The sequence below is a fragment of the Lytechinus variegatus genome, chromosome 1, assembly GCF_018143015.1.
Source record: "Lytechinus variegatus isolate NC3 chromosome 1, Lvar_3.0, whole genome shotgun sequence".
Lineage (NCBI taxonomy): Eukaryota > Metazoa > Echinodermata > Echinoidea > Temnopleuroida > Toxopneustidae > Lytechinus > Lytechinus variegatus.
Window position 1 is genome coordinate 94,784,825 of NC_054740.1, and position 288,358 is coordinate 95,073,182.

The 288,358-nt window shown below is 35.4% G+C and overlaps 5 protein-coding genes, 1 long non-coding RNA gene and 1 other non-coding gene across 13 annotated transcripts; 4 read left to right on the forward strand and 3 right to left on the reverse strand.

Moving 5' to 3' along the window:
* Positions 1-67,636: 67,636 nt before the first annotated feature.
* Positions 67,637-98,634, forward strand: LOC121429302 (potassium voltage-gated channel subfamily H member 8-like). 2 transcript variants are annotated; one of them, XM_041626317.1, is made up of 19 exons: positions 67,637-67,711; positions 76,773-76,899; positions 79,693-79,799; positions 80,171-80,296; positions 80,829-80,992; positions 83,566-83,797; positions 84,762-84,919; positions 85,498-85,702; positions 86,220-86,414; positions 87,514-87,713; positions 88,354-88,460; positions 88,897-89,039; positions 89,219-89,324; positions 89,941-90,049; positions 91,107-91,208; positions 92,319-92,536; positions 96,041-96,225; positions 96,748-96,845; positions 97,508-98,634. In XM_041626317.1, the coding sequence occupies exons 2-19, from the start codon at positions 76,877-76,879 to the stop codon at positions 98,063-98,065; spliced, it is 3,036 nt and encodes a 1,011-aa protein (XP_041482251.1). In that variant the 5' UTR covers positions 67,637-67,711; positions 76,773-76,876; the 3' UTR covers positions 98,066-98,634. The 2 variants fall into 2 exon arrangements, with proteins under 2 accessions (XP_041482251.1, XP_041482243.1); XM_041626309.1 differs by lacking the exon at positions 67,637-67,711 and having other exon boundaries at positions 76,781-76,899; positions 80,832-80,992.
* An 8,052-nt stretch (positions 98,635-106,686) lies between these two features.
* On the reverse strand, positions 106,687-115,675 carry LOC121429315 (toll-like receptor 3). Its single transcript, XM_041626328.1, has 2 exons — positions 115,546-115,675; positions 106,687-111,931 (listed from the first exon to the last, which is right to left on the reverse strand). Exon 2 carries the CDS (start codon positions 111,912-111,914, stop codon positions 109,239-109,241), a length of 2,676 nt encoding a protein of 891 aa, XP_041482262.1. The 5' UTR covers positions 111,915-111,931; positions 115,546-115,675; the 3' UTR covers positions 106,687-109,238.
* Positions 115,676-119,452: 3,777 nt separating this feature from the next.
* On the forward strand, positions 119,453-154,896 carry LOC121429327 (low-density lipoprotein receptor-related protein 2-like). Its single transcript, XM_041626337.1, has 42 exons — positions 119,453-119,653; positions 124,205-124,330; positions 124,936-125,070; positions 125,673-125,795; positions 126,556-126,678; positions 127,145-127,270; positions 127,783-127,905; positions 128,480-128,605; positions 128,967-129,101; positions 129,427-129,546; positions 130,313-130,432; positions 131,414-131,536; positions 131,984-132,106; positions 133,888-134,019; positions 135,220-135,478; positions 135,841-135,969; positions 136,330-136,500; positions 137,152-137,381; positions 137,776-138,024; positions 138,519-138,635; positions 139,388-139,510; positions 140,037-140,159; positions 140,679-140,801; positions 141,267-141,383; positions 141,878-141,994; positions 142,939-143,058; positions 143,493-143,630; positions 144,026-144,151; positions 144,544-144,666; positions 145,231-145,356; positions 145,610-145,741; positions 146,675-146,803; positions 147,295-147,436; positions 147,871-148,062; positions 149,655-149,878; positions 150,481-150,669; positions 151,733-151,879; positions 152,052-152,139; positions 152,362-152,423; positions 153,119-153,212; positions 153,583-153,661; positions 154,348-154,896. The coding sequence occupies exons 1-42, from the start codon at positions 119,530-119,532 to the stop codon at positions 154,762-154,764; spliced, it is 6,045 nt and encodes a 2,014-aa protein (XP_041482271.1). The 5' UTR covers positions 119,453-119,529; the 3' UTR covers positions 154,765-154,896.
* A 12,127-nt stretch (positions 154,897-167,023) lies between these two features.
* On the reverse strand, positions 167,024-229,448 carry LOC121429337 (trafficking kinesin-binding protein 1-like). 6 transcript variants are annotated; one of them, XM_041626350.1, is made up of 16 exons: positions 229,221-229,448; positions 210,622-210,860; positions 204,149-204,379; positions 184,484-184,560; positions 183,494-183,610; positions 182,154-182,251; positions 180,824-181,008; positions 178,967-179,097; positions 178,558-178,632; positions 177,704-177,850; positions 172,732-172,811; positions 171,606-171,788; positions 170,541-170,803; positions 169,893-170,048; positions 168,757-168,856; positions 167,024-168,362 (listed from the first exon to the last, which is right to left on the reverse strand). In XM_041626350.1, the coding sequence occupies exons 3-16, from the start codon at positions 204,210-204,212 to the stop codon at positions 167,165-167,167; spliced, it is 2,874 nt and encodes a 957-aa protein (XP_041482284.1). In that variant the 5' UTR covers positions 204,213-204,379; positions 210,622-210,860; positions 229,221-229,448; the 3' UTR covers positions 167,024-167,164. The 6 variants fall into 6 exon arrangements, with proteins under 6 accessions (XP_041482284.1, XP_041482286.1, XP_041482291.1 ...); XM_041626352.1 differs by lacking the exons at positions 210,622-210,860; positions 229,221-229,448 and adding an exon at positions 205,813-206,374; XM_041626357.1 differs by lacking the exons at positions 204,149-204,379; positions 210,622-210,860; positions 229,221-229,448 and adding an exon at positions 200,512-200,900.
* Positions 202,940-203,058, forward strand: LOC121406648. The gene has a single exon (XR_005968845.1). It is a non-coding gene; the product is annotated as a U5 spliceosomal RNA (small nuclear RNA).
* A 12,793-nt stretch (positions 229,449-242,241) lies between the features above and the next one.
* Positions 242,242-250,854, forward strand: LOC121429387 (40S ribosomal protein S26-like). The gene is given in 5 exon segments (XM_041626368.1): positions 242,242-242,275; positions 242,278-242,294; positions 247,037-247,214; positions 248,415-248,548; positions 250,575-250,854. Coding segments are annotated over 5 exon segments (474 nt in total). The 3' UTR covers positions 250,686-250,854.
* Positions 245,516-262,113, reverse strand: LOC121429397. Its single transcript, XR_005971926.1, has 3 exons — positions 261,909-262,113; positions 258,653-258,654; positions 245,516-245,526 (listed from the first exon to the last, which is right to left on the reverse strand). It is a non-coding gene; the product is annotated as an uncharacterized LOC121429397 (long non-coding RNA).
* Between the last annotated feature and the right edge of the window lie 26,245 nt (positions 262,114-288,358).

Sequence of the window (288,358 nt, forward strand, 5' to 3'; positions counted from 1 at the left end):
AGGGCACTGAATTAACATTTTTTTTCAAAATAAAAAATCTGAAGGTATTGGAAGATACCATTGATAGTCACCATCAGTTGTTACCTCGTTGAAAGGTGTAGGTCAAATTATCACTGTTTGCTAATTACACTTTGTTGTATAATTAATTGTTTTTAAGTAGGGAGTATATAAAAGAGTCATAAATTGACCAGCACCCTTCAAAAACTTCGTCAGTACAAAAAGCAAATAAACTAGTGAAATAAAGATAAGCCTGATTTCTTTTGAGTTTGTATGCGGTTATCACATGAAGTTGGTTGGAATGTAGAAGTATATAGAAAGAATGTTTGCACGATTTCAGAAATTGTATCTTTGTCTTTGGTTATTCAAATTTCATGAATTTACTTGTGAAGAAGATACCCTTTCTAGATGCGGATACAATTATACAGAAACAGTAATTAAATTAAGCCCTATCATGTGCTTGTATCATCATCTCATCTGGCATATCTGCCGCTAATCTAAAGGGCAACCATTTGCCCTCTATTTTCTTCATCCATTCACTATCGCTTTTACATCTCATTTATCTAAAATCTAACATCTTTAAAGAAATTTGATAGTAATATATATCTTTTCTCAAAAGTGAATTATGGATTTTCTTATAAGGTGATACTTTTGACATTTACATACTTGTTTAGACACCTATCAGTAATCGGACTGATACGCTTTTGGAGTTGTCTTTGTATATTAAGTAAAAATGCACTTTGATCCGTTTACAGACGAGTTAGCCACTTTATAATGAAAACATCCTTATCTTTCCCATCGCTTATATAATTGCAGTTTTTGAGCAGACATTGGCTAACAGAGCGACGTTTTATACAACAGCTCCCAAGGTGCGAAAATATATCAACCTTTTCGGAATTTCCTCTATTTCAGTTGAACTGTACTGGTTCTTGCATTCCCTCATATTTCCTCTTTTCTTACCTTCTCTCGGTCAACAAAATTTTATCAGTGCTCCAGTCTACAGTTTCGTTTACATCGTTTCTGCTTTCACAAATAGAGTCGTTAGACACCGACCGGTATTGGTTGAAACCCAGCCCTCATTTTGAAGCACGTAAGATCTTGGAAAAGATCTAGCCTGTTCAGAGTCCCATGTGCATGATTACGAATAAGAATATTCTATGGACATGGTGGACGTTATATGTAAGATCTGTTACATCCCTCTCATGGCTGCTTTTTTTTCTCCAGTTGTTTTCTTTTTCATCGCAAACACGCGAATCTTTAGATGGTTAGGGCAACTGAAAATCTCACTTTCTAGGTCGTATCCGCGCACGGTATCATCGAAGAAGTTGCAGATTGTACAGTATGTAAAAACATGTTTGATATAGTGCTTATAAGTAACATCATAGTTACTTTGGTAAATGTGTAGATTCACCCGCATGTAATCAAACTTAACAAAATACTAGTATAGATAATGTGCAATTATAAGGATATCATGGTATTATTGATAATGATACAATCTGTACAAAGATGTTTTTAATCATATCATATAGTAAAATCATTAACTACAGTAATCTATCGCTTATTTTATAAAATAGTGTCTTGAAATTGAGTAAATGTCTTAAGCATTCTAGTGCATCTAGAAAATAATATTGTAGTATAAGTCATTATTGATCAAAAAAGTAAATTTTACCATTGTTCATGCATTTTTCATCATTCCTCTGAGGCAGTTATATGGTATGGCCATAATTCGAAGTAATAATTCCCTATTTTTAGTTTGTATGCAGAAATATTTTAATGTGCAATTCTTTCACATTAATTATCGAGGGATATATAAAATCCAAAATAGAAGGATAAAAAATAGAGGATTAAAATTACTTTAGAATAAATGTAAGTCTTTTCAGCCTGCACACTGTTATTACACAATGAACCGTATATCAATCCTTTTTGATAATAATTACTTTAAGAAGTTTGGAGACTTAAAAAAAAAAAAAACAAGTGCACACCTAGTTAACAATAATGCACATAGCATTTCCATTTATTTGAAAGCAGGATAAAAGAGCATTTTAATGCTCATGGGCATAGGTGCCACGGCCTGGGATCGAACCCCGGACTTTCCATGTATGCCCAGGCGCCTTAGACCACTCGGCCACGGCACCTCCACGATTACAATTACAAAAAAAATATTTAAAAAATATCGATCTTCGGGCAGGAGTGACACCAGAGTACAATTTCAGGTAGATAAGCTGACATATCACCTCATCAGTTAAATAAGATGACTCCGTTTTTTCTAAATGAAAGAGGTATTTACATTTAAAGTAAAGGTGGTTTTAATAGATATTTCTTGTCTCCATTTTGATCACGTGGGTAGCTATCCCCACCCTCCTATTGGATGTTCCCACTGTCTCCAAGATTAAGGCTTTACTCGTACAAGAGAGATTACAGGTAAAATAATTTAGACTCTACCATTCCAAGAATGTCGTCGTCCTTGCCATTAATCAGTATTGGAGGATATAATTATTCCATGAGTTTGAATCTAATATTGCACACTCAGAAGTAAAAAAAAAAACATAAAGTAGGATATTAAACTAAGCCTTGATGTCACTGCACGTCCATTAACATGCTGGAAATTGACTTTTGAAAATGTATTAATTATACTGGTATTTTTTAATAGATTTATTGGAGTTCGACTCTTACCTAGATGTACAGAGAGACCACATTAAGACCTTATGATTTTATGAAATAATGATATTTATTCACAATTATTATCATCATTATTACCTATTTGAGATCTTTAGAGATTTGGTTACAGAGTGAGGTCTCGAAAGAAAGTAAAAATCGAAAAGAACAAAATTAAAATGAATAGTCTACCAATCACTGAAATTGTATTGAATTGAAAATGTATTGCTTGCGGAAAAATGTTTTGAAACCTTGCCCATCTCGTGGTTCGTTCAGCTTCATTTTTCATGAATTGGATTTACATGACAAAAACTCAACCAAGTGGATGAAAAATTTGAAATCCATGACACAATATATATATATATATATATATATATATATATATATATATATATATATATATATACACTTCACACACTTAACTTTACTGTCAACAATACTATACTTACGGACCCTACGATCCTGATGAAGGGCATGTGCCCGAAAGCTTGACGAACACGGGTATTGACCTTGCTACGGCCCTCTCCATACTACTGATCTCAAATATAATTATGAAGGAGACCCGTACACGTACATCGCCAAGATTGATCACATTTATATATATATATATATATATATATATATGTTTATTTCAATAAGTAGTATCCCAGTTATTAGCCATTGTTCACCTCTGTTCATTGTTATATATACTTTTAGTATTAACAAACTCTAAATGTTCATTTTTTATATCAATGTTTATTATTTCTTTACAGTAAACACTTTCTCTGAGTGAATCTGAAAATAAAACACTTCTTAATTTTACTCAGTTGTGATTCACATATAATTCAATCCTAATTCAATGTGTTCCACAAAATTTCAGGGCCTTTTAAGAGCCTGAACAGAGGTTAGACCGATTTAAATTTTGATAAAAAAAATCAAGACAAGTTAATCAATGATATTATGTTAAAATTTTGCAACCTCAGCTATTCTTTGAAACTTCGAATGTAATGAAATTGATGGAAGAACAACTAATTTCCATTCATGATATGCCTTGTGGGTACCTTTTTCGAAGCCTTGTAAAACGAGGGACCGGGCGACAGCTCAGTAGAAACCGACCTGGGATGATTATACATGCGTGCGTCATACACTCGCTCGCTTGATAAAGCCTACCTACCAAAATAGCTCTTCCCGCCAAAAATAGTGCTTCCTTTTCCCCCCTCTTCTAAAAACTGAAGTGCTTTTTCGGATCCCGTTACCGCGCTTTTATTTTAGGGCGTGTATGGTTATTTTTAGCTCTGGAGAATGTTTTTCAACAATCTTTGTTGATTTAAGTCTTCCATAAATGGGTTGCACTTATCCAAATCTAATGTTTTACAAATAATATAAATCGTTTTCCTTCCATTGATTTTCAAAAGTTCCTAAAACAGGAGACTCTCAGTAGTCGTTTATGCCCATTGAAATATATTGAGAGCTTTCTGATACCCCCGACCCAGCCCACTTGAACTTAAAAGTATTGTGTACACTCCCAAAGCCGTAAGTATAATACACCTATCATTTCCCTCCACTCCACATAATTATATATTTATCAAGATATATTTTTTTCTGGAAAGATCTATCTTGTTATTTTTTCCCCATGATTTCTTTTGTTGTTTTTATGGTTTTCTTACCACCTATGTTGGTTGTACACCTTTTTTTTTTTACATCATTCCCAAATATTTTTTATGTATTTTTGTATTATCAGCGGGTATAATAACTATGCCACATATTAAGTGAATACTCGGCTAAATTGTTTGTAATGATTTAATTTCGCAATACGACTAAAATAAGTGATGTATAGTGAAGAAAGGGGGTGGTGGAAGTTTGTTAATATCAGCAATAGAATAGATAGAAGTAATATGTATATCTGTGAGCTCAATATGCAATAATGTATATGGGATTTAATATTGCTGTATAATATATGTATATTATCTAATAGCTCTACTACATTTTTGGTATAGCGGAAGTAATTGTGAAGACGTATGCGTCTCAATCAAGCCCTTCGCCCAATCCTCAAATGCATTTCATGCTTGTCAGAATCATTGGGATATGGAAAGAGTCAAACTTTTCTTTTCACATCCCACTTCTCTCATATTTATGCATTCATCACAAATGTGTATAACAGGCGATGCATAGTTCAGGAGAGTTGGACAATTTTAACGCCTATTCAACTTGGTACAATGCGCATGCTCAATCAGTTCACATTGCAATCCGATAGTCTACCCTCTCTGTACTGTGACGTCAAGTCTGAGACCGAGTGCCTTAATTACCCGAGCACACAAAATGAATAGCATGCAGACCACATGTGGCCCAATGAAAATGAGATTATTAACAAGCCCCTGTAGCGTATAAGAGGATAGTCCAAGCCATATACTCTGATAACCAACAAGTATATGACGTCAAACACCACAGCCGTTTATCAGTTGTAGGTTTTTAATTGCAAAGTTTGAGCATGTTATGTAATGCTTTCATCATCAGTATGTCCCTTCATGGCGATGAATAGATGTAATAGTATAGACATGGTATAAGTTCGTAAACAAAATGTCTGACTTCATATTTTTCCCCCAATTTACAATAATCTGTTTTATTTTCTCTGTTCTAATTCTCCACTCTTCTCTCTCGATCGATCGATCGATCGATCGATACCCTCTGGTTGGAAATTCTTATTAGATCCATGAAATACTTGATTGTATTTCAAAATCACCAGAATATTAGGGAAATTGGTCATTTAAGAATTACTTATGGTGGTAACTGTTGATGAATAGCCTATTATTATGCCCATTTTACTCTTCAGTTTTTACTCTTACATAATACAACATTATAATCCATGTAAGTTAGGTGAAGTAATGAACAATACAAACACATCCATAATTATCTTGCCGTCAGTCACAACACCGTACAAAGTAATATTTTGTTTTAAAAAGGCAAAATATGCACATTTTGAACAAAATAAGCGAATATACAAATAGAGAGTTGATGTAGTTTCATTGATGATCTAGACATGTTTTAAATTGTGGACGTCTAAAGATAATATTCATCAAACATAAAGATAATAAATCATATATACGACCAAGGTTAAGAGGCTGCCAATCGGGACTTACAATCATTATCCTCCAATATATCACCAGCAATTTTAAAAAAAGGAATATATCTACTTCCTTTGTTAATAGGACCTTGAACCACACTGCCTTCAACTGTCCTAGAAATGTATCTGTGTGGAGAGAACTGATATTTTAACAATTTTCACTGTCGCTGTGGAAAATTAAGATGAATTTCTGACGAATTATTTTCTTTTCTGTACAACCTTGAAGTTGTTGATCTGATTTGCAATCCTTTGTAAGTAAGTCCAAATTGAGGTATATACAGGGATCTGCTTTTTACTCTAGTAAAAAGCTCCGTTATTATCAGGATGACGGAGGCAGTCCATGATATCTACAAGGCCAACATTATTTGATAGCATCAACTGAAACAAAGGGACAGCCAACAATGCAAGATGGTTTACGTGACTTTGGAGTTAGCGGGAGACATTTATCTTCAGTAAAATTTGATTTATTTTCTCGGAACAAAATACGCGTTCGTAGAAATATTGGGCGTTTCAGATTTTGTCATTTATTTCAATCTGATGTGGCAGAGTGCGTGGGTGCTCCTGCTATATATAGAAGCCATATTTAAGCGGCAAAGTGGAAACATATAACATAGAATTTAAGAATTTACCACAAGTAAAAATTGGTTCAAATCATTGATGGACAGAAAATGATTTCTTACTCGTTGAATTAATGGTGGAATTCATAATTATGTGGCATAAATTCTTGGATTGAAGTCATTTAAGTATTCATAAACTCTTAAACGAATCCAAATGTAATATCCAGAATGAGAGGGAATTATCAAGTCTAAATTTATGGCGCGAATTTTATCAATCCAATCAAGTCACATCATACTATTTTCATATCTTCTTTAGATCGTAGTAAGTCACAAACACGTAGTTATGGCCGTTTTCCTTTGAATTGTTGAGTGAACAGGCCCTTTGAGGCGGTGGTCGATACATTCAACATGTGGGTATAGATAGAATATGAATCCACGCTCTCACTCGCTCGTCTTTCTTCACTCTATGCTTGTGTCTCTTGAGACTCTAATGACTCGCTAGGCAAGATTTATTTACGTAGTGACGCCGCGCCAGCCGAACCAAAGATCCCTCTGTACACGGCTAAATCACAGAGCTGAATGATGAAAGGCCGTGTTCACACCACAACATTTAACTCCAAGTTCTCTCGATCCCTCTTTACACGGCTATATCACAGAGCTGAATGATGAAAGGCCACGTTCACACCACAACATTTAAGTTCTCTCGATTTACAAAGTAGATACCCTTCGTAAATCTGCCTTGTATTTTGTGGAGATTGGAACGCTTGTGTGTTTAATGAGAAAGTACGAATATGCTGGACTTCTTTCAAATGGTTTTCTCTACTCGCTAGTTACCAATCTGGAGCACTATGCAATGTAGGATATGAAATTGATCACTCATTGCTGGCGGCTCAAATGTTCATATTGATATGCATCAAAGAAGAACACATGCTGTTCAACATGTTGCCAAAATAACATTAAATACATTTTTCTAGATTACGGAATGATGCTTTATAAGAATTCCATATCATTAGTAGTATCACGAAGTAATCTTCTTCAATCTACCCTTATTTTTGTGCAGCTTGCCCGTGTATTCATCGTTTTTTGTTACATCATAATATCTTCTGCATTTTAGCATTTTTCTTGCAGGTCGTTTTTTTTTTAACGAAATTCAAATTGGTAATAAAATAGATAATCATGTGCTTGCATATCTTTAAAAAAATAAAATAGTTGTGCTCACTATAATGACTACTAGTCACTTGACATAGATATCAACTGCATTTAAAGTTGATTATGCTAATTTGCATGATAGGCACGTGGAAATGTAGCCTACACAAACAGACCAACCACTTTCCTAATACATTGAGAGTAGTAGTAGTAAGTATACATTACTTTTATTGACCCAAATTCAATGACAAGTGTATACACATCAAACAATTTTCGTTTCTTTTTAATCGGCTTTCAAATTTGTCTAAAATACCTTTGTATTTAGTTTTTTATTTTTTTTTACAAGTGAACTTGATTTTAGGGAAATGGAGTTGAAGCAGGGAATAACCAAACGAATAATGACAATTTCATTGAATGACATAGTTCCCTACAAGAAAACGAGATAAATAAAGAGATCCAGCGTGTGAGCTCGTCATAATGATGTTAACTGATGGAGAATGGCTAATATGTGTGGGTGTCAGTGTGTGTCTGATTATAGATGGGTATGAAAAGGCGCCTTTATATTTTATTTTCCCTATTGTATATGATTTATACATATGCAACCCAAGAATGTGCGGCGAAAATCCTTAATGGATATTATGAACCATGAATAGCTTCAACCCTTTTTAAAGTCACTCTATAAATAGATTTAATAAATGAACCTTGCAAATACCAGAACCTTCACTTTCAATATACACGATGCTATTGGAGAGAAAATGTATAAACGTTGAGTGAAAAGACACTCAAAAGAAAAGGGGAACAAGGTTAGATACCCTCATTTACAATTTTTTAAATGGTAATAATAGTAAAGTGTGCCAGTCCAAATGATTATCTAAAGCATCCAGTTAAAACTTCGGATAAGAGAAAATTATATGTAGAATAATTCCAAGAAAGAGAAAAGGAGGGATATGATACGCGAAGAAGAAAAATATTGGGAAGAAGATAAATGTTACGTCACTTTAGAATCTCATGAAACTTGAGGAGGCGCGATAGCTCAGTCGGTAGAGCGGGGGATTCGTATTCCGGTGACCCGGGTTCGATTCCCACTTGGTGCGCTAGTGCCCTTTGGTAAGGCATTAATCCTCAGTACCAGGTCCTTCGGAGGGGACCTTAAGCCGTCGGTCCTCTGGTTGCTTGCTTACAAGCATTCATGCTTTCTTAGCAATCAGGTAAAAAAATCACCAATCAGAATATTTAATATCAATCTACATTAGGACCAGATTTTCTTATTCCCTATTTCTAAAAACCAGATGCTAGGTAAGCCACGGTCGATATTTGACAATATTGGATCTTTGAAAAGTGATTTCTGAGGTTTAATAATAAGATTGACTTTGTCTTGGTGAAATTTATGCTGTTCAATAATATTAGACCAATACAAGATCTCATGAAACTTGATACTCAACTGATGCTTTTTAATGTAATAATATAGTAACAGACTGCTATACGTTTTAATCAACCACCCATGCAAACCAGAACAGCTCATCCGTCGTTCCTGTGGAAACTTCGGATAAGAGAAAATTATATGTAGAATAATTCCAAGAAAGAGAAAGGGAGGGATATGATACGCGAGGAAGAATAATATTGGGAAGAAGAATGCGATTCGGGGGATGAAAAGAAACATGAAGTAACATCTACGTCACAGGGGGAAAATATTCATGATTTACGAGAACATGATATATGAAAGGTTGATCTTTGTGGTTTCTGCGAGCAGCGATATGATGAAAAATTATAGTTGAGATAGCGTCCCATGAGAACCTAAGATTAGGACGCCATTCTACTCTGACTGGACATACACCTTATAATAGATGTTTCTTCATCTTTTAAGCCTATCCTGGGGCGATATTTTTTACAAGAAATTCAGAATTACGATGCTGAAAAAGAGAGGCATATTTGGCACCTTCAGAGAGAGGCGAGTGATAAAGGCTGTGAATTACTTATGAAGCAAATCATATAGGCCATACATCAAACGGTCTTTCATTGTAAGCATGATAGGGAAATGATATAGGACTATAGTGAATACATGGCATTTGGCAGTAAATATTTTAAAAAAATCTTTTTTAAGGATTTAAGATCAATATCGAGTTATCCAGCTATTCTTATTTTGATACCTTATTCTATACACATTACTTACAAAGTATATTATTATCCTTAACATTAGCCTTTCATTTTTGTTCGGTTTAAATATATCTCTGTAACTTATAATTTGTCCGACATAAGCGTTAGCTAACATTGAATGATCACTGATATCCCTATATCTGCATAATAAAGGTAAAAACACTTATTTCCTTGCATAAGCAACCCGTTATGAATTTAGCAGTTCTATGACTATGCTATTTTATTTTTATATGTGTGTTCTTGTCATTGTAACTACTAATTTCAATATTGTAGAAGCGAACTTGATCAAAGAACGAATTTAGATGCCTTCATAGAACACAACTTTCTATAATTCTATTTTTCATTTTCACTTATTCACTACCGTATTTACATAGTGAATATGACCACTCACCGGGCACTCCTACCAGGGGTTCTCTCCGTCGTATTACAGACCCCAGGGAATTCATCTCAAACACTTACAGTCTTACGCTTCAGAAAACGGACAAGATGTTTTAACCATTTTTCCCGCCATCACTTCTTCTATAATTCTAAGAAAAATCTTGAATTTCCAGAAGAGCTGATCTGGAGAATCTTCCAGATAGGCCCTTGGACCTATGATGTCCAACATTTTGGATTTCTCAAATAATCTTTTATACATGCAGAAAGTAAGCACATTTTTTTAAACACTTGACAAAGTTTAAGCACACGTGTTGATATACATCTATATTGTATATTTATTAAGGAAATTGACGTATAGATAGGATTTAAGTATTGAGCAAAACATGGAGATGATATGAACCTTCTTTCAATTATCTAGGTGATGTTCAATATTTGAATAGATAAAGGTATTTTATCGCATTTTTACTTCTTGCATTGGATCGCATTCTGTTGCTTAAAAAAACAATATTCTTCTGATCTTTATTCTTCTTATAATAAAATGCTTTATGAATGAAATAATAAGGTTTTGCTAACATACTGACCTCAAGCATAATCATGTTTTTCTTATTTCAATATCTTAACCCAACAGTCATGCAACCAAAATCGATGATAAAGTAAGTGCATTTTTTAAAAGACCTGAAAAAGGAAATTTCCAATAAAATAAATTTGCAAACAATATTGGCTTTAATATCATGTGCAATCGGCCACAATATGCCCGTTACTCACCTTCTCAATGAGCTTGGCTTTCATGTGCATAATAGGGCATACATTTACTCACATATTCATCCACTATTGTTAGCAGTCTATATAGATTCAACAAATTCAAGAAGAAATAATTAACATTTTGACAAAACACTATTAAAGAGAACTTTTCTTTTCAATTAATCCTTTATCAAACATATATCAAATTAATTTGCAAAATTGACCAAGGGATGTTGTGCTTGCTGTTAAAATTTTGATGAATAGATATTTTGGTTATTTAAGACTGTGTTTGATTAAGAGAGTAGGTAATAATATTTGCCTTAGAAGTAAAACAAAATTATCAATTACTAAGAGAGTGAAAACTCTGCTAAATGCAATTTCAGGTAAACAAAACAAAAGGCCCAAAGATATACGTCCGCACAGAGAGAAGAGGATAATTCTATCACCTGATTAGACATGTCTCTAAAAAACATAAATATGTAAATCGTGTTTATCAGTAGTAATCTTTGATAAGACAGTCTAACGTGCCCCGAGAGAACTTTCTTTGAGATCAAGAAAGCGCGAAAGCATCGCATTTCTGAAGAGAAAACAGGAGATAAACGCAACAAGAGACACACGAGGATTGGATTAAGGACTCGTGTTTCTGCCTGACTTGGCCTTACATTGGTCCCTCCGTCACATGGCCACTGAGCGGAAAATCCTGCTTATTTTTTACTCCATCCAACGGAGGCCCTTGAAATGATGTGCTGAAACGCTCGAAATTTAACATTTTACATCGAAAGACCATGGAAACTCGAGTCGGGTTATAATGGCGTCAATAAGCCTAACTCCGATACATAATGTTCCAAGCAAATGGATAATTTATAACGACTAACTTGTATGTTATGATTGTTTTTCATTTTCCTTGATTAAGTCCTGCTTAGTGCACCACCATTCAGGCATTAATACGAAATTTTGTCCGTAAATAATATTTGATATGTCGTTGGCTACTAAGAGAACATATCAAGTGGCATAAGATCGCCGTCAGACTCTGAATTTGTCTATACCTTTAAAGGGGAGTGAAACCTTTGGAACAAATAGGCTTGTGTATAAACAGAAAAATCAAAGAATAAGAATAAAGAAAGTTTGAGAAAAATCGGACAAATAATGAGAAAGTTATGGGCATTTAAATATTACAATCACTAATGCTATGGAGATCCTCCCATTGGCAATGCGACAAGGATGTGTGATGTCACTGATGAACAACTTTCCCTTTGGTGGACTATAAAATACCCTCAAAATGTCTCTTTTTGCTTTTTCTTATGATGATACAAACTCTTTATCCATGATGTATTCTTTAAAAATATGTATTACATGCCCTCATGTAGAAAGAACACGTGAAATGAAAAAAGATATTGGTAATTTAGAACTCGAAAGGAAATTTAAACTATTGCGAAATGTGGTACAAAGGAAAGTGAGGAAAGCTAAAGACGAATTTTTCCAAAATCAAATTGAAGACAATAAACATGATTCTAGGAAATTATGGAAAAATCTCAAAGAGTTAGGTGTAAAAACAAACAAAAGAATATTCAGAAAAGTGTTAATAATTAATATTAAAGGGGAACTATGTCATGATAATCTAAAGATAGCCAACGAATTTAACAATTATTTCACAACAGTGGCCGATAAATTAGCTTGTGAGCTCCCCATTACGGACAGAAGTGAGTTTGGGGCCGACAGTCCTAACTTAAAAAAACTTTACGACAATAAAGGTATACAAAAAGGCTGTTTTAATTTTTCTCCTGTCACAGAAAAGTTTGTATTAAATGAATTATCCAAGTTGAAAATATCAAAAAGTACCGGACTTGACTTGGTTCCTGCTAGATTTTTAAAGGATGGTGCAAAAAACGTCTTTATTCCTTAACTTACATTATTAACCTATCTATTTCAACTTGTACCTTCCCTGATGAAATGAAAATCGCTAAAGTCACACCATTACACAAAAAGAAAGACAAAACTCATGTTGGGAATTATAGACCTATTAGTGTGTTAAGCATAGTGTCGAAAATTTTGGAGAAATGCGTGTATTCTCAAATTGAGAAATACTTTAAAGAATACAAAATCATTTATGAATTTCAGTCTGGTTTTAGGAATGGTTATTCTACTGAAACATGTTTAATTCACTTGTTGGATTTTGTTAGGAATGAAATTTCCGAAGGCCGTTATGTTGGAATTGTTCTTCTTGGCTTACAAAAGACTTACTTAAAGAAATTAGAAGTGATGGGTTTGAATTTAGCATGTTTAAATTGGTTTAGGTCTTACTTGACAAATCGCTGCCAAGTGGTATCCATGCAAAATGTACTCTCATATTCTATGCCTATAAAGTGTGGAGTTCCTCAGGGGAGCATATTAGGTCCCATTCTTTTTATGTGCTATATCAATGATATGTGTATTTGTGTTAATGAAAGTAAATTACTTTTATATGCAGACGACAGTGTTTTACTCTATTCTGATACAAGTCCTAAGCTGATCGGTGAAAAACTTAGCTTAGAATTATCAAATTGTGTTAAATGGATGACAGATAATAAGCTTAGCTTACATGTTGGTAAGACCGAAAGTATTTTGTTTTGTTCGCGGGCTAGGTCTAAGCATACAGATGATTTCAATATATACTATAACAATCAATTAATTAAGAGACAGAATTCCGTGAAGTATTTAGGCCTGATATTAAATAGTGATCTCTCATGTGCATCTATGGTTGACTCTATTGTCAAAAAAGCTAATGCTCGCTTGAAATTTCTATACCGGTATCAAAATTGCATGAATACGAAATCCAGACGCATTTTAAGCTTTTCATTAATACAGTGTTTATTTGATTATGCTAATGCAGCATGGTACTGCAGTCTTGGAAAGGTTGATCAAAAAAAAGTTTAGAATTATTCAAAATAAGATTGTTAGATTTATTACTTGCTTACACCCAAGAACACATGTTGGGAAGAATGAAATCGAAAAAGCTGGCCTTCTTCGCATAGACTTGAGGTCGCAACAACTTATACTTCACCATGTTCATAAAATTTTCTATTCAAACGAATATCATTACATCTCAAAAAACTTTACACGGTCATCTAATATTCACGGGCATGAAACAAGAAATAGTCTGTTTAACTTTGTTGTACCTATGAGAAAAGGTCAAATTGGCAACACATTTTATTATAATGGTATACATTTTTGGAATTCCCTCCCTAATCATGTTAAATCGGTTAAGACTTTTACACAATTTAAAAGAGTATTGAAACAACACTTAAAAAATGTCCCCACTCTGTAATGTTAAATATTCTTTCTAATTTCATGTGTATCATGTAGTCTTATATAAGTATTTAGTTATGATTTATTTTAATAATCAACTTGTTTTACATTTTATCATCATCTTTTGCTGTTTGCGTGAAAGTTTGATGTCAAACTTATTTGTACTTTTTCATATTTTAGGTTTTACGATTCATGAATCTTGTATTAGTTACGATGCATTTAGCGCTATTTAAAAACTGATTACAGTATAATTTTCATATGTAACCTAGAAGTAATGATCGTTTACTCAACCTGTTTTACAATTATTGTAATTATATTTTGCGTAAATGGTTTTCATGGCAAACTTATTTGTTTTTGTCTTTTTATATATTAAGTTTTACAATTCTTCGCGTAATTTTAGTGGTCTAGACTTAATTGATGTAGTTTGTAGATTTCTAGGCTCGGTGTAAAAATGGCAGAGGTAAAAATGGCAGAGGTAATAATGGCAGAGGTAAAAATGGCAGAGGTATAAATGGCAAAGGTAAAAATGGCAGAGGTAAAAATGGCAGAGGTAATAATGGCAGAGGTAAAAATGGCAGAGGTAATAATGGCAGAGGTAAAAATGGCAGAGGTAAAAATGGCAGAGGTCATAATGGTATAGGTAAAAAAAATCTTAAACCCCCATGCAAAAAAAATCAAACAGCCCCGCATGTAAGCCCTACATAGATTAACTAAGAAAGGTTCTAAGAAAATAAAAATAATGGAAAGGGTGACATTCTTAAAATCATAGATAGATCGTCTGCACCAAATTGATAATCTTTTGGCTAGAATATTTTTTTTTCTGGACTCTCATGGACGGCCTTCTCATGTCAAATCGCTGTATTAGTATTCAAATTTGAAGCACACTCTTAATCGCGATTGTACTTAATTCATTACAGGGGAAGTTCAACCTCAGTTAAAAGTCATTGTAGAATAGCAGAAAAAATAAAATGATATTGGTGAGGGTTTTAGGAAATCAACGATTAAAAAAGCTATACTTTTATATTTTAATGATGACGTCATTTCCGAGCAGCTTTCCCATATTTGGTGTATAGAAAATATTAATGAAATGTAATTTTCCAGAAAAAAAAATCAATTTTTTTTTTTATCTTCAGTATATATCAAGAGACAAATCATTTCACTGACGCTCCTGAAATATTTTTTTAAAACAATTATGAACCATTATTTAGTGCATAAAATGTCATGGGACAGCTTCCCACATATGACGTCAAACCCTTTGGGAACCTGGCATCCGTTTGTACTAGCTGCATTGAGGTATTGCTGTAAGGACTGAACAATAATTGTATCATTTACATTTAATGTATCACATTAATCAGGGGCAAATCCAGGATTTTCCAGGGGGGGGCACATTTTCCTGAAAAATGACACGCAAAAAAGTTTTCCGCCTACTAACTCGTCCACAAAAATAATTAGCAAGCAGAAAAGGGTCTCGCTTTAAAAAGGGGGCACACTTGAGTTAGCATATTTGCTAAGATTTTAATTGTACCTCTCAAGGGGGGGGGGGCACGGGCCAGCTGTGCCCCATGGATCCGCCAATGACATCAATATATATTCATCATGATCCATCATGATATGGAAATTTAAAAAAATACTTTTATTACAGAATGTTCAGTTATTTTTTTATCCAGTTTAAATTATGAAAGTAGTTCGACGTAGACACGAACTTGTTCGTTTCAGAGGGTTAGTGACTGCACACATTGGTGTTTACATTTAAAAAAATCGTGGGTTTGTATGTAGGGCGTTGTTCTGCTTACGAGCTTAATATTCTTTCATCATGCAGTCACTAACTGAAATCATTTTGGCGAGAAAATGCTTGAGTTTAGTCATATATAAATGACAGAGTATAGATCTTAAATGACGAAAAACAACATAATATTTAATCAGTTTTTATAGCCCATTTCATCGACAAGAGTTCGGTCATGGATGATAATTATTATGATGTAGCCTATCTTTATCATCTTTACCTCTGCCATTTTTACCTCTGCCATTATTACCTCTGCCACTGTTACCTCTGCCATTGTTACCTCTGCCATTTTTACCTCTGCCATTTTTACCTCTGCCATTATTACCTCTGCCATTTTTACCTTTGCCATTTTTACCTCTGCCATTATTACCTCTGCTACTTTTACCTCTGCCATTATTACCTCTGCCATTTTTACCTCTGCCATTTTTACCTCTGCCATTATTACCTCTGCCATTTTTACCTCTGCCATTATTACCTCTGCCATTTTTACCTTTGCCATTTTTACCTTTGCCATTTTTACCTTTGCCATTTTTACCTCTGCCATTTTTACCTCTGCCATTTTTACCTTTGCCATTTTTACCTTTGCCATTTTTACCTTTGCCATTATTACCTCTGCCATTATTACCTCTGCCATTTTTACCTCTGCCATTTTTACCTCTGCCATTTTTACCTGGCACCGATTTCTATAGGTGTTTTTCATAGATGTACATTGTTGTCAATTACTGATGTAAGGACCCCATTGGAAATAAGCCATCTCGGCTTTCATGGGCAATCCTGTCAAGGTATACACTACTGTTCATATTTTCATGTACTTGTTCACAGTTACCTGACAAATAAAATCAATCAATCAATCAATCGATCTATGGATAGATGTGATAAAAGAGGCAATTCAAGTGAAATATATACTTGTAATGGGGAGAGTTGTTCACAAGTGACATCACACATCTTTGTTTCATTGCCAATTTGCTATCTCCATAGCATTAGTGATCGCAATATTAAAATGCTCATAACTTTCTCATTATTTGTCAAATTTTTCTTAAACTTTTGTTGATCTGTTTCTTTGATTTTTCTGTTTTCACACAAGCTATCTTTTTCCAATGATTTCATTCTCCTTTAACTCTTTTAAGTACCTGAGGAATTATCATGATTATGTACATATTTATTCATTCTTTCGAATTTCAGTTTAATGATTCTATCTCATTTGACATATGTTATGAAGAACTTTTAAGCTTGTATACAATTTGCGTCTGAAGACTCGGTTCAACCAGTCGTTCATTTCCGTACGTGTGATCTGCGGCGAATCTTGTAGAAAGTCCTTGCGCCGCAAGCACGGGTCCTCTATGGCTATGTAACCTTATGAACGCAAGAGATACGCAGGGTCAGCGTACCTTCTGTCCGTACTTCTTACGTCGAGCATGCAAGAAAATTGAGAATTTCTTGTCTTAACACGAAGCCGTGGAATTTGCCAAAACGGCATAACATCGGTTCTGTCTTGCAAATGCGGCGCTGCACGTTCACGTGATAAAATGGACCATGCTAATAAGGCGGTGGTAGACCCTAGAGAAGACGCCGACAGGTGTAGGGCTATAGATGTGACCATGATAGGTCGCAGATGTTTGCTCATATTCGATTGCAGGCTGAGATACACGTGCGTGCAAAGACACACATGACGAGATGTGACTGTAGCTTAAACGTAGTTGCAAGTTTGCGGTCCACGACTGATAATTGTTTAAAATATTTTAAATTTGATTATTATTCAAGAGACATCTTACATTCTCTGTCAAGAAAACAAGAGTATACCCTCAGGAAAGCCTCTCCATGGTCTATATTTCAGTTGCGCTCAGCTTACTAAGGGTGATAGTTTCATCAGAATTGGCTTGAGTTTTGTGTTCACATATCTTTGGCTAATATGTCATCTTACTTCGAACCCATAAATCGGACTACACAATATTCATATGCCGTTTGAGCAAATGGACTAATCAGCCGTTTGTTTCCCTGTAATGAAGGCTTTAAAATGTATATATTCGGAGTCCTCTTTTCGAGAAATAAAGACTGTGCACGAACACGTGAAAGCGTGTATCAGATTATTTTCCAAAGTAACATCTTCGAAGGAAAAAAACAAACAGGGTAGACATTTAGGTATCATTATCATACCCTCAAAAGTATGCCCCGTTCGAGCCAGAAAACAACTCCTCCATGATAGGTCAAAAAATGATGTTTTCATGGTGTTTGGGACTTTTCAAGGTTTCCCCAATTTGTGTGTTATACAAAAATGAAGTTTGCATTAGAAATAGTATTGCTACTAATAGTAGTAAAGCTGTAGTAGCAGGACCAACCAAAAATGGTAGTAGTACCACTAGTAGTAGTAGTAGAAGTAGTAGTAGTAGAAGTAGTAGTAGTAGTAGTAGTAGTTGTTGTAGTAGTAGTAGTAGTAACTAATAAGTAGTAGTATAGTAGTATAGTAGTAGTAGTAGTAGTAGTAGTAGTAGTAGTAGTAGTAGTAGTAGTAGTAGAAGTAGTAGTAGTAGTAACAGCAGCAGCAGTATAGTACTACTACTACTAGTTGTAGTAGTAGTTGTAGTAGTAGTAGTAGTAGTAGTAGTAGTAGTAGTAGTAGTAGCAGCAGCAGCAGCAGCAGCAGCAGCAGTATAGTACTACTACTACTAGTTGTAGTAGTAGTAGTAGTAGTAGTAGTAGTAGTAGTAGTAGTAGTTGTAGTAGTAGTAGTAGTAGTAGTAGTAGTAGTAGTAGTAATAGTAGTAGCACTAGTAGTTGTAGTAGCAGTAGTAGTAGTAGTACAGTAGTAGTAGTAGCAGCAGAAGTAGCAGCTGCAGTAATAGTAGTAGTAGTAGTAGTAGTATAGTAGTAGTAGTAGTAGTAGTAGTAGTAGCAGTAGCAGCAGCAGCAGTAGTAGTAGTAGTAGTAGTAGTAGTAGTAGTAGTAGTAGTATATATCAGCAGAAGTAGTAATAACACATTTTGCTTCCAAAACATTCCTTGATCACAAGAAAAGATGGGAAAATCCCTTGTGTAAATTAGGAGTTTGCATATTCATTTCCTTTTGTCCCACTTATACAAGTCGTTATATACTCATTTAGATTCCAGTCACGTTCCTACAGGGTTCACGTTAAAGATCGGAAAAAAACACGAACATCGATAATGCATAGTGATCTTGTCATGGTAGTCATAAGGACATAAAGAAAGTTACATCTTATGAGCAAGTTAGGATTTATTACCCCAAAAGACATTGGCCACAGATCGGAAAAGCTTGTCAATAATGCGTTAGACTTGGCATAAATATCTTGTGTTCTTCCCACGCTTGTATAGTGGGAAGTGATTCCTTGTTTTGTCTTATGTGATGGTATGTCTCTTGCGACTGACACCAGATTTTTCTGTCTCTCTCTCTCTCTCTCGAGTATGGGGTTGAAATAATTTGTAACGGGACCTGCGGGTAGGTGCGTGTGTGTGTGTTTTTGTGCGTGTGCGTTTATGTCAAAGCATGATCTAGGTTAATATGGCATTGTTTAACATTATTATTATTATCATTGTTCTTATTATTATTTATTTGACTAAAAACATAAAACACATGATTCAGACATAAATGACTTTTACGAGGCAAAAACAAACAATAAAGAACAAAGTATTCTCATGAGGGATGATGAAAGCATGATAAATAAATGTTGCTCGGAAACATTTTGGCCCCCACCCCAAATGTATCACTGCATACTTGATTTAACTTTTGTAATGAAGTGTCAGTAACCTTTTATCTCCTTGCCCTTTTTTAAGAGATTGTTTTCATATAATGAATGTAGATTGTTTTTTTAAATATTACATTTTTCAACAAGATTCTTTGAATAAAGAACACTGGAGCAATCTGTATTGTTCGCTTTAACTTTGTAATGTTGACTCCACTGAGCATGACTCACAAGTGGCATATGATATGATTCATTTAGCATTGTCAGGAGTATGGCATTGATACATCATAATGCTATGTGACACCACCATAGTTATGTTATCGCATCATGTAAAGATGCATTTCGTAACATGTGGGTCGTGTGGTCCAGTGTTAGAGCATTGGACTCATAATCGCAAGGTTGTGAGTTCGAATCCCAACTCTGCCATTGTCTCCATTTTGATAAAAAGGCCCAAGAGTGATATCTATGACTGATGAACCTAGATGTAAAATTTTTTCCAAGGTAATTGGTAATTGGTTACGCCAGCTTGGCGTTTACCAGCAAAAATGCTGTCCTGTCGAGCTCCTACAGGGGTTACCTCAAACAGAAACAGAAACATAAAAATTCAAGAAAAAAAGGTAATGGTGACAATAAAGATTGGTGCCTTGTGGTCATTTCATCATTTCATCTTGTGGTTGGTCAAACATGTTCAAAAAGAAAAAAAAGACGTATAGGATATAGGGGAGTTCATTGATTTTGAAATCATGCAGGTAAATAGATTAAAAGGAGACAATTTTATAATTTAGATATGATTGTATCAATATCCACTAGAGAGCATAATAAGTTAAAAGAACCATCAGTAATCCATGTATATTTCCCATTCTGGAAGGGATTTTTATCAATTTTATATGCAGTACTTCAAGATATTTATACAATTTCTTATACTGTTGTGTTGTCCCATTGGAGTGCAACAGTGAATTAAATAGCTTATGCAAGATGCACAGACCACTGTCCTTCTAAAGCAGGTGAGATGATAACAAATAAAATGAATTGATTTCGACCATTCAGAGATGATTGCCACCGCATAATCAGTGGACCACAACCCCGAAGAGTTGTTCTACTTCTTGGTTGTCTTATTGCTTATAGCGTAACACCCAATCAAATATTTGTAGAGTTCTTTGCACTTTTGTCATCTCTGAAACTCGAAACCTGAGAGCCCAAGGGGGGAGTGTATTCGGTGAAGAGGCCAGAGACGAATTATTACGCGTTATGGTCAAGAGAAAGATGGGACATTTTGCATCACTGGTCTACACTAAGATCGTCATCAACTTGCACGAACAGTCATATCATGGAGAAAGATTAGAATTTATTTTATCCAGCAAACGTAATTGTGTAGTGGATTGATAAGTTGTTTAAAAGTTCGATTCCCAAATAGCGACGAAGACTTTTTTAAGTTCTTGCAATCATTCCATCCGCGTTTGAAGGAATGGCTAAGTAAGCTTGATGTAAAATTATAAATGATTAGAATATAGGAATCCACACCGTGGTCATAATCCAGTCACCGCTATCATCTAATATAATGAACATTATTGTTAGCCCCGTGTTCGTCATTGCATTCATCACTACCTCACCCACTACCGTCATTATCACCATCATGATTGTCATCACCACCATCACCACCATTATCGTCCTCATCATCAGGATTCTGACAAACATTGTTGCTTTGGTTCTTGTTATTGCTACTAGCATTGCAGTACATTCGAATATAGTATTGATACAGTAACAAGCATCTCAATCAAACATTCATAGAGGTAAGGTGATATTGAAGCATCATTCCTTTATAGTTGCCTACATCTGTTTCACGTTTTCAGTTGTGTGGCAAACGATGTGAATTTTCCAAGTTTCATTGAACATGATATTTTCGTAAGTGATTTTCAAATGTTGAATTTTTCTGCATTTATTGGTGTATCGTTCTTCTATTTGGGTTTACAGTTCGAGATAAGCAAGTCCACTTAATTCTATAAATGTATTTCCTCTGATAAAAAGGAGAAAATCTGCATTCCTTCCTATTTACAAAGGATCATAGTCCTTTGTTGAGATAACAGCGTGTCCTCATTGCTATTGACTATTTTGGAAGTATTATTGACACGTGGATGGCTGAACTGATACTCTGTAAGTTTTGCGATCTTGCTCAAATGGATTCTCAACAAACACTGACGTTTCCACATTGCCAATCCTATCCCAATACTTAACACAAAAGCGAGGTATATTTGGCCTTAGATTATCTTGCCTGCTCACCATGTTCATTCTCGATTCGATTGAGGTAAAAATGTTGACACCCCATCTTACCCCCCCCCCTCCCCCTCCCAATTATTGTAGCCTATGTGGCTATGTGGGTGTGCGTGTGAATCTTTGAGCGTATTTGACTTGAGAACATCTTATCCATTCTCTCCGCTTGTAAATTTCCACATACGCTTCATATTTTCATACTTCGTATATCAAGAAATAAGCTCCTAGGGTAAAGTTTGTTCATATCTAATAAAGATAAGGTGCAAATATTCTTTTTTAATTTTATTTGTGCCACATCATAATTGCATTGAATCAGATTTCATTTTCACAGATTAACAATTGATTACTTCCATGTAAACAAATTATTTATCATTACATTTTTACTAATATTCATATTTTTAAGCATACTATTCGAATGCACATAGCTATATGGTAGAAATATATAACTTATCATTCGGTTTAACTGAAGAAATGCACATTGAGCAAAATGAATGTCTGGTTTCCTAATCAGGCCGATCATTCACAGGTAAACTCGTTTCTGTCTAAATGTAAAGATCATGGTCATTGCAAACCCTTTGAAAGTCGTTCCAAGATCACGTGATCAGTAAATGAATGATGAATAGATCCAAACTATCTTCAGGCAGTGAGTTAACATTCTGTGCATCAGAACAACAAAGCAGAACCAAATCATCGCCTTTTATTGCATGTATCTTTACACCATCAAGGCAATTGACAACAATTTATACCAGACTTAAACGTCCCCTTTCTCTTCTCGCTCGTCATGATTTATCAAAATGAAAGTGTGTGGAAAATGGAAAGTGGGTCTGAGTTAGCTGTTTATTCAGGAGTGTTGGGGCCATCGATTTCAGAAGGTGTATCCGTCTCTTGAGAAAAAGGCCACACGATGGACTGATTTATGAGGATGGACTATAGAGGAAGGGAGAGTAAGAAAGAAGTTCAAATAGATGAGCTGAAAGCTGTAACAGGTTCATCGAGTCGTCACGGCAGGTGATCACTTGAGATGCAACTTAAATTACCTTGTAATATATATTGGAGCATACACTATTTTACACACACAAAAATGTCCAAGTTGTTATAACAAGCAATTTTCTCAGATTCAAATGAATAAGTGTGTTTCTTTTTTGGAAAAATTTAGTACAGAGTATTTGCAAGATTCCATTCCCCGTATACCAATTTTCTGTAAATTTTACAGGTGATTTCGAAACTTAATTGACTGCAGGAGGTTTTTGTTTTTTTAGGAAAATTTTCTAACGTCTCATTTTCTATTTTGTTATTATTTCATTTAATCTATTTACAATTTTTATTTAAAACCACCACAGAAAATCATTTGTCCCCCTTCACTTTTATTCTTTTTTTTCAAAAAGAATTTCTTCCTGTATTCACAAAGGAAGAAGATATCTCCCATATGTATTACATACAAAGCATATTCTTTTGATTTATTTCATTTTATCTATGAACAATGTATATAAATATAGTATCTTGTGTTGCGATGGCGATGACTTCGCTTTCTAATGTCCATGCAATTTTTGGTGTTTTCATCGCGTGACTGCTTATCTTTCCGCATCTCACGTTTTCCTCTCCATTTTCAACTTTTTCTTCTCTTTCCCCTCATCACTTCCACCGTGCTCGAAAGGCTAGGTGCCGGCAAAACATGAACCAAACAATGATTGGCAGCGAATTACATTAACGGTCTACGGTATTCTTGAAGCGCTGAGGGGGAAATTTCACAGACACAAAGGTGACCAAATTCTGACCACAAATCAGGTATATATCTTGTTGAACATAGATGTCGTGCTTGCCCATGACAGCCAGTCGATTCTTATTCGCGCAAATCACTGATCAATACACGAATGTCTAGTCTGCGTTTTCAGACATGTTAATAAATTCAGTAACCCCATCGCCACGAAACATCATGACTTTGATTTACATTGGATAATCCCGTTCTCATTTCAATTTCTGGTTTCGAATTAAGTATCTAATATTTCCGCAATACACCAAGAATCATTCGGAGATGCATTATCACAACATACTTTTTCACTACTTTGTTAATATGAAAATTAATACTACTTGTTTTCCTTTGCATGCAGGCAGAAACCTTTAGTGTTCATTTAGTCTCCGTTTTCAAATCATAAGCTTGCATTTCTTAATCATGTTAATAGAGTGCGCACGATTAAAATGAAGTACATGGACCTATACTGCTAAAGTTGCGGGAGTTTGATGTCTGTGAATTAATGCTGTTATTTTGCCTTGAACATCACTCGCGCGAAAAATCAAACGACAAATCCATTTGAATTGAAGCGTGTGTATTTTAGTGGCCGGATGAGAGGCCTCGCTATATCACCCGAACCTCCCTGTCACACGGGCAGTGGTGAATATTTGGTCAGAATGGTCTCCTCTCAATAAGTTGAAGGTTTTTAAGATTTTCTCTCAAATCACCAGGAAAACTCACTGTAGCGCACCTCAAAAATACAAAGTATACATCTGGTGATATAACCTCCCTATTTGTTTGATACCAGGGACTGATCTGGTCCAATGTATCAACACATTGGTTAGTATGATTTTTTTTCTTCAAATTACCATCAAACAGTGGGTTGAGAACACTTAGAAGCCGCTAAATCCTGAAGTTATGAGTAAAGCCTGAATTAAATATTCTCCGTCCCCCGTTTAAGACAAGAAGACCCCTCGCTTTCTTACTTTAAAAGTGGTCACTCCACTCTCAATCCATCTCAAAATCAAAGTACTCAGGTTTCCTTCGTCGTGCATCTGTGTTACCATGGTAACATCTTCTATTTGTATCTTTAGCATCTCTTCGTACCTCGATGTTCCCTCTACACCCTGAGTTCAACGTCACGGAAACAGCGGATAAGGTTCCTTGATGGGAGCAGGTGAGGAAAGAATGGCCCACAGCCTCACCGTCTCCAATCACATCCAAGCGTGCACCAAGCTCTTATCATATTTTCTTATCATATTTTGCGAACCCCCCCCCCTTGCCGCTCTCTGGTCCAATTATATGCCTCTGACATTCGTGTACGTATTGATCACAGGGAGACATGAACATTCAAGATAAATTCCAGTTTTGTGATTTGGTGATATGTTTGTAACGATCTCAAAATGACTTTTGACAGAATCTAATATAATGACCACCCAAGTGTCTGTTTGTATGAATGAAAAATATGTGCCAAAGGATTCTGGAAGAAATTGTGTAATTCCTGAGAAATAAGCAAAATAAGCACGGATTTGGTCACTTCCGTCGGGTCTTTATTCCAGCAATATTAATACACTGTCCCACGTGTGCCTATCTGTGTTGGTGATCTCCACTGTGAACATTTTTCTGCGTAGATTTCAAGATTTCACAAAGTTCAGTTTATGTAACTGTACCAGATCTAAATCCTCGATGATATTCTGACAATTAAGCCTGGTTTTACAGACTTTCGCATGAAATCAGTGTTTACTGCAACTACTGGCATTTCTCTTTAACATGAGCAGAAGGATGTCACCTGATCCTGACATCCTCACCCATCAGTTAGCCACCCACACATCCGCACACACATACACACCAACATACATGCACAGGGACCGTTACTCATAGACCCTACTCACGTCTTCACACACTAACACACCCACACACCCACACATGCTCGTCGTCGACCTGAGTACATCCATCTAACCACACCTTTCCCCCATCTTTCGCGAATCTTACACTCATGCCCATCACCATATTCTGAGAGATCCTGATATGAAGCATGTGAAATTGAAAGTGCAATTCCGAAGAGATCTAACTCGGTGACATTCAATTTACGGATAGTATTTCAGTTACCGATTTCTATTGGTACAAATCCTACCCCACGACGTCCTCATGAATGGATATGCACAAGCGTCAGCAAATTTCATTCGGAATAGATTTTGATTACTGCTCCAATTAAAAGATCAAACTATTTTTATTTAAGCAACCTTTCATAAATAAAATATCAGCCGATTACTTGATAATAAATTGTAAGACAATAATTCTTAAGGGCTTTAAGTCGATATTCACGTTTTTAATGAATCTTTATGCATATCAGCTTCTTTTTAATATAAAGTTTGCTATGTAAAACATCTTATCCCTTTTTTGTTATTTTCAAAAGATTTGTTTTTCATTTTAGATATAAATGTAAAAAAAAAACTAGCTCATCGATATTTTACAATTTTTTAAGTTAACTACATATCAATATATACGATAACTTAAGAAGAAAAGAATTAATAATGATTAATCATTAAACAAATATACCATTAGCATCATAGTGCACAGTAATCGAATCTCCGTAATGTAATGTTCTAGATTTAGAAGATCAACTAAATTACCCTTTCATTTTGTTCCCAATCATACCACCATCTCGGGAATAGATAGGAAGAACAAGGATGAAAAAAAGGTATCATTTGGTAACCATAGAAACCGTTGAATACAGGTGTTCCGTTTTCTGGTAATTAGGAAAATGGAATAAGCAGAAAATAATGATGCAATATAGCCTTAGGCGTCATAGCGGCAGATGGGGAAATTTTGCATCTGTTGTCATATAATACTTTTCATTTGGGAGATGTCTTGGCGTAGATTAGTGGTTTACTCTCCGAATCCACGAAGTACTAGGTTCGAACCCCACGGCAGCGCTAGACAGACAATAATGAGCTAAAATATATGAGGGGCCAGACAAGCCGGTATGTGGCAATATTTTGAAAAAGCTGTGAGCTGTATTCTATACATATAGACAATAATAATCTATGCAGAGGACGAGTCTGAGAGTACAATTCAAAGTCATGATATATTATGAAGAATCTGGGATTCTTCTAGATAGTCCTACCATGTCCTTCATCCGGAACTATCCACATAAATTATCGATACCCCCCCCACCCCCATGATGTAAGTACATAATGATGGATAAACAGGCAGATAACTTTTCTTAAGCCCGTCCCACATTATGCGACGCGATTTTTTTCAGACGCATTTTGCATTAAAAATGAAAATTCCAAGAAGAAATATTATCTTATTTAAAGTTTGGCATGGAAAATAAAAATCATATTTTTACTTTGCGGCAAGCCCTAAGGTCGAAGCAAAGTCCAAATCGGCTTCAAGTCGCAGCCGATGATGACGTCATACGATTTTGAATTGAATGTGTTTTTAATTCATTCAGGGAGGGTCTAAATGTACTGAATTTTGATTTCAGTATAGTCTTACCACTATTCTTAACTCTTATCCGTAATATTACATTAGTTGAAATATCCATAACAAAATGTTATCACAATTAATTTTAAATTCGGATCGCAACAAATCGCGTAGTGTGAGCCCGGCTTTATGCACATGTTGGTTAACAAAAATATAAAGTATTCTATAATTCTAATGCAGCGAATGGTATCAAACGCTGGTAGGCATCCCTTTTCAAGAACGGCTTGATTCAAAATTAACTTGTGCAGGATAGGGAAGGAAAATGTGGAAGATAAAATGATATTCCTCTTTCATAAGTGCCGAGGGTCGAGAACAGCCTATTGCTTATGCAATAATTGTGCGAAAATGCAATCATCTTCATTCCAGTCTACTCACGATTTCAGTAAACATCGTGTCACAATCATGAAATTAAATTGAACATCGTCCTGAACGGGTTCATATTTGCCTCAGTGCGCATAGCAGAGCAGTTGCATGTTTTATTCTTAGGTTGTGGAGTGTATATAACTTCGTGACAGGACTCTTAATACAAACAGAGCTCCTTCGTATTCCCCACTCCACTATATTCTTGTATTTTATTGAGTCGAGTTGGCCTCAGTGGGTAGTATTCTGTTATTCCAAAGTGCTAGGACAGAGATGCCAAACACTTACGTTGGCAACCGACACGGTACATGCAACTATACCCCTCCCTTCCCTCTTCCTCCTCCTTCTCCTTCCTCTTATTCTTCTTTTTCTTCCTCTTCTTCTTCTTCTTTTCCTCCGTCTTATTATTATTCTACTTCTTCGTCATCGTCGTCTTCTTCTCTCTATCTCACTCTCCCCTCTCTCTTTCACTTTTTTTCTATCTTGCGCTCTCTCGCTTTTGCCCCTCTGTCTTGTATCTGTCTTCTTTTCTGTCTCCTCTTCCCCCTCTGTCCTTTCCCCTATCATTCTTTCTTTCTTTACCCTCTTCATCTTTTAAATACCGTCTCGCACACTAAGCACGTATCTTCAGCCTGGCACACTCGACTCGAAACGGAAGTAAATGCATAATACTTGAGGATCTTGAGGAAACCAACATTGTGTACCGACTGTATACTGCAGAAACATTCAACTCACTGGACAAATCCAATTCGAATGCCATTTAAGATATTCAAACCCATTTACTCGTATATTTTACCTAACTGCTGCATATTCGATATTGAGTCCATCACTATTAGCAGGTTAGCAGGAATTCTCTTTACCCATAAATTACGCTCAGGTTTTAGGTCAGGCTGTGTTTAGAAAGTGCCTTACAGATGTCTGAAAATAATCACATAATGTAACTCTCATATATATTCACATACGTACATTACTTACAGCATTTAAATGATTTCGGTTTCACATCATTACTTTTCTGGCTCAGATATTTTGTCTAATATCGAGTTACCCTTTTCGCTCACTTATTTATGGAAGTTGTCTGATTGCATTTTCATATTTATCTTGAAGCATGAAACAACGCAATTTTGCTTCAAACACACTAACTTCATCACATTGTAACTTAAAGAAATTGTCTCAACCTTTCTTTAGGCTTGTTGATGGTTATAATTTCTCCTGAAATACGAAAGTTTACTTGCTATCACAATCATTAAGGGTATCATGTAAGAAGGAGTGAAGCTTCTTGAATTTCACTTAACTAACATTTAATCAATTAGATCAGAAGCAATTAAGATATCTTGAAGCATCACTTAACCGAACATGCACCAACATTGTTTCATCATATACACCTCCTTTCTGTGTGAGTGATTTAATTATAGCCAGTAACAAACATCGCTCTTTACCTTCTTTAATTGCCCAGTAACCAGTTGTCCAAAGTGTTTTTTGTCGAGGATCATGCCAGAAGAACAGGCCTCTGATTAAGCCTTATTCACTTTCCATCTCGATTAGATTAGGTTACGTAACCGTTATCAAAGTTAATATTTAATTGCGGAAGAGAATAAGAGCTACCGTCGAGGGTTTACAGTCTGTAAATAAAGTAGCTTTTACCAGTTATGCAGTTCGCTAAAGTATTCAAATCAAATCGGTGCTTCTCTTACATTTTGTTAGTATGTATGGGTATTAGGACATTATTCTCAAAATAAAAACATTTTATAAATTGAATGAGATTACGTTAACCATTCCGTGATATGTACACCTAAAAGTATTGTTAAATAGTTTTCAGGTTAAATGGGTGTTTATCACAACGGTCTAATATTTGTCATTATAAAAATAGATGAGATGCGATTTCTTGTTAATATTAAGCGCTTATGTGTGCGAGGGATTTTAAAAATTCATCAATACATACTTGATCACCAGGCACTATCCGTGATTCTGTTCATGGCTTGGCATGGCTTGGCTTCCAGATAAAGATAAATAATAGATTCGTGGATTTACGAATGAAATTTCAATTTTCAAATTATTAAAGGAAATGTGTCAGTATCTTGTCAGTGTATAATTTTTTCAATGAAATTTGACCTCGGTAGCTCACTTTTAGCTAAGCTAATCTGATATTAAGCAACTCTTGTCTTATTGAATAACTAAGCTAAATTGACATGAGGGAAAGAACGCGCAAACAACGTTATTAAACCCATGGCCGTTACTCTAAATGTAATATATGCCCTCTGGGTGAACATAAGAGACTAACAACCACACAGGATAACCTCCTTTCAGATTCACCACCTTCCACATCTTAATAAAGAGAAGGGAGAGAAGAGAAAAGATCTCCTAACTTAATTCTTAGGACGAGGATTGCGAACGCATGTCCAAATTAAGTGTGGCACCCCCCAAGGCGGACCGCTTTAGTTTTCACTTTCTCCAGAATGGTAAACGAACCCTTCTGTGGTGACATAATACACGCGGAGCTAAAGATCGGGCAGACAGTTTCACCGAGTAAGATGTTGTTCGGACGCAGTCTCGAGGGGCTGTTATCTAGAGTAGATGTGTACGTGTTCAGCCGAGTAGAAACCCACTTAGTGTTCTCATGGCGCGCAACAGGTGACATCACGTGACCCTCACAATGATGGATAACAGTTTCCGGATAGCAAAATGCATGTAAATTAATATACTGACACACAAATACATCCACTCCCTCATATACACGTACATGCATACATACACTTATTTTTGAAATACACGCTCTCATTATCTGCCACACTCACACCAATGGACACACAAACACACCCTATACACATCTGACTATGACATACCTCCCCTCCTTCCCTACCTTCCTCTTTTTTGTCTTCTTCCTTTTCTTTTTTTATGTATAAAATTACCATATACCAGTTTATCAAATCTTCTCTCGTCTTTGCTGATTCAAGTCAATTCATTGGGCCCTAACTGGGGACTTAAAAATAGCAGATACTATATCTGCCTGTACATCAAGACAAGGAAGGAAACCCCAAACTTCTATGGCCTGTTTTCGCCATCACCACTGTCCCGTCTAGAATTGTATGTTAAATTATTTTGAATTATATGACTCTCATTTATTTAACGCTTGAAATCTCTATGCAGTACAAGAGTTTTCTTCAAGATAGAAATATCCCAGAATCATGTATGATACTAATACTTGAATATACTAATCCATTGTCCAAGGGTAGTTCGCTGATATACCATAGCATCCAATTATTATTCTTCACATTCACTACTGATTCCGCTGTACAAATATTCAACTCAGAATTGCCATATGAAAAATGGAAAAAAGGCTAGATGACATTCGATCGACTTCATTACATCAAATGCTTTATTCAATGGCTTTAATGAAAAAGAACTACAATGTTCCCATGGAAACGAAGTCGTTATCCCAGTAGAATGTAACTTAAGTAGAGTGTGCAAATACTAACCATGACTACTAAATAGTCCTCGGGAAACTCGTTTGCTTAGTATATTTAGTAGACAAACGAAGCATTGCCCATGTTTATCTGATGCTATAATGAACATTCATCATGTTCATACTAACATTTGGGTATTGTTAGTATTTTAGGAAAAAGCATTGATTGCTATTGATCATTATTTGGTCAGGGGATTCTTCAAGGTTATTCGTTAAGGTTTAGCCACGTCTTGATCAACTTCCTTTTCTCCTTTTTTTTCGGTATACAAAGTTAAGTCAAACACAATTTGGTCGTCCGATGTCGTTGAAGTGAGCCTTCCACTGTCTACTGTATCATGTTGTCCAGTATAGATGATAACCGGCAATATTTCCTGACGAAGATGAGTTCACAAAACGTCCTTTATCATCTTGTTACTACAATTGGTATTATTGATACAAATGCCAACGTGCCTGGATCGTTATTGACATCGAATCTTGCAGCAGTATTATTTTTGTTCACTCCCTTTCTCTCTTTCTCTCGTTTAATCTCTCTATCATATTAATTTTGTGATTTCGAAGTCCTGGAGACAAATTTGATTTTGTGTCTTAAAGTATAATGATTAGTGAATTCTTTTAATGTAATTAAAGTACAATAAACTGTTGTTGAATATTCTTTTGCATAACATTTCTGTAGTAGACTGTCTAATCAATGTTTAATTGCATGAATTACTTTGTCTGAAACTGCTGCTTCCACCAAATGTGTTTGAGGAAATGATACAATTCTGAAAGCTGGACTTAATGCTCAAGAATAGCTTGTACAGAACTTCTTTCTGTTTTCATCACCAATATTAGGGTCACGGCCCCTTCGCTCCGCCCTCCCACCCCCCCCCCCCTTCATCCGCCTATGCATAAAAGCACCCTGTCCAAACTACCTCATAAAACTTCCAAATCAGTTCCTAAATTTTTTATTTTGCTTGAACTCGGCTTTTGAGCGATAAAACCAAATCACTTGTTTACTACGACTGTTTCATTTAAATAAAGAAATCATCATTAAATCGCCTTTGCATCATGGTGGATCATTAATAGAGGTCATAATTCATTTATCTGGAACATGAATCCTAGGAGTAGGCAGCCATTATCAAAATTTATTTTTTTCATCGGGAATGATACGGTAGCTTGATTTTTTTCTGGATTTTACACACAAAAAAAAATGGACCATCATTGTAAGCCTTTAACTTTGAATGGCGTCTTTATGTCTGAAACAGCGATTGCTTTATCAAACTGAATTGATTCCCTCACAATAAAGAACGATTCAATAAGCTCCTTCAGAAGAAATCATCCGTCATATATCGAGCTCATTATATTCTGCAGTCTTCGAATAAATCAAGTCAAAAGATTTCCTTTCATTGCATTCCTTTCGCCCTAAATGGGAAAAGATGTTTCCTCATTACTCATTTAGAGTTTGAATGTGAAATTGTGATGCTTTGCATTTATCCCTACCCCTTACGCTTACCATGGACTGTGTGTGGGGGATTATGTGGTCGGAAGTTTGTAAGATGGTGTTTGGACATTATGATGATTGAATGGGTGGGTGTGTGTGTGTGTGTGTAAAAGGGCGTACACCTCTCTCCCACACTTTCTTCTTTATCTCTCTCCCCCTCCCTCCCTTTCTTTCTTTCTTTCTTTCTTTATTTATTTATTTATTTCTTTCTCTACCTTAAAATTTATATTTAAACTAAACCTGCTAATTTTATTATCTTATACAGCACATTGCAATATATCTATGTCAGCGTTTTAATTAGCATGAATTTATTTCAAAACGTACCGATTTATGAATAATGCTCAGTACAATTTGTATATGGCGATTGGCAAAGCAAAAGAAATTAGCCATGTAATTATTATACAATATCCATATTTACAGCATTCCCCGTCAATTCCTTCAATAAACAAACCATTTCAAATGTGTAATGGAAACAAATTATAATAAAGATTGATTTATGATAATGAATAATCAATAATCATACCTCTTTTTAGAAGATGAGGGATATAAACTATTACTACCTATGTAATGTGATTTTACACGGTTTATCCAAATTGCCTCAAAAAACATCCCATCACTTTCGCTAACAGTCATTATTTGTTTACTAATCAAAGTTCAGAAAATAAACTTATCAGATTACTTTTACGCATAAATGTGACCAATGTTTCCATTGCAAACTCTATGTTTAATCTTTATACAAGTTGGACAGTTTGACAAAAAAATAAAAGATTTAATTATTATGTAGATGACAAATATTATGTAAGGTGTATCATTCTTTCTTTGATAAAACAACCAAATGTCAATATACTGCATAATTCAAGTTTGATAAATCACATTTTCTGTTGTAACCAGTGATCATCCCAAAAAAAATTTATAGGGGGAAACAGACGAGCTGTTGTAAGCCAACTTTCAATAAGATAAAAAAAAACACGATTGTCCACAAAATATTGTTTCGGGGTCACTTTTAGCTAATGATAGATATAGTTTAATTTTATAAGAATTTCTCTTGAAATTTATGATGTGACCTTCCAATTAAAGTCATTTCACTTAATATGATTTTATGGGCCGTGCTATCTCTAAAATTCGGAATCAAATCAAGAATGTTTATCTTATAAACGCTTTGGTCTCCATGCAATTAATTTCCATATTAGCTAACTGGATTGGAGTAATAAACTAATCAGACTTATTGAGAAATACCGACCCTTCTAGGGTTAACGTATTTTTCACGTCTCCCCGATATTGATTTTAAACCTCTCCCCTATCCTAAGTGTCACTGTGAATAATAGAATTGAAATTCATCAGCACTTTGATGTACTTCTCTTTCTTGGAGGGGGTCTTAGCACACCCCCTTAGCACATCCTCATGGTCGCAATCATCGTCATCATCACTGCCTCTTCCCTTGATGAAATCTTCTTACACACATCTGTAGCTGTAAGACATTGTAAGGTGCCGTTTGTTCTAAAAGATTACGTTAGGAATTCATGATTCATCGTAAAATACATCGCCCTTGCACACTGATAATTACGGAGTAAATGATCCGAAAGGGATATTTTCAGCTTTTATCACCTTTTGTCACTATTTGTACAACGCTCTCCTCCATGTCCCGATTCGATTAAAAATTAGGTTGCTTTGTAATTCATTTTGTTCGCAAAAGCAATTTTTCAAAAATAACAGGCGTATGTAATTACAACTGAATTGTGAAATTCTTCTTCAGTGTTGACTTGCCCTACGCTCTGTCGAGTTCACTGACCGTAAGTGTTCAGGGATTCAAAAGTCAAGATGCAATTCAGGTTTGACCCCATCTTAACTTTCATTTCAAGTCTCGTCTTGGGACGGTCTAATTAGCATATCAATCATACATGTTAGCAGGCGCCTTCAAATGCAGAGGAAGTTAAAAGTGAAAATATAACAAACCAGCCATCAACTAGGGACAAAAAAATAATTTCTTCATTCGAAATCACCAAGACTGTTTCATAATGGTCGTAGAGTCACGTTTGATTTTACCACAAAATATATGATAAAAAACCACAGTAAAGAGGATCTTATAGAATAAATCTGAAGTGATTGTGTTTGCGATGGTAAAACCAATAAAACACATAATGAAAAAAATGAACACTTAAAAGGAGTTGAAATATTCAGATGTTTACAAATGAATGTGTTTTAAAAAATCTATTTTTTTTTAGTGCGAACCACACAGTTGGACACAGTATGAATTGGTGTATTTGAGGTATATTTTTAGGTTTATTCCTAATTCGTCTGATGCCAATTCGTCCAATTACCAACTCTTCTACTTTCATTTGGTCTACCATCAGTTCGTCCACTCACCACATGGTCTACTTTCATTTAGTCTATTGTCATTCCGTCTGATAACATGTTGGACCAATGGCCATTTAGTCCATATAACATTTGATCAAATTGGACTAAGTGTTAAATTGTGCAAAATTAATGAAATGGATATTAGAACAACTTGTTATGAGGCGAAATGGTCATAGACGAAATAGTGATTAGACGAAGTGGTGATTGGACAAAGTGGTTAATGGACCAAATGGTTGTTAGCTGAACTGTTGATAGACGGAATTAGACTAAATTAAAGTAGACCATGTGGTGAGAGGACGAGTTGGCAGTAGACGAATCGGCAATTTACTCATTTTTAAGGCATCATGTAATTATCAGGCGTCTTATTTGGCTCTTTATAAGAGTTTTGTTGCAAGGAGTTAGGTCCACTTTGGACCATTCGGAGAAAACTCATGTTTTTTATTCTCACTTATTGCAATATGCTTATGAGAAACTAAATTGTCAAGATGTACTACCCTATCATGTGAACATAAAATTGGTTATAAAAGAAATCTACATGTCTTCAATTTTTTGAATATATATTTAGAAAAAAAAATCATTGTGGACCTAACCCCTTTCGCAAGCAAACTGAAATGAATCCAGTCTCTTTTGAATGAAAAAGTGATTTTTCTTTGCTACGTTTATTCACGTTTTAATGTGTATTTCGAAATTTCTTCGGTATTATCAGAGCGACTAAAAATCTAAAGGTTTTGAGACAGAAAACAATAAAATTTATGAATAATGGACCTAACCCCTTAAGGAACGATAATACGCCAGTGGCGGACTGTACCAGACTGGAAGAAGAACCCCCTTTTTAAAAATGAGCTCTTCGGGCGAATTTGGTTGCAAAAGGGGTTAGGTGCACTCCAAGAAAGAATTTTTATTCTCCTATATTGCAATATTCTTGTGCAAAACTAAATTGGGTATAAAATAAATCTATCTGTTTTCATATTTTTTTAAATATTCTTTTCCAAAAAAAATATTTCTGATCTAATCCGTTTTGCAACCAAACTGAAATAGACCTAACCCCTGTTGAAAAAAAAATATTTTTCTTTGACAATTTTGTTCATTTTTAAATGGGAAATTAAATTTTCTTTCATATCATCTTATAGAGCTACTAAAAATCTATACATTGAGACAAAAACAAATCAAATTTGATGAAAAATTGACCTAACCCCTTTTGCAACTAGGCACCATTTAGTCGTTCATGAGAGCCAAGTTAACTTTGCTAGGATTATTATAAAACCCCTTCTTATTTATGATTCATATATGATGGATGCTATCATACCCGTAACATCGTTAAGATATTTGAACATTGAATGTCTATATATAAGATTTGGCCTGCATGAAGAAACTCATTCAAATCACCGTGTATGTGTCTACGAATGTATGTCGTTATGTATTCACGATGAAATAAAAGATACGAACTAGGCAAGAACGATAAAGGGGTAAATGTAAAGAAATGGACAGACGACCCTTTATAAGTCTACATAGATATATCCTTTTCAAATAGACGTACGACTTGAAAATAAAGATATCTTTTTATCAAAATACATTGCAACGTTTGCTTTCTATATCTCAAAACACATCAATCACTCCTGCGAAGAAGACCTTGTAATGTAAAATATTCAGCGCTTCGGAGATGGAGAGTGACTGTGTAGTAGTACATGTATGCCATTTGATCTTTAGGTTATTTCTAGCGACATATGAATAAGTAAATAAATGTGTATAAATATATTACGACAATTACAAATGAGACAAAGCTTAGAACTGATGGGAAACCTAAAATCCCCAAAACAAAATTAAATTGTTTGTCTTTTTTGTTTAATTTTTTCAACATATTGATATATTGATTTTAACCTGCGACATAATGCACCAACTTTACGACAATACAATTATATTTTTAATCGCTTTCACTCTCATTCTAAAGATCTGGAGATGCAATGTTCTATTATGAATAGTTATAGAAAAGAAACGTTACATTGATAAGCTAAAGTATTCCATTTTTTGGCCATTATACGGTTTGGAAAAAAAGGCTCAAAAATCTATCAAAGTAACGTCCTTGACTTATTATTACAAAAAACTAGAATAATGTAATACATCTTAATACGCGTGTCTATCAGTGACATGGGAGTCCCCAGATTCTATGTCTTTTTCACTCACAATTTAACTCCTGACGAAGTAGAAAGGCTGTTGAAAAGCTATACGTGAAAAAAGGGCTATTTGCCACAATTCTTTAGCTGTTACTTTCTGTATCCCGTGTATGAATATGTAGTTTGTACATAGATTATTTATTTATATTTCTAAAGACTTGGGGAGAAAGGGAGGTAAGAATGGGGACGGGGAGAAAGGGAGGGACAATTCAATGAAATGTACCTTGAATCAATCTGAACCTATGTAAAGGGTAATGTTTTCACTTTCCCTTCGACTGGAGTAAACTGACACTAAAATGGATGTTTAATATGGAAACGGGTTTGCAAACTCCTTTCTTACGAGCAGAAGCTAATGCTAAGGCCGCCTTATTGGTAAGAACCTGCATGGGCAAAATTAAGAAACATAATAAAAATTATGTTTCATAATTTTCCTCATGTCGAAATAGTGAAGCAATATAAATACACCTCATACTTCTGCATATACAAAGGTATGAGGTGCATGTTCATTGCTCCATTGTTTTGACATGAAACAGAAATTATTTTGATTAAGCCGTCATAAATGTCTATTTTTTCTTTCCTACTCTATCTCGCGCTCTCTCTCTCACACACACACACGCACCGTGTCTTTGCCCCCTCACCTTTAAATATATTTCTCTTTCTCTCACTCTTTCTTCAGCTCTTTCAATCCCAAGAACCTTTTAATGTTTAATAACAGTTCCATTCCCCGTATCTCTTCTTAATCGTATTAATTGCAATCAACGCGATGTTAAAAGGCAATGGAAGGCCAAGGTCTTAGTAACGGCTTTAATCTCCAATAATAATCTGAATTCAGTGACTGATTTTGTTTTATCTAAGAAATTATTTTTACTTATAAAAAAAGTGAGAGTTTTTTTTTCAAGATTTCCATTCATTTCCGACAAAGCATACAAAGTCCCAATTTCTGATTTCATCACAACCCGAATTCTCTGAATAATGTCCATTTCAGAAGAAAATCACGATTTCCCATAAAAATTGTCTGAATTAGTTTACATTAGTTCATCCGTTCGCTTCGTTACACCGTGTCTGCATCCTAAATCTTCTGCTTTCTTTCATATATTTTCTATCCTTCGATTTTCGCTTCATTTTACGCTCACCACCTTTGCCATGGTAACGCATAAGTCTCGTCTCTGACGTCATACTGTCGGTTGTTGTGCCTGGGTGGTAACCTTTAAAAGAGTGCTTCTCTTTCTCTCTGCTATGGTTGGAATATAATGTATCGATACTGACACACACCGTGCAAGAGCTACCTGTTGCATTTGTTATTTACAGAACATTATGAATAGCCAATCTCACTATTCCTTTCACTCATATTCTATGATCTTTCAAGTATTTATGAAAAAAATATATATCTCAGCTTTCGTAGTTGCGGACATTTGATTTATAATGCTGCTTTCCCCAGTTAACAAAATCGAAAATATTATTCATTTTTCAGTAACTTGGTTCTGAATGATATAGAGTTGATACTTGACATTCTAGATGGAATTAGGAGTGGGTTTTCTTCGCAATCAAACTGTTAAAAAAAATTGCACGATGATATCATTCTAATAAGAAGTATTCTTCCTCCCCCTCCTCTTCTTCTTTTTCTTCTTCTTCTTCTTCTTGAGACATAAATGGAACTATCTACTTCACCATCCTGATCACGCTTTGTGAAAAATCAGACACTATTTGATAAAGAGACATGATATTGTTATTGTGGTAAGGGAAAGAAGACGTCACAGTGCTTATTGAAATAACACAATCATGTTCCCACAATCTGGGGACAATAAATGAAGTTTAAAGATCGTTGAATGGGCCAGGGTTTATTGAGGAGACGCATTGATTTCATCACCCCGACTCACTTTACTTTAGCGAATATGGCGCCTCCATGCATTGCTCATTAAAACTATGTTTACGTGCTAAGTGGAAGGTCTCAAGGCATAAACTTCCACTTTGGAATCTTACTTGCACGTCAGCTCCTAGAATTGCCCCGAAGAAGAACATTTATCCTTTTTTTCAATGAAGGCGTTCGTGTTGTATCGATAAGGCCATCTGCGCACATGATTTACTCATGGACGGTCGACATTGTTGGAAATGGACGAATAAAGGCTTTACTAAACTTTAATGTTGGATGTATTCTATACCGGACTTCAGCGCTCGTTCTTGGCGCTTGTGTTGCCTCAAGCTCTCCTTTGGAGAGAAATAATGAGGAGTGACCTTTAATAGGACAACTTTTCTCTCGGTGATGTTCCGTTCCAGAAAGAAAGAAAATAGACCTCAATTAAGAGCACAAGTGCAGTTCATTTGCATGGGTCATTAGATTTGAATCACTGAAGCGGGAATAACGGTGAGCCGTAGGCCCTTCCGATAGACTTTTTCCCTGAGCAAGTCCTACGCATTGGTTTACTTTGATAATCATTAGATAGAAAGTTGCGTAGGATTAAAACAAATATTTATTGTTGTTTATATATTTGCTGCCATACGACATTACCTATTTGTGGAAATGTTACAAAATGAAAAATAGTAGTAAAGTTTTAAGATGGAGACCGTTCATATTAATTGAAGTGTGGGGTATTGAGAACTTAAGTTGAGGTAAGGTCGATAGGAAGAGCCGACGCCACATAGACGAGGAAAAGGGGCCGACCGTCAATGCCTATTCAAATAGTGAGAGGAAGTGAAAAGGGGCAGAAAAGATAAATTTAAAAAGAGGAAGAAAATATCGAAATATAAATTAGAATATATAATAAAAGGGAGCGGATTGGGTAAAGTAACATTTTGCTCCTTTATTCAACTGAAGAAGTAGAAGTAGTTGAATTCTATAAGCCCTCTGACTCTCAACCTCTTATTAAAGTGACAGCGCCCATGTGCTGTAAGTACGCGAAGGTTTATAATGGGAACAGACAGACTTTAACAAAGAATATATCTCGATATCCAGCCCTGTTTCCGAGTAAGGAATAATCTATGGAGACCGTACAGGTAAGTGGAACACAGTCAAGGGTATGCTCTTTCTGATAAATAATTACTGTCTTAATAATCGGAGGATAGACTCCCCCAAACATCCTAAAATGTAATCATAAATCATTATACTCTATCATTCCCAGTGCATTCAAACAGAACTCGCTGAACTTCCAGTAATTACTCCTAGAACGCGTAAGACCCCTTGCCTCCCATAAGCTCATCTTCTGCATCCGTATGAATAATTCCAGCTTAGCAGATACTCTGACGTCATCATAAACAGTTTTTTTTTCGAACTGGCATTACCCTGATTTCAATTTACCAGTGACCACTGAAATCCATTTCCCATTAATCCCCCCCCCCTCCTCTCTCTCCCTCTATCTGTCGATCTTGCGATTTAACTGCATTTCTATATCGTGCAAACTTGACTGATATTCAACACGAATTGATGCAAGTAGCTGAATGTCTGAGTAGTCAAAATATGTCACAGACCTTGTAGAGTAACGAGTAACGTGAGCCTCCCCGTGTTGCAATAATAGTCACTGTCACCTGGTTATGTGCATCTTAATGAGAACATACAGGTGTTTTGACAATAGCGACTACCAATGCGTTAAGGATCAGCTTTTTTGCTGTCTTGGTTTATGCATGGACCTATTAGAGATGGACATTCAACGCCATCATTTTCTTTGATCTAAACGCCGCCTAGTGATGAGAACATACAGGTGTTTTCACAATAAAGCAAATATCAAGGCGTATCTGTTTATTTACAAAGGGACAGCTTTCCTGGTTTTTGTTTTGTTGGCTGATACCTTGTGTTAAATGAATGTTTTTCAATCAAAGTGCTTTAATTTTGAATCAGCAAAAGAAGCAGACTATTTTTGTCACAAAATGTGTTATTATTTGATCTGCACATAATGACCTCAACAACATTAAGAGATAAATGGTCTGTATACGATTTGAGCCGTGTATCTCTGGAATATTAGGATGAAAATTGGGAGAAAAATATGGATTATTGATAAATAATAAGACAATCGAACAGAATATTGCCTCTATAAGCATACATTTTACCAAATAAAACACATGGAACTAGGATTGACAAAGGTAAGCAAGAACTGCACATCGATTTTCCAGGATTTAAGTGGTTTATCATCTTCTGCGCATACAGTTTGTGCAATAATCATGAACTGCTTCTTTCGACTCATGGCCTAATTGACGGCGGAACACGGTAGGATGAAAGTTAAAAAAAACATGAATAGAATGTTATTCAGAGCACAAAGACGGTCACATGTTGTCCATCTCTAAAAGGTCCATGGTTTATGTTGGCTGTTGTACTTTATGGTGACTCTCAAAGAATCAAAGGAGAAAAAAATATTTAAAAAAGATAATGTTAATTAAGAAGACAAAGACCGTCTAATTTTAAGTTAATTCACTGACTAACCGATAAATGTCTGTGCATTCACAGACGAAGCGACAATAAAAAAATTCCTGATTTCAAAACATAAGGAATAGTTTCCCTAATTAACTTCTGCGTTGCCTGGTAACCTTAACACGAAATCGCGCATGCAATCTCAACCTAGATATTCAGAGCTCTTTAGGTGAAGAGGGCATTTCTTTCGGTTTCATATTCAAAGCTTGAACAACATTACGAATATAAATTATCGCATTAAGAATGTGTAAACCTGCTTCGTTGGCATGCATATTCCAGTCTTGTAGTGCCTTGATGCTCGTCCTTGGCCTTACGGCGCCTCAAGGCCTACTTTGTCAAAGCCTTGGCATTGAGAGGGCCTTGGCCTTGATGATTTTTAGCCTTGAAATTTCAAGACATTTTCGTGGCATGTTCAAGGCTTTTTGAAGACATTTTGTACTTTGTACTTTCATTTGTTTTTATATAAGTAATTTTTAAGTATAAGTAATGTTTCAATTGTTTTGTATATTACTATCAGAAGTAGCAGTAGCAATAGTAAGTGTACTTGCAGTAGTAAGTGTACTAGCAGTGCCATCAATTGTAATTATCAACATTATCAATAATTACCATCACATACGAAACAAAGAAAACAACAGTGATGAAAAATAACATTATGTATTAGTTATGTGTTGTATTCATGACTAATGATGATAATGACAATATTAATGATAATGATAAAAATGATGGTAATAATGTTTAAGATAAAGATTATAGTGACTTGATGACAGGAATAATTCTGACAGATCTGACTGCATTTTGACAACAACTTTCATACTTAAAAAAACTAACTCTAAAGAATGATAAAAAGGTTGATTTTTTATTCCATTAGGATTTTCCTTGTATTATTTTCTTTGGTCAACAAGAATGTTTTAGGTATTAATGATATTCTGAAAAGATTTGGTTAACTTGAACACAATCTTCATTTTTTTCACATCCAAATGGGCTATGTCAATGGCATGATGAGCCAAAACTTTCGAGGGGCCAAGCATGGCATCTAGACAAAATTTCGGCCAGAAAAGTTGAAAGCGATTGAAGCAAGCGAGCGAGCAAAATTTCTCAAACTCTTTCTATAAGAAAATCAAATTTTGTGATAGATTGTGACAACGTGTTTTTGACATAATAAGACATTTATTCGCTTTCCTTTCCCTTTGGTGGTTGATCCTCTCTCTCTCTCTCTCTCTCTCTCTCTGGGGGGATTCTGATATTTTTTAAACAGGCGAGTAAGAGGAATGGAAAGAGAGAGAGGAGGAGGAGAAACATGTGTGGGCTTAAGAAAGATGGGGTGACACATTTGGATGGTTAGGCAGAAAATACTGCAAAATCATTTAATATGTTGATAGGCAATACATCCTCTATTAATTGTATTTACAGTATTTTGTTTTGGGTCTAGTGTCTCATATTGACAAAACAAAGTAAAAAAATGTTTACTTCTTTTTAGGCATATGTTTTGACAGTGAATTTCATTTCACTGCAGGTTCAAGGTAATAAACAAGGTATTTGTTTTTGTGTCAATATGGTTTAATAGAGAACTCTGTTTTACTGTTTCAAGGAAGTTGACTAAGTTTATGTGTTCAGCAAATGAAATAACCCAATCAAACCTAGTTATCATGTTCTTACTATTCGGCTGGTATGGATGTTTTGAACATAATTATTTCTGTCTCTTACATGAACTGCATGAACAAAATTTGAAGTTTCGCTCAAGAGTAAAAATTACATTCGTTGTAGTGTTAGCCCATGCTGAATACAGGCATGCCGGAAATTGTTATCCATTGGCCCTTGATCCAACCTCTATGCCCGCACACACACACACCCACACACACATTTTCTCATTTATTAACAACCCACATCTTACACATTTCTTCTTTTATGATCGAGGTGATTAATTGTAAAGGTGTAAATTAATTTCTGTTTACCATCTGATCTCAACAAGAACAAATCGACTTTCGGGGGATCTCTGCTTTACCCCCATCACAGTGTAGGATTAAGATTTTTAATTTGATTTTCAGGGTGACAATATTTCAGTTTTCTTAGTACGAATTTGCAAGTGTTGAAAGCAGACTGTTTTCACACCTACTGCTTTATTATTTCACACTTCCTTCCCTCTTTCTTTTCTCTTCTCTATTTTATTTCTATTTCTACCCACCCCTCCCCCCATGGCGTGAATTCTCAAAGGGTGGCTAACTTAGCCCGTGCTAACTTAGCCCACTGAACTAACTCTCCCCCGTGAGCTAAGTTAGCCACCTTTCGAGAATTCGGGCCATAATATATAGGTCCCAAACCAAAGCGTTAAGTCAGCATTTGTTATGAGAGAGGAATTACAACTTTTTAATGCAAAGTTATGGGTATTGCAAAGCAGATGGAGGATAAAATCTACAAAAAATGTGTAAATTACTGTTATAGGGAGTGGTTATTTAGTCATATAAGTTGACATTTCTGAGGTTCACTGGAAGATTTAATGGGTTTTGAAGGAGAAATAGGGGACTTCAACTCAACGATATGATTTCGTTAGGTCTAAAAGAGCCCATATCCCGTGATTAAAAAGCCCCCTACATGACTTTCAATTTTGAAATTCAAAGTGACGTAAAAAGTATTAGTAAGCACATGAACCTACAACATTTTTTTATCAAAATTGAGTTATATAAGTGCCAACGTAACTTAAACCAAACCATAAAGTTTGGTTAAAATCAACTGTGGAACGATTTTCAGATTGGAGCTTTCCATTATTCAGTAATGCACAGCCAATGTGTACCAAAGTATCATTTTATCCACCTTAGTAAAATTATATTTGGTCTTAATATTCGTGCACCCTTAAGTAATTTCAAATGAAGGTAAAATTCAATGGGTCATTTAAAGCCTTGCAAAGAGTAAATGTTTCATTGAAATATTGAATAATTTATTGTCTTTTTTCGTATCCATCTTGATGTTTGATTATCATATGAAAATAAAATGGAGAAGAGAAGTAGCAACAACCGACATTCGAATGATCTGTGGATTGCCTTGATTACCGCGATGAAAAATATACTTCGGTAAACAATTTAATCCATGTACCACGGTCCTAACCACGTGACGGAAGACAAGGACGATATCAGTTTTTTTTTTGGAAATCAGATCTATGGCTGGATGAATTAATTCATCATCTGCTAAGCATCACACTGAAGCTAGACGATATGAAGAATTATCCCTCTTGGACTTGGCATGATTATGTGTTGACAAGTTCTTCATTTCTAATTCTGCATGACATGATTCAAATAGCCCCTATGAAATGCTTGCGAAACGTGAGCTAATTCTTGGTGACTAGGCAGGCTGATCGTCGGGAGAAGCAGGTGGAACTAGGAATGCCTTCGACCTCGTTCTCAAAGGGGTTATGCTACAGGTTAAAAATAAAGAATATTATAAGATGTTTTCAAGCAGCAGTATTTGGGTAAACAAACATACCTGGAATGAAATAAGAATAAAGTGAGAGAATTACAGAGAAAACAACATTAAAGTAGACTGAGATTTATATAAAAGGAAATTAAGAATTTCAATTAATTATGGCCCTCGCTTTCTTTCTGTGCCTCTTTGTGATTTCAGTAGGGGAGTCTACTGTATTAAGTCTTCAAATCTTAGACATGCTAGAACGCAATTTGTAAGCAATATTCAAAAAGGCACCTATCAAATCACAAAGTAAATAGATTTAAATATAAAATGAATCACTGATCAAACACAATACGGTAATTCAAAATGAACCATTTAACTGGAGGGCAAACTTTACTGTTCCGACAAAAAATTTGCAGTAAGTATATTTCTGTAAAGTTCTTTGATATAACATATTAAGCGATATGCATTTACGAAAATCAGAAAAGTGCTATATCATTACAATGGGACGACAAGCACACTGTATTATGTAATGAATATGAATTCTTTTCTGTCAAAACAGTGTAGGGCAGGAAGATATATCGGCTTCAACACTCGCATGTTTTCGTACGGAGTGGCGCCGTGTACGGTTTCGTCACGTGACAAGGTAGTTTTCACCAATCATAGCTTCCTCAGGCCGTGTATGACACGGTTTACGGCTTTCACTGTTGTTCAAGCTGGTGTGTTTTTTTTTTTTTTGGATTTTTTGGATTAATTATCGATAACCACTCCTAATAATTTATAGCTCCTCTCACCTCACCTACCCCCCCCCCTTCCCTCTCTCACTGACTCTTTCACACAAAAAAATACACCCAAAGGTACATACATATATACACCTCTCTATCTATTTTTGTTTCATGTTTCGTTTTCTCTTCCGTTCATATTGACCTAGCCAATTTCCTATTACTTTTTAATCTTTCTTTCATCACTCCTTTTTCATTCTGTTTCATTTTGTTTAGTTAAGTTAGAGTTATGTTAATTATTTTCACCCCCACCAACCCTCTCGCACCAACCTCCACCCCCCCCCCTTGTCGTCCCCACCCCCCTCTCTCTCTCTCCCACGCACACACACACTCACACACAGTTCCTCTTCATCAACGCGGTATCTTTTGTATCAATGGCGTTGGATAAACTCTTTCATAATGAGCGAGATCTTCCTTTCAGATGCACCTGCATACCCTGAGGCAGCCTCTCTGAAAATAAGATCTCTCCCTCTTTAAATCTCACCAAAACATGCTTGAACTCTCCCCTGTCTCCATATCACCACAAAGAAATGCGATTATATCAAAACTCTCTCGCTCATAATCGGGTTCTTGTGTTTTAATAAGAAGACGTTCGCTTCATGAAATGAAAGGGAAAAAACCCCGAATTGTAACCTAGTTACATGTCTCGTTGATTTGCTGTAGGGAAAGCACTGATTCCTTGCATTGCTGCAAGAAGCAGAACATTTTAAGCTTTCTGAATTAAAAATATTTTTAATTGAAACACATTGACATATATCAGCTTGGAAGATCAGTTGATTTGTTCCAATTACTAACAATTGATTATTTATCCAAATGTGGTATTTGATGATCGTTTTATTAAATGAAGCTTGATAGAATTTTTGATAAAAGTGATTCATACAGCCTTTTTTGTTTCTTCATTTGTTTGGTCAAGAAAGCGTATTCATTCTAGCATAAATATGAAATATGCTTTATGATTTTAAAATGACGTAAATGAAACTTGATTCGCATGAACTGTTTCCAGGCCGTTTGGTATATACATACTGAGATAAATTCTCAAATTTTCATTATTTGCGACAATATTTCATGAACAAATAATCCATAATTTTTCAAATCGATTCGCTTGATTTCACGAAGTTTGAACAAATTCAAATTCAATTCGGTTTTATTACAATATAATCATCAAAAAGTCCGAAGACTAACGATGTGAGTTCACAATCAAAAGAATCAAATTTAATATCAGATCAGTACTAATATACTGAATGAAATCACATTATACAAGAATGCCGGGTGTTACCCCCTTTTCTCCCAATTCTGTTCCGGCTACGCCCTGACGAGACTTGCTTTCTACACGCTTTACTCCGTCCAATTACTCCAAGTAGAAAATCAAGTTTTAAATGCTAATGTGGAAACGATACACGCAGAGTTAGAGGTGAAATTTACTTTCAAGCGTGTCAATTACTCTATTTTCAGTGTTAGAAATGTGTAATATAGTTAGTGAAGGGTGAATAGCGGAGCAAAACAGATGACATGCGATCGGGGTCTATTTTATTTTTTTGTCAAAGGGATGTGAAAATGTAACCCGTACTACCAATACAGCTGAGATTCAGAAAAGTTATTGAAAAACGAAAGTAACCACTTGTTATTGAAATTGTTTGTTGCAAGTTTACTCAAAGTTCCTGTTCAATTAATAGATTTAAACATATATGATAAAAATCTTGTTTTCAATGTTATTACTTCATACCCGTTTTCTCTCTCACTGTTATCGTAAGTGCTTAATTAGTGATGACATGATTATTTTCATTTACAGCTTTTCCCCGTTCTGCAAATTTGAAAATATGTGATGCAGGTGATACTGTAATAATTTATACTTCTTTCCTCGTACTTCTTATAAGAATAAAGAAAATCGCTCTCGGCTTTAGTTCGCATTTGTAGATAATGTCATCTTCAGAAAACATATTTATTTGGATAAACTTAACTCAGGTAGTCGCAAGATACGGTGGCTTTATTATAAATATCAAGGTCAATCGTCACCATGTCATCGTAGATCTAGATCTAGTACGTTTACGTAAACCAAACTTTGTGAAATCATGAATTCTAAGCTGAAGATTGAACACATTGTACATCGTCATCAAACACGTGGCGTGTCATGTATATGGGACTGTGTATAGTTAAGATACTACACCTGACTGGAAGGCCATACTTATATTCCTAATTTCAACCGGATTAATTTGGCACATATTTCCTTTTTACGTATACATATATACAAACATTTGAGTGATCATTTGATTAGATTTACTTCAGACCTATCGTTACCATACTGTCATTAAATTTAATGTCTGATTCCAATGACAAAGTCTCATTTCGTTTCATTTCCTTTCATGTGTGACAAGATATTGTTCAATATCAAGTTTTAGATCTGAATAATTATACTATCAGTCATTATAAGAGCTCTGTTACCCGCTCTTATCACTTGATTAAGAACTGAATGTTAGTTGTTAATATTGGTATATACTTATCAATAAAGCGGGTCATGGCTTAGTCTTTCTATGATCAAAGCTTCTTGTAAATTTGATTAATCATATCAGGTTATGGATTGTAATGAGTCGATTCCTTCGAACATCTTTTCATTCTTTTTTAAATATGATCTCATAAGCCCCTCCCCCTCAAAAAAAAAAGACAGCGTTAATATGTCGTTCCGTAATGTATTACCTTTTTTGTGTTTCTTAACTCATTTCTACATTCTTATATGATTAGATAACTAATAGATGGTTTGAAAATTGATACCAATGCAGACAATATTCAGTACAATGTTTGGGTTTTGAATCATTTTGGAACAGGGGGTATATCACATACCGCGCACATAAAACAAATAATGCATATGTAGTAAATACAAAATCATGAATGAAGTTAGAACGATTTGCCTTGATATCTGATTTGACGATCTTCAAACAAAAAATCAACCTGCCGATCACTTGCTTAAGATATTCGAAGTATTTCGCATTTGCTTGATATATGAACCATCACGATATGAGCATGCTACAACTTTGCTGTTGATTTTTTCTACTTTGTATGCAAAATAAACACTTAACTAATAAACCACAATATTGTATTCCGAGTCGAAAAAATAATCATATGATTCGACCGTTGCCCGAGACGTGCAAGGAGAAATAATACAATCGGCATAATACATCTACCTAATCCGCCTCTGGCATTTCTTTTTGAGAAATTGAGACGAATTCTTTGAAAGTAGAATTGTTGTAACGTAAGTGACATGTCTTCAGTTTGTGCATGAAGGGACACTTCTGAAGCCTTGTTCGTATATGTAAATGTATTCCAAGCACTTGACATCGCTAACCTATTTCGGGTATAGCTTCGCATACCGCAATGCCAAAAAGGCCCCTAGACCCGCTCGTAGAATAGAGTGTATCCATTCATTGTGGGTGCTAAATGATATCATGTTTTTTTTAGTATGCATATGAATATAGAATTGAACCATGGTTTCTTTTGTAAGATCTTTTTAATGGCTCTTGAAAGAAAACAATTTGGGGATGATGGAAACAAAACAATAAGGACGCAAACAATCTGCCTTCTCATTCATTCATTCATTTCATTCATAATTATGACAGACAATATGTTCATTCGGTTAATTTGTTTGACTCTGCATTACAGTACGGCTCATATATGAAGGTGCCGTGGCCCAGTGGACTAAGGTGTCTGACAACACATATGAAAGTCGAGGGTTCGATCCCCGATCCGATACCTACGTGTATGCTATTAGCAATCCTTTGTAATATTTGGTACTAACGTTTTAATATTCTTTCTCTCTATAATGTTGGTGTTTATGGGAAAACGACCTATACAATGTTGAATCCAGTGGTCATACTTCTCAAAATATATCCTTTCCTGCTTTAATCTTTGGCAGTATGGCATATTTGTTTCCTTTGTACCTTGATATCATGAAAATAATCTAAATACAATACAGGCACATATATATTTTACATTGGGGAAATGTAAGTATCGCATCCACACGGGCCTTAACATAACGTGTAATAACCTCACCTTTCAGTTGGTGTATGATATCATAGTGTGTGGTATTTCTCATGAATGTTTAACACAATGTATAATGTACCTCCACCATTAATTGAGTAATGAATTATTAAATCCCCTTGAGTTAAATGGCGTGAAAATGAAAATGATATGTGAAATCATTAAATCATCCAAGACTTGCTAAGTCAACGTTGGGTGCAAACTCTTACCCATTAGGCTCACTTAAATTATGAAAGTGACGAAATGGTTGTGGCGATTACTTATTGTTTCTATTTTTTTCTCCCCTTCCTATTTCTTACATGATCTGTTTCTGACATGTGGGTTTCGATTTGAACACCAACAGGTGAGTAATGTATTGATGTTCAGTCAAATTGTCACCTTTTCGTTGTATGTTTTCTGGATCATTTTAAGAATCGTTCAATTTTTACCGCATTATAATAAACGTATCTGTCATTACGAACGCAACTGATCGTTCTCACACGAAGGTTTTTAAAAATTATAAAGGCGTTTATTTCTTTTTATATACCTCATACTAAGATCACTAACATGTTTAAAATTCATTTTGTCAGCCAAATTCCATGAAAATTTCATCGAATTTCGCTATTTAGTTACCAATTGAATCCGGAAGATGGAGGATACATTTATATTGCTATTTGTTTGCTCTTTTAAGTCTAACAGTACTGTCATTTCTGAAAATGGTGTGGAAGATAACAAAACCCCAATCTAACAAATGTGATATTTCAATAACAAACTTGTGAAGTATAATAAATGCTGCACTTTGTTAAAACCCATATCATTTGTTGTAGAGGAATGAATACCTAAAACAGTGTAGTAAAATCACGCGAAATCGTCATTACGCAAACATGTAATAAAATGAGGTCACCACAGTGAATCGATAACAGCGAGAGCGCTGCACATTGCCAGCGGTTCACGGAGATTTGCACGCAAACCTATGAGAAACAAGCGAGAGCGAACGATTCCACGAGCTCTTCCCCCTTCTTTCCCTTCCCGGCGATTTGTCCCAAAACAAAAGGATTTCTGCAAAGTACGATACTTTGTTTTTCAACTTTATTAGCATTCGATCTATCCGCGCCGATTTTTTTTTTACCGTGGCATTTTGTTATAAATTACCAAAAGAACCTGTACATCAGTTTTGCCGAGCTGAATAAAACGACTGATAGGCGTTTATGACAGCCGTCATTCACGTAAACTTTTGTATCCGATATGTAAACTTTCATTCTACACGTAGTGTACTGATCAATATGCACACAACGTCGTACTTGAAGGTTCGTTATAGTATTAATATTCATAGGTGATAGCAACGGGGAACATAAGATTGACATGTACAATAAAAAACAGTAAAAACTATTGAAAATGATGAGTCCTTGATGCAGTTCACCGACACAGTGAAGGATCAGGATCGTCAATTACAAAACAGATGAACATGATGAAATTATAAAACTTACATGACTTGTCCATATCGCAAGAATCATTAATATCCCTTATTTTTCCTTTGGCTTATGACTGTTAAGTGCAGAAAAGGGGAAACGGTGAATAATTTGGTACTGGCTGTATGGTCCCGTGGTCAGTTAGCATGCGTGTTTGTAGGCCTACATTCACAATGATCACGTCGATGGTCAGAGAACAATTTCCCTCATTCATCTCAATTCTCTCTTATCATGCTTATCATTACATGTATCATGTGTATACCAGGGAGATGGGGTTTGGTGTGTGCATGAACGTGTGCATACAAGGAAAGATAGCCGAGGTATAGGCATTAGTTTGTGTGTAAGTTCATTGGGCATGATGGGTCGTCTCTTCGGTCAAGAGCGTGGGTGCTGTGTGCATCATTGCACGGTGCAAGCTTGTGTGTCAAATACGCGCGAAACGACTAATAACAGGCTACAAAAATCACTCGACCATGCTGCCGCTATGCGAATTCGGTGTGCGAAGATTACGTAACTTTCACCGAAATTAACGCTACACCGTAATGACGATTTCTCGTTATTTTACTACACTGTAAAAGGTGTAAGCATAGAAATAAGGGTTTATGTGCTTGTTTTCAAACTATCGGCACTTTTTTAAAGAGCAAATTGCTTTTTAAAACACCAAAAACGCGCCAAAGGCATTGTATCTATGTGAGGAGAAGTTCCAAACCACTCTTCGATTTATTCGAACTCAGGGTCATATTCGTCATACTTTACAGCGCTGCAGAGCAAAGTATTTGGGAACTGTAGAGGTATTTAAAAAAAATTGGTTTATGGAATAATTCCAGTTCATTGGCTTCATAAAAAATACATCTGATCTTCGCTTAGAGTGCAGAAAATGAGAAATATCAGCTCATACGTATTGATTAATCACCTCTTTATCCAATGTGACGTCAGCACGCAGAGGGTGAAATATGCGCAGATCATGATGTGCACAAATTCAAATTGATAACACTAGTGGTCCTGAACTTTAATCGATTCGGGATAGAATTTTTTGATTATCGATGAGGTATATAAAACAAATATAGACTGCTCTGTATTCGGATGACAGTGAAAATCATCACTCCTTCAGTGCTTTTCATAACGGCCCATCGTCCCTCGGCCTAGAAGGGCGGGTAAGAAACGCACCTCGGGAATGATAATTTACATAGTATTCCTCATGCGCAGTCAATATTTGTATTCTAGAATTTATCGGGTTTCTTAGAATGTCTTCTTCTATATCTTTAAATCAACTCAATACCTTTTGGAAGTATTTGCTCACTATCCGACTCTACTTAAAATCGAAGTATCATTCACTTGGTTTCAATGTCTGTAATTGATATTATCTGATTATTGAACAGACGTACTCTTATAGCTTGCATCTAATTAGAAAGCCTATATTATACCCCTCCCATGAAATGAATAAAAACAAAAACAAACAAATAACTAAATAATATATTGCATCCAATATATTGGGTTTGTTAACTAATCATAATTCTACAACTCTTTCCATTCATTTCCGATGATAATATCAAAACGAGAGCATAGATAAATTCATCCTAATATTGAAAATCACCCCTTATGTTCTCTTAGATTACAAGTTCCATCTTATTATTCTATATCTTTTGTCTTGATGTGTATATTTGTGTCTTGAGGCTTAATACCCATGGGAAACCCAACTAGGATCGTTTGCATAAAGTGTCCTTCCTCCTGGATTTCCTCTCCCGAGATGCGTTGCCATAGAAACGGCACACATATTCGGTTCTTGACTAAATTAGAGACAGAATTTTGAACCTTAAACAGTGTGCTTATAAAACGCATTCAGGAAGTGACCTAACTTCAGTATTTTTTCATTAAACTTGCGCTCATCAATTTTTAATTAAAAGAAGAACACAGATGAATAGTATTTTGGGGGGCTTTTTTAAGTACACCTATCATTTTCAATGCTGATTTTTTTTTTAGCATGATAATGAACAAAACTAATTTAATTTAAGTCACTTTAATTCATTTGTTTTATTTTCTATTTTGTGGAAACAAAATGAATATTGTAAATTAAAATTAAGTACAGTTTAGTTGTATCCAACATGTTCTTAGAGACATCAAGACACTATACTGAAATATCAAAACAGTAGTAATATGTGACTAATAACCACGATGCTGATGATGAATTATGAATATGATAATAACGTTAATAATGGCAATAATTAATATTGGCAAGGTATGTTCAATGGTATCAACATAAATAATTATATGCCAGTAATTCTGATAATCATAAGAAGAATAGTGACGATCTCATTAGTTATAAAAAATAACATTAAAGAGGTTGCTTAACGTTATATACATGTGGATGAAAACAATGATTGTCAACTTGAAAGGTCTGGAAAAAACTAAAACGGACCATTAGCACTGAATTGGGGATGGTCAATGAACTACATTTATCACTTGATTTACTCTTAACTAATAGACAACAAGATTTCCAGGATGTGAAATCTATATTTTGTATTATTATATACTATTATCATTAACAGTAATAACAAATAGAATATACTGATATATGGCATTTGAAATGATGTTTGCATCAATGAAATATATAGGGGACTTCGAGGAAAGATATTTCATTGAAAAGTGTGATCTTTCCATTATTCCTTTCATCGTCACCGTGTCATAAAAAAGTCTGCTTCACCCAATCGCGTTGTTCACTCAATGTAAAGACGTAGAAATAAAATCTTCATTTGATTTATTGTTTGTTACAAAACCTCCTATATTTCTGTTTCAAAGAAATTTTTATTCTGTATATTCCATAAGAATGATGACAGATGGAGATCAAAGAACTGCGATGAATTATTAAATAATTTTTCTATGAAATCTAACCAGAAAAGATGAATAGAATCTTGCTCGATAATCCGTGACGAATAGTCAGACCGGAGAATCTACCCTTAAATTACGGTTAACCGTAAAGGTCAGTGACATCCTTGAATTTCGTAAATTAATTTAATATTATTTTAGGGCAATCATTTCCTTTAGTTTATCATCACTAATCTACCAGTGAAGCTTCTTGGTAACCTTTTGATAGTTACGTTTATTCATTTACTGTGCCTAATACACGAACTAGATTCCTATCACATAGCTGAATACGAGGTTTACGATTCGAATTAAAAAGCCCATTGACCTTTCTAAAAACTGTTTTTTTCTAAACGGACTACGGTAGCAATGAGAACTATACTCCCCTTCCAAAAATAACGATAATAAATAGATGAAAAGACAAATAAATGATAATAATAATGAATGAATAAATCATAATGATATATAAATAAATAAGTAAAGAATGAAAGAAGAAATCCATAATTAGAACTTAAAAATTATAATAATAAAAATAATAATACCAACATGCTTATAATTATAGCGCATATCACTGCCAAATGCGTCCCTATGCGCTTCATTGGATATTATTACCCTGGCTTTAGCCCCGCAGCCTTTTAAAGCGCGGTGGCATTTCAAGGAATAAATTCCTGCCAGGTACCCATTTACCTCACCTGGGTCGAGTGCAGCACAATGTGGACAAATTTCTTGCTGAAGGAAATTACGCCATGGCTGGGATTCGAACCCACGACCCTCTGTTTCAAAGTCTGGAGACTAATCCACTGGGCCACAACGCTCAATAAGAAACAGTATTTACGGCTTGGATATTGGCGAGGTTTTTTATGGATAGCTGCATGGTGTATATGAACATCGTTTTTTAATCAAAGAAATTTACGTAATTCATGATTTTCTATGCACAATGGAAATGAACTCATGGCAGCTACGTGGCACTGTATAGTGAAGGATATATGACCCATTTGATAGGCGTTTGCGGGTGTGCGCGTGTGTGTAGAGGGTGTGTGTGTGTGTGTGTGTGTGCACATCCCTGTCTGTATTTAAGTTTTTACAGACATGTAACAATCAGAAATATAATTCATGTGCGGGATAGACGTGAACGGGGCTCGAACCTCTACATCAATTCGATACTTCCCCTTGTCGCTTCGATTAAATGTGCACGCCACAACGTTCAGCGTCTTTGTTGTCATACCTACTTTTTAATCTGAAAGAAGAAAGCCTATCGATTTTTGTCTCAATGCTCCCTGATAAATACATTTTCAGCCATTTGACGACCTTTGCCTACTTCTGTGCGACAGTTTCCAGATTGATTCCGTTATCTCTTTTTATTAAACCGTCAATTCCTTTTGATTGCTAATGGTATTATTCCAGTTTTAATTAAGCTCAATAAATTCGAAATAATGTAATATACTCAACAGGATCTAGTCTCTAGCACATTTAGTTATTCGTGTTAATTAAAGCAGAAAATCATAACTTTCACTGATATAACACCACAGATCGGGTATACTAGGTGGTAGGCAAAATACACATTTATCTACATCAATCAGAGGTGGATGACTGCCAGCCCCATCTAACCCCCTCCCCTACCCACACACAGTCACCTGTATATTTCCATAAACAAACCATAATTATCATGATTATAGTAGAATTGGCACATAATACAGTAAAGTGAGTATACCACATATTATATGCAATCCGTAATGTATCAAGTTTAATCACCAAGATCGCACTCTTTCCTAAAAATTTACTGAATTCGTCATATAACAAAATAAATTTTGAAAATACGTGATTACAACCAATTAATTGATTATTTTCTCAGTTGTTTCGATGTATAGGCCTAAATGGTATGTGATATACCATTAAAGTTGTTTAAATCAATTTTCGTACACAATCAAACTATATTTAGTAGAGTTAATTAATGATAAAGATCGATGTGAAGGCCCGGTCTTTAAAATGAAGTAGTCAACCAATCTCCATCTACAATGAATTTACAATTAAAATAGCCACTTTCACCTGGTTACCACCTAATGATGGAGCAAGACACGAGGAACTTGCGTGGAATCAAACGATAGTGGGCGCACTATAAAACCCATATTCTGAGAATTCGATTTTTATTGAAGTTGATAAGGCTTATGAAAATATGCCCTACTTTGTTGATTATTGGTAGCATCACAATAAATATACTACACATTTTGGCGATTTTCAAAATAAAAAGATTTGCATACTTTCTATCCATCACATAGCTGTTTTACGAATTCTTTTTCAATATTTTCTTCTGAATTATTCTGCTGAATAACAAGGTTAGGGAGTAATTTTTTTGGGGAAAACAAGCGTTCACTTATCATTTTTGGCAGGTGTCCTTTCATCCCCTTGCTTAATCGTTGTATTGACTTTCTATTTTAACCATACTTGAATCATTCTTATGGAAGATCATTCGTATATTAATATAGCATGTTTCTGCTTGCTAGATTAGTTCCTAATCTATTCTAGATATTGGCGATCAAGGTTTTCCATCTTCATCTGTATTTTGTCCAGTTGTACTACATCCTTGTTCTTATATGCAGTCTATTACGAATTATTTAAATCATCCCCCTCCTATCCCCGGTCATTTGAAAGTTTGGGGTATTAAACCATTACAAAAGGTTATATCCACCCTTGTATGAAACTGAATGCAACAATTAAAGTGTTGTGTCAAACCATTTAAAGTGGTAAATGCAGCATTTAGAAAATGTTGTCATTCCTCCAAATCCTTCCAAAATAATGTTGATTTAATATTTCAGATTTTACGTTGTATTCTTTGTCTCTCATTATCCCTGTCATTGTCATATTTGTCTCTTTTCCTATCATTATTCCTAACAAAATAAGGGGTCTAAACAAATGTTAGGAAGATATATGTTAACATTTACCCTATCAAATATCAATTTATTTGGCGTTGTCTCATCCAATTGTGTCGTATGAGTTCGAACAGTAGAATCATGTTTGTACTGCTTGAATTCTGCAGCCTAATAATTTATTCACTGTTTTTGTCACACAGTCAACATCCAAGAGGTCAGACCATATCATGTATCTCAGAGATTATGTATCCATTTGCTGTATTATTTCTTCCCCAATGTAAAAAGGGCACATGGAACCAATTCTCCATTTGTCAAATGTAATCTAATTTATTTTTCTGGTTTACACAGACAAACTCGGGGTTTTTCACCTTCGATGATTGCCTTTAATTTCCTGTAGAGCTTGTCCTGTCTACATGCTACTAGGGAAGTATCTTCTACAAATCTCAGGTTGCTTACATTTTTGCCACAGACAGCGATGCATGTAATATCAGATAATTCCCCCATTATCATCTTGCTACACAAAAAAATAGGTACGGCGATACTGCATATCCTTGCCGGACTCCTCTCTTCATGCTCTTGATCTTTGATCATCCAATCTTATCCTCAATTATTCTGATTGCAGCCTTTCTAGCATAAATTCCTTATAAAGTACCTTAGCGTAGACTTTACTGGATGAAGTTTATATAGACATTTTTCTACATCTCATAATCTCTTTCAGCAAGGATTATTATGGAGAGGAAAAGTTTAAATCCTCGTGCTCATGTCGTCTGTTTATCATTCTGCACTTCTATTATTTCTGATCGGATTTCAATTCTTGCTTACCTAGTCACAACAATTGGACTGATGTGCTTATTTTGAAATTGCAAGGTAATTGCAAGGTTTTTGTTTTTATTTTGTTTGCATATATTCCAATACCCGTTGAACATCTATTTTGCCAAAGGACATAACCTCACAGTGGGTCTTCATTAGCTATCATTTCTATCTCTACATTCCATTCTTTATTTGTAATATCTCTTCATTTACCTGGGACTGATAACACGCCCTCAAATAGACTCCAGAAGAGGGATATCTTAGTGCCGTCGTCTCCGCACCCGCGTCTCATTATCTTCTACATTCTCGACAGTTGTTTTGTCCCGACTGTGAAAATTAAGTATACGTGTCAAGCAATGTCTTCATCAAACTGAGCTGTGGTGCATTCCTGTCCCATTTCCAATGTATCTATTCTTGATCATCTGTTAACATTTTACCCTAAATACCTGGGGCCTGTAACACAAAGATTAGCAATGATCGTATAGAACATTTTTTTTGCGATTGATTCCATAGACTACAATGTACAATCAGTCGTGAAAATCAAGCGTACGATCAATCGTTAACCTTTGTGTTACGGGACCCTGGTCACATGATGTTTCATCATCTTAAAAGCGATATACAATGCTAGAGATGCACACTTTTTGGAGTAACCCGACACTTTAGAATCCAGATGCATACAGTAATTACTGCACCCTCTCAATGTCATTAAGATGGCCTACAAACCATTAATTTATATGTTGTCATTTCCAGGTCTCTCGTTTCATGGTGAAACATTTATAGCGCAATAAATCAATAAAGTGTACTCATGGTGAATGATAAATCCGAACGAAAAAAAACTTTGCATCATATAACATCACCGGTAGTCGCTGACATAGCCTTAGAATAATTTTTGTGCTGGCTCTCAGATCATTCCTGACTAAGCTGTAAATATTATTAACCCTTGTGTTCTCACTGACATATCTAAAGGGTAAGATGAAAGATCACAAAGCCGGCTTTATAAAAAAAAATAGTGACTGAAAACGAGATGCTCATCGCGTGTGATATACCCAACCGAATTCACGCCATTTTCACGTCTATGCAAGTTCCATTTCAATAGTTCATGCCTTGACATTATTTGTAGTAAAACTTGTACAGTTTGTATCACCAAAAAATGGTAAATGTTCATTAGATGTACTTCCAAATTTGTTTGAATATTCGTACTAATTTCTGTGGAGTTTATAGCATTCATCAGCTTGTATATAGGAAACAATCTAATCGCGGTGAACAATGTAAATACATGTAACTCGGAATAACACCCGGGACGCCGATGTATTTGCTTCTAGTTGATCATGGCTAAGCCACGGACCAGTAGAGGTCTGATAAGATGACAGGATCAAATTCTCTGACTTTCTTTCAGATCTAAAATCTTATTTACCGGATTGAAGCCAGATTATCTTAAACTTCCCCACCATGCCCCCTCATTCTATAAACCGATGTTAATCTTTATTACAATTCCCGTATGATAAAATTATTGAAATCATGATAGGAAACTTAAGAAACGAGATGCTCTCTGGAATTTGATTGAATGTAATCGATAAAAAATAAAAAACTTTTTATTGCAATTTTTAGTAATTGTTGGGATTTTCAAAACACCAATAAGTTTCTTACTGTGGCATCTTATTTATTCATTTATTTGTTTATTTACTTATTTATTCATTTGTTTATTTATTTTTCTATTTATTTCTTCATTTGTAATTCATTTATGTGTTGTTTAAATATATTGGTAAAAAAACGAAAACGGGGTAGTTCCATAAAACTGTGAGGCCTGCTTTACAAGGGGGCTCTCTATACTATCGCATTTCAAAACATCTTGCAATATACGTAATTATGGCATAAACTGAATATATAAACGGAATTACGCTTACGATGCTTGATCATTCCGCAGTTACAGGTAATGAGTTAAGGAACTTTGTTACTGAATGCCAAGATAATTGTTTCATCTAGTTCAAACTCCCTTTTTAGTCAACACAGTATTTATGAGTGACTAGAAAGATCCCCATCCCTCCCGACCGTCCTGACGAAGTTCTAAACTCATTTGCATTCCTCCAACTTAACCGCCATAATTTATTGGCACCATAATCACATCAAGCCAATCCTCTACAGATGCCCTTTTGCAAAGTTCACCATCAAACACAGTCTTTATCTGGGAGTATGCAAGGAGCAATGTTAACTAGATACAAAGAGATCGATTTAAAGGATTTTATTAGAAGAGAGTCATCGACCCACAAGGAGAGTCACTGTCCTTTTTTCTATGAAACAATGAATTCCAGCGGTATTTGAATCTCTTTCAGCCATTCTCTCTGTTTTAATGAAAATTGCATTCCAACAAGTGGATCTTTTAATATTTCACCCAACATGCCGCTCAGGACAACCAAGCAAACCCGATACTTCAATTTTATGTTATTTTTATCAGTATTGTCTGCTTTTTTTAACTTCACGAACATGACCCTGGGAAGCGGGGGAAACACCCGCAAGATATTCCTAGTGGTGCTGCGTATGTTATTCTCCATAGGCAGCACCCCCAAGAATTCTATTAGATGTGGAAAATGGATAAATGTAGAAAAACTAGCCTACATTTAATAATTGAACTTTTTGTTGCTTATCAGATTTACATCAGCACCCCTTGTAAAAGAATCGTTTCCCGGGCTCTACTCATGAATGTCATTGCATGTATGTAAATCTAAGATAAGCTTTCTTGTAACCAAGAACATAAAGAATGGAGTTATATCATTTCTTTAAAAAGTATGAATTATTCATTTTTCATGGTTTATAGAATTGGAAAGTCTCAAGACTGGGTTGGTTATGTTTGAAGCTCTACCTTGACGGCAAATTGTAAATGATTTTACCTGGGAATAATGTAAGAAGATACATGACTTCGTAGCATGTATAAGGACTTATTGTCAACCATTCAGAAATGGCAATTTATGAATTTATGTAACATAGCATAATTACGTGGAAGCAGTTTGCATGCGACGCCACAGTCAAGATTGAAACTTTAAACATTCTGTCAACTCTTTTATTTGCTGATGATTATCCTCCAGGCCTTTAAAAGTATATTTCTTTCAAATTTCTAGATCAAAAAAGCTTGAGTTATAAGGCTGGACTTTCTCTATCGAAATCTGTGATCCGATAAGCAATTGTTAGATTAGAAGAAAAATAAATCATGATTTGAAGAATCTATTTAAGTATATAAAAGACATGCTGCATTGGCGTAATTACATGTAAAAATTACGCAGACAAATATTGATTTATATCTTACATATGTACGCTTTACCACGTTGTATCTGTTTACAACGAGATATCATGTAATTGATGAACAGATATTTACTGACAGGTCCTGTGAATTATACCTCATCGGTATCGAAAGAGATCATATAAATCACTCTATTTTCTACAATAAAAGGGCGGGAAAGGGAGGGAATCGCTTTGTCGTCTGGTATTTGCCCATTGATTGAAAATAGATTATATCGTCAGGTCAAATACCCGCTTTCTCGAGTTAAATCCTTTTTACGAAATACCCCAACGAAATGCAAATGTCTCCTAAACAAGACAATGTCCATTAAGAATGAGGAGAGATTACGCCCCCCCCCCCTGTATTAGTTCCATGCTTTTTATATTGTCGAAGATATGCAATAAGTTGTGTTTCATTGGTGTAAAATTGTTTCAGCTTCAAAATCAAAATCAAAGACCAATTACATACCAACAAAAGGTTGATTGGATTAAAAAAGAGAAAGATATAGCACTGCTTTTTCAATCAAAATCAGATTTAATTTTTTTTCAGGTGTTAATTTCACAAACCGGAAGTGGTTAATCTATAGTATGTTGTTGATTTTATACAAAAACTATATCAATTGAGTAATACAATTTTTATGATTATAATTGTTGTAGGAGGGAAATGAATTTCCATATATCTCATGTAATAAAATAGAAAAGTGAGCGTTTGACGTCAGCTTAACTTTTAAACCATTAACAATATTATGCCTGTTTGGTTTCATTCTATTTGACTTGACTTATCGTTAAAGCTCTTCAATAAAACATAGCTATGGAATATGATACAGAACTTATACAAAACAAAATCAACTCACCTTATAGGTGAATGATATCATAAAAGAATGATTTTTATAAAAAAAATCTTAGATCAAGATCAAATTAATCGCACCTATGTTGCTAAATAAAGCTAAGCCCAATGGATGTCTCAGATCAGTCATTTAGTGGGGATACTTAATCTATTTTAGCTTCATTTTTTGTATTTAGAAACAGTGATATCATTTAAGTTAAAGTAATCTTTAAGAGTTTTGTTTACACCATAGAAAAATAAGTGACTGAAAAGAAAAGAAAATGCAACAGATTTTCCTTTTTTTAATGATATTATTCGATCCAGCTACATGTAGTTTATTTCCAAGTGTAGATAAGTATATTAATAAACATGCTGACTAATAAATTTACTTCCCCATACATGCCATATTGCGTCATCTCTGTCAAATTTCAGTAATTGTTTAACCTTCATGTCTTCTCATTTCAATCAAATACAATATTTGTTATACTTTTCAAAACATTGTGGGGGCTATTATTACAACTTGCATATGTATATGCTATCGAATGAATTTCACAACTGATAAAATGAGAATGAGGTCGGTTTTATGTTCTTAGTATCCCAATAATGAAGAGAAATACACATGTACTCGTAATGAAAAGCAACAACACAGGATATGTATTTGAGTATGGAATAGCCCCGGGTGATTCTCTGACGCTTGAATCGAAAGCATAAATTATATTCTGCAATCATCGGATGCAATTCCGTAATGTGAATTCTCGCCTCCGGTATGGACGAACAAAAAAAATAGGCAAAGCTACATAAAAAAAAATAGAAGTTGCTCCGTGAATATGACATAAAGAAAAACGATTTGATTCTGCGCAAACGGTCGTCCATCATAGTGATAAATGAATTTATTATCAAGGAAAGCATGATGAATAGACCTTTTCAATGGATTCCATTGTCCTTTTTCTCACTTTCCATAATATATATATTGTTTGTGCCGTTTCCATCGCCTCATATTAAATTCAAGATGGTGTGTTACTCCAATTCATGCTTGAACAGTGTCATGATTGTTTTTTTTTATGATTATGTTTTGATATTTTGATGACAGTAGAGAATGTGATTAATATTTTACTAATAAAATCAATATTTTGACCCATTCTTGAGGCTTCTATGAAAACAGGAGACATCGGACTTCTATCACATCACTGTTTCTCTTTTCTCATATTTTTCACAGGATACTTTTCAAAAATTACAACTTGATATTATTTAATTACATCCTTTGAACTTTGATATTCCTTTGCCAACATACAAAGACAGCAAAATTAAGTTCAACATTTTAACAATATCAATCATGCAATTTCCATTTTTATGCAAAAAAACCTGGGTGGTATTCACCAATAACATGAGCATAGTTTAGACCATTATATTGACCGTTATAGACCATTATATAGACCATTATATCCTCACAACTTCATAATAAGCCTATACCCTTGTACATGTAGATCAGCAATGCATGAATTTCCTCTCATGGCGCAGTTTCTGCTTTTGTGAAATGATGTATATACATTATCTTTACTTTAAAATAAGTTTACCCTTTTACAATTTCAGGTATATGAACAATAAAGACCCTAAAATGGTTGTCATTTTTCCTCTAATTTTGCAATATCAGCGACTTTACCTGATATGAATCAGAACGTTGTTAACCTGATAACTGGATAACTCTGTATTGTTTTAATAAAAAGCTGTACAGCAGACCTACTTTGTAATTTCAGGAAAAAGAGAGTGGGTTGTACATTATGACGTTCAACGAACTCGGCTTATTAATATTTAATTGAAACATGATGCTCATTTGGCTGGAACATTTATAGTCGCGTTTATTATTTTTCTAATCATCTCTACTTAAAGTCTAATCGTCTGGCCTATCTTTTAGTGAAAGAAATGGAACACCGTAAGTAAATTATACACGCTCGATTACAATGATTAACTGAAATATGCCTTTGTGAATCCCTTTTGTAGCGTTGAAACGCAAGTTAAAAATAGTATCTTAAGTATATGATCTTGATAAAAAGTATAACCATTATGTGGGTGAGCTCAAATGTCAAATCTGTTATCTTAGGTTAGATACAACATCAGTTAAGTTGATGAATTATAATAAATAATTCTGCAGCTAGGAAAGATTAAAAGATTGTATGCCTTATCATTTGATTTGGTTGCCCATCAGATAAAGATTCAGTTTTGAAAGAAATATAAATGTCACTTGCAAGAATACCGATACGGATGCAGTGGGAATAGGATAATTCTTATCTAGGCTTAGGTTAATGAGAGTTCTTACTAAAGGTTACAGTCTTTGCCTTTTTTGGTCTTGTTAGAAATTGACTTTAACCATCAGATGCGATAATGTATCATCAAATGAATTAGAATTGAAATAAATGTGCAATCATAAATTAATAATCAAAATATTCGTTTCAGCTTTATGCAATTTCTATTATTGTTTTCATTATTAGAACAGGGCGGATTGAATAATATTTTTTCATGACTTTATGTTGATGTGTAAATCATTAATGTTTAGTAGTTTCAAATATGTTAAAGTGAACAATTTTGCGAGGGAACTTAGCATGTCACATTTTACACCATCCCCATGAGTTGTATCGCGAGTATTGTAGCAACCACGTAAGTCAGTGATTTCATTCAATATGGCGGAGCTTTCAACAGTTGGCAATCTTGTTGGTGTCTGGGCAGGAGATTGTTCGTGTCAACAACTGTAAACTCTCGCTAAATACCCCATCGTCACCTCCTGTTATTGTTGGGATACCGTTTCCATTTCTTTGTCAAACGGTTTGGGTGTGTGTGAAGAGTGTGTGTGCGTGCTAGAGTGCGTGCGTGAGGGTTTTGCGTGGTGTGTGTGGGTGTGTGTATCTATTTGCGAGGAATGGTCGGATCTCGGGGTCAGATGCATGAGTGCGTTCTTACGCTCATCAGAAGATTTTGGTGCAGGTGTGTTTATCTAAATAGTTTGTCTTTCTCACTCTTTTGTTCTCTCTTTCTTTAAGTATTTCTTCTTCTTCTTCTTCCTCTCCTCCTCCTTATTCTTCTTTTTTCTTTTTCTTTTTCTTCTTCCTCCTCTTCCTCTTATTCTTCTTTTTTCCTTTTCTTCTTTTTCCTCCACTTCCTCTTATTCTTCTCGTCCTATAATTTCGTTTATGTTCATTCTTAACCTAATTTCATCAATCTATTTCCATATCGTTTGTCTTAAATTGAATTGTATATTTTGTTACCATTTTCATAACGATTATTAACATGATTAAGGTATATGTTAGTTAAAACATCGAACACTGTCGGATCAAGTTAACTTAGACGTTGTATGTGTTTAAATGATCGTTATTTGAACTCGGGGAAAGCAGATGTGAGAAGATCAAAATCAATGATAACCTGACTACCAAAAATAAACACACTTTCGTATAACTTTTTTAAAACTTGTTTTGTAAATTCTAAACAAAAATTCTAGACTGAAATGCCCTTTCTGCCCATCTTTTTAATCAAATTTTCACATCTCAAGGGTAAAAAGTGGCGCTTTATTACAAAATGTGTACTGATACTCACACAAGAATTTGTTAGCGGATGAAAACATCGATGGATAATCCTCAAGTGAAATGTTTTGTATAGCATCGTAACCTCCGTCACTCAAATTTTTCTTAATTTTGCTCTCAGTCGCCATCAATCACTGCACAAAACACGGTAATTTTTCTTTAAATGAAATTACTTTTGGGCGGTATTTTTTTCTTTTTTTTAAACATCCTGTTAAAATTGACAATGTTTCTCAGTCGAAGCTTCTGAAAACCCTATATAAAACAAATAATCAGAGAACGGTCATTTTTCAATGTAATGAAAACTAATCAATTGATAGTCCTGTTATATATCGTCTTTGTAATTCGGCATGGCGATATATTTAGATTGCCGATTATATATATAAAAAGGGATTATCCACTTACCGGCATAGGTGTCTTACCAAAATGTATCGGAATGTTGACATGTATACGTTGTCTTGCCAAGTCATCTTGCTAGGTTGACTTCCTACAAGTACAGTGGACAAGTACCTTTACTTAAAGGACAAGTCCACCCCCCAACAAAAAGTTGAATCTAATAAAAAGAGAAAATTCCAACAAGCATAACACTGAAAATTTCATCAAAATTGGATGTAAGATAAGAAAGTTGTGACCTTTTAAAGTTTCACTTAATTTCACAAAACAATTACATGCACATTCTGGTCGGTATGCAAATGAGGAGACTGATTATGTCATCCACTCACTTTTGTATTTTATTATATGAAATATGAAATTTTCTAATTTTCTCCACTTTGTCAAGTGAAACAACGATTAATTCCTCCCCGAATAAGTTGAATTAGTATTGTTTAATGCTATATGGTTCAGTTAAGTTGTTCATTATTGTCAAATAGGTAAAAGAAAATGAAATATTGTATAATTCAAACAATAAAGAAAGAAATAGTGAGTGATGGACCTCATCGACTGACTCATTTGCAGGTCAATGAGTTGTGCATATCACTGGATTGTGAAAAATAAGCGAAACTTTAAAATGTCATAACTGTCTTATTTTACATTCGATTTTGATGAAATATTCAGTGTTATGCTAGTTTGATATTTCTCTATTTATTCATATCAACATGTTTCTGGGGTGGGACTTGACCTTTAAGCAGATTTATGTCCACAGTGCAAGCTCACGTTGAATATCAAGGACAGGTACGACTAATCCATGAACGTCTAGAAGTCCAAACCGCGTCCACGCGGGCATTAATTTCGTCATTAACTTTTGAGGATGTAGATTTCGGCAAGATGATTCATATCGCCATCATGACATATAACTAATTAGAATTCGAACTTGGCAAGATACCTCATATTGCCAAGATGACATGTAGCTTTTTAGAAGTTGTCTTTTTAAGATACCTTAATAGCTAAGATGACATGTATAAGAATGTGAAGATGAATCGATAAGGTTTATAATTTTTCAAATCTTCGAATATTGGTAAAAATCTGAAAATTTCAACAAAGAGATGGTACTTTGAAGCTTCCATAGAATACAAGGTAGTCTTCACCCGCTTGTTTATGCAAGAACATAAATTTTAGATTAAAAGCATTTAAAGTATGAGATGAAACTCAAAATATATTTATTGTATTGTAGAGAGGGATAACGGGTCGCAAGTCACAAGAACAAATCGAAGGATATCGATGCAAGTATGGAGAAGAGAAAAGAGAAATATAGGATAACGACCCAATTTCTCGAATGTTAAGCGAGCAAAATTTGTGCCAAACACTGCTCCACGGTTCGCTGTTATGCACTAATAAACCCACTTGTGCCTCATCTATTAGCAAATTAACTCATAATAGAGCTAACAAAACTAATTGGACCCCTGCTGTTTAAACTTCATGATTACACACGCATCCAAGTATATCAATCTGACCTTTCAAGCCATTGTGAGGGGTTTGGGTTCAAGAGTTACCAATGCGTATAGAGAAGAGAAAAGGCTCTGCATTATTAGGTCGCAAAACGGGCCTATTTTCTTTTCTTTCTCACGACGTGGTGGATCATTTATTCCTTGAATTGTATCATGTGAACGTGGACCTATTCACGGAGGATTAATCTATTGATACGGGGGGGGGTGCTGAGCATTGACACAGCACCCCCTGTAAAAATAGACAATCCTCCGTGGATAGGTCCAGGCATGTGAAACCTACAAACAAAAGAATTAATGAGAAGTGAGCTTTCTGAACAAAATGATGATTTCCAAAGTAACAGCTAGTACGTTCATGCCCGGTGAAATATCCCCCGTTATACCCACAATACACCAATGCAACGTACCTGAAGCTCTCGCCAACATTTTCATGACGCAACGGGGACTCCTTCAGCGTACTAAGAGCTTACCAAGAACTTACGTTGCATATAATCTTCAGCGACACATATAGGTCTACTTTGCAGCCACTCTGCGGCTACTGTGTGTCCACTACGCATTTACAACCAGCTGTCGCTACGTAGACCACACCACCGGGTCGCAATCAACTTAGCAACTTGGACGTAGCGAGGACGTATAGGAAATCGTTTCGACGCCACACGGACCGCGCCTTTCGGCACAATAAGCTCCAACCAATGTAACATGAACTTAGCCAGGATGTGGAGTGGACGGAACGATTCACTTTTTCTTTCCGAAAAGAACGAAGTTGTCGCTGCCTTCTAGGTATTTTTTCCGAATTCAAACAGCGTTAGTGGGACCTTCCTTTGTCCGATTTAAAATGGAATATAAACACATAACCTAGTATTGACATGTTTGTTGATGACACGCTCATAAACGCATAAGCAAATTTGTGTAAAACGATCGATGCAAACACTGTTGTCATAGATGTTCTTTCGTGTTAAGGTTATCCTTATTAGTAAGCTAATTCATTTGTCATAATTATATTTATTCATTTATTTATCAATATACATATTTCATCATTTATCAAACCATTTTTTTTTCATGGTTTATTTAATCATTCCACATCTAAGGAAGAAAGCGGAGAATAAGAATAGATCAACATCAAAACAATTACCATTTCATTTTAGGAGCCTTTTTAATCTTTTAGGAAAAGATGAAATAATATAAATGAAATAGGACAATTATTCCAACAATTTACATCTCGGAAAATCTACAGACCGCTTTATAAGCTTCAATTGATTGGTTCTTTAAAAAAAATCTACACTCTAACAACACTGAGTAAAGTTTACCCAATGTTGGGTAGCAAGGGAACATGCATGTTTGCTGGGTATTTTGTTTTTACCCCATATTGGGTAAACCTTTTTAGAGTTTAAATATACGAAGGGAAGGTAAAGTGTTTTTGGGGAGGATAAAAACCGTTCGGATACTTATTTAGTAGCAGATCCTATGAAGAGAATACAATATCCTATCCCATTATTCTACTCTGTCATTTTTGTGTTAATTCTCTCAGAACAAAGGTTCAATTAAGTACATTTGAAATGTACTTTTTGCGTCTCTCATGTCTTTGTAGGTACATTTTTGCACCTTCAGACCAGAAAGTTGCAGAATTACTCATACTAGAGGTGCCTTGTTTCCAATGTGGTATAGCCAAAACTGCCAAGTGCATTTTTGTTTATCTGAGAGTATATAACCTCCTTCCTGCTTCAGGAGGATTGATTCTTACTTTTCCATGTATGCTGTATTATTTTGATATCCTATTGATAGAAAAAAAAAGAAAATAGGTTTGTGGTCTAAACGACAATTTACACATCTCTACGATCTTCTATATCATTTATATCAGACATGACTGGTTGTCTATTAACCAGATCACTGATGAGAAAAACAGTCCTTCATTTTTTTTCTTTATTACCAGTCTTTAATTTTCAAAATTTGTTTGCCCCGTCGGTAGATAGTCGCGGTTTAATGACTGTCACAAGTCATTTGACGCAGGGTCTTAACTGTATATTCTGGGAATTCTAGCTCAAAGAAATTGTCTGCTATCTTCCCAATATAATTCAGTTTGAAATATTTTTTGTCCTCAGAATTCGGATCTTATCAGTTTATAATCTTAAATTTTGACACATCCAAATTATGACATGAAATTTGAAGCTTGCATTTTTGTCTGGAATAACTATTATACGGTAGATCTGTAATCTGTTTTGCTCTCCCCTCCCCGCCCCCCCCCCCTCCCCCATCTCTCCCTCTTCCTCTCTCTCTTTCACTCTTTCTCTCTTTCTCTCTCCCTTCATATCTTTAATTTCGCCCCTTCAGTATCCACATCTTCATTGAATAATGATAAATATAAAATTATAGGGGTGCATTTAAGTAAAATGATGCTAAGTGCTTATGCCTCCTTTTTGAAGGTTTGTTATTTAAACATACGTGTTATATTATTTCTAGATTGTACAATGAATAAATCGGCTATAAACCTATTTCTAAATATCCATTAAGAGTTCTTTCATTTTTTCAATCATTTCACTTGGCTGACCTTTCATTTCACTGACAGACCTGCTTTCAAACATTCATTTTATTTTTTCCTTGACTGTTCTTCTTCGCCTCGCGGGGGACAAAAGTACAAGAATCTTTTGACTTGCATAAAAACACACGTGTAATGATGTGATGAAAATTATGATATGCAGGTGGTCTGGAAGTAAATCGCTACAGGGCGAGTGACAGTGCATGCTCGACCTACTTCTCTGGAAATTACTCAAACAATCAAATAAGAAATGTTTATCCAATTGAATTCTGTGTCTGACTTTGCTTACCGTAACTCACCTGCGAAATCTCAAAGACCAAGGTCTCATAGAATTAGTTTTTAAGTAGACTGGAACTTGGCCTAAATAGCACGCTTCTTGTTATGAAATCCAGTTTTAATTAGGACTTTAAAGCATATAGGATTTTCTTTTGTAGGTTTTCCTTATTAGAGTTTATTCAGCCCAAGCATTTCAACTAAATTTGCATGTGGTGATTCTGGTCATTAAAGAAAAACTTCTAACATGCCTCTAAATCCAACAAAAATCAGCTTTTAGCAACTGATCAGAAGAAAATGTTTTTCCTGCCCGCCCTCAATGTCATATTGGTGAAAGCTGGACTTAACAATACACTGTAATTAGGAAATAATAGAGTAGCTAGGAAGCAGACGAGGTTGTGTCCCCCCCCCCCCCCATTTCAAGATCGGAGGGACGCCAATGAATGCTAGCAATACTGCTTTAGTTTCGGTGGCAAATGGAGGAATACTTCTTTGCGTGTGGTGTTATAGGTCGTAAGGATGCTTGAACGGTGTCAAATCATTGGTCACGTTGTGGTCACATCCTTCAAATCCTCACATTGTCAACGTCTTTATTATATCTTTTCATCGAACCGAGGTCAGCTCAAATTGTGTTTCTTGCCTACGTCAGTACTCATTCGTATCATGCTTATTTTCCGCCAATAAAAAGTAATGACTTCCGACGAACTTTGGATGAACGCTATATTAGTTTTTAATTCGCCCATGCTTCATCGTCACCCTTAAAGTTATTATATGGAAGACGTCGTGACATCGTTACTTTTATGACTTAACTTTTAAAAAATGTTTTTTTTTATCGCTAACATAACATGAGGTGCATTTGTCTGTTTTATATATCGGGAAGTCAATATTATTTGCAGCTTAAGCTTTGTTTGCAAACCCTTCCAAATTTCAGGTATCGCACAAATGTTAACCCCCTTCCGATGTTATCGTCACAAGATTTATATGGCGCTATCAATCATCAGTGATGATAGATAACATGTCTTATGGGGCGTTGCAAGAAACTTGCGATCAATTGCAAGTTTGTTTTCGTTCCTGAAATCAAGCATATGCCGTGCAATTAATTGCAAATTTGCGATTGATTTCTACTATGCTTCATGAAAAAAGGAGTATAATCTGCTTTGCCACAGTTAAAAGTGATCAACCAACTGTAAAACTGCAACAGAATATTTGCGATTGATTGCAGATATTTTCTTGCAACACCCCCTTAGTGTTCATTATAATTGATGAGTGATTGCTACTCACGATCTGTCAATACTCGTGATTGTGTTATGGAGAATGTTAAAGCGCCACATAAGCTCCACTTCTGATGGCTAGCGTTATTAGTAATCAGTATTGATCAATAGCTTGTTATTTACACGTTATTGCCAATTGCGATGATTGCAACAGGCAAACGTCCAAACGTTTATCACTCGGGACCTTCTGTTTACCGAATTTACTGCAACATAGGAAAGGTATGATAGTGTGTTCTGTGTCCATGCCATTGAAAACCAGTGAGCATGTTGATGTGAGACACTGAGCATGTCCATAACTCGACTTACGTTGCCTGACATACTAACAATTCCGAGCGACGTAGACCCCCCCCCCCCCGTTCTTTTGCGATGATTTTGGTTTTGTAGAAGTAAGCTAGCTTGATTTTGCAGTCTTCATTGGAAGCAGCACGGCTTGGATGTTTGGCAGTACACCACCTTATGCGATTTTCACACCACCCAAGAGTTTGTTCAGTTCCTCGTTGTTGCGTACGGCGAGCTGAAAGTGACGAGGGACAGGCTTGCGCATGCTCTGTATGTCGTACTGATCCACTCCATATACTTTGTACGCACTGAACATCTGCAGGCTACTATACGTAGCGGTCCACTACAGTGAACGTATGATTTTAAAAGTCCCTAATTATGTTTTGCATTCCTCGTCCACAGTATTTTGTAACTTATGATGCTTCACAAATGCACATTATATATTATAAGTTTTACATAAAAATATCAAACTGAAGAATGATGAACAGCGTTGGGTAATTAAAAAAGATCAAAAATAAGGAAGGAGGGAAAAGTCATCAATTTTCAATTGATAAACCATGGTAAATATCATGAAATAATGTGAAATCACTTACTGTCGGCATAAAAAGGGTTATTTAGACATAGCGTAGAAACACGGAATACATTGGTATCAATAATGCCTGTGTTTTCATTTACTTCGAAGCTATCAAACAATACATTCTTCAATAGAAGAAAGGCCGTGCCCGGAACTGAACCCCAGACTAACTTATCTCAGACGACGCGACCACGGCACCTCCATAATATTATGCATTATCTAATTTCTCATTGACGGTGTCAATAATTGATGCTGATAGCTCTTCTTAATGACAAATTTTGTGTGAATATGAGACACCGTACTAAATATTTCAATCAGTCAAACGAGATTGGAATTTACTGTTTAAATATACTTATCGACGCTTCTTCGGAAAACTATTGAGATAATTATCTTGATTATTGGTACCTCCAGAGAGAAGAAAAGGATACAAAGAAATGAAAAACAATACCAAGCAAAGAAAGATGATGGTAAACTGGATGGAGACCCATGGCTACCGCGTGGTTTGGGGCCTAATTCCACGTTCGCGCCAAATTATCTCGTAATAGCGCACATCTTCGCACAGTAATTGCCGCCAATTTTCGAATTATACCGTCGAGGTAGCAAATAGGGCATCGTTTGAAGTTTCTTCCTACGAATCGATGATAATCAGATTTCACCTAGCCCTTGCTTTCTTCTGCGTGTTCTTTATTCTGCTTGCAGTCTCTGTGACAGGCAACCCTTTTTACCCCCTACCCCCCCCCCTCTCTCTCTCTCTCCATTTCTCTTTCTTTCTTTCTTTCTTACTCTATCTCACTCTTGGCTATCTGCGTCCTAATGATACACGTTATTCACCCAACAATCCATTGTTGATATCATTCAATTTACATCGCTTGGTGCAATAATGAACATTCAATATCATTGCTCATTATGAACACTATAACATTACTAATACCTCGGTCACATTTGCTCTACGGCGAGTCGAAAACAGCCGTTTTAACATTGTTTGTACCAGCTATATATATAGGTGGTTGAAAAAAACGAATAAAACGGCTGTTTTCGACTCGCTGTGCGGCTGCCGTAGAGCAAATGTGACCGAGTTTTTACCAACGCTTAAAAGAGTAAATCCTTGCTTATAAAACATTGCATCGACAATTATCAAACTGGTGGTCTTCTATTAATGGCGCTCACTAAATTTCTCTGTCTTTATCTGTTATTCTATTTTTCTTTATTCCACTCCCATTTTTGTATATATATATATGGGGACAACTGCCCTCTTTAGGCGTAGGCCTACGGTCATAATCATTTTCTCAACACCTTTTATCATTAATTTTCGTTCACTTTGTTTTTCTTTGGTGTATCCATTTTCCTTGTTACAATTTGTGGTAAAGTCGCGATGCCCCCACTGCACTCACTTTTATCAACACCAATGACAGCGATGCTCCTATGGAGTAACGCTATGAAAGTCAGACAGTAAACCAGTAGAATGTTCAAAGTTAACATGTAATGTAGTTTCCCGTCTTGGGTTACACCCATTAAAGCCACAATATGGTAACACTATACCTGTTTCTTACACGTAGTCCACCCCTGCAAGAACTTGATACCTTATGCGTGGAGTGAAAAGTATGTTCAAGAGCAGACGATGATAGTTCGGTCAAAGGAGTGACTTTTTTTCATTCCTTACCTTATCATGATAATATTCAAAGATTTTTAAAGGGATAAAATATGGTTTTGAAATTTATTCTTTTATAATGAATCATTTCAACATACATTTTATGCTTTTCACATTACAAATCAAAGGAGAAAATAATTTCAGATCTGTCGCTCGTTAATCTATAAAAAATACTTGCAAAAAGTCGAGATTGCAGTTTTCCCTTCCTTCTGTTTAGAAGAAACATTTATTTTGTCCGTTTGAACTCTTAAAAAGGGAAAAGGTATCAACGAAAACAATTTTATCGATGATAAGTAACGAACCTGTACGTCATTCTTTCGTCGAGACATGGATAACGATCTGAATTTCATGTTACTATAGTATAGACTAAAACACACATGCTGTGAGAGAATAAACAACCGGTTATTTCACTTTGCCTTTTGGTAATCTGATTGGTTTAATCATTTTCGACCAGCTAAATATATCCGATGTTTGCCTTTGAAATTATCAGATATATATCTTACTGTTTGATGTGGATCCTTGACGTTAATTAAGTGTTCCTAAAAGGGACTCACGGTGTGACATTTATTTTACTTGATGAATTCATTATTTTATTTCTGATGCCTATTATGGTCCATTATCTGGTAATTTTATCAAGAGAGTGATAGTCTAAGCCCACCAAAACTCTGATGCGATAGTCAACTTTGCTGACCTACATTCAATTAATACACGTACCCACACGCTTTACATGCCCCATCCCTTTTCCTTCCACCCCCCCCCCCTTCCCCTAGTCTCTCTATCTCTCTAAAAGTTAGAAACAATGGGAGAAGTAGAAAATTGCCTGATGACGATAATTATGTTTCATAAGTTATTGATAGGCCCCCGAAGAGCTACATAATTATACATCAGAGGATATCCATGTTCGCATCTAACGACAATGCATTTAATTGCACACTTTACACCCATTTCAAGTGTAGGTGTGTGTAACATCTGAGTGCATGGGTAAGACTGAGAGAATAAATTTCAGCTGTGTTCTGTCCGAAAGTCTTGATAAATGACACAACATCTCCGTGCAGACAGATCTGTTATCCTGGGCTCAGTATGACAGGGCCGATTCGTATCAACAGTTTGATTGAAAATCATTCACCGCATTGGCTCGCATATCTATGATCACGTGATTACCAAGATAAGGCGCCATTCTGTTCCGTTCTCATATTTTGACTGGACACGGACATAAGGCATTTTTAGGCTGCTCTATAGCATCGAGCTTTTTTAATGTTAAAAGTTTTAATGTTAAAAAACATTCTACATAAAATTGTATGAATATCATGATAGTTAATTTTCACAAACATATGACAAACAGATAGGAATTCATGTAAACTTTAAAGGAACATTTCCGAATTCACACATCTCTGTCTCTCTTCTTCTACAATCTATCTATTTCCCCTTTACATTCTTCTCTTTACCCCTTTCTCTGTCTTTCTTTTACCAGAATCTCTCCCAATATATCATATCCTATTCCCAATTTTACCATTCATATCTTTTACTGTTGTTTAATGTAAATATCCTAAAGTTATATTGATTAAACTTTTTTTCTTCTATGGAGTTCTTTAAACATATAATGTAATTTTAGCTATAGCTATATTGGACCATTTTACGCAATATGTATCCCAGATAGATCTATCATTAACGCATTTACCAAATTACAATATTCTTCAAAGAAGCAAATATGATATCTGCCGAAGCATGTTTCCCTTTCCTAGCTGACAATGAACCAAGTGTTTCAAGCTGTCAAACTGGTAATCGATTGGAAGAAAAGCTCCGCTGGAGCAAACAATAATAATATGTCATTTTGAATTGTACGAATCAAAAATCATTTGACAGTTTCTTGATAAAAATCAGACTTAGTTTACTATGAAAAGCGGGTCACTCAATATTCTGTGGCCAAACAGACAGGTGTATTTTCTCACAGGTTTGATGGTAACCTGGCGTGGACTTTTTAATGAAAGATGTCACCTCAGTCTTTTTATTAAATAGGTCTTGAAGATGGAATCCATGAATTGGTGGGCTTCTTGAGTGTTGATTTAAAGTCTTTTTATACAAAAGATGCAACGACTGCATCATTTCCATAGAAAATATGACATATGAATCCCCAAAATATAACATGTACTTTTATATATTTAATGAAAATATCTATATAATACTAATATTTAAAAAAAAACAGTTCTTGATTAAGCGCATATCATATTATGGTGATATAACTTCTCTATGTACTTCCAAAGGACTTGGATTTTATAATAAACTTTGTTTTTTAATGATGATAGCAGTAATAATAATGATAACAACAATCATTATCATAATGGAATTAATTATGATAATAATCTCTATGAGCCTACATTATTTCTGATATTTCATTATGTGCTATTTAACTAAAGTCGTACTATTCAAAGAACTTATTCGCCAAACTCTGCGTACAGTGTTCTGAGGAGAATATCGACTCGCATTCCTTGTACATTTATACTTCTGCTTTTTTTTCTTTCGTTTTTGTATGTCAGCCAGTATAGGAGGCAATTGTATTCATGTTATCGATTGTTCTTCTCCTTGATAATGGATTAGGCTATGAATCTCTTAAATTATCAATAGTAAAGAGATATTCCTTTATAATGTGAATGAAGTATAGGGATAAATCCTCACAGGGTTTTATAATATCATCAAAGCTTGATGTGAATTACTATTCAAATTGGGAATGAAACTTGTGATAATTAGAAACGAACTATGGGTGATAAGAACACGTGTATGTAATCATGCTTATTACCGTTCGATTGGAGATTGAATAATCGCGTCCCATTATACAATTACGGAGTCATACCAACTTTGCTAATGGAAATTTTAAAAAGATCATGTTATTGTCAGTTTGCATTGTATTGCTCTGAAATGTGAGACGCCTAAGAAGATGTATATGCTACTCTAAGCAATTGGGATGACATAAAATTGTGTATACATCTACCAGTCCACTTGTATTCTCTTTAACTCTTACTCTCCAATCATGTTTCATAGAATTTTTTTGTGTCTGGATGTGGGTCTGTGTGTGTGTGGGGGGGGTGTATTCATGTTATTTCATTTTACTTGTTGGTATCTATGTCTACGTGATATTTAGCTCTGCTCGAAATCTTATTTATGCAACACATATCCTGTACTAGTATACTGAATAGGATTTTGCTATTCATCTTCTTTATTAAACACTGATTTATATTAGTTTATTCTATTTATATGTTTCTTTACAGATAGCAATTTTGTTCTCGGGAATGCACAGGTGGAGAGGGATTATCCAATTGTTTATTGTTCGGATGGCTTCTGTGAGCTAACGGGGTTTGCAAGGGCAGAAGTCATGCAAAAGAGTTGTGCTTGCAAGTAAGTCACTCATTTCATTATCGTATACAAAAAAAAACGCATATGAATTACATACATCTGCTTTATATCCAAATTATGTCTAAATAACCGATAATATTCAATGATAAAGTCTTGACATTTTATGTCCCTTTTGAGCACATGGTAGATGTACAGAAACTTTTCGCTTTCAAAATATCAAATTAATTCACAGTACATAAATAATCCGTATCAAAGACTTTTAACACATTTGTCGTTCTTCTGAAGATGCGGGGTTTTTTTTCAAGTTGTTGGTCATATTTATTTGCACCTGATTTTTACATTATTTGCATTATGGTACCCATTCCAATTACGTTTGTGAAGTTATATCCTATATTTTGTTGTTGTTTTTTCATTGTTATATATCACTTTTTTCAATATATTGTGTGCTCGAGGAAAATAGAATAGTAGAATAGGACGCTTTCTGTATCAATGTCTGTAGTATCATGAGGAGTCATTTTCAATTATACACTGAGTTCTTGATTAAGGTAATGACCAGCTATTGAATATTTGTCAGATTCAATTAGAATTGGAAATACACATATAAGGCTATATTAGGATACTAGATCCAGCTTGAATCACTCTAACAATCAGGAATACCTACTGGACTTATCCTGGATATTAAAATGCCTTGGTAAATTATATATAGAAGTATTGCTGAGCTTGTTGGCTATGAATCCAATACTTAATTTGATGTTTTATTAAAGGAGACATCGATTGGTCTTAAATAGGCCATTCTCATCAGACTTGTCCTTCACGAAGTCCGTAAAAATAGAGACAACGTGATTAATCCAAGACTTGGAAAAGCTTTCATTTTTCTCTTAGTCAGTGCTCATTAGTTGCAACTTGAAGTGAACGCTGGTTCGGTATGGTGACATTTCATTTGTTCATATATATATATATACGAATAATGTGATTTGGTTTGTGGTCAAGTTTTACATGTTTTAGTGATTTCGTAAACTCATGATGACTTTATTTTAAACATGCATATTTCGTTTATTTTTCCATTAGAAATTAGGCTTAATATCAATTACTAAACTTGATAGCTGTGATAGTTGAACAAGAAATAAAATCACTTTCCATGTGATATTATGCTTATGTTACATAGATGAATGAAAGCTAGAAGTTTGGTTACATTTAAGATGTTGTTATAAAATATGAGAGAGAGATGAAGAACTCAAAGAGCCCGAACACAATCATGATTAACCTCATAGTGATAAACAAACAAAATGGTACCAGCAAGTAAAGGTATATGAACAAAAGCAAACCGATCAGTAGAGTAATTTGACAATACACTGTAAAAATGAAGTGCTAATTTAGCACTTACAGTGCTTGTATAGTGACTGCACTACGGGTGCTGATTTTCTAGTTCAAATTTAAACTAGAAAATCAGCACTCGTAGTGCAATCACTATATACAAGCACTGTAAGTGCTAAATTAGCACTTCATTTCTTACAGTGTACAGTTACAGCTTAAGGATTAGTTGAATATATAAAAAAAAATTACGATCATATTTTAGTTTGCTTTGATGATTCATGGAATGATATGAAGTTCCATTTCAAGCATCTCAATTCAATTTCATGAAGTCAGTTTAATGACTTCTTCCTCGTTCATGGATTATTTTTCTCCTATATAGGCATCTTACAAGGTCAAATAATGATTACTGCACTTAAAATGGGTGTAATGACGGTGTGCAAAAGTTAAAGGTCAAGTCCACCTCAGAACAATTTTGATTTGAATCAATAGAGAAAAATCAGACAAACACAATGCTGAAAATTTCATCAAAATCGGATGTAAAAAAAGAAAGTTATGACATTTCAAAGTTTCGCTAATTTTCAAGAAAATAGTTATATGAACGAGCCAGTTACATCCAAATGATAGAGTCGATGATGTCACTCACTCACTATTTCTTTTGTTTTTTATTGTTTGAATTATACAATATTTCAATTTTTACGAATTTGACGATTAGGACCTCCTTGCCTGAAGCACAAAATGTTAAAATAATGGAATTCCACGCGTTCAGGGAGGAATGAAACTTCATTTCACACGACAATGGCAAGAAATAAAAATATTTCATATTTCATATAATAAAATACAAAAGGAATAGTGAGTGAGTGATGTCATCAACTCTCTCATTTGGATGTAACTGGCTCGTTCATATAACTATTTTGTTGAAAATAAGCGAAACTTTAAAATGCCATAACTTTCTTATTTTACATCCGATTTTGATGAAATTTTCAGTGTTATGCTTGTTGAATTTTTCTCTTTTTATTAAAATCAGGTTTTTGTGAGGGTGGACTTGTCCTTTAAAGAAGTAGTTTTTTATTTATTTGGAACGGGATATTTTTGTTTGCAAATCTGGATTAAAATATGGTTATATGGTGGGGGTAATTATGGAGTAGACGGTGAATGACCGATACTTTCTTACCATTTTTTAATATTCTTAAATTCATTTTTAATAGCCTCGAGTCATGGAGACAAAATGAATGCTGCTAGCTATCTCAACATTTATTTCACCAGTTTAGATTTCTATTTTTAAACGAGAGTATGGTTTATAAAGGAAATAAAGAAATTTAAGAAAATTAATTTTTAAATACCTAAGTCTCATTTCGTATGTTTCATTTTTTTAAAACGATTTCAAAGTTCAACTTGCTTGAAGTTAAGTTTGTGGAACATCTGAAAGAAACATTGAAATACTATATGATGTAACTCTAGCCTATTTAAAAAATCAAGTACATTTAGAAGATAATAATTCTATTTTTTGTTCTTTTTACTTAGATTTCTCTACGGGCCTGATACAACGATAGAGAAAATAACGTTGATAGAAAATTCTCTGGAAAACAGAGAAGAACTCAAAACCGAAGCACTCTTCAGGAAGAAAGACTGTAAGTTAATTAAAAATGACATTGCCCTATGTTGTGTTTATACATAGGTCTAAACATTAATACTTCTTGTCATTCAGGCAGATAAAGACAGTATAAAGTAAAGAATTGTAAAAACAGCGTATGTGAAATCGCGAAAGAAAAAAAGGATGAATCTTGAAAATTTGATATAAGGACATGTTCAATACTTAACATCCTCATAATGTGTTTAGAACTACTTTACGTAAGTTAAGATAAGTCAAAAACTTGTTGAAGCTGAACTTTTTTTAAAATTGTGTTTTTCAAATCCACAGGGAGTTTGGAAAGCAACGTCCAAATTCTTCCAATCTCCATTTCCTTTTTTTATCGTGTTTACACATTTTTCTTCTTGACAGTAACCCCATTCTGGTGCCTTCTAGACATAGTGCCGATCAAAAATGAGAAAGGAGAAGTGGTACTCTATCTTGCGTCCCACAAGGACATCACCAAAACAAAGATGGCCTCCATGGACGAAGATAAAGGTAGGGGCACATCAATCAGAGCATGTAGCTCCTTCTGGAATCCATTCTACTTCTTAAAGGGGTAAATAGTGTTAAAACGGAGAATTTATTTCGAGGTGTGAGTTTCAAAACGGAGGTATAACCGGCTCAGTATATTTATTGTCGGTGATAAATGTCCTTTTTAATTCATGTAATGGTGTCAGATATCTTACAGGAGACGTGAATATACTTCTTTCTTATGTTTACTTGAGTAAGATCCTATATTTAATATTATGGATGTGGATGGGATTAATATTAGTGTTTATGGCGTAATCACAAGTTCATAAATTATTAATATGACCATTCTTGTTCAAAAGTTATTATCATTTATGGAATATACATGTATTTTCTAGAGGACACATTCGCGTGGAAAGTAATTTGGGGCAATTTCTTTTGGGACCTTTTTGAAAAGATCGATTTAACCAAAATCTATATACGTCCAGAACTCAGTAAAATCTTTAGGAATTTTACTGATTGAAAAACATCGCTTTGTCATATTTTTTTCTTCCTGGAGAAGACTACGACGAAGAAGAAGATTCTGAGAATAACTACCTCAATGACCTTCCGTCAAACTATAACTACAATCGAAGGAGAAGCCGCGCGGTGCTCTATCACCTCTCAGGCCATCTTAAAGAACAAGAGAAAAAGAAAAAGAGAAGAAAGCTTAAACTCAACAGTGTAAGAGAAGTAAAGTGAAGTAGTGTCCGATGTCTTTTTTCTAGTATTACACAATAGTAGATATTCTGCACAAATATGTAGGTCTATACATGTAGATAGTATTAGCACAAGCCATTATAGACTTAATCGGCAATAGACTCTAAGGAATCCCAGGTCAGCCCTTTAGCCCCACTTCTTTCCCGGTCAAAACTCACCGAGATATGATTAATTCGATTCAATTCAAATTTATTTCCACAATTAACAATGTACATATATACAAATCATTGTAGTTAGCATTAGGCTCTAATACCCAGATATTGTCACATCGGACATCATCCGGGTAAATATTTACCAGGAAGAGAGTGTGATCTAAACGGACTGATTTTCAGGCCAAATTTGACCGGGGGTCCTTTAGAGTGTAGAAGTAGTAATAGTAGTAGTAGTGGTAGTAGTAGTAGTAGTAGTAGTAGTAGTAATAGTAGTAGCAGTAGTATGGTATACTCTCATTTCTGCGGAGTCAAAACTTGTCAAACCAATTACGTCACCCATCACATGTCACGTGTCATAGCCCTGCAAATTACAAATCGTTGAAATGTGGAAACTTTATGTGCATCTTGTAGGACCTTGGTATCGATCAATATATCTATAAGTTCATACATATCCGATTTATAATGCTCATAGGAAGAATTGTTTGAAACGTGGTATAAGCAGTCAATTTTATTTGGTGAAGATAGACTGATGGATTAAGTCTATGGATGGGACGCATATACGAACGGAATGCCCGCTTCCCTAGCAGTCGTATATGTATTACTGCGCATGCAGTTTGAACCCATCTACTGAAGATATGAACCAAGTGTGGTATAAGGGATGGGTTTTAACATGTTGAATCTATTCATTACACGTCTATTGCAATATATTAAGCACAATTTATGTATCAAATATCGGTTTTTGATGTGTTTGGCCGAACTTCTGACATCGTTGACCTCAAATTGTGTCATCCTAGTCACTTTTAACTTAAGGCAATCGGACTCATGATCCTAAGGTCGTGAGATCGAACCCCTCTGGGTCATTGCCTCTATTTTGAGTTTAGGTCGTCTATAAGGTAAGATCAGCCACAATGACTGATTAACTTACGCGTAGATTGTTTTCTATATACATGTAATTGGTTAAACCAGTTTGGTGTTATGCAGCAGAAAGTTGTCCACATGATTTCGTATGGGACTTATCATTAAAGAAACAGAAACGATTCAGTCATGCAGGCACAGGCATTTATCTACGTGTGCTATCCTCTGGGAAGTCATATTTTGCCCCCCCCCCAAAAAAAAAAATATATATATATATATATACAGTTGAGGCCAGAAGTTGTATATATATATATATATAATATCGACCGTTTAGACTTTGTCTAAAGTCTAAAAAAAGAATATTTATTTCAGTCTCATGGATGAGGAGGGTACTTGACGATGAAAGAAAACGATATATTCATCAATGCCAAGGTCGTCCAGTAATTGTCCGACTCGATAAGGAGTAGACCTTCACATCTAACCCTTAGTCATTTCCTCGCCAGAATGGGTACGTGAAGGAACTCCTAAGGATTGGGCCCTTTTTTATTCAGAATACGGTGTCAGTTTGCTAGAATAATACCATATGGACCCGATATTTTCCCAAGTTTCATTTGTTTATCATCATCAAAATGCAATTTACAAAAATGTGCAAGAAAAATCCGAGTATTCACAAATCCAAGGACAGATATAGGCAATTGTAAACACCAAATTATGTATCTCAATAAAGACATAAGGTAATGAGATGGAGGTGTGGCTGAATAGGAAATTTAGATCTTTTACTAGAGTTCATCCCTGATATGTGGTATTAATTACATTTATGAAAACTATATTTTGGGGTCATAGTGTTGACACTTTCCAAGGCGACAGAAAAAATTTGGAAAGTGACTCAGAAACCAGGGTTGCTAAGAATTTGACTCGGCCATTGATTATCAAGTTGTTTTGACTCCACAGAAGAGTGTATAAGAAGTAGTAGGTAGTAGAAATTATAGGGGTAATTGCAGTAGTAGTAGTAGTATTGGTAATAGATGTAGTAGCTGTAGTAGTAGTAGTAGTAGTAGTAGTGGTAATAGCTGTAGTAGCTGTAGTAGTAGTAGTAGTAGTAGTAGTAGTAGTAGTAGTAGTAGTAGTAGTAGTAGATAGTAGTGGCTAGTAGTAGTTACTAGTAGTAGTGGTGGTGGTGATGGTGGTGCTAGTAATTAATTCGATGTTGATTTTGTTGTCTTTGTTAATATTGCTTTTGGTGTTGTAGTAGCAAAGATATGTGTGATGTCCTGTCATTGGCATTGTTGTGTTTATATTTCGGATCTTGGTACTGGTGAGTGGTAGGAGATTCTTAATGCTTTGCTATTTCTTCTTCTTGTTGCCATGGTTGTATTAGAGTCTAGGCCGATATTATAGTAGTGCTAAAGTAGTATTGTTCTTAGTACTTAAGTAGTATCATTAATTTACGTTCTTCCTAATGAAATGTTAACAGATACTGTCAACGGGTTGTAGTAATCAATTATTTTCATATTTTGTTTCACCACACAGGGCCTGCTATCCCCTAAATCGACAGTACTACCGGAGTATAAAGTGGCCGCCATGAAGAAATCGCGAGCCATCGTACTCCATTATAGCATAATGAAATCCGTATGGGACTGGTGTGTGTTACTAGCTACGCTCTATATTGCCATTGTCGTGCCATTTAATGCAGCCGTGCATCAAGAGAATGAATTAGTTATTACCATTCTCGATATCATCATCGAGATCATTTTCATCATAGGTGTGTAACCAGTCTGAAAAATGAGTGTGAGAACTAGGCTGATTATGAAAATATTTAATCCATTTTGGATTGAATATCGGATTAGTCGTCCATTCAGGTTTATCCATTCAATTTTGTGTAATTCAAATTTTCTGAACGATATGACTAATTTCGTATGGATATTTACTCCCGCTTATCTAAAGATGAGAAAAAGGAAAAAGATGAAAAGGAAAAAAAGAAATCATGGTATTAAAAAGAGAGAGCTGGTTTGTAGTATTATGTCATGTGCTCAACTTTCCTTTTAAAATGTCCTCACCCTCTTCGCCACCACTTCCTGTGCATCCAACATGTGTACGTCAATCGTAGATTTATTGGATAAAATGATCTCTGAAGATCAATCAAAAGTCAGTAGAACTGAAAGATACATGTAAATCATTGTGATAAAACAATGTCTATCTTACGTGTCTTACGTCTGCCATGTGGGCGTGTCGTGGTCGTGTGGTTCTGACTCTCTCTCCTTTCAAACAGAGGGTCGTGGGGTCGAATCCTAGCCATGGCGTGTTTTCCTACAGCAAGAAATTTATCCACATTGTTCTGCGCTCGACCCAGGTTAGGTTAGGGTACCCGGCAGGATCAATTCCTTGAATGCACTGAGCGCTGGAAGGCAGCTCGAGATAAAGCCGGGGTAATTATTGCAAGCACTTTGTATCCTCATGCAAAAAGTGCTTTATAAATCCAGCTATTATTATTATTATTACGTTCACTTTCTAACATTTTATACTTTTTGAATTACATAAAATCATTAATACTTCCATTATTGAAATCCATCTTGAATTGAAAATTAACAATTTGATAGCTACCTCCCCGATCAACTACGCAGGTTAATTGAACTATTTTATCAAAACATTTACAACCATCTTGGATATATTATTGCTATATTTTTTGTACACTTTATACCTTTTTTATTTCCATATTTCATTTTCAGATGTTGCGATCAACTTCCGAACAACTTATGTAAGTAAATCGGGTAAAGTGGTGTACGAAGCGAGAGCTATAGGGCTCAACTATCTACGTAGTTGGTTCTTCATAGACTTATTAGCTGCCGTTCCGTTTGATATACTCACTCAGATATTCAAATTAAAGGTAAGAAATAATATATCATCATTAAAATAGAAGATTGTCCATCATAATAAGTACTGTAAAAAACACATAAAACAAGTAGAAAAGGATTACATAGAAACTGCATGTTTTGTTGTGTTCTGGTTTTGACCATCGCACAACATTTTTACTGTGAACTTAAGCAAAGATTTGCTTCAGTCCAAAGCAAAATTTACATCCCAAACAATTCATCTTGCACAAATACAGCGTTACGAGTTCTGGGGCCTGTTGCAGAAAGGGTTGCGTTTAAACGCAAGTCAAAAAATCAAACGCAAGTCCCAAATGCGCGCTGTTGATTGGTTGAAAATCAAGTTGCGCATGATTTTTAGAGTTGCGAGCGATTGCAACTCTTTCTGCATCATTGGAAAGTATGGAACCCTCCCAACACGTAAATTTCATAAGGCCTTTTCTGCATTAACTTGTCAGACAAAAAAGTTGAGAGAAGCCATTTTGCAATATGAAATGATGAACACCTTATTTTTCTTATCTCTTCCACTCAACCCTCCCACAACCTCTCCCTCCATATCTATCTTCTATTTTAATCCACCATCTTATACCTACAGTTGGATACAATTCAACTCATCAAGTTAGCTAGATTACTTCGTCTTCTTCGATTGCTCAACAAGATTGAGCGATACTCTCAGTACAGTGCTATCGTTCTAACTTTCTTCATGCTCGCGTTTGCCCTGCTTGCCCATTGGCTTGCATGTATCTGGTTTGTCATTGGTCGAATGGAGCTTAATAAAAACGACGATGGATGGGACTTAGGTAATTTAGCATTTTGTCTACTTTTATTCTTGTCGATCCCAAGATCTGATTCAAATATCAATTAAGCTATTAAAAAATGTTTTGGACAATATGGATTTCTTTTCAAATTTTGTTCACTGAACTTATTTATTTATTTATTGTTTATTGGATTTGAAATAATATAAGATCAGTTGATGCCAAGATAACGTATTGATCATGTGACGTACATCCGACCGAATGGAAAACAAAGAGACGACTCGTGAATTAGGCTTATTTATCTAAAGTAAGGCAATTAAATATTGATTGAAGGAAATGATGAAAGCGATGGAAAGTTCGAAGTTTCTGTTACTTTTGCTACAAAACTTGATATACTTTACCATTATATAGTGGTAGCTTGCTTTATAAATTTAATTATCTTCTCAAGTCTGCTGTTATCGTTCCTAATAAGTATAAATGTATAGCAACTTCCTTTTGAGATGATCTGATATCATTCGTTCAATTTATTTTCTGTTTTGCTATGATCTCTCTGTAAAAATAGGATGGATCGTAGACTTGGGAGACCAACTTAAGATGCCTGTTTTAGGGGTGAACAGTACTGGTCCGAGGAACGATAGTATATACATCACAGCATTATACTACACGTTGAGTAGTCTTACCAGTGTAGGCTTTGGCAACGTATCTGCCAACACCAACACAGAGAAGATTTTCACTATTCTCGTTATGTTTCTCGGAGGTAATTGATTGCCAAGATTGATTGATTCTTTAATTATTGACTGACTGACTGATTGATTAATTGATTGCCAAGATTGATTGATTCTTTAATCATTGACTGACTGACTGATTGATTGATTGATTGATTCTTTAATCATTGACTGACTGATTGATTAATTGATTGGTTGATGATTGATTTATTAATTGATTGTTTGATTGATTGTTTGATTGATTGTGATTGATTGATTGATTGATTGATTGATGATTGATTTAGTAATTGATTGTTTGATTGATTGTTTGATTGATTGATTGATTGATTGGTTGGTTGATTGATTGATTGATTGATTGGTTGGTTGGTTGGTTGGTTGGTTGGTTGATTGATTGATGATTGATTGATTGATTGATTGATTGATTGATGATTGATTGATTGATTGATGATTGATTGGTTGATTGATTGATTGATTGATTGATTGATTATTGATTGATTGATTGAGACATGGACGGATGGATTGATGTATGGATGGGTGGATGGATGGATGGATGGGTGGGTGGGTGGATGGATAGATAGTTTGACGGAAGCAATAATGGATGAGTACGTGGGTTGTGTAAGTTGGTAGATGCAATGGATGCCTGGTTGCAGTCCGGTTGATTATTTTGTTGGATGGTTGATTGATTGATTAATGAGCTGATTGATGACTGGGTGGTTTGATTACAGAGTAAAAGGTTGACTTACTCCTACTCGATCGAAACATTAGCTTCTATGGATTGACCTAGATGATACATTCGTAATTCGGCGCTCAACTCAGAATTAGCAGCAAACCCCGATGTATGAGAAAAATATCATTAAACTATTTAATCTATATATTATTGCTTTTTCAATAAGGAAGTCTTGAAATGAATATTGGATATTTTGTAAAGAACGGAAGAAGGATATTATATATATATTTGATTTCGTAACAATGTTACAGGTAAAAATTTGGATGAATCGTTTAGATCTTTTGTATAACACAGCTGTATGAATGGGGACTGGCGTATGTATTGATACCGATTGCCGTTCTCAATTATAGGATATCATTTTATCTCAACTCTTACGATTTATTTTATAATTTCTTTCGCTTTAGCTCTGTGCCACGCTGCGGTTTTCGGAAACGTCACAGCGATCATCCAGCGCATGTACTCTCGACGCGCTCTCTACTATACCAAACTAAGAGACCTGAAAGATTTCGTACGCTCCCACCACATTCCGCCAGCCTTAAAGACCCGGATGCAGGAATATTTTATGACCTCGTGGTCAATAAACATGGGTATCGATACAACAGAGGTAAGAATGTCATTTATTGTATCATGGTACATAGCCAACACTCGATCTTCTGTAATTGGTGACGAGACATTCATTTCGCTTGAGCAACGGTTGCTCATGTCCCAATTCCTTGGAAGACATAGCGCCAAAATTGAAAATGTGAAAGCTTTCTAGAATCAGAATAATGTACAGAAAGATGTTACTTTTTATGTTTACCTTGTCAGATTGGCATTGGGAACTGTAACATTTGTCGAAGCTTACCAAAACCATGAGAAAACACATGCATTCTTGAGATAATAAGAATATCGAAATTACGGGAAATTATTGGTAAAGTCAAGAAAGTAATTCGTAAATTTGGTATACCAAAGCTAATTGTCAAAACTTGATTAATAAATTATAATTAAAAAAAAGAGGAGTTGGGGATCTCACTACACTAAAGCAATTTGTCTCCACTGGGCTGAGGTCAGTGTTATATATATTTCACCCATTTGTCGTTTTGGTCCATGCGCTGTCCCATCCCCAGAAAGTCCTATAGGATATTCAATTTCTTCAGTACCTTCTGCTTTGCTTCCGAACATCTTCTACTACACTTCGTTTTCCGACTTTTCTCCTAAATCTAAGGATTTCCATATTTTAACTGCTCTCCTCTTCGTGATCACAGATGCTGCAGACATTCCCTGAGGAGCTACGAGCCGATATTGCTATGCACCTTCATAAAGAATTCCTAGCTCTTCCTATATTTGCTGATGCCAGCCAAGGATGCCTACGGTATGTATGAAACACACAAATCATTGACAAAATGACTTCTTGAAATCATTATCCTCAAATCTGTATAGGATCTTGATAAACGATTATTAGTCAGCGTGTAATTCTACTGGAAGACTAGTTTGATGAGCCGTTCCACACTCTTCCTTTGAATTTTCTGGTACACAATTGACATATTCCTGTACGTCGTGTACATCAACAATTCGTTTCACCACCTAATTTAAACATTTAATATGCACATTTAACTGAGACTTGAAAGTAAAACTCCACGATTCTGTTTTTTTCCTAGATCACAACTGTACCTGGCATTTAGTTAAGATTATTGCTTGGGGAACCAACTGTTATTAAAATCTCTCATTATGACGATTCATCACGAGTCATCATGACTTGAGAATGCGGCCCAGCTGAGTAGTTTGGTTTCTTTGATTCCATTTTCTAGATCACTCTCGTTGCGGATCAAGACAAGTTTCTGTGCACCTGGTGAATATATTGTCCACCAAGGAGACGCCCTCAACGTCATATACTTCTTGTTAAACGGGTCAATGGAAATTCTCCGTCACGGGATGGTCGTTGCCATTTTAGGTAGGTTACCCTCCAAAGCAAACTCAGAATTAAAACTGCATTTATTATTTAAAAAATAATAGGGGTAAATATTTAAATGACTTTCTTAATAATCGGGAAAATGTTTTACTGAGTTCTTTAATATTACATTTGGATTCATTCAAAAGTTTTTTTTAATTATTTTTTCCCCATTAACCTAGGTAAGGGTGATCTGTTCGGATGTGACCTTTACGTCACTGATACAGTCATCCAATCAAGTGGCGACATCCATGCCCTGACTTACTGTGACCTTCAGTCTGTAACCAGGTAAGTGCTGGTTTAGTGCTGATCACACACAAGCTAGATGCGTTTCCATTGTGAGAAACTTATTATTTCATTCCATATTTGCTTAACTATCATTACACTCTAAAATCATTGAGTAAAATTCTACCCAATATTGAGTAAAAACGGAACATGCATGTTTGCTGGGTATTTTTGCACCCCATATTAGGCTATTTCAACACCACATTGCGTAAAATTTACCAAATATTAGGTATCTTTTACCCAACCAGCAGGCATGTTCCCAATTAACCCAATACTGTGTAAACCTTTTTAGAGTGTATGATATGTTCAAAGATTATATATCTATAAACGTGCGCGTGGTGTAGGTTTCCTGAATCCGGATTCTGATTTTAATCCGAATGTAAGTTCACTTAAGTCTTCTAAATGAGATCCTTACTATATGAATTGGAGATTCTTTAACCTCTTGAACATAAATGATTACGCGCTTGTGTAAGTTGAGATGACAAGACATTTCATGTAACAAAATAACGCATAGTTTACTCCAATATATTTTCATATTCACGTAAAATAGTTTCCCTGAATAACATGTACATCTAATACAATTTGGTCATTTCTACTATTTATACCATCCGTAATGCAGGCAAGAACTCTTAGAAGTATTGGCTAGTTATCCAGAATACCAATCAAAATTCCAGCAAGAAATATCTCGCGATTTGACGTTTAATCTTCGGGAAGGTTATGATTCGGAGGTAAGTATGCTTTATCTACATAATAATCAGTAACAGAATAGGTTCAAATTTTTTTTCATTCTTTTGCCCCTCCGTATAAGTCCGTGAGTCAGGCAGGTATTTATAACTTAAAGACTGAACAATAAACACACGCCATTCACCTTGTATACCGACTGAATTTTAACTCTTTAGTTATTTATTTGAAGCTTATCAATATTATATTGTCCTAAATTGTGCAATCGATTCATTTTTTGCCAAAATGGTTGAAACACCACATTATAGTCATTTCAATCTCATCTCTCACCATTTTCAGCCGGTCACACTGCAGATTGATTTAATTCACTTATCTTTACACTACCATACACCCCATTTAAAGCAATAATTTTGCCCATTCAAGCTCATTCTATATCTCTTTTTCTTTTCACCACTTATCAATTATTTATTTCCTTTTAAAATAACAGCATAAGTAGTTCCTCATAAAATATGCTACCATAAAGGATAAAGCTTGGTTACATACTGTATGTCCACTATCTATAAACGCTATTCAATCTCATTCCTCGGGTGATGTTGAATAGCAAATCCTGAGAACGTATCTCCAGTAATACCTTTTTGAATGATTTCCCCTTTAAGAATAAGGCAGAGTGTTCTAATTTGTGGAGAACATTATTGTTTAATTCCAGCATGATTGCTAAAGTATGTTTCTCCCATTCATATTCGTATGAAGCTGTTAATGAACAAAAAAGTGTGCCCGGCATCAATGCTAGATATCTTTTTTTTCTATCCATCATTCGCTAAACTCATAGGTATCCCCTAATCTGCCAACTCTCACGCTCTATATCATCTTTCTTCCGCCGTTAATTGATTTTTAATCAATCGGCTTCATGAATGCTTCTATATTCATCTTCCCCTCTCTTTGCTCTCATATGAATGGGTTTGGTGCAAGAGAAAAATAAAATAAAGAAGAGGGAACATTCTCCCGGGTTTTTTAAAACGAAAATGGAGTAAATGATGGAGAAAAGGGAAGTAAATCTGTATTTTTTCAAGTATAGCACGACATCTATTGCTCCCCTTTTTTCAGCAATATTGGAGCTCCACACAAAACCCTCCTGATCCAGATTACCCTGCGGATAAAGCTCAGAAAATGAAGAAGTTCCTTCGAAGATGGAGAAAGCGAGCCAGAGTGAGTTGACTCCTTTCACTAGAGCCACATGCCTGCCGTACCAGCCAACTAGAATAGTTGCATCTGATCTTGGTTTATTATCATTTCAGTTCTTTATTTCAATCAACCTCTATTTTTACTCAAACCTCATACACGATAAGTTAGTCCTTACCCCCTCGAACCACATGTACGAATAGAATTACGTTTTCATTCTTTTTTTCGATTACACAGTCTTGCCTCTTGTATATGTTCCATCTTTTGTGTTACTTCCGGGGATGTATTAGGTTTAAGCCGACAAACCTGGCCAGTTTGTCGGTGTCGTATGACCGATGTTCATTTCTTTTCTTTATCAGTTGCAAAAACACTCCTACTGAAATTAATCTTTATTTGCAATCGAAACTACCAAGCTATCTTAAGATAAATGGAGGTACCAATGCACATGATATACATTACCTACATGAAAACAAGTCTAATAACCATCTAGGCTGGGCTCAGTTATAATGGCTGTAGTGAATAGAGTATGCACAGACAAATATGAAAAGATAAAAGAACAAATCGCAACAAATTTATACTTTCTGGTTTAAATGCCTCACGATGCAATTGCATGTGTCTACTCTCACCTCACTCAAATATTAGTTTTTTTTCAATTTTCATTTGTTTATTCTCACCTCCCATACTTCAGTGCCACTATTTCAAAGCCTCCCGCACCACCGAGTCCGCACCAAGTGTCGAATAAAACATATAGATTGCACTTTATTGTTATTTTCGTTATTGACGTGTTGCGTAATGATATAATTTTCGTAATTAATCATATATCTGTATATACATGTATGTATATGTATATAACCAATTTTTATCAATTTTGTTTAATCTCATACATTTTGTTTTAATGATAATAAATGAGTGATTGACAACCACTTATCAATTGCATTTCAGTCAAGGTCTGACCTCTTATTTCGGAATTCGTCGATTTTGCAAGAACTGAAGAGCGATGGGTTACAACGCACTCTATTAAGCCAGCAACCTGAGGAATTTCATATTTCTTATGATTTTTATTCAGCTTTTTGCGTACTCTTTCGATATTATCTCTTTCAAACAAATCGTCATTTAATTGGTCCGTATTTTCAACAGGCAGAAGAAAAATATTCGTACTGCGAAACGAACAACAGCGGGCGCAACACGAGATTAACGTCGATCTCTGAAGTCCGTGACGAAGACGAAGTCGGAACATCGAAACAGACCCGAGATTCATCGACTGATACGGGAGAAGATGGCATGGAGAACAGGCATATGTTACTCGATGTTAGCAACTCCATAGCCACATCTGTGCCACCGGATCTTAGTCCAAGGTATAACCATTTTAACCACTCTTACAAAATGTTCCTTAATAGAAATGCTATTAGTGTCTGCCATCAAAACCCATTTGGAGGTATAATTATAGCTACCACCAAGGTCTGTTTCATAAAACGAGTTGTCAGAAGCCAGGGATAAATCTACTTTTGAAAAAAAATGTTCTTTGCCTGTCAATAGGCATGATTTTTTTTTATATACATAATGACGTTACTTTCAAATTTCATTGCAATAAACCATTAACCATCTTTATTGAAACTGGACCAAAGAGTTTCTTTAGATTTTACTTGCAGGCGATAATTCTATTGGTCATTCATCCACGAAGTATCTTAAATCGAGTAATCTTTTATCCATAGCTTGTTTGATAAAAAGTTGATATTTTTTCAGATGCCACACCCATTGGGATCTCCCGTGCTATAACACCTTGGTTTGGATCTTAGATATCTTAAAAACATATCATTAGTCTAAACTGAAAGTTCAATAGTGCAATATGTCTCTGACGTTAGTCTTGAGGTACAGGTTTACAGCTACTGACCATTCTGAACACCGACCACACTGAACACTGGTATTACTGAACACTGACTATACTGAACACTGGTCATACTGAACACTGACCATACTGAACACTGACCATACTGAACACTGACCATACTGAACACTGGCCATACTGAACACTGGCCATACTAAACACTGACCATACTGAACACTGGCCATATTGAACACTGACCATACTGAACACTGGCCATATTGAACATTGACCATACTGAACACTAGCCATACTGAACACTGGCCATATTGAACACTGACCATACTGAACACTGGCCATATTGAACACTGACCATACTGAACACTGGCCATATTGAACATTGACCATACTGAACACTGACCATACTGAACACTGGCCATATTGAACACTGACCATACTGAACACTGGCCATATTGAACATTGACCATACTGTACACTGACCATACTGAACAATGACCAATCTGAACACTGACCATACTGAACAATGACCATACTGAACACTGACCATACTGAACAATGACCATATTGAACACTGACAAAACTCAACACTGGTCATACTGAACACTGGCCATACTGAACACTGACAATACTGAACACTGACCATACTGTACACTGGCCATATTGAACACTGACAATACTGAACACTGGCCATATTGAACATTGACCATACTGTACACTGACCATACTGAACAATTACCAATCTGAACACTGACCATACTGAACAATGACCATATTGAACACTGACCATACTGAACAATGACCATATTGAACACTGACAAAACTCAACACTGGTCATACTGAACACTGGCCATACTGAACACTGACAATACTGAACACTGACCATACTGTACACTGACCATACTGAACACTGACCATACTGAACAATGACCATACTGAACTCTGACCATACTGAACACTGACCATACTGAATAACACTGGTCATACTGAACACTGGTCATATTGAACACTGGTCATACTGAACACTGACCATACTGAACACTGACCATACTGAACACTGGCCATATTGAACATTGACCATACTGAACACTAGCCATACTGAACACTGACCATACTGAACACTGGCCATATTGAACATTGACCATACTGAACACTGACCATACTGAACACTGACCATACTGAACACTGGCCATATTGAACACTGACCATACTGAACACTGGCCATATTGAACATTGACCATACTAAACACTGGCCATATTGAACACTGGCCATACTGAACACTGACCATACTGAACACTGACCATACTGAACACTGACCAAACTGAACACTGGTCATACTGAACACTGACCAAACTGAACACTGACCATACTGAACACTGACCATACTGAATAACACTGGTCATACTGAACACTGGTCATACTGAACAATGACCATACTGAACACTGACCAAACTGAACACTGGTCATACTGAACACTGACCAAACTGAACACTGACCATACTGAACACTGACCATACTGAATAACACTGGTCATACTGAACACTGGTCATACTGAACACTGACCATACTGAACACTGACCATACTGAACACTGGCCATACTGAACAATGACCATACTGAACAATGACCATACTGAACACTGACCATATTGAACATTGACCATACTGAACACTGACCATACTGAACACTGACCATACTGAACACTGGCCATATTGAACACTGACCATACTGAACACTGGCCATATTGAACACTTACCATACTGAACACTGGCCATACTGTACACTGACCATACTGAACACTGACCATACTGAACACTGACCATACTGAACACTGGCCATACTGAACAATGACCATACTGAACAATGACCATACTGAACACTGACCATATTGAACATTGACCATACTGAACACTGACCATACTGAACATACTGAGCACTGGCCATATTGAACACTGACCATACTGAACACTGGCCATATTGAACATTGACCATACTAAACACTGGCCATATTGAACACTGGCCATACTGAACACTGACCATACTGAACACTGACCATACTGAACACTGGCCATATTGAACACTTACCATACTGAACACTGGCCATACTGTACACTGACCATACTGAACACTGACCATACTGAACAATGACCATACTGAACACTGACAAAACTGAACACTGGTCATACTGAACACTGGCCATACTGAACACTGACAATACTGAACACTGACCATACTGTACACTGACCATACTGAACACTGACCATACTGAACAATGACCATACTGAACTCTGACCATACTGAACACTGACCATACTGAATAACACTGGTCATACTGAACACTGGTCATACTGAACACTGACCATACTGAACACTGACCATACTGAACACTGGCCATATTGAACACTGACCATACTGAACACTGGCCATATTGAACATTGACCATACTGTACACTGACCATACTGAACAATGACCATACTGAACACTGGCCATACTGAACACTGACCATACTGAACACTGGCCATACTGAACACTGACCATACTGAACACTGGCCATATTGAACACTGGCCATACTGAACACTGACCATACTGAACAATGACCATACTGAACACTGACCAAACTGAACACTGGTCATACTGAACACTGACCATACTGGATAACACTACAATTAATGACTTTGCCTCATACCGGGTATTTAAGGGATGGTCCATCGCAAATCGCTTCAGAGGTTACGGATCACTTAAGGACAACTGGAACATTCTATGATTCCAAATGAGATTTTCCATTGTCTTCTAACAAAGCGATACTGGATTTCTTGATAACATTTTGACAAAAACTCTGAGTTAAAAGTCCTTATTAACACAACAAAAAAAATCAACTAGTCTTTCGTAGAGTCATGCCGAATTTACCGATAGATTCATAAAGTAGCTACAGTTTGAGAAACGCAAACATGACAGACTATGAATTAACATGATTAAAGTTCAACATGCATGTGACTATTTTTCCTTCATTTTACAAGGGTCGTTGACGGTGTAGAAGACGAAGGAAGTCCATTTAAACGACATACCTTTGACTTCCCAGCAGCTCGAAGTAATGTCCATTCGGCAGCATCAAGGCATCGCAGTCTAACCTTAACTCCTCGTCAGCCATTAGTTGGTGAAAGCCGTATGAGAACCAGCTATACAGCCCCACAGTTATCCCAAGGTAGGCCTAATTGTTCCTAATTATGGAACTCCTTACAGACACCATCTGATCGTCTATAAATTGTTTTGTCCCTTGTTTTCTATATGTATTTACATTTCGAAATGTGAAGTCAACTCACCAAAGAGTTACTAAGAATACTGATTTCTTTTACCCATCAGAGTAGAATTTGGATAAAAAGTATGAGCTGGCAATTGAAATAGAACTTGACAAAAAACTAAACTTAGGCAGACAAAAAAAAGGATTTACTCTTTTGATTACGATGGGTTGTCTTCCGTTGCCGCATTCTTATTTGAAGGTTATTCTCCGCTCTGTGTGTTTAAAAAGTCTCGCCAATAATCGTTAGATGAGATTATATTTCGTATAAGCCTTCCATTTTAGGAACCTTCTGTATGTAAAAACAATTTTGTCATTTTCTCCAGACATGATTGGTTTCCTGTAATGTTTTAGGTAAATGTACCACATCGATGAATCGTTAATATGAATGAATTGCCCACCATTAAACTTCCATTTTCTTTCAAGCAGATCATACGAGATCAAATTCATCCGATTCCCTTTATCAAGAAGATCTTAGGCATGAACTTGAGTACACCAGAAACAGTGTGGAACGTCTTGACAAACAGGTATTGAATTTTCTCTTCAGATATTACAACTTCTTCTTAAGAATTATTTGAAGAAATGCTCCCCAGTGAGTGTCTCCTGACTTTCTTTGAAATGTTATATGCAGTCTTTCATTAAAGCTATTGAGATTTTTTAACCTAACATTTTGGTTTTTACTTCCTTTTACATTGTAGATTAGTACAATGTTTATACAATGAGCCTGTTCACGGTTGTAAACTGCACACGAGCAGAAAGAGGTCATTTGAGATAAACCGTGAAGGTGGCTTTCAAATTCACTGACATAGGCATTTGTGATTTGATGATTATTCATGTGTTCCTTTCAAAATATTCATTTTATCTCATCCAAGCTGAAGAGTAATAAATAGAGCCTTCATAATTACTGGTGTTTGACAGTAGCATAAACAATAGTCAAATGTGCCAAAGGCAGACAATAAAACAGATTTCCAAACTTTATCCCGATGTACTATTCTAGTCACCTGGTGTATACAATGCTCTTTGTTCTTAGAATTTGAATACTCTACCGGTAAAGCTTACGCAACATCTACATTTGAAAATGATAGTGTTTATCCTAATGAAAAATCACAAAGGTCATTTGAGAAAAGTTGATCATGAGCTAACCGTGAACTGGCTTATTACATTTATAAATGATTATTCTTGACACAAGGTATCCAACCTGAGCAGAGATGTTTCCAACCTGAGCCAAGACTTGAGGGCGGTTGTCAAGCTGCTTCAGGTCATAAGCCCAATGGCATCATCATCACAAAATCAGGCTTCAAATGTAGCAGCAGCAGTAGCTTCGTCGGGTCTGAACGGTCCAGCCACACCAGGTCTTCCCGCCCCTCCTGCGCCATGTGTAATGACAGTCAAAATCGGCCAGGGTGGCGAAGAGGACATCATCCATGTTCAAAGACAAGATGGTGTGTTAGAAACCAGTCTTGGTGGAGGAATCCCAGAGCTCCCACCAGGAACCATGGGACCAACGGTAGCAGCCTTGACGTCCGCAGTGATGGCATCTGCCACTAGCAACAGTGCTTGTTCGACACTCGAACGTCCTAGAAAAAGAACGAATAGCAGTGATACCGCGAAAGACGAAGAAGGTGCTTCTGGGACCAGCGTAAAAGAAACAAATCTTGTCCTATTTCAGGAACCTGACGAAAATTTGACTGAATCAGAGAGTCTGGAGAGATTAGACTATGACTCGGAAAATGGAACAGATTTATGAACTTATTCCTTATCGACAATACAGTACCTAGGGAGAATACTTTCATCAAATCATTCCTTGCTCACTCATGACTCTTCAATTTTATGTTCCACAAATCTTCATTTATGTACCTCGACTTTAATCTACGCAAAAGGGACAGTGTCATTTCATACATTTTGATGTGTTTTGCTCTGCGAGCAATCGTATGAAATATAAAATTCTATAAGACTTGTTGATTTTTCAAGAGGTTTTGCACATTTTTACATTGTTTTCTATACCGAGTAGATAGATATTTTGTAATGAAATCATATTGAGACATTTATGATGTTATTGCATCATTTTACTTATTGCGTTTAAATGTTCGAGGCTGAAGCTTCAATAGTTATAACAGCATTACTCGTTATATCGCACAACATCGTATTTCGTGCACTAACATTTGTTATGTGGCGTTTCAAATCGTTTAATATGGTTACTTTATTCAATGTGATATAAGAATTTACCGACCTTGTGCATTCTCTCCAAAAAAAGCATCATTCATTATCTTCATTTTTGTCTTACCTCCATAGCAGAGTGAGACTATAGGCGCCGCTTTTTCGACGGCGACGGCGGCGTCAACATCAAATCTTAACTGAAGGTTAATTTTTGAAATGACAGCATAACTTAGAAAGTGTATTATCTAGTTCATGAAACTTGGACATAAGGTTAATCAATTATTACTGAACATCCTGCCAGAGTTTCAGGTCAAATGTTATTAAGGGTCAATTAACTTTGACCAAGTTGGGGGTATTTGTTAAATTACCATCATAACTTTGAAAGTTTATGGATCTGATTTATAAAATTTGGACATAAGAGTAATCAAGTATCACTAAACATCCTGTGCTAGTTTTAGGTCACATGACCAAGGTCAAAGGTCATTTAAGGTCGGTGAACCTTGGCCACGTTGGGGTATTCGTTGAATTTCCATCATAACTTCGAAAGTTTATGGATCGGATTCATAAAACGTTGACATAAGAGTAATTAAGTATCATTTAACATCCTGTGCGAGTTTCAGTTCACATGATTAAGGTCGAAGGTCTTTAAGGTCAATGAACTTTGGCAATGTTGGGGGTATTTGTTGAATTACCATCATAACTCTGTAAGTGCATTGGTCTAGTTCATAAAACTTGGACATAAGAGTAATCAAGTATCACTGGACATCCTGTGCAGGCTTTAAGTTACATGACCAAGGTCAAAGATCAATGAAATTTTGCCATGTTGTGGGAATTGTTGAATAACCATTATAACTCCGAAAGTGTTCGAATCCAGTTCATACAACTTGAAAATAAGAGTAATCAAATATCACTGAACATCTCATGCGAGTTTCAGGTCACAAGACCAAAGTCAAATGTCATTTACGGTCAATGAACTTTGGCCATTCTGGAGGTAATTCTTAGATTGCTGTCATAACTTCCAAAGTTTATAGATATAGCTAATAAAATGTGGATATAGGGGTAATCAAGTATCACTGACTAGTCTTAGGTCGCATAAGAAAAATCAACTGCCATTCATTGTCATTGAACATAATTATTATTGTATCATTATGAATTCAAAGTCAGCACTGCTGGTATATTGAATCGCATGGTGCAGGTGAGACTGCCAGAGGTGTTCCACTTGTTTAGGGTTAACAGTCATGGCAATAGATAGAGTATGTAGACTGAAATCCACTTTTCTTAAAGTCCATTCTCTTTGTTCATGTAGCAGATTATCAAAATGATGAAACCATAGACCTATGCATCTGAAGTCAGTTTATAGTGAACAATTATATTATATCAAAAAAGGACTTGCTTACAACATCGAATGTGAGGCGAAGCTTGTGTTTGGATTAATGTCAGTTCGATGTTAATTTACCAATGCCGTCTATATTAGGCCTATAGTTATTTTTAATCTGTAGTCGGTACTTGGAGCTCAGTTCACACCGTGAACAATATGGAGTTTACGTTTTACACGGGGAGCGTTTCGTCAATATTTTCATCTGACAAGTTGTCAGGTCTGACATATTTCATTGATTTTGATTGGCTGAGGAGCACAGTTCCTATGGCAACTGTCGGATAATACGTCTGCCAAGTCATTTCATGAAACCCTCCACTGAAGTCAAAATAGCGCCATCACCGTTGTTGCTCAGCATATTTGGAGAACGGTTTTGAAATTATTTGTGACTGAATATGGACTATAGCGCATAAATAAATTAAAATTAAAAATAAATGAATGAATCGATAAATGAATGAAAAATAAACTGTAAAGAATGTACCTCTTAATGAATGAAATGTCTCAAGCTTACTACTTGACCCAACATAATGTTTTCCAAATTTCAATGAAATCGCTTTGATTTGAGATTTTAAACTTTAACTTTTCTTCTTATTTTTCATCTTTTTTTTTCTTCTTCTTCTTTTCATCTTCTTCTTCTTCATCATCTGCTTATTCGTTTCTCTTTTAGCAGTATACTTTTACGTCTTTCTTGCAATTTCAAAAAGAGACCCTGTAAACATCTTGGAAAAGATGGAATGCTGATAAAATGAGATGTGTGTGAACTAGAGGTTCCATGACATTTGCTCCGGCGACAATTGCTCCGATGGAAAATCAGCACTTTAAGTCTAGCATAATTATAACCTAAAATCCGAAAATAAACCCTTATCCTTATCTTTACATTATTCTACACTGTAAAAAATGAAGTGCTAATTTAGCACTTACAGTGCTTGTACAGTGACTGCACTTTGAGTGCTGATTTTCTTGTTCAAATTTGAACTAGTAAATCAGCACTGGTAGTCACTATACAAGCACATGGAACGCTAAATTAGCACTTCATTTTTTACAGTGTAAGATAAACAATAAATTGCAATCCTAATTGTCACCCATTCTGAGAAGAAAAAACAAGGCCGAAGCAAATGTTGCAAGAGCAAATGTCGTGTCACCGAACTGGTTCCGGTAGGTCGTGGTTCTGGTAGGTCGTGGTTCCGGTAGGTCGTGGTATTTATCGCTTCATCGTCGCTCAGGGAGAAATTCGGGTATACATTGAATGAACAAATTTTAATTTTGAAGAAAAAAATAGTGGAGTTGTTACATATTGTACCAGCCTTTCATATATGTTTTCCTTGGACTTTTCTTCATATATATACATCTTATTGAAAGTTGGTACTAACTTTGAACAGTATACTCAGTGTATATACATTATATCACTCTGAACGTATCAGTTAGGCTTATTTTCACATTAACGTAATTCTTTAAGTTCAGCCTGTAAATTTAACTGTTTTATCTATGACCTTATTTTGGATAATGATCGTGTGTGTAAGGATAGCTCAAGGTGAATAAATTACATCTGAAATAAAGATAGTCCCATCCCTTCCTACTCCATGTCAATATATTACGTATCAAAAGTTATGACGTAATATTTAAGGCTATGGCCATCAAGAAGCGAGGAGTCTGATATTAAATCAAAGTATTTTCCGAAATACAGTTCAGCCATTTTTTTTTAAGAAAGTGAAATGTACATCCAAACAGCAATGGCCCAAATCACAAAAATGAAACTGTTGGGTAAGCTAAAGAATGTTCCAAGGATGTATAAGACTTATACCGGTAGATTTATGAATGACAAATAACAAATTGAAGTAGTGGAGTAAACAATTACGAGACACAAATGAGTATACTTATGTATTTTGGGGGTGGATTCGGGAGCACAGACGTCTTATAAGGAAGCAGAGGATTCAACAGGAGAATAGAATCTGAGTCAAGGAATATCATTCTTATTTGATTTACTATTCATGTTAAGAGGGACAACAAAACTACATTTGATGTGTAAGGTTGAGGGTTTTTACAATGGATTTTGACGATATTTGTGACGGTTTACGTTTCACACAATGTCGGTCCTTTATATATTTTACATTTATTATTATCATCTGTACGATCGCTATGTCCTTTAACATCATCATCATCAACATCACCATTATCATCACCAACAGCAGCATCACGCCACATCACAATCATCATCAGCAGCAGCAGCATTATCATCATTACGAAAGCTATCAATAACATAATCACATTTTGTGCAGGAGGACCAAGAGGAAAGGGTTGCTTCAACCCCCCCCCCCCCCTAATTAGGCCAGAATTTCACGAATTCATCAAATACAGTATGAATTCGCCTATTATTATTTTCACCATCCGCATCATCATCACCACCTCCGCGGTGCACCGGTGCAATCGCCACCACCATCATCATCATCACCCGGGTCCCCTAACAAAGGTTAGAGATTAATCTTACGCTTGATATTCAAGATTGATATTACATTGAAGTCAATGCAATTAATCGTAGAAAAGTGTTCTACGATCATGGCTCAGTTTTGTGTTACGGGCACCTGAACACTAAAAACATCAAATAATACCATTTCAAACAACGCGAATGATATAATAATCTAAATAATCTAAAATTCCCTTTAGACTCATGCCATGGCCGTTAGTCACAATAAATCATTTACACGAATGAATAAAGTTAATATTTTGCAGCTCTTCGTCATGCTCAATAATCATCTTATGTTACAACTTGGAGAAGTTAATGATGAAATGAAATATGTCAATTTTAAGTACTTAAAATCACTTGATTTATTTTGCTGAGCCGGTTGAAGTTAAATTATAAGATGACTTGTAAAGAGTCTGCATGTATCCCTTATTCAATTAAGTGAATAAATGTGACCTGAGAGCAATTAATGTGACTTTCATGTTTGTTGAAATGAATACAGATGAAGGCTTGACGAAAGAATCATAGAAAGACAGATTATTAGTGACGTGCTTTTGCCCCACGCGCCAAGTATAACTTTCATAAATTCCCACTTTTTAATTCCTTGAGATAAATGACAGATTTTTCTCCAATAACCTTGTACGAAATGCCACTTATTATGATTAAATGCACAACTAATCATCAATTTCTTTTGTGGGAGAAGATTGCATTTTATTTCACATACGCATGTCAAATGAGGGTTCTGCTCGCATTGTGACGTCACAAAATTAGTTCTTTAAGCTCTGTATATTTTATATGACTTTATGTCGGGGCGAATTTCCCAGTTAAGATTATCTTAACAACGATGTTCATAAAATATATTTCCATAAATACTTCCTTATATGTTTGTATAATCAAAGTAGGTTTTGGCACTCTGCCATATTGACGCTCCATGTGAAATAATTATTCATATATCAGATGAACGTGAGAATTCCTCGTTAAATAAAATTATGGTTAGTCTACAATTGCTTTTCCTATTTTTAATATTATATTTTGAAGCCTTCCTTCTGAATTATCAAGCGACTAACATGTTTGATACCCATGACATATATAACTTAAATTATCTGATCAAGTAGAAACCGTCGTGTGTCGTTTGTCCTTAACCTATGTTCTGTTGTTATACGTTATTTCACATTCTCATATCAGTATCATTGAGGTATATTGTTTTGCGGTTGGTTTTCAATTTGTTTCGATTGCACGAAAAATACTTGTGACTTTAAGAGTAACGTGTAGATAGTATATAGGCCTAGGCCTTGATTTAAGAGGAGGAAACGCTATAAGAGTGAATTCAGAACTAATATAGATAAAAATATGCTTTGACTCTCACTCATTCTTGAATTGACAAGAATGAACAATCACTCGAAAAAGTTATTAAATTTTGATGAATATTTGATTGAAAATGAAAGACGTTCACTCATAGGCCTAGGCCGCTCTCGGGTAGAATTTTGCCTACTTGAGTATGTATCTGTATAATATGTATTTGAAACCTATAAATGCAAGTTTTAGTGTGTGATTTCATGAAGATAGAGAAATATCAGTGATATTATACTACCCCCTGAAAAGAAGAAATAATAGTTATACACTCAAAATTACAGGGATTTAAAATAAGTCAAGATGGACTGTAGTTAGGGACCAATCGATTTCTGGATTTAGTTTTAATCCTAAAGACTTAAATTCAAATCTCAAATGATTTAAATTTAAATATTTCGGGATTTACAAATGAATCTTAAGGATTCAAACTAAATCCAGAATTCGATTGGTCCCTGTAGTAGGGAAAGTATGAATATCTCTATTTAGGAAATGTTATATTCGTCAAGGGATTCTTTTCATTAATATTCTTTACCTGTGAAGACATAAAACAATTGGGCCAGGATGTGAATCTCTTCACAATATTTCGTTTCTGTGTTATCTTAACTTATTTAATAATATCGTAGATACTTAACTCTTATGAATCCTTAACATTGAAAAGGGCAAATTTTCCGTTTGTAGATTCTCACATAGCGCAGAATTGTGAAACACCCCGTCCCTCCCCCCCCCCCCCCCTTACCCCACCTCTGCCATTCCCAATTCATTATCAGGCCTAATTGCAGGACGTATACCAAATCTTTGAAAACATAAAAAGAAACTCCTCCTTTCTAAAAGAAAATACATTTTCGCGAAATTTTCAATAAAATAATTTGTCAGGAGTGCTGCTACCGCCCCTAACTCTTTGCACGCTGAATTATTATTATTTTTTGGGGGGGATAATAATGACAATTGTTCCATCTTATTTTCTTTAATTCAAGCTATCCATATTGCACCATTTATACTTATTATTATTATCATATAGATGTTATCCAAGAACGGTTGCCTTTTATTAGCTTATCTGATTTGAAGTTACGGGAGAAAACTAATTATTACGATTGTTGAATTTAATTGTACGAATGTGCAAAATTGCAACATCAGCGAGCAAAGAATCAACTAACTTCTCCGTGAATAATTCACTGATGTGTTGGGGAACACAACGGCCCGTTGTCAATTTTCAAAAGTAACAAAAGTAATTTCTGATAATAACGTTGTAGTTCACACATCCACGACACGACACGATTGGAATGTGAGAAAATGTCTGATTTTCATTTTTATCAATATATTCAAATTGACCATTATTACTTGTATAAAGGTGCATTTTCCATTGAGCTCATTTGATATCCCCAAAAAAATTAATTAAATAAAATTTAGAAAAACAAATTGCAACAGAATGAACTAAAACTAAATTGAATTGAATTAATTAAAAAATAAACTAAAATAAATTGAAAAGTATGAGTCGAGACGTGATCGGAGCAAAGGATATATGATAACACCACAAACAAATTATTATTTGCTATAATTTTGGATCGCTGACACCCAAACACTACCCTTGTGTTTGAAAAGGTGGCATTTTTGCATTTTCGGTGTGCTCAGGACGCGATGGATCAATTCTTATTTCACACAGAAACTCATCAATGAGTGTAATATAACTGTCCAGTCAAATTATTCTGCTAAGAACTATTATTGTTTTATTCTAAATTTCTGGTATTTTTTATAAGGGGATATACTTTTTATTGTTGTTGAATGTTATGCGGTCTATCGTTCGTGGGGCTATTCTATCGATAAACGGCTTCCATGGATATTTACCAATATTGACAGTATTTATTTCTTCGTCTCGAAATGATGTCTTGTAAGATATTGTATATTCGTCGTGGTATTTGGATGATTATATTCTTCTCTACAGATTGTGAATAATTTATGCATGGTAACTATTATAAGAGTATGTACATGTAATGCTGTATAAAGGCTGATTTATGACGACTGTATAGATCTGCTTGTATTGCCTATTTGTACGTGTATAGTATTTGGATAATAAAATGGCATACGCTGTTCCTTTTCACATGATTATTGTCAGTGTTTTCTGTCAATCATCATGATCATAGTTTGTGAGTTCATTTCATCTGCAACTACGTAATACTACATACAATTGTACTAAAAAAATACTTTGCAAAAAATGGTTCGTATTCCCGCTCTTGCTCTGAACATCGTAATTGTTTAGACTTGATAATAGATGTTAAAAGGGGCTATCGGCAATTTTTTAAAGGAAACTTTGCGTTAGCCATTTGGCACATTTAAACAAATCATTCCAAAAACACTTTGCTCATGTTCGACTATGCTGAGAGAGAGAGACGGGCACAAATGTAGAGCTATAACGCCGAATTGTACAACAAATAACATATTAAAATACAATGAAGGCAATTTACTCATATTTCCAACTAAACAATCAGAAGACATACAATATGCCAGTACCGATACCAACCATATACAACCATGTAATATGAGACATGGTTTACACAGACGAACGCTAATAGTATCAGGATTTACCGATCATTGACATATCTATACTTTCGCTGTACTTGATTAGCGACGGTCATTTTCATAGTGTTTATCCCTATACTTATAAAATTCAATATTTTCATAGATATCGTTTATTCGCGTGACCAGGAAATCACTGAAGGAAACTGTTGAAAATTGTACTTGAGATATTTTTCTACTCTTATTAGCAGAGTAAACGTTACTTTTGATTTGCGCAAAAGTAAGGCATGAGTGCAATTGATGAATCCAGGGGCCCAGTCTTACAAAGAGTTGTGATTGATCCGATCAATCGCAACTATGTACGGCCAGCAACGTCAACATATAAAATGCACGTTTCTTCAATTTATTTTCTAGATATGAATGTATATCCATAAATTCATTGATTTCTTGACAATTGGGCGTGCTCTCCTTTGTTTACAAAGAACATTTTGCAAATTTCCTATAGAAGAAATTATGACACTGATGGATTTCCATAGAGTTACGATTGATTGGATAGATCGTAACTCTTTGTAATACTGGGCCCGGATGTCAATAATGTCATAATTGCATTTACATCAGAGTAAATAATACCCTCTGATTGACTAAGCCTAACACATACCATACGAATATGGAATTAAATCATTTTGGAGAACATACTCTTTTAGGCCATATATAATCATGATAATGGAAATATGATCATGGTAGGGCTGTACGAACAATTTTCAAGATATTAAACATGCATTGTGTGGTCATTGTAACGTGCAGATTTTCTGTACAGAAAAAAGCATAAGCATACAATATAAAATAATAAACATAAAAAATATAATAAGCATATTTTATTTTGTATTACTACCCGGTTATTTACAGACTATTTCATTGATGGAATGATTATAGTCAAAAACATTATTAACTCTCCTTCAACAAGTAATAACTTGATCTTGGACATCTTTTAAGAAAAATAAAAGTGCAGGGATTCATTCCCACCTCCTTTTATCCCTTATTTTTGTTTAACAATGTGCCTACATAGGGGCTATTTTTTATTGTTGATATTTATGATTATGGCTGCGTCAGTATCTACTGTTAATTACATAATCATGACCTCAATTACGCCTTTTATGATTTGTTTTGTTTTGGATGTATATTATGCTAGAAAATTTGATGTGAAATGAAAATAAAATTGAATTGTTGGTTTGGGGGGCACTGAACCGGGGTATACTTGGATTATGATTGGACGGGGTGTGAGACTCGGGGTTTGAAACCCTTACCAATTTCTAAGGGTCCTGAACAGGTACCCATGTCAAAAGACTTTTCTCAAAATACAGACCCATGCCTAATGATTTTATGTAAAATAAAGTCACGTTTTCCAGATTAATTTTAGCTTTTTGAGAAATGAGACCATCACATTAAAAAGATATGCATTACTATCGTAATAAGATGTGGAAAAACTACAGAATCTACTCGTCCCGGTTTCCTACTCTTACTCTCGACGTAGACATTTCCGGGGCTTTTCCGGGGGCTTTTCCTGAGAATTCTTACAGGTATTTTCCTTTGTAGAAACGGATATGTCTAAGAATTATTCAGTTGAAAAATAGAACCCTATATGGCTAAGGATTTCTTGCAATAGCAAGACCCATGTCTAAGGGTTTTTTTAGGGGAGGGACAAAAAACGACCTACTGGAGCGGCACATCCCCGTTTGTGATATACACGAGACGGTACCCCCCATCCCCGGGGGCACTGAGCACCAGTTTTCAAAGTTCAGAGTTAATTTGTACTAAAGGGCGACTCAGCCAGAACTCAAACTGATACTAGAAACTTTGATGTATTTTATACGCATGTACTTATACGTGGAAACTCACTTCGCGTGTGTTTGCAAATCTGCCTATTTCTTGATATAGGCTGACTTGAGGCTTTTTCACAAATACTTACATGAAGATACCCTGAAAAACATTGTTCTGCATGCGTTACGAGCAAACTTGATTATTATCACAGTTCATAATATGGACTGTCGGATTCACAAATATCTAATATGCAGATGGTACAAAGTATTATGTTCTCGGTATATGCCCTTTCCAAATTATCTTCTGTCACCTAATTTATTAGGGAACACCGCTGGTAATTATCAGTTCGACAAAGACTCAATTTTAAGAAATAACTGATAGTGTTCAACACACTGAATTGTAACCCCCCCCCCCATGTGCAATGAGCTTGTCGAATCTGACAATTAACGTAATGAACAAAACACGTTTTTGTTGCAACACCTCAACATTAAACTAAAGTAACTCTTTGAGACTGATCATTCATGCGTGCAACCTCCAGATTATGTCTATGGAATAGAACGTAATTTGTTCATTTAGAATCACAGCAGCTTCGAGCTCTTGTGACACAATCGGGACACAATATTAGAATCATGATAAACGTTTCGCTTAATAAATCATTATCATCATGATCATTAATATTATTATATGTTATAGACTAATCTGAACATCAATTCACTTCCCTTTATCATGTTTAATATCCACGTATCTTCTGCTCCTCATAGGTTATGATACAAATTTCACCAGCGCCAGAATGTGTATGACAACTTCATTGTAAGTTTGACCTAGAGTCAAAAATACCTGATCTCCAAAGCTCCCCGCCATCAATCGAGCAACATCTGACTACAAATTTGCTGACGAGTTTTCGGCTCTTACTATAACTATACAATTAATTATAACACTAATTTGCACATGCCATAAATCTTTAAAGATCACTGATACGTCACCCATGGATAGATCAAAACTTCGTATCTACATTAGAAAAGTATGATTTATCTTGGTGGTAACCCTTTTGGTGAAGAGTTACCAGAAACATTAAAACTTCGTATCTACATTGGAATAGTAGAATTGATCTTGGTGGTAACCTTGATACTTTACATGAAAAGTTCCCAGAAATATTAAAACTTCGTTTCTACATTGGAATAGTAGAATTGATCTTGGTTGTAACCTTGATATTTTACATGAAAAGTTCCCAGAAATATTAAAACTTCGTATCTACATTGGAATAGTATAATTGATCTTGGTGGTAACCTTGATGCTTTTCATGAAGAGTTCCCAGAAATATTCTTGATACCTTGGGTCTTCGTCCCATTTGAGATAGGGTCGGTTAATACTCATCAAAAGGCGAATCAGATAAGGAAGGTCTTCACCAGGAATGTCATCTAAAAACACGAAAAGTACTGCGTCGCGTTTGGCGTGATTCACATGTTGCAGAGCTAAGTGTAGTTTTGTAAGAAACCAACTATCTTTGATCGCACTTTGACTGACCATAAAAACCGATTTGTAACTGTTGTCAATGACGTGGGCAACAGCGTCAAGGCGATACATCCCAAGTGGTAGCATTTCATCACCGACTAGGAGATTTAAGTCTGGATCACGCTCATTAATGTTGGGCACCCAATATTCGTTGACCCATTCTTGGTGGTCGTCATCGTACACAATGTTGATGTCGTATTTGTAATCCCGTGTTTCAATGATTTCGCTGTAACCGATTATACAGAGTCTGAGAAGGAAGCACTTGTAGTTGATCCACCAACGATTGTAATACAACACCACCAGAATAACTATCACCAGAACCGAAACGACAGATACACCACAGTATAAAATTATATCAGGGCCACAGTAGAGGGGTGAATCAAACTCGCTAAAAGATTTTCCCTGCAATTCTTGGGGAGAATCGATGGAACAAACGGTTTCATCTAAAATTATTTCTACACTGCTGTTTTGCATCCAGTTTCTGAACCATTTATTTTCACAGTTACATGAGAGTTTTTTGTTGGATAAATCTAAGGTGGACAAAGAAGGTATGATTGGACCAAGTGTTTTTTTCGTAATGACCTCTATGTTCGTTTTAGGCAGACTCAGCACGGATAGCTTTTTAGTTTGAGCAAATACATTATCGTCTAGACCTGCAATTGGATTTTGACCAAGATAAAGTGAGAATAATTTGCCCTGATCTCGGAAAGTTTCGGGATGAATATCCTTTAACTCGTTGTTTTCAAGGGAAAGCATTTCAAGATTTGTGAGGCCTTTTAAAAGGTCTTGGTCTAGCTTAGGAAGAGAAATGCCTTGAAGGTTTAGCATCTCAAGGTTGTAAAGACCTTCGAAACATCCACTTGGTATTTCATGTTGGATCAAGTTATTGGCGCTTAAATCGAGGTACTTTAATTTGGTTAGGTTCCTAAATGTAGATATGTTTCTTTCATTTATCCATAAGTCAGATATATGAAGATAATTGTTATCAAGCCTCAGTTCAGAGAGCACATAAAGGCCAGTGAATGTGTTTTCAGGGTCAATAGAGTTGATACCACAACTACTCAAGTAAAGATTTATCAGGGTAGGTATAGCCCCAAATCTCGGAGGATTTATCAATGAATTTCCGTTCAAATTGAGGAGTTCAAGGCTAGTCAGACCATCAAACGAATCACGGTGAATAATTCTGATAGAATTAAAATGGAGTATAAGGTAAATCAAACTCCCCAAACCAATGAACACTTTCGATGGAATTTCAGAAAGTAAATTATTACCCAGAGAGAGAGTTCTAAGTGGTGGTTCCCATATCCCTGTTTGAGCTGGAGTTTCTAAGTGTGCAATAGCGTTGCCATCAAGGTAAAGTTGTTGCATAGAAGACATGTTATCAAAACTTTTCGGAGAAATTACTTGTATTTTATTTTCGGACAAAAACAATTTCCGTAATCTTGTCAAAAAATGAAAAACATTTTCTGGGATGGAGGAGATGTCGTTTGTACTTAAAGCAATGGATTCCAATGGCGAGTTTGTCAAAGGACTGAAGATCTTTGAAGATAGAGATGTTAGATTTGATGTTGCTACACTTATGTGAGTCAGCGTAGGGGCTCTGATCGATGCATAAAAAACCTCTTCAACTCCTTTTTCATATAGAGGGTTCCCTTCGAATGAAATTCCTTCGATATTGATTCCTTGTAAACTCTGAGGGTCTAACGATGATATGCTATTTGATGAAAAATCAATGAAAGTAATCTTTATACAAACTTCCAAATTTTTCAGTGAGCCATTTTCTAGACTGTTGATTGCATTACCACTGAGATCTATGTACATAAGGTCACACGTTGTGTCGAAATACATTCTGAAATTCGATGAGTTGATGAAATTCAGCCCAAAGTCAATGAAAGATATATTCGGTGCCTTCAAGACCAGATCTGGAATTTCCGTTAAAGTGTTGTTCCTGACAAATATATCAGTAAGATAATAGTTTTGACTGTAGAGATGACTTGGAAGAACAGACAGCCGATTCCCAATTAGGTTTACCGACTGCAAGAGATGAAGATCAAAGAATGCGCCTTCTTCTATCTCGAAGATAACATTGTACTGCAGTGATATATCAACGAGATTCTTTAAATGTGAGAAAGAATCGTTGTAGATCCTCTCTATCAAGTTGTAGGAGAGTGATAGATGCAGTGTATAATAGGGAATGTCCCTTGGAACTTCTTTTAGACCACGATTCGAGCAGTTGGCTCTACTGTTTTGGATGTCCATGGAGCAATATTTACCTGAACCCGTGTTGATAGGGTCAAAGCCTCTATGATCGGTAGTTCCCGGATCACGCATGGTGGCGAGTGGTTCTGTCCCCACCATAATGAAGGCCGAGTGAATGACATTGACAAGGAGAAGTGCAAACGAAAGAGTTGCCATGATTGTTTGTTTAGATTCTGTGTTAGTACAAAAACGAGAAGCGATATCAAAATGACAGCAATCATTTTATGTTTTGTTGTTGTTTTTTATAAAGTAATGGGGTGATTCCATACGTGTCGTACGGGACATTTAGAGAGCATTTGACAGTTTTTGACAAGAAAAAACAAAAAATATTCCAGTAACTATAGGTGATCATCAAGTACTACCAGAGTGTTAGAAAAACCAAGACTTAACATGACTTGAATTTACATCCTGTATAATACAGATTTAAGATAGTAATGTGTCGTACGGACGCAGAAAAAGTGTTTTTTTTAGAAACCTCAAGTTTGTACTCAAAAGTCTGTGAGTTGGGCAGATAAATTTAGTAGAAACTGAACTCAAATTAACACTCAATTACCCAAGAACAAACACATTTATAAAAGAAAGCAAAATAAACATTCATGAATAAATAAAGCAAATTATAATTTTCGAGAACATTGTGGCGTACGGGACATTCAAAATGTGTCGTACGGGACATCTCTAAATTGAAGCCAAACTTTCTTACTTTATGTCACTTTGGCTTCTTCAATCACATTATTTGGCTGATGATAATGATAATCCTATCAAACTAAGACATTCATTAGGTTAGAAATCGCTATTAGCTGAATATTTCTGTCAATATATCATAAACAAAATAATGTGTCGTACGGGACAATTGTGTGTCGTACAGGACACTTCTGTGTCGTACGGGACACTTGTGTGTCGTACGGGACACTTGTGTGTTGTACATACACTTGCGTGTTGTACTGGGCAGCCTGAATAAAAAAAATGAACTTTTAATCAATCAGAAGGAGCATTGCCCCTAAATTTTCCTCTTTTATGAAAAATCTTGTAATAAGGAGTCATTCAGGACAATATAATTAAGTAACCTCAATATATACAATTGGGAGCAATATGTTATAATTTTTTCATGATGGGAAATGTACAAGTGTTCACAGCATTTTTACGAGCTGAAAAACTTTAGGTTTTGTGTGAAGTTATATTTTAGGGAATTAATTGATGATTTCCAAACACTATTTAAACAATGAATGAATGAAACTTTGTGTAAATTATGGGGCTAAAATGTTATAAGTTTTTATATAAAATGAATATCTACATGATATATGTCACAACTGTCACTTGTAATTCCACTTTTTTTTCTAAAGAAATACGGTTCTACTTTTTCAAACCCATCTGCATTTCATGAAACTATATGGTTTGTCTTATTTTCCAGATTTTTTTAAACATATTGAAAAAAGTAAGGAGTTTCAATGCTGTATATAAAAAAATAGTGATCATCAAGGGAAGTCCAAATAGATGATCATGATGATTGATATGTATTTTTTTTACATCTTATAATAATTCCACATTAGCATGCAAGAGGAAGTCATCTTCCAGGCTAGGTTGAAATAATTATAAAAGTTTTCTTATCATGTCCAATGAAAAGAAATTAACGTGCTCTGATCAGTGAAAATCACCAGTTTAGCTGAAGGGATTCACAAAAGAATAAGCCTCCATATAAATTAAAATGTTTAGAATCACCTATTTTATGTTCTGTGGAGATAAACAAAGTACTTTTTTAGTTCACTTTATGCTAAATCAATTAAATGAATTTAAATATGCCTACTATTTATGGTTTCTGAATCCAAATCCTGCAATCAAATGCATTATTATATTGTGTGTCGTACGGGACATGTCTCGTATACGACACACCGTGTGTCGTACGGGATAACTTTTAATAGGACAATAATTGAAAAATGAAGGGCAGTAATTAGATCCTTATGGGATAAATCGATCACCCATGGGTCAAACAAAGAGAAACTGATTTTATGAAATTGCATCATCAAAAATAAAATTGTAGGAAAAACTTTTTGCCTTGTCATGTGTCGTACAGGACATTGCCAAAAATAGGTTCGGAAAAATCAGGACTGCCCTATTATGGATCATGAAAATGTTGTAGATATTATTTGGAACCATCAGTGATATATTACTCTATTGACCTGCAATATTTTCAATCTTCTCTTGCTTTGCAAATAATTGTTTCAGGCGGTGTCTATTCAATGAGCAAAATTATTGAAAATTTAAAATTCCATTGTTCCCCCCAATTAAAACTATATCTGTCTTCACTTCTGGTTAAAACTCATAATTTTCATAAAATTTAGGTATCATAGTAAAATATTACACTACTTATGACTTATTGAAAGCATGTTGAAATTTATGATATTTTTGAAGTTCTAGTGTGGAATAGCCCAATGCACCATCAAACACTTTCTTGGTGAAACGATAGCTATCATTGATAATGGACAGCATTCTAATTGTGATTCTTGACGTGACCTCCCTCCATATGGGAGTACAAGTATTCGGCATAATTATGTTGATCCTCACCGTTCTAGATCCGTCATTCAAGTCCCGTCTTACAAAGAGTTGCGATTGTTCCGATCAACCAAAGAAAAGGATGACCAGCAACGTCAACATCTAAAATGCAAATTTATTCAAAATATTTTCTAGATATTATGTATTCATACATTCATCGTTCTTTTGAATAGTGATTCTCTTTTTTCCATTAAGGAGATTGTGCAAATTTTCTGTAGAAAAATAATGGTATGGATGAATTTCCATACAGTTGAGATTGATGGATCATTGTAACTCTTTGTAAGACAGTGCCCGGGAGCACAAAGCTCTTCCCAGGGGCGGCGAAACCGGGGGCGAGGGGCAAATGACCCCAACCCCAAAATATCCCAGTAGGAAACAGATGCTCTTTAAAAAAAGAAATGTTCCCCCTTTTTTCATGAAATACATTTTTTGAAGTAAAACGTTATACATTTTAAGTTAGAAAATCACTTAGAAAAGCACTTCGCGCTCGCATGATTCGATCTGTGACAAATGTAGCCCGTATCTTATTCATGAGTCATTAAATTCAGTCTTTAAAAGGTTCCTTTTCTGGTCAGTATATTAAAATTTTCAGATCGCGCTTCGCGCTAGCGTTAATTCTTAAGTTAGAGTTACATCCTTTTTCATGATTATAAAAACTGCTCGTAATGTTTAATTTTCATGTTTTATAACATGAAATTTCCAAAATTTTGAGCTCGTTACTCATGCACACTCGCAACATCTCGTAAGGATATCCTTTTAACAATAATTAGGTCCATTATTGGCCAAAGAACGAATTTTACAACTTCAGATTTGAATTTTCCCAAACCTCTCGCTACGCTCGCTCGCGAAAGAATAAAATCTAAATATGTATCTTATCAATCAAAAATCACTTTAAAAAAACTTTGTTCAGCTTAATTAATACAAAACATGCACACTTCACACAGATGATAATCTCATGGTGAAAATATACGTTTGCACCAAAATGCCCTTTTTGGCTTTGCCCCCCCCCCCAAAAAAAAAAAAAAAAAAAAAAACGAAAATACGTTCCGCTTCCCCTGACTCGTCCCTTTTCTCTGAGCTAATTACATGCTTTCATCTTGATCATACTTTTGGTTTCCTCATATTAATAAGCATTTTATATCAATATGAATTTTTCGATTTGAGTTGGGATTCTACGAAAGGAATGACACCAATTACTTACATGTTTAAATTTACGATATAATGAGTATAATTTATTTACCTTTGATAACTTGCTTCTTTGAAGTACAGCTATGGCAATGGGCTGGTGTTGATAACTCGTAAGAGTTACCTGGTTCAGTTTACAGTGCAAAATAACGGAAAGGGGTACTTGTGAATAAAGCTATCCAGAGTCATTCACTATAAATCGCTATTTATGGGCATCGTGCGCAAGAAACTCATACATAAACATATATATCGTTCTTTCGGTTTCTGATTTCACATCATCATTATTTCAAATCCAATTCAGCCCATTATCAAGTACTTCAATGTAAACAGAATAGTGTTTTTGCGAGGTTCTCCGACTCACGTGAAGCATGACGGTGTTTCAGGAGAACAACTCGGTGACCGAGAAAGACTCTCACAGAATTAATTATGTTAATTTCGGATAATCAGTTATAAAAACATGTTCACATGATGATCAATAATCCCAGTTCTGCCCCCCCCCCCCTTCTGTCTTATTTCCTTTCCTAGCTCTGATTTCTTCCATTTCTGGAGGTATAATCGAATTTTAGGTTTGAATATCTCTCCCTGGTTCATTTTGTTTTGTCTTCTCGTTTCAGAATAGGAAAATATAGGGAAAATACAGTATGTAATCGAATTCAAGGCTTCACGGGCCTAATCACTAGTGGCAGGCCATAGATATTCATTCGAGCCAATTAACCCATTGCTATTTTTTTTATTTTGATATGGCTGATTGACAAAGTGTATGCATATGATTGTCCGTCTAACACTGATTCTATTTTTTGGTAATTACTGAACTTCCTTTTCCCAAATTGGGAAGAAATATCACCAATTTTGGACTATATTTTGACTGGCGGAAGGATTAGGGCTATTTTGCTGTTTGAGGTGATGAATCTGCTCCCCCGACGATGTCTTCAAACACGCCAATTTAGTTTTAAAATGAGCCGGTCGAGGGACCCTTTTCTGGTCAGATATGGATTACCAGATATAAATCCTATCCACTGGTAGTAAACATTCGACCCCCGAATTTCATCCTTATTTTTTATGAAATTTTTAAAGTGCCAATTTAACACATGAGTCCATGGGGAATGGATTAGGCCTGAGAGACCTCAAACAGACATTTTTCCCATTTCATCACAGCGCCATCTAAAGTATTCTTGTCACTGGACATTTATAAATGGGGATGAACGTAGAGGGCTAGAAGTTCTTTATAATGTAATGGTACTGCGAGCTTCTTGCGCAAAGATTTGAGCTAGATTGAAAATCCTACTTACATAGTCAAAACATAGATTGAATACATTCTCGGAAAAGGCGGAAAAAAATTATAATGTTGACATTTGATTAGGTAATTATGTGTATTTGAATTTTAGGACTAAAATGTGCTATGCTGTTAACAGGTAGTGGATGTGGAAAACTTTGTCGTTATATGATATTGCATTTCTGAATTAAAACATGACAGAGTGTGTGTGTGTGTGTGTGTGTGTGAGGGTGTGTGTGTGTGTGTGTATTTGAGTTTTGTCAGACGTGTATCAATAAGATATGATTATTTACGTCTGGGACCGACCTTTAACGTCACCATCCTAAAGACCTGACCAGGGCTCGAACCTCGAACCTCTGCATCAATTTGTAACTTCCCCACATTTGGATTAAAAGCGCACGCCACAATGCCCAGAAGCAATCGTGGTAATAGTTTTGATAAGTTCGAAAGAAAAATGCTTACCTGATGATTCACATGACTTTACGAAACTCTGCTTCCTCCCTGTCGAACTTTCTGCATTATTTAAGCTGCATCCCCCCTTTGTGATAAAAAGTATAAAATGATTAACTTATACTCTTATTGTCTATGGCTTTATATTACAATTTTACATTAGCGTAGACGCAATTTTCCGTTCTCGTTGAAGCATCTGCATTCAGAAGAAGAGGAAAATTTGAATTTTTAGGACGAGGGACATTTTTTTGGGGGGGTGAAGGTTCAGCAACACTGATAAATATAAGTGACCCTCGATGGATGCAATCAATTGACGGTCACTCAAATTTATCAATGTTGTTGAACCTTAACCTAATATATGACCTGCGCTTCTTTATACTGAAACTTTCAAAGAACTAAAACTGCATCATTGACAGCATGGGTTTACAGATGGGGATTAGGGGCTACCCCCCAAAATAAAAATAAATAAATAAATAAATAAATAAAATAATAATAATAATGATAAGTTTACAAACAATAAAACAAGCAAGACAGTTCCACGACGGAGAAAAAAATAAAGAAAGAAATTTTAAAAGAAAATGAAAAGGATGGCTACAATATGGCTGCGATGAATGCAAGGAATGCTCCCCAGGGAGTGGAAATTGTGCACTTTCGTGCGGGATTGAAATTAATCCAATGACCGGGGTAATAATATGCTGTAACGCGCTTTGAGCCATTCTGGGAAAAGCGCTTTATAAATATTGGGTATTATTATTATTATTATTAATATGAAATTCTTTTTTAGATATCATATTAAAGGACAAGTCCACCCCAACAAAACTTGATATGAATAAAAATAGAAAAATTCAACAAGCACAACACTGAAAATTTCATCAAAATCGGATGTAAAATAAGAAATTTATAGCATTTTAAAGTTTCACTTATTTTCAACAAAATAGTTATATGAACGAGCCAGTTACATCCAAATGAGAAAGTTGATGACATCACTTACTCACTCACTATTTCTTTTGTATTTTATCATATGAAATATTTTTATTTTCTCGTCATTGTCATGTAAAATGAAGTTTCATTCATCCGTAAACACGTGGAATTCCATTATTTTAACATTTTGTGCTTCAGGCAAGGAGGTCCTAATTGTCAAATTCGTAAAAATTGAAATATTGTATAATTCAAACAATAAAAAACAAAAGAAATAGTGAGTGAGTGATAATCATCGAGTCTCTCATTTGGATGTAACTGGCTCGTTCATATAACTATTTTGTTGAAAATAAGCGAAACTTAGAAATGTCATAACTTTCTTATTTTACATCCGATTTTATGAAATTTTCAGCTTGTGCTTGTCTGATTTTTCTCTATTGATTCAAATCAACATTTTTCTGAGGTGGACTTGACCTTTAAGTTCTGTCATAAAATAAGAATTTAAGTTTTAAGATGTCAATGTTTTCTCTCGACATTTAAGAATATCCGAATTAATAAACCACTTATTTTTCCCCCTTCAACTTTGGAGCTCATTGTATTCTATTAAATGTTAGTTGTATCGGAATCATAAATGCGGAGAATTGGCATCCCTTTCTCACTAATGCAAAGCCATGATTTATTATCATTTTTTATTAATTAAGCTCTTGTCTAGGGTGCTTTATCTAAATTTTGTGTTTAGAGGATGAAAGTGCTCAATAATTTCAATCACCTAATTTTCTATTTAACACTTTCAAAACAAATTACTGAGACATTAATCATGATGTTACTGATATCGGACGTTTTACTTTAACATGTTTAATACCACTAATATGCATTCAATGTTTTCAAGAATATCAAGGCACTGAATGCAGTAATAACTTTACCTGTCAAATTGATTGCCTTTTTTAGGATTATTATTTGCTTTTTGCTTAGAACAAAATAGTAAAAAGTCAAACTTAAAAAAAAGAAAAATCACCTGGAATTCGATGCGTTTTTTTAGAATAAAGATGACGGAGTCGGTGTTACTTATGAGTCACCCAACCCCTCCACCTACGCCAACATCCATTTAGAAAAAACGTCAACGCCCTCAAAAAATGCCTACAACCAAAACCTTTACATTTCGAAAACGTTATTGGGTCCAAGGTTTAATCCAGATTTAAGAGAAGGGGAGATTACTGACGTAGACCGAAGTAGGCTGCTTCGGTGGTTGAAAATAAAAGAAGATGTTGAATGCATGGTTAGGTTTCAACAATACAAGAAACTACACCCCCGATCGGTGGTGACGAGCAGAACCTGATCTGTGCTGTTACGTACGGACATCCGATATTCACGAAGAAAGTGCAATAATGCAAGGATGATATGGAGAAGATACTCTCTAATTCAATGTTAATAGGAAAACTCAAGATGCCAAGATCACCTCGGATTTACACATATATTTTAGTTATTTTATCTACTTTCGCAATATCATTAGTCTATGGACAAGGTAAGCATCATTTATATGTTTCATTTACTGTTTATATTTCTGTCAGTTGCATAATAGTTCGAATATTTCATTCTATACGTATGACAGGCGCAAGACGGGAGCAGACCAGAATCTTGGATTTAAGTTTTGCTCATTCGCATAACTTACATGCAGATGTCAAGGGAATTGGTCTCATGCTTTACAATATACTGAACAATAAGGCACTCGTCAAAAGTGTGATATACAGAACACAGCATCTAATCTATCATTTTATGCACTTGAAATGATTAATTAGATATGTTTTTATCATATTGCAATTGATAGATTTTTTTGAAATATATATATAACTAAGTATTATGATAAGGGATACAATCGGGGATAGAATAAGTAATGGGATGATGAAGTTGATGTAACGATCGTGGTGATGGTGGTTGTGATGGTAATAGTAATGTTGACCATGGTGATGTTGATGATGTTGGTGACATTGGTTCATTAGTTATGCTTAGGAATAGGATGGCGGTGGTCGGTGATGGTGAAATGATGGTGATGGTAATGATGATGGTGTTGGTGGTGATTTGATGATAGTGGTGGTGTTGGTAATGGTGATGGTAATGGTAATTATGATGATGATGGTGGTGGTGGTGGTGGTGTTATTGATGGTAATGATTACGATGGTGTTGATGGTGGTGATAATATTGGTTTTGGTGCAGGTGATGAGAGGATGATGATGATGAGGAGGATGGTGGTGGTGGTGGTGGTAATGTTTTTGTGTTGGTAATGGTAATGATAGTGGTGGTTGTGGTTGTGGTACGTGGTAGTTATGATGATGGTAGTGATGGTTATGATGATGATGAAGTTAGTAATGGCGATTGCAATGATGATAGTGTTCATGATGGTAATGATGATGGTGTTGGTAGGGATGGTCATGGTAGTGATGATGACATTGGTTATCTTCTTCTTCTTCTTCTGGAAACAGTACAGTCCACCGTCTGGTGTATTGTCGTACTGGTTATGATAGTGGTAATGGTGAAAGTGGTAACTGTAATGTAAATGATGTTGGTGATGATGATGATGATGGTAGTGGTGGTGGTGGTGGTGGTGGCGGTGATGGTGATTATGATAATGATGATGGTGGTATTTAAGTAATGATGCTGGTCATGGTAATTATGGTAGTGGTGTGCAGATGTCGATAAATCGTTCAAGTTCAATTATTGCCACTTTATACTGTTATATGTTATTCCCACGGACTTCTAACATCACCGCTACTATATACACCACTTCTACCAATACTGCTGCTACCACCACCACCAAAACCACCATTATAACAAATTCATAATCATTGTAATAAGACAATTTTTTGTAGGTTCAAATTTCCCTCTTAAGCAACGATGTGATTCGATTATCAAAGATACTACAGTGCAGTTGTATGAAAGAGCACAACATGATATCAACACATAATATATTCTTCATCAGATCAGATTCACAGATTAAGCTTTAATGAATCTTATCTTTGAAATACAAATGCCAAATTTAGATTGTTATTAGTCTTTTAACCAATAATTTACAAAATGAACGGCTAATGTTTGAAGATCTGGGTAAAGATAATTACATTAGCAGTAGGGTCTAAACCATATTGTCTCCGTGCCATTACTCCTAAATGGAGTATTATGATCACGTATGTTCAATCAGCAGATCACGGTTGAAAATTAAACCACGAAAAGGGCTATAAAACCTAAAGCTGAAATGTTTACACGCTTGTTTACGTTTTAACTTCTATACAATTTGTAGGCGCTAATGGAAATCATGATGGTTGAAGAGATTTATCTGCATAATCCAAATGTTACATAACATTAATAGAGCAGCTACTTGCATAGGGCCTCCATATACTTCGTAAAAGCCATCTTTGTTTGATGCCATTGTCAGGTGCGGAACCAATGTGGTCAAGTTCATAAGAATGCCTTGTGATTTCTTCACTGTTCAATTCTTTGAACACGGTCAATTCGGCATTGTCTTTAAAACGTACCTAACTGCCATTTAATCACTTACGTCATCATTCATCCAGTAATATTTTTAGCAAGAAAACATCGGACAGCACGTTTGAAAAGTAATCTTTTTTGTTCAGAGAAAGCATTGATTCAACTGAATTCATAAACATGTACGAAGGAAGTGATACAAGGTGGATGATGGTGACAATATATATATTATATATATATATATATATATATATATATATATACATATATATATATATTCGTTTGTATTCCAACACGTGGAATATCTACTGAATATAGTTAGTCTATTATTTATCTATTATATATCAGGCACTGGTTAAAGAATATTTTGATATTCGTTTATACAAAAATAATTGGCCTATTTTTCCTTGTTTAAAGTACATAGCTGTACTGCCTTCCTTCTTATGATGGAATATTTCTTCTTCGTATAATGTGACATTCTTATCTATGAATTGACCTGAATAGTACGAGGATTGTCTTTTTTATGGCTTCTGTCATGGTATAACATCCGCATCTTACAAAATCACATCAACAATGTTTAGCATTTCTTATTTTATTACTATCTCTCTCAACTACAAGTAGGCCTAATTAACAAATTTACCAATACTGTTTAAAGTTTTACTTTTTATGTAATCCATTTGTTTCTCCTTATTTTGATGAATCATCATGTAGAAATCCAGAAGTAGAATAAAAACTATTTGATACAATGGATTGGAAAGTATTTGTCACGAGGTTAACGGAATATGACGACTACTGATGGTCTTTCTAATACAGTTCAGGAAATTCCATTTGGTCCATGGAGCTACTATTGTACACAAAAGGTCTTGGTCTGAGAAGGGTAGGACAGTTACGTAATAATCCTTTCTCTGCTGCAGAATAGGTGAATAAGAATTGGAGGGTTTTGTTATGTTAATGCACCCGTTTAGTTCTGGGCTTGTATGCTACGACACACTCGGACCTTACATGGCTTTATCCCTGTCCATTTGTGTTAACCTGAATATTGTCATGAAATCACAAGATCATGCAAACGTAACGATACGTCACCGTATCTATCATTCACTTTAAAATGTTTTTTCCATTCCCCTAAAATGTAATGGGCGTATCAGAAAAAAACTTCCATATATTTTCCTGACAAAAACATACAAGTTACAACGGGGACGGAAACCATATTTCCCAATAAAAAAGGTATTGATTCCGTACAGACGTTTCCAGTGCAATGCATCGCTGAACACGATTCCTCTGAAAGTATGCTTTAAAAATCAAAAGTATAAACATTTCTTAATCAATGGCGATAAAACGAATGCATAATTTCATTCATTGTTCACGATAAGTGCACTTTGCCTTTTCCATCTGTGTGCAGTAGAGGTCAAAAAACAGTTCAATTTGCTTTATTTTTTCTGAATATTGTTTTTCATTTACAAACCACAAGGTATCTATAAAATGGTAATAGGTTGTTCGTTCGCGTGATTTAGGTTTCGTGATTATTAATTTGATGATATAGGCGTATTCTTCAAATCCATCATTACAATAAGGTTTCTAGCTGTATAAGAGCGTTCGTGCTACTGAAAATATAAGCTGATTGAAATATTCTCGGGAAAGAACAAGACCGTGATTGTCTGTCTTGCGTGTACATGTAATTAGCAGGGGGAAAACTTAAATACACTTATTCAGTTATAGGAGGCACGTACAGTATAGCTCTATGATATAACGTTGCGCTTTTCCATTATTAGTTTCATAGGTATTGACGATAAAAAAACGACCTTGTTACGCATTTTTAATGAGACTCGTCATCGTCCACACATTTAAGATTACTTCTAAATAAATTCCCCTGAACAGATCCGCATTGTTTAGTTATATATCTTCTGTTTGAATTCATACGGGAACTAATTAGCTTGGAGATTGGAAGAAATTATTCTTTAGTTCTTCATGTACACAATATGTAGGCTTTTACCACGTGATAAATCGTCGATGTGTACATTTATTGTACTACCCACTTATCATAGCCCAAGTTATAGAAACTTGGTAACATGGATCTATGTAAATAATCTAAATTAAGAATGGATGAATGTTTATCAATGTCTTTCGCTTCCCCAAACACACATTTTTCAAGCTTGTATTTTTAAATGCAAAATATGCAGTCATATTTGAATTTGAAAAAAACAGAGCTTCAGACATTTTATTTTTTTAACTTTTTTAAGTAAACGGACAGTTATTGGACTATAAAAATAAAACATAAATCAGTAAAATTCAAACAAGATCGGATATATATCTCAGAAATAGCTTAGATTTTCTTGAAAATTTATTTTGAGGATTCTTTATTCAGAAATAGAATGTTCAAATTGCCAGCACATTATGTTTGTACTTGTACAAATTCCTCATCCATGTTTGTTCAATATTTTGTAACATTTCTCTGAATTTATTTTCGATTTCATATTCCTTTAAATAGTCTTCTCTGATCAAAAAATAATTGTCAATAAAATGAGTAACCTTCTTTATATAAACTAACAAATTTCATGATTTTATATTTCAAGATCGATCGTCTCGTTTTCTTTATTTCTAGTTCCAACATGTGATAATTCCAATGGAGGGTGTAGTGATATATGTACGCCCCTATCTGCATCAGGAGGAGTAATATGTTCGTGTTCAGACAACAAAACGTTAGCCAACAATAACAGAGTCTGTGTCCGTAAGTCATTTCCTTTTATACGCACCCCTACTTATCCAACCAGTTCTTAAGTTCCATTTTCTCCCCAGTTTCATATGGCATCTCTCATGATTATACCAATTAAATGAAAATTATTAAGCTACTCATCAAATATGAGAATGATGAACGACTAGACATGAACAAAAAAGGCAATTTAGGAGAAGGATCCTATCTGATTTCTTTAGCTTATTTACGAGTTTAACACCCACACATAGAACGTAGTACACTGCAAAAACTCCGGTGTTGATTTAACACCAGCCCGGAATCTATATATGTCCACACCAGAGAAGTATTGAAACAACACCATTTAGGAATCAAACCGATGCTGTTTTAATACTAATTGGTGTTGTATAAACACCTATCTGGTGTTAGACTGGTATACCAAAACCGGTGTTGTTAACACCTCTTTGGTGTGGACAAATATATAGATTCAGGGCTGGTGTTAAATCATCACCAGTCTTTGCCGTGTCTAACATTCACTCCGTTCCCGCCTGCGCCTAAAAAGACAAACCACATCTTCGTGCTAGTAGAATGAATACACCCAAATATTTAAATTATTATGTTGAAAACATTGTCCATTTTTATAGCACCAGATACAAAAGTTTGTGATGGCTCGACCCAGTTTACATGTGCCAATGGGGAGAAATGTATACCGCTCATCCAGGCTTGTGACATCACTGATGACTGCGGGGACGAGTCGGATGAGGGAACTAACTACTGCTGTGAGTATGAACATTGTAAAACATAAAGATGTAAACATTAAACTTCAATTCCAAGCTATTAAATATTTCATGCTCCCAGTCTGCTTTTATTTTGAATAGGTCACGGTGTCCAACTAGAAAAATGCCACATGCTTGATCCCAATTAGTAAAAAAAAATGGATGCAGTTAAGAAACGTTATGGGTGTAAGGTGGTTTTTTCATAGACTCAAAGTTAATGCTTAATTATAAATTTTCTTTTATTTTATGATACAGGGCACTGGTGAAACCGTTGATTTCAGAAATGAAATCTCTATTTTTCCTCGTCAAGATGAGTAGGCCTATGTAGGAATCCTTTATTGATCTTAATCAAAGCAGCATCCATTTTCCAAATCGGGCTCTAAAACAATTTTTATTATTTTATGTCGAAACAGTTTTATTAAGAGGCCACCACAACTGAACAAATGAATGGGCGGGTAGTAAATAGTGGCTGTGATTACGGCACTATCACTCTTCTATCGTTCGCCTTTCTCGATTACATATTTTACTTATCCTAATCGTAATATAGATTTATTCCTAATTGCAGCTGATAATAAATGCTATCAATTATTTTTTCTTTTGAACAGATGACCATAAATGCGGTGTAGATCAATTCACATGTGACAACGGAAAATGTATTTATGAACAGTTTAAATGTGATTTCTACAATGATTGCTTCGATAACAGTGATGAAAACCCAGACATATGTGGTAGGTCTCTTTTTTCAGTTTGAGTCATGGAACTAAAGAAGGAATAATTTGATATTGCATTTTGAAACTGAATAAGAAATTAATCAACATAAAAGCAAACGAGTTGATCAAGAGGCAAACGATTGATCTAAAATTGTAATATTTTGTATTTCAAGGTTTCAACGTTCAAGGTTTTATTCATATCAAGCATACCACATTTTCAACAATATCAACAACTCAGTACAAATAATGATATTGTAGAAGACAAACAATAATATTATACAATACAAATTATTATAGGTAAGCATAAATAAATATCGTAAAATATTTCAATTTAAATTCAATTTATTCTTGATAATAATAAAAACATCATCAAATTGTACATTCGTATAAAGAAATATCATTGCAAGAAAAGGAGGACAATAAAAAGTTTACACTTGAAAATAAGAAGCCTCCAAAGAATACAATAATCAATTATGTACACATCAGATGAAGAGGGGGGGCGAAATATGCTCATTCACACACAGACACACACACCCACCGAGGAACATCGTCATCATAACACACAAAAGCACACCCGAAACATCCATTATCGTGGTTCATTCATTAACAAAAATAATACATGTATAAATAAAGTATTGTATGAGAATGAGAGAACAACAGAGTAAAACAATTACATTTTGTTTAACTTCCATTTTCACTTCGAAACGTTATACTGACCTTAAATGGTCAGGTTATCATCGTTGTCTTATAAAACATATCTTGATTTTTTTTCTTTCAGGATTTGTTACATGTTCCCCTGGGTCGTTTGCGTGTGCCAATGGTATCTGTATATCAAACAGTTCTCTATGTAATGGTATTGATGAATGTTTAGATGGCATGGCTAGTGATGAACTTGGTTGCCGTAAGTTACTTTGTATTTATCTTCATTTCATCACTCCATCTCATCCTTTCTATTCCCTATCTACCCCTCTCTCTCCCCCCCCCCTTTTTTATTTTTTTCTCTCTCTTTCTTCCCCTTTCTCTCTCTCTCTCTTACATTTCATCTTTTACTCCTTCATTATCATTATTAGTGTCAGAATAATTCATTTTGTTATTATTATTGAATGATCGTAAATCATAAGTACACAATATATTATTACTTTGTCCCAATACGCTTATGTATTTTTCAATGCTAATCTGTATCACTGTATTCTTAGTTAGTATTACATCACTATAAATAAAGATAACTCACGTGGATTTAAATTCATAGCTTAAATAATGACAGCAAAATACAGTCTTAAATACCATTTCATTATGATGTAAGTCAGACTAGAAAGGTATAAGAGTCCATCTCTAATTCATCAATTTCTTCTATTACATTCCCACAGCCGACAGAACATGTTCCCCTGGTACTGTCCCGTGTGAGAACAGTAATATCTGTATTTCACCCCAGTGGCTGTGTGATAAATCTAATGACTGTGGTGATAACTCGGATGAAGATAGCTCTTTCTGCAGTAAGTATATGGGTGTTATGATTGTCCGAGGACCGTTAAACAACCAAATTGTTATAAGCCAGCTCCCCCCCCCCTTCCCCGCATCCTAAAAGGTGATGATTGACTACACTTTCTACCAATCTGGAGTGCGTATTCGAGACATGCGTTGATTTGGGATGTTTCTACAATTGGCCAGTGTACAGTATACATATCAATTGACATAAAATATCAATTAATATCAAGGAGATATTTAGCTAATGTTCTTATCGCCGTTACAAATCACATTAAAATATCAATATTAATGTTATGATAAAAGAATCTTCTAAAGCAAAACCCATGAAAATTTTATCCATCTCTTTGTAGAATAGAATAAATTTATAGAATAGCATTAATACAGATTTGCTGATTGAATAAAAATATGAAGTAAAAATATGCATCTCAGTCAATCAAAGCAAGGTAAAGTTGTCAGACATCAAATACTGATCAAATGTTCCCCTTATCCGTTCATCCCATTGCCATTTTCTCTCCCTCAGGTAACCGAACATGCTCAGTGGAAGATTTCTTGTGTCAAAGTGGTAAATGTATCCCAGGAGCGTGGTTCTGTGATGGAAGATCAGACTGTCCTGATGGTGACGACGAAGTTGAAGATGTCTGCAGTAAGAATTTTCACTTTGGCCAGAAAAGACGATTTTCTATTTAAAGAAAAGGAGAAAAGAGAAAGGGAAAACATTGGGAATATGGCAGGGAGAAGACGAGAACAAGAAGGGAATGTGAAAATGTGAACGAGAGGGGGAAATAAAAAGAGGAGATTATGAGGTATAGAGAAAGGGGAGGGAGGGGGTGTACCAACGAGTACACAGTTACGAGAATATTTGGCTTTCATGGTTAATAGTAATTCGACGATGGAAAACATATGCTTCGTGATTGGAAAGTTCATGCTACAAAATGCGTTGTTTAAGAAAAGGTATAAAAGTTTACGACAGAATATATGATGAGTATGGCTGTCGTGAAATATATTGTTTCACTTCCCATATTATCTTATTCATGGGAACAAACATTTCAAATCAAAACAAATCACAAGATCGCTGTGACTGATCAAGGTATCTGTGTTGAATGGAATGCTCATACCAATCGATCGATGACTGAATGCTAAACTACTCTAACATACTCTTAGATATATTTCGTGATGGATCTCTTAATATTTTCTTCTTTTTTGTTCTTTTCACCCAGCTGCTCCTAATTTCACTTGTCATTATGGTCTCTTTACCTGTGATGACGGAACATGTATCACTGAAGAATGGGAATGTGATGGCATACCAGAATGTCCAGACGGCTCAGATGAATACAGAAGTTGCCGTAAGTTGGACTAACCACCTTGATTAAAATATGATCGCAAAAGACTTTCAAATGATTATCCTAAGAAAATAAAGAATGCGATTGAACTGTGAAATAATTTTTCATAATCTCTCAACGATTTCAATCAAGCCTGTTAAGTTTCATACAAGCATGATGAGTGAAGACGTTCTCATAAGATTACCATGAATTGCATTATGGGTGGTAGTCTTACCTGATTGCGTTTTTTTTTCTCCATTTAACAAATTGAAATCTGGGTTCCTTGGAACAATCCAGTTCTTTCAATTCAATAACACATGTTCTGTCCTTTCTCAAGTCCAAATGCTCAAAGCTATGACACCAAATATATTTCTATTCTCAATAGCGGAATATGTTTGTCCGGAGAACTTCTACAAGTGTGAGCAGAAAAAGCATCTAAAGAACAGATGCATCCCCGACACTGCTGTATGTGATGGACAAGTTGATTGTGCCATGGGAGATGATGAATTCCAGAACTGCAGTAAGTATAACTATTTGATATGATAGGTATCAACGGGCACCATGTCTCTGCAGATGTTGGGCAATGATAACCAGTAAACTTTCGATGTTTTGGTCATTGACAAACACCTATTTATGAATCAGATGGCGGCTGATGGCGATTTTCAGACTTCTATGCACCTTGTTGTACCGTCGACATTGTCCAAATACCCCTCCTAGTTTGCAAGGGTGTTCAAACAAAATTTTCTAATGTCCCATAATACCCTCTGCCATATATACAATGTTACTTAGACCCTATGCCAGAGTTCGGCTATTACCATCACTGTTTCTTATTTTCTTCTTTTCAGCTATGCGTACCTGTATGCCAGGAGAGTATTCATGTCGAAATGGTCTTTGTATCAGAGATGAATTCCTCTGTGACCATGAGAATGACTGCGGTGATCAATCGGATGAAGGATCAGCGTGTAGTAAGTTGATTTCTCATGGTGACTACACTACCCCTTCCATCTTCCATTTGCCACTTACCCCTACTGATGTTTAATTATATTCCCTCTATATTTTACCTATTCCTCTTATTCCATCTCCTTCTTCCATTCTCGTCCTTTCCTTCGTCCTTCTCTTTCAGCTTAATTATTTTCACAAATGAAAATTTCATGTTCACATCATGTGAAAAGTCTGAGTAAATTAATTTTTTGGGGGCAATTCCATAAAATGATCAACCTTTTTGTACGTCCAACCCCCATATTTCTCAAGTCTTACTTCACTTCATAAACTGACCAAGTCATGGTCATTTGAGAACATTACAGTCTATCAAAAGAACAAGAAATCAGAGACAGAAAATTTCATGAAGGTCCAACATATAGGGGGTCGGACGTACATATTTTATGGAATTGCCCTTAAACAAATTTTTACACCCCCTCTCTCTCCCTCTCTCTTTCTCTCTTTCTTGGTTCCATGACATTTGCTCCGCAATAAATTCCAGACACAAATGGAGTGACCAACTTCCACTCTGGATTTGACACTATACCCTATCATAAACCCAACCCTAAACATAACATAAAACCCTATTGCACCCCTAACGCTAACCCTATATCCTCGATGAAATAAAGCCCGGAGCAATTGTCAACAGAGCTAATGTCGTCGGAACTAATGTCATATCCCCTCTTTGGTTACCCTCTGTCCCTATATCTCCCTTTCCTCGATAGCAATATATCTCTCCTTTCTACTCTTCAGATTATTCTCGATGTGATCCTGAAACGGAATTCACCTGTAACAACGGTCTCTGCGTGATGGCATCATGGGTTTGTGACGGTGTCAGTGATTGCAGAGATCGCTCTGATGAACACGGATGTGGTACGTGGTAACGAAAGCTTTTTATTCCTACAAGTTCTTTAACTGTGCCTGGAATCAGCATCATAGTGTTACAGATCTCCGGTTACTTAGACCTTTTAGACCTGTTATACTTTTTGTTGCGTAGGTTAATTATAAAATCTAAGTAACGTCTTATGTCACCAGTTCAATATTGCTAGTGTAAGATGATAGGTATGTATTATAATACATACCTATACGGAAACTATTGCTCATTTATTTTGGGAATGTCCCCTTACTCGTCGATTTTTAGATGATTTTGAAAAATACACTCTTAAAAGTGAAATAAAATTATCTTTTAATGACTTTGTATTTGGCATACCAGCTGGAAATTCTTCTTTTAATTTTGATATTTTATATGCCAAATATTATATCTTTTCAACTAAATGTTTAAAAGGAAACTTATCATTCTCATCATTTCAAAAGAAATTAAAGTATCAGCATGAGATAGAACGAACTATGCACATGCATCAAAATAAGTTTATTTTATATCTTGATGAATCGAGGCACATCGAGCTTATTTAAATTATGTATTGTGTATATGTATGATATTGAATGTGATGTATCACATACATTTTGCATTTGTTTAAATGCGTTGTGGAGAAATATTGAATAAAGACTTTCTTTGAAAAAGAAAGAAAATGTATTATAATCTGAATCTGAATGAATTATTGTTTCTCATGTAGATATCAAGTTATCTGAGATAGAGGTTCATATAACAGTCAGTATCATGTGATTTTCATTTCTTTATACATCAAAAACATACCCCCTCCCTCCTGCCAAAAAGTGTTAAATTTCCAATATCAGAAGGTAAATTTGATTGTGGTTTCTAAATTCAATCTTTGACCAGCTTTCTTTTTCCATATATTAACAACTCGTTACATACGTATAATTTATTGGTAATTCATTACATTGGTAAACATATGAGAAAATATGAAATGGTTATTCTTTTCTTTCTTCATTTAGATGAAAACACACCTACATGTGCTCCTGGTGAATACATGTGTGGAGATGGATCTTGTATTCTACAACAACTCGTTTGTAATAACGATCCTGACTGTAATGATGGTTTGGATGAATACCGCTGCGGTACGTTCAAGGTTTTTTATTATTTTCTTTTTAAAGATTAAGATTAAACCACAAAAGGGATTATTGAAACAATCGGAAGCGATAGAATATATGAAGCAAGTTGGATCCTGGCCCAGCTGAAGCCCTGATGCTTGAATAGATAGAATAATGCTGCCAGTTCAACAAAATTCAACGTCTATTATTCTCCGAGGATGTCAAAACACAAATTCCCTTTTCAATATGTGTTACTCTGCAGTGAGACTTAGGAAATGTATCCCTGTAGTAGTGATTTGGGATTTGGGGTTTGTTTTGAATTATCTCAACTCCTTGATGTACACTCCATCCAAGCTTATTATGAGTTTAAACGTTCATATCTTAGCTAGACAGCATTCAATACTTGCGTACATAGAGACACATACAATTCAGATTGTCGAGTTTAGTCTTCATTATTTCACGTTGTACTAACAGGTGTAAATGAATGTGAGAACAATGCCACTGGATGCCATCATAACTGTGTGAACACGGCTAATAGTTACTACTGTACATGTGACGATGGGTTCCGGTTGAACGCTGACGGACGAACGTGTGACGGTATGTATGGACATGCTTCTCACTCAAGGTCAGGGTCCCCATCTTCCACGATATGATATAGATTGATATCAAACTCAAAGTGCGATTGATTTGAAATTGTAAGTTTAGCGATGTAAAGTCTCAATTAATCGCACTTTGAGTTTGATTTGAATTTATCTCAATCTTTTGTAAGACCGGGCCCAAACACTGAAGTTTACTACCCGAATACTTAATATAAGCCTTATGATTGCAAGCAAATTCAAAAGGACTTACCAGTACTTTTTTGCACTTATTCAGAGTTTATTTGACTATGCTAACCCTGCTTGGTTTAGTGGCATAAGCGAAGTCGATAAAAAGAAGTTGAAAATTATACAGAAAAAAATGGTTAGATTCATTAACTGTTCTGATCCCAGAACCCATGTTGGCTATACCGAACTCTCTGGAGCAGGTTTTCTTGAAGTCAACAAAAAATCAAAGCAGCTTATTTTGCACCACGTGCATAAAATCTATCACAATAGATCGAATCATTACATTGGATCAAACTTTAATCTCGTTACCGAAATACATAACTATAATACAAGAAACAGCCATTTCAACTTTTGCTTACCAGAAAGGATAGGGAGTATTGGTAACTCCTTTTATTACAATGCTATAAAACATTGGAATTCCCTTCCCAATTGTGTAAAGGAAATAGGAAACTTTTTGCATTTTAAGAGGAAATTGAAAGAATATCTTTCACTTGAGAGTCAAAAAGAAGATGCAAATGATATGTTATACGGTTGATTTAGCCTGAATACTGACCTAGGTCTTTTCTCTTCTCTACCAGGTATTTTTATGTATTTTACATAGTGTGATTGAAGCTTCGATATGTCCTTTCTTCTATTCTTTCTATTTCTTTTATCTCTTCCTATTCTCCTCTTCGTGTTGTTATTGTCGTCACCGTTTTTGCTGTTGTTCTTCTCCTTATTTATTTTCCTTCGTTATCAGTTTCTTCCGTCTCCTTTTCTATACTCCTCGTTCCCACTATTCTTCTGTTGCTCCTCTTCCTTCTCCTTCTTTTCTTCTTCTTCGTTATATTCTTGTATATATCTTATTTATTGTCTATATATTTTATTTATTGGTGATACTAAATTCTGATTTTTTCCTTCATTTTTAATATGTAAATAGTATAATTGAACCATTTTATTATCTTAATTCAGGACCCCACTGGAAATAAGCTTTCGAGCTCTCGTGGGTCATCCTGTGCAAGCCTGTTGTTTAAATGCTACTGTATATATGTTATGGTGACTTGCCAAATAAAATCAATCAATCAATCAGTATGCTGTTTATAACCTATTCCGATTAATAGTTGATAGTTTGGGATTATTAAAGACATTTTATTCCATTATTCTTTAGAATCTTTATAAACTGATCGCGTTGTCATACTGGGTATTACCGTAACTATTTATTTCTGTTTTCCTTTATTCTGAATCTGTATACGACGACAACACTGGAATCATAGTCACAAATGTACCTACATGTATGATTTTAAGCAGATATATGAACTAGTACATGGAAATAGGCAATTGTTTCCTCCAATACAAGATAATGAACTATCAGTTATTTTCTCCGGTTTTCCCACGACATTTATTCATTTAATTTGGATTGTGTTTTCACGTTTCAAGTATGATAAATTTCTATTGAGATCAGCCTACGAGTGATATCAGTTCGGAGAGTATTTCTTTGGATATAACTATTGATAAAATTTGAATAAATTGATGATAAAAGTATTATAATATATCACTTTTTCATTGCAATTATAGAAATAAACGAGTGTGTTGAGACTCCAGGGATCTGTAGTCAGATATGTGAGAACACGGTTGGAGGATATATCTGCATGTGCGTTGATGGCTACACCCTACGTAATGATAGGAGCTCGTGTAAACACAACTCAGGTAAGATTTAATATAACCTCGTCCACACAAATTTCAATTTAAATCGTATCATGTATTCATAAACTGGTAGAGATTGTCTCAATATGGATGTGAAAGTCAGTTCATAAAGCAGCTGATAAACTGTTGTCTTAACTTTCTTTTGGGAGTCACATGCACTGTAAGCAGGAAAGTATGAGTGGAACTATCGGTAAATATTAATGGTCTGTCCGATTTATTCATTACCGTATTTCAGCATCTACTTCGCAGGCGTTTTCTGCAATTAACGTTCAGAATTCTATTGAAAATGACCGCCAAATCACAATGGACAGATTAGAGGTCATTGTCGAAAGTTGGTGGACCAGACGAAAAATTGCAAATGTCGTTTGATCAGAGTCCATGACGACACTACTGTTTTGATTCACTGATTTTCGACAAAGACTGATTTGTAATGAAGGGATATTGACAAAGCGTCTGCGAAATAATTGCTAAAATGCCCTACTGCATTATCATAAATTCAGGGACATTTGATGGTATAAGCCAGTTCGTAGTTCCTTTCTGCGCATGATTAAAAGATTCTACGCATGATCAGAAGAAGGTCATTTGTACTAAAGTGACATGGTGCTTTAAAATCTAATGAGATAAGCACCAACTTTGATGTCTTGATTATTCATATTCTTTTGAATTGTCATTTTTATTTACATCCACAAAATACAACAATGCTTCCACGAACGACTGGTATTTCACAGTTTGTCAAGTACATTGTGCAACATGCAAAGATATGCATTCAAAGTAGGAATGCAACAAATACCCTCATTAAATGTTCATTGGTGTGCTATTCTAGTCCCCTGGTCTATTCAATTTCTTCATCCTGCTATGTAAGGCAAGTTTACGTAATATCTTGCTTTGAAATCTGCCTATCATGATGAAAGAAATGAAAGGTCATTTGACCAAAATTGCGCATGAAGTAACTACGAACTGGTCTATTGAGAAGAAAAATAATTATTGATGTCGCCGTTAGGTCCTGTCGCTCCCTTCCTTATTTATTAAACTACACTGGCGCCACAACAGCCTGTGAAAGGAAATGTCGCACATAAGAGGACTATCTAAAAGCTATTTCAAACTGATAACAAGCGTTTCTATTTCCAAGCACCAGTCAAAGTATATTTTATATCTATGCAAGTCACTTCATAATATTTTCCTTTTTTTGTATCGTCCCTAAAGCAATTGATCCTCTAATCATCTTCAGCAACGTATACTATATTCGGTCTCTCTCACTTGATGGACGTGAATACAATCTGATCGCAGACGACTTCGGGAGCGCTGTTGCTTTCGATTACGACTACGCAGAGAGTCGTCTCTACGTCATGGATATAGTACGAGGGCACATCCTTCGAATGTGGGTGAACGGAACAGATCGTGAGGTCATCATCAACGACTTCGTCAACGGTGGAGAGGGAATGTCTGTTGATTGGGTTGGAAGGTATATACTTTTAGATCTTAAAAACCTGTGACGTAAAAGACCATGTAGTAATTTAGAAAGGCATGGGTTCTTGTGGAGCTCTTATGGTAGTAAATGTACGGTCGTCTCATTTTAGTTTCAGCTTGTCTTTTGTGACCCCCTTGACACATCTTTTTCTTGATTTTCTCAATTTTTCGTCTGTTTTTTTAATATCTTTTTGCCATGTGAAAGTGAAATACTTACTATATAGCCGCTGAAAGAATAGTTGTTAGTAAGTTTTTTAGATCGACACCTGAAATATAAAATCAATAATTGTCATCCAAAATGTCACATTAAATCCTGACAGTGAACAATTCTTGCATAATTGTAATTATTTATTCCAGAAAACTATACTGGGTTGATAGTGTGAACGATGTGATGGAGGTAGCCGAGCTGGATGGTAGTCAGAGGAAAACCTTGGTCTATACTGGAATGGATCAACCAAGGGCTGTGGTGGTTAACCCTAAACATGGGTAAGATATTACATAGATACTTTTTAGATTTCTCAAATTAAATTGTTGAAATGATTTGTGTAATGCTTAATGTATTATTTTCTTTAATTTCAATCATGAAGTCGAAGTATTAACGTACTCTTCTTCTTCTTCTAAAAAAATGAATAAATAAAAAAGTTTTGATATTTACAATGACATGCTTTAAAAAGATAAAAGAAATATTTCAAAGTTTTGCATTTGGACGATTATTTGGTACTTTTAGTGGATGGAACCATTGAAATAAATAGCAAGCTAATATTAATCACCTTCGTTCTTTCATTAAACGGACATGAATTCTCAATATTAAATCAAGTTGATTTGATTCAATTTCTTTGTCAACAGTCACGTGTACTGGACTGACTGGGGTCTCGATGCCTATATTGGACGTGTAGGCATGGACGGTACAGGAAAGACTCGTTTCCATGACAACAGGATGGTCTTTCCAAATGGACTGACCATTGATTATGCTGCGGAGCGACTATATTGGTGCGATGCCCATCTAAATCATGTAGCGTGAGTGTTGTTTTTATATCCTTGTCGAATGAAGGGCACATGGTACAATGTTCGTGCCACCAATCAATGGTAGTAGCGATGGGATTTGAAAAAAGGAACCCCTTTACAAATAACGTATACACTGTCTTCCAATGTTTGCCTCCTTTGATTAACATTGATTACAATGTTTTCTAGCTTGACATAGGATTCGAACCTTTTTTCTTTAGATATGTAAAACACAATGAAACCAAAGTTTAAACATTCAAGATCACCGCACATTTTTAAAATATGGTTTATAATGTTATAAAACGATGGTGTGTCGCACACGAGAGAAATTGTACTAATAATCTATTATAGTCCTATTATAGTCCCGTGGAGCGTTGTGGCCCAGTGGATTAGTCTTCGGACTTTGAAACAGAGGATCGTGGGTTCGAATCCCAGCCATGGCGTAATTTCCTTCGGCAAGAGATTTATCCACATTGTGCCGCACTCGACCCAGGTGAGGTGAATGGGTACCCGGCGTCTCAGCTACAGCCGGGGTAATTATGATACCAAGTATCAAATCGCAGTTGAGTATATGCACATAGTAACTGCGCTATATAAATGGACTTATTATTACACAAAATTGTTTGCCCAGACACGATTCTTAATAACTGTCTCTATGATCTCTAGATTTTCTGACCTGGACGGTAACACCCTCCATATAGTACCAACCCGAGGCACACCATTGGCGCACCCTTTTGCCATCTCACTCTTCGAAGATGATGTCTACATAACAGACTGGAATGAGAAAATGATACGTCGGTTTGACAAACTCGGTGGACGGCACATCATGGAGTATGTAGAAACCCTTCAGCTACCAATGGATATACATATCTATCATCCACTCAGACAGGACCAAAGTATGTCCCCATTCTTCGTCATTTGATCTTTTATGAACCTCTATAATTGCACCTTTACTTCCACTTTACAATTAGACTTTTGTGTAAACTTCTCGTAACATTGGATATAATTGAATTGTTCGAACCTGTATCATTTGAGTGTAATAACCGAATATATTAGATAATTAAGATGGGACAAGGCTTCACCCTGTGGGCCTACGTGATAATAATACTAAACTTATATATCCACCGTATTATCTTATTGATCGGTGGTAGGCGGGGTTTACAATTGACAACATTCAGTTTGAAGATTTTATTACTGAAAATAAAAACGTAATGAATTCCATTAACCGTACACCCCAAAGTCATAATATTCCTGACACACAAATAACTGTTAACACTTGTACCTTTTCAGCTCTCGTCAATCCCTGTGGATCGAACAATGGAGGTTGTTCTCACATGTGTCTTATTGCCCCTGGTGGTCAGACCTTCACATGTGCTTGTCCAGACAGTTTCGTGCTCGATCAGGACGGTGTTACCTGTCTGGCAGACTGCTCGTCCAGTCAGTTCGCCTGTGCCAACCAAGAAAAATGCATCCCGTTGTCATGGAGATGTGATACAGAGAAGGATTGTTCTGATGGGTCTGACGAGCCTGTGGATTGTCGTAAGTTGTTTAAGCAGGAAATCGCACTTAGAACATAAAACTAGATCGAGTGTTAGTTATCTGCATAAATATGGAGGGCTCTTTGAAATTATTGCATAAAAGCTTTTTAAATGTTATGGTTGTTTAGATGGTTGAGTAAAGGTTGAGTTATTTGATTATTATCATTATATATAAATTAAAATAAATGAAGTGCACCCAGCGACCCTACCGTGCAAGAAAATGACAAGATAACATGGTTGTTAATATCTCTCTTTATAGAGTACCTGACCAGAACAAGAGTGACTGTGTCTGAGACCCCATTCTCAGCTTTCCAGTGTGTCCCATGTTCTCTTATTGCATTCATCGGTTTCCTTCTCCCTCTCCGTCTGCTTCTCGACAAATACCTCAACCTTTACTCCACCATCTTCCACTTTATTTTTTTTCTAATACGTAAACACCACAATCTTCATACTTGATTGAATCCTTCTCCCCTTTATTTTTTTATTTCATCATAGCTACTCGATACTGTCCTGATAGGACCTTTCAGTGTGATGATACTGCCTGTGTTCCATCTACTGAGATCTGCAACGGAGAAGGCAATTGTTTGGACGGATCCGACGAAGCTCATTGCAGTAAGTACAGACTACTCCTTCAAAGGAAAAGAAAACAAATACTCTTGGGACATCTGCCTTGCGATCAATAACCAACAATGTAGAACTGAATATGGAACTCCGTCACTTGTCAAACACTTCTTGAAAGAAATTTTAAAATAACTGAAAAAGAAACATTTTTTTCTTTTTCAAAGAAAGTCTTTATTCAATATTTCTCCACAACGCATATAAACAAATGCAAAATGTATGTGATACATCAAATTCAATATCATACATATACACAATACATAATTATAATAAGCTCGATGTGCCTCGATTCATCAAGATATACAATAAACTTATTTTGTTGCATGTGCATAGTTCGTTCTATCTCATGCTGATACTTTAATTTCTTTTGAAATGATGAGAATGATAAGTTTCCTTTTAAATATTTAGTTGAAAAGATATAATATTTGGCATATAAAATATCAAAATTAAAAGAAGAATTTCCAGCTGGTATGCCAAATACAAAGTCATTAAAAGATAATTTTATTTCACTTTTAAGACTGTATTTTTCAAAATCATCTAAAAATCGACGAGTAAGGGGACATTCCCAAAATAAATGAGCAATAGTTTCCGTGTGTGCTGAACAAAAGGAACATAAATCAGAATGTGATATACCAACATTCTTACCTGAAGATACGTGTCTTATCAACTTAAAAAGTAAAAATAATAATTAATTTCTGCTCATTTCCCTTATTCAAGGTCAATTTATACGTCTTTTTATTTCTCAGATACGACAGTATGTCAGCCATGGGAATTCCGATGTGGTACAGGATCATGCATTAACCATGTTCTAGCATGTAATGGAGTAGATAACTGTCCGGATGGCTCTGATGAAGTACAGGACGTGTGTGGTGAGAAGAGAATTCAGTATAGTACATAAATTGTGGATATGGTAACAAGGATGATGTGGTAACAAAGTTGACGCAGAAGCAAGCATTTGTTGCCTAAAAATTTGGAGTGAGTCTGCAACATCTTTAGAGTAATAATCATGGTTGGCCATTCAATGATAATAATAATGCAGGTGAACTTGGTTATCTTTAAAGGAAAATTTCCCCATTTTCTGTAGATGTGGAAATAGAACTCACAATATGGCAGAGAACATGAGCTATTCCAGAAGGACTATAGATGGAGCGGTAGTTTTACATTCGTCAAAGATTGAATCATAATCATGATTTCATGATATTATCATGGTTGTCATGATCACGTACTGATCTTTAGGTCCAGCTATTTCTAACTTAGTGAGTGGAATGATTAAGCTTAAATTCGTAACGTTTTCATCATTGTCATTGCTCATTTTTTTTTATTTGGTGCTTATGAAATGCATTACCGGATTCCTTCCTTATCTGTAATTTGTTTTGCATTATATTTGTTCCTAAGCTCAACGAGGATGTTCTGAAGGCTATTTCCAGTGTGGTACTGGGTACTGTATCCCACAAACATGGGTGTGTGATCTCGACAATGACTGTGGAGATGCCAGCGATGAACCTTTAAGAGAATGTCGTAAGTTCCTCTTAACTAGTCTTACTGATATTAGAATGACTATCATTGGCCGCAGTATGAAATGACATGTTATCACTGGTAGGACGATAAATGTTTGCATTGTGAATTTCCTTTTCATGTTTTTTTTTCCATTACTAAATCTTGAATAAACTATGCCGATATCGCAAATATCATTTAGAATACACACATGGAAAGGATGAACAGACTTTGGTGATTAAACGAAACTATAATTTCATATTTCTTATTCTGACTTTGTCACAATCCATTCAATTTGATATATCTTTGTTACCTCCTGATCTGTTAAGGAACGAAACTCACAAACAGCAGTCTGATCTGAAAAAATAACAATATTGGTTACATTTTGCTTAATTAGTATCGTATTTGTTACATATTGCTGAATTATCAATATTATGTAGGTGATAACTATTGCATTCCCTACCTCAAACCTTTGAACAAAGTGTATTCATACACTGAACGGGTTTTAATGCATGCTTATATCATGTCTGTATATGATTACAGAAACACGAGCCACCTGTCCAAGTGGTTGGTTCTCATGTGTGTCTAACTACCGTTGTGTGCCGTCTTGGGCTGTATGTAATGGTTATGATGATTGCCGGGATAACTCTGACGAAGAACAATGCGGTGAGTAGGATCGGGGGGAAAATGTCAAAAAAAATGTTGGTATAGAATTCTTCACAGTTAAATTACCAGAATTACCAAGATCTGAATATCAGTGAATGTCAGTGAAGGGTCTGGTAACTAGCAGACTAATTTATCCCTTGACTATGTTCGTATCTGAATAAGACATTGTGGTATAGAAGCTCGCCATTCTACTACTTATTTTTGTGATAAATTATCTTAAATTCCCTTGTCTCTCTCCTTTTCTCTCTCCCTCTCTGTGTTTCAATATTTCACCAATAATCAAAACTTTACATAGATAAAGCTGTGTGAATGGAGTGGGATCATTAAGGGTAATCAAGTTTGAAACAGAGTCAATTAAATGAAAAAAAATGCAATATTTTAAAGAAATCTTAGCAGTGGTACAGTGATTCCTGTTTATTTGAGACTACAATCAAATACATTTCATGAAAACTTCTTATCTTTTAGCTACGGCCACTTGTGAAGTTGGTGAGTTCCAGTGTGTAAATGGAGACTGTATCCCTCAACGTTGGGTGTGTGACTTTGAGAATGACTGCACTGACGGATCTGATGAGCAAACTTGTAGTAAGTAGAAGCAACTGAAATTATAAAGGTCCTTCTTGCTTTACTGAATTGGCACTAACATTTTATTTGCTACCCTTTATTGTCAATATTCTTCTCATTTTGATATGGTACAAATGGTGTTTATTCTTTGAATATCATTTTTTATATTCTTCTTAATTTCTTATCATTTTTCATCATTATGTCTCTATTTAGCCAATGCTAATAGTGAAAGAAGCAGATATAAAAACACAATCATAATCATAAACAGCAGTAGTAGTAGTAGTAGTAGTAGTAGTAGTAGTAGTAGTAGTAGTAGTAGTAGTAGTAGTAGTAGTAGTAGTAGAAGTAGTAGAAGTAGTAGTAGTAGTAGTAGAAGTAGTAGTAGTAGTAGTAGTAGTAGTAGTTTTGTTGTTTTCGTTGTTGTTGTTGTGTAGCAGCAGTAATATCAATACAAGTAGTATAAGAATTAAGTAGCTGTAATGTTACTATCATTACAATCATTTGATTTATTTCAGCTTTTAGACAATGTTCAGAGAGCGAGTTCCGTTGCACTTCAAACAAGTGCATCCCACAGAGATTCGTATGTGACTTTGAGGAAGATTGTCCCGGAGGGGACGACGAGGTCGCTTGTCGTGAGTATTTATTTTTTCATTACTAAAACGAATAATTATTTTTATCTGTTTCACACACAAAATTCTCTCAGACATTCCCCCCACACTTTCTATTGATCCGAAATTCTTCTTTATTCCTCGTCTTTTTTATTCTCTCGTCTGCGTTCCCCCCCCCCTCCGTCTCTCGTCTCTCTCTCTCTCTTCCTCTCTTGATCTCTTCTTCCCCCGACCCCCACCCCACCCCTCTCTTTCCAGCTTTCTATCTCTTTCGCTAGTCCTATTTTTATTCTTTTATTTTTTGTTTTAGTCCTTTTATACAAGTGGCAGCAGTGGGATATGATATCGTTTGCTAGTTCTCATTCTATTCTTTCTTCTTTTTTTCTTTTCCTTTTTTTTTGTTGTTTCCATCTTGGTATACAAGTGGCAGCAGTGGGATATAATATCGTTTGCTATTTCTCATTCTATTCTTCTTTTTTTCTTTTCCTTTTTTTATTGTTTCCGTCTTGGTATACAAGTGGCAGCAGTGGGATATAATATCGTTTGCTATTTTTCATTCTATTCTTCTTTTTTCTTTTCCTTTTTTTTTGTTGTTGTTTCCATCTTGGTATACAAGTGGCAGCGGTAGGATATAATATCTTAGTACATACATTATACGCACCAAGTAGAATAGTGATGTTTATATTAAATCATATCCGTCTTAAGTGTTATTTTCTGTTGAACCAGCAGATGTTTCAGTGTATCTTGGAGTTTCATGGTCAAGGACGGAGAATACGACCTATTGTTACTAATAACAATGGTTGGTTGTTAGAATACGCAATGGTCTATCTTAAGTTTCACAAACAATTTCGCAGCTTTCGATGTTTGCCATCTTGCTGACCTTGTAATGAGAAATATTTTTGAACAATATCAGTATTGCTTTTAAGAGAAATTATTTACAAGATGTTTCTCGCATATTTTCTTGACAGCGGAACGAATGTGTTACTTCCCAAGTCAGTTCAAATGTGCCAGTGGTCATTGTATTGATGAAAGTTTTGTGTGTGATGGAACCAGTCAATGTCAAGACTCATCAGACGAAATAGACTGTCGTAAGTAGATACCTAATATGGGCGTAACAGGTAGCGTGTATCGTAACCCGTTATCGTTTGAAGAAATAATGGCCAATGAACTCAGAGAATTATGCTCCACTGAAGCAAAACGAGAAACACGTAGAATTCGATTTTAAGGAAGAGAATTTTCTAATATACTGAGAGATATAATGATTGATGAACCTTTTGCTTAACTTATTGAAATGTGTCTTTTACATCAATAGATTTTCCATGGTGACGATAAAAAACGAATGCAAAGACAATGGAAGACACTTTATAGTTTAAAAACTAACAATGAGTCAAGAATGTAATATTGCTGATTGACCTATAACATGCTAGTTTTTGTGATGTGCAGACTAATTCAGATTTCCCATCAATTGTGAGTGTCTTTATTCTGATTTTCCTTCTTTTCTATGATTATCTAATTTTGGCAGCTACCAGACTTCCTCAAGGTTTATACTGCTATCCGAACCAATTTACCTGTGATGATACGGTATGTCTCCCTCTTAGTTGGAGATGTGACGGTACCAATGATTGCCCTGATGGTAGCGATGAAACCCTTTCATTATGCTGTAAGTTCTTATAGTCTAGTCCCAAGCTTCATGTTTGCCTTAATTCTGCGTCTGAAGATTAAAATACATGCAAAAATAATAAATAATAGACATTTAAAGTTATTTCCTGACTTTTTAAACATTTGACCTGTATTAAGTCGACTGAAATAATGAAAAAACTTGTTGATTTATACTGTTCATAATTATATACCTCATTGACAAAATTTGACCCTAGAAGTATTTAGCATTGTAATAACATATGCAGCTATTTTGTTTTCTCTTTAGATTATTTAATATCAGAGAACTAGAACGAAAGCATCATTGATTTGTTACAAAGAAATATAAGAAAAAGAGGTTGATCCATTCTCATACTTATATGATTATATGGCATTCTTACTTTTTCTATTGTTCTCTAGCATCCATACCCTGTGATCCAGAAGAAAGATGGCGTTGTGATAATGGTTTCTGTATTCCACGGAGTGGTCTCTGTGATGGCGTTGATACCTGTGGTGATGCCAGCGATGAAAATGACCACGAATTGTGTACGTATTCATTTTAAATCTTGTATACTCTTTACATTACCAATGCTATGTTTGAGGTTGATTTATATAAAGTGTAATACCACGTCAAAGGACACAAATTTCATTTTTAATAAAATCGTTTTGATTTTTGGCTACAACGTTTACAACCGTGAAGAACTGTAAAGAACAGTAAGAAAACTAAAGAGCTTTTAAAGATCATGTAGAGATCGGGGGTTGTAAACGTAAGAATTTCAATAATTTTTTATTAACCTGTCCTCTTGAACAGTTCGACATCCCAAATCTCTTTCCTTATGTTGAACGTGTATATTTTTGGAATATGTGTTAATACAGGGCATTAAGGATGAAAAGATTTGCAGACGATAGTATTTTTGTCTTTCTTGTCTTTTAACTAGGTGAGGAAGTAAGACAGTGTACATCTGATGAATTCAAGTGTGTCAATCAGAATTGCATTCCTCAAGAAAATGTTTGTGATCTTCAGGACGATTGTGGTGATATGTCAGATGAGTATGGCTGCTGTAAGTCGAACCCTATACTCTATTTCATAGGATTTTTTCTATTAATGTATAATGAATTATGTTGATGTAATATTGTAGGTTATTTGATTTAACCAGGCTAATGTAACCAGATAGCTACGTTTTCTTATTTTAAGTGATGATAAGGGCTCGGTAAAAATTGCAAGGAATAGTGAAAATATATGATTATGTGATGTTCAATCAGCTTTTACCTTATACTTGTCTATTATCAGAAGCTAGTTTTTATTCTAACAATTATACCACTTTTGTAATAATTTTTTGAGATGTACTAATATAATCATAAGTCCGATCTTAAGGCCGTTCGTGAAATAAAGATTATCAAGCAATATCAATGAGTAAAGTATACTTTATAAATTGAGTAATCCATATGCAGGGACCTGTCCATGGAGGATTATTCTATTGTTACTGGGGTTGCTGAGCATTGTCACAGCACTCCCAGTACCAATAGATAGTCCTCTGTGGCCAGGTCCATGTGGATATGTCCACATGTTATGGTAGACGTTTCCACAAGGTGTTTACCATTTTGTTAATCTTACATCTTTTCAGATGATTCTGGTAGTTGTTCAGAAGACAATGGAGGATGCCAGGAAGTGTGTATTCCGTTGACCTTAGGATACTACTGCTCATGCGCAGATGGACATCAATTAGCAGATGATAGATCAGGATGTGAAGGTTAGAGGAATTTAGAAAAGACAGAGAAAGAGACAGAGGGGGAGACAGAGAAAGAGACAAATGTTTAAAAGAGAGGGAATTCCATTACGAATAATGACAAGATTCGATCATTGAAATGAATTTAGAAATATGTCGATGTTACGATGCTTTAAAAAAAGGTATGATAGATCTTGGAATGCTTTAACCGGTTATAACTTTCCCCTCTGACCTAATAAAAGTTGTAATATGCTTTTTTATTTGTGTGAACACGCAGATATCGATGAGTGCTTAGACAACCCATGTCAACAGCAGTGTTCAAACACCAAGGGATCGTATGAATGTAGTTGCTCTGAGGGCTACCAAGATGATGGGGTCTTCTTAAGAGGTCAATACTGCAAGGCAATAGGTAATTGACAGTATGAAAATGTTTGATGATGGTATTACTATCATTATTCGCAATTCGAACGATTGTTATTTTGATAAGGTCGGTCTGAATTACATGTATCCCTGATCAAATAATAATGATAATTAAACTTTTGAATTGCAAGCTAAGAAGAATTTAAATTCACACAGATCATATTTCAAGTTTTAGCAGATGCGAATCAAAACGGTAATCAGATTCAGCAAAAGATTATGTTCTGGTCGTTCGTGACTCCAAGCGTAGCTTTACTAGCTTTTTGAAACATCCATTAGCGGTGCGATCACTGGAATCGATTGTTCATAGAAGTGTTCGTAAGGTTTGTCTTGTCGCTAGAAGATAAAGTCATAAAAACGTGATAATTAATTACTTTTGTCAGATTTGTTCCTGTCAATATAAATTCCGTCTTTAAAATAATAACTTCATATCTAATGAAGAAAATCTGCATTCTACTGATTCTCAAATGTCAAAGTTATCATTGTAATTATTAATACGTTGTAAAGTAAAATGTGATACCATTGATATGAAGAAAATAATCTGGTTAACTTGTGGTCACGTGGGGAAAAGCAAAGTGGCATATAGGTAGCATAGTAATTTGAGAGCAGGTAAGATAGCCCAAAGATGAATTCATTATTTTGAATAAAGATAAAGTATGGTTATCCCCATGCTCTTCTTCCTCCTTCCTCCTCTTCTATTTTCAAATAATTTTTATTCATTGTTATTTATTTAAGGACTTTATTCGATTTTTTTCTCTATAAATCATATAACCAAATACAAAATACATGTAATACATATTTTATGGTTTTCCACGTATTCATTTTGAAAACCACAAGGAATAACCATCCCCCCCCCCTCCACCTGTACCGCCACACTTATTGCCTGAACACTATTACCCATATTTTGATTGATGTTTTCTCCTAGGTGCTAGACCTCAGTTCTTCTTTGGTGAAGATGATGAAGTCCGTTACTTCGACGATGAGACAAAGAACTATGGGGTACTTCTAACAACTCAAGGAATCGTCCGTTCTCTGGATTATAATTTTGACGAAGGTAGATATTATATTCTGGGCGTTGTGGCGTGCGTCTGTAATCCAAGCTGTGGGAATGTTACAAATTGATGCAGAGGTTCGAGCCCTGGTCACGTCTTTCGGATGGTGACGTTAAAGGTCGGTCCCAGACGTAAATAACCATATCTGATTGATATACGTCTGACAAAACTCAAATACACACACACATTATATTCTCTTGACTATATCTTGACAAAATGGCGGAGTCGCTAGTATCCAGTATTAACGCATAGGATAAGCGTTTTATTGCCAAATTTGTGAAATTGGTGCTCTATTAGGCGAAAATGAACTTTGCCTGCATGTGTTCTCGAGACGTAAAAAGCAATTTCCCAGCAGGACTATGATATTATGGTTAATATGCTTGTCCTTGACAAAAATCAACGTTTCAACCTCTTATTCCACAATTTTTTGTTTAAACTGTTTTCATTATAAAGCGATACGCCACACCTTCTTTCTGTTTTGTTTCTCATGTAGGTGTGGTATATTGGATCGATCCTGCTATACCTGCTCTGATGAGGGCCTATATACCAAACATTGATGAGACCGCAGTACCCGATGAATTACCACTTCTAAATATTTACCGCCCTCAAAATTTAGCGGTAGATTGGTTTGGAGGGTAAGATTAGTTTGTTATCTTTCGTCTATGCAGAAGCTCTAACGCTAGACCACTCATTACATTATGATCGCAATATGAATTTTGCACGATAGAATTTCAAGAATTACACTTTTTCAAATCACAAATTCTAAGCAATTCCAAAGTCCTAAATCTCCTCAGAAAGTCGCCGTCCGAAAAGGAGGATAATAATGAAGTAACGTATAGCGGTAATAGTGCTTTTTAAAGAAGTTGAAACGTCCAGGAGAGTAAAATGGTGTTTTCAGAAAGAATCTTCAGTCAGGTTTGTTTACACTTTCTATGTAACTTGATTAGTGCTTGATACAAGGGAATACACATGACTTTAACTGAATAAGGCCAGTCCCGATGCTACTTTTCCCAATGCTACTTATATACTGCTTTATTACATCGATTTTTTAACCCTTGTTTTGTCTCAGAAACCTTTACTGGACCGACCTTGGTGAGGAAACAGATGAAGGTGATGATAACAACTCAAAGAGGAAGAAGAGAGACGGTCTTCATCCCTCCCTATCCATTTCTACAGCTACCCTGGATGGGCGTTACCGTCGAGTTCTGGTAGAGGATGGTATTGAGATGCCGGTTGCTTTAGCTGTTAATCCCCGAAGAGGGTAAGGAGAATACCCATTGGCGGCGGAAGGAAAACAATTTAGGGGGAGGGGTCCACCTGAAATTTCGGGATGGACACAAGCCAAAAATCGGACAAGCAAAAAAAAAAGTTTATCAAGCTAAATGTTAGGAGGGACCACCTAAAAATTAAAAAGGTCCCGCTTCCTATGAGAATACCCCTACTTATATCCAGAGGCGTCGATTATGGGGGGGCAGGGGGGCGATCGCCCCACCAATGAAAATATTGGGGGGGCAAACATATCGTTTTGCCCCCCCCCCCAATAATTCCGCATGTGCTAAAAATAAAATAAGATTGTAATGTTACACAGAAATCAGCAAGCGAGATTGAGATACACAACTCGTTCTTCGTCTAAAATCGTGCTCAAAATGTCCACTTTTCAGATTGGAATATCAAAAAATTTCAGCTCGTGCTTCGCGCTCGCATCATTTCTGTAACAAAAACCCATACTTTCCATGATTAAATAGGTGAATATGGTCCCGTATTCAGTTCTAAACCTCAATAGAACTCCCACTTCGATTTGCAATAATCTTTTGTTGGATATATATCTTCTTTATCAAAAACGTCCATTAAACTCATTTTTTTTCATATCGAAATATCGAAATTTTCAGCTCGCGCTTCGCGCTCGCATTAATCTGCTGGTGAGATATATATATGTGTGTGTGTGTGTGTGCGCGTGTGTGTATACATACATATATATATGTACACATATATAGGCATATGTGTGTGTGAGTTTGTTTGTTTTGTGTGATCGAGCGCCTTCGGAAAATTGATTCCTGATTTTGCCCCCCCAATCTGAAAAATGGATCGACGCCCCTGCTTATATCCAATCACGCCAAAGTTCAAGCAGTCTGATTTTCTGATTTTATAACCGAGCCCTTGGTTGTTAAGACCAAGTTGACTATCCACTGCAATCAAAATCATAAACAGGCAACACAACCGTTTGATCCTGTTCAAATGATTATCAATATCATAATACTTTCTTCTATTTTAATGATTCGAATTAAAGTTGAAAAGCTATTTGGGAAATTCCTTAAAACATGTACTCCAAACTCAATGAAAGGTTATAATAATAATTATGTTTTGATCAGTTCGTGAAGTGAAGGAAGAATGAGAAAAATGGGAGCCAGACGAACAAAAACGTTTTTTATTTTATGAAATAGCCGATTTCTGATTATTTGCTTGAATTGCAAACTATTTGAATCGGTCGTACATTCATAGACACATTTGTTTTTACATCTGCAAATGAGAGTATTATGTGTTTGTCATTATAAATGTGTAGCATGTGCCAGAGGTCAAGACAATAACTTTTATTAACGGCACAAATTCAATTCACTTTTCTGGCATCTTACTTTTTTTTTTTTATTATAAATGTGATAGACACAGAGAGAATCATAACAATTAGTAATCAATTTCAAGCTGTTGCAAACTTGCCATGATTGCTTTCTGAACCAAGAAAGAGTGTTCTCTTCCAATTTTTGATAGATAATAACTTCATGTGAGATCAAAGACTGGAATGCCTTTTTTCAAGTGGATGAACATCTATTACACATCAAACCTTGTCTTCCCAAACAGGGTCTTCTATTGGTCTGACATCGGTGCCTTACCTAAGATTGAAATGGTTTGGATGAATGGTAATGGACGTCAGATCTTGGTAGATACAACCATTGAGATGCCTACTGGTCTGGCCATTGACTTTGCTAACAGAGATACAGTATATTGGTGTGATCAGAGCAGGAATGCTATCGAATCAATGAACTGGGATGGTTCCAATAGAAAGATCTTGAGAGCTGCATCAAGTGAGTTGGATAACAATTATTGGTGTCTTCTTTCACCACAGTCTACATAACATTAAACCAGTAACGTTGTCAGCTAAAGATCATTCTTGGTTGACATTAGTGGTCCACATTTTTTTGTTGGATGGAATGCATGATCATTGAAATTGCCTTTGGTTGGATAAAAAAAGAAAGATAATCGTTTACAACTTAGATCTTGTATTGATACCGCATTCAAAGCAACTTGACATGAGTGACCTACACTATAATTTATTTGGGATAAAAATTTCGTCAAGTGCATCAGCAATTCCCCTCCCCTGCTTTTTGATCAAGACAGACACTGAAATTCATTTTATATTGAGTTATGAAACTAAAGCTAGAAATGAAAAATAAATATTATTGATCTTAAAGGAATGATAATCTAAAACAAAACTCCATCAGTTTGAACCCGGTAATACTTTGAAATCTATTTTTTCAATTTATGATTTTCCCTTTTTTAGATGGGTCAATCTAAATAAAAATCGGGCAATGGGTGCAAGTCATTTTTTTTATTCAAGTATTATATTAAGGGCATTTCCTTGACTGAAACAATAACATTATTATCTCCCTTTTGTCGTGCTATTCAGCCTTGTCCAGGCCACGAAATTTGGATGTCTTTGAGAATAGCATCTTCTTCACCACTGCTGCCCTTGGGACTGAGGGGGAGATCCGTCGTCTTGACAAGCTAGGACGTGGTGTTTCTGTGACTGAGATTCCCAACATTAATGAACCTAGTGGACTAAAGCTCTATCAGGAACAGAGATATAACCTCGATGGTAGGTTCATAATGAAGAGAGTAGGAGTTATGGTAGATAACAAAAAATGAGTATGATGTTCCATTGTAATCTACGTGGTCTGTAAATTTTCAAAACGATTAAGTGCTCAAAATAGAATAAATTTCTGTCATGTTTATATAATCGTGTATCATCATTATACTATTGTCATCATTCTTTAAATTAATTTGGTATACATACAGCCGTTTTCGATGATTACTCAGGGTTGTGATAAATAAGATAGTAGGAGCTAAACAATTGAATGGCGGTCTGTTGTTATGTAGTATGAATATAACTTCCTGTTATCCTTTCAGTCATTCACCCTCACTTGTTTACAAACTCCCCCAATGTCATCTTAGAATCCCAAAACCCCCAATACCATTTAACTGCTAAGCCTTGACCATAAAAAGACCAACCCTCAGTGACGTCAGCTAACTTCATGGAAGAAGTATGACTCACACTCCAGCCCCAGTCACTTGCACAGAGCATCACCACACCCTTGATACCAGAGAAAGTTTGATAGACAGTGACCTGTAGACCAATCAGATCAAGTTTAGATCACTCCCATCTTAAAATAGTTACACCCCCAAAACAAATGATATAAATAAGACTTCTTGATTATTAGAGAAGACGAACGATAGAATACTAGACCCACACTCATCCAGATAGACTGACTGACTTCAAGAATAGGACGTCCATCGAATATTATATTAACTTCACTCCGAATCTTAATCTTTAATATACTTCGAAACTATTATATTCATCGTCTCCTGTTATATCTGAATCTTCATGTACTTCAAAGTGTGAATTGTCAACTGCAACTGATGATTAAATACTTTGTGATTTGAACTGTATAACTTTCTGCAAAGTTTCCTTTATTACGCTTCCCTAATTACCGATCCCAACACGACACTGTACTGGCTGCTTCTTTGCAATACAGATAAAAAACGTTTATGAAATGAGAAGAAATGTGCTTAAATAGGTAAATTTATGTTCAATTTGATTTAAAATATAGACGCAAACAAATTTTCAACCTCAAGCTTAATTTCTGTTGCTTATTATTTAGTTGTGAATCGTTGTGAGGATAGTCCATGCAGTCATCTTTGTTTCCTGATACCGGTCAGTGATGGTAGTACACGAACAAGAGGCTATGCCTGTGGATGCCCGGATGGTGATTCCTTCCAAACAGGAAGTACAACAAGATGCAGAAGTGGTGAGTTCAACCTTTCTAGTCTTCCTCTTCCTCTTCTCATGTCTCCTCTCCTCTTCCTCCTCCTCCTTCTCCCCTCCTCCTCCTCCTCCTTCTTCTTTCGGAGTCGGGTGCCATCATGTTATTAATGCATGCTGAGTGCAGTCATTATTCATTTGATTCTTCTGTTTTACAGCCACCATGGAGCCGCGACCTCTTCCTGATCCGATCCCTAATTGCCCTTGTCTCAATGGAGGAGTATGTCTGGATGATGGAACATGCGAGTAAGTTTTTTTTTATCTTCTCTTTTACAATTCTTGTTGCCTGAAAGCATCTTGATCCCTGATATATAATTTTCAGATTCATGAGTATCCATCCTGTCTGTAAAAAAAATAATCTAACCTTTCATTTCGAATTATCTTGTACAGAATAATGCAGCTGACTTATCAGTATGTTATTTCTCTATACAAATCTTCAAACCATTTTTATGTGTTCATCTAATACAGGTGCAGAGATGGATGGACAGGAGAGAACTGTGCAGCTCAAGCCCTGAAGCAAAAAGGACTAAGTAAGTGTGATCATCAATTCAATTTTCGTTTGCAGTCCAATAATATGCTCTTCATCCATTCAACCAAATCAGGAAGAAAAAGGAAGGAATGGCAAAGAGATGAAATTGCATATCTTAGGGGGAAAGGCACATCTTTGGTGTCACTATCAAAGGCAGAATGAAAAGGGGAAGGGAAAATGGAAAAGGGCGGGAAGGTGAAGATGAGTAACGACTAGGCATAAAATATTGAAAGAAGTGCGTTTTCAGCCCCCCCCCCCCCCCGTGTCCCGTGTCAGACGTTAGAAGGGGCACAACATTCAGTACTAGATTGCCTACTTGATACGAGAAAGCAGAAATATTAACTAGACTCATGGATGCAACTCAATGGCAAACAAACATTAAGTTAAAGAAAAAATGGTGGATATACACCTAACTTTATATGAATGCTTTGTCTTTGTCACATAAAAGCATTGATTTATAAATCTGGTGCTTATACTTTTTCTTGTTACTATTAAGAAAGAGTTGTGTTAACAGTAACTAAAAAAATGTAATTGTAGATAATAAAGTTATGTTTAATTTTTTGAAATTTTCATAAATTTAAACTCTTTTTAAAATAACTCCAGACCACAAAGGATCAATTATGATTCCTGTACGTGTTCTTTATTTCCAGGAAACTTAACTGAATTGAATTTATTTTAATCTTATCTTCCTTATAGATGCTGGAGCTACTGCTGGCATAGCGGTTGGTTGTGCAATCCTGGTTCTTATCTTAGCAATTATTGTCTTCTTGATTATCAGAAGGAGGACTGGGTAAGATTTTTATTTTCATGTAATTTTCTCATTGTCATACACTACTAAAATTATTCTGTACTTGAGAGCAAATTGAGAAAGTCTGTAAATTTTCACATGAAAAGAATTCAAGATTATCTCATTAATCCAATGCATGTAATATGTTTCTGCAATATTTGTTTTCATGGGGAGGGGGCTTATACAAACACACCCCTGCCCAACCATTCCTCCAAAATAGATATTTCTAGTATATGAAAATATGTGTCCAAAATTTTAATTCCAGATCATGAGAATTAGTAGAATAAAAATTATTCTAACAATTTAAATAATTTATAATTTTGCCGAGTTTTTAACAATATGTCTTAATCTACCATTTTGTGTCTTATTGTAGAATTGTGAAAACGCCAAAGAGAGAAGGTCATGTGACGTATAGGACAGGAACCAATGTCGAGCTTCCATTCCAGAGCCATGTAAGTTTCAATAATTATACTGATGGTACATAACTGAAATCAGTCTTCATGAAACACTTTCTCATTCATGGACAATTCAATAGAATGTGTATATCAATCCACTATTATGTGGCTATTTTCTGAAATGATTTGAATCTCTTTTCCAATAATCTCAAACTATCATAACTTGAACAGTTCATGAAGTGAATTTAATGAAGAAAATAATTGTAGACGGACCGACAAAAGGGTTGAATGAAGTTTTTATGGATTTGCCAACATGCTGACCCTTCCTTATATCATATAATATCAGACTGTGTTTATTATAGAGTATTTTGTATTTCCTATTTCATCCTTCACCCCCACCCTCTTTCTCCTTCTACCCTTCTCTGCATTCTCTTTCTATTCTCATTCTTCCTCCTTTCCCTGATCCATTGTGTCACATTGTGTCCTCCAAATCTTTATCTGTCTTTCTTTCCATCTCTCTATCCTACCCAAATCTCTTTCTCTCTTCAGTTCATCTTTTATATCCTTGTTAGGTTCAGTTTAACCTCTCTACTGTCCATTAATTTTGAGTGAAAATATATTTAATCATCCACAATGTTTACATTATTTATCATTTAAGAAATATATATTTTGTGTTGAAATTTCAATCTGTATATAATTTTGATTCAATAATATTCTTGTTTCTTATTTTTTTGTTCATTAAGGATACTCCTGACCATGCTGCCTTTGAGAACCCTATCTTTGCCAATGGAAACCGCAACGTTGAGGAAAATATTTACATGAACGACGAAGAGCTCGCCGCCGAGGGGTATTACGACCCCAACACCGGGCTTGAGAAACCTCCCCTAACTGGAGGACCCGATGATGCTGTGTACCTCCCTGAAAAGATGGGGGTTCCAGAAGGTGGTATCGATGCCTCTGCCATCCCTCCTCCACCGGATGATCTGCCTCCACCCCCTCCTGAGCTTCAGATTAGTGTAGAGGTCGGGATGAATGGTCAGGCGAGGATGGTTCCTTTACCAGAGATGGACCTTATGACCCCGCCCACATCTCCAACATTTAGTCCAACCGAAGGAGAGGGGGACAGGAACACACTGGTCTTTCAGGATGAAGATGAATGAGGACCAGAAATTATCTTGTCCTATTTTGGAACCCAGAAAGACAAAAGACTTTTTGAACGCTTCTTTGATCAAGATCCAGACATATACTTCTACTTCCAAAGATAGAATCATTAAAGGATTTTGATAAATGTATTCATAGTTTTAGATAAATTATTCAATACTAGTATTAAATGTACCTATTAAAATGAAATTGTATGCTGAACCCCTTTACTGAGCTCATAACACATATTTTAGACAGCACTGAGCCATCATTATACTGTATGTTGGGGTCTTTAGTATAATACTCTGCATTCATGGTATAAAACTTTGCTGGTATAGTAGTGTATACCATGAATGTATGTGTGGTATTCATGAAAATTTGTGCCTTTCAAAGTGTTTTCCAGACTTTTTTAATAGATCTAGGTTTAGACATTTTTATAGCTAGAAACAATAGATTTAAAAAAATCACCTTGACTAAAAAGTCATAAACAATTCTAAAATACTCTGGTGTGATTTTCTTCGTAACTATAGAATGCACCTTGAATTGAAAAAGTACCAAATATTACATTGTAGATTCATTGTGTTGATATATTCAGAATCAATAGTGGTATTGTTACTGTATGTGAATGTGTTATGGCATTTATTGTCCATTTTGTGTGTTTTTTGCGTTTACCAGCTAAAATCGTGCATTTCTGTGAATCTCTTCCCTGAATTGATACTAAAGCTCTTCCATGTTATGTGATATTAGCTTGTGATGTAACACGTCTGCCATATAAAACAGAGCGCAACAATAATTTCAAATAAAGCTATCATGAATTTCTCACTCAACATTCTTCTTGATATAAAAAATATGTTTCTATTGTTATCCAAGCTTGAATAATCAAATAACATTAACATCTACACAATGATTTTGTAATGTAAATGTGTATATTTGTTAGTATTTCATGTCCTGTTTGTGTTTTAATTTTCAATTCGTTTTAGAATAATTGAGAGTACTTTATTTCCTTGTTTGAAAAGCAACTATTAATAGATGTTAACTTTCATGTTTGTATATGTGCTGTATTACCATCCTTGTGACTGTGTAGCACCCAACTAACCTCCATATAGTACTATTTTTATTGAATGTGTACAGATGTATTCAAAACACAAAGAATTATTATTCAAGAGATAAGCTTTGATCAATGCTAGGCTCCTGGCAAAGGGCATCTACTTGTGATGATACATGTAGGGGTGATTGACATTTGATTTGGTCACTTGTTTCCCCAATATTAATGATCTTATCTGTGTGATAAAGAAGCCAATCTCTTGATATATTCCTGTGTGCCACATCATAGCCAATAGGCAGTATTACTGTAATTAGATGTTTTATATTTTGATCACAACTTTTATGTACCAAATATTAGAACTTTATATATTATCTATGCAAACATGCTGTGTTGCAGATATATTTTAAAGAGCAATCAATATGAATATGTACATAAATTTGGGGAAATGGAAATATTACATTTGAATGCAGGTAAAAAGTATTAAAGTCATTGTTGCCTAAATTAATAATTTTCCCAAAAAAATCATAAGACAAAATGCAATATTTTCACTATTTAGACTGGTGATTATATTTTTTTTAAAACATTTCCTAACCCGTTAACTGGACAAGAAATTAGATGTAAATCATTTTGTAGAATTTAACTGTAATACCAAAAATAATTTAAAGTAGTATATCAAATTCAATATACCATGTAGATCAAAACCTCTGTTCATCATGTGTGCAATTTAAACAATATGATGAATATCTAATCGAATACTGTATACATTGATTCGATTCTTGAGAAATAGGTAAAGAAAATGGTTTAAATGTACTTTTTATAAAAATGCTCTGAGTAACAATATATATCATTTTTTATGTACAGTTGATGTAGTCAAACACATATATGAATGTTTTCGATTTATATGATCCTTAATGCTATTGAAATTAATTGAAACAAATGTATTCTTGTCTGTGTATATTTTTGAATATTTAGTATTTTTAAATGAACCAATAAATTGTATACAAAATATTCTATCTGGAGTCTTTAATTTGTCTTATTTTTAAGAAAATATTTTGCTTAAAAGATCTCATGATGCAACCAACTCAATTTGAGGTTTTATAATGAACAGTATGATTATGGTTCACTTCAAATAACTTCTGAGAAAGCAAGCTTAAAGGGGAATGAAACCTTTGGAACAAGCAGGCTTGTATTAAAACAGAAAAATCAAAGAAACAGGGGTGGTATTCTGAAAACGTTCTTATCTTTGTTCTTATCTTTGTTCTTATCTCAATGAGATAAGAAGACGCTAAAATCATTGCAAATCGGTATTCTGAAAATCTTCTTAACGCGTTCTTATCTCTGTAAGGACCGCCTCCTTATCTTCAACACGCCCATTTTTAAGATATTACCAATCAAAATGTGCTTTATATTGGCAGTTTAACCAATAGAAGCGTTCCTTATTTGTGAAGAGAATATCATGGGCGCTGCGCGTACACTGTTTCTGGCGCATTGCGCGAAATAGGCATTTTATACGCAATGACTGATTATTATTTCTAGACACGTGCACAAAATAAAAAGAAAGAAAGTAAAGAAAAAAGGTAAAGAAAGCAGTTACGAATAAGAATAAAACAGGAAGAAAGAAAGTAAGTAGGTAGCAGAAATTAAAAAAATAAAAGGATCAAAGCAAAAAACAATGAAAGAAAGAAAATGTAAACGAAAGAAAGCAAGCAAAAAGAACTTAAAAGAAAATAAAAAAAATCAAAGAAATAAAAAAGGAAATAATACAAGAAAGAAAAAGGAGGAATAAATAGAATGATAATCAATGAAATTGAAGGAAAAATAAAGAAGGAAAAGGAAAAAAACTTAAAGGAAAAAAATGAAAAAGGACAAATTAAAATGATTAAAAAGGATAAGATGAAGGAATAAAGAACATAAAAAAATTAGAAAAAACGAATGAAAGCCAAGTTTAAAAAAAGAAGGAACAAAAATATGTAAAAAGTGAAGGAAGAGAGAAAAGGGGAAAATGAAACAAAGAAATAAAGAAAGAGATAAAGAGAGAGAAGATAAAAGATGAAAGGAAAATTAAAGCAAAATTGAAAACTAAATATAGATAAATAGAAAGGTAAATTCAAAGAAGGAAAGAAACAGAAAGTGAAAATAAAAAGGCAGGAAAATGAAGAATGAATGAAAGGAAACGAAGAAAGATCAATGAAAAGAATAAAGAAAAAGATTTTTAGAAATAAATAGAAGAAAGAGTAAATAAAGAACGGACGAAATGAGAATGAGCAAAAAATAAATTAGAATAAAGAAGAAAGTAGTCAGAAAGAAGGCTCACAATAAAGCAGAAATAAAAAGAATGAAAGAAAGAGCAAATGAACGAGCGCAAAAAAAGAAACAAAAAAAAACCCCCAAAAATAAAATGAAAGAAATTATAAGAGAAAGAAAACAGAAAAAAAATAATGAGGGGGAAGAAATGAAAATTAAGGGAAGGAGGAAAGAAAGAAAAAAAGGAACACATAAAATGAATAAATAAAAACAACAAATATAAAGAGGAAAGAATGAATGAAAGAAATAAAAATATTTTAAAAAATACATAAGGTGAAGGATGAAAGGAAAAGAAAAACAGAAAGAAAGAGTAAGAAAATAAAAACTTAGTAAAGAAAAAAGGAAAAAAATCGTAAAGGGAAAATAAAAAAGGAAGGACCCCTCCCAATCATGGGATTGATGCTGCTGTGTAGGCCCATCCTCCCGTTTTTCATTTATCAATTCACATGTATCATTTTATATGTATTGTTATTTGTTTTAACGGAAATATATTCAATAAAAAAGAAAGAAAAAAAAGAATAGATAAAATACCGTAAAAGAAAAATAAGGAAGAAGTTAAAAGATTCAAAAGAATAAAACAAAATGAAGAATGAAAGAAAGGAAAAAAGACAAACAGAAAGAAAGGAAGAAAAAGCGAAAATAAATAAATGAAATAAAGAAAGAAAGAAAGAAAGAAAGAAAAAAGAAAAAAAAGGGATAGAAAAAAGAGACAGGCAAAATAAAGGGTGAATGAAAGAAAGGGTGGGAGGAATACTTGTTACTACCAGTGGCTATCGATTTTTAGCAAGAAAGAACGCAGACATCGTGAGATGTGATAACCCTCTAGCTATCTTAAATATTATCTTAATATCGTAAAGAGATAAGAAAGAAAAAAGATAAGAACGTTTTCAGAATACCACTTATCTTCATTTTGTTCTTATCTTTTAGCGCGCTTTTGTATCATATGCGCGAATTATAAATTTACGCGCTCAGCATTGGATGGAAAGCAAGATAAGAACAAAGATAAGAACAAAAGATAAGAAAAAGATAAGAACGTTTTCATAATACCAATTTGAGAACGTGACGTAGATAAGAACAAAATTAAGATAAGAACGTTTTCAGAATACCGCCCCAGATCAACAAAAGTTTGAGAAAAATCTGACAAATAATGAGAAAGTTAAAAGCATTTGATTGCTATAGTCAGGCAGCATATGTCATCTACTTCGAAAAATTGGCTAAGTCTGATTTTTCACTTTTATGTGATTGGTGACATCACAAGGAACAACTTTCAACTTGGTGACAAATTTCTAATGGTCATCTTGACCATGTGAGTGGTCAAAATGGGGTCAATAGGGGTCAATTTTTTAAATTGCCCCGATTATATTGAGTCATACATCAAATTGTTTGTATGGTTATACTGAACAAAAAAGTGTACACAATCATATACTCTTGACCTCCCATTAAAAAGTTATGACCGGAAATGTCAAGAGGTCAACGAACTTTCGTTACATTGTATATTATATGGCAAATTACACTGAAGGTGATAAAAAGCTAATATTTTCGTGTTTTTTTTTTCTTTTTTGCATGTGTGTACTTTTTTATTTTTTATTTTAATAAGTTCATCTTCAGAGGTCGTTATCCAGAAGATATTAAGGGTCAAGACAAGGTCAGGGAAAGGTCAAAAGGTCAACAAACTTTCATTGGTATCCAAAATACACTAAAAGCGGTTTGAATCTTAGAAGTAGGTTCTTCATTTTGAAAAGTCTCTAAGAAGACATTTTCCATTAGATAAAAAGGGGGTTAAATGTGCTCATTTAGGAACAAAATAGATAAACAGTGATAGATGTCGAATAGTTTAGTGTGGTATTATGGTTTATTGCAGGAATACCTTGAAACGACTTGACAATACCTGTAAAAATCGTATCATCTTCATGATGTTATAAGTGCAACCAGCTCTTTCCGAGTTTCTTGATTTAGGAATTCAATTCAAGTTCTTTTCATTTCCAATTTACTGATCTTTGATATGTAAAGAAACATTTCATCCATTTGCTTTGTACAGAATATTGTAATGTCCTGGGGTATATGTGTAATACTATGCTAATAAACACATCGATTGATCAGTGCTCCCAACTCCAAAGAAAGATGCCTAACATCTTATTTGACTTAACTTACGAATAAGATAATGAGGTTAGGATTGAGGATGATATGATAAGTTGGGCTCCAATTGTTCCTTGATTAATTGGAACGAGTGACGGTTATATTATTTCTAACAAAGAGGCAACATTTTGCAGGCATGCTCATTGTAGTCGTTAGTCATGTCCATTATGCTGATGTGATATATTCTGACCATTACTCGATTTCTGGAACCAAAAAGGACTGCGCAATATTTATGATTGTGCTGTCATTAACACGGCTTTAGGCCTACTATTTTATCAAGTGTTTATCAATTTTTTTTTCCAGAGCATACAAGGTAAATCTAAACTTAATAGCTGTTCTAACGATAGTGATATGCACAGATGCTGATTGTTCTTTTGTCGTGTTTTTTCCTACTTGGTGAACTACCTGGATGTTGCTAGAAAGAATAATCACAAATGTCATTAAAGTAAACCACGGCCATGCCACAGCGGGCGGGGGTGGCAGCTGCCCCCAGAAATTGTGAAAGCTTGCATTTTTCTTCACTGAAAGATACATAATAATTGACCAAAAGTATGCACGAAATCTATAAATTTATCTTTACAATTATGCAAAAACGGCCCCGATGATTAGCTCAGAACAGCACCAGAAATGTGTAGTCCGTCTTGACTCCAGAGATCGAAATGGTCAGAATATAATATCAGCATAATTGACATACACGACTACAATACGCATGCCTGCATGATGTTGCCTCTTTGTCAGAAATAATATAACCGTCACACATTTGAATTAATTAAGGAGCAATTGGATCCCAACTTATCATATCATCCTCAATCCAAACCTCATAATCTTATTCTTAAGTTAATCCAAATGAAATGTTGTGCATCTTTCTTAGGAGCTGGGAGCACTGGTCAATCGATATTTATTCTGTTAACATAGTATTACACTTACACCCTACTACAATACAATAATTTCTGTTGATTGAAATATTCTGACAAAGCAATAAAGGAAATGTTTCTTTACATATCAAAGACTATTAAATCGAAAATGAATTGAACTTAAATTAAATTCCTTAAAAAAAAGAGAAACTCGGAAAGAGCTGGTTGCACTTATTACATCATGAAGATGATAAGATTTTAAGGGCATAAGGGTTTGTCAAGTTGTTTCAAGGTATTCCTGCAATACCATGATACCACACTAAATGCATTCGACGTCTATCTCTGTTAATCTATTTTGTTCCTAAATAAGCCCCTTAATATATTAAATGTCTTAGATACAGACTTCTCAAGAACCCACGAAAAATTAGACTTCTAGGATTCTAGTCGCTTTTAGTGTATTATAGCTACATGTTGACCTTTTGACCTTTCCCTGACCTTGTCTTGACCCTAATATCTTCTGGATATGGCCCTCTGAAGGTGAACTTATTAAAATCTAAAATGAAAAAAGTACAAACATGCACAAAAAAAAGAAAAGAAAAACCCGGAAAATAGCTTTCTTAACACCTTCAGTGTAATTTGCCATATATACAATGTAACGAAAGTTCGTTGATCTTTTGCTATTTCCGGTCATGACTTTTTAATGGGAGGTCAAGAGCATATGATGGTGTACACTTTTTTGTTCAGTATAACCAGACAAACAATTTGATGTATAACTCGACACAATCGGGGCAATTCCAAAAATTGACTCATATTGACCCCATTTTGACCCCTCACATGGTCAAGATGACCATTAGAAATTTGTCACCAAGTTGAAAGTTGCTCCTTGTGATGTCACCAATCACATAAAAGTGAAAAATCAGACTTAGCCAATTTGTTGAAGTAGCCGGTAAATCATGACATATGCTGCCTGACTACTATTGAGATCCTCCTATTGACAATGCGACAAGGATGTGTGATGTCTCATTATTTGTCCGATTTTTCTCAAATTTTCATTGATCCGTTTATTCTGTTTTCACACAAGCTATCCTGTTCCTAAGGTTTCATTCTCCTTTAAGTGAGCCAGCAAACATGGTACTCGCATCTTAACATCCTCTCAAGGAACCGATGTGGGCTGATGTAATGCAACAAGGCACTTCATCTTGATTTTAAACCATGGCCTCACAAGTTCACAAGCCTACAGCTCTTATGATGCTATTACAACACAATAATAACCACATGAAAAACATTGACTCAACAAGAAAATACAAGCTAGACCAATGTATGGGATTTGAAATGTTTTTTTTTATTTTCTTTATTTATATTATCATTAGCATGTATTCTCTTCTCAATTTCTATCCACACAATGGCAAACATTACACAGGCATCATATGTCACATACAATATTAAAAGTGCCATAATATAAATCTTTCTTAAATATTATTTTCAGTATTCCATTTTCGACAAATAATACTAGCAATATCAGATAAGTAAGACAATGTGCATTGCACAAAGAGAACCAACTTACAAATGAGTCTATATCTACAAATTTAAATTGTAAGACATGGGATTAGCTTTTATATCAGCATATCAAACTTATTTGGAGATTATAACAAAAGAACTGTCTAGAATGGATGATAAAAGTATTTCTATTTTCTTTTGGGGAATATGAAAATGCATATGCAATGTGGCTACAATGACTTGATTTGTTTTTGTCCAGATAGTATTGATATTAGTCCTGAATGTTCGTGTTTTCTACATGAACGTTTTATGCTTGATTCTTATATCTTATTTTATTATTTATTTTTAATCTCATTATTGCTTAGAAATGGAGTATTTGCACCATCTACATGTACTTTATAAACGATAATCTTTCAACAAATTTTTCAAGATTTCCCTGTAAATTTGTAACTGTTACACAAACAACAATCAACTTACAAAATATCTCAAAAACAATATGAAAACAACCATAAAGGACCATTATTTATTAGATGCCTCTACGTCGTTTGAATATCTAAATAGATAGAGGGAAAATGTAGTGTGTCATGAAGGTAATAATTCTCTTTTATTTCACTAATAAAATATTATTTTAAAAATTAGATGAACCATTCAACAGCTTCCAGATATTAACACAGCTATAACTCTTTGACTTGTATAATCCTTACAGCATCACATGTACTGTAATGTGATATCATATGATTACATGAAGTCATGTACAAATATCACACACTTCATTCATATCTATACATCTTCAATGAATTACTGTTTTACATATTACTTTCAAAAAAATATCAAAACCAATATCTAATATGTTGATTGATAATTACAAATTCTAATAACTGCTAATGCAAATTGAAATTTTCTGCTTAATTAAGAAACTGTATACTCATCAACTGAAAAAGTCTTGAAATGCAATTGATGGCAATTTAAAAGTGGTAACTCCAGGATATATAATGTCATAAATATCAGGCCGTGTACTGGATGAGTACTGTGGATCAGTAATTCTTTTCACACAGAATGTCAAGTGTCAATAAAATTTGACATGAGAAGTGTACATTCATAGAGATATTCTAATTTCAAATACAGTTAAATATGTACATGTGATATATTGCATTGCACAGCACATAAACCATATACAATCAAATAAGGCAATAAAGAATAATTTCTTGTGCTACATTACCAAGAGTGCAAGTGTTAAGTTTTCATGAAAATTCATGATGGATCATAGCTTTCGTCAATTACATACCTACAAATATGGTGGTCTGAATTTTAGACTAAAGAAATGGTGACAATAACACAATTAATTTCCTCCATTCATACTGTCCACAGCATCAACATCTTTCTTACTATTTCTCAAAATTTGTAAGCAAAAGTGTATCACAACTTAATCTGTGCAAAATATTCATTACATCAAAAAGTATAAAAATAATTTAATTACATTCTTGCATAATTATTTAAAATCAATGATGTTGAATATACATATGAACAGATTTGACACAAACATGATATGCATATAACAGGAATATGAAATTATTGAAAGAAATTATGAAAATAAAATGTCACTGACAATTCTGAACAAATGAATTACTGATTGAATCTATATTCATAAAAATTCTGATGTTAATACAAATATGTATGTCTGGAAACTGAACACTCTAATAATTAAATGTATAACCAATGGAGACCGAATGATTTTGCTATAATACATGTTTTTTTCAATAGAACCAAGCCCACATATATGCAGGTTTTATCTCAAATTCAAATTGTGATTGCTGTTTATTGTTTTTCTTTCAAGACTTATTCTAGGTTCTGGTAAAAACAAAGTGAAACACAAAATGTTTTAGATTTTTGATGAAGTTTTGAACCCCATACCCCGCCCCCCCAAAAAAAAAAAATCTACAGTTTACCCGAGGATCTCATCATAGCTAAAATACTGACTTTCAAACTTGAGAAACATTCAAAGGAGGTATTTAGGATGGTTCATGGAGGATCTAACTATTCAGTATCTCAAATGTGTGAGATTTTTTTTTATTCATTCCTATTTTTTAAAGAATAATAACATTACGCTTTAAATGCCTGTTGAGACATAATGCAACAAAGGTCATCAACATCATTGGTTTTAGCTTTATACATGGTGAGATTTATCTTGCCATGAATGAACAATGGAGAATGTTTTTGAGCTCCATCACATCTTATCTGAACACGATAAAAATCGTAAAAAGGGGTAGGTGTAAACACTCTAGAGATCAGTCGATAGTAGTACTCATGAGAAAGTGGTCACTAACATGGCATGCATATCAACAAGACAACACTAATCTACACAACAGTACTTAACATTTACCATCAAATGTTATTCCACAAACAGAATTTACAAAACATAATAGTACAAACTTTTCAACCACACTGCAAGTTATGTCACGTATGCTTTATATTATTACCATGAATATCTTTCTGGAATAGTGTTTGATGCTTTGAGTTGCAGTTGTAATCCTAACCTGAGAAGATTTCAAGTTAAGAGGTGATTGCTTATGAAACTGACGAGCTAATATCAGAACGTTCTCAGAATAATCCCAGAAAAATATTATTTAATACCTGTATCACACCGAAGTGACTTTGTGATTTGTCAGAAAGTTGACAAACTTAAGCAAGCAAAGAGAAAGAGAAATTCATAAAGTGGTCAAGCAAGGACTGACCAGGCTTGAGCCATATTCCTTCGTGTAAGCTTGCAATCAAGTTTGGTAAGGTCTGTTTTGGGTATGTGGTACATGCATGAACAATAATAAAGTAAAAACAGCTGAAAGTGAAAGGAAAAATAGCAATTTGAGAAGGTTTTAAAACAAAGCTGATGATACGAAAATACACCACAATGATGTGTAAACATACAGAGGTTCATAGGGTTTATTCTTCAATCCAACTTTGTTTCCCTACTTTCTTTCAAACCACCTTTTTCCTTTCACAATAAACAATACCATACATTCCCAAAGAAATGTACTTAGTTTCATTAGCTGTACAAACTTTATTTTAATCATTCCGGTTACTTGTTCCCCCTTTCATAGTTCAATGCAGTAACATGACAACAAACCTCCAAAATAATATATAAAAAAAGTAATATTCAACAACCAGGTTTTGACAAAATTAACATAGTACTTAAAGACATGTTCAAAATATATATCATATCATAAGAGTTGTTTAAATAACCTTAATCAACATGTTGCTGTTAAAAAAGTTCAAACAAAATAGAAACAACTGCAATCATCTGGCATAAGGCAAATACACTGAATTAAAACAAAAAATATTGAATTTAAAAAAATTGTTCTTTTGTAATGAACACAAATCAACTAAAACAGATATATTTAACATCATCTGCTGTACAAGTATTGCACTATCAAACTTTAAAATAAAGGAAAATTTACACAGAGAAGGATCTGCTAAAACATAGGACTGGCTCAATTTTTTTCTCTGTAAGATATCAATTGAAATAAGTTAATTCACAAAGCACAAAAGAAAAAAATATTAAAAAGAAACTGCTTTGGAAATTCAGAGGAAGACATTGCTAGCAATTAGAAAGATAATTTTGTTTACCAAATGAATCCTCTATATCATTCATGGAATGATACATCTTTTTATTGGTTGATGTATCACCTGAATTAGACACCAAGTAAACCACAAATATCATCTCAATCTCTCCTGCTCTAGTTTTATTTTTCTTGTTCGTAGACATAAGACTCCACCAGAGATTCAATATCAAATGGGATTCTATTCAAACTAATCATACAGAAATAGAAGTATATAAAAAAAAATTACCTGTAACTGCTTATTATTACACAGTACTGTAAATCAATAACAAGGACTAAATGAAAATAACTGCAAATTTTTGCCCTTCCAACAGAAGATAATCTAGGTTATACCTTTAAAATTTGTTTAAACTTTTGGAAAATTATGGAATATACAACAAATAAAACAAACAAAAGTAGCTGCACTGTGTTTTAAATGTAGTTTGATTCTCAATCTCACATTTTCTAAAATTAGCTTTTCATTTTGTTTAAAAGTAATATATATATTCATATATATGAGTCAAGCAATAAAAGCAAAGAAATAAATAAAATTTCAGCCAAGCAAACAATTAAAAAACATCAACAAGTAATGAAGAAATAAGTAATCACCTATGAATGTAATGTTGAGATATACATGGGTAAGGGCATGAAGAAATATATAGAAATATATGCAGGAGTGTACTCATTGCATATAGAATGTACAAGAGAATGACTATATAATCCTACAAAATTTATAATATGTATTGCATGATAAAGGTTTATTTAATTGATGACTACTGTGTGGTTTACTTTCAGGTCAACACTTGCTGAAACACTGCCTCCTTTGTCAGTATCAATTTCAGATTTTAGGGCAATAATGCCATTGCAATCAATTCTGACAGCTGAGAGTGAAAATATCCATTTCATCTTTGACACATCATTGAAGATAATACACAATTGGTCATAATAGCTCAAATTATTTTCTGTTCTTGTCGAATATCAATTCCTGATGCTAAAGCTTCTTCATTCCTACTTTAGTCTTGGTCTTTGTGATTACTGTCTTTGCTTTGGGACTATCTAAGAGGCCCAAGACTGTGCCAAGTCCAGAAGGTTCTAGAGCTTGTCCTAGACCCGCTGTGGTAGTCTCAGTAGATGAGGTTGTTGCAGTAACAGGTCGGCTAGATGCTAGAAGTGACATTGGACTAGCTAATCCTCTAGACTGACCAAGGATGGGAGGAAACGAGGAACCAGGTGACATAAGTCCTCCAGGAAATGAAGCTGGTGTGCTTGATAGGTGTGAACTACCACCAGTAGTTGCACCTGATGGGATGGATGTTGTTGAAGCACCTGGCAAAGTTCCATAAGTTGAAGACAAACTACCTGATGGTGTAGCTCCACTTGCAACAGACCCATTGCTAAATGATGACATCCTTGGTGTGGTGCTTGAGGACATTACCATGCCACCAAGGGATGAAGATAACCCATTAGGTGCACCAACCTGAGATGACATTCTAGGCATTGAACTTGAAGACATCATCATTTCATTCAGACCCACATTCATAGATGGTCCTCCTACAATTCTTGGGGTTGCACTTGATGACATTGCATTCAGGCCAGAATTCGCTGATGGCACTACAGACCCAGTGGTGAATGATGACATTCTAGGTGATGCAGAGGTGCTGGAAGACATCATCATCCCACCCAATCCCACTGTCGTCCTAGGAATACTAACAGCCAAGGAGGGTGCAAGCATCACTGCATTAGTAGTCACTGATAGTTGACGCTGCATTGTTGCCTTCTGTGCTGCCTTCTCTGCTCTGATACTCTTCACCTTTTCCATCAGTCTTGCCTTTGTGTCCGGATCCAGGATTTTGATCCCGCTGCTGATGGAGCTCATAGGCGAAGCATTCCTGGAGAAGATCTGACCAGAGACCTTGTGGACTCCTGACGGAGCTTCCACATCAAGCTCTGCTTTCTTCTCTGAGTTAGGGCTGGTGGATAGAAAGTTAAGACCAACGGAGGACCGCTTTGATTTGGCACCACCTACCGCTCCAGTCTGGCTTGCCTTGAGACGGACAGCTGAACCACTTGTGACCTGAGGGGTTGCTAGGACTGAAGCAAGACCAAGAGACGCACCGGGTGGAGGATCGTATACACCAGGGAAGGTCTCTTCTTGAAGGTCTATTGTCATCCTGGTACCAGCAGGATTGCTGAAGAAAAAAATAGTATAAACCACTTAAACTCAAACAAATATGGAAACATAATATGCAAACATGATGTAGAATAGAATAATTAACTCTTTGATTGTGGGTATAAATGGATAAACAAGCCAATAGAAACCACACAACACAGCCGCTGTCTTTTAATTGTTAAACTTATCAAACAACTTTTTTTTCCATTCCTTATTATTCAGTTCCAACATTTCAATTTTTGTCCGAAGCCAATATATAATGTTTCATATGTTAAAATACTTAACTAAAAAGATTCATTACCACCCCCCCTCCTTTTGCTTCCTACCTGTAAATAACAGACTCTTTTAAGTTGTTGAATATTTCCATGTATTACTAAATCAATGTAGCAAGATTTTGAGAGTTGAATTCTTACCGTGAAGTCATAAAGGTGTCACCTGTCTGTCCTAACCTACTTGTGGTATATGTGAATGTACTACTGGTGTGAGCAAAACCTTTACTTGGGTACGTAGCACCTGAAATATGGATTAAGAGTGGAAGTATTATCAAGAGTGTATATAAATTATGTAACTGAAGAAATCACAGAGCATCAAATATAAACTGGTCGATTGTACATTCACAACATTCTACATATTCACAACTGAAAGACTGTACACGAATATTAATTTTACACAAAATTATCTTGTGAAAAATCAAACGAATCAATATGTACAATAATTTATCTCTTGAATATGGTTAAATTTGCTTAATCATGCACCTGACTCAGATTGTTGAACTATCATAAAAAAAAATCTGTTTCTCTTGAATATAGTTTTGCAACGGTATATACAAAAGGAACCTGCCCATTAAGGCCATCTGCATAAAAATGCAAAACAACAATTATTTAGCTAATATCATTATTGATACATTTTACATAATTATAAAAAAAATACAATCAATGATATGTCTGAATGATACAGAAATAATTGCATTTATTTAAATACAACTAAGAAAAGTATCATACATAATCTCGCATGCATGCTATCAATTAGATGAAAATCAAGTTGCATTTAGTTGTAAGTTTCCTTTCTGGCATACGCCCCTGACTACTTAATTTCTGATGAAGACTTAACAACATTCTAAAAAGAATAACACACTGAACTCACAAAGGTGGTTTTGAAAACCCATGGTTGATCCATGGTTTATGCAGATTTCCTGTATAAATTACGCTTAATTCAGCGCGTATCGGGCGCGTGTATCAAAAATGTCCAATGCTGATGCGCGCTTTTGTCACATTGCGCCAAATGAACGCCTATTGCCATGGTAAGATACGCTATTTAATTCATGTGTCCACAGTGGACTCATGAATAAAATAGAGTGGATAACCATGGCAACAGGCGTCAATTTGGCGCATTGTGACAAAAGCGCACATCAGCATTGGACATTTTTTTTATACACGCTAAATTAAACATAATTTATACAGGAAATCTGCATAAACCATGGACTCAACGGTGGGTTTTCAAAACCACCTTTGCGAATTCGGGTCAATATCTATCAGTAAGAAAAACTTACTTTGGACACAGCCATCGTCCTCTATCTCATCCAAGAAACTATCTCTTCTGGTATCAATCTCTCTGAAACCTTTGACGACTACACCTGGTCTGGAGTCTAACATACTGGCTATGTGAGGGGTTGCAAGGCGCTGCCAATGGTGTAGGGCCATAGATCCTATTCAATGAATGCAGTAAAATATAGTTGTAGAGATGTTTTGAGAGGAAGATGGGGTAAAAGACATGGAGAGGGGGAGAAGAGGAGAAAGAAAGGGTTAGAGGGAAGAGAGAGAGAGAGAGACATTACCAGATAATATAAATGTGCATGATCCACATTTTGTCTTACCTAATCAATCCAAAATAAATTTCAGACTCAAAAGAGAATGCCATTAAATCTCATCCGAACTGACTTTAAAAGACTATCTCAATCTTTATCACTGACAAAGTCCTGAGGTATATGGGGCAAATGTAATGAACAGAGCATTCTCATGATTTTGTACAGCAGCAACAATTTGTGTGATTCTGTTAAATTTTACACACACTTAACCAGTTGCTTACTGGGATCAGGTGTTCCCTATACAAAGCTTACAGGAATGACAGAATTAATAATCAATGAATTCATTTCCAAAATATATTGACATTGAGATCACATTAATGATGCTGTGCCCACCTTCCATTGGTTTGACTATCTGTAGTTTCTCAGGCATGTATGCCCTGAACGACTGGCCTCCTCCTGCACCACCTATCGGCACCGTTGATCCAGACAATCCTGATAACATACTATCAGGGCTAGGACAGGTAGGTGAGTTCATGTGAAGCTCAGCATAGTCTCTCTCTGCAGTCTCATTCTCTCGTCTTAGTTTGAGACGTCTCAGAGCGGTCGCGAGGTCGTTGGATCCTGGGATACTGGATACGGGAGGATGAAGTCCGGAGCTGGGCAGGAGGGAGGAGAAGGAAAAACAAATGATCATGAAATCGGTTATTTGTACTTTTTTTCCTATTATTTTCTGCACCAGAAGCTTACCATTGGTGATTACTGTACCACCAACTGTAAAGTCAGAGATACACTATGTATCTACTCCCCTAACATACTTCTAGGACATACTGCAATAGTTTAAAGCTAAAATGCTGTAATCAGAATTATACATGTACATTATGTATATCAATGTTGTAAGGGTGTTTATATCCAAATATCTACTCTTCGTGCTTTTTATATTATGGGAGAACATGTTTTTTTCTACCTACCCATGTGAGCTGTTGATACTTTCACTATCACCTTCATACATCTCACTTCCAACCAAAGATATTATAGAGCTAGATGGGCAATAGTCTTTTCTACCTACCCATGTGAGCTGTTGATACTTTCACTATCACCTTCATACATCTCACTCCCAACCAGAGATATTACAGAGCTAGATGGGCAATAGTCTTTTCTACCTACCCATGTGAGCTGTTGATACTTTCACTATCACCTTCATACATCTCACTCCCAACCAGAGATATTACAGAGCTAGATGGGCAATAGTCTTTTCTACCTACCCATGTGAGCTGTTGATACTTTCACTATCACCTTCATACATCTCACTCCCAACCAGAGATATTACAGAGCTAGATGGGCAATAGTCTTTTCTACCTACCCATGTGAGCTGTTGATACTTTCACTATCACCTTCATACATCTCACTCCCAACCAGAGATATTACAGAGCTAGATGGGCAATAGTCTTTTCTACCTACCCATGTGAGCTGTTGATACTTTCACTATCACCTTCATACATCTCACTCCCAACCAGAGAGATTACAGAGCTAGATGGAGAGACTGGACGGCTATAGAAATCACTGCTATAACCTGAGCCTGGACTATTATGACTTCTCTTATTCACAACCTTCACTGTCTTCATCACATTCTTGTTGTATTCCCTGAAGAAAAAATATTATAATTTTCTTGAATATTATGTCCTTATGCCTTTGATTTAGCTATATCATCATATGACTTTTAAATGCATGTTACAGGAGCAGCTCATGAAGCAACTTTTGATTTCACTGACAACTGTTAAAAGCTACTAAAATCCTTGCATCTGATTGGCTCAGAACGAATTTCTCGCTGAAAATCACTGACAATATGCTTGGTGAAACACTCCCCATGACATGAATTTCTGATTGAGAAATATGAACTCTCTTTATCATGTTATTGATAATATTAGGTCTTGGCTAAGATTGCATACATTTTGGGGGGACTGGAGAGGGGTGTCACTCCCCCACCCCCCCCCCCCCCCATTCTAAATCTACCTGGCCCTGAATGGGTACGCCTGAAACTCTAATTACTAATTAAATTTTAAAATGCATGGAAATAGATTAATAAAATATATGAAACTTTACATTGTAATTGGTTTGAGATCATTACTTGCATTATGTTGCATTCAACAGGATTAACTCCTTGAATGCAATAACCATGGGAAGCGACAGCTTGAGTACCTCCTGTACCTCAAAATACAGTGGTGCACAAAAGTTAATGAACCCCACCAGAAAATGAACATATTCAAAGTTCTGTCATGTTTTAGATATTTAATTGTAAAGTCAAATGATAATATATTTACATTCAATAAAGTTTGTTTCTCTTGGGGTTGTAGTGTTGTTATCTACCTTTAACACTCAACATAAAGGAGAGCATTTTGTGGTGGGTCCACTAACTTTTGAGCACAACTGTACATTATATCTAGATACATAGCACTATATAAATGTCTATACGTAAAATCATTATCTCGGGGTTTTTTTCAGTGCCATTTGTCTTTCATAAAATACACCGCATCTAATTAAAGAGTTATCAGCATGTCCTATGTGTAATAAATGAATATCTAAATACCTTTTTCCTTTCTTTGAGAGGTGAGGATCTTTCTCTAATCTTTGCTCTACACAATCCACCAGCTCAGCAGCTAAGGAATCCTGAAGGGTGAAACAAAATATGAAATAAACACTCTTATTTTTAACTTACAGACCAATTAACAACAACAAAGGTATAAAAATGGCAAGGCTGTAAACCTAATTCACTCACAAACACAATATTAATCTACAAAAGGTAGAACAAACATCAAGGACAAAATAGTCCAGTTTACCAATATTATTCAATTTCATGAAAGAAGTGTATTTTGCCATCATTTTAGTGACTTTGTTTGTTCTCCTCTTCCCCCAACAACCCAACTGTTGGACCTGGTGGACAAATATATGATAAATTCATTAAATATTGTAAGATTATGTTAATTGATTTTGTGGTCAATAATATTTCAACATAATATTAATTGAAAGTGCTACTTGGTGAATAAATAATAAATTGAAATAAATATGATACTTGATATTCATATGGATTTTAACTGATATACAGTTTATGGAATGAAATTCTTGGTGCAAAACACACAAAAAAATTTACATTATGAGATTCCATGAAAAAAAAATTGCTTGATTATTCTAATCTTCATGTAGAGGTTTCTTCCATTCAACGTTGTTCCTAAAATCAAATAAAAAAATTGAACAATGTCTAATTGTTTTACGCAAGCAAATGGGAGGCTGAAGGCGCAACATTTGTACCTTTGCATGGATTGATAATTGACGTCAAATTTTGATTCAATTCATTGCTCTGTGTAATTAAATACTTGTGCAAAAATAGGGCCTGATGCATTGCTGCTGTAGATCATGATGATGTGCGTTGAGTGCGCTTGAATCGGACAGATTTTGTTTTCATTTGCTTTTAATAATTCTTTCATAATTTTCATGGATGAACGTTGAAAAAAAAATGGATCACTGTTCATATTTTCGCTAACTTCCGAAGCATTGAACAACACTCTGTCCTAATGCGAAACCTCGCACCATCACACTCATATCTATTCGCTATTTGTATATATTAGTATATCATCATCACAGATCTGGCAAAAGTCCAAAACATACTAAGTACATTGTAGAATGTTTACATTAGAAATTAACTACATCACTGAGGAGAAACTGGAACATGCTTATCTTTTAAGAGCAAAACATGACGCCATGTCCTCTTAAGGGAATTTTTTTTTATCTCCTTAATCTGAAATCGAAAGGTGAGACTAAAACTTTTCACAAAGATTTCTCTTTGCTGTTTTTTTTCTCAGTTTTGAAATGGAAAGCCAAACAACCGGCCCTATCTTGCAAAATAGATGAGAGTGATCAAACTTTAAGACTGAGTGCATATTAAATCTCTTATCAAGACACAGTTGACATTAATCTCTAATTTGTGATTGATCAACATCATAGACATGATCCTGGTGTGGTAATAATTACCAAACCATTAAAAATCTTTCAACTAAAATGTGGATTCAGTCACGAAAAAATATATGTATTCAAAATATGCATTTCTTGAAAATTCATTGAATAAACTGCACATACAGTATACCAATGACAAAAAAACAACACGAGATTCTGTGAAAAATTATATCCAAATGCCATTCATACTCTAAAACTGATAAATATGTCAATTGTATATTGTTCAGAAGAAGGTGAATTCTTCAGATGAAAATTTCATGAAACATATGAAATACATTTACAATCACAACATATCAGTGTATAGGGACACCACTTAAAATCAATCTAAATGCTTTATGCAGAATGAGTTCTTGCATGTATCTTTGAAATGAAAATAGGTTACTAGGGCCTGAATTCAGTCAAATTTGCACTATGGAACATTACTAGCAATGATATAGATCCTCATTATTCACTTCAGTCACATATGAGAATGTCAACCATAAAATTGTTTTATTGCCCTAATGCATGCTATAAAGGATCTTCACTATACAATTATTATGTTGACTAGTTCTTAACGTCAGAATCACTAACAGAATGACAAAAGTACATATCATTAAATAAAGGTACTCTGGTGACATAAATCATCTCTTTCTTGAAATGAGTTCTAAAAGTTCATATGAAAGGTAAAATTTATCTTCATGTCCTAAAACACACAAAAAATATTTCCTGAAAAATTATTATTCTTTTTAATATGGAAGCATAAAAAGCTTGAAAAACCAACTTGCAGTCGTATTTAAGACATCACTCCAAGTCCAATATCATATTACAGGAATACTATATCAATTATAAAAACCATCTATTTCTAATTGTCAGTTTGAAACAGTCTACATGGAATGTAAATGTATAACTTACTATACATTGAATGAGTTGTCAGTGACTGTTGAATTCCACAACTCACTTTAAAAGAGTTCATATTTCTTCTAAAACTTTCAGATCTTCAATAGTATTATTTTTAAGGATTGGTTCATATACTTAACATAGCGATTAGACCAATTGTAAGCCATAGTTCAGTTGGGTCTATTCATATTTTATAAGAAACCAATATGGAACAAAAATCTTTCATTTTGGAAATCACAAGAAAAGTTTGGAAAAACATCTTCTATGGCATGGTTCAACATTTGGTAGACACAGGAAGAGTCATGGTGAATAACTTCACATCACCTTCTCAAGTATATCCACTCCATCTTAAAGTATGATTGTATTGATACAAGGACACATCCCCACGGACATACATTACATCACAGCTCAGTGATGCACAACCCAATACCCACTTTGCCTTGCGCTCAAAAGAGCTTGAATATTACAAGACAATGACATTGCATGGATTGTTTTTGAGCCAATGGGAACATGACTGCATGCTTGAGATAGACTATCTGTTTGTTAATCTTTAGGAATGAAGTCACGTAACATAAATATCAAAGGTGGGTGGAGCAAGATAATAATCATGTTCTTTAGACTTAGGAATCAATATGACCTATTATATGTGATTTTTACAGCATTCTACTTTTAATGGAATAACTAAGCACTATACCTCAATGATGAAATACAACAAATTTGTAGGAAGTAGAAAAGACGGTCATTTATTTTTATGATGGATATCAAGTGGACATTTAGGATATTATTCTTTATTATTAAGTTCAAATATTTGTTTTAATCACATTATTCAACAAGCAATCATTTTAATTTCTTAATATATATTTTCTGTGACAATATCATAATCTTAGAAACTGAAAAATATCTACCATTCCAGGATTTGCTCTACATTATTAACTATCCCATAAAAGATTAATTTTCAACTTCATAAATTAAAAACAGTTGGGGATTTCATGCCAAAACTCAGTTATCTAGCTCTATTCAATATTGGTTTAACCACAAAAAGTCCCATTACAATGAGATAACATGAAAATATTGACATTTCTAGCGACATCTTTGGTAAATATTATTAGGTTATCTTTCATACCTCTGCATGAATTTATAAGCTTAGTATCCATCTCAGATCAGATCACATTATCAACTGAAATAGGTACATAGTCCATGACAGTCAATATTGATAAGACGACAGAATGTCTCTGTTTCAGACATTAACATTATTACCCCCATGAATCCCATTTTATTGATTAATTGAGATTCGTGTTTATACCTTTAATAGAATTGAGGACCATAAAACATGTTAAGTGACACTCTCAATTCTTGTAACAACCGAGTCCTCTCTAGGGGACTGTTGATTACAATGCCTTTATGGTAACCATCATGGTAACAGCTCACCACACTATCAAAGTTTCAATTGTAGATACCATAATGACATAGTTAACATAGTCACATATTCTTTATGAAACAGTCCCTGAGCATCGTATATCATTGTCTCATTCATTAGCTTTCTACTGATATCTGTACATCCTTTTATCTTCCGAAATAAATTGTCAGAACCTGAAATTTTAGGATCTGCACATACTCGTAATTGCTTTCAAACCTAGAATTTCCCTTTACATATTAGTGCATGGTTCCTCACATCTAAGTTGTTTAGGTTTTTTTTTTATTTATTAGGTTTTTTTTTTATTTATTTATGAGAGGGAGATGAGTGAACATCTCCTTTCATGAAAATAAGGTCTGTATAATGTTAAAAACTAAATAAAAGATTCATGACACAAATTATCAAGAGATCTCTTCTCACATCTACATGTACATATCATAAAGGAGAATGAAACCATTGGAACAAGATAGCTTGTGTGAAAACAGAAAAATCAAAGAAACAGATCAACGAAAGTTTGAGAAAAATCTGACAAATAATGAGAAAATTATGAGCATTTGAATATTGCGATCACTAATGCTATGGAGGTAGCAAATTGGCAATGCGACAAAGATGTGTGATGTCACTTGTGAACAACTCTCCCCATTACTTTAGTATATATTTCACTTGAATTGCCTCTTTTATCACATCTATCCATAAATCATGTGTTCTTTCTACATGAGGGCATGTAATACATATTTTTTAAGAATACATCTTGGATAAAGAGTTTGTATCATCATAAGAAAAAGCAAAAAGAGACATTTTCAGGGTATTTCATAGTCCACCAAAGGGAAAGTTGTTCATCAGTGACATCACACATCCTTGACACATTGCCAATGGGAGGATCTCCATAGCTTTAATGATTGAAATATTCAAATGCTCATAAATTTCTCACTATTTGTCCAATTTTTCTCAAACTTTCTTTATTCTTATTCTTTGATTTTTCTGTTTCTACACAAGCCTATTTGATCCAAAGGTTTCATTCCCCTTTAATGTTTAATGCTTTGAATTTCCTGATTTTCTTTTCCTATAATACTATTCTGCTCCTGTTTGGGTGTATGCCTTATGCACAAAGGCTCAGTCACACCAGGACCCCAGAGGGTACCAGACTAACCACCATTGTATCATTTGCAATGACTTACCATTGTGTGATTTGGAATCTGTTTCACTGGTGTGACTAAAGCAAGGCCATGTTTGAGCAAAATTACAACGAGGTGTAACTTACGGCAGGGAAGACTGGAAGTGGGTTTAAGTAGGTGCCAAAGCCGATGCCGCCGTGGGACATAGAACTGCGATTAGATTTCTTTGCCGTCTCCTGTGCCTCTTGAAACATGGTGTACACTTCGTCATACTTTTCTTTTGTCTCAATCAACTAGAAGATTGCAAATACAATGAAAACGAAGAAATTAAATTGCTGTTGGAATAATTTTAAAATGACAAATAAAATAAATAGGTGGGAAATAGCACATAAAGACAAATAACAAAAATTTTCTGTGAACAGTTCCAGCATGTCTAGGGTTTACAGATTGAGGTGAAAGTTGTAATGAGTTTTCATATAAACTAATTCTTTTATTTTAAAAAAGTCAGATCCAAGTATAAAGAACAGAGTAACTGACATTAGATCAAAATACTTGTTCTTCTTCCCAGTAGCATAGGAAGAATGTGCAGCTGAATGACACAATAAAACAGGACCTACAGCTTTATATCCTCTCTTTAATCAACACCTTATAATACCAATAGTCACAGGCAATTCAAGTCTTGATAACTTGAATTCAGGTTTCTTTTGTAGCACAAGACTAGCAACCAAAATTCTGCCCTTTTATGAGTAAACTCACTTTGAACGGGTGATTCCAGAAAGTATGTTCGTCTAACCCCTTTAAGAAATATTGCCCTCTTTTTTGGTTTATATAAAAAGACATACTGCTATCAATCAAGGACTGATCACTTTTTGAAGTGAGACAAAAATAACAATATATGGGAATGGACTTACAAAATGGTTGATTACTAGTATGCACAACCTGCTGGACTATTACAATAAAATGAAATATCACATTTAAAAAAAGACAAGGGTTTCCTTACATCTTTGACTAGGTCTTGCTGTGCTTCTTTTGAAGCTGTTAGATGTCTGCTCATCTCCTCATTCTCAACAGATAACTAAAATAAAGTGAAAGAAAAAGAGATAATTGAATAGTCATACATTTGTTAAGTCACTGGATTACTAGAGATAACAGAAATAAAGACAAAAGAGACAGACTAAATGTAGTTATTACCCCCCCCCCCAAAAAAAAAAAGATTTAATCTATGACAGGAAAAATAACATTTGCAGATTCATATTACGTGCCCCCTAAACAGTTGCACACAGCCTCCTTCACTTATCAAAAACATCAAGATTATCTTTTTTGAAAGTGTGACTTTCTTTTGAATAGGACTTTTTAAAGTAAAAACTCATGAGTGATTTTGATGAAATATATTGACCCAGGTGACTGACCTTTTTGACCTTTTGTTGTAGATCTACAAGTTGGGCTAAGAGAGAAGTTATCTCTTCTTGTTGTCTCATATTCTCTTCAAACTTCTTACTCAGCTCATCTGTAAGGATCTCACATGTCCCACGGGCATCACCTGAAAGAAAGAATAAACCGTCCACACTGATTTTTCTTTTGTATACACTTATTGAAGGATAATGAAAACCTAAGAACCAGGAATTAACAGTTCACTTTCTTTCATAAAATTGCACATTCCATATGAATTGCTTCACACATTTCTCTATTAAAGTACTATCGCTATACATCTGAAATGAATGATGGCACAGGTGATGGTGAAAGTAAAGGTCAATTCAACCAATAACATGTTCCCACAAACTTTTTGCCTTTTCCATTCATAGTATAACATTTTAATTAGCCTTCAACAAAATTAATTTCTATATTGATTCAATCAAGAGCTGTAACATCATCTCCCTCTTATTCTGCATATGATTTTTTATTAAATTTTCAGTGTTGTACTTGTATATTTCTCCCTTTTTTTCAAATCAATGTATTGTTGCTGTGCTAATCTTGGTGGTACTAAAATTAATAACCCTGGACAGCAAACAATATATGTATCATTCTACTATTTATACCTAGGTCAAAGGCAACAAATACTATCGCACATAGATTTGAATCCTGGACCTTTGTCCATAGAATCAAGTGGATAAACCTCTAAACCAGAATATCTCTACTTTTCCAAATTAAAAAATCTCTGACTAGGCAGAATTTCATGAACAGCAATTTGTCCAACTGCACTAACATTTGCTTAAAGCCTGGGATACCAACAAGCAGGTATTGATATTAACAAGTGAGTCAATATGAGCCATTTCACCGTTTAGGAAAAAAAAGAACTTCAAGAGTGAAATGAGAGCACCATGATAGATCACAAACTGTCAAATATTCACAAAGTTACTTCCAGCAATTAAAAGCTCCTCTCGGACACAAGAAAGCAACACTTCATCTATAAAAAAGCAACAAAATCATTTAATTTTCATGATTTTATCAACTATTAAGGTGTTGTAAAATTAAAATAGTGAAACATTATTTTATTTGTGACATGGTAAAAGATTTCAAATTTGGTGTAGCAGAAGATTTCTATTTAAAAAAAGAGGAAGTTACATTGATCCATACCTCTTACACTTCATGCGAAAATTTAATACCATTCATCTCATTTCCATCCTTGATTTGCAATTTTTGCATAAAAGGTAACAGTAAATATGGACAAAAAAACCCTTCTGATTCAAATCATGTCATTCTGCCTTTGGCTGCAAATTGAATTTTATTACAATGAATGCCATTTATCTATCTAAACCCCTCAAAAAAAGTTTTGCAACTCAGTTTTGGGGGATGATATCTTTTTGGTTAATGAAGTATAAAAAATGAAACTGGTATCATTGGAAAGCTGAATTATTCCTCTTTACAATGACATGCCATTTGCTGTGATTATGTAATCATGGAATATGCAATGACCCTGAACATCAAGAAAAGTCAGAAGTGAAATGTTGCAAAATGCATTGATTTCTAACAGCGACAGTGAATGCACTCGGTCCATCCTCGAAACAATTGGAAATTCGCTTTTGCAAACGAAGCATTTTGCAAAATTTCATGTCTAACACTGCTGCGTATTATCATGTCTGTGTATTTCATGATAACACTAGCATTACAAATGACACATGATTGTAAAGAAGAATAATCATGCTTTCTAAAGATATCACTTTTACACATGATGATGGCACATAAAGAAATTTATTAGCACACAAACTTGAGTTGCAGAACTTATTTTGAGGGGTTTATATTGATCCTTGAATGGTGACAGTACTTACTTAGCTGTCTAAAGCAATCCCTAACAAGTTCTTCTTCTTTCTCTTCAATGTTTGAGGTCGTGGTTCGGAGCTCAGCAGTCTCTATCCTAAGATGAAGATTCTCCTCTTCAAGATTCTTTATCTTCTTCTGAAGGTTGTCAATGTTGATGTATTTAGATTGGATACTCCCCTTCCCCTTTTCATTCCTGTACCAACAAACAATATAGTACATATTTTATCACAGATGACAAAAATAAATTAGTACACAGCATTATTCCTGATAGTGCTTCAAGTATATTTCATTGAACATTGATGCCTTTAATAAATACTTTAGAGACAGCAACAAATTAATAATCAAAATAAAAAAGCAACCTCCATTTTATGATTCCCAAGAAAATAGTTGGTGACTTATGATAAGGGCAATAAATAGACACATAATATTCAACAGCAATAATTTTTGAAAATGCCATATAATAAATAAGGACTTTTTAAACAGCAAATTCATTGAAAACTACTTCTTTTTCTTTACCAGAATCTGATAGATTTGAAATCTCTTCTGAAACTTTAAAAATATCAAGCAGAAAAAAATTCTCAACTGCTTTGTATGGGCATAAGAGTTTCTTTCCCATCTGTACTCTCTGACCTGCAAGGGAGCATTTCATTAATATTTTTTTCCCAACAAGTTTTCAGATCTTAGTTTTTCTTGATTTTGATAGGCTGAAAAGCACAGTTCCTATGGTAACTGTCAGATAAAACATCTATCAAGTCCTTTCCTGAAATGCTTCCCCAAATGAATTCAAGTTTGGAAATTTTCTCTGCCTTCTTGGTTCTGTTGCCACTACTGTTGTCTCTGTGATGATTGCTGTCTTTCAGAGGGAGCAACATTGATATATATTTCTTACCATACACTTTCATCTTCACAGTCAATATATCTGTCATAAGCAATAGCATTCAATATTTCTTACCATACACTTTCATCTTCAGAGTCACTTAGTTTTTCAGAGGGAGCAACATCCAATATTTCTTACCATTCACCATACATCTCAGAGTCACTATTTATTTTTTCAGAGAGAGCAATATTCAATATTTCTTACCATACACTTTCATCTTCAGAGTCACTTAGTTTTTCAGAGGGAGCAACATCCAATATTTCTTACCATTCACCATACATCTCAGAGTCACTATTTATTTTTTCAGAGAGAGCAATATTCAATATTTCTTACCATACACTTTAATCTTCAGAGTCACTTAGTTTTTCAAAGGGAGCAACATTAAATATTTCTTACCATACACCATACATCTCAGAGTCACTATATTTTTTTCAGAGAGAGAAATATTCAATATTTCTTACCATACACTTTCATCTTCAGAGTCACTTTGTTCCACATCATTGGTATAGATATTGAGTAGCTCATCTTTCAATTTCAAGTCATGTCTGAATTGGGTATTCTAAGGATCAAAAAATAAAAACAGGTGAATGCATGAATTCACTAAAACCCATAATCAAAGCTTACCTTAAATTAATGTGCCTTTTTTCTCCTTCTTTTGGGCTTCATGTACATTAACTTTTAAAATGTACACTCCATCCATCTTAGTCTACAGTATTCATTGCATTAGATTTAATCATTGGAATTTGAGGAAATATGAACTGTGATATATACTGTATACTCGAATAATATTCTTTTGGCATATCAAAAAAAAATCCAATATCTTATTGTTCGAAATAGACACCAGAAATGAAATACTCCAAAAATTTGTTTTGCCCAATTGATCGTGGGCCCGGCAGCCGCTGTGCAGCACCAGATTGACGAGGCTCTATCCCTTTAATTGTTGAACGCCAAACAGGGTAGCAGCAACTTTTAACGTCTTTTGGTCTGACGTGGCCGGGGTTTGAACCCCCAACCTCCCGGTTGTGAGACGAACGCTCTACCAACTGAGCCAACACACCGGTCCATATAAAACAGACATCAAATGTTTTTCTTTATTTGAGACAGAGAACATTACTGAAATATTTTAACAAAGATTAGATCAAATAAATATGCAAAAAATTATCACTGTAATGATTTCTTTGAAAAATTTATGAATGAAAAAGAAAATGATTCTCTTTCTGTAATCTCAAATCTATAGATAACAATAAAAGAAAAATGACAATAAAAATGCAAGGAGCAGTACTTCTTCATCTCTTTTTTTAGTTCTTTAAGAAATAATAGTCACATATCACCCACTAATGTGATCAATGTTCAAGGAGGTCAAAGTTTATGAATTATCGCTCGATCACATGCATGCTTCATTTATTCACGTGTCAAACCAGAGTGATCACATGATTAACATGACAAAGATTCCATACGTGTCGATAATTGCCCAACTGTCGTTAGCCAATCACAATATTCTACAACTTAAGTGCAAATGTTGACCCTCCCCATTTGCTTAAGAACATGACTTTTAGGCGGGACAGGGCAGCCAGATGACTTTACTTGGTAAATATTTTTTTGAAGGTCAATATTATTTTTTGAAATATTTACACTGTAAACATTTTTATTAGATATTCTTTGTTGAAAATGCATTCAAGAAATGTTTCCCCTCTCAATAAAGATGCAGATTTGAAGATGAAAGTATTGTATTCACAGTGCTTTGTATTAAAGATAATGAAAATTGTCAAATTAAATTTGAGAAGCAAGAAAAACTTCTTACTTGATCTGCGATGATCGTGAGTTTCTCTTCCGTTAATTCAATTCGACCCTCAAGTTGCTTGTTCTGTTGCAGGAGAGATTGACCAATCTTCGCTGCAAGTTCCAAATCCTTCTCTTTCTGTACTCAAAACAAAAAATAAAGAAAATTATCATTGAAATAAAAATGCTTTCACACCTCCCCCAGAAAATATACCCATAATTGAAGAGATATCATTCCAGGATTCAAAATACTTCATTATGCCTTCACACCAGCCTGTATCACATCAGAAAATAAAGCTTTTAAATGGTCTCTTGTTGATGAAATGGTACCTGCTGATAATATACTTACATACTGCAAGGATCCCTTCAAAAGTCCACGAATTTTACAAAGTGCCTGCTAGTTGATTTGCATTTTCTCTCAAGTAAATATCAATTATTGTGAGGTGGTGTGAAAACACCAAGTTGACATGTCAGATGCATATTCCCTCACTCTCTGGCGACTTAATGAAATAAATCTAGTTAGCCAAGGCAGGTGCCCAAATAAAAGTCACAATACAGACAGTTAGCAATCCTGCCTGCCTACCTGCTTCAAGTGATAGTGAAAGGAACATGGCAGATGCTCTACTTGGTGAAAGCTACAGAAAATTTACAATGCAAGTTTTACTTTCTAACTAACCAATAAGGTTTATCTTAAGCTGAACCTGCAAAATACAGCAGTTCGAATTGTAAAATTTCATAATCACCATAATCAGTATTCCTTGTTTCAGATTTATTTTCTTTTCATATGTTTGGTGTTGTTGCTATATGCAATTTAAATGAATCAAATCGAAAGTGTCAAGGTTAAACTCTGCAGAGATATTTGTGGATTCATCTGATTCTGAACACAAAATTCCTTTAATAGACTGCTGTAAAATATTCATTTTTTATTTTTGTGTAAGATATTCATGTATATCATTAGGTACCAATCCAGGGAATTTCTATGAAAGAATGATGAGAGAATGAAATAACAAACCTCTTCCAGTAGTTTAGTAACTGCATCAATGTCATTGTATGTCTTGGTCATCTGCACCACACGATCACCACATAATGCTGTAATGAGAACAAGTAAACCAAGAAATATTTATCAAATGTCATCTCAACAGTCCATTACGATTATAGTATAATCTAAAATTTTAAAACTTCATTTTATATATTGGGGAATGAAAGGGAATAGAAAAGTGAAAGCATTAGAATGATATTTCTGATCCAATTGGAAAAAAGGGAAAGGTGCAAACAAATCACAATCGTTCCCAGAGGAAGATCCAGAATTTCAAAAGAGAGGGGCTCAAAAAGCAAATTTAAGATACTAGTAGTCATCGCACAGGAAACAATCTAAAATTATAGATCAAACTTTATTAATATGTTTAACAGGTGATTCTCAAAACCTAATTTTAAATCCCAATGATCATAGTTGGTCTGAAAGAAAAAATATTGCTAAGATGATTTCAATTGATCCATCAATTTCAAAATTGATCTTAATAACTGTACTGTCACTATAGATGTTGTCTAGAAAGCATATATTCCCTGCCCCCCAAGCAAACTACACATTAAAAGGCTATCATCCTCAAAAGCTAACTATCATTCATAATGAAGGACTCAATGTCATATCCATAAACATATCAATGGTGGGCCATTACAATAAAATAAAGGAGTTTTCTGTTTATCAAATTAGTTAGATTTCATTCTTGGTGTGTGGCATTGATAGTCTCCTCATTCCCTTTCATGCTCTCTTCAGAACACTCATTGGTATGATATTAAATGTTCATGGACTTTACTTTACATGTTTCCTGTTTTTCTGGAAGAGGTATGTCATCAACCTCCCAAAGAGGAAAGAAGGGAAATTCCTATTTCCATGTAGAAAACCCAGACCAGAAAATTGAAACCTGGTAAACAATTCTATTACTGATAGACGTCACAGATATAATACATGGACCATTACCCATTCATGAAATTACACAGTCCTTAAACACAATAGATGGCTTGACTTTTCCCTTAAAATGTTTTTTCTGGCTTTAGATTGGAAAAGATTGGTTTGTTTTCAAGAACTTACTGAATATTTGGTATGTAATAAATCATTAAAGAATTGAGGATTCTCAGGAACGTGCTTTGTGTGTATCATTTTATATTGACGATCCATTATTAATTAATGTTAGTCATTCTTATGAAGTGCCTGAACAGCTACCATGCCAAAGTGTGTTTCTCTCTGTTCTGTAATGTAATCTACTATACAAGGTTTTCCTGAAAAGGGCCTTTCGTCTGCATATATTCAGATATTATCATTCTCCTGTAAAAAGTGTCATGTTGAGTGCAATTAATAAAACTGTTTCCGCTACATTATCGCTTCCTCTTCCTGGTAATGAACTTATAACACACAAAACCAATGAGGTATCTGCCTCTCTGCATAATGTACATGTTGTACATGGTTGTTTTAATAACTATGTACATGTTGTACATGGTTGTTTCAATAACTATGTACATGTACACTCAGGGAAAATTTTCCTGTACTCGGGCTAAATTACAAATCATATTAAAATCAAATAGTAATTTACAAGGTTTCTTTATAATTAATCTAAAACTAAAAGGGCTCCTTTTCGATTTATAAGGGATTGGAACATTTTACTTTAGGGGTGTCCTTTGCCTTTTTAATAGTGCATATGTTTTGCTGCTTGCTACATATGAATATTGTAAAAATGGTGTTCAATAGTGTCATAATGTTATCTACATATAGATTAAGAATTGTGCACATATGTTGCTTTTAAATGTCTTTCTAAATTTTCTTCTAGATGATTAGATTGGCTTGTGACTTGTTTTATTTTTCTAATTATCACTTAAAAATGCACTCAGATACATGTACAAGGAGAGTGATAGGGAATTCATTCAAGTAAAAAAAAATCAGCAGGAATATAATTATATCAAAACAAAAGATAGAAGAATTTAGTATTTTCATTCCTACAACTCGTACCTTTCATCAGTCCGACCAAGACTCACTTTACACACAAAATATTCTTTAAATTTCCTTTGTGACCAGCTTTGAAAAGAAGATGACAAACAATAGAGCATGGAGAACAATTACCCATTCATGAAAAGTATCATGTAATTATAAATTGTAATATTTGGGCATTTTGGTTTTGTCAAAAGAAAAAGAAAAAATTACATGTAATTAATCATACTGACTGCAACTGTGCTTTGGCGATTGCCTACTGGTTTCTATAATACTTCCATCCTGTAGTTGAAAAACATCAATGAAATATGAATATAACAAAAAATCATTGAGGGAGACATTTGCTAGTTATCCAATATCCCTTAAAATAAGTCAAATTAGTCATTCTAATAATTTGGTTGAACTTTGATTTGAAGAGGTCAAAATACCACACCCATAAACAAGGATTAGATGCAATAATTAATGCAATCCTTTTCCAGGTCAGACATTCACAAAAGTTTAGTGGCTCTATAAACTGCTGCTCTGAGAAATTCATGTGTATTACAATTAGGTTCTATCAATCAATTTAGGATGTTTCAAGTTTAAAATCTATCTGCTCCATCGCCATTCCTGTTTAATTTGTTTCAACAGAATATTTTTAGTATCCTGGTTGACACTGAGTATGTTTAAATATTTATCAACAATTCTAACATAAAATCGCTGCCAACAGAGAAGTTTTATCACGTTACTATGGCAATCGCATGACAAAGTTTTTTTATTTTGGTCATTTTATAACACCTAGAAGACACTTGTTGAATTTTCTGTGATGAAGTATTCCAGGGGTATATACTATAACCACAGAAATACTATAATACATGTAATATACTGCTGATAATATCATACATCAGGTGTATTGTATATAGGAGCGCCTTGAGCACCTAACAAGGTGGATATGTGCGCAATATAAATATCCTATATTATTATTATTATTGTGGAGATATTTTGATGTATCAAGCACTATAGAGAGTATAATATCATGTGTGTATGTAGAGCTCTTAAAAAATATTGTTATAATTCTATCATTCCAATATGGGAAGAGTACTTTTGAATCATATTGTACTGATATCTGAGATAATATCATGTAGTTTATCATAATGAATCATAAAGCAGATGTAATACAGGGTCAATGCCAATAAAGTAATTCAGATATTATGCATGAAGTCCTGAAAGCAGAATACTAATTAGTAATAGAAATATATACTTCTTCCTGTGAAACATAATATACAGCTGGATAAATCATCAAACATGTATTTAAAAATGAGTGACAAATTACACAGTTGTCCTCTAATCTATAAACAACAAAACTATTCCTTCTCCCGTTGCATCAAGGCTAAATAGAACAAAATTAATCATATCTTCATATGAATGTGGCTAATTATAGAGCTATTTCTTATCAGTACATTCTGAAGAAAATTCTTGGCAATCAAAACAAGACTAAATATTACACATAGCAACATGTGTATAAGTTTGGCTTCCTTGCAAATAATCATTGGATCTATGTCAATACAATAACTGAAGTTTAAAATGAAATGTACATATTCAAGTGTCATTTAAAGAGTATGTTTTTCAGCTTAAACAATACTCTGGTTTCGTAACAACTCTTCATTGTAAAATGTGGGGGTTTTTTTCTTCACCAGCCTTTTACATTATCAAAAAGGAGGTCCCTCTTGGCATCATGTAAGTTATAATAAGCTTAAAATTAGAAAAATATGTCAATGAAGGTAACAGAAAATTTACAAAAGAATTTTAAACATTAAGGTTGGGAAAACAGACCATTTACTAATATTCAGCATCTACTTGTTGCAGATGTGCTGATTGAAATTAATGAAAGTGGGTGGAAGTTTTTTTCAAATAATGCAATTCAGCAGATTACTGACATACAGGAAAACCAGGCAGGATTGAAAGTCTGTGTATAGATGCAAGTTGTGATATCAGATAATCACTTACATTATAACGCCTGAAGTGGTCGCCCCATTGATATTGAAGTTTAATAGAATCCTTCGGTTGCTATGGATATATCCTTGGTCCCTGGATATTGATTTTATAATTTGTTATAGATAATTCATAATTGCATGGTTAGCACATTCTTCCCTAATACTCTCCTTTAAGAATTTTGTTCGTGTTGCTAGTGTATATGAAATGACTATTGGAGGAGAAATACCTAAAAAAAAAACAAATTTCAAGTTTGAGCTTGCTCGTTTCATTTTCTTGCAAATTCTAAAATATTTCAATGTATCCCAACCCCCCCCCCCCTTTATTTAGCTTCATTATGCCACTTAATGGCTCAATAATTCATACAGACAATATTTTTTTCCCTTAATTCTGTTTTTAGGAAATGTATTTCTGAGGTCACTATATCCAAACGGATATGTGTATTTGATCCTTCATGATATGTTTGCTCTGTATTATGCTTCACTATCAGTCCAAGGTCAGTTTCATCCATTGTTTTATAACAAAAGGATTTTTAGCTTTCATTCTTGGATTATCCATAGCTTAAATCATATTTATCCATTACACATTGTGGAATTTAATAGATGGTAGATTCTTTCATAGGATATCTTATTCATGGTTGAAGAAATACTTCCAAGGAAATCTGAAATTAAGTTTTGTTAGGTCTTGATTGAATATATTTCTGTTATTTGACTTTCTTTTGTTTGTATTAAAAGTATTGTATTGTATGATGGTGTTCAGGACATGAGAAGTACATATCTAGGGATAACAAGTTTTGACATATGTTATTGTCAACATACATGTATAGGCCAAAATCTGTATTCTACCATTAAACACCAAATTGGTGTACAGTTTAAGCTGATTCGAGAATGTCTCAATAGGTCATAGGATTCTAGCATTTTGAGTCATTTTTGTAGAGTATTTTATATCAGGGAAATGTTGGTCACAATTCCCTGTTTACATTAATGTCTTGGAGGTTTGGAGCTATATAGCTCTTGTTTTATTGCATTCACTGAATTTCTTTACTACCTTGCTGTTGTCGTTTCTGAAAACCTATTAAATGCTGAAATGGACTTGCTAAACTTGATCAGTTTTTAAAATAGTGTCAACGTTCAATAATGATATCTCCCTTTCAAATTTCTTAAGTTCTAAATAAATATTCTAGGTATACAAGGTGACACGACAATTGCTCCAGGCTTGATTTTGTCCTAGATGAAGGGTGAGGGTTGCAATAAGGTTTTATGTAAGGTTTAGGGTTAGTTTTGGGTAGGGTATAGTGTTAAACCAAGGGTTGAGTTTGGTCATTCAATTAGTGTGGAATTTAGAGCGGAGCAATTGTCGGCAGAGCAAATATCACAGAATCGGTCTACTATATGCATCTGTCACACCATTTATTTATAGAAAGCTCCCACTTTTTCAACTATATGCTCATGACACCTGTTTGTTACCTTGGATGACAAAGTTTAAGGACAATTGACACATTTAACCTGGGATTCATTGAATGATATATATATTGTAAAATAAACAAAAATCAATCTTTGATTGAATTTACTCAAATGAAAACAGAATCAAGTTAATCAATATATGTCCTTAACAGATGTCTCAATGTATGAAAATAATCCTAAGCCTACCAAACAAAATGGAATATTTAGTTCAATTTCTGTACGCAGAGTTCAATTTACCAATTTGAAATAGGGATACATTTGCATTACAATCTTGCAATCAAATTTAAACAGCTGAAGTACAAATTGCCAATGATTTTATTAATGTCCCAAACCTTGGCTGGTCTCCAAAACATGATTAAAAAAACTAAATTTAGGAGAGAAAAAAATGACAAAAAATAAGCTATATGGAATCAGCAACAAAATGCAACTTGAATTTCAATATATCGTTTTTTTTCATTTTGTCATAGAAAACAGCAATTTCATCAAAGCCCAAGTTATTTTTCAAATCAAGAAATGTCTTATTGCCAATAAATTCATGAATATACTGGGTCTACTGGAAAATCATTTTAGGGAGTAAGTTTATTATTCAAACTTGCATATCTTTTTGAGAAAAGTTATTACATATAACATAAGAAGAATAAAATCAGAGAGTATTATAGTATAATCAGGGAGCTTGATCTTTTGTCAATCTGTGTTCATGTAAGTCAGTACTGAAAGTGAAATTTAAAATGCAATGTATTTTACACATGATTTTGTCATATATTTTCATCATTGGTGACAGCAGAAAGAGATACTTACAATTCAGTTCTCCTATCTCTAGACAATCATAAAGATAGGAGTTAATGAAATCCCATTCATCTTTCATACTGAGATCGGTTACGGGGTATTCCATCACAATCAAGAACCAGCCTTAGACTGGATCAATAGTAACTGTCAACGGATCTATCTGTTCTTGCATTTTCAGAAGAGTGGACACCTCCTACAGCAAATTTGGTGTACGATGGAGTGACTCTGAAATATTGACCCGTATTTAAATGGGTGGGTACTAGAGCTTGTTTCCAGGTTCCTCACTCCAGAAGATTTCAAAAATGCTTCTTCAGTTTTCAGGATTACATCAATAATGAGGTCCTGCTTCAAGTTGAATAATGAACTTGGTCATAATTAGAAGAACAGTATTTCCAGGTCAAAAATATTCTTTTTTGTTAGCAGAGCAACAGGACGTGAATCAGGAGTGTACACCAAGCACCTGTTCCAAACTGCAAATCTACATATTCTGCAGGAGAATAAAGATGCAGAGAGCAGGTGACGGATTCAATCAGATCTTGAGCTCTAAGATTAAAAAGTTTTCAGCATATGTTTGTGTGTTCACTTTATTTGGCTTTCCAGAAAATGGGTTGAAATGTGGGTAAAACAGATGCCACAACCAAGATATTTTACCCTTCACAAAATGCTTGTGGTAGAGCAAGTGACTTCTCTTCTTCCCGCAAGTGCCAATAGCAGAATGATTTGCAGGTTTCAAGAAAACTGAAGGCAAAATTAGTGCAAAATATGAATAAAGTTCACAAGTGAAATCTCTGCTAATCTTCAAACTAAATGTTGATTCAATTTCAGAATGTGTTTTCAGTACAATGAAGTATCATATGGAGAAATATAAATGTCAACAAAAAGTTCCAAAGTTGTTAAAGTATACTAGATCACTTTCCAACTGTACTAGAGTTCCACTTTCTACTGGTAATACTGCTGTATATGGATCAACAGAAACAATGTTGGCTTTCAAAATGTAAAAGAAAATTGAGCAATGTTAATACAGAAAAGGAAATTCCTGTTGACTAGCAGCAAAGTTCATGAGCAAAACCTGTAGTTCGGTTTCCTGCTGCAAATTTGTCGGTAACAAAATAAGCTAAATTGCAGACGAGAGGTAGATATTAACACTAAATCTGTGATGTTTCTTGTAAAGTCTAACACAAAGATCACTTGCTGGAAGTCCTTTACAAGAGGCTGTAGAGGTATCATTAATGACTGACTGATCTCACTAGAAGTTCAGTATGCAAGTTCTTTAGAAGATATAATTTTTGAGTAGATCTTCTAAAATCAGGAACATTTAGTGGAGCACTCGTGGTGCTCCACTAATCACGGATGAATAACTTGTAAGGAACACTCCTATGGCATTTCCACTTTTGTTTTAGTGCCATTGTGGATCGGCGACAATTGGTTTTAAAGAGACCAGGAGATTGCACCCAACAGAGGATGTCCGGAAAACGGAAACCTGCCGCACGAACTGGTTTCCCCTTAACTGATGGGATACTGGGCGCGCTGCCTCTAGATGTAGTACTTGAGCAATCTTTACTGTCGTTTGATTACCAGGGTTATGACCAAAGTACAACAACAATGATTATTATCATGATGTCATGATTTTATAGTCTCTCATTCATGGATTTGACCGAGGTTTCACATTAAACACATTTAATAATTGTTGGTTATAGGTTTGTCTGGATTGAGACTACTGACTTTATTCTTCAATACTCTGTATAATTTGATTTCTGTTTTATCTGTTCTATCAGAATTGAGGGTGCTTTTTCAAAAAGAAAACTCGAGAGATAATAGAGGTCTTGCTCGATAATTTACTAATATTTTTTCCATACCTCCACTATAAAGAAATATCTCATTTTCCTACCCCCTCCTGCTCTGATCATATATACATACATGTATACTCTGTCTGTATAAGATCCAACATATGTGTGATATGAAAATTACATGTAGTGCTAATGGGCCATTCCATGCTAGAAAATCATCCATTTTACAATTATTTTCAACTTGCTGTCTAAACAAACAAGGAATTTCAATTTGCTTCATGTTCAAAAAGAACAACCAACAAAAATATGTTGTCCATGGGTGAATAAAGGGTGAAAATGTTGCATGTCATACGGGACATTTATGAGTCCCATACAACATTTTCACCTGTAATTCACCCACAATCAAACATTTTTTTGTTGGTTATCATTTTTTCTCATGGCTGCCCACTAAAACTTTTATCATTGACAAAAAAGAAAATTTTAATCACTCAAGGATTCAGCTATTAAAGTGACAAGAAATTGTTGTTGACACGTATGGAATCGCCCTAATGTACATTTTTCACTTCACTTCAACTTCACTTTTACAATTTCACAATCAAAGTCATGCTAATGAACAATTACTTTTTACCTACTGTCAGTGACACACATTTTTTAATGCATTGCTGTAAATCCGTTAATGAGATATTAGATAATTAAGATAAATCATGTAACCAACCTATCGATGCCCTGCGCCTCAAGCAGACAGTGCGCTGCTGAAAACCAAGTTCATCTTGTAGTCTGCCCATCTTGAAGATTTCTGAAGAGTCCTCAAGAAACCTGGAGATTCCACAGAAAACCTGTCAACCAAAACATCTATTTCCTATCTGGAGATTGTCAAAGACAACTTCAAGTTTATGATATCTTTGGGTCGAATAATTTTTAAAGACTTCCAGTTCTCCAAGAATTCACAAAACTTGACAACGGAGGAATCTTTAAGATTGACAGCCTTGAGATGGGCAAGTGGTTAGTTACTGGCAGATGTCCATCGACGTACATGTACTTCCAAACAATCCTTAGTCAAGGTTAAACAGTTGTTCTTCAAACAGATAGTACATGTATTAGTGATCTCAAGAAATGCATCAAAAGTGTCTTCCAGCAGTCATTTGTTTAGCTGCAGATATGGGAGCGAATGAGCTCATTGCAACATTTACAAATTGTTTTATTTCTTGGATTTGGGTTCTGGAAGGTTATAATTCATGGAAAATCGTGCAGAGGATCACTGATGACACTCAAGTCAAGATAAACCTTGTCGAGATCATTCCATCTTGAAGAACTCTCGACAGTCTCGTAAATATGGTGTTTGCTCACGTAGGCATTATGTACATGTACAGTGTATACCCAAAGCTTACCATGTCCTATCTTTTGCGATCAGTTCTTCAAACAAAAATATTGGTATTTCTCGGCCATGGCATTACATACACAAGTTTGATGGTCCAATTCATAAATCATAACATAACAATAAAACCTTTATTAACAGGTGTCAATGATTCACATGAAGCTAATCCTGTTTCCTTTTTCACAAGAAATGTTCTTTGAACTGCTCAGACACAAACAAAATGAACATTTGTCAACAATGAACATCTGAGATGCCAAATATCTTTCAAAGAAGGTACATAAATTCACTAATGTTCTCTGGAGTTTAGAACAGCTCCTACAGGATATGGATTAAAAAAAACAACTTAAATAAAATCCCACAAAAGCCATGAGTACAGCGCAAGATCTGACTTCCAGCAAGGATTAAACCCTTGCTTCCAGAAAGACTGACTTCTTCAAAATCCAACGAGGCAGACAGCTTAGCCACCTCGGCGCACTAAATGTCTGCCCCCTGCAAATACTTTTTTCCAAATATTTCACTATTTGGAAAGTAGCGCGTGCTACTTTGTCACGTCCACACTGAACATTTTGAGCCAATCTGAAAGTGAATCATGGGTGACATTGATCTTGCGCGTTCGCAAGATTACCCGTTGTGACTGATTTTTTTTTTTAAGAATGCTGATTGGACACTAATCACCTGACTGCCTCAAAGGAGAGAGGATAACAGGATTTTGGTAATGTCCTGAAATGATCACCAGGGTTGAGGAAGTCTTGGATCACTGCTTATTAACAGCTTGAAGATTTTAGAAACAGATCAAGATTAGAAGATTTTTATATTTCCACAGTCCTCCTGGATTCATGGTTGGATACATTAAAGGCATTAACCCCTCATTTCAGTTTGAATTTCATGGCCAAAAGGTACATGTAGCTCAAGACAAGTCAATTATTAAAATGATCCTAAAACTTTCCGCTAAAGGTGAAAATCACTTACAATGCTTTATGCTAATTTGTTATTTCCATTCAACAATAAATCAATTTGATTATTTTTTTTACTGAAAAAAAGAGAAAATATTGTGACTAGTTTTAAATTTCAATTCTTTGAAAGAATATTCACATATTATTGATTTTAGCTCTATAGGTTAGTTTTTCACCTTTCGATAAATTTTAGAGTGCCATTCTGCATATTGTGAAAATAAATTCAGTATAAGACAATCAATTATCTTGTTTAAAAATCACAAGGCACTGTACACACAAGCCCATGTTCCTGAAAATAAATCATCCAAAGTACCATGACATGCAGGTGATAAGATTGAAAATATGAAAGGAAGTAGATAATTCAATTAGCACCTAAACACAGTGTAAGATGGCCTCAATTACACCCTCCTTATCAGCTCATTTGGTGACAATGGTTCTCTTATTCAAATCTTGCTAATAAGCTCAAAATATAAAGGAAGTCTACATGTACAAGTAGGAATAACTCACGTAATCATCATTGTCAGACAATACAGCATATTAATGGTACTAAAGTTTTAAAATAATAACATATTTACCTTTCATGCCCTCCCGAAGGAAGCGTCAATTACAATAATTTCAGTAATTACAGAGGATCATAACAGATCTGCAGATCTGCATACTATTATTTTGCATGATATATTTTAAGTTGTTTATAGTGATGACAGTGATCTCTTCATTTTCTATTCTTCAAAATAGGGGAAATAGACCTCTATCCGACTTCAGTAGCTTTGCTTTGTTTTTTTTATCTTCATCTAAATCAAGAAGTTTCTAATGAAAATAGTTCGCATTAGAGCTGTGCTTTATATCTTCAAAGATATGTAGAATAAAATTGAAAATGTTGGAAGGTATGATACCAAGTCAACAATTAACCTTCATACACATAGGCCTACATCATGAACCAAAGAATAAAATTGGTCACAATTTCCCTTCATTCAATTTCTGCACAATTAAAACCTTTCAAACATATTCTTATTCATGTACTTTCAAAATATCCAGGCTATTGTTTATACATTATTTATTTTCATAATAAATTTTAGTACAAAACAGAATAGGCCTACAACAGTACATGTACATTTTCCTGCTTATGCATTTTTCTCAGAAAATATGTTAATTCTTCCTCTATGTCCAATCTACCTTTCTAGTAGAGGGCCTCAACTCCCCCTATCAATATCTGTTGCCCAGTTGTTGCCCCATCACATGATATAGCCAAGGAGAAAACTACTTCATTATGGCAAGCAACCATGCAGTACATGTTATGTGTAGTGAAATCCTTGCGCATTCAGTTCAAGTAGAATCTTTGGCACACTGATCAGTAGCGATCACCTAAAGCGATTCTATCCTAGAACATGCGATGCCATATTCATTGACAGAATTGCCATGACAACCGTTTCAGGAAGCAAACCAACCTTGTTTACTATCAGTAGAGAGGCATGAGAGTAGAAAAAATATCCCAAATATCTTTCTGAAAGCCTGAAACTTTCTACGCTGCAAAATTATTTGCAAAAAATGCAATCAGAAGCAATATGTGTCATTATTGGTACCTCAAGGAAGTGTATATGAATGTAGGATTTCTTGTGCCGAATTCAATAATCTGCAATCTTTTGCCACCATACATTCAATTGTATTTGTCAAGAATGATTGATATCAAAACCATTCCTTACAATTACAATTGACTGTTATATTTAAAAAAAAATAGTTTTATTTGTTTTCTATCAAATCACATCAGAATGAACTAATACACAAATGATACCTCTCAAAACAGATGTGTACATGTACTGTACATCAATTCATAAGTACTATACATACATGTATATGAACGGTACCACTATACACCCACTTGCTAAGTACTGAGAATATTTTTGCACTGAGCAATATTTCTAACTATTGCCAAGGTTAAAATAAGTTGATTATTTGCAAATATGAACAATGGGCGTGTGAAACATTTAGCAGGGAATTGTGAGTTACGATTCTGTGTGTTGTTTGTTTGCCACTGCAACAATCAAACTCTTTTTTGTTATCATGGTACAGCATAAGTATCGAAGGATATATTATTTAATAACAGAGTAAACATTAATGAATGAAATACTTGGAAAATGCACTTTTACATCCCCAGTTCCTTGTGTACTGTTTATCAATTTTATCATAGCATTTGATTCTAAATTTAAATATCACTTCAATATGAAACCTATGCTTGAAATTTGGAGGAAAAAGAACTATGTGTAATTATAATTCCAAATTGATTTCCAAAAAAAAATTAAAATTTTGAAAAAATAAAAACACTTGTTTAAAGGGTAGATTTAGCTTTAACTCAGATTATCCTCCAGCAACATGTATATAATGTACAGGCCAAAGTCAATAAAAAAACAGGGAAGGTTGCTAGCTGGTTATCAATAACAAACTCATTAATGTTTCAATTACAACTATCATCGTTGACGGTTGCCTGGACTAACATTGTTAGTTGCTATGACCAAGCTGAGAGCAACAGGGGCATGGTGTTTCATAGTCAAAGTAACTTTCTTCTCCCTCCATGGATCTGACGATAACTAGAAGGATCCTTCCTTAGCTCCAGCAGGAGGAAATGAAACCATGTGACCCCTATACCAAGCTTAAGAGAATTACTAAATTCATATTAAGTCAAAGGGTTTACATTACCTCTGAGGTCCTCTTCATCGTATATCCAAGCAAGGGGATCTTCATCTTTATCAACTTTATCTGAACTACTCATAATCTCTCTGCCGAGAGTGCATGGAAGTCCAGCACCAACATCATGACAAGAAGATGAGAGTTATAATTCCAAATATAATATTCCTCTGGCTATTCAAGATCATGTATCAGAGTAGAAAGATGATGCTAAAAATGTTTCAAGATATAAGCTGAAGATGTCAACCAAAGTTGTTATATCTAAAAGCTATTCCAATATTTGAAACAAATAACAAATCAATCTATACAACAGCCATCTTTAGGTGCTTCCATACATTGCTTCAACATACAGGTGTACAAGCAACATCAAGACTGAGGAAAAAGATTGGTCAAAGTCATTGTGACAACAATTTCCATGGCAACAGCTCATCTTCCTTCTCATCCTTCAGAAAAATTGTCAATTTTACCAAAATGCTCCTGAAGTAGTAAGTAGTTAATGAATAATGGAACAAAGGTAAATGACAGGTTCCATTACTTGCTATGTCAGCTATTTACATTCAATTCATTCCACACAAATCATCCAGCAGATTCAGTGTCCTCTCTTTGTTGAGAAACGAGAGACCGGTATTATGAAATTTAACTTTATTAACTGAAGAGATGGCAATATGATAATTAGATTGCAGAGTGTCATGGATGTATGCATAGTCTACAAAATCGCATTATCTATCCCCCTTAGTCGTCAGTTGAAGAATAACGTCTTACGGATCACAAGGTCAGGTTTGAAGAGGATGAAGCGTCTTATCTAACTCAAAGGCAGTTTTTCAACACTTCTCACGGAGAGCTGTAAGTCATACTCACGTTGCTATGGTAACGATCAACAAGAAGAAATCTGGGAGACATTCAAATCAAAATTACATATAGTCGCTCTTCAGACGAATGCCCATGTGCTGTTAACTTCCAATGAAATCATCCCTTCAATCCGTAGTAAACAGTGAAGTATTCAATCATACATGTACCTAGTATACTGTTGATAAAAGTATAAGGTATTTCAAACTGTACAACTATCAATAGAATAAAAAAGATATTTCCAATTATACACTAGTTGTCCATCTAATAATATCCAAGGATGTATGAAGTTGATACACACACAGAGAGACAATTGCTTCCAACAATGGTTGGTGGACGGTAAAACAATACTACTTCTCTCTGCTTTTATGTGAAAATACCCTGTATTCCGATGTTCACAACACCTTGGCGACCGTCAGCTGCCCTTGTTCAAATTTGGTTTAGCGATGTGTCATACTTTACCATTCGATCCAGATAAGTTTTAAAAAAACATCAGTCCTGGACAGTTTCCCATGTCATGATTCGTAGAAAATCTCATTGTGTCTTCCATACACAACTTCACTATTGAATCTAAGCAGTGGTTGTCAGAAATACACTAGCAGTATCCCCTTTCAATACAGTGTCACATGTAAACAATTACCAGTCTTCAAATTTACATTTCTATCAGTCATATCATATATATGTGGTATATGTAAACCAAATCTGACATTTTGTACATCAATGCTTGCACACTTTAGCCGAGTAGAGTCCCCAAACCACATTCCAAACCATATTTCAAACAATAAAGATTTCTCATTAATCCTGTATTAAAGCTGTCATAAATTAAGGACTTCTCAGGTAAAGCCGTTTACGTGTAAATGTCAAAGGCACAATACTATTCACTCTCTGTTCACCATTCATAACATCGAGAATGCAAACAATCCGTCATTTCACCACTATAGAGGATAGAGATATTAGCCCAGATGTAATTAACTCAACCTTTCCCAACCACTAGAGTGTAACGCCAGCTACACCAATGCGTTGACATATCATAAGAATTGTAATGCATTATTATGCAGCTATGTGACATGTGACTAAAAAACTGAAACATTTTCTATTAATGATTTTTTTTTCAGATATGTTTCTTCTGTCTTGTAGAAATAAAAAAATATGCATTAAAAATCACAAAAGGGGTTTAATATGTAGACTACAATTCAATGAATGTCATGTACACATCTATTGGAGCATGGAAGGTCCATGATTGGATGATAACTAATTCGCAGAAGCAACCCTTACGTCAGGAAGTGAATGCAGAAAACAAAAGTATTTGTTGGCTGATTCTGATTCTTCTGATTTTGAAATGTTTTGAAACTTGCCCAAGTAAAGCTTTGGTAAATGTGAATTCATCAATATTTTATTACAAACATACAACGATGAAGTGGCCATTGAATCTCTTTTCAACCATTAAATTTCAAATATAAAATTGCTTTGTACATTATCTTGTATTCTCTCTTTGTAATTTTTATTCTTTTAAAATTACAGCCCTTTGAGTACTCAGTTAATAAATTTTAATAGTAATTGAATTAGAAAGATGAAAATCAGCCAGCTTGACAAGAGGTTTCACATTTCAGAATGACAAAAATATGCAGATATCTTATTTTTAACCTGATCAAAATAATTTTTTATTGAAAATCATAAAAAACATATCCCTTGAAGGCCTGAAACATTATATTTTATACCATTCTTGTTACATGTAAGTGCATATATGAATTGCAATAGTGACACCCACTTTCAGAGGATTTACCAAAACTAAAGATACTTTTTTTATGTCTATTCGAACATTCATTATTATTTGTGTGATTTGCTACATGATTATCAGATCAATATTCAAATATTTATTTTGTTAAATACTTTTATTTAGAATTAAAAGCTACATGGAATACAGACATACTCAAATGAAATAATCAAATATTAATAGACCATGATATATCCATTCAGATTGATGGCTTTAGAAAAATATTGAGACATGCTTAACAAATCAACTCAGTAGATTTGATATCATAGCAGCCAATGTCTGTTTTCTATTAAGTGCATCTCATTTCTGATGATTGCTAATACACTGGGGGGGGGGTCTAAAAATCTTTTTGTCTCTAGTGTACATTATATCATGAGTCTCAAACTCTCGGTCGATTTTAATATTGAAAAATGCCTTGATACAAACCTTAAATAGCAAAATATACTCCTTGATCCACATCCAGACGAATGTTATCTACATTGTATATTATGTACATGGAAAACTTTGCAGCGTCTGATTGTGTCAGTATCTTGAAAATCAGTTTTCCATGATCTGAAAGATGATTCCACTTTCTTGAAAATAGTTCTGGCTCTTTGACAATAACTCTAGGATGTTTTGCATTGGACTTTTCTCATTGCGCATCAAACTCAACCTCTATGTCCTTGCATGAAAAAGTGACAACAGATGGATCGATCAAGATCTATTGTGATTGCTTCAGTGGGTCTATTGTTATCTGTTTATAAACCGATATTGATCGTTGGTGAGAAATTTATTGTTATGTATGTAAGGACAAGTAGGGAGATAACATGAGAATGGGTACGACTAAATCCTATTAAATTTCTATCATATTTTTGTACAAATTATTGTAATTAGTCATTGTTTTTCAATAAAATATAATTTCTCCCCTCTTTGTTCACATATGAAATATTTCAAATGATACATTGGATACATGCACCTAAAAATCAAGGGTAACGGGATGTACTCCTGTTTACTAAAGGATATAAATTCCAGTTCATACAAATATTGAAAATCTATCACAAAATTAAATTATAAAGCTACATGTACTTGTTGAATGAGCAATAAAGTGTAAACAACTTTCAAACAAATGAATCACTGGAAATTTTGATATACTGAGCAAAGTTTGAAACTATGAAAGTCAATAATTGAACCAAATTGGTGATACATAAGTAACCCATTGAAGATAAAGAGGAGTGACTCGTGTAATACCTAACATTTTCCATGAATTCTCACAGGATCATCAATGTATTGTACATACATGTTATTCCCTGCACATACATGCAGGATAAATGTTGTATGGATGATTTACTTCTGAATTTCATATTCAAAGAAATAATGATTCCTAGATTATAAGTTTAACCTGCACCCATGTAAGGCATATTAAATCAAATTTTGAGAATATACAATGAAAACTACTTTGAGGGTTGATATACTGCTCATAAACAGCATAGCAGTGAACTACATGTCCTACGAATACAGGCATGAGACATGCTGTTGTTGTTGTTGGGGGAGGGGGGGCTGGATGATGTTGTGGTCTTGATTTTTCATATGTAAAGCTTTACTGCTGCTCTGTACAATACTGAACTAGCTTTGGTATAATCATGGAAAATTTGTCAGTTTTGTGATCTTTTGGCTGATTTGCTCAATATAACTTGAAGACATACATGTACATGTAAAGTAGGCCAATATAATACTGTATGTGCAAAAACACTGAAGCCAATCAATTCGAAGCTTTTTATTGAAAGTATCATTATCATTTAATTGTTATTTTCTTGTATCAAATTTAGTGATGGTGTATTATTGATAAAGAGAGCAATCACTGATATGATATCACTGATCACTTATGCTACAAATATGCATTCCACAGACTAGTTTTAAAAGGGAGGGGCTGACCACACAAAAAACACAATTAAATGATCGGTCTTTACATTTTTGAACATGTTAATAGAAAAAAGTGGCGGTGAGCGGCTGAAGCCATCTCAGTCCCTCCCACCCCTTCCATGTCCCTTGCTACATGTAAGTTGCTATGGAACCACAGATGAGAATGCACTATTTTAAAAGTCCTTCTAATGAAATTATGGTTGAACTTGAAACTCAAAGGATAGATATTCCAGCTTCAATACTACACTGCAGGCAGACTTTTTGTTTTTCGTACTTTCAGTGCATAATACAGTCTGAAAGTATTGAGACTAGATTTACTCATGGACTGTAGCTGCTGCTTATAAAACATGTATTGGGTTTGGAGTTTAGTCTCTCTACCCCTGACATGGTGTTATTTGTCAAAGTGTCAAATTTGAGTCTGTGCATGCAGACTACATGTAAATGTTTATGTGTGTGTACATCAATACCATGCATTCAGCATGCCAACATGCATACGCACACACACACACAATCCACGTTGATCTCCACTATGGTTTTGTATGCACCAAAGGGACCGATATTGTGTGGCAATTTGTGTGCATTTGTATGGGTACCGTTTGTATGCTGAGCGTTCATGCAGCTCGCATCCTGTATTGATTCAACGTAGCTACAACCATTTCTGATTGGCCATTCTTCTAATGAATATGCAAACATGAAGTGGCTGCCAGCAATAATGCACTGGATAGCCATAATTTTCATTTAAAACCTGATTTTTCAAAAATCTAATTATGGATATGCATAATTTTTTTTCAAGTATTTTTATCTAAAGCAACTATACTTACAAATATAAACAGAACCACTGAATATTGGAGGCAATTATATATAAAATGGTGAGTATAAGTATAGCTTTGAAACTGGTAACCATACCTATATGGTACTATAGATATCTTTATAAACTATTCACTACCCCTACATGTCACTCTGGTTTCTCTGCAATACGCATAAATCTTTCGCCTTTTACTAAAGATTTCCGTGCAGAGGAACACATTGATGAGTCTATAAGATTTTTCTTCTGCCCAGTGGAAACACAGGGCATGCAATACACCAATGTAAAGAAAGAAGCAACAAAACAAAAAAGAGTAGGCCAATCAATTTAAATTTGTTGGAATAACATATCAGGTTTAGTACTCACATTTTTCGCAAATAATCTCATTTCTCCCATATTCAGTACAATTCTTATTTCCTTTATTTTTTGAGGTACCAATTTTCCAGCTATACTTGCTGTGGAATTCTGTAACTGTACTGATGCAAGCATACAATAAATCAAAGATTTTATATACATGTACCATTACTGTACTGAAAGAAGTCATTGATTAATATCACAAAGCCCTACACATACAATGGTACATACATGTACAGTATTCAGATATCCTAATAAATTATGGATGCTGCAAACTGGAATTTTTGTTATGAAATTATGGACTTCATGGACTTTAATGTTCAATGTATATCTTTTTTCTTTTTTTTTAATTGAAAAAAAGTATGGTATATTAGCTATTGCATTAAATAAAGATGAGTTACAAGTATAAAATAATGAAATTGATCAAAAAGATAGATAAACAGGTTTATTAAAAGATCATCGCAGCTGAATGCAGCAGACCAGCTCTTAACCTAGCCTCCCCTTCTTCAAATCATTTTATTATTCATATGCACACACGTCGCGATTTTTTTTTCAGTGTAGTACATGGGCAAATGAGATTTCAATCTAAAATTACTACGCAAGCTCACTTTGATTAAATGCATTTTCCAATATTATATAGTTTACCTACAACCATATTATTTTTTTTATAAAAAACATCAACACATGCCTCATGGGCTCAGGCCTTCGTCATCTACATGTATCATGTGTTAGCCTACAGTCAGTATAACAATTAGGCCTGGGACTTTCGGGTTTTTTTCTCTTCATAAATAGTCATTATACTGTACGGTATAGTGACAATTGTCTTTTTAATGTACATGTAGAATGCAATTTGATATGTATTTGGTAGATAGACATGTATATGATACATGATAGGAATTTGGTTGTGTGATGATGAAGCACAACACACTGCAAAAATAGTATGTATGCAGAGTTTGATTAGAGGACTACAATTACAGTAGAGCAAAATAAAAATAATAATCTTACTGAAATACTTGAGAGTCTCCTCCATCATTTCTGATGATAGGATGTACCGGTCATCCTCATCCATGTCTTGACCAGATGCTACCAATCCGGCCGAGGCAGCCGGTCCCAACCAATCATCATGTTCATAGCTATAGTGTGAGGTAGTGTCCGCTCGCAGGGTGTAGAGAGGGATCTGCTCTTCAAGAAGACTGATGATCTCCACTTCAGGAATGTTTGAAGTGTTGTGAAGATCTGACAAAGAGAAAGAAAACAAATTTGAAGATATTTTCTGCATACTGGATCAATCATTTAAAAGCAGCTTGAGCACTTTTAGCCAAGACAATAGGTGGTTTCAAACCGCCTCGATCACAAGAATCCCCGTTAAATTACGAGAACTTTTTAAGGCTAAAAAATACCCGTTAATTATTCCTGCATTCACACTGCCCCGAAAAACATCCTTCAGGATAAGTTCCCGAAGTTACGAGCATGTGCAGTATGGTCTGATAAGCAGGCATGGCGCGAGATTCAAAATCACTAGCCCAGCAGCCACCCACGCCGCCGCGCCCAACGACACGCTGGGCTCAAAGTTCCCGTAATTTGCTTTCACATTGCCAAAATACCTGCGACCTTGGAAAAATCCCCACGAAAGTTCTTGTAATTTCGCCAAGTACCTACTATTTAGCGGGTATTTTCTTTTGGGGAAATTACGCGTAGTTTGCTTTCACATTACCAAAATACCTGGTATTTTCTGATCAGGGTAAATTTCCCGATCAGAGAATACCTGGAACTGGCGAACTTTGAGGCGGTCTGAAACCACCTAATGAGCATAAATTGCATTAAAAATAGTATACCATTATGGATTCCTTGAACATCTGAAGAAAATTTCTGTCACAAGAGGCTCATTTTTTTCAAAGCAAAAAATATTTTTGTTTCATGACATTATTTTGGGATGTTCTAGATTCAATTTGCCATAAAATGTTTGATATTACATATACATGTATGCATGTATATATTTTTTAAAAATCAATGAATTTACTGTGAGATGAGTATTTTGAATCATATCAAAGTCATAATCAAATTGTTGCTGAGCAATTTTCGAAAATTAACAGTTCCAAACAGTGGGTCTTCCCACATGCCCAGATGTACTTTGAATAATTCTGAGAAGAAAAAAAATATTACAACATAAAGAGGAAAAAGAGGGCAATTATTTGATTTGTATAGTTGCAGGGATGGTATAAATTGCAATAAAAAATAAGAATTTGGATGTACCATGAAAGCAATTTTTTGTTGTTCCAACTGCGAATAGACTGACTATGAAGTCATTTTGAAATCATTACCAAGATAGGCATTTGACTCTTAGAATGTTGCCATGCCACAATGCATATATCTTCTCTTTTCCCCCCATTTTCCACTAAGCTCCTTTTCTATTTTTAATTACCCCCATCTTCATAATGCAACTGATCTTTTTTGGTCTCCCAGTCACTCTCTTGCTTTCATATCCCTCACTCGAAAGAAAAATAGCCTGGCCAAGTTCAAGCCAAAGCTTGTTGCTAAGGGAACAGCAACGTCAAGGGTGCATTAAACTGAATTGATTTGCTAGTTCAGTGTCACATCCCTGAATCCAAAGGGACCGTAATGGTATTCACATGATGTAACAAAATATCACGAATAAAGAAAGTGCAAACCTTCACAAGAATCGTTCAGCTGCTGGGTTAGTCAGTCTTTAGTTTGAAAATATTTCAAGAAACACCATTGATGTGTTCACAAGTGTTCCTGATCATACATCTTCGTGATGTATCTAATAGCACATTGGATTAGCCCATTACAGTGAAAGTAGTGAGGACATGTTAGAAATCCAAGTCACAGAATGCTTTACAATAAATTGTACATGTAGGAACTAGGAATGTTGAATGCATGCTTGTAGTTCACAATGTCTCAGCTCCATGTGCACATTGGCATAGACAGATCATTCCTTTATTACATGTACATGTAGTATCCCGCACAAAATGAAATAACTATGACAACTTGACAAGACACCATAAAATCACAAACATCTTGGTAAATGCGTTATTTCATACTATTGACTCAGTGACTTCTCATGAAATCAAGTCGAGATCGTTCACATGAAATCAGATGAAAACAGGTGCATCCATCCAATGCTTACAACACAGAAGAGGCATCCATTGCACCGAGACACTGTCAAAACAAAGCGATACTCCTTGGATCTCTATCTTCCGAATGACCACACAACAAAGGCAATTTAGCACTTTCAATGCAAATCACGCTTTTCAGCTCTGAATCTCATTTTGAGATAAAGGTACCTTACGACGCACGCATGTACGCATCTCCAAATCCCTTGCCCATGTGTTTCCAATGCATCCACGTGTGCAACCAAGCCTCATCATTTCGTCATCTGTCTCTACGATACATGATTCATCCTCCCATCCCAGGCCCCTATCCTCTATGTACATTTGTAGTAGTCTAAAACTAGACTTCAATTTCATAGCGATGAAAATTTATTGACCTATATTTTGAAGAGCTATACAGCTATAAAGTTTTGTACAGATTTAAAACCTTTGTGGATTCAAAGTGTGAAATATAAATAAAATTCCCAATTTACTTTCAAATAGGAGATTAGCAATGGCCTTGCAATAACAAAGGTATTCTGTTGATTTGTGAATTCACACAAATAAACCAATTGTATTTCATTTTCAACAATAAATAGAAAAATCAAATTCTTGGTATTTCATCACAAAAAGAATTACATGTATACAACAGACAATTGCATGTAGTATATCAAGAAGAACTTCAGTATGATCTTAAAATGAATCTACAAGTACATGTATGTCTTCAAATCATTTCATTATTAACCTGATTCTCACGAACTCAGTTTTTTGGGGGGGTTTTGGCCTGGGGGGGAGGGGGCAAGAGGCAAGTACCTGCAGGGAAATGTTTTGACCTGGCTATATTCTTCATCGAGTCATGGCTGAAACAAGTCTAGTGGTCGAAGAGAAGAGCTGGCGAAACACGTGTTAGAGCAGCTTTAGTCGCAAGGTTTTTTAGAACCAAACTTTAACTGCTTGCTATGAATTATTCATGAGCATGCCAATGTAAAACCTAGACTATTAAAAGGCTAGAAGAGAACATGCGATTCCAACGGGAAGCAACTAGGGTTATGCGACCCCAACTTGCACTGCAGTAAAATTTCCCCAACGATGCAGCCCGAATTGCGAGTCGAATACAGCTGTTTTATGTAGTAGGCCTACTACAAGAACCAACTCGTTGTACATGTAAGGCCATCGTAGGGAAAGTACCTGTGCCATTAAGTGGTGTAATGCAAATACAACATTCGCTGGAAATAATAGCATACATGTTGAATTACAAATTATTTCAAAGTATTAAAAATCATTGAAAAACAATTAAATCATGGTAAATTTAAAAAAGACATTAGTCATACTATACAAAATGTGCAAGGTTATTTAGAATTAAATCTACACTGTATAAAAAAAATCATAGATAATGATACAAGTTATTTTAAAAGTTTTGACTAGAACTCCCAATCTTTGAATGGTTGTAGCAGAAAAGTTAGGAAGTGAGACTTGTATGAGACCAAATAAACAATTTGAAAATTCATACATGTATGAGGCCAATTGGCAATATGAAAAAGAAAAAAAATCATAGAAATGCTCTTCATACATGTATACTAGAAAAAAAAATACAAAACTTCATTTTTCCAACAGGTTATACAGGTTAAAGTCCTACATGTACATATGTTGGGCAAACAAGGTCATTCGAAAAATCCCTTCTGAATTTATTCCGGTTAATACCAATCAATGATAAACTATTTTTATTTAATATTTAGTGAAAAAAAATGATTTGCAATAGGTGTGATAATAAATGATTTTAGATTTGTAATAGGCAGATGGAGGTACATGGAGGTATGAATACAAGTACATGTACATGTACATAATATGCATGAAGGACGTTAACTATTTGAAAACATAACACAAATCAAATTTTCCATCAAACAGAGGCATTTCCTATTTCCAGCATTGCCAATATAGTAGCAAACAAAGGATAAAACAAGAAAAAGACTTTAATCCAGTAAACATTAGCTAAAACTTTGCTCCTGGGTTACGTTTCATAAAGACTGTCATAGTGAACAAATTAATAATTTCAATAACAAATTAATAATTTCAATAACAAATTTACCATCAGCTAATCAGATAGAATAATTTCAGTAGCTTTTTAACTGTTATTGCCAATTTGTTATAACAAGTTTTATGAAATGGGCCCCTGTACTGATTTGCCATAGATATGGCAATTACATTAATCTGCTGAAATGTACTAAAAATATTATTTTGCCTTAAATTGTAGGCAATTTAACAGCTTTACATGTTTTTTTAATAAAATCTGCGGTAAGTTTTAGTCCTCTTGGGGGCGGGGAAACTTGCATCAAATTATATGCCATATTGTAGACTGATTCTTTTGCAAGTTCAGAGCAGCCTATTCTGTAGAGATGTGTTACCATGACAACATACTCATTGACTTGAACTGTGATATACAAAACCCCCAGTGCCAATTACCTTGGGTATGAGAAGGAATTGATTTATATCAGTTTGAGCATAAACACCCAGTGATGTACAGTTTATTTACAAAGCAACATTAACAACTTTCATGTGAAGGGAAGGGACAATTTGACTGATTAAAACTGTATGAGTACAGTACAGGAACCCTTTGAGAAGAAAATTAAGCACAAATACATGTATTGATGAGCCCTAAATTTTGGAAAATCATGATTCATGTCTCTTTCTTCTTCTATTATTTTTTCAATCAAAGAATATGTTTTAGGTTATAAATATAAATGATCAAAACAAAGAAACTATACGTGAATGTATGAATAAAATTTGAAAGATGAACTTTGGAGCAAGACATGATTCATGTTGGTGAATATTGAAAGGAGCTTTCATTAAAAACCAATGCAGTTCCTGATGATATGCCATCTTCTAACTCAAGAGGGCAGCATTCCAGACTCTGTGAGAGATGGATAAAGGTATCAATAGCCTTGAACGTGCCTTGAACATGTTCATAGACTTGAACATGCCTTTGGAACTAGTCAAAGCCCTCTCAAGGCCACCACACAACTTATGACTGGTCTATGATCCAATTTTTGGAACAAATCGCATTTTGCTCATTTTCAGAGAATGTGAATGAATAGTACATTGTACCTTTTTATTTGAGGTAAGAATAAATGGAACAAATTTGAAAGATTGCAAGCCTATACTTGTTAGTAAATGCCAAATTATATTCAAATTGTAGCCAATCGTACAACTACTATGACGTAATTTCGAATAGATATCAAATCCGCTTTCTGACAAGGATGATAGCGTAGTCACAGATTTGAAGATAGGGTATTCATACAATGATTTAGAACATTACACAGTAAAAGATTCCATGTCTCAATATTCCCGTCAAATATTACATTTCATTCCAAATTGGGGTCACAGACCAATCATAACGCAGGCCTGCATAACGTGTGTGGTAGCCTTAACATATAAATTGGAAGAGGTCATCTTAAAACAAAGTTCCTTGACATGGTGGGCAGCCTAGTGAGTACATCACATGCTGACATGCAAACTGTACACAAAAGCAAGACCTATTCAGTAATAATGAAGAGAAAATACTGAAGGAACAGGTGGTAGGTCTAGAGAATGCTACTCAAGAAGTAGAAAGTGCTAACATTATATTATGCAGGTAAGTCATAATCAAGTTAATGATCAAGTAGCTGTTCAAATGTTTAATCCGTCCTTGTTCTATTTAGAAAAAAAAATTATTATCATTATTTATGTTGATAATAGCAATGATGATGATTATCGTGTTGATGTTGACATTGATGCTGACGATGATGGTAAGGATGGTGGTGATTGTAGTGATGATGATGACACTAATGATTATAATTAGTTTCACACGGGTCGTGTGGTCTAGTGGTTAGAGCATTAGACTCATAATCACAAGGTGGTGAGTTTGAATCCCCACTCTGCCATTGTCTCCACTTTGATCAAAATGCCCGAGAGTAATATCTGTCGTCTATAAAAAAATTCCAAAATTCCATAATTGTTCGAAATAGACATGAAATGATATACTCCAAAAATTTGCTTTGCCCAATTGATCGTGGGCCCGGCAGCCGCTGTGCAGCGCCAGATCGACGAGGCTCTATCCCTTTAATCGTTGAACGCCAAACAGTGTAGCAGCAACTCTCGTCTTTTAACGTCTTTTGGTCTGACGCGGCCGGGGTTTGAACCCCCGACCTCCCGGTTATGAGACGGACGCTCTACCAACTGAGCCAACACACCGGTTGATCAGTCATTATGACTGATTAAACTATAGACGTAATATGCTTCCTAGGTAATTGGTCATATACTAGCTTGGCTTTTACCATAAACAGAAACAGAAATAATGATGATCATATCAGATTTAAATAATAATTAACCAACCTGTGAGGGTTCCAGCTTCTTGTATACCACTTGTCACCGCATCGTCTTCGTTATCTGAAATGCCAGTCGTGAAATACTCTTCAGTAAGTCTTTGGTTGCGGTCAGACTCTGTGTCCGTTGCCAGCTTGACCACTGGTGTGGCAGATCAGGAGAATTTACTAGAGTGTCTTTTTGATGGCAGGTGTGTACTAGCCTGTTGATGCCATTCTCTTAATAGATAAGATCTCATTCACATGAATCTGTAGGTAAATAACAACACAGCAAAGTACAATCAATATTAAAGTGACAAACATGTAACGTAAATAGTAGTAAATAAAGAATGTTCATGTCCAAGCTAATTAGAATTAATGAGAATAGAATAATACTCAAAGTAACCCTAGACAAAATCATGGAATTATACAGAAAAAACTAATTACTATACAGTGCATCCCAGAAAAAACAAAACCGAGATTTATCGATGATTTATCATAACTTAATCACAAATAAAATAGACAAATGACCTACCATTGTAAAGCTTAGAATCTCCTCTTCCATCCAATATTACTTAGATTATTTCACATTCACGCATGAGTGAGCAAAAACGATTTGAAAAGGGGATGCCAAAAGTCATTTGGTGGGCTGTATCTTGGTTTCAAAAAGAAAACCACATTTTTAAAAAGTTAAATATCTGCTCTTTAATTTGATACCTCAATTACAGAAAATGGTCCCGAAATAACAAAGTTCTGGTTATTTGAAAAAAGGCTTGAATTTCAATAATTTCATAAAATAAAGAGGTTTTACATGCTAGCGTTCAAACTCACTCAACAATCAGTTTTGTTGACGATCAGCCATGCATTTGTTAACCGTGCGATAGTTTCTGTGGGAAACCCGTGAAAACATGTTTATTTAATGAAATTATGGAAATACAAGCATTGTTTCGAGGGAACATACATGTAATTTTTTCACTTCTTGACCATTTTCTGTGATTAAGGTATCAAATAAAAGAGCAGATATTGAACTTTTTAGGCATGTGATTTTCTTTTTGAAATTCAGACCCCCCCCCTGCCAAATGAGTTTTTGGTATATCTTTTCTTCAAATTGTTTTTGCTCACTAATGCGTGAATGAGGAATAATGTAAGTAATATCAGATGAAAGAGATTCTAAGCTTTACATTGGTAGGTCATTTGTCTATTGTATTTATGATTAAGTTATGATAAATCATCGCTAAATATCGCTAAATATCGGTTTCGTTTATTCTGGGACGCACTGTACAATTCAGATTGGCTCATGTAGATGTTTGCATTTAAGGAAAACAAACTGAACCCAGCAAAAGCAACAGATTTGCACAAATTGCAAACTTGATTTCAAATCATCAAGATCATTATACATGTATGGATACTTAAAATTCAAGCTTTGATCTGTAAACTTCAATATTGTATTGACTTGACCACCAGAATACTGATACACACAAAAGTAAATTGAAGATCTATACAAAGATGCAACAATCCAAGATGACTCACAGTCAAATGTGACAGGAAAACAGATGGGTATGAATTATTCACATAATTATTTTAGTTTCATGAGTCACTGCATCAGACAAAGATAATCCAGCAAATTACCTCTTTTCAATCTAGAGCAAGATTTCGGCTGAAAAAATTTAAGGCTGACCTCATCATGGTTCAGCATACTAAAATACAATGTACATGCACCAATGATCGACCCCAGCATGGCCACCTAAATACATAATACCTTTAACCAGGTCCAGTCTTAGTTAGAACATGGAATAGGTCAATGACCACTTCTTTACTCATTTCAAATGTGTGGCCAACCAAAGATCTTTCAAATATTAATTTTAGCCAGCTGAGTATGATTTTCCATGTGTTGATTAAATTGAATAGTCAATTGTGGCACTGAAAGGGTTAATCCTTTCACTGCCACAATTGACTACCATTGTCAGCACTGCTACAATTACCAGCACTGACTACCATTGCCAACACTGACTACAATTGGCAGCACTGACCATCATTGGCAGCACTGACTACATTGTCTGCACTGACCTTCAATGGCAGCACTGACTAGCATTGGCAGCACTGACTACCATTGAAAGCACCGACTACCATTGCCAGCACTGACTACCATTGCCAACACTGACAATTGGCAGCACTGACCATCATTGGCAGCACTGAATACCATTGAAAGCACTGACTACCATTGCCAGCACTGACTACCGTTGGCAGCACTGACTAACATTGCCAGCACTGACTACCATTGCCAGCACTGACCATCATTGGCAGCACTAACATTGTCTGCACTAACCATCATTGGCAGCACTGACTACAATTGCCATCACTGATCATCATTGAAAGCACTGACTACCATTGCCAGCACCAACTAATACTAATAATAATAGGCATTTATATAGCGCCATCTATCTAGAAATATTCTATTCCGGGGCGCACATGAAAAGAAAGAATGAGAAATTGCTGATGTGGTTTACGGTACACCATGTGGAGTGTTATAGAAACAGTGGATAGAAGAAGAGAAGAAGTGGATAGGCAAGAAAGTGGAGATTTGAGAAGAGAGTATTCTTTCTTGAAAATAGTCCTGAAAAGGACTGTAAACCAGAAGGAATGTTGAGTGAGAAGAGCTTGAGAAGTAGAGCTGATGAGGAGATGCTGGCTTGAGTCGGCGAGTAGGGATGATGAGTGGTAGAGAGACTCGACGTTTCGGACAGGTTGACTGTCCGTCTTCACTCCTGAAGACGGACAGTCAACCTGTCCGAAATGTCGAGTCTCTCTACTACTCATCATCCCTATTCGCCGACTCAAGCCAGCATCTCCTCATCAGCTCTACTACTCAAGCTCTTCTCACTCAACATTCCTTCTGGTTTACAGTCCTTTTCAGGACTATTTTCAAGAAAGAATACTCTATTCTCAAATCTTCACTTTCTCGCCTATCCACTTCTTCTCTTCTTCTATCCACTGTTTCTATAACACTCCACATGGTGTACCGTAAACCACATCAGCAATTGTACATGCCACCATGCAAACCTTCAAACAACATCCAAGAATGAGAAAGTTTGGATGAGTGTCAAAGTGCCAATAACAAATACTGTTAGAAAAGATAAGATTTCAGTTTGGATATAAAGGTCTCCAGTGATTGTATAGTTCTTAAATTTAACGGCAAATTATTCCAGAGAGAAGGTGCTGAGGCAGAGAAAGCTCGTGCACCACATGCTACACGTGTCTTGGGAGTCTTAAGAAGTTGCTGGTGTGATGATCTCAGGCTTCTAGCTGGTGCATAAGGCGTGACAAGGTCTTCTAGATATTTTGGTGCAACACTTTCCAAGTGAGAAAAAGTATTTTAAATTCTATACGCTTCCGGATTGGCAACCAATGTAACTTTTGGAGAATTGGTGAGATGTGTTGATATTTTGATGTACCAGTTAAAACCCTGGCAGCTGTATTCTGAGCATACTGAAGTTTATTAACATTGCGTGAGGTTATATTAAAATGAAGAACATTTCTAACATCTAATCGAGATAGTACAAATGAGTGAATAAGCATAGCAGCAGACTTATGGTCAAGGACTTTCCTAATGCTGTTAACATTATGAATATTATAGTATACTGATTGACATATTTTCTTTACATGTGCATCCATAGACATATGTTCGTCAAATACGACACCGAGATTTCGAACTGATGACGAGGCTTTAATCAAGGAGTCCCCAACCTGTATAGTCCGGTCCTTAATCAAATGACTTTGTGATATAGAACTAATAATCAACAAGTCTGTTTTACTTTCATTTAATTTCAACTTATTGTTTAGCATCCATGACCGCATATCATCTATTGTATTTTGTAAACGAAGCCTGGCAGACAACTCACTAGCAGGGTCAGTTGGATCAAATGACACATACAACTGTGTATCATCAGCATACATATGAATGAAATGCCATGTTTATGCGCAATTTTTGCAAGAGGACTGGAATAGATGGCAAAAAAAAGACTAGCATTGGCAGCACTGATTACCAGTGCCAGCACTGACCACCATTGCCAGCACTGACCATTATTACCAGCACTGACTACCGTTGGTAGCAATGACTAGAATGGGCAGCACTGACTACATGTAGCACTGGCAGCACTGACTAACATTGTCAGCACTGACTACCATTGCCAGCACTGACCATTATTGGCAGCACTGACTAACATTGTCTGCACTGACCATCATTGGTAGCACTGACTACCATTGCCATCACAGATCATCATTGAAAGCTCTGACTACCATTGCTAGCACCGACTAGCATTGGCAGCACTGACCACCATTGCCAGCACTGACCATTATTACCTGCACTGACTACCATTGGCATCAATGACTAGAATGGGCAGCACTGACTACATGTAGCATTAGCAGCACTGACTACCATTGCCAGCACCAACTACCATTGCCAGCAATGACTAGCATTGGCAGCACTGACTACATGTACCATAGCATTAGAAGCACTTACTACCATTGCCAGCACCAACTACCACTGGCAGCACTGACTATCATTGGCAACACTTACTACCATTAGCAGCACTGACTACCATTGCCAGCACCCCGGGGCACTCGACCAAAATAGTGGTAGGGGTGTACCGCGGGCGAGACAAAAAACAGGGGCCTTGGAGCGGGCTTATTGTAAAAAGGAGGGTCCTCGGAACGGGCTTCAGAACTACAATTTTGTGAAAACGGGGGTCCTTGGAACGGATCACCAACGTGTGAGTACGTGCGAATGCACCCCTATGGAACGGGTATGCGTGCATGATGCAGCTAGAGCGGCCTCCGCCGGGTGCGCTCGCCCAGAGACGATGGTCGGCAGCGCTCGGCGGCCGCTTTTCACCAAAATTGCAGCAGATCAATGCGGCCGGAACAGCATAACGAAAAATATGCGAAGCTTTGGAGCGGATTTCTTTTTTCTTTTTTCTCAATAAGAACAAAATGCTTTGCCTTGGAGCGAATTTCTTTGTTTTTTTCTCAATAAGACAAACATGCTATGCCTTGGAACGGAAATTTGGGTGTAAAAATGGGGGTCCCCTCCGCGGCACATACCCACTATGCATTATATACTGAGTGCCCCCCCCCCCCCGGGGCAAGCACCAACTACCTTTGCCAGCAATGACTAGCATTGGCAGCACTGAATAGCATAGCATTAGCAGCACTGACTACCATAGCCAGCGCTGAGTAGCATAGCATTGGCAGTACTGACTACCATTGCCAGAACTTAATACCATTGCCAGCGCTGGCCCTCTTCAGTTAAATATGATCGAACTCACATCAATCATTGCTTTTTTTAATGTTTACATTTCATTTTATTAAAAGTCATTTGCCATCATTCAGTGTTGAGAAATACATAGAATTCAAATGTTTAAAATTAGCAAAGAGTAAGCTGCGAAAAATAAATAGGAACAAATTCTCAAATACATAAATTCTAATAAGATCTGGTTTCCCCCACCATACTCAATAATATTGCTAAATGGTGGGGAGGCAAAAAAAAATCATTCAGTTATGATTACACTACTGTACATGTATCTCAGCAAAAATTTAAATATTTAGAATAGTGACCAAAACTTGGTTGCCATAAAACAGTATCATCAAAAACCAAATTTAACATGTTGCATTCATACAGACATGAAATGCAAACAAATGTCCATGTTTACAGTGTTATGTACCTAAATTTAAGAACTTGTAATAGTCATTTATTGCAAAGATTCTACTTGTGCCCCTTTAAATGTCAATTGGGATCATCTGCAAGGTACATGTAAACATGACTGAGTGGAGTGAAGAGAGAACATGAGATGAAAGCTCGTTAATAATTGACAGCTGCCACAGTCACCCATTACCGAAACAAACAAATGCTTCTCATTAACATATCTGTGTGAATCTGTCATAACAAAGTCACAATATTTATGATCATTAATGTTAAACATCACAAAACTTCACAATGATACTATGGCTACAGGAGAAATATATACCTCTTGCCTCTTGGAATAAGTTTCCTTTATGAAAATAATTTCATTTTTCTTTATCAGGTGGCATACATGTACATATAATACAAACAACAAAATCAATAAATGTACACTATCCAGTGGAAGTACAGTGTACTGTATGAGACATTATTCTGGTATACTGTATGTGCAGTTGCATGCAATTTTTAACTTGAAGTTACAATTTGACAAAGCGACCATTTGATTGGGACATGTATAATGTACTCCTTACAGTTTTTCAAGAGACAAATAACTGTGACTGTGTTGAAAGTATTTGAAACTTTGCATTAGATTGAGAGGTACACTGTAAATGTAGTCATGTACATTGGATATACTACCATTTACATTAGTCTCTAGAAAAATATTTTTTCAATTGAAATACAATTCTTAATACACATGCATATTCAACAGTATATAATATGCTTGTTTTCCCCCACTTTTTAAATTTTTGAAGAACACAGTAGACCATGGGGAGGGGGCATTCAAATGTATTGCTGTACACATGCGTGACCAAATTATTATACCCCTTAAATGAGTTTTTCTCTATGTGGAAAGTAACCCACTAGATGAGTTTTTCACAGGCTTCATACAAATTTTGGCCACAAAACAAGTTGTCGCCAGAATATGACCCCTAAACAAGTTTTGTCCCGGGCCCGAAAAATTTTCAGAAATTAGGAGGAAAAAGCCCCAAGGAAAAGCTTGGGGAAAAAAACATATCTCAAACATGTATGGCTCGTCTTAAAAAAAAGCTTCAAATGGGAAAAAAACCATGTACCATATATGTTTGACCCTGCGATTGACCATTGACCAGTCTTTCAAAACCAACCTTTTAGAAAAAAAATCAGTTTTTTGATACCCTTAACAAGTGCATGCGCGGCCCACGGCCAAAACTGAAAAAAAAAAAACGTTTTCTTGGTCATGCATGTGTACAGCAATATATTTGACTCCCCCCCCCCCCCCCGGTAGACCAAGTTCGGACTCCAAGTCAGAGGAAGTCCTGATTTCTGAACCTGAAGGAAATCCTGAGATTTCCCTTCATTATGTATTAATGAACCCTACTTGCTACTACAGTTACTCAGGACCAAGCTATACCTGAGCCCCTTCCCATTAATCATATTTCCATGCAACACACTGTACATGGGTGTTATTGCAAATCAAGTGAATTCCAACAAGAGTGTACATGTGTAGATGGCTAAACAATCTTATTTCGATGGAGGTGTGTCTCACAGATCCCTGAAATGGGGATCTAAGGAACTGACTACAAGATCTAAAAGAAATAAAATTGTCCTCCACATTACATGTAGTTCAGTTTGGCCATTGATAATGATAATAATAACATACATGTAGCGCTTATAATACAAATGTTTCCAAGCGCTGCATACTATTACCCCGACTTTAGCAAGGCTACCCTGATCAGGCGCATCAAGCATTCAAGAAATTCCTTCCTACCAGGGACACTAGTGCTGCGGTGGGATTTGAACCCCGGACCTTGTGGTTAGAGGAGAGCTTTAATACATGTACATGTAACTTTCCCAGAACCAACATGGAGGGAAAAACATGAGCCGATAGGATTGTCACTGGATTAGGTAATTTGGGAGTCAATCGGCTCTGGCAAAGCTAACTTCCCTCTGGACTACTTCCGCAAGGGCAAAGTACTCTAAACGTTCCTTAAGTTCAAGTTGGTAATAAAGAAGCCTAACTTCATTCTTCAAAGGTTACTAGTGGCCATACTATATGGCTCATCAATGGCAACTGGTCATACATGTATCATCTCCCCACATGTAAAATGAGTATCAATATGGACATATACATGTAGCCTATATCCACATGTATAGGCCTCCATCATAAGTGTTCCAATATTTAACATGAAAACTAAAAAGATATGGAAAAACATCTTTAAAATTGTACACATGTACATGTAGGCTGACAAATACAAAAGAATGCCGAAGTGTGACATCAATTTTCACTTTTTGCATTTCAGCGTTTTTTATACCATATTTTGGTAGAGCATGATGATAAACCCCCACAATCCAAATTTGGTGAGAATCAGTCCATGGGGTCCCAAGATATGACCTCATGAATATGTAATAAGCCCTATTGAAGTGAATGTATTATTGGCCAGGTTCTAAAAGTAATAGGAACCAGGCCAAGTGACTTTAATGGGGCTAATTATGCATTCATGAGGTCATATCTCATGCTCCCATGGGCCGATCCTCACCAAATTTTGGTAGTGGGGTTATTTTGCACTACATGTATATGCCACCAAAATATGGTATCAAAAACACTGAAATGCAAAAAAAAAGTTTTTTGACATCAGCACTTTGGTACCATACTCTATTATACATGTACATACATTGTAGGATTTGTACATGTAATGTTCCACTGCTACATGGATGTTTGTGTATTTCATGTATTGTAACCACACTGCATTATCCGTACACAAATTTCCATAAAATAATTATTAAAAATTACAAACAATATCAACAAAAACAACACATAGGGGGAGAGATGCATGTACATGTAGAGACAAATTCTATACACAACAGCATCTCTGTACAAATATTTACATGTATGTTCTTAATGAATGATAAGAAATGACATATACTAGGAAGTCAAGGTTTCGGTCAACTCAGGAAAACAACAATGCACTCAAAATGACAAAATCATTTATCCCTAATACATGTACATGTACTTCCTCAAATCACAGTACACAACATGTCTATGCACACACTTCCAAATAGATGTGTGTATGTCTGCCTCATGAAAATACTCCTACTCGGGTCATTTCGCCCCGTTTACACCAGATGGAGTTCCCGCTATGTTGTAGAAATTCAGGAGAAAACCTACATGTACGAGGTGGCAACAAATTTGTTTGATTTCCTAGAACAATGTGAAACTGTCAGGTGCATGCGCCTCCGTGCCACGTCCTTGTCAATTTTGGATTAAGTTTATCTCGCGTGTACAAGCGTTGCATGCAACGTCGAAACGGTTCCCACTACGTTCTGACTACCGTACATCCAGCAAATTACACAATTTGTTGTACCTCGTCTATTGGACGTAGCTCCAACTGATACCCCCATCACACCAACACTACGCCCATGCAGCTCTCGCTGCATCAAAGAAAAATGACTGACGCAGTGGGAACCGCTTCAGCATACTGAGAGCATAGCGAGAACTATTATTGACTTGACATAGTCTGCACTGGACCAAAAGCTTTGGGCTCTGTTATATTGGTTGTTCCGCTTAACTCTGTCGGCTCCACTTGATCACCAAATACGTAGTTCTAACTCGATTTGTACAGGGACTCAATGGCAAAAAATGAGAACAGTTTACTAAAAAAACCTCATAAAACCATTTTCTAATAATTACTGATGTACATAACCTAGAATTATGAGCACCATAATAATATTTGGACTCATTTCTTACCCCAAATTCCCACCTTGAAAGAAACTGGTTATAATCAATATCTTCATGTGATTCCAATCGTTTGTTGGACTACATGTATTTAAGCTGCCATGATGCCATCTTGGTTCGGAAAATGATGACTCTACCCACAGATAAAAATGCTTTTTTTTTTTTTTTTTTTTGCTTTTTAAGTTTTTTTTCCTTTTGGTACATTTAAGGACATATACGGAATATTAATCTTCATTTTGGTCCAGTTCTTTTTAAAAATGCCCTGTCGGGGTTTTTTGTATTGTTATATAAACCCCCTAATGGTGGCTGCATGATCGCAAGCCATCTGTATACATGTATGTGGAGAAATTTTAAACATTTTCAAATGTTAAAAAAACTCCTCGAAACAGACAGCTGCTGTAAAGTCTGCATGATCTCCACAGACCAAGTTTCTGCCACATGGACCTTGAACATATCCAAAGTACAAGTAGCGGGAGTGCCATCTGAACAGAGCATAGTGCAGTAAAGACCTACCAACAGCTCCACAGACGTAGCGGACACCAAAAGAACATGGCATCTCTGTCCATGTATATTGTAGTACTGCCACTATGCGGCCACCACGCACACTCAGTTGGCTCTACAACCAAATAGACTAAGGTACAGAAAGTCATGAAATCTGCTGAATGTGGTCAGAACATAGAGGGAACCGTTTCCACGAAGCATGGACCCTTTCTTCACCCACGATATACCTAGTTCAAAACTGACAAGGACCTGGCATGGATGCAGCACGCACTTGACAATTTCATAGGTTTTTGAGAACATCAAATGTAAGCACCGCGTCCTAGGTTTTCTTCAGAATTTCAACAACGTAACGGGAACTTCATCCGGTAAAAGTATGTAGCAACAACGGAATATGCATAGCGGCAGTGCAATAGGCATGGACAGAGTTGTTGCTAGTTCTTTACATTCCCCCATGTCTATACTAAGTCATTGGAGCTGTTAGTAGGTCCTATGATGGTCCTTGCTGGGTCATTACTATGCACTATACAGATGGCGCTCCTGCTACGTGGACTTTTCTTTGGACATGTTCAAAGTCCACGTACCGGAAAATGAATCTCCGGAGATCATGAAGACTATGCCACATCACTGACATTTCTCAGTACCCTGTTACAGTTCCCCACTGCATAATGGCTACGTTTTGTTGACATACATGTACATGTAGTGAGAACTGCATGGATGTAGTGTGGGTGTAAAGGGGGTATTATAGACATTACAAAGATAATCGCTAGAGGGTATTCATTTGTCTCGCAATCTACTATGGTCAACAAGGAAATTCGTGATCACTCTCGCAAAAAGTGTTCACTGACTTTCAAGGAAATTCGTGATCACTCTTGCAAAAAGTGTTCACTAGCTTACAAGTTCACGAGCTTTCGAGTGCCGCTGCAACTCTTTATCAAGTGACAAAGATTGTCCGATATTGTACTCTATTTATACTAATCTCCAAGACCATACGCACAAACGTGAGAATAATAGGTGGGCACTGATCCGTTGTGTGATTGGTCAGGAGTTATGCAAATAAGCCGGGGGGTATATGCAAATACGCCGTGGGTCGGCGTATTTGTTTTCGCTAAATACAAGAAAAGGCAACAGGCTAAATTTGAAAAGTTGATACAACCAAAATCGAAGAAGGTCACCGCCTCATTAGCGAATGAGGATAAATGGGTTGTTAACCTATCCTTGAGACAGATCACCTCCACCGAGGAGCAATTGCTTAAGAAAGGCCTCGCCTTTGCCGTGTCACCCCAAAAATTGCCCATTACCGAGATAGTAGCTAAGGTTGAAACCGCGGTCAAGTTTATTGACCCAGTTTCGGCCGATGCCGCACGTAAAGATGTAGATTCTATTCTACAGAGAGCACGTCTTCCAAAACCAAATACCACAAGAGAGATGCGTGATGCTCTTAAGACACTCAAGAATGATGATAGCATCACAATCCTTCCTGCGGATAAGGGTAGTGCCACAATCCTTCTAGATAGTACCTCCTAAGAAGACAAAATGACCGAGCTTCTGAGCTCTGGTCCGTATAAAATGCTAAAGGAAGACCCCACAGATCGAATGTGTCGCAAACTGACCAGTAAGTTACTGGCACTAAAGAAAGACAAAGTTCTAGATGAGGCTACATACAAAAAGATAAAGCCCACACAGAAACAGCCACCTAGAATATACGGGTTGCCCAAAATACACAAACCCGGGATACCTCTCAGACCAATAGTTTCATGCATAGGTTCTTTTGCCTATAACCTATCAAAGTACCTGGCGGACATCCTGTCTCCTCTCACTAACTGCTCAGAACACACGGTTACCAACTCCAGTGAATTCGCTGAATTCACATTGGAGCAGACAATTAACGAACAAGAATCCATGATCTCTTTTGATGTAGTCTCCCTCTTCACTAACGTACCGATAGAGGGCGCATGCAGTAGCGGCCCTGCAACGCATGCAATCCGACCCCACATTATCAGAACGTACCACACTTATGCCTGAACAAATAGCCGAACTCCTCGGGTTCGTCCTCAGATCCACATATTTTCTGTACAGAGGCTCTTTCTATGAGCAAACAGAAGGAGCAGCAATGGGTAGCCCAGTCTCAGCAGTTGTGGCTAACCTATATATGGAAGGATTTGAACAGAACGCTTTGCCCAAGTGTCCTTCCACATGCCGCCCACGGGTGTGGAAGAGATACGTCGATGACACTTTCATAATTGTAAATAATTCCGAAGCAGACAGCCTACTCGCATACATGAACAGCCAGCAACCGTCCATCCAGTTCACTCTGGAGACTGAACAAGGAGGGAAATTAGCATTCCTTGATACGCTAGTCCAAAGACACGAGGGCGGGAAACTTTCCACCTCTGTCTACCGCAAGCCCACTCATACAGACCAATACATACCATATGATTCTCATCTCGACAAATCGGTCAAGAAGGGTCTTGTTAAATGTCTGTTCGACAGAGCAGCACGTATTATAACTCACTCGCCTGAACTCCCGAAAGAAAGAGCACACATACGTGGCGCCTTATACAGCAACGGCTACCCACGCCGTTTTATCAAGAACACTTTCAAGAAAAAACAACCACCAAGGGATCAGAAGGTTTTCAAGACTTGTACAGTCTTGCCATACATAGATGGCCTTTCACAACAACTTAAACACCGATTAGAAGGTCACGGTATCCGAACGGTTTTCCGCTCGGACACCACCTTACGCAAAAAGCTTGTACGCCCCAAAGACCCTATCCCTGATCACAGACGTGATGGCGTAGTATACAACATTCCTTGCCAGGGATGTGACGGGTCTTACATCGGAGAGACAGCCCGACCGATAGTTGAACGCATTTCTGAACACAAGCGCGATGTTCGGTTACAGCGAACCGACACATCCGCGGTGGCAGAACATGCTTGGGAGAAGCAACACCACCCAGATTGGGAGGGTGTACATTGCATTGCCAAAGAAAGACATTGGTATACACGCAGGATTAAGGAGGCTATTAGTATACGTCTTTGTCCTAACAACTTCAACAGAGACAGCGGGATCGACATCCCCGATTTCTGGATGCGAACCATCCGACAGCACAATACCCCCTTACCTGGCAGTGCACGCCGACCCGATCGCTCCCGGCCCCGATCGAGGGACCGCTCAGCTAGTCAACCCCCGCCCACGGGAAACTAGCGAGCCCGCCAATTTTGGTCTCATTTGCATATTGCCGACCCACGGCGTATTTGCATATACCCCCGGCTTATTTGCATAACTCCTGACCAATCACACAACGGATCAGTGCCCACCTATTGTTCTCGCATTTGTGCGTACGGTCTTGGAGATTAGTATAAATAGAGTACGATATCGGACAATCTTTGTCACTTGATAAAGAATTGCAGCGGCACTAGAAAGCTCGTGAACTTGTAAGCTAGTGAACACTCTTTGCGAGAGTGATCACAAATTTCCTAGAAAGCCAGTGAACACTTTTTGCGAGAGTGATCATGAATTTCCTTGTTGACCATAGTAGATTGCGAGACAAATGAATACCCTCTAGCGATTATTTCAATCCGCAATAATGAACCTATTTAGTATTACAAAGATGGATATTAATTTTTAGATCCCGGCCGAGAAACTATTTTCTTGTTTCAAAAAAAATTAGTAAGATTAGCAAATAGGACCTCCCTCATCACTGATCTCGAAAAACCTGGACTATTAACTACTTTCTTTTTTACTTGGCCTAAAAGGAGTAACAAAGAGTAGAAATCAACCAGTTAATATTACAACTCACAACTCTATGTCGAGTGTATGATTTATGAATCCATCTTGTGTTGTACACTACCCCCAGCCAATACAAATGATACATAGTATATCTGTACTTTGTTCTTGTATTTGGAGTGAAGGCCTCTCAATCCAGAGACAATGGCAAAATAAGACGGGTATGAGTCAGAATGCAAGTTCTCACTAGGGGCCAGGAGTTTGTTTGTAGGGTGTTTACTGCATGAAAAATTGAAGATATCCCAATAACAATCAATAATTCATTAGAATAACTGCATATGCCTGGAACCAAAATACAAGCATCCAAAGTCCCTATACTGTACAAAAAAAAACAAATAGAGTCCCAAAATGTCAGACATTTGAACACTAAAAAAATAATATTTTGCACATGTATGCCCATGCACACAATCAAAGTGTTGAAACATGACTGCTCCTCACTCGGAACATAAGTTTTATTTTAAATCTTACAGAATTACATACTTAGTATAAAATACATGTACATGTAGACTGTCCATACTTTCTTAGGTCACAATTCTTTTTAGAACAGTATACCAAGTCCTTCTGAAACTGAGAGTGCACTCTGTGTTACTTCCTGTGGCGACAGACATGTAATGCTACTTGTTAACACTTTAACAAGCTCAGCCTAATCCTGCCACCTCATTCCTCGCCCTTTTTTATCCCCACATTCCTCCTTTCCTAATCCCAAATAACCCTACTTCTTGAATATGTGACTCGATCATTCAACATGTAATTCAGAAGCACTTGGTGAAGTCAGCTAGTAAAATATTTTAGAATATAAAATAAAGACCAAAACCAAAGCTAAAAGCAAAGTTGAAGAGCTGCCAACCTTGTCATCAAATTTTTATTTAAAAAAAAACATTAAAATTTTTTATTCAACAACCTTTTTTAAAAGAATGTTTTTATTGACCTTTTTCATGCAGCACTCTTCCAATACATTTTTTTTTTCTCTGAAACTAATAACCTCTAGGGTAAAATGTAAGTGGTTAAAAGAAGAAAGACTGCCTCTGGCAGTCTTGCCTGCATGAGTTATTTAATATAGCAGCACTACCAACTTTGAGAATAAGTCAGGGATGCCACTAGGTGTCCTCCAAAAATACTGAAACTTATCCCGGGCAGGGACAGTGTCCAGGATCAGTGAATTGGGGCATTGACGGCGGAAGCCCAAAAATTTAGGGGGTCCACCTTAAATTTTTTTTTTTTTGGGGGGGGGGAGGGGGGGTATCCCCCACCTCAAAATTTAGGGGGGGAGTGGCTTCTTACCTTGTTGTGATCGATGACATTGAAGCCAAGGTTTGAAAAACTGACGGTAGTTAGTTGTGTGTTTCTAAAGTAATTGAACGCTAGACTAGTAAAAGCTTCAGTCTCTGTATTTTGGTTCCTCCGCTGAACCGCGTTGGCTCACTCACCAATACATAGACTGAAGAGTTGGCCTGTACATAAAGACAATCAGCTAACCCAGTACCAGGGAGCACCGGGCAGCGAAGCGGGCCGGTGCTCCCTGGGTTACGTACCGTATCAGCATGCAGCTGTAACTTTAGATCCAACATTCGGCAGACCGATTTTTGGATCGTTTTTGGTACATAAAATGTCACATTATGAAAAAAAATCACATCCAAATTCGCGAGAAAATATATAAAATTCAGAAACATCGTACCTTATACAGCAGTTACCATTAATTCCTTTCAAATTATGATCAAAACTTAGTCATCCTCGATCCTTTCGTTGGTCATTGTAAGTTGCCATCTTGGATGACGTCATCATCTTTACAGACGTATTTACCAGTCGCTATTATATCGCGATTCGTGCCGCTGTTTTGCGCTTGTCTATGTAAGTGCGTTCAGAACTTGTCGCTCGCATTGATTGGCCAGGATATTGAGGCTTCCAATCGAAAAGCCTTGATAAAAGCATAACTCAATGAACGTAGTGGGCAGTGCGCGCGTTTATAAATTATGTAATGTATAAAAGCAAATATCTCGGGGAAATATCTTTCACTCGGTCAATCGACATGCATCACAATCGGGAGAGTTGTAGGGGGAAAAAAGGAGGACTTTTCCGACTTTTTTTTAGTACACAGAAAACAGGAAAAGTCGGAAATACGGAAATAAGACGGACAACAGGGAAAAAGACGGAATTCCGTATAAATACGGAAAAGTGGCATCCCTGATAACTAGAATATTTTTTCCCAAAGGGGGAAAAATATTCATTTCATAATTACACACCCAGGCGGGCCACCTCCATTGACTAGTGGATACCGTGCATGACCAAAAAAACATGTAAAAAGGATCCCTTTTTGAAGATTGGGCACGTTACGTACGTAAAAATTCTCTCTGAGTACAAACTTTGTTCAAATATGATAAACTTCATCCTATTCAATTTGATTTAAAAAGATGTAAAAGAATGTCAAGTTGATTTAATACATGAGATGCAAACAATAAACACTGAATGAACAACAATACATCAAAATCATTTAACAATCAATAACAATTAAGAAAAAATAAATAAACAATATTACACATTAAATGAATTTGTAGACAAGCAGGACAAACTGCGATGCAAAACCGTGCGTTAAATCATGAAAAAAAATGGCTCTCAAAAACTGAAAATGGCTCTGGTAAAATGAAAAATGGCTCCCTAATATTGAAAAGTACATGTAATTTTACACTGGTAATAAGGGTGTCAAGAACACTACAATAATGAAAAAAAAGGATATATTTCGCTAGGAAATTATGTGTTTACAGTCCAATTTGCGAGGCCTATAAAAAAAATAAAATATCTTCTTGCCCCAACACCAAGTGTTTAGGGTCCCATTTAAGCAAGGTGTGTGGGGTGGTACTAAATCCAATGAAAGTAAAGGTTAAGCCGACGTCCCGGACATAACCCCTACTTGTTTAGGGGGTCAAATCAGGGAATACTTGTTAAGGGTACCGTTTTGTTTACAACACTTGCTAAGGGTAGGGTTTCACACACCAATACTTGTTAAGGGGCACTTGTTCACTGCTACCACCCTGCCTGTGGGGAATCTAGAGGTAGGACTATGGTATGCCAATGTTGTACAGAGCACACACTTTAAAAAATCATTAAAATATCACTTTTGTGACCAAAATTACTAATTTCCATACAGTTGCAATTTATTTTTCATTAGTAAGTTGGGAATAATTTTTTCATTCACCAGAGCGCTCAAAAACTTGAATTTTGGGCATATATCTGTGTACGCCCTCTATTGGTGGAAAGTAATATGGCAAGAAAATTTTCATTTTTTGATCTCTATTTTTAATTAAGAAAAAAATGATTGAAAGAATCAAATTTAAATAAGAGCCAAGTTGTATGAATAATAGGTGTAATGGAAACTGTCAGTGTAAAAAAATCAAGCATTTGCCCCAAAGAAAAAGAGAAAATAAGCCAAACATTGCCACCCTTATTTTGCCACACATGGAGATACAACTGAGAACAAGGTTATATTATAACCTTGTTCATTGAATGAGTGTTAAGGGGGGCATTTTAAGAATATGGAAAATACTTGTTTAGGGTGCTTTTCGAAACCCCATGGTATCCACTTGTTATTGAAAGTGCCCCCCCCCCCCCTCCCCCCGGAGTACACAGCACACACACATATGTATCAAAAGTTCATTAAAATATTTTGTAACCAAAAATACTAATTACCATACAGTTGCAATTTATTTTTCATTAGTACCTTGGGGATCTCCCCAGTCTCGATCGGCCGTTTTTGTTATGAATCATAACAAAATGGCCGATCGAGACTAGGGTAGGAGAGAACTTTTCGGTTTTTTTAGGTTCTAGTCTGTGCATCGATGCCAGGATTCTACCACTCGTCACTTGTTCACTGCTACCACCCTGCCTGTGGGGAATCTAGAGGTAGGACTATGGTATGCCAATGTTGTACAGAGCACACACTTTAAAAAATCATTAAAATATCACTTTTGTGACCAAAATTACTAATTTCCATACAATTGCAATTTATTTTTCATTAGTAACTTGGGAATAATTTTTTCATTCACCAGAGCGCTCAAAAACTTGAATTTTGGGCATATATTTGTGTATGCCCTCTATTGGTGGAAAGTAATATGGCAAGAAAATTTTCATTTTTTGATCTCTATTTTTAATTAAGAAAAAAATGATTTAAAGAATCAAATTTAAATAAGAGCCAAGTTGTATGAATAATAGATCAATTAATGGAAACTGTCAGTGTAAAAAAATCAAGCATTTGCCCCAAAGAAAAAGAGAAAATAAGCCAAACATTGCCACCCTTATTTTGCCACACATGGAGATATAACTGAGAACAAGGTTATATTATAACCTTGTTCATTGAATGAGTGCCACTCGTTAGACCTTCATGGTTCATCCATATAGGCCTAATCGTGGTAGGTGCATAATTTCTCTTTTCACAATTTATCTTTCTAGATATTTTGACCATAATCTACCCTTAAGTTGTCCCGTGAGTATGGGTAAATACACGGTAAGCTCCTGGCCGTGCCAGACCGCTTTGCGGTCCGGCGCTCCCTGGGTTAGAAAAAAGTTAGAAAATGGCCATGGGGGTAAACATAAAACTTGCCCATGTCCATAACTTTGGTCGAAAAACAAAAAATAAAATTGGTGATTTATGTCTAGGTTCAACACGGGTAATCCTGGCCTCCATGGAGAGGCATATAAAGCAAATCCAGGCGTTAGGGGAGTTACAATACGTAGAGTACGGTATATGACTTTCAGTTTCACTCCCCAGACGGGGCCAGACGCCTCCAGGCTACCGCCGGGTACAGCGCAGCGGCTGGGTCTAGTGTCATCAACCTCCGCCGGGTCGCGCCCCGTTCCTTACTCTACACAAAGTCCGCAAGAAGTTAAGGAGTTTTTACTTACCGGTCGGTATCTCTTGTTTTCTTCAAATTGACGAAAATGACAATAACAAGGAGAAAATCTCTAAGAGGGTGAGTAGTCCTTAAATTAATGAAAGAAAATAAATCGTCAGAATCTTTCTGGCGGAAGGGAAATTATGAAAACGGACCTTGCATCACAGTTCACCCAGTCTGAGGACAGTCTCAGGAAGTCGCCATCTTATCAACGCATGCGCGTGCGGTAGCGATCTGTGATAGTATAGTGCAAATGACATGACATACCCCTAAATTATATTAATAAATGACAAATAAAGATCCTCTGCGTTAGATCACAGGTCTTTGTTAGATTTTTGTACAAAAATTAGATGGTGGATGGTCGGAACATTGGGAAATGGCCAAATACAGATTGATCAAAATCTAGACAAATGTGATCCAGGGCCAGCGCCCACCCCAGTATGAGGGGCCAGGATTCAGGGCAAAATTTGTAATAAAAATTTCTCGCAAGCGAGCAAAAATGTGTCTTCTTTGAGATGAAAATCAATTTCGATTATGACTTTATCAGCAAATTACATCACAGGCACCCGTTTCGGATCTCGCCCCTCGGTCCCTCCCCCTTCGGATCATGAAACTTGTGTGTTGGGCCCGGGATCTGAGAACCAGAAGCCCTTTTTTTCCCTGGGCCTTTTTTATACTCCAACGATTCAGATGTATTCTTTGCAACCCCCGGGGAGTAATTCATCAATATATTCATCCGACAAGTTGTCAGATCTGATATCCTTCCATGATTTTGATTGGCGGAGAGGCACTGTTCCTCTGGTAACCGTCCTGAAAAAACATCTTTAGATTGTGAATCCCTCAAAAATTACCGACCAGATAGTAATCTTTCTTTTTTGTTCAAGATTCTTGAGAGGGTTGTCTTTTCAAGACTCACAGATTATTTGTTAGATCATGATTTATTTGACTCGTTTCAGTCTGCCTACCGACCTCATCACAGTGTCGACACGCTCCTCACTAATGTTTCCAGTTTTATCTTACAGAAAATGGACAGTGCATGGATCTGTCACAGCAATATACTCATAGATTTGTCGGCCGCATTTGACACCGTAGACTACATCCTACTTATTAACACTCTGACTAGTTTAGGTGTTCAGGGCAAGGCCCTACAATGGCTGAAATCTTATCTCTCATTCCATTCACAGTCAGTCATCATAAATGGCGTTACCTCTTCATCTCGGCCACTGGTCTGCGGCGTCCCCCAGCGGGCTCTAGGCGCGGATCCAGGAGGGGGCCGAGCCGGCCCCACCCCGGCCCCCCCCCCTTATTTTTTGACAACCTGCAGAAAAAAGTGTACTCTTTATCTTGATAGAAACTACGAAAAGCAGGAAGAAAAGTAAGAAAGAGCTATTGTACCCATGACGTGTAATTTACAGCCTCGTAACGGCCGGCGCGACCCGAAAGGAAACAAGAAAAAGATGAGGGGAAGAATAGATTTTATATAAAAAATTTCGCTCGCGCATCGCGCTCGCATTGCCTGTGTAATGAATCCTATTCAAGAGGATTAAATGGCACTTTATATATCCAGTTCTGAAATCAATTTGCACACAATATTTTAGCTCACACATCAAGCTTTCATTATTTGTTTGATTTACACAAATTGTTATATCAAACTTTTCAGCTCGCGCTGCGCGCTCGCATTGTTTTATTTGTGAAATACCTATCCTCTTTGGAAATTCTTTCCAAAATTTGTCAAAATGCTCCTGTATCATGTCAGTATATCAAAATTAAGCTCGTGCTTTGCGCTTGCATTTAATTGTTTGAGACACACAAGCTTGTTCTTTAATTTTACATAAAAACGCGCTTAGACCGTCCAGTTTTCAGGTCGGAATATCACTCTCATTATTTGATTGGTGATACCTGTATCCTCTTCATTAAAAACTAAAAACAGTCCTTATATTGAGTCCCTTAATTTTCACGTTTCGGCTTGCGCTTCGCGCTCGCATTGTTTAGTTGGATACTTATCTTTGTTCATGATTATAAAAACTGCTCAGAATCTTCAGTTCTAAGGACATAAAATATCAAAGAATTTTTTGCACGCGCTTCGCGCTCACATTATATATTATGACCACATGAGATAGGCCTACCTTATCTTGTTTATAACAATAAAAAACTAACATTTACTTAAAACTTCAGTCTTCAGTTAGGACTACCCCCTGAAAAACAAACAAAAAATAGAATTATGGCGGCCAATCGAGAAAAATGTTGCTGAAAATATTTTCGCCCCCCCCCCCCCTATTGGCGAAAGCTGGATCCGCCCCTGCTGTTGGAGGACTCACTTTGTTTTCCATTTATTTGATAGGGCTTCAAGTAGACGTCACTCTGTTCGCTATCATTTATATGCCGATGATATTCAGATTTTTGTATCGTTTTCACCCGATCAAACTAGTGCCACACGGGTGCCACACAAGCCCTGAGTATAATCTTAAAAGATGTATAATGGACATTGACACTTGGGGCCTGTTGCATGAAACTTTTTACCTGAGAAATCTCTGGTAAAAATGAAAACTAAGGTTCATCTTATTTCTGCCATTGACTTTAACACAGGGCAAAAACTCCGGTAAAAACAATCTGAGTTTTCTCAGGTAAAAAGTTTTATGCAACGGGCCCTTGGTTGAAGTCTAACTCGTTACTTTCGAACCATGGTAAATGTGAGTTTTTAGTTTTTGGCTCAAAGTGTCAACTTAACAAATTCAACATTGATTCCATTTCTATCTCGGGCAATGACATCCCCTTGTCAAAATCATGTCGCAGTCTTGGAGTTATTTTTGATGCTCCATGTCCAACCAAATTACAAACATTTGCAGATCAGTTCGTTATCAATTGCGCAATATTGGCTTCATAAGAAAATATCTCACTCGCAACAGAGAAACTGGTACATTCACTCATTTCTTCACGATTCGATTTTGGTGATAGCCTCCTTTACAACTTACAAGATTCTCAACTTAGAAAATTGCAAAGGTTGAAAAATGCAGCTGCGCGTAATGTAACTCTATCTAGCAAGCGCAGCCACATCACCCCTATATTGAAAACTCTTCACTGGTTGCCCCTGAAGGAACGCATAGTCTTTAAAATCCTTCTTTTGATTTTTCATACAGTCAATGGAACTTCCCCCAGTTACAATAGGTCTTTGATGCATCATTACCAACCCTCAAGAACGATCCTCATCATCTAATCTCTTACAAATTCCAGCTGCTAAGAAATCATGCGGGGAGCGGGCCTTTGCTCATGCAGGACCTAGCCACAGTTTGAAAACCCAGACTTCAGCGACCACCTGAAAACTTACCTGTATAAAAGTGTTTTTTCATAGACATTGACATATTGTTCAGACATGTATTACATACATGTATATGTAAATAGTTTTTGTTGTTCTGCTCTGAAGCGCCTTGAGCATCTTATCAAGATGGAAAGTGCGCTAAATAAATCTTATGTATTATTTATTATCATTATTATAAAATAGGACTTGTCGGATAAAACATCCTTTCATGATACGCCCCCCCCCCCCCCCCGGTCTCTCATCACTTTTCCCAAGAGCATCTCTTTTGCCATCCAATGGTAACTACCTGGTAACTACCATGCTCATCTTAATTAAAGATGGGTCAAGTTACCATATAGGAACTTTTGATGCACAACGGGATCTAGATGGCAATTATTACCTGTAATTTGACAGTCATGCTATTGAACCAAGGCGCCCCGTTGCGTAAAAGTTACCATTTTGCAAACTTTGCCATCCAAGGGCGCCGGAAGCGGGGGGGGGGGCAGGGGGGCACTTGCCCCCCCCCCCCCAATAAAATTGGGGGGGCAAAACAAGATTTTGCCCCCCCCCCCCATGTGCCCCCCTGAAAGTAGAAAAATTATAAATTATTTAAGGACAAAAGTAAACGAAGGCACTTTTCTGCCTGAAATTTGTCATTTCCATTGTCAAAAATGAAAAAAATTTGCCCCTGACGGGGAACAGTTCCTCTGTGAAACATACCATTGATAAGCCCCTTTTCCATCTTATTACAGTGTGATAACGTTTAACCTTTTAATGAATACATTTCAGACTAAAAGCGAATGGCAAATTGATAGTGGTCCACCAATGATTAGGTTTATAACTCTATGATGCTGGCTGTGTCGTCTAACAAACGCGCGGTCGCCCAGAAACGCTCAGACCGGACCCGATATCACTAACGCGTGTGAACACTATAGTTACTCGAGCAACATGAATCTATGTCATAGCTGTCTAGCCCAGAAACCATAACATCTCGAGAAACTTGTTTCAATTATTTCATTTTCAACTAAATATAAATTGAGTTAATACAGTGCTAACATGCAAGTCAGTGCCCTAAAGAAAATATTAAGGTCATTTCAACTCAATATAGACATGTTATCAGAAAATTACACGCAGAATAATCATGTGTAGAGGATTATAATTTATAATTTGTGAAAATGGTGAATCCCACTCGAAAGCAACTTGAGATAATGTTTAGACATGAAAAAAATAAAATCATCTGTGAAAGTGTCTTCTTGACCGGACTCATATTATCCGAGATATGAATAAAAATGTAAATAAAAATATAAAAGAAAAAAATAAGCCTTCCAGTACTGCTCTACTATAAAAAGAAATCTTAAGATATTTTCACAGCCCCTCTATTCCATTTCATTGGCATGATTGGAAGCCGTTTTGTCTGATACTATTTCAGCTCATATGATATAGCACTTATGTATTTTAGATTCCAAAACTTCTTCCCATTACCTGTTACTAATCAGATCGAGATGGCAGCTATGTTCTCTGGTTCATCCCAGCTTTTGTTATTCATGGACGTTTGCAAAAATAAATAAAAAAACAATCCGGGAGTGGGTGGGGCTGCAAGACCTAAATTTTCGAAGAAACTTAAGAGCGAGGGGGTTTGTGATGGGGGAGCTTAAAAATTTTCTAGAATAAAATTGAAGGATTTCGTGCACACTTTTGGTGAATTTTGTGAATTTTGCCCTCTCGATCGGCGGCCCCCGGATGCGTACGGTCATGTTTGTCATCTTAAAGTCTTTAAAAGGCCTATATTACATTGGTTTGAAACAATTTGCAATAAGGCTCGTAATTTGCTGGAACTGCGACCCTGATCATGAAGAAACACCAGTCTGGGTCAGAAGGGAGGAAACAGAAGGAGAAAAAAGAACTCCAAGAATTTTTAATTCTCAAGAAATTTATTTTTTAATGCTCTTAGAAACGCAACTTTTATACTACATTTTTACACAAAGTCCTTACCGGGGGGGGGGGGATCCCACAGCCTCTCCCGCTCGAGATCGCTTCGGTATCTCACACTGTCAAAAATATTGTGCCCCCTTCGGGATTTTGCCCCCCCCCCCAAAAAAAAAAAAAACCCGAAAGTGTTCCGGCGCGCCTGTTGCCATCCAATGGTGATCAGTGCACATAATCAATGTTTTTTTATTGGTTGTTGATAATCGTTACCAAGGTGGTTCTCATAGAGGGCAAAGTTACCATAATAGTATTTTTTATGCAACGGGGCCTATAGCTTTTACAGTCATGTACATTCTTAAAAATTAGCATTATAGCCTAAAACTTTGCAGCCTTACAACTTTCTGTTTCTATACCTCCTGAATATACCTTCTATCTTTCCAACATTCCATTCAACGATCTCCCCCTTTGCTTGACCCCCCCCCCCATCTTTCTCCCTCTCTCATTCCTGGATACTATCTCTCTACCCCCATCCTTTATCACTACTGCTACAACTCTCAATGCAATGTTATGTAGTTTAAATGCACCCATGCATGGGTACGATAACACGGGCAGAAGCTTCTATTTTTATAGCAGAAACAATCTGCAAGGAAAAGCTCTGGACAGAGCATATGCGCATTTCATAGTTCCAAATCAATGGCGTATCGAGGGGGCAGGGGGCACGTGCCCTAGGCGCCACTTTCAGGGGCGCAAATGAGGAAACAAAATTGAAGAAAGAAACATTGGAATAAAGGCACAGATACCACTGAAGCTGACCCCGTCCTATGCATGCTATACCATGGTAATGATGCAGTTTCCAACACATTTAGAAAAAAAAAGAAATCTTGCATGTCTTTACTCATGCAGGGATTCGTGCCAATCTTTTATTAGCGATAGCTCAGTCGGTAGAGCGGGATCATAATTCCGGTGACCCGGGTTCGATTCCCAACTGGTGCGCTATAGTACCCTCTGGTAAGGCATTTAAAATCCTCATCAAGCCGTCGGTCCTATGGTTTGTTGCTTGCTAACAATCATTCATGCTTTCAGGTAAACTCAGGTAAAAAATCACTACCATGTGTTTTCAAGAAATCCAACAAACATAAACACCGTCAAATATCAAAACTTTTTGGGTTTGCATTTGATACGTTACTCTCATAAATTCTTACAAGTACTGAAATACATATTTTCTCTGGTTTAATTTCCAAAGCTATTCATCACGCGGAGACACAGATCCTCTTCATTATTTTGTACAAACAATCAAGAGAATGTCCTTTTTTTATATATAGGTGAGGATCAGTTCGCGCTCGCATTATACGCCGACGAGATGCGTATAGTCCCGGGCGTAGTCATGGATTTTTACAAAATGCATAGTCCTTAAAATTTATCCCTTTTATGTAGTATAGGCCTATATCAAAAGTATCAGTTCACCCCAAGTGCTTGCCCCCAAATGACCTTTGACCATGATCATAGACGTGTGCAAAATTAACAATCATTCATACTTGATTGCCCTTGTGTCTATAATATGTCTAGAACCATAAACTTTCTCTAAGATATAATGCCAATTCAACAATACCCCCAACACGGCCAAAGTTCAATGAACATAAATGGCCTTTGATCATTGTGATCTGAAATGCGCACAGGATATTAAGGGATATGGTTGCTATTTGATATGTTTCATGAACTAGATCAATAAACAAAAAAGTAAGTTATGATGAAAATTCCACAAATACCCTAACAGCAGGGGCCGCGGAACGGTTTTCAAAGTGGGGGGGGGGGGCTGACCATGCTAAAAATCACAATTGTATGGTCATTTTTGCGTTTTTCTACACGGTTTTGGAAAAAAAATTGGGGGAGAGGGGGGAGGGGGGGCTCAAGCCCCCCCCCCCCCCCTCCTCGGTTCCGTGGCCCTTGAACAGTACCAAAGTTTGTTGACCCTAAATGACCTTTGACCATATGTCACCTGAACTTCGCACAGGATGTTCAGGAATTGCTAGTATCCGTTACATGAACTAAGATTAAAGAAAATTTTTAAGTTATGATGGTATAAGTCAACAAATACCCCCAACTTGGCAGAAGTTCATTGATCCTAAATGACCTTTGACCTTGGTCATGTGACCTGAAACTCAATGTCCAAGTTGGCTAGGTTAAAGCTTATCATTGATAAGTTATGATGCTTAAGATTTTATTTCCCCAACCTTGTGTTTACTATAGTTGATTGACCCTTAATTGCCTCAAGTTGACCTTGGTCATGTGACTCAGGCGGGGTGTTCAGTATGATTAACATCATTTCCAAGTTTCATAAACTAGGTCCATGCATATCACTTTTCCGAGTTATGTCATCTTAATGCCAAGCCCGCCGTCGGAATAGCCGCGCACGGGCCGCGCCTATAGTCTCGCTCTGCTATATAATGCAGGCGAGACAAAAACTGCTCAGGATATTTTTAGGTGTAATTAACTTACTGGCAGATCCAGGGGGACTCAATTTTTTTCGTGGACGAAATTTCCTAGCTATTGGGTGAAGATCTTTTTTTTTTTTTTGCTTGTCAAATTTTTCCTTGGGAAAATGTGCCCCCCCCCTGAAAACCCTGGATCCATCCTTGGTGTAACTACATGAAATGTAAGAAAAAAGGAGCTCTCAATTCATTCGCTCGCAATCCTTTTGACAAGTTGACATCGGAGTTTGATGCTATAATTTGCTCTAATAATTATGTTTCCCGGGATTTAGTAGACTTGTTAAGAGGTTGAACGCTGCATTTTTGAGTACAAATGTCCCACTTGGCACAAATGTTCCTTGAGTCAAAAGAAAAAGATTCATCCAAAGAGACACGCTGTATCTATGCAAATAAGCAAGTAATTTGCATAAATTTGCATATTATGTCGATATAGGAAAAACAAGTAATTCAGAATAAATATTTCAACAGAACTGCCCTAAAATTGAAAATAAAGACTTAGGGTAAGACAGGGAAGAAAACTGTCATAAAATAATTGGGCTATCCTTGTTTATTATTACCTAATTTACATAAATTATGCAAATTATAATTTAAAAAATAGTATTTTTTCAAGAATCCTGAACTGTTTTATAAATAACGGCAATTAATACGAAATGTCAACATTCTACATGAAAGAGAATATATTAGCGAAAACATCGATATGTTTCATGACAGTATTAGTGTCTTAATTTGCTTAGAAAGAGGGCAAATATGTCAAAATGTATGACGTGATATTGCGCTAAAACAAGACCAAAACAACCTCTATGTCACAGTCACACTCACGAATCGGACAATAAAGCGATCAATGGTATATGTCATTCGAGATAACACAATCTCAACACAATAGCTTCCATCGGCTTCTCGTATCGCTTTTGTTGGTGTGTCTGCCACACCGTAATCTGTGATACATACGGGCAAAATGCATTTCGGTATCGGTAAAACACTATTAATTTTGTTTTATTTGTTTCTAATTGGTTTCTCTTGGAAAATTTACAGGAGACATTGCTTTGCAGGTTACTGCTTAAATGAAGCTCTGGCACATGAATCATGACGAATGTACCCTACCTCAATCCATATTTTAACTTTGTTAAAATATATATCTTTTGGAGACCCCAAAGTGGCAAAACTGCATCTCCCCGGCATTCCCGCTACTTTACAAAACCAGTTTGACTTGTATTATCTACTTGGAAAACACAGATGTATGAGACATCAGACAACATGATTCCTGAAAAAAAAAATATTTTTGTTTATTTAAGCCAACGGGAGCCTTTCAAATTTACCCCATCCCCTCTTCGTATTTCGACTTTAAATACAAAAAATATCTTGTTTTAAAGCCATCGGCAAGGCAAATTGCGTTTTTTTTTGTTATAATAAAGCAACTTTTATATCTATATCTTTATATTTACATTCATCATTATTGATATTATTATAATTATTATTAATATTGTTATTATAATTATTATTAATATTATTATTGTTATTATTATTATTACTATTATTGTTCGGCCGTTTGTAATAGTGCTCTAGCACAGTAAAGGCTATAACCCAACAGGAACATGCCTAGGATACCCTTTCCCTTTTTGGTTTTATGTATTAAAAAATAGTTTGTCTTTAGAACTCTTAAAAGATTACTTTTGTTTGTATTGATATTCAGACCTAAAAAGGGACATTATAAGCAATTTTTTTTTTTGTAATCATGATATGTACCTGCCTCGCTATACAATGCGAAGCACGAGCTGAAATTTTTGTATATATTGACCCAAATTGGGGAATATATTTTAGGAATCCATTAAGATTATACATATCTCAGCAAAGTCATCTAATGCTAGTACCAACCTTTGCTGATTTTGTTAGAATTACATATAAACACATTAAGCATTTTTTGAAGACATGGTAATCATGATTATCATACGCATTTCACTAATCAAATACTGCGAGCGCGAAGCGCGAGCTGAAAATTTCGGAAATTCAGACCTAAAGAGGGGCATTCTAAGTCATGTTTGTTTGCAGGAATTCACTAAGACTGTACGTATTTCATTAACCAAATGATGCGAGCGCGAAGCGCGAGCTGAAAATTTTTGATATTGAGATCAGAAAACTAGACATTTTAAGGACTGATTTTAGAAATTCATTGAAGAGTAGACATCTCACCAAACAACTAATGCGAACGTTAGCACGGACAGGAAATGTTTTATATTAGACCTTAAATAGGGCAATCAATTTAAGTAGTCATAAAAAAGAGCAAATGTCACTACATGAAAAAATTATGACTCGAATTGCGAGGTAATGTAATTGGTGTACAGTATTGATTTGAAAACAGGAGGTTTAGTACATTAGGATTATTTATCTCTTTAAACGGTCTATGCGAGCACCAGGAACAATAGAGTCATAGGCCCTGTGAGCAAATAATGTTTCATAAAGTTTGAAAAAAATGCTTTTTCATGTAATATAACATAATTATAATATAATATAACATTTATAATGAGCATAATTTCTTCTTTCCCCACTACGTTTCTCTTTCTTCCGCTTTTTCTCCCTTTCCCCCTTTTTTTTGGCCAGCCGATTGGGGGGCACGTGCCCCCCCATGCCCCCCCCCCGTAGTTACGCCACTGTTTCTACTACACACAGTAAAGCCTCTTTGCGTTGTCCTCTTGAAAAAAAAAAACAAACATAGAAGGCATTGTTTTATTTCTCATAATATAAGTTCGTGTACGTGACGGTGGCCTGTCGAAGTTGCCAAAAACCGTTTATTTTGTTTTGACAATATATATTTAGAATATCGTCTAAATGAAGCCTTCATCTGGAAAAGGGCACTTATTAAAGGCAGCATCTACATTATATAGAGGAGGCCTTGGCACTTGGAAGAGGGGGCTGAAGCTTGTTTGATTTCTTGGGACCAAAATTTTACATTGAACCTTTTTCGTTTTTCAAATTTACATCAATAAATTTTACAGGAAATAAACAAAAAGGATTGCATTACAAAATGATTTTTTTGGGGGTAACGTTTCTTTTTTTTTCGTTTTGTCACATCTGCCGGAATTCCAGGGGGTGCTATCTATCGAGAATAACACGCGCAGTACCCCCCCCCCCTCGTCCGGAACATCTTGCGTTGTGCTTCAGCCCACGCTTCCAAGTACCAGGGCCTCCTCTATGTAATGTAGATGCTGCCTTTAATACGTGCCCTTTTCCAGATGAGGGTTTCATTTAGACGATATTCTAAATATATATTGTTAAAACAAAATAAAGGGTTGGGCAACTTTGACAGGCCACCGTCATGTACACGAACTTATTTTATGAGATATAAAACAATGCCTTCTATGTTTGTTTTTTTCAAGAGGAGAAAGTAAAGAGGCTTTACTGTGTGTAGTAGAAATGTATCTTTCTCCCTAATGGGCTCTGAACATAGAGTGGAAGCAATAAAGGGGTTTGAGTATTTTAGAGCTTACGTGTGGCTTTTTTTTTCAATGTACTACAGCTCTTCTACATGTCAATTGTAGAGTATTTTCTCCTCAATCTATTCCAAGATATCAATACAAACCATGGGCGGAAATCCCAGGGGGACAGGGGGGACGTGGCCCCCTACTCAAAATAGTAGGGGGGACACAATATCAAATGTCCCCCTACTTTTTTGGGTCTTTGGTGATGCTAAGAAATATATCACTCAAAATGCGAATAAAACGTACGTTTTGGGACGAGATGACCTTTTTTTATTAATTTTTTTTTTGCTTGTCAAATATATTTTCGTCAAAATGACCTTTAATTTTAGGTAATAGCGTTTTATTTTTTTGCTTGTCAAATTTTCCAGACCCTTGTCCCCCCTACCTTTTGGGAGAAATTTCCGCCCCTGATACAAACAAAAGTAATCTTTTAAGAGTTCTAAAGACAAACTATTTTTGAATACATAAAACCAAAAGGGAAAAGGGTATCCTAGGCATGCTCCTGTTCGGTTATAGCTTTTACTGTGCTAGAACATTATTACAAACTGCAGAACAATAATAATAATAATAATAACATTAATAATATTATTAATATAGATAAATATGAAATATAGATATAAAAGTTGCTTTATTATACCAAAAACGCAACTTGCCTTGCCGGTGGTTTTTAAACACGATATTTTTTTATTTAGTGTCGAAATACAGAGAGAGGATGGAGTAAATTCGGAGGGCTCCCGTGGACGTATAGGCTTAAATAATAAAACAAAAACTATCTTCAGGAAACATGTTCACTGATGTCTCATACATCTGTCTTTTCCAAGTCGATAATACAAGTCAAACTGGTTTTGTAAAGTAGCGAGAATGCCGCGGGGAAATGCAGTTTTGCCACTTCGGGGTCTCCAAAAGACATATATTTAACAAAGTTAAAATATGGATTGATGTGGGGTACATTCGTCATGATTCATGTGCCAGAGCTTCATTTAAGCAGTAACCAGCAAAGCAATGTCTCCTGTAAATTTTCCAAGAGAAACCAATTAGAAACAAATAAAACAAAATTAATAGTGTTTTACCGATACCGAAATGCATTTTCCCGTATGTATCACAGATTACGGTGTGGCAGACACACCAACAAAAGCGATACGAGAAGCCGATGGAAGCTATTGTGTTGAGATTGTGTTATCTCGAATGACATACCATTGATCGCTTTATTGTCCGATTCGTGAGTGTGACTGTGACATAGAGGTTGTTTTGGTCTCGTTTTAGCGCAATATCACGTCATACATTTTGACATATTTGCCCTCTTTCTAAGCAAATTAAGACACTAATACTGTCATGAAGCATATCGATGTTTTCGCTAATATATTCTCTTTCATGTAGAATGTTGACATTTTGTATTAATTGCTGTTATTTATATAAACAGTTCAGGATTCTTGAAAGAATACTCTGTTTTAAATTATAATTTGCATAATTTATGTAAATTAGGTAATAATAAACAAGGATATCCCAATTATTTTATAACAGTTTTCTTCCCTGTCTTACCCTAAGTCTTTATTTTCAATTTTAGGGCAGTTCTGTTGAAATATTTATTCTGAATTACTTGTTTTTACTCTTTCGACATAATATGCAAATTTATGCAAATTACTTGCGTATTTGCATAGATACAGCGTGTCTCTTTGGATGAATCTTTTTCTTTTGACTCAAGGAACATTTGTGCCAAGTGGGACATTTGTACTCAAAAATGCAGCCGTAAGCACTTTTTTTGCAGTTAACAAGTCTACTAATTGTTTTACCCGACGAAATAATTGTGATTAGTACGAGGTTCGTCGCATGAGGGAGGCAAACAAAATAATGAACTATGACCCAAACCGGATATTCGGTCTCTTTTCTCGGCATCCAACATGGTAATATTTCATTTCACAATCTGCCATAAAAATGGCATACATGATATATAATTAAATACCTTTTTTTAAGTTTTGATGGAATGAAATTTGCCCTTGATATTATTTTAATCGTTTGGAATCTGTAGATTATGATAACACGTAATAGAAATAGGAAAATTATGGATAGAAATCCCGATCAATTATCGCCTGTTCGAGTTCTGCGACGGCGCCCATTGCATCGTGCCCATTCGGGCCACGCATTGGTTACCGATACTGAGAACGTGTGCTGGGACCATGACCGTCCATGGTCATGGACTGAGCGTTGCGTGTGCAGATGTGTGTTGGTGAGAAGGGCCGTGGGCTAACGTAGCCTGGAGGCTCTTAAGTCTTAGATAGTGAAAATCATTTACTTACAATATGCTTACTCTCCAAAGACAGAGCCAGGGATTCAGAGTCAGACTACACGTAGGATATGGGGGGGGGGGGTGTCCGAACATGATGTAACGAAAATGAAGTCTTCTTTTTTGTCTTTGGATTAAACAAAAACTGTGCATTGATTCAGATTAGTGCTAATCATCATCAATCATGTCAATATTAGACAGCTGGCAGCTGTCTGTTTCGAGGAGTTTTTTAACATTTTTTAAAAATTTCTCGTACACAGACGGCTCGCTATCGTGCAGCCACCATTTGGGGACTTGCAATGCAAAATCCCCCCGTCAGGGCTCTTCAATTTTTGTCTTTAATGAATAAAAAAATTGACAATTATAGCGACCAAAATGCAAATTAATATTCCCTCTTTGCATTAATTGCCAAAAAATGGAGAAAAATCAAGTTAAAAGGAACAAAAACAGTGACTTACCTCGGCTGTCACGCAAATTCACTTCCCCGTTTTGTCCAATCTTAAGTACATAAACATATGGCCATTGAGTCCCCTGTACAGATCGCGCTAGAACTTCGGTCTCTGTATTTGGTGAGTGAAGCCAACGGAGTTCAGCTGAACAACCAACATAACAGAGACCGAAGCTTTTGGTCTACATCAATATTTGTTCTCTATAAATGTTGTCTAACATTTTGTGCTAAAACATTAAGAGATTTGAATTGTGAACTTTTTCAATTGGCTGTTTAAAATCGACTGTCCGGATACACAATCTGTCCAGACACTTGGGTATACTGCCAAAAAACCTTAAACTTTCCCACCAAGATTTCTACTTCTAAATTTGTTTGTAGGAAGATCTAATTGTTAGCCCGAAAATACATGGGATACAACTTTTTTCCGACATTTCTATGATATTGATTTCATTTTCAAACAAGAATTCATTCAAAAATGAGAAAAAATTTATGAAAAGATGGAAAACTTACCACCGTGTTTACGTCGCCATCTTGATTTGATTTTCTTTCGCTTGGTGACAGCACGCAAACCGCGCGATTTGCTCCATCTAGATTTATTTTGTCATTCTATCAACAAGTGAGTAATGTCCCTTCTTGCTCTCTAACTGGATCTGGACAAGACTCGAACATAAGACAGTTTCTGCATTGACACAACATCGCACAATACCTCTTGCATCATCACGATAATGCTTCAATTTTCTGTAAAATTCCACAAAAAGTTTCAAATGTAGAAAAATATTGAATTTTAAGAATTTCTTAAAATGGCATCGAAATGCAGCCTTTCTCATAAAAAATCCTAGATTTGTGTGTGTGAATGGGTGCACAGATATTTGGAAAAAAAAATTATTAATCTGCAAATAGCTGGATGAGGATTTTTCTTAAAGGTCAAGTCCACCTCAGAAAAATGTTGATTTGAATCAATAGAGAAAAATCAGACAAGCACAATGCTGAAGATTTCATCAAAATCGGATGTAAAATAAGAAAGTTATGACATTTCAAAGTTTCGCTTATTTTTAACAAAATAGTTATATGAACGAGCCAGTTACATCCAAATGAGAGAGTTGATGATGTCACTCACTCACTATTTCTTTTGTTTTTTATTGTTTGAATTATACAATATTTCAATTTTTATGAATATGATGATTAGGACCTCCTTGCCTGAAGCACAAAATGTTAAAATAATGGAATTCCACGTGTTCAGGGAGGAATGAAACTTCATTTCACATGACAATGACGAGAAAATCAAAATATTTCATATTTCAAACAATAAAAAACAAAAGAAATAGTGAGTGAATGACATCATCGACTCTCTCATTTGGATGTTGCTGGCTCGTTCATATAACTGTTTTTGTGAAATGAAGCGAAATTTTGAAATGTCATAACTTTCTTATTTTACATCCGATTTTGATGAAATTTTCAGTGTTATGCTTGTTGAATTTTTCTCTTTTTATTCAAATCAAGATTTTGTTGGGGTGGACTTGTCCTTTAAGTATTTTTCTCAATTTCTTATGAGATTTTTGGCACTATTATATACCCAGTTGTTGTGTGTCGGGACAGGTTGTGTGTACGGATGATTAAGTCATTTGGAAAAATTTACAAGCGAAGTTTCATCAATTTTTAGTACAAAATGTTAGGAAATATAAAGAACAAACTTGAAGATGATTACAACTACTGAATTCATACATTTAGTGTAATCCAAAGACAAAAGAGATAGCTTAAAAATATAATGTGTCCGGACACCCGACCCCCCATCCTATAAGCACATCAACTGAAAATTTTGCTGGAATTTTTAAAGATATTCATGTTTTAGTCTTAGATCTGGGTTAAATTTTAGTTGTGCATGAGGCTTCCCTTTGTACAGTTTGATAGGCTATGACTGGTCAAAAAAAAAATTTGCCGAGTTAAGGAGTGTAAGAAACAAGGGTTCTAGACAAATTTCTTGTTTTCGGTCCTCGCCAAACTGCCAATTTACAAAATTAAATTTGCTACTTTTTTTATTTTTTGCCTGTTGCATTCTCAAATAGTATTGATGCAAAGGTTTTTTAAAGACTTAAATAAGTCTCCACAACTCTTAAAGGGACCTACCATTGACAAATCATGGGGAAATTGAATCAATACGAAATTTGCAAAAGACCACTTAATTTGCATCTGTCCGTCATGAGAGCCTGTCGGACTAATGCAATAAAAGTTCAAATAGCAGAAATTTGACCAAATTGACCCCCAGGCAGTCTGCTCTTCCATATCATAAGCCGTTTTCTCTTAGAGCAAAATTTGAAACGGGGCAATAATCGTGGCACTTGTAACAGACTATCCTAGAAAGTAAGCCTAGTGAAAGATTTAAATCCCTTATCTGTTCTGAAATGCCCTTGATTTCCCCATGATTTGTCAATTGTAGAATGCTTTAAAAATAACATGTTACTCTGCTATTATACACATTTGGGTGCTTCGTGAATTGGTTTCTTCAAATCATGTTTTATTTTAGTATATTTTTTTCTTCAACCCATCAGTGACATAAATTTCTCTCTTCATAATGCCTTTTGATATATGAAATACAGCAGATTGCACAATTTGACTCTGAAAGATAAAAAAATACTTCACACCATTGGGGAGGGGAACACCCTCTCTCCTACCCTCAATCTGCTCATTCTGGCTTGGTCGCTTCACTCCCTCGCATAATTTGTAGATGTAATATATCATGATTTTTTTTTTGGGGGGGGGGAAGTGGGCTGACTACATCTCTGAAAAATCTTAACAACATTTGAGCATAATGAAATTTACAAACATAAACTTCTTAGTTTGTCTTGAAGATGAATTTCTTATAAAAAAAAATGGCCTGCCATTTTCATGATTTTCCCCATGTCTTCACCAACCCTTTCATTGTATGCATGATCTTTCCATCAATTTGGCAGATTTTAGTCAACTTTGTGTGTATAAGAAATCTTTTATAACTTTTTTTATAAATGTGCATAAAAATGTTGTCATCCCATATATCCAAGACTTCTTATTATAAAAACAAAATATTAACTGTCATTTGACAGGTAACTTAAATGTATTTTTTGTGCAGAGAAACCCTTCCAAATGAACTATGAAGACAAGATATGATCCTAGTAAAGGAAGATTCACGTTTTTAAAGTGGCACCTCTCCTGATAATTGTGCTGCGTGTCTGCATACTCCTTGATTATATGATGGGAGTGGGACCAAAAGCTATGTACAGTCAAAGTTATGAAATCTTGGTGGTAAATAGGGCCAACTGGAAAGATCAAAGCCAGTAACCTAGAAGAAAATAATGGCCCTAGTCATCTTTTTTTTTTAGACTGGTGACTGTTTTTTTTTTCAGCAAAGACCGATGGGCCACTTAAATAGAGGATTTATACAAGAGCAATTATTATCCCAAAGACTGAATTATTGACATTGTTTATCTAGATGTATGTATCAATCTTTTTTCACATGATCCTGTAGGGTCTATTTTAAAACCTTGATCAACTGACGAGAATTATGAAAATAACGTGTGAAGCAGGATTTCTCAATTGTCTTGCTTGAATGTATTGGCCTGAAACTTTATCTGTTTGCGACCAATGAACGTAAAGGGTGTTGACTATATTACAGTGTAATTGTTACCAAACCAACAGAAAAATCATAATGTCAAATTAACTTCCCTAGTTCCTTACACAAGTAGATATTCAAAGGTGATCTTTCAAAACATGTTTGTGATAAAAATTTTGCTATAAGTCGTCTGCTAAATCCTATTGCTGCAAGGGACCAGTAATTATTCTTTTTTGTAGTAATGATTTTGATTATAAATTGTGGGAAGTATTTTCAACACCCTTAAAGATATTTTTAAACGACTTTTGTTTCGTCTTTTTCCCTTTTTCAGACTCAAAAGCGTCGAAACAACGGACGCAGCAAGAAGGGGCGAGGCCATGTTAGGCCCGTCCGCTGCACCAACTGTGCCCGCTGTGTGCCTAAGGACAAGGCCATCAAGAAGTTTGTTATCAGGAACATCGTTGAGGCTGCAGCCATCCGTGACATCCAGGATGCTAGCGTCTATGAAGGTAAAAAAGCAGACCTTCACAGTATCTAAGACCCCCATCTCATAACTTTCCTAAAACTAGTTTTGTGGAAACCAGTTAAGTGGAAACGAGTTTGACGTGTAATGGGAACGCTGGAAGCAGTCTTAGAAACGATCTTCCAAACTGATTTGGAAAACTACCTCATGATGTAGTTTTGAAGACTGCGTCACCATGATAAACCAGTTTAAATTTAGGTAAAGACACAATTGTTCTTTGGGAAGCCATTTTCGCACTCCAGGTAATGTATGTAGAATGCATTCACTGTGGTGACGCCACAGAGTGTTCCCATAGCAACAAGACCGTTTTACATGAAATGATATTGAAAACCAATTCAGGAGATGGTGATGAGAGTGCTTGAAAAGCGATCTTGTAAACTGGTTTCCTAAATTGGTTTAATTAAGAGAAACCAGGTTAAATAAATAAACTGACAGCAGGGTCTAGTTGGGCAGTGTTCATCTTGACTAAGATCTTTAGCTCAGAGGGGAAGGGTGTAAGTCGAAGTTTGAATGTTATCAGAACTGAAGACTTAGAATAGTCAGACAAACAAAACATTGCAAATTTGATCAAAATCGGACAAGAAATAACAAAGTTATGGTATTTTAAAGATTTGCATTATTCCAGTGAAACAGTTCTAGACATGTCTTCTTGAGTATTCAATGAGCAAACTGATGTCATATCCCCACCTGTTCTTTTGTATTTTATTATATCAAGTAAGGTTTATTCAATATTTTTTCCTCCAAGAATTAAAGATATATTGACAACTGCTTCAGTGCATAAGATATTTACTGTGATGCAACTTCACATGAGGGGAGACAAAACATTCACACATGTATGAAAAAATAAAAACAATTGTGATTTGAAGTAATAACATAAAAAGGAAAGTAGGGATGTGATATCATCAGTCCACCTAATGAATATTCATGACTTGCATATAACTGTTTTCATAATATATTGCTAAACTTTAAAATTTGATAACAGATTTTCATGGAATTTTCTGCATTTTGCTCATCCTTTTAACACAAGATCTTCGAAATTTGTGATCCTACTGGTACATCAATAATTCAAAGAGAAGGTGCATACCGGTATATCATTTAACTTCTGCCAAATTGATTAAATGAAATACAGTATTGTGGCTAGCATGGTCAAGATTAATATACTATTATTTTTCATCCTTTGTTTCAGTGTATGCTCTGCCCAAGCTTTATGCTAAGCTTCACTACTGCGTGAGCTGTGCCATCCATTCCAAAGTTGTCCGTAATCGTTCCAGGGAAGCACGTCGAGACAGGACCCCACCCCCAAGATTCCGACCAGTAATGGTAAGTCATAGCAGCTAAATAATCAAACATCAGAAAATAGGGATCAATCATCATGAGCTGCATTTCAATTTGAACTTGTTAAAGAAAATCCCATCTGAATATGTTGCATGATTGTAACATATGATACCATCTTCCTCTATTGATTCAAATCAACATTTTTCTGAGGTGGACTTGACCTTTAATTTTAATGTGCTTTAGGGCAATTCCATAAAATATGTACGTCCGACCCCATGTACGTGAGACCTTCATAAAGTTTTCTGTCTCTGATATCTTGTTATTTTGACATTCTGTAATGCTCTCAAATGATCATGACTTGGTCAGTTTATGAAATGAAGTAAAACTTGAGAAAAAATGGGGGTCAGATGTACAAAAGGGTTATTATACGGCATTGCCCTTTAAACACGAACAGTGTGATAAACAATGCAAGTTACCATGATAGGAATGCTCATGCATTTCTAGGATTTTCACTTTATGATTCTTATGTAGAATAGAATGGAAGAGTGACCAACACTTTGGGGGTATAAAACTTAAAGCGGCTTTCAAATTCATTGTTATTCACAATATTACATAAACACCTCTTGAAAAACTGGAACATGTATGTGCCTAAGTGTAGAGCCGAAAGATTTTCTAATGTAGAAAATTTCAAAGCCCATCTAAAGCTTTGGTGAGGGGTCAGTAATGTTAATTCGTTTTAACCCTATCTAGGCCGGGGGGGGGGGGCCTCGGAGGCCCCCCCCTCAACAAATCGCGCGATATTTTTGCCGTGCAAAATTTTTTGACCGCGCCGCTCGCTGACTTTTTACTTTCAAGTCTTGCGCAACTTTTGAGACCAATTTTGCGTCACCCGGGTACGTGGTTCCGAAATTACGCAACATTATGTAAGTGCATGTCAGACCAAAAATTGCTCAAAAACGTGATTTTGTGTACAAAGTCAATGCAAATTGTGTTTTCAACCAAAATTCATAAATGCATGATTATTTTTAGTTTTGCTGGTCTAAATTTATTTATTTTATGCTTTTTATGATCACAGAAGAGTCCCCAACAAATTTCATTGAAAAAACAATGAAAAACAAAAGGTCAAAAAACAAAGAAATACATAAGAAATTGCAAAAAACAATATAATACATAAGAAAATGATTTGATATCGCAATTTTTTCATGTACACTTGCTAAGAACACCACAAAGAGTTTCTATACCAAAAATTAGTACATTTGGAGCTTTATTTAGGGAGTTAGAGGAAAAAGAATGATTTCGCATACTAATTACGCATAAATTAGCATAATCACTTAATAGCAATTTGCATGAAAAAAATTACTATACAATCTTGTAGATTATGTCCCAGGCAACCCGCGTGCCAATTTTCGGCGCAATCGCGCGGTCGACGGCCGAGATCTTAAGGGGGGGCCTGGGAGGCCCCCCCCCCCCCGGCCATATGAACTCCCAAAATACCCCGGCCTAGATAGGGTTAAGAGTGTCATCTGACGTATCAATATTCCAAAAATGCGAAATGTGTTTTCAGCTGTTCAAATTTGAATTTGACTCTTTTTTTTCATCAGTTAGGGTTTGAATACGGCAATTATCACCCTCATCAATTTTTTTATTATTTGTAATGGCCATTAGAACACTTAAAACATTGGTAGTAATTGGATATTAAGAAAGCTATTGGCAAAGATCATATTTTTACATCTTCAGCCCATTCAATACTTGAGAAGTGTTTTATGTATTTTATTTTGATCGGACACCTGATGAAATTATATTTTTATGTAAAACCAGTAAATTTGTCAAATGAAACACTTTGTTCATTCATATCATTGACATCACAACCATTTTAGGACATGCACATTCACATAACTAGTAGTTGACTGGAATAGACTGATTAGTGACATGCATTTTCGGGGGATTTACCAAAACTTTAGATAGGCTTTTGAAGTTCCTCAAATGATATTTAACCTTCTTTGGTAATTTGTACCATCTTCATAATTTCCAAAGGATATTTATTATTATTGTCTTCTTTACTCTTCTCCAGGCCTCTGGTCAGAACAGGCAAGGAGGAGGTGGCGGCGGTAGTGGCGGCGGCGGAGGAGGCGGCGGCGGTGGAGCAGGTGGCGGTGGTGGAGGTGGAGCTGGACGCTCTTAGACCAAACACTTTCCTGAATCACACCGAGGCACTCGCATCATATCCCAACAATATCATTTGGATAGCGAAGTTATCACAAAGGACATTGTATTTGCATATTGTTCATACTTATGTGTTTTGTGAGGATGATGATTGGTGAAATAAAACATCACACCAGCAACAACAAAAATTTAATATAGTTTACACATTTTTTTTATTACCTGTTGTGCAGTAGTTTAGATTTTTGGCAAAATGAAGTCATGTGAGTGGGCTAATCATGTAGAATGCAAGTTGTGTTTAAAGGTGCTAACATTTACATTTGTTATTTAGCTCACTTTTTAAAATATACACAAAGCCAGAGACAAGTCAGAATTTATCTTTCTGCTTTCTAAATTCCATTGGAATCCAGTAGATAAATAGATGTCAGAAACTGGAAAGTACATTAGCGGATTTACAATTTTTCATGTTCCCAAAACTCAGACCGGACCCAAAATGAAAATTAGGCTTTCTTGTGAAAGTGAAATGGACAAATTATATGCCACTCAAAAACTTGTAAACTACTAAACATAGCAATGCAATCTTCATTCATTTTCACTGCTTACCAACTGAGCCTTTTGCTTAAGAAAAGCTCTAATTTATTGGGCTTCAAAAACATGCTTTCTTGTCCTTTTCACTGGCTTCAAGACTGTGATATGTGTTAGAAGTGCTGTGATTCCACAGGTTTGTGCACAGAAAAACTAATGTGATTTTTCTGCTTTTCAGATAACTTATTTTCTTCTATCACATAGATGTGTCATAAAAATCTTTTCCTTCCACTTTGAATTGATGAAATCTGTTTTGGACTAGTTTTAGTCATATTTTATTTTGTAGTGAAGAGTTGAAGTTTTCCATCTATTTCAGCACTAAATAATTTTCAGGGCCATTTTCTTCTGAAAATTGAAAAAAAAAATCTGATTCATATCGGAAAAGCAGAAAAATCACCCATTTTTTTAATGTCCAAACCTATGTAATTGTAAAATTCTGAGGTCATATTATCTTTTTAATATATTTTATCCGAGATATAATGGATCTCAGAATACCACCCCAGGATGACGCCATGTATTGATTTACAGATTTTCGACAAAGACTTTTATAATTGAAGGGCTTTTGACAAAAGATTGTTTTTATAAGTCTCAAAAAGTGAATTCTGTGAAAAATTGCACCGAGATGTCTTACTGAATGTAAAAAAACCACAAAATCCAAAATCATACTAAAAAATAAAAATAGCCAATTAAGTTTTTTTCCTTAAAATTTATAAAGCCCTGACAATTAACCCTTGGCTGAAAAAAGGACAATTCTTTTTTCCTTTATATTTTTTATTCATTATTATTTTTAGGACGGGGAGGGTTATGGGAGGGATTAAGATTCTAACACCAAACTTGATATCCTGAACCCCTGAGAGATTGCTTGTGTGAATGGGAATATTGCACACAGATTTTTAACATACTGTGGTTCTTCGGTTCAGTAGAGATTTAACCCCAGCTTCCAACGCATTCCTGGAAATCCCTTTTTGTCTCGCCCACCAGAGGTGAAGGCAAGACTTGGGGATCCAAATGTCGTCCGTCCGTCTCAAACCTGTAATGACACATAACTCCCAAACCGTAAGTCGCTTTTCAACCAAACTTGGATGGTAGATGGACTTGGGGGACCTGCATGTTATGCTGCAGTCGGAGGTCACATGGTAAGGTCTAAGGTCGTTTTCAGGTCAACGTTAAAGTTTACATGCAAGACTCTTATGACACTCCGCAACCGTAAGTCGCTTTTCAACCAAACTTGAATGGTAGATGGACTTGGGGACCTACATGTTATGCTGCAGTCGGAGGTCACATGGTAAGGTCAAAGGTCATTTTCAGGTCAAGATTAAAGTTTACGTGCAAGGCTCTTGGGACAAGAGTTATTCCATCCCAGTCATTTCACAATGAAGTTTCTATATAATTCTCTTGCGTGCCCTCGCAAATCACAATATTTCTGGTTATTTTCATACGTGGGCGAGACACAAAATTGCTTTTGCCTTGTATTATTAGTTTTTCCAAACACCAGTATGATTTGAAGTACAGTGTACACAGGTGCACTGGCGGATCCAGGGGGGGGGCACAGCCGGCCTGTGCGCCCCCCCCCCCCCCCTTAGAAGCAAAATTAAAATTTGTAATGTTAAAATTCTGTTGAAACAGAAGTGTGCCCCCGCCCATTTGAAAGTCAAGACCTTTTTTTTGCTTGTTAAATTTTTCCTCGGAAAAATATTCCCCCACCCCCCTTTGGAACAATTTGTTAAAATTTGAAATATCTAAACAATTATAATCCAGAAAAAAATGGAAAGAAGATGGATTGGGAACAGAGAGAAATGCAGAATTCACTGAGATTGAAGATGACTGAGCACAACAATGATACACCATTTTAGAGTGGGCAATGATTTCAATATTTGTCAAAGAATGAGGGCCACATTTGGGGGCATTTTATGATTTTTTTTTAAAGGGTCACATACCGGTGACAAATATCTGATCATTGTGATAACACCTTTTATGGTGATATATTTGAAGAAGATTAAAAACCTGTTTCTTAGTTATAAAATTAAGTACTGTAGCCCAATACATGAAATTTGGAATTAAAATGTGTACTGCTATAGTAACAAATATATCTACATAACCAATTCTTAATTCGGATATCTATTTTGAAGGGGGTGGACCAGTTCGAGGAAGGGAAGTCCACCTTCCCTCAGCGTATTCTTTAACTTAAACCGAACCAACAGCCTTGTATAGCACCATCTCGAGTCCTCAACTATAGGCCTACTCCTATCTGGACAGGTTCCTCATAGTCCCAGAATGGTACATTCTCAACAGTGTATTGACCGAAACCCACCAATTCACTATACCGCAAATCTGCAACAAATTCAAGAACCTTCCCTTTCCCCAAAAAATATTTTCTCTGAAGAAATAGAATTAGAAGTTAATTTGTATTAGTGATATATTAAAGACATTGTTATCTCAGAGGTCATGACAGCACACAGTGGGGGAGAGGCAGTTGCCCCCCCGCCCATAAGTTTTGAAAACTTAAAAAAAATTACTGAACTTGTCACAAACATCACCAACAGTATGCACGAAATTTTTATATTTCACTTTACAAAGTGCAAAAGTGCCCCAATGACAATCTAGGTCGATTCACTCCCTCGTTTTTAAATTTCAATAATAAAAAAAAGAGTTTACGCGTCCTGTCCCAGAGCAAAAGGTATACATGTAGTTATAACGAGTTTGCTTCTCCTTTAAACTGTTATGATTTTGTGCCGTCACATGAACGTCACAGGATTTTTATGACTATTATACAGTGCGTATCAAAAAAACGGGACAGTTTTGAAAAGTCTATAAAAAAATTATTTCAAATTATTATATCTATTATTTTGATGTTAATAGATACTCTGATATCTTATCTTTGAAATGCAATTAAAAAACATATTGTTCATGCTTGAGCAAACAGACGCTTTGGTCGGGGGTTAAAAAACAGGCTTGTGCCAAAATGGCAGAAATTAGAAATTTGATGAGTAGACCTTGGGCCAATCAGCAGACTTCCTAATAAACTTTTCATTATCTTTGCCATAATTTTCAAATTATGCTGTCAAATTTGATTTAAAAATTTATTTACCTGAATCATTTTGTTTTTCATTTAAACTTATTTTACCTTTGAATTTTCCTTCATTAGTAAGAAGACTTTTTGTCAACTCAAGTAAGAAGATTTGCATTATTAATTGGGAGAATTTGTAATCATTCAAATCCTTTTATTATGTGAAACAAATTGTATTATGGTATACCTATAAAAGACATGAATCCTATTTTCAAGGGATTATTGAATCCTTCAGGAAAGGATTCATGTCTTTCAATGGCAATGGTGTAGCATATTGAGTCGATTTTAAAGGAGCGAGATATTGCAGAAAAATGTATTAAAAAGTTGTGAAGCGAGCAAGCAAAAAAATTCCACCTTTTTATTAAAATATCCAACTTTGTGATTTGACATGATTTGACATATAATTCAGACAATGTTATCATATTTCACTTTCTATGTTTTCTGTTATCTTCCTTTCCACTCTTTTTCTTGGTCATGATTTTTTCTTTTTTTTTGGGGGGGGGGACCCCGACCCCCAACCCATCAGTATGCCATTGTTCAAAGGCACCATAACCTTTGTAGCACACAATGAAATGATTTAAAAAAGAATACACACTCTCCCACACTTTGGTTAAAAAAAAATTGTTCTTGCCTAAAGAAGGAATATTCAAAGCTGAAAGAGAACATACTAAAAAGGAACAACAACAGAACTATTCAAGCAAATATGTACATTTTGAAACGAATTTTGACCGCATAATTCGAAAATTATATGGCAAAGATAATGAAAAGGTTAAGAGGAAGTCTGCTGATTAACAAGAAGTCCGACCATCTTATTTATAATTTTATGCCATCTTGGCGCAAGCCTCCTTTTAACCCCAGACAAAAACATTCCGTGTTCTCTCAAGCATAAATGAAACTAAATTATTTTAATTGCATTTGAAGAATAAGACCTTAGAGCACCTATTGACACCAAAATATAGAGATCATAGTTTGAAACAAAAAATTTATAGACTTTTCAAATCTGTCCCGTTTGTTTTATACGCACTGTATACTGTATATATACAGTGCGTATCAAAAAAGCGGGACAGATTTGAAAAGTCTGTAAAAAAAATTGTTTCAAATTATGATCTCTAGTGTCAATACGTGCTCTGGAGTCTTATCCTTCGAATGCTATTAAAACAATTTAGTTTCGCTCATGCTTGAGCGAACACGGAATGTTTATGTCTGGGGTTAAAAAGGAGGCTTGCGCCAAAATGGCAAAAATAATCAATATGATGGTCGGACTTCTTGCTAATCAGCAGACTTCCTCTTAACCTTTTCATTATCTTTGCCATGATTTTCGAATTATGCGGTCAAAATTCATTTTCAAATCTACTTATTTGCTCGAAAAGTTCTGTTGTTCCTTTTTTATATGTTCTCTTTTAGCTTTGAATATTCCTTCTTTAGGCAAGAACATTTTTTTTAAACCAAAGTATGGGAGAGCGCGTTTTTTTTTCAAAGTCTTTCATTGTGTGCTACAAAGGTTGTGGTGCCTTTGAACAGTGGCATACTGATGAGTGGGGGCTCGAGGTGCCCCCCCCCCAAAAAAAAAAAAAAAAATCATGACCAATGAAATAGAAAAGGAAAATAACAGAAAACATAAAAAGTGAAATATGATATCATTTTCTGAATATTATGTCAAAATCACAAAATTGAATATTTTAATAAAAAAGTGGAACTTTTTGCTTGCTCGCTTCACAACTTTTTAATACATTTTACCCGATCTGCCATATCTTGCTCCTTCAAACTTGACTCAATACACCATTAACATTGAAAGAAATGAATCCCTTCCTGTTTGTCCTGTCAAGCACACAATTAAACTTGGTGAAGGATTCAGTAACCCCTTGAAAATAATATTCATGTCTTTTATAGGTACCATCACATATTTTTTTTCACATAATAAAAGGATTTGAATAATTACAAATTCTCCCAATTAATAATGAAAATCTTCTTACTTGGGTTGTCAAAAATTCTTCTTTTCTTACTTAATATGAAGGAGAATTCAAAGGTAAAAGAAGTTAAAATGGAAAACAATATAATTCAGGTAAATGAATAAATTTGTAAATGAACTGCATTATTCGAAAATTATGGCAAAGATAATGATAAAATCAAGAGGAAGTCTGCTGATTAGCCAAAAGTCTAATCATCAAATTTCTAATTTCTGCCATTTTTGCGCAAGCCTCTTTTTGAATCCCCGAAAAAAACGTCCCGTGTTCGCTCAAGCATGAACAAAATTTATTTCTTTAAATGTCATTTCAAAGATAAGATCTCAGCATCTATTGACATCAAAATATAGATATAATAATTTGAAACAATTGTTTTACAGACTTTTCAAAACTGTCCTTTTTTTATACGCACTGTATATATACATATATATATGTATATATTATAATCATTTATATTTTTGAATAATTTTTAATATATCAATATGAAACGGGAACATTTTAAGAACTGTTTCTAGGAAGTTAATGTTGTTATGACTGTATTTATTTGATTTATATTTTGTTGAAAATGAAATAAATGAAATCAAATGAAATGTAGAGAGTCCATATCTTACTAATCAAAATACGAGCGCATAGCGCGAGCTGAAAAATGTTTATATTCAGACCTCAAAACGGGACATTTCAATCAACTTTATAATTATGTACAGGATACCTATCTAAATCAACTATCAATGCAAGGCAAGCGCGAAGCGCGAGCTGAAGTTTTGTATATTCTGAACTGAAAACGGGACATTCTATGCACTTTTTATCAACTTTGAACTGGAAAGTATCCAACTACAAAATTGAAGCGAGCACAAAATTTTTGATATTCTCACGTGAAAACTGGACATTATAATAACTTTTTCAACCATGATCTAGATCACGGTTATCTACCTAACCACTATGCAAGCGCGAGCTGAAAATTTTAAAGACGAAGTCTTAGCTGAAATATTTGCTATTTTGACCAGACTAACAGCTGGACATTCGAAGCACTTTTAACCTTTTGAGGTGGGTAATATCTAACTAACAATTGATGCGAAGCGCAAGCTGAAAAGTTTTGCTATGCCTAAATGAAAAAAAAAGGATTCTAATGACCGTTTGAAATCATAAACAGGATAGGTTAAAAACTAAACATTTTCATGAAGTGCAAACTGTAGGCTCAAAATTGATTTTGATTTTCCTTTACACGATTAGTGGTCATCCGAGGGTTTCACAATTTTGTTTAAAAAAATGAATAAAATCTCTTCCATCATCATTCGTCCTTTTCACCCGTTTCCTTTCCATTTCAAGTTCACATCTATTTCCCCTCTCTTTGAGTCCAACCAATATTGGGCATTTATTTTGGCCATTTTTATTTATCTAGTGTGATGAAAATTTTGCCCGTTCTAAAGTAATTTCTGCTACCTTACAGGACATTATTCTTCCCGCATTTGGTAATACTGCCTCATATTGGTTTGACACAGTAGCGTAAGCAGGGGGGGGGGGGGGGGGTTACAGGGGTTCAACCCCCTCCCCTATTTTTTTATACTCAACCCCCTTTTTTGAACACCTTTTATGCATGTCATTTTTTCCTTGAGATACCAAACGACGCTAAGTTTGTGATAAAGACCTTTTTTGTTATGAACATTTCATTCAGCTTGACCCCCCTTTAAAAAAATCCTGCGTAAGCTGGCACATACCCTCGCGCTAGTTAAAATTTTACCCAATATTTTTTAAAATTTTGTTTTTTTAATGTGTTTCACTTTCCCTTCTATCCCTTTTCCCTTTCTCTGTTTTTCTTTAATTTCATCTCTCTTTCCTTTGTTTTCTCTTTTCCCATCTTTTTTCCATTTCCTTTCTTTTCCCCTATCCATTTTCATATTTTCCATCTCCTTTTATCTTCATCAACTTTTTTTCTCTCTCAACTTTTCCTTCCCCTAGCTTCTCTCTACCCATCCCCCTCCCTTTCTTCTCCCTTCCCTTTTATCTCTCCCTCCTTTCTCTTTCCTTCCTCTCTTTATTCCCCTTTCCCCTTGATTTCTCTTCCTTTCCCTCTTTTTCCCTTCTTCTTTTCGCTCTTCCTCCTTCTTCCTTCTTTTTCAATCCTCATTACCTTTCTTTTCCTTTTCGTTTTCTTTCCTCTTCCCTTTCCTTTTCGCATCTTCTTTTTATTTCCCTTTTTCTTCCCCTTCTCACTTTTTTCATTTTTTAAAATATTTTCAAAATAATCATTATTACTGTTTTTTTTTATTTGGAGGGGGGCAAGGCCCCTTCGCCCCCCCCCCTTAATCCGCGGCTGGGTGGGCGTGTCGTTGTCAAATGATGACATGTTCGTTCCTTTCATAATTTTGGAAAAACTGCTCGTAACTTTATGTAACATAGCGCCATCTCAATCTCAAGCGAACTAAATAGCATACTACTGGTGACAAATAACCATAGAGTTGAAATCACAATACGATACCACCACGCTTTCTGGCTTCAATTTCTCATAAACGCATAACTCCAATCTTCAGAAACGGAGCGGGCGACGTTGTAGACTGCGAGCGAGGTGGCTTGATAGACCTAATGCAGTCACTTTGGGGGTAGTATAGGTACCGACCGGTACTGGCAGAAACCATACACCCGAAATGTAAAACGTATCAGGAAGTTTCCTCGTAATGTGTTCATTGCTGGGAACAAACGTCTAGTCTCAGGAAACAAATATCAGTCTGCAAGGGACTTCAAAAACTTGACTATTTTCAATAACTTTTCAGAAACTTTACAACTTACTAGTTACTGGATAACGTAACAGTTAGAGGAGCCTAAATCTTGGCATAAGTTTATAAACTTTGTCGTTTGAGTTCGAGAGCTGAATTCAGCGATCGCAGTATGTCACGTAAAGTGGATGCGGTTAAGGTGATTGTGGCTTTCGGCCTAATGCTGGTCGCGTGGCCCGCCGTCGCATCGGGGGAGGCGGTGGCTCTGAATGCTGATCGAGGTAAATGTTATGTATTTTTATTATTTCCTCTCTTTCCACCGGAGAGCAATACTTTTTTTCTTCAAAATTCAAGGAAATTTTGATAATAACGTTATTAAACAGTACAGAGTGACAAATTTGTAAAAGGGAAGTTCACCCTGACAAAAAGTTGTTAGTAAAATTATCTGATAATTTTGAGGAAAATCAATCAAATGAATACTTCTAATATAGATCTATATTAAAAAAAATATGATTAGAATTTTTTTTTCTGAATTATTTGCGACGTCATATGCGATTAGCTCCCCTTTAAATCATGTAGTCGAAAGAATCAATTGAATGTAATTTTTTCTCAAAAAAATGAAAATGGTTTTGATTGCACCTTCAGTATGTAAATCACTTCACACCCATTCTTGAAAGAAAAGAAAAGAATGGCAGTCATCCGGAATCATTATAAATTTTATATTACATAACACATATATAGGGTATCTGCTTGTATATGATGTCACAAAAACTTCATTTTTCTCAATCTTTATCGGGTTTTCATCAAACTTTCAGCAATATTTATTTTTTAAAAACATTTTTGGGGTATTTTTAAAACAAACTTTTCTTGAGGACAAAGTTCCACTTTGATTAAAATTTCGATCACTTAGATGGAAACAAAGCTAAATCATGAATGCTTTAACATTAAGCCTTATTTAGACTAGTCAGAGTGTGATGATGGTATTACTTATTAGGGCTTATTTCTTTGTGACCCATTTCCTTCAGAAACCAGAACAAAATGATGAGGTTACCCAATATATGGCAATATATGAAATATGTTATCCAGAAGTTTTGATTCTTTTTAAAAGTATGTCTCTAGAAGAAATTGATCTGAAGGAAAATTGAATTTTAAGTAGGCCTATTCAGTTAAGTAAAATATACCTCTAAAAGTTGAATCTGTTGTCTAGTTGCTATAGAATACTAAGTGTAGTTCTTGTTTGGTCTTGATGTGGAGTAGGTGTATGTATTATTCCTGGTACACAATGTTCAGTGCAATACCTCCTTGGTTTGAGCTGGCTTTAAAAGAGAAAAAAAAGTTACACTCTGGCCACTGGCTAGCTGTATATTTGTTTTAGTTTAAAACATGGATTTAAATATATAGCTAAAGATTAAACTCCAAATCTGTTTAGATTTAAAGTTTTAACCTTTAGGATAAACAAATGAATACAATGTTCTGCTGGTCACAATTCACCGCCAATGTGGATTTATTTTGAATCTTTGAAATTTAGAGTAGCCTATATGAAAGGGAGAAAGATGTGAGGAAAGGAAGAGAGACAGTGAGATAGTGAGATAGAAAAGGAAGACGAGAAAAAAGAGGAGGAAAGGAAGAAACAACAAGTTAAGAGACAATATACACCACTAGATTGAGAGAAAAGAAGGGTTAAATATCACCATAACTTCCTTCTGCTGGCTGTCTGTTTCCTGGCTATATCATGTTTGAAAATATTGCCAAGGGAATCGCAACCATTTTCTGATAGCATCAACTTGATCTGTGTCCCTGGGTTAACCCAAATTAATTCCAAGAAAATAAATTGTTTTCATCCAATTTTTACAGGAAGTTCTTGAAAGGCATACAGAGTGCATGTTGGCACAGATGCCACAGATCAAAGATCAAGTATCCATATAAATCTTCTCATCGTTTTCTTTTAGTTTATTTGAGGAAAGAAATTTTTAGTTCAATACAAGTAGGCCTATTTAGTAATTAGCAAAAGTAAAAAAAAATTGTGTACACACTTGGCTGGCTTGTAACAGAATGTGCTACCATTTGAAAGTGTTAAATATCAAATTATCAAGATTATTATAAGATTAAGAGATGATAAAAATAAATATAGATCCTTATGGAAATCATTGAAGAGGGTAGAAAACAGAGACATAAGATGGGTGTTTCCCTGTGTTGATGTTCTCATAAACCCTTTATTGTAATCTCTGTTTCATGAAGTTAATTTGTTTTGGTTCAATGATGAACTAGTCTACATGTACATACATGACCTCATCTCTCCTCCACTCCCCCCCCCCACAGACAGATGTCATATCTACTCGTCTCTACCTGATGATGTATGTATACAGTGTTTAGGTGCGTTCATACTGTATGTGAACCTGGCAACCCCGGAGGTCACATGACACAGGCTTTCAATATGGCTTTCATCCAATTAGAAATCTTTTTGATCTCTTTCCAAGATGTTGAGAAGATGTTGGGTGTCTTGGAAAGCATGTGGCATGCGTGATTTAATTCAGTTGGTCGTTTGAACTTATACGTAATTTCCTTTCCCCATTGAACGTGATGTACCCATAGTCCCATACCCATTCATCCTTTTATAATATTTGTGAATACTATCGAAAAGATAGATGTGGGTCATTTATATTACTCCTGTTATTAAATTCAGAGGGGAAAAAATGGCATCAGCTTTGTTTTTATGTGGTATTGCCCCAAGCAATACTTTCACTTTATCACATGGCCATTAAATGTCAGTATTTACTCTACTATAAATGTTTTCGTTTAAAAAAAAATAATAATGTTGATATGGTTCCGATCGATTTGACATAAATTTGCACCTGCGGAATTTAAATAAAGTTCCACGAGGTATTGGATAGAGCGCCCCCTGCTCACGTTTGAGAGACATAGGGAATACAATTTTTTTGTACTCCTGAGACGCCCTCGAAATGCACCTCGAGCGGGCTTGTCAGGATAACGTACTAATACAGGGCAGGAGAGGTGGTCTTGCACAATTTCCTGGGAACTTTTCTTACCTTTCTTTTACTTTTCAAACTGACATAATTTGAACAAAGAAATTATCATATTTTGGAAAAAAAGAAAAGCATATTTATAAGGCAACAATAGTCAAAACTGACTAGTTTGCCTATTCAAAATAACAACAACAACAACAGCCCCCCCCTGGCCCACACCCCCATAAAAATATCCTGGCAATGCCCCTGTCTACACATTGGTATTAAGGCCTGTTTGGTGTAAAAATGATAAACCTGGAAAAGTGTCCTCAATCATCATTGTGTGTAAAAAAAAAGATGTAAAAAGTGATTGGAATTTGGAAAGTGACAAAAGGTACAGACTGTCATGTTTTGATAAAGATAAAGTTACCCAGTATTTTCATAACTTTTAGCATTCTACATGATAATGATGTCATATAAAATTTACATTTCTGATTTGTCACTCATATATAAGAAGCATTGACATTTAACAATTTCAACAAATTATGCAAAAATCAAAAGTTACTTTAAGGCTTAAGCCCTTTAAAGATCAGTGGAAGTGGTTGAAGTAGCTGATGCAGGAGGTCATTGACTTCTAGTGCTTAAAGTCAGTGAAGTAATGTTATGACTAGCAGCTTTGTACATGTTTGATGGAAAGGGTCAAAGTTGTTATTCTAATTGTCAAGCATAGTAGCAGAGTGATGAATGATGAGATGGAGGTCTATAGCCACTTGGTCTACTCTATAAATATCATTTGGTCCAATTCCTAGGGTGCGTTTATTCGACACTTTTTTACCCTAGAATCATGATTAGAATCATGATTCAAATCACGATTCTGCAGAATCACGATTGCGTTTAGTCGAAATTGGAAATAAACGTCTTTCAAATCACAAACATGAAACACGGAAAAAGGGGCGTTTGGAAAGACGTTTCTGTAGAATCACGAACGAAAAGGGTCGTATAAACGATATCGTGATTTGAATCATGATTCTATGACGTCATTGTGTCGTGCTTCTTCCGGGTTCGACTCAAAGGCGCGCTGTGTTTCGTGCAGGTTAATTTTCGTGTAGCAGATTGCCAGTGTACTAGTACCGGTATATGCCAATTGTCATGTGCATTTAGGAATTATCATTCTGTGTATTGTACCCCGGGGTTGTACTGTAGCGTCATTTGTATATTTCACTCAGGGTGACCAGATTTCACAAAATGAAATACGGGACAATTGACAAACGAAGATCAACAAAGAAGCCCACACAAAGTGTGGGCTTCTGAGAATCCATAGTATAATAATAAGACTTTTGAAAAAAATATAAAGAATTAGAAGGGAAGGTTAACGAAAGAATGAAGGAGAGAAAGAAAAGAGATGATTGGGAAGGAAAGAAAACAGAAAAATAACAGAAAGTTAGAATAAAAGGATGAAAGAAATAATAAGAGATAAAAAAGGTTTCCGTCATTCTTTGAAATGAACATAGAAAGAAAGAAAGGAAGGAAGGAAGGGAAGATTAATAAATGTCTCGCAAAATAAAGGAGACAAGTTGGAAAGGTGAGAAAAAGTAGGAGGAAAGAAAGAATGAAGGAAATAAACATGTTTCCTTCATTCTTTGAAAGAAAGAAACAATAGAAAGAAAATAAAAATAAGGGAAAAGAATGAGAAGGAAAAATGAAGAAAGGAATAAAGAATGGAAGGGAAGAATGAAGGGGAAGAGAACGAAAAAATAGAAAATAATGGAAGGAGAGAAAGAACGAAAAGAAACAGGAGACGAAGAGAGAAGGAAGCCAAGGTAATTATAAGGAAAGAAAGAATGAATGAAATAAAAAAGTATATTGGATAAAGAAGGAAAGAAAGAAAAATGAACAGAGAGAGAGAGAGAGAGAAAAGAAAATGTCGAGGAAAGAAAGATAGGAAATAAAGATAGATGGAACAAAAAAGGGCAAGCAGAAAAGGGAAAAGTTCAAACTTCAAGTAAACAAAAAAAATCCAATCATCTAATAAAAATCATAACTTTAATAAATGTATTTTTAAAATTTTAAACATAAAATGTTTTAGAAATGAATAAAATTTCAAAGTGAAACATATTGTCAAACTTAAAAATTAGATGAAACATCGCGGCATCGTGCACACCAAGACTCAAAACGAAAGCTGAAACTAGATCTATGAAAAGTCAATAACATTTTCCTCCGATTACATCTCCAAATCATTAAACTGAGAATCCATAGTATAATTATAAGAATTTCCCGCCGATTTTGTGATTATTTTGGTAGAAAAACTGTTTATCATGTGAGGTGTTTGCACCATTGAGAATTTGCTTCGATCCTCCATGCCTAGCTAGTAGCCTGCCACACACAGGCAGGAGGCCAGTTCGTTTGCAATGTATTAGCAAGAAATCATCGCAGAACTTGCAAAAGTTTACAGTTATCGATTTAATTGTTGTCCCTGCTTCGTCAGCTGTTGGTTATTTAATGAAAATTCGTCACTTTCAAATGTATTAACTACATTTTGTTCAATATTCTGAAATACGGGACAATCCCGGGAAATACGGGACGTCTGGTCACCCTGATTTCACTGTTTTCATCAATCATGTCTTCAAGTTCCAAAGGCACAAATTGGACTGACGACGAACTCAGGGCTCTGCTTGTGCTTTGGGCTCAGCCTGAAGCACAAGCATCCCTTACCGGGATTCACAGAAATATAAGACGATCTACGAGTCCCTTTCAGCGGCGCTTGCAAGGGAGGGATTTCAACGGAGATGTGGCACCGCCTGTCGAGACAAAATTAACAGAATTCGTGCCCAGTACTACGGCTACCGAACACCATTTTTGATGAACCGACAAGATTGAATACAAGTAAACAAAAACAATACGAGGTACAATACACGGAATTCTGGAAGTAAAAGATTTATTTTTCGGAAGCCGAGTTGCACTTGCACAAACGATCGCGCGTTAGCTCCGGTGGCAGCAAAAATCTAGCAGCCGACGTGAAGTTAGAAACACGCGCGAAAATGTTGACCTATACTTCCTGGGTCAAACTGCGCACTGTGATGCGCACTGGATCGGCCCGAATTCAGGGAGAAACAGCGTTAGAAAGATGGTCGTATAAACGCTGATTCTGTCGGATCGTGATTCATGTTGCTGTTTTGAATCATGATTCAAATCGTGATTCCAATCATGATTCTGGGTTGAGGTCGCATAAACGCAGCCCTATATCATTGGCTATAATATAATGTGGTCTAGGTCTCCTTGAAATTTGGTTATCACTTTCATACCCATTCCCTTCGGCTGTATATTGTCTCATGATGAAATGTTCTCCATCCCATGTACAATTTTGATCTAATTAGCTTTGTCCAGTTTTCTAATTACCACTAGTTGTCTGCTGAAAAGGTCTGAATGGTGGCTGTAGTGATTAATTTGTTTTAACCCCATTGCCAAAAACCCCACAAATGCTTGTAAGTATAAAGCAACCAAACTTCTTAAAACTCAAAGTTTTTTCCAAAGGACCTGGTGATGAGGACAAATATCTCTTAAAAGAGTACAAGCAGGGAACTCTGACTTTCTTGGTACAAGCACACATTATGGGAATTCCGAATTGAACCTGGGTTCTCAAACTGCTATTCCGACTAAGCTATCATATATGTCTCACGTTTGTCTTATTAGCTACCTATGTTTTAGGAGGTATTGACCAATTGAGTACTAATTACACCAACTAGTCATGACTTACAAGCATAGTTTAAGTAAAATTAAGTTCAAATTGTTAATGTGTCATAGATTGAATTATTAAACTTTAATAATAAAGCTTGTCTAAAGTTTTGGTGAAGGGTCAGTATACATGTATATACTTGAGTATCATCATAAACTACAATATTACAAAAGTGTATTTTAATTGAATGTATTTTTATTTCTTACCCAATTGAATAAAGATATGATTATGACATTCGTCTGGCCATTAGGATTTATAAATTTGAAAAGACTATACTCTTACAGTAGTGTTTTTTTATTTGAAATATTTTTTGAGCACTTTCTTTCCATATTAGTAGTTGGACATGAGGCTATACTGACAATGTTTATATCCTGAAATTTTCAGCACTTTTCATTGTTGAGAATGTCTTTTATAACAAGACAAAAATATTCAGATATTTTATGGTCTACTGGAATAGGGACATACACCTTTTTTTTGGGGGGGGGGGGTGAGAGGATTTACCAAAACTTAAGAAAGGCTTTACCTGGGTATGCTAAATTGGACATACCATGTTATAAGAATCAAGCATTTGGCAAAGTTTGATTCGACCAGTTCACCTGAGGGCAGGGGCGGATCCAGGATTTTCAAAAAGGAGGGGGGGGGGGCACATTTTTCTGAGGAAAAATTTGACAAGCCAAAAATTAAGGATATTTTGTTCACGAAAAACTTTGACAAGCAAAAAAAAAGAAAATAAAAAAAGAGAAAAAGATCTTCACTTTCAAGGGGGGGGGGGAGACACTACTATTGTAACTGCATTTTTACATTAAAAATTTTAATCGTGCCTCTCAAGTGGGGGGGAGGGCACGGAATAGTGACACCTTTTTTCTTTCTTTTTTTATGTCCAATTTAGCATAAAGCTTAAGTTTTGGTAAATCCTGCAACCCTCCACCCCCCCCATCCGCCAGTGCCTGAGGGAATACTCTAGTTGGCTTATATCACTCATGGCTTGTGAGAAGTAGATGTAATGTTCTTGTCTGTCAGAAAAGAAACTTTCATGTGATGAAAGACATGCTCATATATGACCTTCAATATTGTCTTTTCAATTTTTACACTTGACTTGGCCAAGAGAGAAGAACTATTCTTTTCCAAGATGGCATTTAATTTGCAAGTTTGAAAAATACATAGATCTGAAGTAATACTAAGTTATTCTGTTTTGTGAAATGATCCTTTTCTTATTTTGTGTGCTCACTGTGCTTGCTTGGCAGTAAAAGTTGTATTTGTGTTATCTTTGATTTGAACTCTTGACAGTTCTTGTGGCAGTGTCTGTGAAAAAAACTGATCCAAATGATACAGTTTTATAGTTTGAACTTCAGTGTAATTTTATTGAATTGATTCGACAAAGTCTGCTGTTTTGCTTCTAGCTTTTCTTGATGCTCAGGAATAATTTCTTTTACCGTTCACTGTATATGTACTGTGCAGTAGGGTTAAGAGTAAATGATTTTCAGACTTTATGTGAGTCATCCTCATGATTCATAACAGGAGAAAGTCTATAGAGTTTTAAAGTGATTGAAATGTTTTGAGATACTTTGAAAGGTTGCCATGGCAATGGATGACACTCCCAGAGAAGGGAAATTGTCAAGGGGGTATGGTTTTGTGGTTTTCCACAAAATCTAATAGATGGGCAATAGTAGATGTTATTTAATGAATTGATAGTAACTATTACTGCCTGTTTGACAGGTTTGACTAATGATTACATCAACATAGATGTTTTTGCTCATGCCTCCATTTACATCTATATTGACAGAATACAGATTGAACTGCAATAATCCTATAATATATTCACAAGCGATTTTGCTTTATTATATACTTTAGATTCTATTAATGAAGCTTGTATCTTATACCCTTTTCATAAACCTATCCTCCAATTAGCCGCCTAAGAGTAATGCGGATAGTTCAATAAAAATTGTGTTCACAAACTCCAAAAATAAGCCGCATTATTTTTACGAGCGCCGTCCTGAAAAAGGCGGATAATCGTCATGACAACTGGACACGCCCCCTCCGATGCGGTTGTGTTTGAAAAGGGTGACCTTGTGACCGCACCATGGCAATTATCCGCATTATTTGGAAATGTGTTCATAAACTCAAAATCTTGTCCTGATGCTGCTATTATGCGGATAATAGCAGCATCAAAATAATGCAGATAACTCTGGTCCTCCTCCAATTTTATGACCAAATTATGCTGAGCACTATTAGCTGCATAATTGGGTTTATGAAAGGGGTATTATACAGTCATGTTTATGTTATATAACTCATTTGTGAAACGTTGACTACTAAGCACTAGTCATAGTATTTGTATAGGTCATTTCTTTGGCAAGGTTGTGATTGTATGAAGGCAGGATTTGTAATGGATAAGAGCTCTTTGTGTGCAAATGCAATGGTCATTGATTTTTATAACGATAGATTTAGTGAAGTACGTTATAAAGTTTGAATTGAGACACATAGGTTGATCCTCCTATACATTATTACTTCACTACAATCGCTCCTTTTCAATTTTCTGCTTGAATGAAATTTGTTACTTTTATCTGAGACCTGTCTTTATTATTTTTCATATAAAGCCAAACTCTACATCTGTTATGCTTTTCACACTGCATTTCCTTTATCCTGGACTATCCTTAACCCCATACTATCTTTTTTTTTCTATTCACACTGTCTTTCCTAACCCCATCCTATTTGCTTAGCTGGGGTGAAGGTCTTACCTCCGGACTATCAAACAACTCATGAATATTGATGATTATCACCATACAGAGCGTGATTAACGTGCTATTTCGACTTCTGTGATTGGCTAATGCTTAGCCCTGTTTCATTTCACACTGCATCTCTTAGCACCGCAATTATGGCGCTAGCACCAAAATAAGCTGGCCAACCTTGATTTTTTGCAGGGCCATATAGTATACCGTGCTAGCCCACTTTGCTAAAACGTAGTGTGAAAACGAAGTGGACTAAGCTTGACCCCAGGAAATTGGTGGGGCTAAGACCCCCCCCTTAGCCCCACCAATTTTCCGGAGTTAAGGAAAAAAAAAGAAGTGCAGCGTGAAAACAAAGCATATAACTAAGGCATAGAGTAATTACTAATTAGTTAATACTAGTAAACCAAGTTATAATGTACAGACATCATCATCCTATATAGACTGTATTGAGCTAGATCCATTCCTCAACACCAGTCGAATATGAATACATTTTTTAGAAACTACTTACAGTCATAGCTCTACATACTTCAGAAGTCACTGCATACCACCAGGAGCTGGAGGACATAAAGGAACAGAAGTCTAGATCCTGCATCCAGAACTGAATTTTATACCCTATGTATAACCCTATTCAACTCTTACTCAAATGTACACTCAATATTATTTCAAATGTTAACAAAATGGTTGAGGCTATATCTAGAAAATATATATATATATTGAGAATTCTTGATTTGTGTACAGTCTGGAAAAAATATTAACCAATTAAAGTCTTTTATTTTTTTGCTGTTTTGATTATTAATTTTGTTTGGGGGGGAGGCAGTTGGTAAAATATCTGATTTTTTTTTCTTGTCTAAGAATCAACAATCTGCCATTGAAAATGACACAGTCACCATCATGTGATGACTTCTGTTATGACCATGGATCTACTTCAACTATCTTTGTCTGTGAATCATTAATACTTCATAAGTTTTTCCAGTTCTTGGAAAGGGGTTGCATACAATGTGCATGTACTTGCACAATGCAAACATCCTACAAGCGTCCGCAAAAACCAAGTCATGAACCTACACAAATTGTTGCATTGAATATCTCACTTTATTTCATATGGGAGTTGCATCTGATGAGTAACAATTGAATTGAACAAAGATCGGCAGTGTTTTTTTTAGTGTTATTTGCTCAGTGAGTAAATCAACAAGACTCTAGTCTACATCCAGACAGGGAAGGCCATTTTATCTTTTAGAAATGAATAGGTTTTTATGTCAAAGCATTATATAGACCTGTTCAAGTGTATAGGGTGGGATGTTAGTATCATGTTACAAACATTTCTAAATTTATTTTTCAATGTACTTTTTTTCATTTCAAACCTCGACGTCCATCCCAAAACATCATAATATTTGTTAACTAAGTTTCACTTGTCACATGATATTTTTTTCATTACTAAATTTGTTTGTTGAGTGAAATTTGTGAAGTTTATCAAATTTAATTATGAATATTACTATCATACTTATTCATAAATATATCCCTATAACTTGTTTCGAGGATACATTTTCAACGGCATTCCTTCAAGGATATGGTTGGAGCATCACAAGGACTTGTGATTCTTGTAAAAAAACCCTACACCAACTGAATAATGGAATAGTAAATATAATAGCTTCTGAGTAAGCCCAAGGACTATTGTCAATATCCCCTTTAGATCTGAAAGGAAGGATGTATTGTAGGCTACACTTTCATTGTGTTCCATGGTCCTACCAAAGAATTCAGCATTCCATGTTGGCCCATGTTTGTACCACTTATAGGCCGACTGTACATGGAGCACTTGTAGAGGTTATGGGGGCAGGCATTTCTTGTACGATATTGGAGATTGTAAAGGCAAGGAGCTTCTTGGTAAAGGCATGATGCACTTACATGTAGGCTTTCAGAAATGGACAAAAACATGTCAAATTACAATGTTTTGCAATGCTTAGATTAGTTTAAAGACATCACTGCTCAATAATGATCTTGCTGAATAGCACATAAAATACTTTCAGATTACCTGATATAATGATCCTGTTCTTGATCACTGTTTTTGTTCATTATAAAAACCATTTTTCTGTGTTGATGATTTTTCACTTCCACGTAGATGAGTACTTTACATGTATCAAGAAATTCATTTGCACAAACTTTTTCATCTTTTGCTATAGATACTCATTGTTGAAAAATGTAATTTTGAAAGTAATTTATTCAAATTTGTTATAGATTTAAAGTTGGCATATAAAGATATGTGACAATGTTATCACATGATATGCAATTAGAAACATTGGCTGCAAGTTTGATTGTGTTTTGTTTTGTAAAACAGTGGTGATCATAATATATGAATTTGCTTTTTTAACACAGATTTGTGAATGGTTAGGTTTCTGATAGACCTGCTTTTTTATATGACTTTTAAGAAGTGTTCCGTGTAGGCGTATTCACCTATAGTCAATCTCACATGTTTTGACAGAATATGAAGTTAACTTGGCCCTGGCATTGTCCATGATTTTTTTTGTATTCTGTCTATCAAAAGACTATTTTTCTACAATAATTTAATTCACTGATGTGGGAGTATTATGACTTTGAACTCTTCAAATATACATTCCATTTACTGTACTTACCCCCCAGGTTGCTGTACTGTGACATGTATTCTTTCAAAACTGTTGCCTACTATTTTTTTTTTTGGGGGGGGTGAATTTATAAGCAGAATGCTTTGGTATCATGTTTTGCATCAGAACCAATCTTGTTTTGGTTACGTATAAAGCATCTCTTATAGGACAGAAAAGACAGGGTTTTTCATACATGTAGTTCACTTTTGCAAGATTACATATACACTGTAATGGGCCTACAGATTTACTACCACCCCCAAATATTACAACATGCTGTTGTATATATGTAGCTAATTTAATTTGCTTGCAAGCCTTATTACAAACAATTTAAAAGAGTAAACATTTATCATGGATTATGGAATCAATGATGTGTAAATGTAAAGGCCAATGTCTGTTCTCTACATGGGGATAACATGAAGAAAATTCAAATTAAACATTCACCATTGCCAGATAGTACATTAACTTTCGTTTCCAAAGTTACCAGGTATGTAGGAAATAAGGGGGGGGGGGGAGGGAGGCATCACAAATCACTTACTGGCCTGACAAAATGGGAGGAAAAGTCTATAATTTTCAGGTTTTGCTTTGGTATTTGATGTATTTGCTGGTATGTAGATGTGATACGACTAGAGTATAGAGAACCCTGGTATAAATTGGGTAGGGCCATGAAGTTTACCCTCAGTGCAAATACTTCTATTGCTTTAGAAGTGGAACAAACAAGTCAAGCTCAGTACCATTTCCACCCCAACAGTATTCATGATGTATTTGTAGAATTCATTCTTATGTACATCTAAAGTATGTACTTTACACATGTGTACAGTGGAATGGAGGCTTATTTGAAAAAAAATCATTTGCCAGTGAATGTTGGTTGAACTAGTGCCAAATTATGATTATCATCCAATTTAATTTGCAATTTTTGTATACACTTATTGTAACTGGTAGTATGGATGTCAAGTAGCATAGAAAAATGAATTATCAAGTCAAATTTAAATTATTTCTCAAACAGACAAGATATGTATTTTGGACCTTGAAAGTTTAACTATGATTATTTAAATCAAAATCTTTTATTCCTTTAAACCCTTCACAGATGTTCTGATCAAGAAAGAGAGGGTTTTATATAAGCAAATTCAAAGGACAAGTCACCCAACAAAAACTTGATTTGAATAAAAAGAGAGAAATTCAACAAGCATAACACTGAAAAATTTCATCAAAATCGGATGCAATTTTAATAAGAAAGTTATGGCATTTTCAAGTTTCGCTTATTTTCAACAAAATAGTTATATGAACGAGCCAGTTACATCCAAATGAGAGAGTTGATGACATCACTCACTCACTATTTCTTTTGTATTTTATTATATGAAATATGAAATATTTTTTATTTTCTCGTCATTGTCATGTGAAATGAAGTTTCATTCCTCCCTGAACATGTGGAATTCCATTATTTTAACATTTTGTGCTTCATGCAAGGAGGTCCTAATCGTCAAATTCGTAAAAATTGAAATATTGTATAATTCAAACAATAAAAAACAAAAGAAATAGTGAGTGACATCATCAACTCTCTCATTTGGATGTAACTGGCTCGTTCATATAACTATTTTGTTGAAAATAAGCGAAACTTTCAAATGTCATAACTTTCTTATTTTACATCCGATTTGATGAAATTTTCAGAATTGTGCTTGTCTGATTTTTCTATATTGATTCAAATCAACATTTTTCTGAGGTGGACTTGACCTTTAAAGACGTTTTAGAACTTGATCGTGTTCAGTGTGGTATTTGCGATGCTGAGGTCGTAAAATCTGTGGTGATCGCATTTACAGATGTATCTTTTTTAACGTTTAAATTTTCCTCCGAATCGTGATTTGAAAGAGGTTTGCCTATGACCGGGAATGGAGGACATTGATCGCACCTTTTGTTTCTCATTATGTCTGTGTTTTGTAATCATGTTTTCAATAATGATTCATGTTGCCGTTTAAATTTTGAAACTGACATTGAACACACCCTAAGACTGGTTAAAAGAGTTAAGTAAATTTATACAGTCTTTATTCAAAACTACGCTGTCATAAATCATCATTACCGTAATTTTATTGTTTTCGATTGACTATGAGTCAGCTAGTAGTGAACTTTGGAAGACTTATCATTTATTAACATTCTTCAACTGTTTAAAAAGAAAAGTTCAAAGTAATGTCATGTGACAAGAATTATGATTATTTTGTCGCCCCGTTAGCAATAAACCTGTAGAGGTATTTAATTCAATTCAATTAAAAAACTGGTCTTTAATGATGATCAAACATGTTAATAATTGTCGTACATGTACAGGAAAAAAAAGCTGCAGCTGGAAAATTTAAGTGTACAAGTTTCTATAGGCACAATAAGTGATATAGTTAAAAACAGTAAAAAATATTAAAAAGGCTGTATTTAAAGAGCTAATTTTAGATGAAAAGCAGAAAAGACAATGAATGGATGTAACATGATTTGAGTAGTAAATTTTAAAAGTCAACTTGAAGGAGAGGAGACTCGCACTTGCATGTATATACAAAAATCAAATGACAAAAGTTACTATATATGAGGAGGGAGTGACTATACTTTAGTCCATTGTTATTACTATTATTATTGCCTTTCCAAGTCACAGCTGAAATTGTTGATAAATCTGTAAACATGTAAATCTTATTTTGCAATTTTGGGCTTTAAGTAATACTCTGTAAGCATAAGCAAATTTTCTATTTCAAATGGAATTATATGTGAACATTCCCTTCCATGATCCAGGAGCAATGTACAAGCTGTTTTCATTTTCAGTTATCGAATATTTGAGGTCACAAGACAAACATCATTACGACTGATAGGACTAAAGGTTGTCATAGATAAGATGGTCTCAGAGCTAACTTAGTTGAATAGTACAATCTAGTTATGTTGAAGATCACTGGTAGCAGTACTGGTACTTTCACTCGTGCAATGTCAGAGGCTCTTATTACAATTACCAAGACACCTGATGAGGACCAATACTCTTTACCAAACCATAACCCTTACCTGACACTGTTATCGTCATTTACCAAAGCCCCATTGCTGAAACCAGTCCTAACCCTTACCCATAATCCTATTACTATTTTGTATGGGTACCTTGATCGGGGGATTGAGGATGCTATAAATCGAAGGAAACAGAGATGGAGGATAATCTTTGTGGAGATGAAGAGAGATGGGAAGAGAGTAAGAGAGAGAGAGAAGATGAAGAGAGGATGATCAAACCATCATCTGTTTCTGACATCACGGTATCAGTTGTCTAGAATACTTCCTTGCTTGACATTCTTTTCGGCTTTGTTTTGAGAAGTTTCAAATGACAAGAATGCGTCACAAATGTTTAAAGTTTCCCACAACTGTGTTCACTTCATATCCGTTCTTCGTCATGAATAATTTTGGCCACTAGTTCAAAATTAATTACTGATTATAAGACTTTCAAGTTCCAATGCTCTACAGACTTGAACAAGCTATGAATATTGTACATATAAAATACCAGTAGACCTAAATGTATATGTTCAGGATTTGATGCAATCTTATTGGATTAACAGGGTCCTTAACTATGAGACCGCTTCGTTTGCTAAGGTTTTAAAAATATCTGCTTGTATGATTTAAGTGTGTGTTTACCATGTGGTTGATGATTAACTTGATAATTGTTTTTAAGAAAATACCTATACTACAGTTACATGCATATGAAGGCATTGCAGTGCACAGTTATGTACATAGAACCAGATTTAATCCCCTGGAGGAAGAAAAGAGTAGTATCCTTCCACTACAAAGCACAGGATGTCTTTAGAATATAAAACTTCAAATATTGCTAACTTGGTAGTTCAACTTCAAGCAAAATTAGTGGCTATTTTGTGTAAGGAATTCAGCCTACTCTGAGGCATGTGTTAATTGTATTTTTAGTCAACTGACATGTATATAGTTCTTTTGCTTTTGATATTGGTGGTGAAAGTTTAACTTTCAAAGTCACTTGAAAGTGAAAGATTTAAAACCACAAATGCCATTAGAACTTGAAGCTATAGACATGTTCATTTAATTCATTCTTTAATAGCTCTTGCCGAACGATTATGATAGGTAATTATAAAACATGTCAATTTGATAAGCTATTTTTATTTGAAATGTACTTGCTACTGGAATCATCATATTTAATTCTTAACTGCAATTATATATTTTTTAAGTAAGGTAGTATAATTAGCATTATATTTATAGGTGTGAAACAGAAATATATTTGGCCCTGAAAAGGTACCAAAGCTTGATAATTGAACTAAACTATATCTCACGAAACAATTCCAGGTAATTTTGGCATTATTTAATCTAAGACCAGTATTGATTTAAAATATGAAATACTTTGATATAGCAGCGAATAGATTAAAACAATTTGTAGTCTATAGAATAATGATAAAATTGGCTTAAAAACAGAGCTTTATTGAAATGGAATTATAGTAGTAGTTCAAGTTCAAAGTTTTTCATGAGAATCCTGTTTTGACTGGTAACTCTTTTTGTTTCAACATGAACAAAGTAATTTGTTTAAAAACATTTGGTAAATATTTTGAAGTGAAATAAAGAATGGCTCCACCTTTCTTCTTCACCTATGAGAGTTAACAGTTCATTCTCTTGAAATATTTATCATGACTTTCACCAATTCTAAACAATATTATGATTAGGTAAATGATTTGTATTTTGTATGACTTTTTCTAAGAGAAAAACTCGCGGAGAATTGGAAATAATGTTTTCTTTTCATTGAATGAGATATGCTGAAAATGAAAGAGACTGAGACAACTGATATAATCTTTGAATTAAAATTAAAGTAAAAAATATGAGTAACAAACTATTGACCATCAAAGTCTGTATCCTAGAATTCAAGCAAATGATACTTGAAAAATAATGCTTGTTTACACTTTTCATGTGTTTTGTAGCTTTGTCCATGGAGGTAAAACATCCATGCACTGAGTCATTCATCATATTTTGTTATAAAAACTTTCTTCTGTCAATTTACATATCAAGGAATATGTAGTATAGTGCATTCCCATGCAACATAGGAAAAAGTTGTGTTGGGATGAATTATGTAAGAAGCAAATTCTACAGATATGTATGTGATGTGTGACAATTTCTACCAAGCGTGCGACCTCCTTATATGGCACATAAGGGCAGCTGCCAAGCAGCATGGGTTCGTTTTCTCTCTTCGTCAGGGATAGCTAGCAATGACTACGATTCCTCAACCATGTCAACTGCCCTGATGATTGGGTTGACAAAAGTCATTCAATTACAGTCTAGGGCGGAAGAAAACTGCAGGAGGTTTGTAAAGAAAGATGTAAGATTCTTCAGCTGTGATTGTGTTTGTGTATGATGGTATTCTCTTTGTTATAGGAAATAATTGTACTTTACAAAGAAGTTTATATTGCATGTTAAATATTAATAACAAATTTCAGTTGTGTTGGCTCATCTATTCATATATTGTGATGCCTGTTGATTAATCAGTTACATTGGATTGTTGTTGTAGATGTTATGAGAAATATTGAGTTTCTTGGATGATTACTCATCAGAGCTGTATTACTTTTGATTATTATTCATACAGACAATTTCAGAGCCCAAATACAAGTGTTATTTTGTTGGTGCACTCGACCCACTTAAAAAGTTTGTTGAACTCGCCTAATATTTTTTCCGAGGTGACACAATATTGAAAATATTGGACGACTAGAAGGGGAATTCCCGAAATGTACGCACCACTCATCGCGCGCGCATGCAGTTTTCAATGGCAAATGCGCACTGTGTGTGGAACTGTGACTGCAGAGTGATGAACAATTCCTATTAAATTTTTTCTACAGAGGCTGCAGTAAATCTCTAAATGCAGAGAAAACCAACAACTGTTAGGAAGTTTGGAGTTATATTTGCTTTAATTTCATTTTATCCTATAATAATTTGAATATATTTTAGAAATTGAGGCACAGGAAATACTATTTTTTTGCATGATAAATCGAGTGCGTAGCTTTAGGACCCCTTCTACATCGGGCGGCGAAATTAAGAGGTTTTCGAAAAACACGACGGGATTTTCGTATTAGTGAGTTTTGTGATATTTTCTACTTGGTTAATGATCTTTAGAATGTTTGCCACAAATTAGTGAAATATAATTTGTTGAAATATTAAAATTGGGACAGTTTTTATTGTTTGAAAACAAAGTGCGTAGCTTTAGGTCCCCCCATCATACAGCAGAGTCAGAGTCTCAGGGCGGGAGGGTAAGTTAAAAATTATTTGCTAAAATTCTCTGTATGAATAATAATCATAATACTGGATGTCCCATTTTTCGGTCAATACAAGGAAATATAGGACTCGCTTTGCAAAATATTGGACTCGTCTTCGACTCGTCCAATATTTATGCAAAGCTCGTCCAATATTTCCTTGTATTAACCTCAAGGCCATCCAATATTATATAAATGTTTATACTGTTCTGCAGCCAATGGTAATCTGCTTTATAGTATCCAACAATGGGCTGCTTTTTGAGCATTCTACATTAAGTTGCCAATGATATGATCAAGTCTGTATTTGAGTGACCTCATACTAGAATTAAAAAAAACATGAATTATGATTCAAAACGCAAACATACATTATTATAACTGCAGAAACAGGGATTTAATCAACTTTCTTTCCTGCATTGTTTTTGTCCCTCACTTCAAGGTTTGCCCTAATTGCCCCTTTTAAAAACATTACTCTGCAGAAACCTCTTTCAACACGCCCCTTATTTCTGCATTTCATGTTTCTGATTTGAAACACATTTACTTATACTTTTGACTAAACGCGATCATGATTCTGCAGAAACGCGTGTTTTAAAATGTCTTTCAATTCATGGTTCTAGAGTGAAAAATTGGTAACTAAAGGCACCCATAAATGATAAGCAGTAATATCTTCCGTCTCAACCTAAGTTTATTTCTTTCCATATTAGTAGAAAATTGAAATTATTGACATTATTTGAATGTCTAGGTATTGGAATAAGACCTACACCTGCCTAGATCACCATCACCATGAGTACCTGGGAATCACACCCCCTTTTGACAATTCAATCTTCAGTGAAGTTTAATGTTCGTGCATTCATTGTTGTTATGAATTATATGATGCATGTTACATGTGTAAATATTATTGAATCATATGATCTAACTTTCAATGCTAAGCCGATTGCTGACTATTGTGAGCCCTCTTTTTGAACCCCTTGTTTTTAGTAAGGCACAGCATGATGAATACACCGACTACCAATGTTCATGTACTACTGCACCTGTCTTTATTCCATGTTAAATGATCACATGACCTTCATCATATTCGCCCTTCAACTTTGATTCAGTTCAAATATGGTCCATGGTCCCATCCAATCATATTAAAGGAGGGAAGCCCTTCGTTACACTCATCATTTTGACAGGGAACGCGTGGAAATGGTTTGGAAGACGAGGGGGGTTCCTTCCTACCACACGATGCTGAAGGAATCAGTGCAAAGAGAACCCGCTGGGATCATCTCCGTAGGGTTTCATACCATAGAAAGTATATCATCATGTTCACACCACAATTGGTAGACCTTGGCTTAGTTTTCTGGTTTGCATTAAGTTGGCTTAAGTATCATCTTGAGAGCCTTTTGAACTTGTGATCTTAAAAAAAAGGGCCTGTTAGTATATTCTCTTCCACAAATAAAATCAAAATTATGTGTTGGGTTAAAATCATCTTTGTATTATAGTAGTTGTCTAATGCATTTGAGGATAATAGTCATTTAGACCCTTTTCTCATCTAATGTTTTGAACTGGTTTCCCTCAAACCACTTCACAAATCCAGTTTAGGAGATCTATCTGCGAGCATTTTCATGGTTTTCACTTAAGATCGCTTCCAGGACCGCTATGAGCGTTTCCATTACATGTTAAGCTGGTTTAAGGAAGTAGATGAAAACGAGTCTCAGACTTGAGAAGTGCAGGAGTCGAAGAATGTTATGGGCCTACCAACTACAAGTATATAAATTTTCTGTATGTGTGGACCTAACAGATTTATTTAGCTGCTACATGTAAGTCTGGCTGTATGGTATGAGATATGATTTGTATTTTGTTATTAGCACCGTAGTGAGGTCCACAGTCTAATAAATCATAGTCTAATTGAGGATAGCAAACAACTTTGTCATGTAGTTGTATCTCTTCTGAGATGCAGTTGGTTAGGTTTGTCTGCTCTTAAGAAAGTACCGTTTTCTCAGTGGCAGAAACAGGATCTCCAAAGTTTATAATCTTGGATGCTGCAGAGCTACCAAGTCTCACGCATTATGCGTGAGACTCAAGCATTTTGGACTCTTGTTCATCCCCTCAAATTTCTGTCTCACTCAACTATCACAGCCTGTCCCCATATACATTGTACACAATGTCTGTGATCTCACTCAGATTCACAGAAAATCTCACGCATAGCTGGTCTTTGAACTTGGCATCTCTGATGCTGTATGGCGTGTATGAAGAGTATTGTGATATAATGTGAACTATACTGGAGACAAGTTAAAACTTTTTTTATGAAGACTATCTTTTGATGAAAACCTGTGAAATAAAGTCTTATCATATTCCTTATTGTACTGAATCTGGCCTGGGTCAGTGTACCAAACCATACTGAAGCGCCTAAAGACTGTTCCAGTATAATTATTTCAATATGTGTTGGTGATGTGTGGGGATATTTAGATTTTATCAACTCTCATTTTACCCATGTCTGCATCATCACTGGGTTTATATAAAGCAGAGATTTGGATGGTTTATAGAGCATGGATGGTGACTCCATGTTGGAATGTTGTACCGCGATTCCTTCCCATGAATCATCGGAGTACACATTCATGACTGTCGGTGTGAAGTATGAAGGGGTGGTCCTAAACATGTCTGGGACTTTTATTAAAAGCTCTATCTTATCTTCAAACTGGGTGCTTTTTTGTAGATGCTATTAATTTCTACTAAACAAAAACTGTTTTTAATAAGCTATGTATCTTTGCTCTTGTTTACTCACAGGTGAATGCTTGAAAAGGCATTATCATTATCCCTTCTAAATTATGTTCTGTTATCAGTAGACCCTATCCTCCACATTGTTTATTCTTTCTCCCTAAAGCAATAAATATTTGTTTAATAGATATTAAAATGATATTTGTTACATGTATCATACTGCTTGTTGTTCAGTTACTTTCCATTTGAATCAATTTTGGGTAGAATTTGGCATTTACATGCTTTACAGCTGTTCATAGAATCAAGTTCGTACAGTGCTACCTTCTTCCTGGTCAATGAGTACATTGCTTCTGATTGGCTGTCAAACAATTTTTTATTTTTACATCAAGTTTTTGATAACAATGACTAGTTACCAACATTTTCAAAAGATATATCAAAGGATAATTCAAAGTACATTAATTATATTCATACTGAATCATTCATCATTTCTTAGTAGTGGTGCAGTTGTTTTACATCTTATGAAGACATCTTTCTTTTTATTCCATTTGCAAGTATTTTGTGTTTTCATAGATCAATTTAGAAAATTGAGTGATTGTATTTATTTGTTGATCTTGTGGATTTCTGTGAGGTTAATATTTCAATATTTGACTAATGGTGACACATTCTATATTTCAAGGATTTGAAATAAATCCAGATCACTGTGATGACTCACCTACTGATCCTACATGTAAGTATTACCTTTTAAATCTCAAAGTTCCAATTCAAATCTTGTAAAGCTTAGACAAGAAATTTAAATCCACTAGGTTTAAAAATCTAAATCTAAATTTGACTGGTTACTAATTCACAGCTGATCTGGATTATATCAATTATCCATTTTATATATAGATAAAATATCATATTTTGAACTTTTTTATCAATCACTGCCAAAACAAAGGAGAAGCTGAACATCAAAATGAGACACAGATATGGGTGCTTATATGAAAATCGTGGCAATGAATGGAAATAATGAATGCCAAAAAATCAGGCTTCAAATTGTAATCTAGACCAGCACGTCTGATACTGAAGATTACCATTATTTCTTCATTATCACAAATTTTCAATTACTCTTTGCCCTGCTGCCTGACCGTCCTGTAGATTTGCGTGCAGCGAGGATAGGCACAGATTCTGCCGTGTCGAATCTGTGGCTTAAATTATTGCTGAAAACACGTAATGCATGATTAGTGAGATGCATATCACACCTGGTTAGAGTTACGCCATGTCATTCTCAATAACACGCTTCATTAGTTCAACTTCTTTAAAAGATGTAGCCAGTAAAGATTGAGTGAGGGGTTAAGTGATGCTAGAAAATAATATGTTTCAACCTTTGGGATTTCAACCTGCGGATATAGCTGTTGGAGTGTCAGAATCAGTTTAAACTTGTGAGGAAATTACATTTGTTGTATTTAAAAACAGTTTTTTCCAAGATTTTATTTGAATTTGATTCAGTTAAACTTGGTTGTAATTATTTAATTGATTGAGTGAAAGATGTGAATGAGGATTATTGATCTCTAGATCACTTTTCTAGTAAAGATTATCTCCTTTATTAAATAGAAAAATATTTCTGAAAAAATTGTATCATTTTAGGATTGAATACATTGGATCTAAAGTTCTATTGCATTTGATATATCCTGTTAAGAATTGTGCCCCTATTAATGATACATTACTTTGTAGGTGCAATGCTCATTAATTGGTTGGTAGTAATTTGAAGAGGATGAATTTGGTGAAGTTGATTTCTATGTTGCTTTATATTTTTGATTATCAGAGATTTTGGTTGCCAAAGATAGAAAGATTTAGAACTTATGACTATTTTATGTCCTATTATTTCTTAAAAATAGCTCCCAAAATATGAAATAGCTTGTTTTTTATTATCAACCTCATCATGTACAGATTATTTTTATGACAATACAGTATCATTAGAAGTTATGAGCTGTTAATATGCATGTCAATTTGAAATTGATATAAGTGCACAATGCGGCTGAGTTTATTAGCGTTTGGAAAGAGTGCCTGGTATGTTCTATGGGCTGTGGTATCACGCTGCTATTGGAATGCAAGCAATGTAAATCAAGGACTTGCTTGAATGCGTAATAATAGCTCATCCCTGGTCTGTAGGTCTACATCTATGTTGAGATTATCTTGTATCTGTCGTTATATCCCCCTCTCTTGGACTTTTATCTTCTCCAAAGTTTATAGAACAGGATAGCAAGGTTCTTGGATAATAAGGTTTACAAAAGGAGGTCTCTGTGATTAGTTCTAAGGCTTTGACATTAGTGATGATCCTACACGTATTATTGGATGGTTGATTACACGGTCTTGCTGTAATAGTCCCACTTACCGGGAAAGATGTTTTATTAATAGTTTTATGTGATTTTCTCCAAAGCAAAGTAATGAAGAGAAATATCAAAGTAAAAAAATGATAAGTTTGACTGGATATGATTAACATGAAAATGATCTCTGAAATATATATTTTTAAAATCCTTTAGAATTTATAGACTTCAGTATAATAACATGCAATTATTCATTGATTTAATATAGGCCTGCTTGACAGGAACCATTTGAAACATTCAATATCGGCCTAATGAAGTTGAAATAATCTGTCTCAGTCTGCACCATTCCATCAAACATGTAGGCCTATTAAATAAAAATGCCTGAATTAATGATAATGACTTAACTGCAGATCCATGGTGAAAGTTAAGGGTCATATCTGTCAATTGGCTTTATGGCCTTCCTTGAAAGAAGGATATTAAGATAGGTGTATGATATAACTTATTAAAGTGAATGATGATCGCTACAAGGATATGTGTGTCCTCACTCCAATCTGTTCATCATTCTTATTCACATATAAAACATGCATTGTTTCATTCAGACCATGTCAATTCAAAAGCTAAGCAGACCTGGACCATAGACATATTTTTAAGATGCAGCTTAAACCATTTTGTTTGAAGAAAGTGATCAGAATATGCAGCATATATGGCCTGACTGGAACTTCAACTTACAGACCCTAAAGTTATATTTGTGCCGAACTTGCCTTCATACGTAATCTTCTTTATGATTTTCATACATGGTTTAATTAGAATGGCTGATCCTTGACTGTTACTGTGTAAAATCAATCTGATTTTCCCATGAGGATGGTGATAAACTAATAATATGCAGTGATATTTTATTTAGCACTATCTTATTTGATTAGTTCAATATTATATTTCAGGTGTGAATAGGGCCTGAGATACATGGGGCATGTCGTGATGAGCTATCTACTCTCATGTATCAATCATGGGTCATCAGTGTTTTGTCTTTCTACAGCCAGACATCAACATGATACCCTTTCACACTAATGAGTATTATATGTCACGGTATGGAGTGATGAGTACATCAAATGGGTTAGGGAGGTTTGAGGGTGGATTTATTTCTTTCAGAGAAAACTAAATAATGATGAAAATTATTTCTATTTTTAAAAGGGCTCATGTCTGTCAGATATGACACTCCTAGCAATTATATTAAAATTCTTGCCTTAGCTTTCTTAACGATGCCATAATATTTAGACAGATAAAATGACTTTAGGTCCTTAAATTCTGAATACTCAAATATAATCATGCAATTTAGCATCCCTATAGTCTTCTATAAATATGTATTTCTCCTTCCAATACCATCATTTGTTTCTGAAGAAATCCAATCAAAATGGGAATTTTAATGGGGTCTTTTCAAAAGAGTCTTGAACATAATGAGATGTGCAAACCTGTATTGACTTGAAGAAAACAAAACCAGAGAGCCAGTGATAAATTCGAGTTCAAATGAATACAAATTATGCATGAAGAATAATTTGAGTTAAAAAAAAAAGGCAAAGCAAAACTATTATTTTGTTTTCCAAAAGTACAGACCAACTGAAAGCAAATAGAAACCGCTGTTCTTCCATATCAGTAACAATACAACTGAAACTTAACAGATGTGATGGCTGTATAAACCAGTAGACAGCTGGAGAATCTTTCATTTGACCCCAATTTCTTAAATTCTATACTGGAAGTCAAGTGTATATATCAATCTTCCAGATTTAAAAACATTTGTGATCTCATCGTTCCTTCTTCCATATTTCAAAGTAACATTGTGGAAGTTGTATTTTGAATAGAATTATACCAGTATTTCAGGAAGAGGTAATGAGGAGATGAGAGTGATACACAACAAATATAATGATCACACTTATTTAATGAAATTGAAATATTGAAAATGAAATATATAAGGGTTATCTAGAATACTCACGAATATTCATAAGAGGAATATGAATAAGGTTATCCTATGGCATGGGTGAAAATTAGATGGGATGTTCACCCCCTTGAAATAAGAAAGACTGATGAAAGAATAGTTCAATGAATTAAATTTGTTTGAATAAAAGTGTGTACCTCATATGTATGTAACATTGGATTTTTCAACATGACAATGATAAATTCTGATTCCTTTCAAATTAATTAGAATGAAGTTTTCCAGTTAGATGGTAGTTATTAAATAATAATCGAGTTGGTAAAGTACAAGGAAATGATATTGCTTTGCAATTTACATGTAACTTCTTTTTGAACAATGCTTGGAGTTGAGAAATTTACAAAATGATGAGGATCAGATTTGTAATTTTATATTATGATAGAAATGCAAGTAAATCAGGTAAATATCTACCATGTGTAACTTTGAATGAGTAAAAAACACACATAGCAAAGTTTTTCTGTGCATCAGATTTAACACAGCTACCATCAGGCATATAATTCTTCATAAATCCACAATTGGTCCTTCAGTTCTTTAATGTGGCATTTTTGTATATAATTGCATTATTTCTTCCAATGTTTTATCATGCAGTGTACAGAATTTTGAAATGTCAAACCCAAAACTAAATAAAAGAGGGCAAAATCCTGGAAATTCATTTATTTGAAGTTGACAATACGACCTCCTTCCGTCAACCAATGATAGAATATGACATTTATTATCAGTCATCCTATTGTCTGCTTACCTCCTAAAATATTAGCACTAAATCAGTGAATAGAAAAAGCTCAAAAAGAAGGAAATGTGAAGCCTGAACTTCGCCCTCCAATTGAATTGCTTTCGCACAATTTATGCGGCATACTTTTACTATGCAGTGACTTTATGGAGAGTTGTATGGTACATGTAGGCTTAATAGCCCAAGGCATTCTTTTCTATAAGAAATTTTGCTCACATAAATATTATTACCTTGTCATACCTGGTTTGAATTCAGGTAATCCATTCAAGACTGTTTAACCGCGGCAAATTGGGATAAGTTTGCATGAACTTGATAAAGCCTATAGAACAATCGTTATTGATTTCAATAATCTTAAATTCTATACAATTTGCTTAAGTTTTTTTGGCTAGATGCCAGGAGGGTGAATTCAGGATACAGTTACAGAATAATAAAAACTAATTCATTTTCTAACAATATTAGATATTAAAAGAATGATTTTTGGTATGCAAAAAATGTTGGGCGCATGATTTTCTTACAGTGTATTTCTCTGAACGGTTCAGTAGTTCTGCCACAACACTGATGCTGATGTTGCTGCAGCTGGTGCTACTGATGCTAATATCACCACACAACTGTCACCAACACTAACACCACTTCTATGACTACTACTTCTACTACTGCTATACTGATGCTGCTGCTGCGACTACTACTAATGCTACTAAATAACCACTATCACTTTTACTACTAAAAAAATAAAATAAAAATCCATATTGTTTAAAACAGAAATCCTCTAAAAATTTGTTTTGCCCAATTAATTTTGGACCGGGCAGCAACTGTGCAGCACTTGATCGATATACCCTATCCGTTGTATTGTTAAATGCCAAACAGGGTAGCAGAAACCCTCATCTTTCAATGTCTTTTGGTCTGATGCGGCCCGGGGTATGAGCCAACACACTATATACCGCCACTACTATCACTCTTTCCATTCTACCACTTCTTTGATGATGCTTGTTCTACAAATCCTAATATGCTTCAACCTCTACATATTCCATATTTCTTTAATTTTATTTCATCTACAGTATTCTCAAATATTTGCTTAACTTTATTGCATTTGAATAACACACTCTTTCAAAACAGGATAGAGGACATGTCTTTACAAAAACTGACTTGTTACAGAAATCTAAAGTAGACCAGTTTGAAAACTACTTGTCAGGATTCCATTACAGAAGACACTTTTAGGAGAGCAAGTGAGATCACATGTAGGAAATAATAGAATGATGACAGACAAATCACCAGACGGAGAGGCAGACAGAAACTGATAGGGTATTCACAAATAAAACAAGTTCATATTCAGGAAGTTTTCCCAGGGTGAGAAAATATAAGATGTGTTCAAACAACTTCTTATGCAATGGGTTTTTAGCAGAAATGTGGGTGATAAAAAAAATTATCATTTTTTGAGATCAAATAGATTGAAATACCGATGGTTGTGTAGGTGAATCTGAGAATTCAGTTCTAACTAAAATATTTGTTTTTCTTCAGTCATTCAATTTTGCTCAAACTTAGTCATTTGATTTTGCCAGAATAAAACAGAGATCTTTGTCATAATTCTTTGCACATCACTGCAGTGGTAGACATGATAGAATTTGATGATGAACTTATCCCTTGCATGAAGATGATTTAATTTGCACCTTTTCAGCCTTTCATGTGTGCCTTTGCAAAAATTATGAAAAAATTGTATGAATACAACATTGGTCTGATTGAAATGTATTTGAAAACCATATTTCTCCAATGAAAACTTGAATGCAGTCTTGAATGTGCCTAATCTTATCTCTATATTTTCATGTTTAGACCATGTATAGACTAGTTCATGATAGAACACCCATCTAGTCTATTCCTGGTACGTGTAGTCTAGTAGGCATGAATCATGTGTGTTATTCCACTGCCATAACATCACATTGTATATTAGAATCATGATATTTATCACACTTCTTCAACATCTATATCCCATACAGATCTACAAAAGCGATAATTCAAAGATGAAGAGCCAAATACGTAAACCAGAATATTTAATAGTACTATTAGGCATTATTTGATAACTTGTTGTTAACACATGGCTAGAATCATTATTAGAAAAGGGATGCTGTCTATTACTGTGTAAGTTTCATGATATCTTCATCCAGTCTATAAAGTTACTTGGTTAAGCTTTCTACACTTACTTTGGTTGACAATCATCATGAAACCTTTCCCATGAAAGGTTAGCATCTGAAACTGAGAGACTGGAATTGATGGGTTATTTGATTCTAATTCTGTGAGAACAGAACAAAAATGCATTTGTTCCATTCAACAGACATGGTCTCACCAGTATACTCATCTCTCAAAGGTATAACTTTAGGTGGTCATATTTTATAGTTGTTATAGTCAGTCTGTCTCAATTTATTGCTATCATCTGTAAATCAGTTTCATAAATCAGTAAATACACTTGTTTTTACAAACTTTATTTCTGTGATACCTACAATGTATTATTTGTATTTTCTTATCAAGATAATAATGTATTGCCTCAAAACTTTTATGATTGCCTATTTTGAATCACATTATTTTTATTCCATCTTGGTTTATGACTTTTGTAAAGATGAATGTTTTATCAGGCTTCATTTTTTTCACTGAGTAATAAACTGTCAAGTGTCAATTAGTGTATAGTGTGAAGTGTGGTTTTGATGGTCATTAGGTGGTCGGAAGGATATTGATTCAGGGATATGTATATTTGAACTGACTACTGCAAACTTCCGTATATTCCGCCTAGAAAATTATGACCACAAAAATCATTTAAGGTAATCATATGGGCTATTAGTAAGAAAGCTAATGAAATAAAAACTGTCTCTGAGCTCAACGAGATGCATTAGAATCCTTATCAGAAGTTTCCCTAAGTTTGTTATGAATGCTTGATAATCTATATCACTGGCTGTTAATCATATTGCTTAAATTACCATGGTAACATTGCTAAACAGCAATCAAAGTAACAGATTTCATTGAAATTACCATTAGCTGTGAAGTAATTTGTGTGTTGGCTCAGTTGGTAAGGCTGCGTTTATGCGACCTCGACCCAGAATCATGATTTGAATCACAATTTGAATCATGATTCAAAACAGCAGCATGAATCACGATCCGACAGAATCAGCGTTTATACGACCATCTTTCTAACGCTGTTTCTCCCTGAATTCGGGCCGATCCAGTGCGCATCACAGTGCGCAGTTTGACCCAGGAAGTATAGGTCAACATTTTCGCACGTGTTTCTAACTTCACGTCGGCTGCTAGATTTTTGCTGCCGCCGGAGCTATTAACGAGCAAACGTTTGTGCAAGTGCAACGCTTACTCGGCTTCCGAAAAATAAATCTTTTACTTCCAGAA

What these genes read in the sequence shown, in the direction of transcription:
- LOC121429302 (XM_041626317.1), top strand. Translation starts at nt 76,877, where the DNA reads ATGCAAAAGAGTTGTGCTTGCAA. An exon ending in CTCAGATATTCAAATTAAAG is followed by an intron (nt 84,920 to 85,497) that starts GTAAGAAATAAT and finishes TTATACCTACAG; the next exon opens with TTGGATACAATTCAACTCAT. An exon ending in GGGAAGGTTATGATTCGGAG is followed by an intron (nt 90,050 to 91,106) that starts GTAAGTATGCTT and finishes CCCTTTTTTCAG; the next exon opens with CAATATTGGAGCTCCACACA.
- LOC121429315 (XM_041626328.1), bottom strand. Translation starts at nt 111,914, where the DNA reads ATGGCAACTCTTTCGTTTGCACTTCTCCTTGTCAATGTCATTCACTCG.
- LOC121429327 (XM_041626337.1), top strand. Translation starts at nt 119,530, where the DNA reads ATGGAGAAGATACTCTCTAATTCAATGTTAATAGGAAAACTCAAGATG. An exon ending in TAGTGATGAACTTGGTTGCC is followed by an intron (nt 126,679 to 127,144) that starts GTAAGTTACTTT and finishes ACATTCCCACAG; the next exon opens with CCGACAGAACATGTTCCCCT. An exon ending in GCCCATCTAAATCATGTAGC is followed by an intron (nt 136,501 to 137,151) that starts GTGAGTGTTGTT and finishes TATGATCTCTAG; the next exon opens with ATTTTCTGACCTGGACGGTA.
- LOC121429337 (XM_041626347.1), bottom strand. Translation starts at nt 190,777, where the DNA reads ATGGAATACCCCGTAACCGATCTCAGTATGAAAGATGAATGGGATTTC. An exon ending in TTACTAAACTACTGGAAGAG is followed by an intron (nt 183,611 to 184,483) that starts GTTTGTTATTTC and finishes TTTTGAGTACAG; the next exon opens with AAAGAGAAGGATTTGGAACT. An exon ending in GGACGATGGCTGTGTCCAAA is followed by an intron (nt 168,857 to 169,892) that starts GTAAGTTTTTCT and finishes TCCATATTTCAG; the next exon opens with GTGCTACGTACCCAAGTAAA.